This window comes from Pan paniscus, chromosome 1, assembly GCF_029289425.2.
Source record: "Pan paniscus chromosome 1, NHGRI_mPanPan1-v2.0_pri, whole genome shotgun sequence".
Taxonomy (NCBI): domain Eukaryota; kingdom Metazoa; phylum Chordata; class Mammalia; order Primates; family Hominidae; genus Pan; species Pan paniscus.
In genome coordinates this window covers 26,769,338-27,052,148 of record NC_073249.2, presented here as the reverse complement: position 1 = coordinate 27,052,148, position 282,811 = coordinate 26,769,338, and the positions used below count along the sequence as shown (strand labels likewise).

General features: G+C 49.5%; 5 protein-coding genes, 2 long non-coding RNA genes, 2 other non-coding genes and 32 pseudogenes across 9 annotated transcripts; 2 read left to right on the top strand and 39 right to left on the bottom strand.

Moving 5' to 3' along the window:
- The first annotated feature begins 125,622 nt into the window (after positions 1-125,622).
- Positions 125,623-125,695, top strand: TRNAT-UGU (transfer RNA threonine (anticodon UGU)). The gene has a single exon. It is a non-coding gene; the product is annotated as a tRNA-Thr (tRNA).
- A 3,025-nt stretch (positions 125,696-128,720) lies between these two features.
- LOC117975679 (protein capicua homolog) lies at positions 128,721-130,592 on the top strand (annotated as a pseudogene).
- A 3,012-nt stretch (positions 130,593-133,604) lies between these two features.
- Positions 133,605-134,451, bottom strand: LOC129395343 (putative uncharacterized protein FLJ44672; annotated as a pseudogene).
- A 2,258-nt stretch (positions 134,452-136,709) lies between these two features.
- Positions 136,710-138,043, bottom strand: LOC129394892 (putative uncharacterized protein FLJ44672; annotated as a pseudogene).
- A 96-nt stretch (positions 138,044-138,139) lies between these two features.
- On the bottom strand, positions 138,140-142,064 carry LOC134729641 (putative uncharacterized protein FLJ44672; annotated as a pseudogene).
- Positions 142,065-142,384: 320 nt separating this feature from the next.
- On the bottom strand, positions 142,385-143,202 carry LOC134728753 (putative uncharacterized protein FLJ44672; annotated as a pseudogene).
- Positions 143,203-145,047: 1,845 nt separating this feature from the next.
- Positions 145,048-146,582, bottom strand: LOC134728752 (uncharacterized; annotated as a pseudogene).
- A 108-nt stretch (positions 146,583-146,690) lies between these two features.
- LOC134729627 (putative uncharacterized protein FLJ44672) lies at positions 146,691-148,885 on the bottom strand (annotated as a pseudogene).
- A 462-nt stretch (positions 148,886-149,347) lies between these two features.
- LOC129394941 (putative uncharacterized protein FLJ46235) lies at positions 149,348-150,707 on the bottom strand (annotated as a pseudogene).
- A 99-nt stretch (positions 150,708-150,806) lies between these two features.
- Positions 150,807-151,710, bottom strand: LOC129394675 (putative uncharacterized protein FLJ44672; annotated as a pseudogene).
- A 2,396-nt stretch (positions 151,711-154,106) lies between these two features.
- Positions 154,107-155,432, bottom strand: LOC134728751 (putative uncharacterized protein FLJ44672; annotated as a pseudogene).
- A 2,297-nt stretch (positions 155,433-157,729) lies between these two features.
- Positions 157,730-159,589, bottom strand: LOC129394891 (putative uncharacterized protein FLJ44672; annotated as a pseudogene).
- A 2,336-nt stretch (positions 159,590-161,925) lies between these two features.
- On the bottom strand, positions 161,926-162,868 carry LOC129395000 (putative uncharacterized protein FLJ46235; annotated as a pseudogene).
- On the bottom strand, positions 162,644-163,499 carry LOC117977211 (putative uncharacterized protein FLJ44672). The gene has a single exon (XM_055104729.2). The coding sequence runs from the start codon at positions 163,470-163,472 to the stop codon at positions 162,873-162,875; it is 600 nt and encodes a 199-aa protein (XP_054960704.2). The 5' UTR covers positions 163,473-163,499; the 3' UTR covers positions 162,644-162,872.
- Positions 163,500-163,567: 68 nt separating this feature from the next.
- LOC134729120 (putative uncharacterized protein FLJ44672) lies at positions 163,568-164,282 on the bottom strand (annotated as a pseudogene).
- Positions 164,283-164,821: 539 nt separating this feature from the next.
- Positions 164,822-166,371, bottom strand: LOC134729118 (uncharacterized; annotated as a pseudogene).
- Positions 166,372-166,373: 2 nt separating this feature from the next.
- On the bottom strand, positions 166,374-168,218 carry LOC134729560 (putative uncharacterized protein FLJ44672; annotated as a pseudogene).
- A 1,150-nt stretch (positions 168,219-169,368) lies between these two features.
- On the bottom strand, positions 169,369-170,311 carry LOC134729529 (putative uncharacterized protein FLJ46235; annotated as a pseudogene).
- On the bottom strand, positions 170,087-170,942 carry LOC134729116 (putative uncharacterized protein FLJ44672). Its single transcript, XM_063596964.1, has one exon. The coding sequence runs from the start codon at positions 170,913-170,915 to the stop codon at positions 170,316-170,318; it is 600 nt and encodes a 199-aa protein (XP_063453034.1). The 5' UTR covers positions 170,916-170,942; the 3' UTR covers positions 170,087-170,315.
- A 68-nt stretch (positions 170,943-171,010) lies between these two features.
- On the bottom strand, positions 171,011-171,725 carry LOC134729114 (putative uncharacterized protein FLJ44672; annotated as a pseudogene).
- A 539-nt stretch (positions 171,726-172,264) lies between these two features.
- LOC129394867 (uncharacterized) lies at positions 172,265-173,814 on the bottom strand (annotated as a pseudogene).
- Positions 173,815-173,816: 2 nt separating this feature from the next.
- On the bottom strand, positions 173,817-175,661 carry LOC129394613 (putative uncharacterized protein FLJ44672; annotated as a pseudogene).
- Positions 175,662-176,463: 802 nt separating this feature from the next.
- Positions 176,464-177,202, bottom strand: LOC134728750 (putative uncharacterized protein FLJ46235; annotated as a pseudogene).
- Positions 177,203-177,331: 129 nt separating this feature from the next.
- On the bottom strand, positions 177,332-178,415 carry LOC134728749 (putative uncharacterized protein FLJ44672). Its single transcript, XM_063595515.1, has one exon. It carries the CDS (start codon positions 178,356-178,358, stop codon positions 177,759-177,761), a length of 600 nt encoding a protein of 199 aa, XP_063451585.1. The 5' UTR covers positions 178,359-178,415; the 3' UTR covers positions 177,332-177,758.
- A 133-nt stretch (positions 178,416-178,548) lies between these two features.
- LOC129394513 (putative uncharacterized protein FLJ44672) lies at positions 178,549-181,717 on the bottom strand (annotated as a pseudogene).
- Positions 181,517-182,853, bottom strand: LOC134728748 (putative uncharacterized protein FLJ44672; annotated as a pseudogene).
- Positions 182,854-183,049: 196 nt separating this feature from the next.
- Positions 183,050-187,456, bottom strand: LOC134729443 (uncharacterized; annotated as a pseudogene).
- A 524-nt stretch (positions 187,457-187,980) lies between these two features.
- LOC117975696 (putative uncharacterized protein FLJ44672) lies at positions 187,981-192,260 on the bottom strand (annotated as a pseudogene).
- Positions 192,063-193,423, bottom strand: LOC134728747 (putative uncharacterized protein FLJ44672; annotated as a pseudogene).
- Positions 193,424-193,586: 163 nt separating this feature from the next.
- LOC134729358 (putative uncharacterized protein FLJ44672) lies at positions 193,587-194,421 on the bottom strand (annotated as a pseudogene).
- Positions 194,422-196,393: 1,972 nt separating this feature from the next.
- Positions 196,394-198,012, bottom strand: LOC117975745 (putative uncharacterized protein FLJ46235; annotated as a pseudogene).
- LOC134729303 (putative uncharacterized protein FLJ44672) lies at positions 197,727-198,756 on the bottom strand (annotated as a pseudogene).
- Positions 198,757-200,600: 1,844 nt separating this feature from the next.
- Positions 200,601-202,847, bottom strand: LOC134729268 (putative uncharacterized protein FLJ44672; annotated as a pseudogene).
- A 3,546-nt stretch (positions 202,848-206,393) lies between these two features.
- Positions 206,394-207,034, bottom strand: LOC117980050 (putative uncharacterized protein FLJ46235; annotated as a pseudogene).
- A 61-nt stretch (positions 207,035-207,095) lies between these two features.
- On the bottom strand, positions 207,096-209,439 carry LOC100972860 (proline-rich protein 36-like; annotated as a pseudogene).
- Positions 209,440-209,591: 152 nt separating this feature from the next.
- Positions 209,592-210,104, bottom strand: LOC129397156 (putative uncharacterized protein FLJ46235; annotated as a pseudogene).
- Positions 210,105-210,130: 26 nt separating this feature from the next.
- On the bottom strand, positions 210,131-210,790 carry LOC129397155 (putative uncharacterized protein FLJ46235). The gene has a single exon (XM_055107878.2). The coding sequence runs from the start codon at positions 210,752-210,754 to the stop codon at positions 210,131-210,133; it is 624 nt and encodes a 207-aa protein (XP_054963853.2). The 5' UTR covers positions 210,755-210,790.
- Positions 210,791-210,923: 133 nt separating this feature from the next.
- On the bottom strand, positions 210,924-242,511 carry LOC129397158 (uncharacterized). Its single transcript, XR_008624343.2, has 9 exons — positions 241,271-242,511; positions 235,455-235,690; positions 232,551-232,615; positions 223,153-223,276; positions 221,192-221,289; positions 220,658-220,854; positions 219,731-219,795; positions 213,040-213,230; positions 210,924-210,981 (listed from the first exon to the last, which is right to left on the bottom strand). It is a non-coding gene; the product is annotated as an uncharacterized LOC129397158 (long non-coding RNA).
- Positions 234,721-234,824, bottom strand: LOC117981281 (U6 spliceosomal RNA). Its single transcript, XR_008622753.1, has one exon. It is a non-coding gene; the product is annotated as a U6 spliceosomal RNA (small nuclear RNA).
- Positions 242,512-245,365: 2,854 nt separating the features above from the next.
- LOC134729110 (uncharacterized) lies at positions 245,366-251,051 on the bottom strand. Its single transcript, XR_010109995.1, has 3 exons — positions 250,770-251,051; positions 249,576-249,707; positions 245,366-246,271 (listed from the first exon to the last, which is right to left on the bottom strand). It is a non-coding gene; the product is annotated as an uncharacterized LOC134729110 (long non-coding RNA).
- Positions 251,052-253,404: 2,353 nt separating this feature from the next.
- HHIPL2 (HHIP like 2) lies at positions 253,405-281,543 on the bottom strand. The gene is made up of 9 exons (XM_057301284.2): positions 278,821-281,543; positions 274,638-275,290; positions 273,111-273,254; positions 271,109-271,440; positions 269,750-269,876; positions 263,092-263,237; positions 258,087-258,168; positions 254,760-254,842; positions 253,405-254,038 (listed from the first exon to the last, which is right to left on the bottom strand). Exons 1-9 carry the CDS (start codon positions 279,139-279,141, stop codon positions 253,752-253,754), a joined length of 2,175 nt encoding a protein of 724 aa, XP_057157267.1. The 5' UTR covers positions 279,142-281,543; the 3' UTR covers positions 253,405-253,751.
- Positions 281,544-282,811: the final 1,268 nt, after the last annotated feature.

Sequence of the window (282,811 nt, the reverse complement as noted above, 5' to 3'; positions counted from 1 at the left end):
GACCAGGAAGGGCCTTGTCTGCTTTAAGAATCTGACTGGGGGAGTGGCTGAGAGGTTTTTAAGCAGAGAAAGGATAGGATCAGGTCTACATTTTAGAAAGATACCCACAGTGCAATGTGGGTATCTGTGCTACAGAGAGGTTAAGTAACTTACGAAAGATCTCAGAGGTTGTAAGTGGAAGAGATGGATCTAAATCCAAGGGTCTTCACTACGACCCTATGCTGCAATCTAATAGCAAAGGGAGGTTAGTCAAGGGTGCAGACTATCCAAACCCACAGGGAGCTCTCACCAGCCCAGGGCACTCAGCAGAACCAGCATGAGGACTCAGTGTGTGGGAACCATCACACAGACCACCTGAAGAATAGGGTTTAGGAGGTTTCATTTCATTTCCCTAATCTCATTTACTGAGTAGCCATGGTATGCAAGAATGGTGGTTCTTCCCTCTCCTTATTATTTCTCCATTTTACCCCTCCTCTCCATTCTTAACATCCCAGTCTTAGTTCCCATAATCTCATGAGAGCCGATTCTCATCATCTGTCAACTGGATTATTACAGTAGTCTTCAAACTTGGGTTCAAGTCTCTCAGCTGGCCCTCCATATTGCATTGTGGGTTTCTTTCTAAAATGCAGACCTGATCCTATCCTTTCCCTGTTTAAAACCTCTCAGCCACTCCCCCTGGTCAGATTCTTAAAGCAGACAAGGCCCTTCCTGGTCTAGTTCCTACCTTACTGTTCAACCCATCTCCTATCACTCTCATTTACTCCACCTCCCCATCACACATACATATACACATACACACAGTCACACACATACACACACCCACACACCTGACCCTCTGTGGCCATCCTGAACTATTAACGGTTCCCCAGGTGACCATTTATGGCTCCCACTTCATGGCTTTGCATCTGCTTCTCCTATACCCAGAATGTTCTTTTCCCACTCCTTCGTCTGGTCAAATCCTACTATACTTTTGAAGTTCAGCTCAAGCAGCATCTCCTTTAAGATTTAGATGTGAAAGACCCTTCTCTTGCTTTGTCTTTCACAGCACTCATCACATAATCCTACAATAAATGATTTACTGACTGTCTCCCCCAATAGGCTGAGATATTAAAGAGGGGTGTAACAATGTCTTTTTCAATTTTGTATTTCCAGCCTCTATAATCACATCCCGGCTCAGTAAACATTTGTACACTATATAATAATTTGTGTTGGGAGAACCTCGGGTTCTCTGACCTCAAGTTCCCACACAGAGGGAGCTCCACTAGAGTAATGCACCTGGCTTCTCTAGAAGAATAAACTGAGCATGCCCTGGGCTTTGTTCTCTGAGCAAGTCTGCCTTTAGCAAGCTTGCCTTACAGCCCATTCTGCGCAGCAGTAAGGAACCTGCCCTACTGGGGAGGCCTATGAAGGTCCTGTTGTGTCCACAACTGGGTAGGTAAGTCTTTCTTCTTTCTTTTTCTTTAAATAACTTTATTGGGGTATAACTGATATATTAAAAACTGTACATATTTAATGTATACAGTTTAATGAGTTTGGACATATGCATGCTCCCATGAAACCAACAATACAGTCAAGGTAATAAACAGATCCATCACCTCTAAAAGTTTCCTTGGTTTTTTGGTTTTTTGTGTTAAAGGCACTAACATGAGATCTACCCTCTTAACAGATTTTTAAGTGCAAAGTAGAGTACTGTTAAATAGAGGCACTATATTGCACAGCAAATCTCTAGAACTTACTCATCTTGCATAACTGACACTTTATACCCCTTGAACAATAGTTCTTTATTCCCTCGTCCTCCAACCCCCAGTAACCACCATTCTACTCCCTGCTTCTATGAGTTAGATTATTCTAGATACCTTACATAAGTAATATCATGCAGATTTGTCCTTGTGTGACCTGCTTATTTCACTTAATACAAGAGTAAAGACAGTTTGCCATAGACCCAAAGCTATGTTTTCCCATCAGGTTTTCCAGTAATAAGAGGGATACTTTTATCTCTGTCTCTCTGACTCCCAAGTATACCTTTCAATGGGCTTTAAAGACATAAGAGGAAGACAGATGAGATTTATTGGCTCTCTAAAACCTGAACGATATGTTTAATGAATGAATACATTAATTACTAAGGTTGGGTTCCAGGCTTCAGGAAATTTCCAATCAAATAAGGGCAATGAAAGAGAGAAGGGAGATGGTTTAACTAGAGGTAGGAAGGAGCACTGGGGCGGGGGAGACAAGAACAAATCAAAGAGGACAGGCTGTGTTTAGAAGACAGTGAATAAAGGAGCTGGAAGTCAGTGGAGAGTGAATGTGGAAATACAAGAAGAGGAGAGTGAATTACTTGGAGCTGAAGCTGTTTTCTTGCTTGAAATAGAGAAAAGTATGTTTCAAAAAACAGCAACATACAGATAAGTGAGGATTTTTGTTTGTTTGTTTTTGTTTTGTTTTTTTTATGGAGTCTCGCTCTGTCACCCAGGCTGAAGTGCAGTGGCGCGATCTCAGCTCACTGCAACCTCCGCCTCCTGGGTTCAAGTGATTCTCCTGTCTCAGCCTCCTGAGTAGCTGGGATTACAGATGCATGCCACCACGCCCGGCCAATTTTTGTATTTTTAGTTGCGGGAGGGGTGGTTTCACCATGTTGGCTGGGCTGGTCTTAAACTCCTAACCTCATGATCCACCTGCCTCAGCCTCCCAAAGTGCTGAGATTACAGGCATGAGCCACCGCGTCTGGCCAAATGAGAATTTTAATAAAAATGAAAATGAGGACAGACTCTCCAGGCACTGAGATTTTGCCAGGGCAGCTTCTTTGGCACCAGAAGGTTGCCCCATCCAGCTCCGAGGTATTGCCAAGGAGAGGCGGCAATGGGACCACAAGGTTGGGGAAGTCTCTGCTAGGCTGGCTCAGACCCAGCCACACAGAGTTGGAAAGCAGGAGCAAGAAGCAGCACAAGAGATGGGGTGAGGGTGCTGGAAAGTGCCCTGGGCCTGGGACCCAAAACCCAAGTTTGCAGCCAACTGTCTACTTCCAGGTTCAAAGGCTTGGTTTCCTTCTGGAATGATCAAACATGCCTCTCAGGACTGTTGTGAAAATTACATGATTTTGTGCATACTAAGGCTGCATAAACTGTAAGGTGCATTACATGTTGAATATGCAGAACTGCTTCCCTCATGGCTGTGAGTGTATTTCTACAGAATTGCTCCTTTGTTTTCCTCTACTCATCTTTGGCTTTGCTTGCAAGAGTGGCACAAATTTGAATTTGAGAATAAATTTGTTCTAGGACTCTGACTTTCTGGTAAGGGTCAACACTTCTCCCATGAACTGCCACATAGAAACAAACTCCTTTCCTGGATTAAGGAAGGAACAGAGCTGGGTAGGACAGGAAATTAGAAGTAAGAGAGACAAATTAGAACCATCATAAACCTTCTGGCATAGGCCATTTGGAAGGAGCCAGAAGAAGTGAGATGAGTAAATGAGAGCACATGGGATGCTGGCAGGTGGATAAACAGATGGGCCATCTGCCACAGTGTTCTGGACAAGTACGGGTTGTTGTTCCATCAGACACTGAACAAGTACCAGAGATTATAGCCCAAGATGGACCTGTTTTACACATCATGGAGCTCAGGGTCCCTCGCTTGTGTGAACAATCTAAATGATAAAGAGCCAGGTTACTTCTTTCTCCTCATCGGTACATTTCAAGGGAAATCCACGCCATCTGTTTCTGCCTTGTTGACTCTACAGCCATAGCACTGCTTTAGAGAAATGTGGATGCCATACAAATAACTGCATAAGCATTTTAGTGCGTAAATTAAATATGTTTTAGGTCTTTAGGGAGGGGGGTGTTTGGATTTAAAAAAAACAAAACAAAACAAAAGAATATCTGGTTTCTCTTGGAGAAAGCAATCCAAGTGATAAAAGACAACAGGCCAAATAGGTTCCAAGCATGGTAGGAGGGCTTCTCTAATCTTCTGAACTTCTCACATGAAGGACATGAAGGAAACTGGGTGAAAGAGTGCTGGTATTATCATTTCAGGACAGTATCTGAGCCACATGACACCATCTGTCCCACTGAGCAGTGTAGACAGAGTATGAATGATCAGTTCCACATTTGTCTTACTGACCATTTAATCTCTCCAAAGGCAGCAGCAATGATGGGGGCTATGACTCTGGTTTCATTTTGATCAAAAGAAAAAACAGGTAAAGAATGCAGAAGTGGCAAGCAAATTAAGAAAAGTAAGCCTTACCACCTGAGAGTTTATAGTAGCAAAAGAAAACAAAAGCAGGCAAATATTTCCCCCATTAGATTACAAGACAGTAAGTAGTTGATCTTGTTCATTGCTTTTTCTCCAATTCCTCACACACCTGATATAGAAAAGGCACTCAATTTATTTACTGATGGGCCTACAAGTTTCTTAAGCTCTAGAAGAGAAATTTAAGAGAAATAATGGATAAGGTTTTATACTGAAAATGTATTTTTAAAAGTTAGTTTTCAAAAATGGGAAACAGAAATTCTGATTATACAATCTATAATAATAAAAAAAGAAAAGTGGAAGAGGGAAACATATCCATTTAGATGCATTTCGCTGTAAATCACATAAAGACTAGCTAACAATGACTTAAACCAAAGGAGATTTATAATTTGCATAAGACGTCTGCAGGTGACTGATGCCAGGGTTGGCTCACAAGCTCCACACAAGGACACTGGGTTGGTGTATGTGTGATTCTTTTGAGCCTGACTTAATATCATAAGATGGTTTTCATAGCTCCAAATATCACATCCTCACACAATCAAAGGCAGGAAGCAGGGAACTGGACAGATCAGCACAAGGGAGAAACCTTCTGTGATCCTCCTTCACTGTGCTGAAGATAAAATACCTTTCCCAGAAGTCAACCAGCAGAAGTCCCCTTAAGCTTTGTTGACTAGAGAAAGGTCACATAGCTATCCCTAGCTTCAAGAGAGTCTGAATTTTCCTGCCTGTATAATGAGAGCAAACAAGATTGGTGGAGGTTGGGAATGGATCGTGCATAACTAACCAGTACTCCTTGTCTCACATATACACAAACCAATACAGCTTCACCAGGCTCTCTGAAGAGATCAAACTTTAAAAGAACCATGCAGATAATAAACACCACTATGAGAAGTGGAGAAGTTTCCATATGAACAGCAGTTGAGCATGGGTCAGTTGGTCCCGATGGACAGGCAGGTCCCATTCTGAAGGGATAAGGGATGGGCTCTGTTGCCCTCAGTCAGGACAATAACAAGCAATAAGAAATCACTGGAGGTACAAAACTCATTAGTTATAGTAAGCACACAGACAAATAAGATACTCTTAACACTGTAATTGTGGTATGTAAACCACTCATATCTTGAGGAGGAAGACTAAAACACAAACCTGTCAAAAATAATAACTACAACAACTTTTTAAAAGTTAGAAGTATAAAAAATATAAACAGAAGCAACAAAAAATTTAAAAGTGGAGTGGTGGAGTTAAAGCATACAGTTTTTATTAGTTTTCTCTTAGCTTATTTGTTTGCTTGTTGTTTGCAATCAGAATTAAGTTGTCATCAGTTTAAAATAACAGATTATAAGATGTTATTTGCAAGTCTCATGAGAATCTCAAATCCAAAAATCAAAACAGATACACAAAAAATAAAAAGTAAGAAATTAAAACATACCACCAGACAAAATCATTTTACTCAAAGGAAGACAGAAAGGAAAGAAGGAAGAAAAGACCACAAAACAATAAGAAAACAAATAACAAAATGGTAGCAGAAAGTCCTTAGTTATCAATAATAAAATTGAATGTAAATAGACTAGACTCTCCAATAAAAAGACACAGAGTGGCTGAATGGATTTTAAAAAAAACAAGACTCAGCCTCGTGCTGCCTACAAGAAGACATTTCACCTACAAAGACACACACAGGGGGAAAATAAAAGGATGGAAAAAGATATTCCACGCAAATGGAAACCAAAAAAGAGCAGGAGTAGCTATACTTATATCAGACAAAATAGATTTTAAGACAAAAACTATAAAAAGAGACAAAGAAGGTCATTATATAATGATAAAGGGATGAATTCAGCAAGAGGATAAAGTAATAATTATTAATGTATATGCACTCAACCCTGGAGCACCCAGATATATAAAGCAAATATTATTAGAGCTAAAGAGAGAAAGTAACCCTGAAGAGATAAATCCTAAATAGCTAAAGAGAGCGCTAATATAATAATAGCTGGGGAAGCTGGGGACCTCAACTCCCTACTTTTAGCATTGGAAAGATCATCCAAATGGAAAATCATCAAAGAAGCATGAGACTTAATTTGCACTATAGACCAAATGAACCTAATAGATATTTACAAAACATTTCATCCAATACCGGCAGAATATATGTTTTTCTCCTCAGCACATGGATCATTCTCAAGGACAGACCATATATTAGGCTGCAAAACAAGTCTTAAAAATTTCAAAAAAATTGAAATCACATCAAATATCTTCTCTGATAACAGTGGAATAAAACTACAAATCAATAACAAGAGGAACTTTGGAAATGATACAAACACATAGAAATTAAACAACATGCTCCTTAATGACCAGTGGGTCAATGAAGAAATTAAGAAGAAAATTCAAAAATGTCTTTAAACAAATGCAAATGAAAACACACACAAAAAAACACCTGTGGGATACAGCAAAGGCAATACTAAGAGGAAAGATTATAGCAATAAGTGCCTACATCAAAAAAGTAGAAAAACTTCAAATAAACAACCTAATGATGCATCTGAAAGACCTAGAAAAGCAAGAATTAATCAAACCCACAATCAGTAGAAAACAGAAATAATAAAGATTCGAGCAGAAATAAATGAAATTAAAGCAAAGAAAAAGACAATATGAAAGATCAACAAAACAAAAAGTTGGTTTTATGAAAAGGCAAACAAAATTGACAAACCTTTAGCTGGACTAAGAAAAAAGAGGGAATGCCAAAGTAAAATCAGAGAAGAAAAATGAGACATTACAACAACACCACAGAAATTCAAGGGATCATTAGAGACTATGAGCAACAATATGCCAAGAAATTGGAAAACCTAGAAGAAATGGATAAATGCCTAGACACACACAACCTACCAAAATTGAACCATGAAGAAATACAAAACCCAAATAGACCAATAACAAGAAAGGAGATCAAAGATGTAATAAAAGTTTCCCATCAAAGAAAAGCCTAGGACCTCATGGCTTCACTGCTGAATTTTACCAAACATTTCAAGAAAAGCAAACACCAATTCTGTGAAGAAAGTCATTGGTAGCTTGATGGGGATGGCATTGAATCTATAAATTACCTTGGGCAGTAGGGCCATTTTCACGACACTGATTCTTCCTACCCATGAGCATGGAATGTTCTTCCATTTGTTTGTATCCTCTTTTATTTCATTGAGCAGTGGTTTGTAGTTCTCCTTGAAGAGGTCCTTCATGTCCCTTGTAAGTTGGATTCCTAGGTATTTTATTCTCTTTGAAGCAATTGTGAATGGGAGTTGGCTCTCTGTTTGTCTGTTATTGGTGTATAAGAATGCTTGTGATTTTTGTACATTGATTTTGTATCCTGAGACTTTGCTGAAGTGGCTTATCAGCTTAAGGATATTTTGGGCTGAGACAATGGGGTTTTCTAGATATACAATCATGTCGTCTGCAAACAGGGACAATTTGACTTCCTCTTTTCCTAATCGAATACCCTTTATTTCCTTCTCCTGCCTAATTGTCCTGGCCAGAACTTCCAACACTATGTTGAATAGGAGTGGTGAGAGAGGGCATCCCTGTCTTGTGCCAGTTTTCAAAGGGAATGCTTCCAGTTTTTGCCTATTCAGTATGATATTGGCTGTGGGCCTGTCATAGATAGCTCTTATTATTTTGAGATACCTCCCATCAATACCTAATTTATTGAGAGTTTTTAGCATGAAGGGTTGTTGAATTTTCTCAAAGGCCTTTTCTGCATCTATTGAGACAATCATGTGGTTTTTGTCTTTGGTTCTGTTTATATGCTGGATTACATTTATTGATTTGCGTATATTGAACCAGCCTTGCATCCCAGGGATGAAGCCCACTTGATCATGGTGGATAAGCTTTTTGATGTGCTGCTGGATTTGGTTTGCTAATATTTTATTGAGGATTTTTGCATCAATGTTCATCAAGGATACTGGTCTAAAATTGTCTTTTTTGGTTGTGTCTCTGCCCGGCTTTGGTATCAGGATGATGCTGGCCTCATAAAATGAGTTAGGGAGGATTCCCTCTTTTTCTATTGATTGGAATAGTTTCAGAAGGAATGGTACCAGTTCCTCCTTGTACCTCTGGTAGAATTCGGCTGTGAATCCATCTGGTCCTGGACTCTTTTTGGTTAGTAAGCTATTGATTATTGCCACAATTTCAGAACCTGTTATTGGTCTATTCAGAGATTCAACTTCTTCCTGGTTTAGTCTTGGTAGGGTGTATGTGTCGAGGAATTTATCCATTTCTTCTAGATTTTCTAGTTTATTTGCATAGAGGTGTTTGTAGTATTCTCTGATGATAGTGTGTATTTCTGTGGGATCGGTGGTGATATCCCCTTTATCATTTTTTATTGCATCTATTTGATTCTTCTCTCTTTTCTTCTTTATTAGTCTTACTAGCAGTCTATCAATTTTGTTGATCCTTTCAAAAAATCAGCTCCTGGATTCATTAATTTTTTGAAGGGTTTTTTGTGTCTCTATTTCCTTCAGTTCTGCTCTGATTTTAGTTATTTCTTGCCTTCTGCTAGCTTTTGAATGTGTTTGCTCTTGCTTTTCTAGTTCTTTTAATTGTGATGCTAGGGTGTCAATTCTGGATCTTTCCTGCTTTCTCTTGTGGGCATTTAGTGCTATAAATTTCCCTCTACACACTGCTTTGAATGTGTCCCAGAGATTCTAGTATGTTGTGTCTTTTTTCTCGTTGGTTTCAAAGAACATCTTTATTTCTGCCTTCATTTCGTTATGTACCCAGTAGTCATTTAGGAGCAGGTTGTTCAGTTTCCAAGTAGTTGAGCGGTTTTGAGTGAGTTTCTTAATCCTGACTTCTAGTTTGATTGCACTGTGGTCTGAGAGATAGTTTGTTATCATTTCTGTTTTTTTACATTTGCTGAGGAGAGCTTTACTTCCAACTATGTGGTCAATTTTGGAATAGGTGTGGTGTGGTGCTGAAAAAAATGTATATTCTGTTGATTTGGGGTGGAGAGCTCTGTAGATGTCTATTAGGTCTCCTTGGTGCAGAGCTGAGTTCAATTCCTGGGTATCCTTGTTAATTTTCTGTCTTGTTGATCTGTCTAATGTTGACAGTGGGGTGTTAAAGTCTCCCATTATTATTGTGTGGGAGTATAAGTCTCTTTGTAGGTCACTCAGGACTTGCTTTATGAATCTGGGTGCTCCTGTATTGGGTGCATATATATTTAGGATAGTTAGCTCTTCTTGTTGAATTGATCCCTTTGCCATTATGTAATGGCCTTCTTTGTCTCTTTTGATCTTTGTTGGTTTAAAGTCTGTTTTATCAAAGACTAGGATTGCAACCCCTGCCTTTTTTTGTTTTCTATTTGCTTGGTAGATCTTCCTCCATCCTTTTATTTTGAGCCTATGTGTGTCTCTGCACGTGAGATGGGTTTCCTGAATACAGCACACTGATGGGTCTTGACTTTTTATCCAATTTGCCAGTCTGTGTCTTTTAATTGGAGCATTTAGTCCATTTACATTTAAAGTTAATATTGTTATGTGTGAATTTGATCCTGTCATTATGATGTTAGCTGGTTATTTGGCTCGTTAGTTGATGCAGTTTCTTCCTAGCCTCGATGGTCTTTACAATTTGGCATGATTTTGCAGTGGCTGGTACCAGTTGTTCCTTTCCACGTTTAGTGCTTCCTTCAGGAGCTCTTTTAGGGCAGGCCTGGTGGTGACAAAATCTCTCAGCATTTGCTTATCTGTAAAGTATTTTATTTCTCCTTCACTTATGAAGCTTAGTTTGGCTGGATATGAAATTCTGAGTTGAAAATTCTTTTCTTTAAGAATGTTGAATATTGGCCCCCACTCTCTTCTGGCTTGTAGAGTTTCTGCCAAGAGATTCATATGGAACTAAAAAAGAGCCCACATCGCCAAGTCAATCCTAAGCCAAAAGAACAAAGCTGGAGGCATCATGCTACCTGACTTCAAACTATACTACAAGGCTACAGTAACCAAAACAGCACAGTACTGGTACCAAAACAGAGATATAGATCAATGGAACAGAACAGAGCCCTCAGAAATAACACCGCATATCTACAACTATCTGATCTTTGACAAACCTGAGAAAAACAAGCAATGGGGAAAGGATTCCCTATTTAATAAATGGTGCTGGGAAAACTGGCTAGCCACATGTAGAAAGCTGAAACTGGATCCCTTCCTTACACCTTATACAAAAATTGATTCAAGATGGATTAAAGACTTAAACGTTAAACCTAAAACCATAAAAACCCTAGAAGAAAACCTAGGCATTACCATTCAGGACATACGCATGGGCAAGGACTTCATGTCTAAAACACCAAAAGCAATGGCAACAAAAGCCAAAATTGACAAATGGGATCTAATTAAACTAAAGAGCTTCTGCACAGCAAAATAAACTACCATTAGAGTGAACAGGCAACCCACGAAATGGGAGAAAATTTCCACAACCTACTCATCTGACAAAGGGCTAATATCCAGAATCTACAATGAACTCAAACAAATTTACAAGAAAAAAACAAACAACCCCATCAAAAAGTGGGTGAAGGACATGAACACACACTTCTCAAAAGAAGACATTTATGCAGCCAAAAAACACAGGAAAAAATACTCATCATCACTGGCCATCAGAGAAATGCAAATCAAAACCACAATGAGATACCATCTCACACCAGTTAGAATGGCAATCATTAAAAAGTCAGGAAACAATAGGTGCTGGAGAGGATGTAGAGAAATAGGAACACTTTTACACTATTGCTGGGACTGTAAACTAGTTCAACCATTGTGGAAGTCAGTGTGGAGATTCCTCAGGGATCTAGAACTAGAAATACCATTTGACCCAGCCATCCCATTACTGGGTACATACCCAAAGGATTATAAATCATGCTGCTATAAAGACACATACATACGTATGTTTATTGTGGCACTATTCACAATAGCAAAGACTTGGAACCAACCCAAATGTCCAACAATGATAGACTGGATTAAGAAAATGTGGCACATATACACCATGGAATACTATGCAGCCATAAAAAATGATGAGTTCATGTCCTTTGTGGGGACATGGATGAAACTGGAAATCATCATTCTCAGTAAACTATCGCAAGGACAAAAAACCAAACACCACATGTTCTCATTCATAGATGGGAATTGAACAATGAGAACACATGGACACAGGAAGGGAAACATCACACTCTGGGGACTGTTGGTGGGGGGGGGAGGGGGGAGGGATAGCATTAGGAGATATACTTAATGCTAAATGATGAGTTAATGGGTGCAGCACACCAGCATGGCACATGTATACATATGTAACTAACCTGCACATTGTGCACATGTACCCTAAAACTTAAAGTATAATAATAATAAAATTTTTAAAAAAAGAAAAGCAAACACCAATCCTATTCAAAGTATTCCAAAAACAAAAGAGGAAGGAATATTTCCAAACACATTCTACAAGGCCAATATTATCCTGATACTAAAACAAGACAAAAACACAAACACACACACACACACACAAAACTACAGGCCAATATCTCTAATGAACATCTGTGCAAAAATCCTCAACAAAGCACTACTAAACTGAATTTAACAACACATGAAAAAATCATTCATCATAACCATGTGGAGTTTATCCCAGGGATGCAAGAATGGTTCAACATACACAAATCAATCAACACTGATATCAACAGATCATATCAATCAATCATATCAACAGAATGAAGGAAAAAAACCATATGATTTTTTCTATTGCTGCTGAAAAGGCATCCAATAAAATTTAACCTCCCTTTATGATAAAAACCCTAAAAAAGCTGGGAATAGAAGGAAAATATTTCAACACAATAAAAGCCATATTCAACAGATCCACAGCTAGTATCATACTGACTGGGCAAAAACTAAAAGCTTTTCCTCTATGCTCCGGAACAAGAAAAGGATGCTCACTTTTACCACTGGTGAAAGTACTGGAAGTCCTAGCTAGAGCAATCAGATAACAGAAAAATATAAAGAGCATCCAAATTGGAATAGAGGAAGTCAAATTATCCTTTTTTGCATATGATATAATTTTTTATTTAGAAAAACCTAAAGACTCCACTAAAAAAACTATTAGAACTGATAAATTCAGTAAAGTTGCTATGACACAAAATCAACATACAAAATTCATTAGCATTTCTATATGCTAAGAGCAAACAATCTGAAAAGGAAATCCCATTTTCAATAGCTGCAAATAAAATACGATATGTAAGAACAAACTTAACCAAAGTAGTGAAAGATCACTACAATGAAAACTATTTTAAAATGATGAAAGAAATTGAAGAGGACACAAAAAAATGGAAAGATATTCCATGCTCATAAGTTGGAAGAATCATTATTGTTAAAATGTCCATACTTCCCAAAGCAGTCTACAGATTCAATGCAATTCCTATCAAAATGTCAATGACATTCCTCACAGAAATAGAAAAAAAAAATCCCAAAATTTATATAGAACAGCAAAAGACCCAGACTACTCAAAGCCATCCTGAGCCAAAAAAACAAAACTGAAAAGAATCACATTACCTGAATTCAAATTATAGTACAGAACTATAACAACCAAAACCGCATAGTACTGACATAAAAACAGACACATAGACCAGTGGAACAGAATAGAGAACCCAGAAATAAATCTATGCATCTACAGTGAACTCACTTTCAACAAAGGTTCCAAGAACATACATAGGAGAAAGGACAGTCTGTTCAACACACCATGCTGGGAAAACTGGATATCCACATACCAAACAATCAAAGTAGACCCCTATCTCTCACTGAGATAGCCAGGTGGGAAGGGCTCCCTGACAGAACCTCCCATGACCTGCACGCTGGGAGGAAAGTTCACTGGGATGGCGCCTCCAGAAGTTCCTGCAGTTTGCAGTGGGGAGGAGCCTGGCCCCACCTCTTCCCGTGTGGAAAGTGAGATTCAAACTGCGAGGCGGGAAGTGTACCAGCAGGGACTCTGGCTTTGCAGAGCGTCTCTGTATCCCTTCTTTTCCCTTTTCACCCAATAAAACCTTGCCTTACTCACCCTTCAAATGTCTGTGAGCATAAATTTTTGTGGCAGTGTGACAAGGGCCCCATCTTTAACTAAACTAAGGAAATGTCCTGCAACATCACCATATACAAAAATCAAATCAAAATGAATTAAAGACTTAAATCTAAGACTTCAAACTATGAAACTACTAAAACACTGAGGAAACTCTCCAGGACATTGGTCTGGGCAAAGATTTCTTAAGTAATACCTCAAAAGCACAGGCAACCAAAGTGAAAATGGACAAATGGGATCACATCAAATTAAAAAGCTTCTGCAAAATAAAAGATACAATCAACAAGGTGAAGAGACAACCCACAGAATGGGAGATATTTGCAAACTATCTATCTTACAAGGGATTAATAACCAGACTATACAAGGAACTCAAACAACTCAACAGGAAAAAAAATCTGATAATCAGATTTTAAAATATGCAAAAGATCTAAATAGACATTTCTCAAAAGAAGACATACAAATGGCAAACAGGTAGGCGAAAACATACTCAATATCATTAATCATCAGAAAGAAGTGAATCAAAACTACAATGGGATATCATCTCAACCCAGTTAAAATGGCTTTTATCCAAAAGACAGGCAATAATGAATGTTGATGAAGATGTGGAGAAAGGGGAACCCTCATACACTGTTGGTGGAAATGTAAATTAGTACAACCACTACAGAGAACAGTATGGAGGTTCTTCAGAAATCTAAAAATAGAACTACTATACAATCCAGCAATCTCACTGCTGGGTATATACCCAGAAGAAAGGAAATCAGTATATTGAAGATTTATCTGTACTACCATGTTTCTTGCAGCACTATTCACAATAACCAAGATTTGGAATCAACCAAAGTGTCCTTCAACAGATGAATGAGTATAGAAAATATGGTACATATATACAAAAAAAAAATTATTCACTCATGAAAGAGAATGAAATCCTGTGATGTTAAACAACATGGATGGAACTGGAGGACATTAGGTTAAGTGAAATAAGCCAAGCACAGAAAGACAAATTTTGCGTGTTCTCACTCATATGTGGAAGCTAAAAATAAAACAATTGAACTCATGAAGATAGAAGGTAGAATGCTGGTTACCAGAGGCTGGGAGGGTACTGGGGAACAGGGCAAAAAGTGGGGATGATGAATGAATGCAAAAATATAGTTCAATAGAATAATATCTAATATTTGATAGCACAACAGAGTGACTACAGTCAACAATAATTTATTGTATATTTTAAAGTAACTAAAAGGGTGGAATTGGAATGTTCCTGACACAAATAAATAATAAGTGCTTGAGTGGCAGAAAACCCAATTAAACTAATGTAATTATTACACATTGTATGCCTGTATCAAAACATCACATGTACCCCATAAACATATATGCCTACAGTATAACCATAAAAATTTAAAATTAAATTAAAAAATAAATAAATACAACTGTGTATAGAATAAAGAGGATTAGATGTAGACTGAAAAATGGGGATTTACCTCCTAGTTCTCTATTTCACAGTTGAATGACTTCCTCATCTAGTCAACCTTAGTTCCCCATTTGTAAGATGAAGATAATTCCAAGAATACTGCAAAATTAGGTAATATTTGCTAAAGTTGATTTAAAAATATATAAAAGGGTACTACTAACCTATGAAAACTGGAACCCCAAATTAATCAACATCTGAAAAAACAGATATAGAGAGATTATATTATGGAATGTTAATAAATTTTACAAAGAAATTCATAATACTCTACCTATTTTGCTTTTAATCTGTCTGCTTAAATCTGAGATAAGAAAGGATAGAAGAATCAACTCAAGACTAAAGAAAACTTTTGTTTCTGACAATGTAACCAAATAAATACTATTAAAAACCTCTTGGTCTGGGCGCAGCGGCTCACACCTGTAATCCCAGCTTCCCAGAAGGCTGAGGCAGGAGAATTCCTTGAACCCAGGAGGTGGAGGTTGCAGTGAGCCGAGATCACGCCACTGCATTCCAGCCTGGGCGATAGATAGAGACTCCATCTCTAATGCCATAATGAGGGCCCTACCCTCATAACTTCACATAAACATAATTACCTCCCAAAGGTCTTATCTCCAAATACCATCACTTGGGGGTTAGGGCTTCAACATATATAAATTTGGGGCAAAGGGGACACAGTTCAGTCCATAGCATAGAGATAGCAGGATTTCCTGACAGATTGGCAGTATTGGAGGATCCAGCTACAACAGCACAGAGAAGAGGTAACCAGTGAGGTTGGAAATCACAGAAGTCAGGTGAGGAAATGTATCAAAGAGGAAATGATGAATGGTGTCAAATGTTGTTGCCTGGTCAAGTAATATGAAGACTGAGAATTGACCATTGGAATTAGCAACATGGAGGGGAGGGATATTGGCAAAAGCCTAATTGGGGTGGGTTTAAGGAAACATGAGAAGAGGAATTGGAGAAGGCAAATTTAAACTCTCCCAATTTGAATTTGAATTTTTTAAAGAAATTTGTTGCAGAGAGGAACAAAAATTGGGGATATAGCTGGTGGGAGAGTGGGAACAAGAGGAGGTTTTTTTCTAAATGGAAGAAATGACAGCATGTTTATGTCCAGCGGAGAACAAGTTGCTGAAGTTGAAGAGGAAGAGAAGAATTGCTGAAGCACATCCTTGGGTAGTGAGGGGGATAGGATTTAGTGAGCTTCAGATAGGACTACCCAAAGCAACCAGGTGGTTGGGAAGACAGAGACATGGGAGCAGATGCTGGAAGGTGGGTAGAATATGGAGGTAAAATAGTCTACCAACATTCTTTTCTAACTGCTTCAATTTATTAGTAAAGCAGGAATCAAGGTCAGCAGGTGAAAGTAAGGATGGGGAAGAAGTTGTAAGAGGTTTGAAATGGTGGAATGGTCATCTAGGAAAGTGTGAGAGTAAATGGACCAGGGAAATATACTGTGATAATGACCCTAGGCAACATTAACTTCTCATTTGAAGTTCATCATCATGAATATAAAGCCAAATCAGGCATCAAGAGTATAATTTTCTTCAGCCCCAGTCAATTGTACAGGCATAGGCACAGAGTAGATGGAGAGAGATTTAACCAGGGTTGTACTTTTACTAAAACCATAAAGAGGGAGAAGGCAAGGGAACAACAGGTACCTACAAAGGAGTGATTATAAGGAATGATGATAGAATTTAACTGGGCAAGGAGTGGATAGAGGATATCAAAAGGATGAAGAGCAATGAAAAGGAAGTAGGATTAATTTGTTGGAGGTTCTCATGGGATTGAGGAATTGCTGGAGGTCAGGGATCTAAGAGAGAAAAGGTGAAAAGATAAGACGGTGTTAATAAAAAATGAGATATGTAAAACTGAGGTTGTAGAGCATAGCAAACAGGTGATTAAGGAGACGCATCCTTAAGTATTTGAAGAGCCGAGCTGTAGTATAGAAATAGACCTTTTTTTGTATTACTCTAGGACCACAGTTTGGAAATTACAGAGAAAAAAAATGTGAGGACTGGAGAAGTATCCTATTAAAGGTGAGATGGAACAAGATGCCTACTAAAGTGGTGAGATCTCTAGAATTGTTCAAGGCTGGATAACCACTCAGTCTTTCATAAGAGACATAAGAGAGAAGGTTTCTGCAATAAATAGATCATATTAGAAAACCATGCAGGGTTTTCTTCCTGAAGTTTCTTCCTTTTTCCTAAAAATATTTTGCCTTATTGTAAGGGAAGTATACAATAGTGGGGCCATATGTGCTAGTGGGGGCTGCCCTCCCTATTCCAGTTACCCTCTATTGTTGTGGTGATAGAGCCCCAGATGTTCTGCAAACATCCACATACGCAGCAATTTTTACAAGTGACCTTTTCCCAGGAGCTCCATCAAACAATGGAGGATAAAGATCAAGTATCAAACCCAAAGGCATTAGACTGATCTCCAGTACTTTTTTTGCTCTGAGTTCCCCCTATGATGCTCTCCTTTTGTTTCCACACACCATTTTCTTTACGTTATTTGGCCTCATCCACCACCTGGAAAGCCTGCTCCCTTCTTCTGCCCCCCATCTTCAAGTCAACTCAAAACCAACTGGGCATGAGACCACCCCAGACTGCCCCCACCCCTGTTCCAGTCTAGAGTTGCCGCTTTTCTCCTCCAAGCTATTATTATGACATGTTTCACCCCTTGTCGGAGAAGTATTTTTCCCCAGCTTCTCACATTTCTAAGGGACTTCCACTCAAGAGCCCTTTCCTCATGGGAAGAATTACTAGAATAAATAATTCTAAACTCCATCTCTAATGGTTCATCTCCAAGAGAAAAAGAATTATAATCCTACTGATTGAAGGCTGACATTCAGTGGCTATTGTCTTACTAGGGAGAATGTTAAGTGTGCCTCAAAAGCAGGAACCAGGCCAACTGTTGTTGAGTCGTTATTGTTGTTTTTCATTTTCTTTGGTCACTGACAGTTTCTCCTCCCGTCCTCATGCAGTATGCACACATGGAAATAGTCCACTCTTCTCTGAAGTCCTTATCCATTTGGCTTCTTGGTAAGTGCATTTAGAATAACCTAGATGAGTACAGTCATATTGGGGTAGAAGTAATGAGTCCCCACTATGACCTCAGACCTAATTCATATTTTCCAATACAACTTACCAGAAGCAATATTTGTTGGGATTACAGGCTGCTGGCCCAGAGTAATAAATCAGCTCTTTTCCCATTTAATGTTGGTTTAAATCTTTCTCTAATTGCTATAATTCTAGTATAGGCGAGGTGAGTGGCAATTCAATTCTCTCCTCACACTTAGCATTTGTTCTATGTACTGATCTCTTTCAATGCACAGATACTTTTCTTCCAAACAAGATTTTACAATTTTTGAAGGCACAAACGTCTTACACCTCTTTATCATCCCTCTAGCACACGCCACAGTGTCATCTGGGTAACTGATGTTCTACAGTTAACAATATTATCCACAAGCAGTAATAATCCCATGAATCACTAGCCTTGCCCTTGCGCCACCAGCACCCCAAACCAAGCCTTACTATCAAATGAGAGCATCTCATTAATTGGGTAAAAAATTAGACTTGAGAAGACATTTGTATTCCCGATGTGTTTCATTTGTTCTTCCCACTGGCACTGGCAAAGAAATTTCTCATCCCCTGTCTGTGGGTCTGAATACCTCAGAAACAATATAGATCTTATCTCTGGTCCATTTAGTTGAACATGAAAAGCAAGGTCACTATAGACATTTGGTTCCTGTGCCTTTAGAACCACTACGTCAACTCAGAGAGAATATTTAGCTCTTCTGTCACCTACTGCTTAGAAGCAAAACAAATGAAATTAACAGGTCTTTAATTTTCTCATTAAGGCAGGCATATGGGCTGGAGCTTGTGACAGTACTGCAATGAGTATGAGAAAAATACATATTCGTGGTTCTTTCAAACAAGACTTAAGAAAGCAAGAATGCTGCAAATGCTATTCTTTCCTTCTCATTACGTATACAACTATTTCCATTGAGAAAAGAAAGGAAAATGGGACATCTTGGTCATATTTTACTCGACTTCTTTTGCTTCGTGATAATCCCATCTTTGTTCTCAACCACTATCATTACACAGAGGAAGGGTATTTACATGGAAGGAAAAACCAGGATACTTTGAATTATGAAATAAATGGACTGAGGTCAAATCTATTGTCCCGGCCTTCCTAATGGCCTCTTCACTCAGTTACAGTTGTGGTGGTTCTTAACAGAGAAACCCAGACATCTAAAAAACATTGACAGCTCCCATGTAAATGTGAACAGCCCCAGAGACTAAAATGTAAAGCATCCGATAAAATGTTCTTCTCCTTAATGGAGAGTACACCCTAGCAGTATTGAACAATGTTATTTACAAGTAATTTATTGAATATCAGTGCTCTGAGTTGTTTTTTCCCCCTAATGTAGTATTCAGGAAGCACTAATAAAATGGAACTAGTTTCTTCCCTTGTATATTCTTAGATTCATTAAGACTCACCAAAGTCATTAAACCACTCTGCTTAAATTGTCACTTACTAGAACAGACAGAGGTGCAAAAAGCCAACACAATTAAATGTGTGAATCCTTTTCCCAGTGGTCCTGGATTTCCCTGGGCATGATCTCTGAGGCTTGGACCCCAAAACCACACTGATGACTATCATTCATTTGCAATTATTGAACATTCACTTTGTGCCAGGTTCTATAATAGAGTTTGAAGACTTGGAATGGATGTCTTGAGCCTCACTGATGATACGATCTAGTGGGAAAGACAGAAGTAAGCATAAAATAAATGCTATGATCAGTATAAGGAGAGATAGGAAAGAGTTAATAAACAGTTTGATGATACATAGGTAAGAAAGCTTTGAGAGAAGTCCTGACAAAAATCCAAAGTTCACAACACTCCCAGAGGTCTCCAGAATATCTTAAAAATCTAATAATGAGATTATTCATCTCCCTTTTGTTTCCTTCCCGGGGAAGATGGGAAAACAAAAGCAAGAAAATAAAGTGATTTTCCAAGGAACACAAAGGAATGCCAGTTAGCACGCCTGACCCATAACATCACATAGCCCTTCGGAAACTTAAAATTCCACCCGCCCTGCTCCTGCTCTCTGACCACCGAGGCCAGCTTCATCTTTCCAGAACCCATTTTTTATGCCATTAACTCAGATAAAATTCAAGCCCTTCTGATTTCACCAGGGCACATAAATCTTTAACCCCCTTCCCAGAATCCAGTGTATTGGGGTTCAAACTCACTGTACTCAAAATCAATATTTTGAACATCTATCATATGCAGCCCAATAAAAATATAACTATATATCAAGCATTGCTAGGCACTTACATCGCAGCCTCCTATTTAATCCTTACATCCACTTACCAGGCAGGTCCACTATTATCTCAATTTTACTGATGAGGAAATAGAAACTTGTAGAGCGTTCTGGTTATCTGTTGTTTCATCACAAACCACCCCTAAAACATAATGGCTTAAAACAACAACTTATTATTTCTCATGATTATGTGAGTTGACTGGGGCTCAGCTGGGCAGTTCTTGCTTGAGGTCTCTCACACAGTTGCAGCCAGATGTCAGCTGGGGCTACCATTCATCTGATGGCTGAACTGGGCCAGACATCCAAGATGGCTTTTTCACTCCCATGTCCAGGGGTCCAGGGTACCTCCACACGGCCTCTATTTCCGGCAGAAGACTTGGACTTCTTCCATGGCAACTCAGGGCCACAAAAGACCAAGAAAGAAGCTGCTAATCCTCTTGAAAGCTAGGTGAAGAACTGACTTAGCATCACTTCAAATGTACTGTATTGGTCAAAACAGTCTCAGGCCAGCCCAGTTGCAAGAGGAGGGGAAGTAGTTCCCAACCCTTGATAGAAGTATGTAAAAAGATTATGTGACCATCTTTAATCTACCACAGGGAAGACTGGCAACTTACCCAAGGTCACATAACAAATAAGTGCCTGAGCTGGGACTCAAGCCACTTCAGTCTGACTCCAAAGCCCATTAACTAACCTCTCTATTGTTTTCCCAGTGAAGGCACTTCCATTACGCTGCCAGTGTGGGAACAAAAGTAAGTCTACTCAAGACTTCTCCCTGCAAAAGTGTGAGCATAACTGAGGACACAGGCTCCCTTAGGACCTTGGCCCTTCACTGAATCCCACTGCAGCTGTTGGTCCCTGTCTGTGGGTTCAAGAACCTAAGGCCCCATGCCCTGGGACTCAGAGTTCCTCTGATCCTGACACAGAGAGTTCTGGCCTTATAAAATACATCCACAAGTAACCCAGATTTCTTGTCTGAACTCTTAACTATGCCAGGGTTAAGATAGGCAGAAACTCAAAGGGTAACCACAGCATTTTATTATAATGCCAGGTTACACGTCAGGCCAAGCACAGAAATCACCTGAAGGCCTTACCTGAACAACATTGAACATAGAAGTGTGCATAGTTGGGATCTGGGGTCCCTCATAGGGCTCTCCAAGGAACACTATTACACAGAGACTGGTAAGTAGTGATGATCAAACTGGCAGTAGTCATAAAGATTTGGTTAGTAGAGAATTGGGGAAATGAAGGGTGAGGTTGCAGGTGTAAGGTTTTTGTATCTATTTGAACCCCGAGAGCACGCCAACAGACAACACGAGGTGGTGTGGAACAACATGCTGTTTTAATGAGCGCCTGGGTGCAGGCGGGCTGAGGCCTAAAATGACGTCAGCCCCAAGTGAGGACGGGGCAAAGGTTTTATAGTCTTCTGTAAACAGGAAGTGTCCTACTCCGACATAACTGCTATGTTGTACCCAGATGGCCTCTTTCTCCATCTTCAGGGGTCTTCCGGCCAGGATAGCTGTCTTCCGACTGGCTCTCTTCCTGCTTCTGCTATTTTGCTGGTGCACGCTGCTGACATAAGTGGCCTTGGGCCTTGGGACTGGGCCTGAGAAGGGAGGAGTTATTCATCTCCTTAAGCTTTCAGGCCCCGGGGAGAATCTAACAGCACGGAAACAGAACCAAGAGAGATTACCTCTGAAAGAAAGGGTGGGGAGTGGGGATGCACAGGGCAATGGAGTAAGTAAGGGTATTGGGGGAATATCATGCCCCATCCCAGAGGGAAGTTCAGGGTCTCCAGGAAGAGTCAGGCAAAGGAAGATTCTGAGTCAGGCTATCCACGAGTGGGGCACACCTTTTCAAGCACGTTGTCTTCCCTCCAGCCTATACCATCACTCCCCATTATCTCTCTGGGACCAGCATCTTGGAAGTACTCCTTTTTCTTAATCATTCATCAGCCAGTCCTGGTCTGTAGGGACGCCATTTCCATCTGTAAGAACGCTCTGGACCATGTTCATTACTAGAAGCGCACAAATTGCTGCATACATTTTCCTTTGCTCGAGGCGGTTGTTTTTATGAGCAGTAGTGAAAACAAAATTCCATTACGTCAAAGTTAATTCCTCTGCAGTACACAGTAGCCCAGCCGCATTCAGTAGCTTACAGGGCTGACGGAAGTGAAACGTCAGTGATGCGTTCACTGTTAGAATCATAGAATGGCCAGTCCTTCCATTTACCTGGGGCTGCCTCATCTGGATGAATCGTAAAATGCTAACTGCCTACGCACTGCTCATCCATCAACTGAAGCAGAGGACCAATTAGGCTATCTCAGCCAGCATACACAGGCCTCCACTTAAGACCAAAGAAATGTGGCCTGAGGACGGCTTGCATAGAGCTAATCAGCTCTGACTCACCTTCCTCTTGCCTGTCCGCCTGTTCTCCCAGGAATTCTATTTGGTCCAGGATCTCACAGCTGCTCCCCACAGGCAAAGGCAGCTGGCATGGTCCCACAGGGCACCGTTATGGCCACAAAGCCCCGCAGCGCAATGGGGGAAGGCAGGTGTGGATTTATTTTGCTGACATGGCTTCCTCTGAGGTAGCATTAGAGAGGAACACTGCCTTTTATTTTCCCCCTCACTCCATGGGAAAGGAGAGAAGGAGGTGTCCCTGGGAAGCTGATGAGAGAGGAAGAGAGTGACAACACAGAGGAGAGAAAGGGCTGCACGAGAGGGAGCCACAGACACCTTGACTACTTCACAACAAGGGGAAGCTGCTCTTATTATACAGAATAGGGAGTGACTCAGACAGAGGCTTTCTTTGGGGAGCTGAGAGACTTCAGAAATTAAAGATTGAGGAGGGAGTTCAAAGAGTCTTCCCCTCCCCCATCCCATCATTTTACTCTGTGAATTTATTTTGACAAAATAATTTCAACCCAGCCATAGCCATGTCTGATTCTCTTACCACACTCAAGGAGATGCCAGTGTCCCCCATTTTATTATACCGCTGGAGTAAAGAATGCTAATGAGATTTGTTAAAGAAGAATGGCTTAGCTCCATTAAAGAAAAAACAACCATAAGGAAAGGCATATTGCATACTTGTTCCAGACCATCCTGACTGGCTGCTGATGCTGGATGAGGTCACTAGATCATTTCTTGCCTCCGCTTTCTCTTTTCTTCATCAGCTTGGGCAAGGTTACCATTCAATAACTATCTGGGGCCTCTAAGCCTAGTGAGACGAAGAACTGCGGAAGGTAAGGATGATGACTGAGAGGTTCCTGCATAGCCTTGAGAAACTTAGGTAGGGAAAATTCAGTTGTCAAAAGTCAGATAAATAGTTTTGGGGGTACTAAGATCATTTGAAACCTACCACCCAGGCTGTCTACGGTCACTCATTGCAATATTAAAAAGCAATTGAAAGTGAATCACTGAAAGTGATCCGAGCTCTGAAATCTAATAAAGAAAAAGGAATGTTTCCCAGAAGTTGTGGCATTTGGGGAGTTGTTTGGGTTCTTTGCAATGTTAGGGTTTGAGGTGGATTTTTCATGCCTGAATCACACTCCTCACCCTGACGCTCTGAAGTTCTCAGCAGGAGGAGAATACTCATAAGGAGCAACAGCTCAGTGGGGAACAAAATCAAGTTTTAGTCAGGACTGTGAAAGAGCCTAAAAGCCCCACAGGCAAAACTTCTTGGGCAAAAAACAACTGGAGCACATGGCTCAGGAAGACCTAAGTGGGGCCACCCACCTCTTCCCAATGTAGAGCTTGACTCCCTGTGTTTCAGCATGCACTCCAGGAGCCAGAAATGTGGCATAATTTCATAAAAGACTGGGATCTACTCAAAAAGGGCTAGCCAGTATGTCTCAAGAGACCCAACCAATACACTGCACATTAAGCCTTCCTTGGCGGGGGGTTGGGGCAGGTGCAGAGCTAAGAGAGGGATGAAGAGAGTGTTCAAGAGCTTGTCAGCACTTCCCCCAAGTAAGGAGAGGGCTGGGTGTGTTGTCCTCTATTAAGACATGTTGAAACATGCGAAGAAAACAAAAAAGTCATATAAATAAGAAATTTCCAGAAAATCTTTATAGCCAATGATTGCTTTAGTCAGAAGTTTCTTTCTGAAAAGAGCTAGGCATAAGGGGGAGATTTAAGCTAAGCATGAGATTCCTTCCCAATTCCACAGAAAACCACTTAGGCTCAAGGTAGGGCAATAATCCACAAGTACAGGGAACAAAGCACAGCTAACTGGGATCTCCTGCCATCTCAGGGCCTATGAAGACTTCCAGGAAATGCTATAATATAATTGTTCAGGAAAAGGCTGTGTCTAGATCATTTAGCAGTTGGACACTAATCGTCAGGGCTTAAATAGATTATCACAGCATCAGTGGTGACAAGCAGATGTTTAATGCACCCATAGTCCACATGTAGTTGGAGGAGAACCTTCAACCATGGTTCGGTGCTTCATGCCACTGACTCAGGAGAATTTGATGCCAAGAAAAGATACTGACTGCCCTGAAAAGACTCAAGGGCTTGGCTCATTGACCAGCTGCCTGAGAAGGGGATGTCCTTGGACAGCATGCTATGCCCCTCTGTGTTATGGCTATAACAGAAATAAGGAACAGTTGAATGACACAAAGTCTGACGTCTGCCACTTTTCTCCTTGTGCATTTGTGAACCCGGAAAAGCCATGGAATGTATAACAAAAGCAGATTCCTCACAAGTGCTGGAGGGCAACATGGAGGAATGCTACAACGTCCTGGGAAATTTTTTTTGAGGAGGACAACTAAATGATAGACAGTTGACAAAACTCAGGAAGAGGCAAGGAGATAGACAGAGAATGAAACCCCTTTGACCTGAAGGCTCCTTCCTCACTTCAAGCTTTCAAAGCATCTCAAGTCCATTTTGAGGGGCAAGAGGAGGCAAGGGGGAAGAGAAGGTGGAGCAGGCAAGATCTCACACCCTGCTTCAATCACAGCCATTCAATTTAAGTTTTGTATATGGGAATTTATGTCAGATTTAATTTGGCAAAAGGAAGAAGTGTTTTGAACACCATTGTTCTAGAAAAAAAATAAATAATAGAAATTCCTAATATAACATGAAACAAAACTCTTGGCCTCCAATGTACCCAATTATATAAATTGACTCAAGCATAACTGGAATTAGAACTGCTAGCTTCTGTCTAATTTGCCCTCTCCTCTCCTTCCCACAGTTCAACAATCCCAAGATCCTGTGGTGAAAGGGAAAGAGCCCTAGCCTCAGACATGAGATGTGATGTAGAGATTGCTTCTTTTGTTTACTAGTGATGTAACCTGTGCTAATCACTCACCTTCCCTGAGCCTCCATTTTCTTGACTGTAAAAAGACATCCTTCTTCTTACCTCACGGGATTGTGGTAAAAGAACTCTTTCCTCTGAAGGAGCATTATGCAAATCTGTTTGCAACTTTTGAGTATCTTGTAATACCTATGCATTTCCACTTGTCAACAGATTCTAGTACATATCTCAGTCAATGAAACACTTATTCAAATTGACTGAAACTTCTGCCACCTGCAGATAGGCATGAGTGAGTGAATGATCTACACTTCCAAGTTTCAGTAAGTATCAGGGAAGTCATAGGATAAAGAATATGGGAATTCCAGTGAGAACATAATGGGCCCTGTCAACTCCTCAGTGCCTTCCATTGGCCCTATGGGTGGTCCAAAGACTACATTAGTCAGAATTAAAAAGGGAGCCCCTACAGCAGCCCTCTGAGGGGGGCAGGCCAGGAGACCCACTCTTCCATGAATTCCAGGAGCAGCAGCCACACTGCTATGCTCCTGCCTCCTCCTGTCACTCTGCTCCAGTTACATGCCCCAGAGTCACTGTAGGGCCACAGGAGGTTGCTGCACCCTGTCCTTTCAGGCTCACTATCCCATGCCTTGACAGACAAGATGACGTGGATGGAAGGCAGGCCAGCCCAGTGACCATAAGGCTCAAGAAGGAAAACAGATGAATGATTTCAGTAGGATTCAAAAGGAGAAAAAAACCCTCTGTGTTGCTTCTGTTTTTTCACAGAAGAAAGAAGTCCATTCATAGTTCTTATATATGCAAACAAAGACTGCAAGTGATCTTCTGGATTCGCAGACTGCAGCAATGCCCCATTCAAGCCTCTCAGCCATTCCTCAAGCACCAGAAACCCCAGCATGAGGTTATCAAACCTTCTTATTCGTGAGCACTCCTGATTGTTCTACAGCAGCTACAGATGTAATCCCGAAAATGCCTCCAAATGCTGCAAACAAACAGTCTGTTTTTAACTGTAATGCAAGGTGTTACCTTAAAAGGGAGAAGTGCATGTGGCACTTTTAAATGCTATGCCTCAAGCAACTGTGTGTCTTATAAATCACTGTCCTTATCTTAATTAATGACAATGAGAAGTAAACATGCTCACAGAAAGAACCAGTCTCTAGATGGTAAAACTGGAACCAGATCACTGAACAGCAAGTGGGATAACAGTAAAGTCAAAAAACAACAGGCTGCTCAGGAGAGTGCTCTGTTGTCCCTTGCATAAAAAGCAGGCTTGACTACAGAAATGATTACATGGAAATTTTAAAAGGAATCAGAATGTATTCATAATTATACTTGACCTTTAAATATTGCCTCGCCATTTTCAAAGCCCTTTCACATGCATCATGAAACCTGATGTTCACAAAACCCCTGGGAACAGGGAACACAGACATGGTTCCCATTTGACAGATGGGCAAACTAAAGCCTGAAGAGGTTATGTAACTTGCCTGGGGTCACACACCTGGTAAGTGACAGAGCTGGGCCTTAAACCTAGGTATCCAGGCTTCAATTTCAGTGCTTCTGTTACATAAAACCTGCTGCTCTGAAAGCTCAGTAAAACTAAATAAATATCTTAGAAGAATGATTAGGTTGTCAGACTTCTCAAAATTACATACCAAAAACAAACTGGCTCGAGTTGAAGGTCAAGAAGTGTAGAGCCATGATGACAGAAGGCATCCTTTTAACATCTCTATGCTGCAAATCTACAGACTCCCATTCTCACTCACCTGTTTTTCCAGTAAACACACTGAGGCATAGAGATGCTAAAGGATGGGCTTAATATCATTTATAAGGCCCAAGATAAGAAAATTTCAAGGTCTTGCCACTGCCAGTTTTGGTGCAAATTAACAGCATCACTGAGTAGCCAATAGATGCTGGGCCCTAGGGAATAAGGGGGGCGATGGCACACAAATTAAACAGAAAATGCACCCGTCCTGGGCAAGCCAGCTGAAACAGCTCTCCCAAAGCAAACAAGATACGCTAATAGAGTCAAGGTCATCTTCACTTTCCTCTAAGGAAAATGGGAACTTCTCTGGGGGCTCTATTCCTGGAAGGTCTACTTGTCATTGGCTGTTGCTCTATTTCTTATGAGTCATCAGTCATTTTAGCCTGATTTTATTTAATTCACTTTGCAGTTTCTTCAATGGATGAAAGGATTCATTTTAAAAGTCTCTGCACCAATTTTAAGAGCTGCTAGCTTCCAAGTCTGTGCAAGCTACCCACCATGTTGGGCAGTTTTGTGTGTAGGTGTGTGTGTTTTGTGTCTTTGCGTGGAGGCACAGTACCATTAAAATATTCACCCTCATAGAAGGAGGCAGACCCCCTGAAACCCAAGTGAGAAACACGGCCTTTACAATTTGTTATTCAACTTATTATTTCAGCATAGAAGAAAACCAGGGCACAAGTTCTGCAAATGCCAGGCTCATTAATGAAATGGGTTTTACACCCAAGAGCTGAATGGGCTATCTAGGCCCTGAGATAGTACATTTTGTGGCAATAATACTTTAACAGATAATGAATCAGCAAATTGCACTGGTGGCTTATTTCATTTACTTTGGATAGGATTGGTCTTCCTGCCACATCATTTTTCTGGTTAAAACCTAGTGGAATGTTTTCCTTTCCAGTTCTCAAGAAATACTACTTTTTGGTGGGGGTGAAACAAAGCCCTAAGCCTTGTGAAGGAAACAGAGACTAACAAAATAGAATGTAACACTGTAGAGGAAACTTCAGACCACCCAGCCAACTACTGAAAGCCAGAGACTTTCAGCCCAGGCTGGGAAGAGACCCAGGGTCTTGCGCTATGAAAACAATATTGCAATTCATCAGCATAACTCCAGCAGGTACCTCTCATTCCCGAGGTGCACCAAGGCTAATTAAGTTGCCAGATGCACTAACCATGTTAAGCATTTTAAAAGACAGGTTTTCACTCTGAAACAGCCTGCTCTCCCCCTTGTTCTGGATACAGGCATAACTGCTTCCAACCTTCCCCAGAATGTTTGGCAGCCCCTGGAAAGAGGAAGAAAGGGGTAGAATGCTTGTTAAGAGTAGGAGAGCGTCATGTTCTCTTAATGCGGGGTTTTTCAACAGTGGCACTATTGACATCTGGGACCAGATAATTTCCTGTTGTGGGGGTGTATTGGTTTGCGAGGGCTGCCATAACTATGCATCACAAACTGGGGGCTTTAAAAGAACAGAAGCTTATTCTGTCATGGTTCTGGAGGTTAGAACGTTGAAATCCAGACATCAGCAAGGTTTGTTCCTTCTGAGGGAGAATGTGTTCCAGGCCCTAGTTTCTGGTGATGGCCAGCAATCCCTGGTGTTCCTTTGCTCATTGACGCATCATTCCAGTCTAAGCTTCCATCTTCTCACAGCTCTCCCTGTGCCTCTGGGTCTTCACATTGCAGTCTTCTAATAAGGACACCAGTTATATTGAATTAGGGGCCCACTAACTCCAGTGTGACATTGTCTTAACTAATAACTACATCTTAAGCCACCCCATTTTCAAATAAGGTCACATTCTGAGGTACTGAGGGTTAGAACTTCAACATATCTTTTGGGGGGCACACAATTCAACCCATACAGAGGGGTCTTCGGGACAATGTAGAATGTTTAGCAGCATCACACAGAGACTTTACCTCCCTTGCCATGACAAGACCATCTGAGATCCTATACTAGGTGTTTATTACAGAACATACCACAGTGAATTGTGATTGGTGAGTCACTGGTCTAGTTCACTCACCAGAGTCAGGGGAGAATAGGGACAGCATCTTATTCATGGATCCACCCCATGTGCTCAAAAGTTTACCCGCTACATATGAGCACTCTCCCTGTCATGACAATAAAAAATGCCTGTAGACATTGTCAAAGGTTCCCTGCAGGCAAAATCACCCCTGGTAGAGAACCACTGTCTTTGGATCAGAAAAGTAAAGTTTAATTCTGATTCTGTTTTAATTAATTGTGCTGTTGCCTTAAAAAATTTGGTCAAACTCTCTGGTCTTCACTTTTTCTCACACATCTCATAAGAGCAGTGGTGTTGCTGAGGCCTGATTGAGATAGTATATGGAAAGAGTTTGCTGCATAATGAGACGCAATAAATGACAACTATTATCTTTTGTAAACCAGGGAAGTTTCTTTTGCAGGATTCTCTGTGGGTCTCAGTATTTACTGCCCTGATACTGAACTCTAGTCCTCGTCCCCGAGAGCTCCAGAAGGCAAAGGAGCTTTCCAGGTGTGCTCTGCATCCACTGCTGGGGGCAGAAAGTCCCCTTAGAGCCCAGCCCAAGCCCTCCCAGCATCTGTGACTGCGGCACCAAAGCTGCAGACAGCCATATATCACAGCCAAGGAAAGGGAAGCTCTGAGTATGATCAGAATGTTAATGTGGCTGCATTGCACCACGGACAGTATCAGCCCAAGTGAACACTGTAGAAAATCCACTGGAGACAGGGATGTGGAAGATGAAGAGAACTGGTTCTTAGGTATTGACTACGGCATACACGCAGAGACTTTACCTCCCTTGCCATGACAAGACCATCTGAGATCCCATACTAGGTGTTTATTACAGAACATACCACAGTGAATTGTGATTGGTGAGTCACTGGTCTAGTTCACTCACCAGAGTCAGGGGAGAATAGGAACAGCATCTTATTCATGGATCCACCCCATGTGCTCAAAATGGGTGCCTGTCACATAGCAGACACTCAATAAAAGTGTGCGTGTTTAATAAATGGGCCACCTTTCATCTCCAAGGTCTCTAGCCTACAAAATGGCATGTTTCTTTAAAGCCCTAATACAATCTAAGGCCCTAATACATCCCATGAATCTTGGGAAATCCCATATTTTTCACATCTCTTCTCATCAAGTAATTTCTAGGTATTCCCAAGGAATGCTAACATGTTCCACAAATCTATTCTGGTTGACATGTAACCCTTTCATCAGTCATTCTCCTGGATGCTTCCTGTCATCTTTTAATTGGCTTTTGTTGCTTACTCCATATAATTTCCACTCATGTGGACTCCACCCCAATTGCCCAATGCACTTTAAGAACAGGCTTATAGCATTTAACAGATCCCTTACCAAAGACTGAGAGACCACGTGGCAACACAAGTCACTTTCAACTGCTATTCACATGGCTACTCTCAAAGTCCCCTAGACTATATTGGACTGCATATCCCTGCCTATTTCCCCTTTCATCAGGTAGGATGGAAAGGGAGAGAGCTCCACCTCCTCAAAGGAATTTCCAGGCCTTCCTCTATCCAAGGACCTAGACCCACCCCAGTTTCAGGACAGAGAAAGACCGGAAGTCTTCCCCACCCCATCTCATTTTCCATCCCAGGATGATCATAGAAACTCATCTCCTTCAGGAACAAAGGGAAGACTGGCCCCTATTGCCCCCCAAAACTATCACTATATTCATCAATAATAATAATACAATTCACCTAAAATGTGGGTTTATTCTGTCTTAAGTAAGACCAATGAGGGCCATCACTGCTGCAGCCCAGGTAACAGTATTCTCATCCCAGTCCTGCCACTTTCCAGTCATTCCTCTAGTGTAAGATAAAGGAAAGATGAAGTTTATTCATCCCTCCTGACATGGTCCAGTCCTCTCTGAACAAATGCAGATCACAAAAACACCCATATCTCCCAAGAAGAAAGAAAAGCTTTCCAACATAACAATGGTCAACTTGCATTACCAAACAGAAGATTTAACATCTCCGTCTAAAGCATTTCTATTTCAATGACTTTACTAGTTCAAGTCTCCTTCAATACATTGATTAGATTTGTGCCTTAGGTTTAGCTAGTAAAAGAGATTTATCTAAGAGAGGACCCTTAAACTATGGGAGTGTATTGGGCATTTTTGTTTGATTGTTGACCAGAATCAAAAAGTTCCCAATTTGGGGGAACTCCCTTTGTGCAGATCCACAGAAGCTAAGTATGGGTGATTCTCATTACTTCCATACCTTGTCAACCCAGTATACACACACACAGGCCAGAGCTCCTGCTATGTTTGTTTTCACACTGCTCAACTCCAAAGTGTGCTATGAACACTATAGGCATCCTTGATTTGTATATTTATTATAACAATATTCTGACAGATGAGAGTAAAATGTCAGGAAGAAGGGATGTCTTTGTCTAATTTATATAAAGGCTCTGTTTGGGCTAGTGGTGGTCGTGGTCCAGGCTCCCCCCACCTCCCCACAATCCTTTAAATCATGAGCTATGATAGTGATACAAAGAGGACTGGTCAGGGAGATTAGCTCTGCAGTGGCTATGACAGTGGTATAGCCCAGAACCTGTGTGTAATGGTTGTAGTATCTGGTGGTGACAGTGTTGAGTGGTGGCAGCATTGTACATCAGCAGCTATAGCCATACCGTGGCCCAAATGTTCATTGAGCTAAGCCTCCATTGGTGGATGACTATTCTCCACACCTGGTTTTCCAGCGTCCCCACTGATGCTGTGGGTTAGTCATGATCCTTCCAACTCCATGCCTCCACTGAGCAGCTAGACATACTAGGAGAAAGACATGACCATGAGAAACTGCCCAGCAATCACACAATGCTCCCATGGTAAATTTGCTTCCCCACTTTTCATGATACCACTTCACACCTTTTTAGCTTTCCTTGAAAACTCTAATAACTCCTCCAATATCTCTTTCTCCAACCCCATCTTTAGCTGATAGCACCATGCTTCATTTCACTGAAAAAATAAGCACAAATGAGAAACATCTGTACCCACTTCCTCTCCTTCCCCTCCTGTTGAAATGAATGAACCATCCCTGTTCCTGTTTTAGTCAACCCTTCACTGGTACAGTGGAGTTCATCCCTGTATTAGTCCATTTTCATGCTGCTGATAAAGACATACCCAAGACTGGGCAATTTACAAAAGAAAGAGGTTTAACGGACTTACAGTTCCATATGGCTGGGGAAGCCTCACAATCATGGTGGAAGGCAAGGAGGAGCAAGTCATGTCTTACATGGATGGCAGCAGGCAAAGAGAGAGAGTTTGTGCAGAAAAACTCCCCTTTATAAAACCATCAGATCTAGCGAGACTTAGTCACTATCATGAGAACAGCATGGGAAAGACATGCCCCCATGATTCAATTAAATCCCACTGGGTCCCTCCTACAACACATGGGAATTCAGGATGAGATTTGGGTGGGGACACAGCCAAACTATATCAATCCCTATTCACCTACTCAAAGGACTCCAGCCCAGCAGGCATAATCTCTCTCTCCCATATTACCAATTCTCCCTGTTTGTGGAGTATTCCTGTTTCAACTACCATCATTATAACCTGCTATTGGATACAAACGTTCCCATTAGATGAAAAAAACAAAAAACAGAACCTCCTTCAATTCATAAGCACGACTCTCCTCAGAATCCCTGACATGACCCTGTACTACAGGAGAGCAACCAGCCACCAGCTGATGTTGCTTATATTGGAGCCCTGCCATCATGGAGGGGCATCAATTTGTTCTCACCAGAATAGACACTTATTTTTCAATGTGGATTTGCTTTCTCTGCCTTATCCATCATGATTCTGACAATATATCCATCATGGTTCTGAAAATATATCCATTATTGGACTTTCTATATGCCTCATACATGCTTTATATGATTATATCACATAGAACATTGTCTCTGACCAAGGGATTCACTTCATAGGAAAATAAATGAGGAAATCTGGCTGATGCCCATGGAACTTAATAGTACTACAATGTACCCTATAGCTCAAAGTCAGCTTATGGAATGGTGCAATGATCCACTGAATATTTAGTATGACGCTAGCTTGGAAACAACACTGTGATATAGGAGTGCAGTCCTATAGGATGCTGTATATGCTCTGAACCAGCGATTAATATGTGATACTATATCTACCACAGTCAAATACACAAGGCAATGAATCAAAGGGTAAAAGAGTGGCTTATGTCCCAAATGTGGCTGTGTCCAACAGTAGCTGAGTCTGGCAATGACAGCAATATACTGTAGCAATGATGCCCATATCCTGAGCTGCTTTTCTTGACTGCAGCCAACTTCTGTTTCTGCCCATTTTCCAAGTGGAATTCTTCAGGCTTCCCTATAGCTTTGTAAGATTATATCCTTCCATTATCCTTCCAAAAAATTCATTTTTCAGCCTAAGGTACTCAGCCTTGGTTTCTGTTTGTTGACCCAGACTGTCATAGAAGGCTCTACACAAAGATAATTCAGAAACTAATTGCAATCCCCAAAATCATTTTTCAGCTTTCAAAAATGTAACATTCAGTCTTTGCTAGGCATCCCATTACAAATGTATGAACGTGAGAATAAATGAACTCCAGCTTTCAGCTCTCCAGAGTAGGTAACTACATGTTAAGAACCCCAAACAGTGAATCTGAGCTGCTTACTTCCTTATACTGCTTGACGTGTTAGTTTTGCCAGCCGTAAAAATGATTCATGGGACCAATCAGCAGCAGAACAAAGTAGGGGATTTGGATTTACTGGGTGTTTTTCTTTGGGGGTGGGGAGTAGGTGAAAGATGACACTATTCTGATTCCTAAACCATTTACTGATCACAAGAAATTCTTAGATTAAAACCAATATTTTTTAAATTATGATACAAATTGATGTAATGTCCTTCTATCATGCTTTTACCCTCAGCGGGGGGCTACTAGAATAAAAAATGGAACCATATAAAACTTGTGCATCACTATTGGCATATATTTTGACCTTTTTTCATCTCCTCACCACCACCACCAAAGCACTAAAAATAAAATACAACAAATCTATGCAAGAACACAGGATTCCAATCATCACGACCTTTTGTTGTGCAGTCCTCACAGGATAAATGGCTTTGATGCTCATTAAAATATTTAGAACAAAAGCAAAAGGGAATTTAGCAAAAGGCATTCTCTGTCCCCCCACCTCCTACAGGAATATTCATGAGAACAGCCCTCTGACACCTACAACACACTGCTTCTTGTGATATCTTCAATTCATGGCAATGTTTTAAAATGTAGGTTTTCTCATTATTCAGCCAACAGATTAGGGGACAACTGCCATTGAAAATATAACGTATCACTCACAATTCCTGAGAAGAAGGCATGCCATCCCACAAAGGGCCATGTGGGGAAGCACCAGGTGAGTCAGGAGGCAGAAAGGGCAGAAAGGGCAAGGGGAAGATGTAGGCAGGAGATTTTATTGTGGGAAGTAGCTTAGAATTGATTAGTTTGAATAATTTCCATGGGCCGTGGAATATGGGAACGGTCTCTAGTTGTCTGGTACCTGGCCCTAGGATAATTAGAGTGGAGGAATATTGCCTCTTCAAGTGTAGGAGCCAGATAGAGAAGGTGGCTCAAAGTATGAGCTCCAGATTGGTTAGTTTAGCTTGCATATGAAAGGCACACTTCTGGGCGAGTCCTTTGCTATCTCTAGAATTAACTAGCCCTGGAAAGGGCAGTCTCTTCCCAGGCAATGAGGCCCCAGATGCCAGAGCATCAAGAGTACAGAAGGTAAGAAAATATTGTGGGTTTTTTTTATTATACTTGTGCACAACGTGCAGGTTTGTTACATATGTATACATGTGCCATGTTGGTGTGCTGCACCCATTAACTCGTCATTTACATTAGGTATATCTCCTAATGCTATCCCTCCCCCCTCACCCCAGCCCAGAACAGGCCCCAGTGTGTGATGTTCCCCACCTTGTGTCCAAGTGTTCTCATTGTTCAATTCCCACCTATGAGTGAGAACATGCGGTGTTTGGTTTTTTGTCCTTGTGATAGTTTGCTGAGAATGATGGTTTCCAGCTTCATCCATGTCCCTACAAAGGATATGAACTCATCATTTTTTATGGCTGCATAGTATTCCATGGTGTATATGTGACACATTTTCTTAATCCAGTCTATCATTGTTGGACATTTGGGTTGGTTCCAAGTCTTTGCTATTATGAATAGTGCCACAATAAACACACGTGGGCATGTGTCTTTATAGCAGCATGATTTATAATCCTTTGGGTATATACCCAGTAATGGGATGGATGGGTCAAATGGTATTTCTAGTTCTAGATCCCTGAGGAATTGCCACACTGACTTCCACAATGGTTGAACTAGTTTACAGTCCCAGCAACAGTGTAAAAGTGTTCCTATTTCTCCAAATCCTCTCCAGCACCTGTTGTTTCCTGACTTTTTAATGATCGCCATTCTAACTGATGTGAGATGGTATCTCATTGTGGTTTTGATTTGCATTTCTCTGATGGCCAGTGATGGTGAGCATTTTTTCATGTGTTTTTTGGCTGCATAAATGTCTTCTTTTGAGAAGTGTCTGTTCATATCCTTTGCCCACTTGTTGATGTGGTTGTTTGTTTTTTTCTTGTAAATTTGTTTGAGTTCTTCATAGATTCTGGATATTAGCCCTTCGTCAGATGGGTAGGTTGCAAAAATTTTCTCCCATTCTATAGGTTGCCTGTTCACTCTGATGGTAGTTTCTTTTGCTGTGCAGAAGCTCTTTAGTTTAATTAGATCCCATTTGTCAATTTTGGCTTTTGTTGCCATTGCTTGTGGTGTTTTAGACATGAAATCCTTGCCCATGCCTATGGCCTGAATGGTAATGCCTAGGTTTTCTTCTAGGGTTTTTATGGTTTTAGGTCTAACATTTAAGTCTTTAATCCATTTTGAATTAATTTTTGTATAAGGTGTAAGGAAGGGATCCAGTTTCAGCTTTCTACATATGGTTAGCCAGTTTTCCCAGCAATATTCATTAAATAGGGAATCCTTTCCCCATTTCTTGTTTTTGTCAGGTGTGTCAAAGATCAGACAGTTGTAGATGTGTGGCATTATTTCTGAGGGCTCTGTTCTGTTCCATTGGTCTATATCTCTGTTTTGGTACCACTACCATGCTGTTTTGGTTACTGTAGCCTTGTAGTATAGTTTGAAGTCAGGTAGTGTGATGCCTCCAGCTTTGTTCTTTTGGTTTAGGATTGACTTGGCAATGCGGGCTCTTTTTTGGTTCCATATGAACTTTAAAGTAGTTTTTTCCAATTCTGTGAAGAAAGTCATTGGTAGCTTGATGGGGATGGCACTGAATCTATAAATTACCTTGGGCAGTATGGCCATTTTCACAATATTGATTCTTCCTATCCATGAGCATGGAATGTTCTTCCATTTGTTTGTATCCTCTTTTATTTTGCTGAGCAGTGGTTTGTAGTTCTCCTTGAAGAGGTCCTTCACATCCCTTGTAAGTTGGACTCCTAGGTATTTTATTCTCTTTGAAGCAATTGTGAATGGGAGTTCACTCATGATTTGGCTCTCTGTTACTGGTGTATAAGAATGCTTGTGATTTTTGCACATTGATTTTGTATCCTGAGACTTTGCTGAAGTTGCTTATTAAGAAAATATTGTTAATACAAGCAATGACACTTCCAAGTTCCTGAAGGGCCTTCTGAATCATCTAAGTATAGGCTAAATCTTATTCATCATGATTTTGGCAATAAGATCTCTGACTTTGAGGATTCCTTGAGTTGCCAATGACCAAAAACAAAACAAACCAACACACAAAAAACTGGCTAAAACAGGAAAAAGGGATGTGTTGGCTCATGGATCTCAAAATCCAAGAATATGGCTGGCTTCTGCCATGTTTGATCTAAGCATTGTGGGCCCAGTTTTTCTACATTTCTGGCTCTGTTTTTCCAGACTCTTCCTCACTGGGCTTGCCTCACTATGGCAGGACCACAGGTGCACCAAGCTTACATCTTCTACGACTGAATTCAGAGGAAGAGAGACAAGGTCATTTCCCCAGAATTTCCAGCAAATTTCACCCTGATTCCCATTGGCTCTAAATGGATTACATCACCATCCCTGAACCAGTCACTATGGCTGGGAGATGGCAAGCTGCCTGTTTACTTAAGCCAATCAGGTATAGCCCTGGAGCCAAGGATGGAGCCACCCAAATGAAACTGCATGGTTTGGAATGGATGAGGGGCATTTTCCTATAGGAAATGTGGAGAACTGCTACCAGAAGAGAAGAAATTAATGATGGATTTCAAACATATGATGTCTACCAAATATATGCAGCTTTGTATTACAGATGTTTCAATATTAATTATATACATGTGTAGTACTTTGTTTTTTTAATTTAAAAAGGTTCAGAATCCAGTGCCCCTGGCAAAACCCTGATAATTCTGTCCTCACCCCTCATGATTAATATGATGCAATCATTAACTGTTCAATTGTCAGAGGCTATCTGCTTAATTTCAACAACAAATTTTCTGCATTTCAAAAATAATATATACTATTAGTGAAGATTCAAATTATACTAATTCATTTCTTGATACAAATCTATTTTTTTATTTTAAATTTAAAAAGAATGGAATTATCAGTAAGAAACTTTATGCCTTAAACATACCTACCTGCTCTTGGCACTCACTTTCTTAGAATTGACAACGCTGATAGGTTCTCTTGCTGTATTTTAAGGGAAGAGTTGAGGTATTCATGGAGAGAAAATGATGAAGAGGAAGTTAGACAAATCTCCTGCCCCACCACCCTCAGCCAAAAGAGATCCCTCAAAGCCAGGAGAAAGGGTAGGGAACACGTCTGTAGAGATACTATTTAACTGCAGAGTATAGTGCTTCCCCCATCTCCTCTGTCCAGGTTTTTTTTTTGGGGGGGGGGTTTGTTTTGTTTTTTACCATGTCAAGGAAGAAATCTGGCCTACCATCAAAGCTAGGGATTGGAGTAGTACACTAACATATGGAAAAAAATGTGATTTTTTTCTATATATTCAATTAATATGTTAAAAATAAAGTTTAACATATTATTTAACATTGAATGTTACTGGTATATAGCAGTGGTTCTCAAACTTTTGCATACATCAGTATCACCCAGAGAACTTGTTGAAACCAGATTGCTGAGTGCAACCCCCAGAGTCACTGATTCAGTAGGTTTGGGTGGGGCCTGAGAATTTGTTCAGCTAACAAGTTCTCAGATGCCTCTGATGCTGGTGCTCAGGGGACCACACGTTGAGAACCACTGGTGTATAGCATGTGTTTTATTTTACTAGTGGCTGATCTCTGTTAAAAACAAGATTCTAAAATGCCATTCTAGCTTATAGAATTCTAAGCCTGACCTTTTGGACCGTTAAGAAAAAGCTTTAATATAAAGTGAAGCTCATGTTGCTTGTTTATGAAACAGCCAGTGAGAAGTAGGAAGTCTACACTTCCCCCTCAGTCCTAGATGCTGAAGCAGGTAAGATCTTTCACATAATGCTTTTAAGGATCGTAACAGCAAGAATAAGAGTATGGACATAGATATTGCCTCCCAAAAGCCCAGGGAAGAAGTTAGGGGAAAAGGGAATCTCTCTGTTATTTAGGTTTCAATCAACAAAAGTTAAGACGGCTGGTTTTGAACCTGAGGCCTCGCGAGCTCAGATTTACAATGTTACCAATGGGAAAGAAAATGAACTTGGTAAAAACGTTAAGACATTCCTCTTTGTTTGGGCCATGAAACCTCTAGGGCTGTTTTATATTCTGAAACTGCCTGGCTCATTACAGTGACCAATAGGTCTCTAAATACCATCAGTTTAAAAGGGACTGTTGTAAAAATTCATGATTCATTCGTGCAATGAATCCCCCTTTTTGCTGGACTTAAACTGCATGAAAAGTAATCTTCTCCCTGCACTGAGCATCACCCTGTTTCCAATTCGGAAAAGCTCCAAAAAAAGGGGGGTGGGAGGGCAACAAATTTTACCAGCCATGAGGTGGGGAAAAGCAACATGTCTTTGCACACACATATGGTTTCTATAATCATTTTTTTTAAAGAAACTGAGTTTGACCTAGCTCTCTGATAGAGACAGCCTGATTGAGGATGACAGGCCTGGAGAACCCACCTGGGCCCCCAGGCAGGGGAGAGCCTGGGCTTGATTTGTGGCCCTGGATAGGGACCTGTGCTGTGTGAGGTGATTTTTTACACCCTTTGGCTGCACTGAGTGACCTCTCCCAAGCTGCTTTTCCCACACGCCAACCAACTGCATATGCTTTCAAACTGGGTGGTGATCTGGAATCCATATAAATAATATGCATCAGAGGAAAACTTACCTCTTTAAAACGGAAGCCAGAAACTTGCACCCACAAAATGGAGCCAGAGTTCCAGAAGCCTGTGCTGTGTCCCTCTGAGACAACATGGCGGCCATTGGAACCTCCACAGCGCCAGGCCTCACATCGGAACCTGACATACACAGCTTACAAAATCCAATTCAGAAGGGTTGAGTACACTGTGAGGTGCCCTTCCGCCTCCCATTTCCCTAAGCCTACTGAGCCCTGGGTGGAGACTGGCTGCATAAAGAAAGGCTTCACACGCTTGAGAGAAGTTGGGTCAGACCTGGGAAGGCTTGTGTCAGCTCCCCCTTCTGCTGCGCTGCTGCATTGCAATGGGAAAATACTATGTACACCTTTAGCCTCCAGGAGACACTTGAAGAAGACCAGAAATACCTTAAAATCATGATAGGAATGGTGGACAGAAGGTGACTTTTTTCCAAATTTTAACTTTTAATTCAGCACTAATAATTATGGGGAACCATATGATGTTATATGTTTGTAATGTGGAATGAGTAAAGCAGGCTAATTAACAAATCCACCTCCTCGCATACCATTTTTTTGTGGCCAAGACATTTAAATTTTGAAATATAGAATGCATTATTATTTATGATAGTCACCACCTGTGTAATGAATCACCAAAGCTTATTCCTCCTAACTGAAAATGTGTATCCTTTGACCAACTCTCCCATCCCTTCCCCCAAGCCTCTAGTAACCACCTTTCTACTCTTTACTTCTGTGAGTTCAACTTTTTTAGATTCCACATATAAGTGAGATCAGGTGGTATTTGTCTTCCTGTGCTTGGCTTATTTCACTTACCGTAGTGTCCTCCAGGTTCGTCCATGTTGTCGCATATGACAGATGTCTTTTTGAACTCCAACACCCACTTGAATTTCCCACCCTGCTTTCTTGTCCACCACCCACCCCACCAACGTTTCTTTTCCCCCTGCCTAAAATGTTGTTTCCTCCAGATCTGCATACAATAGGCTTCTTCTCATCAAGCATGTCACACACCCCTCCAGAGAGGCCACCCTACACATGCCTGCTTGCCTCACCCTGTTTCATTTCCTTCACAGCACTATCCCCATCTGGAAATACTGAGTTCCAGGAAGACAGGGACCTAATGTGTCTTGTTGACCACTGTACCCCAAGGACTGGCATATGGTAAGTGTTTGGTAACTACTTGCTAAATGAGTGAATGAACCCTGAGGTGATTTTCAACTGGACACTATTCCAGTTTCTCTTGAATAATTGGTCCTGCCTTCTCATGGGGCCATAATTGCACGGAGCTAAGTAGTAACTTTCCTGTTTATGATGTCGTTAATCAAGTTTTGTTTAATTTAGGATTAACCCAGCCAACTTCGGCCATTTTGGGGCCTGCCTGGCATTGTTTGCTGTCTTTATATGTTTGTCTCATGCATCTCTACTCTGTCCACACTAGCCTAATGCAGTGCCTGGCACTTACACGGTGTTTCAATAAGTGAGCATACTGGGTGTTGACTATATTTATGTTCACTAGCACTTTTTCTATGTGAAAAGAAAAGAAGTAATGCGAGATGAGGCTCATACCACCAAATCTAGCAATGTCATGCCAGCTTTGAAAATGCTTTAGTTGAAATAAAAGATGAGGCTTACCTTGGACACCATTTTACCATCACCCAAAGATCAAAAGGGGATAGAGGTGCTAAGGAAGTTTGAGTGTTGATGCGCTTTCATAGATAATGTGCTTGAAGTGAGATCTCTCATAGCTTTCTCTATGTGCATTCTCAGCATGACATGCTCAGAATCTAGGGCAAAAATTCTGTTCAAGTGAGATGAAGTCATAATACCTATGATATCACATGACTTAACCAACATAGTACAGGTTTAAAGCATTAAACAAACTCTTTCAGGAGTTTCCTGTGTCACCTCTTTTCCAGCCCACGAGTTCTCCTCCAAGTTGTAGTTTTGGGGAGTCACAGTCCACCTCATTCACCACTTCTCCCTGTGCCCGCTTCTTCTGTCCCTGGAGAAGTGAGGACTTTTGCTTCAGACCCTGAATTCTACTCACCTTTGCCTCCAAGTTAAAATCCTTGGCACAGGCAGTGGCCTACCTGGCTGACCTAGATGGGATTCTCTGTCACTGGACGCACCCAGTTAGGGCCTGTCTGCCTCTTCCCAGCTCCGGCAGCATGCCCTGCTTCCCTTTTGTGCTTTCATTCTATCTCTGAACCATATTTTCTCCATCGTAATCAACCCCACAATGAATCCTTATTCTTCCCTCCTGTGAGCCCTCTGTCCTTCTTTCCACCCACCTCCCCCTAACCCTCAATCTAGCAGTAATATTCCACTCATCATTAAAAGAAGACAGACTCTTTTTCAGACTATGTACATTAATACTGCCTTGATATCTCCCCAGACCTGACTAAACACCCAGACCCATGATTTCTATGGAGATTATTTCACCATATTTCTTTTTTATTTTTCCTTAAGTAATTTAGAGGGAAAATGGCTACAATAAAGATGAAGGACTTCGTGGATTTTAGCTATACACTCTGTTCCTCTATCCCTAATCATGAAAGATCAAGGGTGGTCCTCACGTATTAGCAATGCTGTGGTCCTATGAGAGACCCTCTGTCATAATTAGCTTCATCCTCCAACCAACCTCTGCCACTCCCCATCTCGCAATCCCATTCACACCTCCCAGAACTAGAGCCAATAAGCTAGATTTCAGCCCAGAGATTTTACCATCTCCACGAATCTGGTTTCTGTTTGGGGTTGGTTAGTGAATTCACTGTTTGTTGGTTGAAAGGGTTTTATTTTCATTCACAACTTTTCAGGAAACTCTTTGGAGAGTTAAATTCGATTGAGATTCTTCTCCAGGGCTCTCTTCTGGCCATTTCTTCTGGACAGGATAGAGGAAATATAATGTTGTGTTTAAGAAAACAAAACCCAGTTGCTGAATGGTGAGAGGAGGCCAGGAGTCTCTTCCACCACCCCAAAAAGCATCAGAGAGACCTTACCAAGGAAGCGGGGGGGCCTCCTTCTGATGGTCTGTGGCTACTGTGGAATTGTACTCTTATGCATCATCTCCTTCTCTCTGCTAGTCCTGGGCAGCAAACCAAACTGTGGGAACACTTTCTGCCCAGCATGCCTCTTCCTTCAGCTCTAGCCCATTTCTCCCAGCAGTTTGGTGCCCCACTTGCTTCCCTGAGCATGTTCTTCCCTCTTGTGATCTTGACTCTTTTGAAATTAAAAGGCCCTCTCCTGTAATGCTATCAGCATGGCTCTCTTCTCTCAGACACACAGATATACACACAGGGCACAGATTTCAGCTATATGCACACAGCCATGCTGCCACACACAGCCAAGATTTACTGCTCTGGAAATGTTGCCTCTTTGACAGATTTATTCTTTGAAAAGTGAGAGATTCCCCTCCTGGGATGGACCTGAATGGGGTTGATGGGGGAGACAGAAAGGCCTGCATTGCCAGGCAGCCCACCCAGGCTCCAGGCATCTGGCAAAAGGTGGCGTTTTTTGCCAGGAAGGGGGCTAATAAAAGGGGAGAAGCAAATATAAATCACAGAGATTGGAGGACTGGCAATGCCACTTGTCCTTGGAAAGAGCCGAGGCTTTAGAGCCATTGCAAAGATTCAGATGCTTCAGGGGATTTATAACAACATCTGGTCCATCTGCAGGTGGATTTTTAGTACCTAGGTAGGAAAGCTCCTATTTCAACAAACAGAAGCTGCAGAGCAGTGAATCTCAAGGTGGGGACAATAGCTTAGTAAGTTACCTGGGGAGCTTGTACAAACTATATATGCCCAGATTCTAAGAGGCCTATCAGAATCATCCAGGTCAGCTTGCATAGCTTTAAAAGCTCCCAGTGATTTCATTATCATCACTGTAGACTATTCCTGGTATATATTTTAGTTCTACAACCCAGGCTGACATACACAAGTCCATGAAGGAAGAGAGCTGGCTCTGACACGTGCAATATTCGGTTGATATGCAGCTCTAAGCTGCCTGAGCGAGGAAACCTTGAGGAAAGGGAGCCCAAAAATCTCCGTAGACATCTGGGAAAGAGTCAGGGCAATGTTTTAGCAGACCCTGAAGAGCTCTAAATCTTCTTGCTACTTATAACTGCAGCCTTTAAAGTTGTCAAAACGCAAATGCGATCTTGGATAGCATCGCTGAAGAGTTTAGTATATGACCCAGACAGCAGTGCAGTTTTGCTGCCCAGGTCCTGTCAGACCACCCAGGGATGGAAGCCTGTTGAGTTTTGAGTGCATCTTTGTAAGAGAGATAGTGATGAACTGGAACTCACCCAGAGAACACCGAGCACACTGTGACTTGAGCAAAAGGAAAGGGGATCATCATCAAGGAAAGTAGAAGGCTGAGAGGAGCAGCACAACAGCCTTTAGAACGCTGAAGAGGCCAGGCATGGTGGCTCATGCCTGTAATCCTAGCACTTTGGGAGGCCAAAGCAAGCAGTTCACTTGAGGTCAGGAGTTTGAGACCAGCCTGGCCAACATGGCAAAATCCTGTCTCTACTAAAAATACAAAAATTAGGCAGGCATGGTGGTGCACACCTGTAGTCCCAGCTACTCAGGAGGCTGAGGCATGAGAATTGCTTGAACCTGGGAGGCAGAGATTGCAGTAAACTGAGATCCTGCCACTGCACTCCAGCCTGGGCAGCATAGCAAGTCTTTGTCAAAAAAAAAAAAAAAAAAAAAAAGCTCTGAAGGGCAGGGCTGTGCAGGAAAATTAGAGGTTGTTCTGTTTAGCTGCAAAAAGGAAAAAAGGGGAAATAAAGGGAAAGCACTATGATAAGCATTTAACAAATGTCACCTGTCAGTCCTCACCACAACCCTATGAGGTAAATGTTATCAAATCCATTTCTCAGACAGGAAAACTGAGGCTTAAAAAGTTAAGCCAGGCTTGGTGGTACACACCTATAATCCCAGCTACTCCGGAGGCTGAGGTGGGAAGAATACTTGAGCCTAGGAGTTCAAGTTTAGCCTGGGCAACATAGTGAGATGCTATATTTAAAAGAATAACAATAATAATAATAAATTTTTTAAGTTAAAGAATGTATCCAAGGCAGCCAATTTTCAAAGAATAAGAATTTGATTCCAATCTGTAGGTGACTCCCAGGACTATTCTTCCCATTACTCCATTAAAAAATAATTAGGCCTGGGAATAAAAGTTAGTGAAAAGACTCCACATAGGAAAGAAATGTGGTAGATGCATTTTGGTGCCTCACCCCAGCCACTTTGCCTAAGTTTTTCCTGGTGATGCATCCATCTCCCCAGCAACTGAGCTAAGAGTATTGGCTGATAAACCCTCTCAGCCCCATTCTTGGGAGAATACCCATCAAAAGACTAGCCCCCTGCTCACCCCAAACATCCCCACACTGCAAACCTTAGCCAATGACTAACTAGCACAGAGGTACAAAAGGCTGGACTCCCTGCTTTGCAGAGAGATCGACTCTGTGAGCTCCCTGTGAGATAGACTGCAGCTAGTGGCCAGTGGCGATCTCATTATTACATAGTATTTTCCCCTGCCCTATTCATTTTCCTGAACACACGCCCCTACTTGCAGAAGAATCCCCATCTTGGGCTCTGCTTCTGTGGAAACTCTAAGGTGACTTACCCTCTTTGAACTGTAAAATCAAAAAGGGTAAGTCACCTTAGAGTTTCCATAGACTCTTTGATTTTACAATTCAAGGTCTCCAAAGGGTATAAGTTTACAATGAGAAATGAAAAGAAGGGATGGGAGATTGTATTAGTCCATTCTTGTGTCACCATGAAGAAATACCTGAGGCTGAGTAATTTATTAAAGAAAAGAGGTTTAATTGGCACACGGTTCTGCAGGGTGTACAGGAAGCGTGGTGCTGGCATCTATGTTTGTTGTGAGTGCCTCAGGAAACTAACAATCATGGCAGAAGACAAAGGGGGAGCAGGTGGGTCACACGGCCAGAGAGGGAGTAATGCAGGAGGAGGTACCACACTATTTTAAACAACCACATCTCTTGAGAACTCACTGTGGTGAGGATAGCACCAAGCCATTCATGAAGGATCTACCCTCATGACCCCAAACACTTCCCATCAGGCCCCACCTCCCACACTGGGGATTACATTTCAACATGTGATTTGGAGGAGACAAATAGCCAAACTATATCAGAGATGAATGATAAGGAAAGCAGGATGAGAAAGGGGGAACTCAGGCTCCTGCACTGTCCTTGACCTACAGAGATGCAACCCCAAAGACTCCTAAGAGAAGTGTGACTGAATGAGGCCCCACCCTAGGCCTCACACCCATGGCCTGAGGTGATTTATGGTTACAGCACAACTTTATTTCCAGATAGGATTTCTATTTAACATTCAGAGAAAATTTCAACCTGGGGTCGAAAAAGAGGAAAATTTTTAAAAAGGAATACAATCAAGGACAACTATTCCTTGTGAATATAAATACCAAAAAGAAACTGTCCCTCATTCCCTTTCTTTCTCTCACTCATGGAGCAACAGAATTGGCCACTAAGCCAAACTTTACATACATGGTTGTCTGCAGTCTGAATATGGAATGGGGCTTGTGGTACACATAAGATGTGCCTCTCCAATCCCCCTTCAGTGAAGAACTTACTGCTGCAGCTGCTGGAAGTGCTATCAGCAGAAAGCCTTCGACTGTCAGTCTTCAGGGACTGCCTCAGTTGCAGACAGCTGCTTCACCCAAGGCCAAGCACCTATCCACGTAGCCCACATCCAGTGACTGATCCACACAAGGATATAAAGGCTATCTCAGCCCAACTTGGGATTCAGACCTGTTTGGAATCCCCTGTGGGCTGGAACTAGTGACTTGTTCCTAATAAATAGAATGTTGCTTACATGATAGAATGTCATTTCCATGACTAACTTACAAAAAAGGTGACTGCCATCTTGTTTGCTCTCACTCTCTCTCTTACTGATATACTCACTTGCCCTTCTAACAGTTCGTGAGATGCTGTATGATGAGGCCCAGATGGCAAGGAACAGAGGGGGGCCTCCAGCCAACAGCTTGTAAGGAACTAAGTCTTCCAGCCAATAGCCTGTGAGGAAATGAAACCTGCCAATGACCACATGGGTGAGCTTGGAACAAATCCTCCCCACTCTATGTGAGACCACAGCCCACAGCTGACACCTTGATTGCAGCCTTGTGAGAGTGCCTGAGACAGAGGGCCCAGCTAGGCTATGCTCAGATTCCTGACCCACAGAAATGGTGAAGTAAGTTTTGAGGTAAATGTTATGTAGCAATAGATGAGTGATACAACAGTGAAGAGCCATTTTATGTCTAGAGCTCCCCAAAGGGTCAGCTGTGGCTGCTGTTGGACCTATATGGGAGTATGACATCTTCTGACATCTTCTTCTAACCAAATATGCTCCCTCTCCCCTCCTTTGCATGGGTGTTGATGCCAAGAGCATTCCGTAACAAACATCCTGAAAGCCGAACTCCATCTCTGTCTCTATTTCCTGGAGACCCCGACCTGTGAGAGGGTTCATCCAACAAACATCTCATGGAATAACTGCAGCCTCCACACACAATTCCCATTTAATAATAGTATCCCTAAAAGAATGAAACTCAATTCAATTCAACAAACATTTATCAAGTACAGCAGTGAACAAGCAGACAGATGTTGTGGGAAGACTGTCATTAAACACATAATAAGATATGAGTAAAAACCTTTAGATTCATGAGGGAAGAAGACCAAGAGTTAGCATCTCCTCTTTCCATTCCCCTTACCTTTCCCCTCATACAGCACAGGACTTGCAAAGGGCACCTATCTTTCTCTTTCACCTCAGACACTCTTTCTACCATTGTGCAAACCTGGGAAGCTTACATTCTCCCAGGTTCACCTTCCCAGGATGAGGCTGTAACTTCTACCCTTGACGTGGAGTATACCAGTGAGACCCCTGGTTTGCAGTAAATCTGTGCGAACCTTCCAGAAAATTAAAGAATACCCTAGGGATAAAGAATCTGTCAATCCATATCTCAAAATAATAAGAGCTATCTACGACAAACCCACAGCCAATATCATACTGAATGGGCAAAAACTGGAAGCATTCCCTTTAAAAACTGGCACAAGACAGGGATGCCCTCTCTCACCACTCCTATTCAACATAGTGTTGGAAGTTCTGGCCAGGGCAATTAGGCAGGAGAAGGAAATAAAGGGTATTCAATTAGGAAAAGAGGAAGTCAAATTGTCCCTGTTTGCAGACGACATGATTGCATATCTAGAAAACCCCATTGTCTCAGCCCAAAATATCCTTAAGCTGATAAGCAACTTCAGCAAAGTCTCAGGATACAAAATCAATGTACAAAAATCACAAGCATTCTTATACACCAATAACAGACAAACAGAGAGCCAAATCATGAGTGAACTCCCATTCACAATTGCTTCAAAGAGAATAAAATACGTAGGAATCCACCTTACAAGGGACGTGAAGGACCTCTTCAAGGAGAACTACAAACCACTGCTCAATGAAATAAAAGAGGATACAAACAAATGGAAGAACATTCCATGCTCATGGGTAGGAAGAATCAATATTGTGAAAATGGCCATACTGCCCAAGGTAATTTATAGATTCAATGCCATCCCCATCAAGCTACCAATCACTTTCTTCACAGAATTGGAAAAAACTACTTTAAAGTTCATATGGAACCAAAAAAGAGCCTGCGTTGCCAAGTCGAGCCTAAGCCAAAAGAACAAAGCTGGAGGCATCACACTACCTGACTTCAAACTATACTACAAGGCTACAGTAACCAAAACAGCATGGTACTGGTACCAAAACAGAGATATAGATCAATGGAACAGAACAGAGACCTCAGAAATAATGCCGCATATCTACAACTATCTGATCTTTGACAACCCTGAGAAAAACAAGCAACGGGGAAAGGATTCTCTATTTAATAAATGGTGCTGGGAAAACTGGCTAGCCACATGTAAAAAGCTGAAACTGGATCCATTCCTTCCACCTTATACAAAAATCAATTCAAGATGGATTAAAGACTTAAATGTTAGACCTAAAACCATAAAAACCCTAGAAGAAATCCTAGGCATTACCATTCAGGACATAGGCATGGGCAAGGACTTCATGTCTAAAACACCACAAGCAATGGCAACAAAAGCCAAAATTGACAAATGGGATCTAATTAAACTAAAGAGCTTCTGCACAGCAAAAGAAACTACCATCAGAGTAAACAGGCAACCCACACAATGGGAGAAAATTTTCACAACCTACTCATCTGAAAAAGGGCTAATATCCAGAATCTACAATGAACTCAAACAAATTTACAAGAAAAAAACAAACAACCCCATCAAAAAGTGGGTGAAGGACATGAACACACACTTCTCAAAAGAAGACATTTATGCAGCCAAAAAACACATGAAAAAATGCTCACCATCACTGGCCATCAGAGAAATGCAAATCAAAACCACAATGAGATATCATCTCACACCAGTTAGAATGGCAATCATTAAAAAGTCAGGAAACAACAGGTGCTGGAGAGGATGTGGAGAAATAGGAACACTTTTATACTGTTGCTGGGACTGTAAACTAGTTCAACCATTGTGGAAGTCAGTGTGGCGATTCCTCAGGGATCTAGAACTAGAAATACCATTTGACCCATCCATCCCATTACTGGGTACATACCCAAAGGATTATAAATCATGCTGCTATAAAGACACATGCACACATATGTTTGTTGCAGCACTATTCACAATAGCAAAGACTTGGAACCAACCCAAATGTCCAACAATGATAGACTGGATTAAGAAAATGTGTCACATATACACCATGGAATACTATGCAGCCATAAAAAATGATGAGTTTATGTCCTTTGTAGGGACATGGATGAAATTGGAAATCATCATTCTCAGTAAACTATCGCAAGAACAAAAAACCAAACACTGAACATTCTCACTCATAGGTGGGAATTGAACAATGAGAACACATGGACACAGGAAGGGGTACATCACACTCTGGGGACTGTTGTGGGGTGGGGGGAGGGGGGAGGGATAGCATTGGGAGATATACCTAATGCTAGATGATGAGTTAGTGGGTGAAGCGCACCAGCATGGCACATGTATACATATGTAACTAACCTGCACATTGTGCACATGTACCCTAAAACTTAAAGTATAATAATAAAAATAAATAAAAAATAAAGAATCTGTCAATCAACAAGCACCCAAATGGATACACTGGGCCCTGGTGGCAGGGCAAAGTTGAGCATGTCCATCCCCAGAAGGGACACAAAAGAGAGAAGAATGTTGAAGAATGTCCCAACCAAAATACCAGGACATGATCCCCTTCCATGAGCCAAATAAAAGTTATTACCATCTGAGAAACTGTGTTTTCTCACCATTTTCTTCATTGCACTTAACATTGCATGAATTATAGTATTCATTTTTTTTCGTTACTTGTATCCCCTTAGAATATAAGTTACTTGAGGGCAAGGATTTTGTTTGTCCACTGCAATGTATCCAGTGCCTGGGACAATCCTAGCCTAGTAGGAGTTCACTGAGTATTGGTTGAATGAAGGAATTAATGAATGAATTAGTTAATTTATTTAGTGTTAATCTTCAGATTTGCAGATTCTGCTACACTTTACTAACACAGAAGCTCTAGAGGAGCAGGGAGAATAGTGCCCCAAGTAACAGGTGTGCAGTCTAGAGGAGGGCAGGGGATGTTTTCATACTCAGCATTTTCTTCATTTATTACTGAAAACAAACGTATGAGGTGGTATTATTGTGCTGTCCATTTTGCAGATGAGAAAATTGATGAATAGAAAAATCAAGAAGCTTCCCTAAAGTCATACAGCCAGAAAGTTGCTAAGTAGGGATTTGAACTCAGATCTCTCTGACACCAAAGTGTCAGCTCTTTTCACTTACCCTACAGATATTGCATTTACAGAGACACACCGGTAGTATAATCCCTTTGTTTCAACAAATATTTAGTGAGCAGCAAGGGTGCATCAGGACTACAGGCTCTTCAAGAGCAGGGGCCAAGTCTGCCTTTACTCACTGTTGATCCCCACACCTGGAACCATGCCTGGCATAAAATCAGTGATCAATAAATATTTCTTAAATGAAAAAAACAACTGTGCTAGGTGCTCAGACTATATAAAACAGCCATAGTCCCTGTCCACACTGTTTAGAGTATGGTGGGGTCAAAGCCACATGGAGCATAACAGAAAGGATGATCATCATTATAAGAAAAATTTATTGAGCATTTGCTACATATAAAACGCTCTTCTAAGCATTTTCCATGGATTAATTTATTTAACACTCCCAACAACTCTTTGAAATAGGTACTATTTCCTCATTTGATAATAGTACTATTATCCTTATTTGAAAGATGAATAAACAGAGGCCCAGAGAGGCTAACTTGCCAAAGATCACAAAGCTAATGAGTGGTAGAACCCAAGCAGTTCAGAGACTGTGTGCCAATAAGTGGTCACTGTATTGCCTCTATCTGATAATTATAATCATAACAATAAACATGAGTACCTGAATGCTGAAAATCCCTAATGGCATTTGACCTCATAAACTGGGAAAGGAGTTGAATGACACTGTTTGAAATATAGCACCATCAAAGACACCCTAATGCCAGCCTTCACATTTCCCCAGTGAAAGTTTCCACAAGCCCTTGTCAGCCCAGGCAAAGCCATGGATCAGGAGCCAAGGTCAGTTCTCTGTACTGATCTGATCCATCTGCCCCACTGCCCTTCTTCTGAGACCTTCCCACCCAAGGGGCTGGCAACTGGACCACATAGCTCCTTGATCCCACCCACAGCTTTTCAAACAGAGGCCATGTCTGCCTAGAGCCACTTTACTTATGAAGACCTTGAAGTATTGATATTCTGATGGTATCAGGCAGGGGATGTCTTAACCCCAAGAAGCAGAGGTAATCACTCAGGGCAGAAAGTTTCTGGAGACTTCCCTCCCTTCAGCAGCATCTGCCTAGAGTACCTTACATGAAGGACATATGCTCAGTTTGTAAGCACAGAGATTTGGTTTCAGATTGATGAACTCATTCTTAAAAGGCTGGAGAGATATCTCTTCAGCTGGTTTTCTGTAGAAGTCAGGATATGGTTATGAACTTCTTTGCACATCTCCAAGGTTTAGGTATGGAGGTAGCTGTTCAAGGAAATGAGCTTTGAGAAGTTGTCTCTCCTGTGCTCCTTCCCTCCAATGGTGTGGCTCCTACATAGCTCCACATTCATACAAAACTGCTGGTGTTTGTAAAAACTTCTAGAAAATGTGAGGGAAGAAGAACACACAACTAGACTTGGGTTGCACAATTCTACCCCACAACCACCAGCCACATCCATCCAGAAGAGTAGCACATCCACCCATGAACTCACCTGAGGTGCCACCCAGAAGACAGGCATTTGACCATGAACTGATGGAAGGGGTAGAATATAAGGACCTTTTGTCCTTTTCCAGGTGGAAATGAGAATTATCTAGCTGTACTTTGTGAAATTTAGCTCGCTTATTCTCCCCATCCCCGTGTGAAATAACTTTAATTCTGACCAGGAGAATTGTGGATCAAAACTAACACCTCCAAAAAGCCAGCAAGGAGCCAGCCCTGCATACAGAGCACAGATGCAATGTGGCCAGCATATGATATAACTGCATTGGTGATTCACCCAGTATATAAGATAACAGCCATGCTTTGCACAGCTTCTTTTCTTCTATAATCTCCAAAATCAGACCCAATCCAAATGTGATGTGTTAAAAAGAGAGAGATCTTTAATGAGCATGGAGAACTAATAGAAAAATTCAGTTTCTTTTAACTGCATTAAACAGAAATGCATAATTAGAACAATGTATTACTGAAAGTTAATTCTAGGGAGGGTAGGCACCTTCAATAAGGTATGTAAGTTTGAGAGTCTATGTGACAGTGAAGATTCAATGAGAAAGGGGCTTCTGGCTAGAAAAATTCTTTCAAATAACCACAACAATGGTAAAAAGCACTAAAGCCTCTTTCCCTTCCAAGGCATGGCTTACAGATGGCTTTTCCCAGACGGTGTAAAAGCCAGAGCTCCACATTTGTCCGGTGAAATGAGTAACATCATCTTCCTTACCTTTTTTTTCTAAGGGGACTAGAATTCATACAGGTTCACCGTTTGCCAATACCCACGTCTTCTGATTCCCAATCTTGTTCTTTGTTCTCAGCTCCACATGGTCACTCAGAAAAGTGGAGCGCAGACTTTATGAGTCCTTCCCCACCCTGCAGAGAATATACCCACTTGGCCAGCCAGAGAGAGGCAACCATGGAGAGGTGCCCCTTGCACATCCTCCTGCACTACTCACACAATACACACATGCACGAGCACACGCGGACGCACGTGCACACACACACACACAGTTGTAGTCAGAGACATGGAGATAAGGAGATAGTTCACTTAAGGGGGGCTCCCAGTCCTGAACCTAAGGTTTTCTGATCTTTCACCTTAAAAATCACAGACCTCTCAGATGGAACCACAGTTAACACACACACCAATAAACACTCCCTCCCCATGCTGTCACTCATCAATCTGTCTAGCAAAGTCCCCTGCTGAGGTCAGAAGTGGCTCTCTCAATGGCCCAGCTTGACCAGGCTTCACACCTAGATCACACATGGATTGAGATGCAGGAAGTGCCACCCACTCCCACCCCATCAACACTTAGAACAATCCTTCATGGTGAAGGGACAGCATGGGCCACAGTGGCTCAGAACAGAACTTAGGGTCAGATGGAGTTGAATTCATACCTCACTTCTTCCATTCTTCAGGCTTTTGCACAGCTCCAGCAAGCACCATTCACACTTTCCAGTGAGCACCATTCACACTTTTACCTAAAGGCATAAGATTCACGGAGAATACAATGTGAATGATCATCCCCCACCCCCCACCCACCCAATGGAGTTGTGACATGCTATGGCCCTATCCACTAGCTATTAGCAATGAACTAATAGTATTATTTGAGAAAGAGCTTGGCCATCACTATATTTGTAAAGTGACCATTTTAATGTCTACATCTCCAACTTATTCTAAGGATCAAATTAGATAATATATGAAAAGTGCTCAGCACAGAGCCTGACACATTGAAACCATCAGTAACTAGTAGCAATGATTATTTTTCAAGTCACCTAATCTAGGATCATGCCCACACAAGAACCATTGAGGTACTTGCTCTAAGAGCTTCATGAAAGGATGTCTATGACTCAGAGAGTTCCTCAACCTTACCTATGAGCCTTACTTGATTTCCCAGCCAACCCCAAATCTGGGTAGCCTCTTACTCCGTAAGTGCTACATGGAAAGGAGTGAATTTGGGGAGAATGAAGCCACTATGAGACACTATTAGAAATTTCTATTAGAATGATAAGGAGCAAAGAGTTCCCCGCACTGTACCACCCATAACCTGCCCCCATGGATGCAGTGTTATACCACCTCATTTTTAGAATAAGGAACCATCAGGCCCTCACCCATACTCTCCAGGCAGGGATTTGTGTATGTAATTAACAGAGATTAACAGCTGAATACAAAGGAAAATAATCCCTTACATTTTTATCATTGTACATGTTGTCTAGTGTGCTGCACAGTTGTTCAGTGGCCCTGCTCAACTGAGATTCCAGGAGAAAGTTAGCCCTAATGCCCTAAGGCAAACACCTTCATACATACATACATGCATATACATAATACATAATGAATTAACTCTCTTCTGTGCATGGTACTATCTATGTACCACCTTTAAAAGAATTGAGAAAATAATCACTTATATCATTTTCTGTGCTTCATGATTCAGAGGAGGAACCCATGAGGTAAAAGGCAGACATCATTACTCCCAATTTACAGAAGAGAAAACTGAGTTAAGAAAGGTGACTCACCCATGGTGACAAGACAAATAAGTGGCACAGGTAGGACTCAGTCTACAGACTCCAACTTAAGTACTCCCTTCTCGCCAAGAGGTGGGCCTAAGAAGCATCTAAATTTAGCACCTGTATCTTTAATCACACAAGCAGGATCTCATCAACTCAGAGACTTTCAAAGAGGAAAGAATTTAAAGTTCATCTACTGCAATACTCTCATTTTACAGATGAGAAAACTCATTTTAATAGATACCATTATAATGTCCACTTCTCCCTAATGAGGTTATTTCCACATTCCATTTAATAGTCCATATTAATATAACATTGCTAATGTAGACACAATGGATTCTGCTAAATAAAAAAGGCGAAGTGGTAACAGATGGATTCACAAATCCTGTCTCTTCAGTGTCATATTTATGTTCAGTACCCTGGCTGGCCACAAACTAGCAGTGTGACCTGAAGAAAGTCACTTCAACCTTTCTGGGCTGAAGTTTTCTCATTTGTATAATGAGAAGATTGGATTAGAGAATTTGTCTTCCATTTAGGTCCCTTCCAACTCTGAAACTCTTATCTGTGAAAGTACTTTGCAAGGTCATCTACTCCAGCCACCACCTCCCCACTCAGAGATAGCATCTCTCTAAACTATTATTTGCTAAAACCAGTTTTAGTCCCAAATCATCCTGTGTGTCCATCATATTGCAGATGTCTTTGGTGAAAGCATTTATTTAAATTCTGATTAAAGCTCAAGCAAAGTTAGCTCCAGACAGACAAGCCCTTCAGACATGAAAGAGATGAGAGTTTCCCATTCTCCAGACCAAGCCCTGAAAAACCCCAGAAGCTTTGACCCAGAAGTAGTGATGTCTACACTCACATATCTACACTTACATGAGCAGAACACTCTTTCTTAGACACCTAATATACGCTATTTGTTTTGTCCCACTGAACCCATGGCTAGAGTCCCAAAAGCAGCGGCAGTGGAATCTCCACAAAAGAAAGCCCCAAACTGTCCTGAGATGGAGTTCGTTTGGATTCCAAAGAAAGAAGCATTGAACACTAAGGTGATCAATCCAAAGCATTTATTAGGGGAACTTACAGAAGACTACAGCAATCCTGGCAATGAACAGTAAGAGAAAAGTGGTGTTCTACTTAGACATGTCTGCAGCAGGAGTTCAGGGTATGGAGTTTACATGAGTGTTTAAGGAATGTGGGTCAGGGTCCGGGTCAGGGTCAGGTTTTTTTCTAGTAAATCTAGACACCTTTATCAGTGCCTGGGAATATTCAAAACCCTGATTTGGGTTCAAGCCTGCTGGGAAAATCCTGCAGCTGGTTGAGTCACAGAGCAATCAAGACACTCCATGATTTTTGGTAAAGACACAAAAAGCAAGGGCAACTGGGGACTCTACACTGTTCTAACCTGAGGCAGCCACCTGCTTCTGAGCCTCTCCATCTTCCAGAAAGGAAGCTGGGTGCAACGCATTCCCAGCAACTCAGTCTTACAGGGCCAAGTCTTTCCAATGACTGAAATTCCTCTAAAAGAGAAAGAATGTCCCAAGTGGTCATCAAAAACAAGCTCACAAAGGCAAGGTATGGAGTCAAATAGATACAGGAAGCTCTAAGAAGATGACTACAGCAAGTAGCAAGTTGAACAAAACACAATGGATATTTAGGAATGCAACTTTGTCACAACTGAGGTTTTGTGCTATAATTTTTATTTAAGGAAATATAAAAAATACAAAAATTTTTAGAATTTTTTAACTATATAAACCATTTTGTTATATGTGACTCTAAATGGTAAAAAGAAATAAAACAGAATAAAAGATGAATTGCCTTTATAGGCCATCTTCTGCCTCTCTCATTCCCTCGAGACACCCCTGTGTATTCCCACACATACACCCAAGCACACATGCACACACAGGCATCCATAGTCACAAGACCATTCTCATGAATTTAGGGTCTAATCTTTCCATTCATCTCACATTTCAGTTTTTCTAAACATGTTTATATATCTAGATCAAGTCTATTTAGGGTAGTTTGAAATGCAAGGATAATGTGTAATAACTAATCACAATCTCATAATTTTTAATGATTTGTGATGCCTCGTGAGAATTTTTGTACTTAGATTGCCTTTTGCTTATTCCAAGTATAGTAGTTTCCATTATACAAATATATTTGAATATATATCTCTATATATCTGCATATATATGATATGATATGCCTGCTTGTTCTATTAATGATAAGGCACTTGCCATCAAATGTCCACCCACAAATGCCTAGGTGCCATGGAAATTTGTTCCTGAACTACTCCTTTTGGCACCTCTTAGGATCCCTGTATCTGCTACTTGAGTCCAAATGGGCAAAACTCCCCAGCGTCTACTTATACTCATGGCTTGTCCAGCAGGAAAAGGTTATATTAATATTATGTGGGGTTTGAATCTGGTTTTAATTGAATATTAAATGTATATACCCTTGTTTGCCTTTCAATGTTTCCTTAAGATAAAAGAAGTAGTCCCATTTTATAGATAGGGCCACTGAGACAGTGAAAGTTTAATGTCATTATTGTCACAAGTAGATAAGGGTTGACAGTCACCAGGTCCAAAATGTTAAAAAATACAGTCTGTTCTTGGTCTTAGTCACCAGATAGCCTCCTTTCAAAAGCAAGCAATCACACAGACAGGTGAAACACAGTCCCCAGAAGACTCTTCATGAACTACTTCCGAGTCTCTGAGAACTGCTTCCGGCTTTCTGAGAACTACTTTCACTTCGGGTTTTCAGTTGGGGCGAGGGGGAGTCCTACAGGGGACCAAGAATGTGCGTAATATTGGAAAGGGGAGTGGGAAATAAAGTTCCAGAAATGGGATACTTGACTTTGCAGTCATATGAGGTGAGTACCATACAGCTGGTAGTCAGCAGCAGATTGCAGCCATAAATCTGAGAGGTGGGGCTTGATTTTCACAACGCTCCATGTAGACAAATCTTTCCAGCTCTCCCATCAGCAACCTGTGGGAATAAGAAGGAGCCGGGAGTGCTCCAGAGGACCACCTCATACTTAAATGGAAGCAGTTCCACTTTACCAGAGGTTTCAGAGAAGTTTCGTTTGAGAAAACTTTAAATTAAAGTATGTGCCAACTTGATCCACTGGTAGTGATTGACTGAAGCAGTGTGTTGAAATACTGAGGTCATTTCCAGGCTCTAGAAGAAAATTCTGTGATCAATTACCAATATCTGCCATTGGTACTGAAGGGGAAATAGCATGATGCCATTTATGTGCAAATCCTGTATTAGAAGTAAATATCAAAATAAAAATTTTATGTTCCTATTTGATGCCAGGTGGTTTCCTTATGACCAGGTGGTTTCTCTTCAAACTTTCATTCACATGCTCCCTAAAAGATTTTTGAAAATCTTTGTATCCTTCACTTTTTCAGTTGACATCTAAAATTCTCTATGATAAGTTCAGGGTCACAAAGGGTGTCAATTATGGAGTATTGTAAATATTAATATTCTACAATAGCCGTATTCCTCTTTAAGTATAGATAATAAATTTAATATCATTTGATACCCACCATTATCCATTTTTAATATGAGCAATTTTTATTTTTTTCCAGCTATTTGCATATTTATTTAATCAACATTTACTGAGTAGCTTTATTTTCTTGGTGCTAGCAGCATAAGATATACAGGATGAGTCCTGTATATATATCAATTTTTAAAATATATGTCAATTTCAAAAACAGGCAAAACTATACTATTTTGCTTAGGGATAAATATGTAGGTGGTAAAATTATACATGAAAGCAAGAAAATGTCTATCATAAAAGTCAGGGTGATGATTACATCAAAGGAAGGTGAGGGAAATGTCACCTTCATCATCATGAAGAGAGGACACACACCTGGGGGAGTTGCAGGGTAGTCCAGGCTTGGGCTAGGTATCCCATTCTTCTGCACATTCTTAGACTGCCTGAGCCTCTTTTTAACAGAAAAAAAGTGATTGCATAGATACGAACTGAAAACACACAGGGTGTGCCGGAATAGGGGAATTTTTGCACTTGAAGGATGCAAATGATGTGCATTCTTTTTTTTTAAATGATTTTACCTTTGTTTATTGACTAAAGATTTGGTTCCTTTATGTCTTCTTAGATTTTCCCTATGTCATCCAAAATGTTATTTTTTAATTTTAAGTTCCAGGATACATGTGCAGAACGTGCAGCTTTGTTACATAGATATACGTGTGCCATGGTGGTTTGCTGCATCAACTAACAGGCAAAATAACCAGCTAACAGCATAATGACAGGATCAAATTCACATATAACAATATTAACCTTAAATGTAAATGGGCTAAACGCCCCAACTAAAAGACACAGACTGGCAAATTGGATAAAGAGTCAAGACCCATCAGTGTGCTGTATTCAGGACACCCATCTCACGTGCAGAGACACACATAGTCTCAAAATAAAGGGATGGAGGAAGAGCCACCAAGCAAATGGAAAACAAACAAAAAAAAAAAGCAGGGGTTGCAATCCTAGCCTCTGATAAAACAGACTTTAAACCAACAAAGATCAAAAGAGACAAAGAAGGCCATTACATAATGGTAAAGAGATCAATTCAACAAGAAGAGCTAACTGTCCTAAATATATATGCACCCAATACAGGAGCACCCAGATTCATAAAGCAAGTCCTTAGAGACCTACAAAGAGACTTTGACTCCCACACAATAATAATGGGAGAATTTAACACCCCACTGTCAATATTAGACAGATCAACGAGACAAAAGGTTATCAAGGATATCCAGGACGAACTCAGCTCTGCACCAAGTGGACCTAATAGACTTCTACAGAACTCTCCACCTCAAATCAACAGAATATACATTCTTCTCAGCACCACATCGCACTTATTCTAAAATTGATCCCATAATTGGAAGTAAAACACTCCTCAGCAAACGTAAAAGAACAGAAAGCACAACACACTGTCTCTCAGACCACAATGCAATCAAATTAGAACTCAGGATTAAGAAATTCACTCGAAACCACACAACTACATGGAAACTGAACAACCTGCTCCTGAATGACTACTGGGTACATAACGAAATGAAGGCAGAAATAAAGATGTTCTTTGAAACTAATGAGAACAAATACACAACGTACCAGAATCTCTGGAACACATTTAAAGCAGTGTGTAGAGGGAAATTTATAGCACTAAGTGCCCACAAGAGAAAGCAGGAAAGATCTAAAATCGACACCCTAACATAACAATTGAAAGAACTAGAGAAGCAAGAGCAAACAAATTCAAAAGCTAGCAGAAGGCAAGAAATAACTAACATCAGAGCAGAACTGAAGAAGATAGAGACAAAAAAAAACCCTTCAAAAAATCAACAAATCCAGGAGCTGGTTTTTGGAAAAGATCAACAAAATTGATAGACCTAGCAGGGCTAATAAAGAAGAAAAGAGAGAAGAATCAAATAGACGCAATAAAAAATGATAAGGGGGATATCACCACCGATTCCCTGAAAATACAAACTACCATCAGATAATACTATAAACACCTCTAACAAATAAACTAGAAAATCTAGAAGAAATGAATAAATTCCTGGACACATACACCATCCCAAGTCTAAACCAGGAAGAAGTTGAATTGCTGAATAGACCGATAACAGGTTCTGAAATTGAGGCAATAAAAAAAAGTCCAGGAACAGATGGATACACAGCCAAATTCTACCAGAGGTACAAAGAGGAGCTGGTACCATTCATTCTGAAACTATTCCAGTCAATAGAAAATGAGGGAATCCTCCCTAACTCATTTTATGAGGCCAGCATCATCCTGATACCAAAGCCTGGCAGAAACACAACAAAAAAAGAGAATTTTAGACCAATATCCCAGATGAACATCGATGTGAAAATCCTCAATAATATACTGGCAAACCGAATCCAGCAGCACATCAAAAAGTTTATCCATCACGATCAAGTTGGCTTCATCCCTGGGATGCAAGGCTGGTTCAACATATGCAAATCAATAAACGCAATCCATCACATAAACAGAATCAACGACAAAAACCACATGATTATCTCAATAGATTCAGAAAAGTCCTTTCATAAAATTCAGCAGCACTTCATGATAAAAACTCTCAATAAACTAGGTATTGATGGAACATATCTCAAAATAATAGGAGCTATTTATGAAAAACCCACAACCGATACCATACTGAGTGGGCAAAAGCTGGAACCATTCCCTTTGAAAACCGATACAAGACCAGGATGCCCTCTCTCACCACTCCTATTCAACATAGTGTTGGAAGTTCTGGCCAGGGCAATCAGGCAAGAGAAAGAAATAAAGGGTATTCAGTTAGGAAGAGAGGAAGTCAAATTGTTTCTGTTTGCAAATGACATGATTGTATATTTAGAAAAACCCATAGTCTCAGCCCAAAATCTCCTTAAGCTGATAGGAAACTTCAGCAGAGTCTCTGGATACAAAATCAGTGTGCAAAAATCACAAGCATTCCTAAACACCAGTAACAGACAGAGAGCCATATCATGAGTGAACTCCCATTCACAATTGCTCCAAAGAGAATAAAATACCTAGGAATCCAACTTACCAGGGTTGTGAAGGACCTCTTCAAGGAGAACTACAAACCACTGCTCAACAAAATAAAAGAGGACACAAACAAATGGAAGAACATTCCATGCTCATGGATAGGAAGAATCAATATCATGAAAATGGCCATACTTCCCAAGGTAATTTATAGATTCAGTGCCATCCCCATCAAGCTACCAATGACTTTCTTAACAGGATTGGAAAAAACAACTTTAAAGTTCATATGGAACCAAAAAAGAGCCTGCATAGCCAAGACAATACTAAGCAAAAAGAACAAAGCTGAGGCATCACGCTACCTGACTTCAAACTATACTACAAGGCTACAGTAACCAAAACAGCATGGTACTGATAACCAAAACAGAGAGATAGACCAATGGAACAGAATAGAGCCCTCAGAAATAATGCCACACATCTACAACCATCTGATCTTTGACAAACCTGACAAAAACAAGCAATGGGGAAAGGATTCCCTATTTAATAAATGGTGCTAGGAAAACTAGCTAGCCATATGTAGAAAGCTGAAACTGGATCCCTTCCTTACACCTTACACAAAAATTATTCAAGATGGATTAAAGACTTAAATGTAAGGCCTAAAACCATAAAAACCCTGGAAGAAAACCTAGGCAATACCATTCAGGATATACGCATGGGCAAAGACTTCATGACTAAAACACCAAAAGCAATGGCAACAAAAGCCAAAATAGACAAATGGGGTCTAATTAAACTAAAGAGCTTCTGCACAGCAAAAGAAACTATCATCAGAGTGAACAGGCAACCTACAGAATGAAAGAAAAATTTTGCAATCTACCCATCTGACAAAGGGCTAATATCCGGAATCTACAAGGAACTTAAACAAATTTACAAGAAAAAAATCAAAAAGTGGGCAAAAGATATGAGCAGACACTTCTCAAAAGAAGACATTTATGCAGCCAACAGACACATGAAAAATGCTCATCATCACTGGTCATCAGAGAAATGCAAATCAAAACCACAATGAGATACCATCTCACACCAGCTAGAATGGCAATCATTAAAAAGTCAGGAAACAATGGATGCTGGAGAGGATGTGGAGAAACAGGAACACTTTTATACTGTTGGTGGGAGTGTAAATTAGTTCAACTGTTGTGGAAGATGGTGTGGTGATTCCTCAAGGATCTAGAACTAGAAATACCATTTGACCCAGCCATCCCATTACTGGGTATATATCCAAAGGATTAGAAATCATGCTACTATAAAGACACATGCACACGTATGTTTATTGTGGCACTATTCACAATAGCAAAGACTTGGAACTGACCCAAATGTCCATCAATGATAGAGTGGATTAAGAAAATGTGGCACATATACACCATGGAATACTATGCAGCCATAAAAAAGGATGAGTTCATGTCCTTTGCAGGGACATGGATGAAGCTGGAAACCATCATTCTCAGCAAACTATCACAAGGACAGAAAACCAAACACTGCATGTTCTCACTCATAGGTGGGAGTTGAACAATGAGAACACATGGACACAGGGCAGGGAACATCACATACCAGGGCCTGTTGGGGTGGGGGAGCTGGGGGAGGGATAGCATTAGGAGAAATATCTAATGTAAATGACGAGTTGATGGGTGCAGCAAACTAACATGGCACATGTATACCTATGTAACAAACCTGCACATTGTTCACATGTACCCTAGAACTTAAAGTATAATTTAAAAAAAAGAAGAAAATCCCATTTTCTGAGGGGAAATTCAAGCCAGCTGCAGATATTAGCATAAGTAATAAGGACCCAAATGTTAATCCCCAAGACAATGGGGAAAATATCTCCAGGGCATGTCAGAGAGCTTTGCAGCAGCCTCTCCCATCACAGACCCAGAGGTCTAGGAGGAACAAATGGTTTTGTGGGCAGGGCCCAGGGTACCTGTGCTGTGTGCAGCCTGGGGACTTGGTGCCCTGTGTCCCAACCACTCCAGCCATGGCTAAAAGGGGTCAATGTAGAGCTCGAGCCATGGCTTCAGAGGGTGCAAGCCCTAAGCCTTGGCAGCTTCCATGTGGTGTTGAGCCTGCAAGTGCACAGAAATCAAGAACTGGGGTTTGGGAACCTCCACCTAATTTCAGAAGATGTATAGAAATGCCTGGATGTCCAGGCAGATGTTTGCTGCAGGAGTGGGGCTCTCATGGAGAACCTCTGCTAGGGCAGTGCAGGAAATGTGGGGTTGGAACCCCCACACAGAGTCCCTACTGGGGCACCATCTAGTGGAAAGAAAAGGGCCACCATCCTCCAGACTCAGAATGGTAGATCCACCTGCAGCTTGCATTGTACACCTGGAAAAGCTGCAGACACTCAGTGCCAGTCTGTGAAAGCTGCCAGAGGGAGGCTGTACCCTGCAAAGCCACAGGAGTGGAGCTGCCCAAGACCATGGGAGCTCACCTCTTGCATCAGCATGACCTGGATGTGAGACACAGAGTCAAAGGAGATCATTTTGGAGCTTTACAATTTGAATGCCCTGTTGGGTTTTGGAATTGCATGGGCCCTGTAACTGTTTTGTTTTGGCCAATTTCTCCCATTTGGAATGGCTGTATTTACCCAATACCTGTACCCCCTTGTATCTAGGAAGTAACTAGCTTGCTTTTGCTTTTACAGGCTCACAGGCAGAAGGGACTTGCCTTGTCTCAGATGAGACTTTGCACTGTGGACTTTTGGGTTAATGCTGAAATGAGCTAAGACTTTGGGGGACTGTTGGAAGACAAGATTGGTTTTAAAATGTGAGGAAATGAGATTTGGAGGGGTCAGGGGTGGAATGATAGGGCTTGGCTCTTTTCCTCACCCAAATCTCATCTTGAATTGTATTCCCATAATTTCTATGTGTGGTGGGAGGGACCTAGTGGGAGACAGTTTGAATCATGAGGGTGGTTTCCCTCATACTGTTCTCGTGGTAGTGAATAAGTCTCATGAGATCTGATGGTTTTATCAGGGGTTTTCACTTTTGCATCTTCCTCATTTTCTCTTGCTGCTGCCATAATAGAAGTGCCTTTAGCCTCCCGCCATGATTCTGAGGCCTCCCCAGCCATGTGGAAGTGTAAGTCCAATTAAACCTCTTTTTCTTCCCAGTCTCAGGTGTGTCTTTATCAGCAGCATAAATATGGACTAATACACCACATAAATGTCTTCTTTTGAGAAGTGTCTGTTTATATCCTTTGCCCACTTTTTGATGGGTTGTTTTTTTCTTGTAAATTTGTTTTAAGTTCCCTGTAGATTCTGGATATTAGACTTTTGTCAGATGGGTAGACTGCAAAAATTTTCTCCCATTCTATAGGTTTTCTGTTCACTCTGATGATAGTTTCTTTTGCTGTGCAGAAGCTGTTTTGTTTAATAAGATCCCATTTGCCAATTTTGGCTTTTGTTGCCGTTGCTTTTGATGTCTTAGTCATGAAGAATTTGCCCATGCCTATGTCCTAAATGGTACTGCCTAGGTTTTCTTCTAGGGTTTTTATGATTTTGGGTTTTTACATTTAAGTCTTCAATCCATCTTGAGTTAATTTTTGTGTAAGGTGTAAGGAAGGGGTCTAGTTTCAGTTTTCTGCATATGGCTAGCCAGTTCTCCCAGCACCATTTATTAAATAGGGAATCCTTTCCCCATTGCTTGTTTTTGTCAGGTTTGTCAAAGATCAGATGGCTGTAAATGTGTGGTGTTATTTCTGAGGTTTCTGTTCTGTTCCACTGAGCTATACGTCTGTTTTTGTATGAGTACCATGCTGTCTTGGTTACTGTAGCCTTGCAGTAGAGTTTGAACTCAGGTAGAGTGATGCCTCCAGCTTTGTTCTTTTTGCTTAGGATTGTCTTGGCTATACGGGGTCTTCTCTAATTCCATACGAAATTTCAAGTAGTTTTTCTAATTCTGTGAAGAATGTCAATGGTAGTTTGATGGGAATAGCACTGAATCTATAAATCACTTTGAGTAGTATGGCCATTTTCATGATATTGATTCTTCCTATCCACGAGGATAGAATGTTCTTCCATTTGTTTGTGTCCTCTTATTTCCTTGAGCAGTGGTTTGTAGTTCTCCTTGAAGTGGTCCTTCATATCCCTTGTAAGTTGGATTCCTAGATATTTTATTCTCTTCAGAGCAATTGTAAATGGGAGTTCACTCATGATTTGGCTCTCTGCTTGTCTATTGTTGGTGTGAAGGAACACTTGTGATTTTTGCACATTGATTTTGTATCATGAGACTTTGCTGAAGTTGTTTATCAGCTTAAGGAGATTATGGGCTGAGACTATGGGGTTTTCTAAATATACAGTCATGTCATCTGCAAACAGAGACAATTTGACTTCCTCTTTTCCTAACTGAATACCCTTTATTTCTTTCTCTTGCCTGATTGCCCTGGCCAGAACTTCCAACACTATGTTGAATAGGAGTGGTGAGAGAGGGCATCCTGGTCTTGTATCGGTTTTCAAAAGGAATGGTTCCAGCTTTTGCCCATTCAGTATGATATTGGCTGTGGGTATGTCATGAATAGCTCTTATTATTTTGAGATATGTTTCATCAATACCTAGTTTATTGAGAGTTTTTAGCATGAAGTGGGTGTTGAATTTTATCAAAGGCCTTTTCTGAATCTATTGAGATAATCATGTGTTTTTTGTCTTTGGTTCTATTTATGTGATGGGTTACGTTTATTGATTTGCATATGTTGAACAGCCTTGCATCCCGGGGATGAAGCCGACTTGATTGTGATGGGTAAGTTTTTTGATATGCTGCTGAATTTGGTTTGCTAGTATATTATTGAGGATTTTCACATTGATGTTCATCAGGGATATTGGCCTGAAGTTTTCTTTTTTTGTTGTGTCTCTGCCAGGTTTTTGGTATCAGGATGATGCTGGCTTCATAAAATGAGTTAGGGAGGAGTCCCTCCTTTTCAATTGTTTGGAATCATTTCAGAAGGAATGGTACCAGCTGATCTTTGCACCTCTGGTAGAATTCGACTGTGAATCCATCTGGTCCTGGGCTGTTTGTTGTTGCTGTTGTTGTTGTTAGGCTATTAATTACTGCCTCAATTTCAGAACTTGTTATTGGTCTACTCAGGGATTCGACTTCTTCCTGGTTTAGTCTTAGGAGGGTGTGTGTGTCCAGGAATGTATTCATTTCTTCTAGATTTTCTAGTTTATTTGCTTAGACGTGTTTATAGTATTCTCTGATGGTAGTTTGTATGCATTTGGGGTCAGTGGTGATATCCCCTTTATCCTTTTTTATTGTATCTATTTGCTGGCTCTCTCTTTTTTTCTTTATTAGTCTACCTAGCAGTCTATCTATTTTGTAAATTTTTTCAAAAAACCAGCTCCTAGATTCACTGATTTTTTGGAGGGTTTTTTGTGTCTCTATCTCCTTCAACTCTGCTCTATCTTAGTTATTTCTTGTCTTCTGCTAGCTTTTGGATTAGTTTCCTCTTGCTTCTCTAGCTCTTTTAATTGTGATGTTAGGGTGTTGATTTGAGATCTTTCTAGCTTTCTGATGTGAGCATTTAGTGCTATAAATTCCCCTCTTAACACTGCTTTAGCTGTGTCCCAGAGATTCTGGTACATTATCTCTTTGTTCTCATTGGTTTCAAATAACTTCTTTATTTCTGCCTTAATTTCGTTATTTACTCAGGTGTCATTTAGAAGCAGGTTGTTCAATTTCCTTGTAATTGTATGGTTTTGAGTGAGTTTCTTAATCCCGAGTTCTAATTTTATTTCACTGTGGTCTGAGAGACTGTTTGTTATGATTTCAAGTTTTTTTGCATTGAGTGATTTTTATAACAGTCAGAAAACTTACATCACTCCTTTTTCTTCTTGACTAATTTCTTTCTACTTCTCCACAAAATTTTATCCTAATGTAATATTTTATTTGCTTAAACATCTTCTATTGGTCATCCTAACTCTCTGTAATAAAATATGTGTATTATTTAAATTATTTTTGAATATTTGGTAACTATAAGACTTTAAGTATTTAAATTTTTTCTCCAGAGTTGATTTATCATTATAATTATTAACATAACATTTGTCAAAATAACATAAATACATTAAATTTTTTTGCTTAATAATTATTAAACAAATGTTTTTTAAAAAATATAGAGATGGGGTCTTCCTACATTGCTCAGGCTAGCCTCAAACTTTTCGGCTCAAACTATCCTCCCGACCTCAGCCTCCCAGGTGGCTGGGACTACTGCACCCAGCTCATAAATGCAATTTTAAAAAAAGAAACTACATCTCTTAATGAGATTAGTGAAGCTGGATTGCTGAGGTTTTTAATTTCAATTAGTTCATCTATCTTTGGATAAAAATTACTTACTGCTAGACTAAGACATAGCTTAGGAGCTGTTAAGAATATTGTAAAAGACTTTGACATGGGCAAAAGATTATTTGGTGTCCTTTCAATGAAAAGCTGGGTGTTGTCTGGCAGGACTCTCCTACCTCCAGTGGGTTATCTGATTCTATAAGAGTATGTGCCTTTGATAGTCTTTGACAGTTTATTTTATAACTCTGTAAACTGTAGCAAGTTGAAAGTAAAGAAAATGATGCTTGCCCATGAAAATGTAAACTAATTTTGTCTGATAGAGATACAATTGATCCCTGCTTTTTAGAAAACATAATTCTAAACATTAGATTTTTTCCCTTTAAGATAACAACCAGTTCTGATCTATTAGCAAATTCGTTTTAGCATTCATGATTGCCTATACATGTATAATATTTTTCCTTTATGAAAATTATCCTGTAACAATAAATTACGTTTCTACCTTTCATTGTTATGGACAAAAGCACTAAGTAACTTTGTTAAAACACCTGTGGTGATGGGAATGGAAGGAGTTTGGCTACAGTGATGACACCTTTCTTTAACTTCTAAATTATATGTCAAAATTCATATAAAACAATCTATAATCAAAATTTATTTGTAATGATCTTACAGCTGAAAATTCAATTTAGTCCTCCTTCAATTTTGAAAGCAAAGAATTGGAAACCTTCAAGTCAACAATGGTGTGTTGAAAAAAAAAAAAATTGGAAACCATCTGACTCACACATCTACCAGCCATTAGTCATTTGCTTTCCCAAAACCATTATTTTGAAATCTCTCTTTGTTTGGATACTGGAGGTTTTGATACCCTGGGACAATGTACCACGGTAAGACCCAAAATGGTGATAAATATTCATTTATTTTGTCGAGTGGGAGAAGGCTTATTATAAACAGGGAAGTAGAGAGAAGACCATAGGCTTATTTTAAGAGGGAGAAATTTTAGGAAACAAAATGTTTATGAGTTGAGGATGTGGATATTGATTCCCTTGAAAGTACCCTGGAAAGTCTTTGTGAACTACCTTGAACATATTTGTCCAGTGTGAAGATCACTCCTTTAAGTCATAAGGGAGAAATGCCACCCCCTTTAGAAGCAGTTGAATTCAACAGAACCAGTGACAGAGTTCTCACAACTTTGACTATGCTTCCCAATTCCAAATCCTTGCCTCTTTTCTGACACTCTTCTAGCATCTACCCTACTAGACTGTAGGTTTCTCCCAGCAATGCCCATACAAGCCTTAGCTGCTTTGCCTCTAGGATATGAAGTGACTTGGTCTTTGATTCACTGATTCCCTGAACTTACCCTGACCCTTTTGGTTTGCATTTCTGTGCAACCTCCCATTATGCCAGAGAGTGTTTACAAAATGTTTTTTAAGCTTTGCCCTTCAAAGCTTTTGTGAGTGAAAACATGGGAAAGTAGAGGTCACAAAATACCCCCACAAAAAGCACAAATTTATTAAATCCTATGCTTTAACATACATTTTTATTTGAACTTTGCATATTATTTCATAATTTATCAACATTCATCTTGATATTCTAGGATATTTTAAATTACTTGCCACTGAATAAAATTGATGCTGGAAAAAGACACATCAGGATTATCTTATAACTTAGAGCATTTTCTTGTATTCCACCAGGAATATCTGTTTAAGAAGTGTATCATGAAGCCATTTAAAACAATGAATGGCACCCACTGTATCAGCCTTAGCAGAGAGCAGGCCCCGAGAGAACGAAGCACAAGTTAGATAAGTTTTGAAGTTGGGAAGAAGAAAAATAAGAAAAGTTGGAAACATACAACCGTGCCCATTCCAAATGGACATTGTAGTGCAGTCCTGCACAGCTGTTGGGGAAAACATCCTGCAGCAACAGGTGCTGTAAAAAATAAGGCACTAGAAAGCCATGGAGAAAGAAAAAAAAAGCAAAGACTGCAAAGAGGTATACAAAGGATACAGTTAGAGTATTCACAATTTTGAATAGCTATCCTCCAGAACAACAAAACTACTGGTTGTTGTAAATAGCATATAAAACACAGAGGAAGCAGAGTTAATGCTTTTATTCAGACTTCTAAGCAGCATAACGGTCCTTTGAAATGATAGCTTCACTCAGACAGCCCCTGAATCAGTAGAGCTTAGGAGGTGGCAAAAGAAAAATTGAGTCTTCCTCACCACAAAGGACAATATCAGGGCCAGACATGGTTGCTCATGCCTATAATCCCAACATTTTGTGAGGCCAATGCTAGAGGATCACTTGAAGCCAGGAGTTCAAGACCAGCTTGGGCAACATAGCAAGGCTGCATCTCTCAAAAAAAAAAGGACAATGTCAATGTCTCCTTTCTATCCCAGGCAGAGATGGAACTATATGTTCACTGTTTTCATGGTTTCAGAGGGAGAAATAAACACCAACCTATTATTTTATTACTTCCTTTGCATAATGAACAAGCAGAAACACCTAGCCCAAAGGAGAATGGGCATTCTTCTCAAGGTTTGGATGACATAATCTCCTACATCCTCTTAGCCCCAGCAGAGGGGGCAGGCATGCTCCCACAGGTTCACTTGCAGGGGGTGCCAAGTCCTTGTCCTGCTTTTTCAGCCTCTTTTCTTTTCTCTCTTTTTTTTTTATTATACTTTAAGTTCTGGATTACATGTGCAGAATGTGCAGGTTTGTTACATAGGTATACACGAGCCATGGTGGTTTTTCAGCCTCTTTTCTTAAAGCCACTAAATCATGGGGCTTCTAAATAATACACTATGAAGAGATGGACTCATCACCCACCAAAAATTGCCAATTGGCCAGGTGCGGTGGCTTACACCTATAATCCCAGCACTTTGGCAGGCCGAGGCGGGCAGATCATGAGATCAAGTGTTCAAGACCATCCTGGGCAACATGGTGAAACCCTGTCTCTACTAAAAATACAAAAATTAGCCAGGTGTGGTGGCGGTGCCTGCCTGTAGTCCCAGCTACTCGGGAGGCTGATGCAGGAGGATCGCTTGAACCCAGGAGGCAGAGGTTGCAGTGAGCCGAGATCGCGCCACTGAACTCCAGCATAGTGACAGAGTGAGACTCTATCTCAAAAAAAAAAAAAAAGAAAATAAGTTGCCAATTACTGATGCAGGGGCTATCTCAGGTCAACTGGGTGGACGCCACATATAGGTAGAAGGCTCTCTTGCTGCCAAGGGTCTATTTCTAATGCACACAAGATGGTCAATAGCCAAGTTTATCAGATATTGACATTGTGCATATAGGATCAGTCCATCGGTACTTATTTATTATTTATCTACTGTGCATCAAGCACCATGCTGGACACTATGAGAGAGACCCAAAGCAGCAAAAGATTTGGGCCCTGCCTTGAAACCATTCACAAACTGATTGGGCAAATGGGATTAAACCACAAGAGACAATTATTGAGCAATAGAGTTAAGATGTTCCAGTCACAGAAGGTTTTATAGGGGAAAGAAGATATTTAGCCAAACCAGAAGGGTAAACAGTATATGGATGGACCTGAGAGATAAAAAGGCATCCCTCACAAAGTCAGCCGTCTGGGCAGAGGCACTGAGGAAGAAGACACCATAATAGGGATCAAGGGCAGGGAGGGAGAGGAAGGGAATGGAACAGCAAAGACAGGGTGTGACTGGTAAGGACAGTTTATGTCAGGAGCATTGGAAAATAAAGTCACATTAAGGAAAGTCAGGCAGAGAAATGTGAAGCTTGACAAGGTAATGGAAAAGAGGTTATATCTTGTTTCTTATTACATATATTTAAGGTGTACAACATAATGTTTTGATATACATATACATAGTGAAGTGATTACTAAAGTCAAGTAAATTAGCATATCCATAATCTCACCTAGTTACCTTTCATGTGTGTGTGTAGTAAGAGAACCTAAAATCTACACTCTGAGCAAATTTCCAGTATATGATACAATATTATTAACTATAGTTCTCATGCTGTACATTTGATCTCTAGACTTCTTCATCTGATATAACTGTATCTTTGTGCCCTTCAACCTATGTCACACTATTTTCTCCTTCCCCCAACCCCTGGTAACCACCTTTCTACTTCTCTGTTTCTGTATATTTGATTTTTTCTTTTTAGATTCCACATATAAATAGAATATACTGTATTTTTCTTTCTCTGTCTGGTTCATTTCACTTAGCATAATGTCCTCTTGTGCATCTAGTTGCCAAAAATGGCAGAATTTTCTTCTTATTTAAGGTTGAATAATATTCCATCATATATATATGGAAAAAAATTCTTAAATGTGTATGGAACCACAAAAGACCCTGAGTAGGCAAAACAATCTTGGGAAAGAAAAACAAAGTTGGAGGCATCCCACTTCCTGATTTCAAATTAATCATAAAGCAAGAGTAATAAAAACAGTATGGTACTGGGCATAAAAACAGAAAACAAACCAATGGAACAGAATGCAAATCCCAGAATGAACTCAAGCATATACGTTCAACTAATCTTTGACAAGGCCACTGAAAAGATATAATTGTTTCTTGAGTAAGAAAAGGACACGGAAAAGCAAAGTTCTGGAAAAATTATCTTGAAATAAGTGTTTTAATCTAGTTGAATATGAGTTTTATATATCTTAAAGCCTAATCTGGAGACAATTCTCAAAGAGGTAGGCCACAAACTCAATTTACAATGCTTACAACAGTGCTGAATGCAGGGTGGTTGGTATTAATTCATTCATGCGTTAAGCAAACATTGAGCACCTACTATGTTTTAGGCACTATGCTTGGGACTAGAAGAACAAACATAATGAATGAAATATTGTTCTTGTCCTTGAGTCTATAAGTGTCTCATCCTGACTCTACTATATTGAATTACTGGTCACAATTCTTTACTTCCCTGAAGGAAAGTAAAGAATCCTTGCCATGATCTCATAGGACAGGATATATTCATGACTCCACCAACTTTAGCCTTAGCCATGTGACTTTCTCAGGACAATGCTATGTTACTAAACATAACACAAGTAGCAGCTTGAAGTGTGCTTATGTGGTTGGACAAACCCTCTTGAGTTTCTGCCATTGCCATGAGAAGAGCTTCCCCCAGAGACCTCCTGCCCCTTCAGCCTGGACCCCAGAATGAATGTGTATAGAGCTGAGCTGCCCAGCCAACCCACAGACCTGCAGCCTGAAGGAGAACCACTTCAACTGACCAGCAGATATGCAAGAAATATGGGCTTATTGTTATATGCCATTAAGATTTAATATTTTGTGTTTCTTATGCAGCAATAACTGACTGATATACTTGCTGTCAAGGCCTTTCCTGCTCAAACGTGTCTACATTTCCCATATTCTCTTCCATTCTCCTCTAAACGTATCTTACAGTTGAAGCGAAGTGGACTGACTGCTCAGTGTGCCCTCAACCAAAACGTGCCTTTGCTTGATTCAAATATAAGTACCAACATCCTTTCTATCTCTGCCTATCAAAATCTTACCTGTCATTTTAAGTGCGATCTTATAAGTTATCTTCACTCTAAAGCTTTTCCTAATCCTAACTGTATAGATACGGAGCACCCTGGATTCTCTCAGCCCTATCTCCTCACTCCCAGCCTTACCCACCCACCTTACTCTCAGGCCAGAATGACCTTAGTGGCAGCTCATGTTGTTTTAATAATCATAAATTGCAAGCCACCACTGCTGCCACCACAAACCAAGAAGCACCAACAGACACCAACTGACCATCCCTGTGCACTGGACTGACTGGACCTATTGAGGCTCTGGCCTCCCCAGAAACCTCCTAGAGGGCTAAGTAACACAACCCAAAACTGTGAAGAAGTCAGTGTTCATGAAGCAGACTCAGACTAATGAGAGACAGGAGAGAGGCAAAAGCCAGCAAACAAATTGTTCCCTCTTCCTTGTCTATGACAGAGAGATAACTGTCCCATGCATTCTCTCTGGAGATGGCCCATGTGACTGAGCAACCATCTGGATTTGTAGGAAGCTGTAATCAGCTTGATGATGCACTGCCTCGCATTTTCTCTCCCTTCCTGCCTTTTTTTTTTTTTTTTTTTTTGCCTCACTGTTGCTTCCTTGATGTTGCATTCCTAGTAAACTATTAGCATACAGAATTCTGCCTCAGGCTCTTTTCTCATGAGAATCCAGCTGAAACACTAGATAAATATGATCTCTTCTTCCTTTGACCCCAAATGGTACTTTTAACTCCTCTTATGGATGTTACTTATTTATACTGCTCTGTGTTAAAGCTATTCTGATGGGTTCACCCACACCAACTGCCATGTGCTTTATGCACAGTAGACACTCCATAAATGCTTTAATTAAATGAAATTGAGTCTGTCTCATTAGATTCAAGTCAGTAAGTAAAAACAGTCATTCAAATGATCAAAATATATTTGGCCCGTTGGTCCCATGAAATATATTAGCACCAAAACTCTACTCCAATTTCTACTTTTCCCATAAACATCAACACAAACCAGCTTTTTGTTTCATCCTACCTCATTAAAATTAGAAATACAAATACTTGCAACAATTCTCTGGAGACGCAAAAAGGCAGAGAAAGCAGATGGCTAATTAAGGATCTGGGGTACAGTCTATATTTCTAAAGTCTTATTAGAATAGCAGAGTTACCATCCCCTCACCACCATCATGACAACCTCCTTCTCTCACCCCTGTGTGAAGAGTTTACTTCCAGGACCTTCTAAACACATTATGTTCTCATAAATCCCAGTAGCATTACTGAATCTGCTTAGACTTACAATCTATCACTACAATGATAGCACTAGGGAAAATATTGCAAAATCCAATGCATTATTGATGTCCTCTGTAATGAATGGCCATTCAGTAATTACACTCTCTCCTGTTAAAAATGCAGGAACATATGTGTGGTAAGAATTAAAATGTTTCCTAAAAGCTATAGAAATTAATTGTAGTATTTTCTGATTTCAATGCATTGTGGCTGTAACATTGGGCATCCTTACCCAAGGATTCTTGTAAGCACCATTGCCTTAGCGTAAGTAGTGATTCCCTAAATGTTTTTACCCTCTCTGTGTAACCTCCTTCCCATCCCTTCACCACCAAATCCCTGCTTGTGGCCCATCCTCAGCAGAGGATACAGCCGGAGGCTTAGGCCATGACAAAACGAGTAATGGCCAGGTCAGGATCCCAAATGGGATAAAAATAGGGAAGGCTTCCAAAGTGTTGCATGTACCTCTGCAGGAAGGATTGTGAACAGAGCAATAGAACAACTAATGGACAACAGCCCATGTAACTATTAAAGCTGTCTATCTAGCTAAGAGTGGGCCACTCCAGAGCCCATGATACCCTTGGCTATATTTTGACTATTCTAGCAGAAGCTGGATGACTGTTTATTGGAGGTAATAGGGTTATAAACAGGATTCACGGGTAAGAAGATCTTTTCACCTAAAAGATGTTCAAATTCTGTGTGGTCTTCGTAGGTATGGTTTGCCATTGTCTCTACCTCATTTCCTGAGGAGAGTCATACAGACCAATATAATTGGAATCCATGCATATTCTGAAAGCCTGTACCTATCTGGCCTTGAGGTGCTTGTGCATTAGATATATTTGCTAACATATTTGTATTTCTTATATTGTCTTGTTATGCTTATTATTGGAATGGGTCTGCATTTCCTAAATCCACACCAATTTAATTTGACAGGAGGAAATGCTGGAATATGCTGCTGGTAATGGGAAATGGTCTCTGGTTTGCAGATGGATAATCAAGTTGAAAGAAGGAAAGAAAACCTCTGCATCAGGACACAGAGCAAGATCTCTGATTCCCCCGGGGTGCTGTTTAATCCGTGGTCAGAATGCTTATATGTCTTCCTTTAACAATTACTTAAAACCAGTCAAGATCATTCTTGGCACTTTTTTGGTTGCTTTTTCCAGCTTTGAAATAAAGTGCAATTTGCATTCCTTAAAAATCTAAGCAGTGAGGAAGAGTTAAGTGTCTTAAAATTAATGAGTTGCATTTAAACTTTTGTGTGAGCTCCAAGTCTGACAGATTGGGCAGTCTTGGAAGTGAAATTGTTATTCAGAAACGATGTGTCCTTGGTGGTCCCTAGTCGAGGAAAGTCAGTGGGAAGAAAGAAAATGAGGAAAACCAATTACCACAATTTGTACACCAAGAAAGACTGCATGTGATGCGTGAGCAGAATTCCTGAGTACAAATGAAAAAATGATGGCATTTAAGTGGTTTTGCCATCATTTTTGCTCATAATTTTTCACAAGCATCAAAGGGCATAGGATGAGAACAAGTGAGGGGAATAGGGTACATGGTAACAGCCAGATATTTCCAGCCTCTGGTTTGGGTTACTCTGTCCTAGATAACAATGGTAGTGAAATGAGGCTTTTCAGATGATGGAAGAGAGAATATGAGATTTTGCTAATGATTGGTTAAACCAGGTGACTGCGTACTCTCTTTCCACCCTAACTGGGTATACTACAGTATAATTCAATTCTGAGACTAATCACTCAGAGTTAGCATCAGACTCCACAGGTGTAAAGCCTCAGTCCTCCACAAGATTGCCCTTACTTCATACGGCAGCCACAAATTCTGGGAATCCCCAGGCCACCCACACTTCTGATGAGCTGGCCACAAATTCAAGGCTTCCCATGATCTTTTCACATTTGATAATTTTCTAGAATGACTCACAGAACTCAGGAAAGTGCTATGCTTATCATTACAGTTTTATTACAAAGGATTCAGATAGGGTAAGGTCTAGGGAAGAGTGCAGGAATTCCATGTCCTCTTCCTGTGGAATCAGAGCACATCACCCTTGGCCCATCAATGCATTCATCAACCAGGAAGCTTCATAGCATTAGTGGCCATAGTTTTCACTGGGGTTTGATTACAAAGGTATGATTGACTAAATCATTGGCCACATGATTGAACTCAATCTTCAGCCCCTTCTCTTCTTCAGAGTCAAGCTGTTCCAAAGCTCCAACCCCCTAACCACATGCTGGGTCTTTCTGGTGACTAGTCTCCACCTTGAAGCTATCTAGCACAGAAAGGATACGCCTATCACTCAGGAAATTCTGAAGGTTTCTGAATCTCTATGCCAAGAACTAGGGACAAGAGACAAGGCCAGATAAAATTTTTATTATGTCATACTTAGTTTGTCCTCAATCTGAAATAAACAGTTTGGAAATGCCATTTACCTGACCTTCACAACATCTTCTACCTTACTAAAAGACAAAGTGGTTGCCATCTGTAGTCATGAAGGGGAAAGAGACAGGCAGAATCATTGAGCCTGAGTCCTGTCATCACCTATCACTTTAGGCTCAAGTGAAGGCAGACCTGGAAATAAAGCCCTGAGTTTATTCTGTGTATAGACATGTGGTTCTGGCAGAGTTCAAATATAGTCATTCCTCTTTATTCATAACTCTAAAAATAATAGCTAACATGGATTGAGCATTTAACATGTGCTAGGCATTATCCTAAGACCTTATATGTATTTAATCTTCAAGCCCTTCAACAATTCTATGAGATATTAACCCATCCCTCTTGATGGACATGTAGATTATTTCCAATTTTATTCTTAATAAAACAATATTACAATGAAAGATAAGGGTAAACCCAAAGGTTTGGGTGCCATGAACCAACACTCTGTTTACTCCTCATCTCTCACCTAAGGCATGGTAGAATCGCAGTTACCTTTATGATATTGGTCATGAGATAGCATTAAAGACTGTACTCTGGCGTTGATAATGATGCTATGTGAGAAGCTTCTTGAGTCTTGTGTTACTGCCCAGTGCAGGGGCTCAGACCCCAACTGGGGAGCTGTTCCTCCCGCCCAAAAACAAAAGTGAAAGATAAACTTTCCCATACTGTAGTGAAACAGAGAACACAGAAATGAAACACCCACACAGTTGGCCAAAACACAGAATACTTAAATTGGGATAAAGTCCAAGACTTAACCTGGGCCTTACATAAGAGGAGGAGCATCATGCAGGGATAAGGATAAGTGTTCCAGAGTCAGAAGCTGTATGCAACTCTGTGTTTTACCAGTTATAGGACCTGAGCAAGAGCCTCCATTTCCTGATGTGTAAAAGGCAGGCACATATAATAGTTTGGGACACACAAAGGAAGAATCCATTTGAAAATACTTCATAAAATATTATAAAATATCAACTAATGATATCTCCCAAATATTCCCTCTCACATGCCCAAGCAGCCAGAGATGTTTGTTATCATCTTGTCTATCCAATAGTTCCTTCAAGTGCTTCACATCTGCAATATGGTTCATCCATCCTGTTATAGAGGATGAAGTCTAGGCAAAATTATCCTAATTTTACAGGTGGGGAAAGCAAGGTGAAGTAGAGAAATGTGCAAAGGATAGGTAAAGATAGTTATAGCTGAAGACACTTGGCAAGGAGAACCAGAATACTGCTGACTGCCAACTCAGGGCTCTTTCCAGCCATTTACATTATTGTTTTTAAGGTGGTGTGGGCAGCAGCAAGCAATATAATGCCATGTTCTATCATCTTTGGTCTGGAGTAAAAGATGTAGCAATATGTATCATCATCATTATTATCATGTAACTGTTATTTGTAAATCCATTTTCTCTTTTGCCCATAGTGGCTTAATTTCCCTGAAAATACTGTTTTCATTCTATAATTATTAGCTGCACACACAAAGTTCATGGAATATAGAGCCACGATAAAGATTCATAGTAAATGATGGTCCTGTTTTCTTGCCTCTCCTGGCTTGGGTAGCTAGTGGCCTGTCAGGGAACATACCCCAAAGCAGCAGGCTTCACATCACAACAATGAACCCCTCTCACTGTAATGCGGGACACAACTGAGGGATGCTCAGTGTTAATAGGCTAGATTCCCCATCCAAAGACTGTGATCAACAAATGAAGAGACAATAATGTTGATGGGTTCTAAGGTATTTTGTAGGATGATTTATCAGCATTACAAAGCCCCTCCAGGACCCTTGCATTGTTAAAACACACACTTTCAATGCAGAATGGCACCACAGTGAAAGGATAGACTGAGATTTCAAAGAGCTTGTTTCTTTGAAAGCCATGACACTTTCTAGCTGTGAGAACTCAAGCAAGTCTCAACCTCTTTGGGCCACAGTTTATTTATCTGCAAAGTGAGGATAAATGATGCCTAACCTGTCTACCTCTGAGATTGTCAGAAGAATCAAACAAGATCACTCATGAAATATTGTTTTGTGAACTTTGAGATGAGACAAAGTGGTTTCAATGACATGATGATGATGATAATGATGATGGATTGATTGATGGATGATGTCCTTCACAGACCTGGCACAGTTCTCATTATCATATTCATTTTTAGTGAGCAGAATAATTATGATTAGAACTTTGTGGAACAAAATTACCTCTCCCAGGAATTTCTTTTCTGTAAATGAGATTGCAGTACATGCCCATAGTCAACTCTCACGATGGGAAGAGACTGGATCTCAGAATCTCTCACTTCTTCAAGGCATAGTCAAGAGGCAAAAAGAAGTTAGATGCAATGTTCTGTTTGCTAAAGGATTATGTCTGTGATCAACTAGTGAAGTTCAGTTAAATTTTCAATTAAAAGGACTTATCATTAGAACTGTTAGCTTTGAAAGTAGGCTTGCTGAACTCAATTCCCTGCATTGATATGCAATATCTTGCAAATTTAAATGTAACTGGCAGAATGAGAAGTATAATTTTATTTTCCTAAATCTATAAAGAAGATGAATACCCTTGTTTTAGAAAACAGTAATAGGCATTATAAATTTTCTAATTGTTCTTCTCTTAACAGAGATATTAGCTCCAAGAGGTTAACGCAACTCTGTCTCCTCTAACAGAGTAGAGTTATATGGGACAAGATGCCAGGTGGTCCCATTATTCAGTTCCTTGGGGCCCAGGATGGGGCTATAGAGGACAGGAGAAAGTGATAGTGGTGAGGTCAGCAAGGAGATTCATATTTCATGTCTTTGTGGGGTGAGGGGGTGGTGCCAAGACCTAGCTAGAAATGGATGTCAAACCAGGCTGTCAGTCCTGAGCCTTCAGCCAGCAATGGAATAAAGGTTTCAGGCCAAAAAAGATGTTACTCAACCAGGATAAATCTTCCAGTGTCTATACCTGTGGTAGCATCTTGTCAATTACTAGTATGCATTTGCCAATATGAGCCAGGTTTACTTAAGTGGATTAGGACAATATAAATACTTTGCTAGTTGTATGGCTCCAGAAATCTGCTCATCTAAATATTTTTAAATACTTTGTTTAAAATGTGCCACTTTACTCTTTAATATGGACTCAGTTGGGTACAGCGTGAGACTAGCAGTTACTTAATCAATCTCCCTGCCCATAGGTAGGCTTCCTTCTTTCATTCCAAGCAGATGAAATTCTATCCTCAGGAAGTCCAAAGAAGATGTGTTCACAGCTTTCTCAGGGATTTTCCTAGAAATTGAACTGTGTTTACTGAAGAGAAAAAAAAGAAAGCCTGTCCTTCCAGAGATTGTGCTTCCCAGTTCCAAAATCACCAAACCAATATTCACCTTATCTCCTCCATTGTACCTTGATCCCTGCTATATTATCCTAGTGACACCTTTCCTTGAAGCTTTTATAATACAGCAAATTTGCTTTTCTTATTTCCAGGGGCATCAGAACAGGAATTATACACTTAAAAATATATGCACTAGATTCTATGCAAACAAGTCAAGTCTAAACATCACTTAATTTGTTTATCAAGCAAGAAGATGGAAGCTCCTTTGCATCTATTCAGGACAGGTGCACAATTAGAAGTGAAAGCCATACTGCATGCAGTACAGCTGGACATGTGCCATTGCTTAAACCAGGAAGGTGAACAGTAAAGCCCCCCCACAACTTGTAACACAGGGGCTCTTACAAGAAGGCCTGGCACTTAATCTCCCTTCCAGCAGATCACAGCCCTTATGCCAACCACTCTGATGCCTTCTTCTCCAAGCCCTTCTTCAAAGAAAGAGCTAGGGATACTGCCAAGAGAGCCACTATCTTCCCTCTGAAAAATGGATCCCAGTGGCATTTGTGCAATGCTACTAGGGTTGGATTATTTCTCTAAGTCAGTTTGAGAGAAGTCCTGCAGTGCTAGACTTCAAAAGTGTGTTCTTAGAGGAAGGAAGCCACTCCCAGCCTCTCAACCACCTTCCTGTCTCCCCAAGACCCCACCCATACAAACACACATATATACATAAGTTTACCAAAAAGTGTCTTTTAGACATAACCCTAGAGGAAGTCTGGCTCTGCGCACAGCACTGCAGAGGTACTATTTGCATTTTGAATTGTTTTTAAGGCAAGAATTTATTAAGAGTGCAGCATACACATATTAAACATCCCCTGCAGGCACTGCCTCTATTGTGCAGATTCATTTATTGAAGACAGTGCTAGTAGTAGTACCAGTAGTAGCTAATTGCTGCCATTTATTGGATGCCTCCTCTGTATCAGATATTGTTCTTAGTACTTTACATACATGATTTCCAATCTTCACATCCCCCTTTTAACTTAAGTTTTTGCTTTTTCTTCTACCGATGCTGAAATGGAGACTCAGAGAAGTTTGAACTTGCTCAAGGTCACACTGCTCACCAACAGCACGACAGAGTCAGAATGTAGGCTCAATTCCATCTTAATTCAAAGCCTGAACTCTTCACACTGCACCACCTCCAGCCCCTTTTCACAGTGAGAAGAAGGTGGGAAAAGGTGCATAGGTTCCAAGTCCAATGTGTCAGTTAGAAAAATCTCCTTGGAAATAATTTATGACCTGGGATACTTAGTTGAAATAGAGTTGGCTTCTTTTGACTTTACTTTTCTTTGCAGACATTTTGGCTCTCTTCTGTGAGTGCTGCTCTCTTTTCTTAATTCGCATTTAGCATGTGACTATTTGCACATGCAAATATGAATACTTTCAAAAAATTATCAAATATGAATACTGAGAATGTCTTCCCCCCCACCATTTACATCTCATCAAAGCACAAGTCAAAATGCTCTTGGGTATATTATTCATCTTTCACCGTTTGTTCTCCTCTGCTTTACCAGTCCATGTCTTGTCTTTTGCAACTCAGCCATGTAGAATAAAAGTGCATTTGTTCTATAATTGAAAATGAATCTGGAGAGAAAGGGCTAAGTCATGCAGTGTGTGAGGAAGACAGGTCGTGGGGAACATTTCCTCTCCTTCCATAAACCAAATGGTTTCATAATCTGTTGTGAATGTAAGGATGTGGAGTGTAGTCCCCAAAAGCCTGCATTAATTTTTCAAGTTTTAAAAATTAAAAATAACATCATAGGAGTGACTGTAAGTGAAGAGGATTACTAAGCTATAGACTATTTTATTTAATAATAGGTTCCATATCTCCAGATTAGCTTTTATTTTATGAACCTAGGCACTTTATAAAACATTCATCTATTGAACACTTTACTTCCTTCTATGTGGAATAATACTCCTCTCTCATCACTCTCTTCCCTGCTCTGCCTCTCCCTTCCCTGACTAACCTCATTCATCTTTGAGGGTTCATGTTAGCTATCAGTTCCCCCAGAAGTCTGACCTAACTCCCAAATCTGGGTTACGAGGTCTACTTATGGACCATCAAAGCACTGTGTGCTCCCCACATCATAGTTCTTTGAGACCTCACTCACAGTTCTTTCCACCCTTACTCCTAACCAAATCCTAGCTGATAAGCATGTCCATGAAGATAAATCACTCATGTGATGACCCTTCCAACAATGAGTTCTTGAAATTCACGAGACTTCCTAACTATTCACAGTTACTCTACTGCACGGGTCCTCAATCCCCAGGCCATGGACTGGTATCCATCCGTGGCCTGTTAGGAAATGGGCCACACAGCAGGAGGTAAGCAGCAGGCGTGAGCAAGCAAAGCTTCATCTTTGTTTACAGCCACTCGACATCACTCGCATTACCACCTGAGCTCTGTCTGCTGTCAGATCAGTGGCAGCATTGGATTCTCATAGGAATGCGAACCTCATTGTGAACTGTGCACGTGAGTGATCTAGGTTGCATGCTCCTTATGAGAATCTAATGCCCAGTGATCTATCACTATCTCCCATCACCCCCAGATGGGACCGTCTAGTTTCAGGAAAACAAACTCAGGGCTCCCACCAATTCTACATTATGGTGAGTTGTATAATTATTTCATTATATATTACAGTATAATAATAATAGAAGTAAAGTGCACAGTAAATGTAATGCGCTTGAATCACCCTGAAACCATCCCCAACCCGAGTCCATGGAAAAAATGTCTTCCATGAAACCAGTCCCTGGTGCCAAAAAGATTGGAAGTGCTGCCGTACTGCATTTGGACCATCCCTCCTCATGGCCACACTCTGGCTGGGTTTTGTCATCACCCAACAATGCTGAACCCTGATATTCTACTTCTTGGCCATATTTTCCAGTCTTCTGAGTTCTCTCATTTCCTTATTCCTACTATACTTGCTTCCTGGCCCCACAGGGTATTCTCGTTCCTTGACTCCTCCAATTTCTCTTTTTCTTTTTTTTTTTTCCAACCAGCAGCACTTTTTCTTTCCTGCCAATGCTACATCTCTGGATGGATTGTTTGAACTCTTCTCTGTCTTCGAACTTTGATTACCTTGGGTCCCTATTTTTCTACCATATTCCTCAGGAAAATACCAATCCTGAATCAATGCTCCAATTCCTATCCCTATGTCTACCAGATACACTGCTGAGAAAGACCCAGTATTTCACAGGATTGGCTCCACTGCATATTCATGGATTCCAAGTTCGTCTGAGCCTCTGGCATTAACCAACAAGCCTTTGATTTGTCATTGGTCAACACCCTCTTCTATTCCCCACAAAAATTATTTCAAATGTTTACCATCTATTTCCTACTCAGCCCTTAGATTCTTCTCTTTCCATAGATGATCTTGCCTCACGCTTTATCAACAAAACTGCTATTATAAAATGTGCTCTCCCTCACCTTCTCTTGCCTATCTATTAACTTATATATACAGAGTATTAGTCTGCTCAAGCTACCATAACAAAATACCACAGACTGTGTGGCTTAAACGACAGAATTGTTTCCTCATAGTTCTGGAGGTTGGAAAGTTCAAGATCAAGGTTCTAGCATGGTTGAACTCCTGATGAGAGTTTGTTTTTTGGCTTTCAGATAACCACCTTCTCACTATGCCCTCACATGGCCTTTCCTCAACACATGTGCACACAGAGAGTGCAATGCTTTGGTGTCACTTCTTATAAATAGGACATTAATCCTATCAGATAAGAGCCCCACCTTTATGACCCAAGTTAGCTTTAATTACTTCCTTACTCCAAATACAACCGCACTAGGGGTTTAGGCTTCAACATATGAATTTGGTCGGTGGTGGGGGACACATACATTCAGTCCATAATATACAGCCACAGCAATTTTGATTCCTTCCCTCCAAACTCAGAAAATCTGGTATCCTTCTCCCCAGTAATAGTCAACCTTCCACCTGGGACCTTGCTCCCATCTCCCTGGACACCATCTCCTCTATAAGCCTGCTCCAAAAGTTTTCTCCACCCTATGTCTACTCTATGGAGAAGATGAAAGAAGCACAAGGTGGCATCCCAGACCTCAAATAATTTTAGATTTGCTTAGAGAGACAAAATTAAGAGATAATGGGCCCAAAATTAAAGCAGACAGGCAGGACAGGTAAAATCCTCAGCCTAACTAATATAGCCTCATGGATCTACCACCTAATCACAAAAAGTCAGTACTGGAAGGGACTGCAAGGTCATCTGACACTCCTGTTCCAGGCAGGCATCCAACTAAATGGACCAAGAAAGACAGTTGTCTAGCCTTGCATTAAAAACCTCCAGAGAGAAATTCCAACAAGTTTCCATCCCAAATTGGCAGTTGCACTGTCCTTAGGAGCATTCAGCAGGGATATATTTTGATGGTGAGCCAATCCTTTCAATTTTCTCCTATTTCTTAAAATGCCTCATTCAAAAAGACCACAAGGCAATCAACTAAAATTACTTTCTGGAAATGAATAATGTGAAACTCTGGGAAAGTGCAGTCAGCCACAGGACCATCAGAGTTCTGATAGCTCAGTTTCTTCTTGGAGGACTTGATGGCCTCTGGGATATAACCATCTGGCATACATAGTCTTTTAGAGTAGTGTGGCCTTTGCTGGTAGCCAAAAGTAACCTGAGCATTTCTAGTGAGGGACACATACACACACACACGCACACACATATACATTTATTGGCCCAACAAGAATCTCTGATGTACCTCCCTCTACTTTTTCTTTCTCCCTAAGAGGCACAGTTCTGGAGCTTTGAAATTTGCCTGGCCTGCTTGATGGAAGTCATCCAGTCCTGTCCAAGTGACTGACACAGTCTTTGCAACAAGGTCATTAACCCTGGACAGTCAGCCAAAGCCAATTCAGGAGTCACTAAGCTGATGCTCTCTGTGGACTATGAAGCAACCCTCCTTCTCTTCTAGCCTACAGCATCACAGAGAGACACTGAAGCCTAAAAGTGAGGACCCCTGCACAGGGCAGCCAGAATCCCCAAAGAAGACTGCTACTAATGGATGTGAGACCTTCTGTAATAGTCATTAGGGTAAATTTCCTGCTTATAAATATTTCCCTATGTTATAGCCAAACTTTATGTACAAGATTTATATTCTCCACATTTTCAACTTTAAAACAGTTTTCCTTCTTGGAAGGATTTAGTCACTAAAATGCATAAAGAAGGCTTGAAGCTACTGGAAAACAAGTGTAATGGTGTATTGTAAAGAACAGGAAACAAAATTAAAGACAAGACTAAGAACCTGGACCTATCTCCACTACTAATTATACAACAATGAGCAAGGCTGAGTCGGTTGTATCCATGACCCCAAAATAGAGGAACTAGGAACACAATACAATTCAGTTGAAATAAAATGATACATATATTTATGACATTACTATGCATATTTTATTAAAATTGACTACACTTTTAATAATAGAATCTAAAATAATTTATTGTCTTAGTTGATTAATTTCAAATCATCAGTTTCTCTCATCAACTTTAAGAGGCATAATGGCATGGAAGAAAAGAATGTTATATGGGAAGTCATTTTATCTCATTTCACTAAATGAGAAATTCAAGGTCCAGAAAGATTAAATTACTTACCCAAGATCTCTCAGCTTTTAAATGGCTGAGGCCAAACTTCAGCCCAGGTCCTCTGATTCTAAAGTATGATTTGCTCAGCATAAACCTTACAAGACACAAGTGATCTGGGTCCTATCTTTAGCCTCCTTAAACAGAATAACTGTCAGCCCAGAATTTTCTATTCAGCAAAACTAAGTTTCATAAATGAAGGAGAAAAAAGTCTTTTTCAGACGAGCAAATGCTGAGGGAATTTGTCACTATCAGACCAGCCCTACAAGAAATGCTAAAAATGGGTTATAAATCTTAAAATAAAAGATTGATGTGTGCCACAGTAAAACCTCCTGAAGGCATAAAACTCACAGAGCCTAGAAAATAATAACACAATGAAGGAAAAAAGTAACTAGGTAACAACATGATGACTGGAACAGCACCTCACATCTCAATGTTAACATTGAATGTAAATGGCCTAAATGCTCCACTTAAAAGATACAACTAAGCAGAATAGATTTTTAAAAGTCACAAACCAAATATCTGCTGTCTTCAGGAGACTCACCTAACATGTGAGGATTCTTATAGACTCAAGGTAAAGGAGTGGAAAAAGATATTCCATGCAAATAAAAATCAAAAGCAAGCAGGAGTGGCTATTCTTAGAAAAAACAGACTTTAAATCAACAACAGTTTAAAAAAAAAAAAAGTCAAAGCAGGTCATTATATAATGATAAGAGAATCAATGGATCAATGCAACAAGAAAATGTTACAATCCTAAATACATATGCATCTAACTCTGGAGCTCCCACATTAAACAATTACTACTAGACTTAAGAAAAGAGAAAGCAACACAATAATAGTGGCGGACTTCAAAACTAGACGGATCATTGAGTCTAGTGATCCAATGACAACACCAGACTGATCATTGAGGCACAAAGTCAACAAAAAAACACTGGACTTAAACTGCACTTAGAACAAATGGACTTAACAGATATATACAGAACATTCTACCCAAGAACTGCAGAATATACATTCTTCTTATCAGCTCATGGAACACTCTCTAAAATAGACCATATGATAGGCCACAAAACAGGTCTCAATAAATTTTAAAAACAGAACTCATATCTAGTATCTTCTCAGACCACAGTGGAATAAAAATCAGAAATTAACTCCTAAAGAAACCCCAAAACTATACAAATATATAGAAATTAAACAATCTGCTCCTGAATGATTTTTGGGTCAACAATGAAATCCAGACAGAAATGTATAAGTTTTTTGAAATGAATGACAATAGTGACACAAGTTATCACAACCTCTCTGATACAGCAAAAGCATGCTAAGAGGAAAGGAACTGCCTACATCAAAAAGTCTGAAAGATCACAAATTGACAACCTAATGTCACACCTCAAGGAACTAGAGAAATAAGAACAAATCAAACCCAAAACTAGCAGAAGAAAAGAAATAACAAGGATCAGAGCAGAACTAAGTGAGATCGAAAGCAAAACAAACAGAAAAAAAACAAAAACAAAAACAGCCTGGGTGCAGTGGCTCATGCCTGTAATCCCATCACTTTGGGAGGCCAAGGTGGGTGGATCACCTGAGGTCAGGAGTTCAAGACCAGCCTGGCCAACATGGTGAAACCCCGTCTCTACTAAAAAGACAGAAATTAGCCAGCCATGGTGGCTCATGCCTGTAATCCCAGCTACTTGGGAAGCTGAAGCAGGAGAATTGCTTGAACCCAGAAGGTAGAGATTACAGTGAGCCAAGATTATGCGACTGCACTTCAGCCTGGGTAACAGAGCCAGACTCCATCTCAAACAAACAAAACAAAAGATCAATGAAACAAAAAGTTGGTTTTTTGAAAAGATAAACAAAATTGATAGACCATTAGCTAAATGAAACAAGAGGAGACAAAATTTAAATAAGTTCAATTAGAAATGAAAATAGAGACATTACAATCAACACCACAGAAATACAAAAGATTATTCAAGACTATTATGAACATCTCCATGCCCACAAACTAGAAAATCTAGAGATCAGGCACAGTGGCTCACATCTGTAATCCCAGCACTTTGGGAGGCTGAGACAGGCATATCAGTGAGGCCAGGAGTTAAAAGCCAGCCTGGCCAACATAACGAAACCCCATCTCTACTAAAAATACAAAAAAATCAGCTGGGCATAGTGGCACATGCCTGTAATCCCAGCTACTCAGGAGGCTGAGGCATGAGAATCACTCAAACTCAGGAGGTGGAGGTTGCAATGAGCCAAGATCATGCCACTGCACTCCAGCCTGGGTGACAGAGCAAGACTCTGTCTAAAAAAATAAAAAAGAAAGGAAGAAAAGAAAAGAAAATCTAGAGGAAATAAATAAATTCCTGAAACATACAACCCTCCTAGCTTGAATCATGAAGAAATAGAAATATTGAACAGACCAATAACAAGTAGTGAGAATGAATCAGTAATTTAAAAACTTGCCAACAACAACAACAAAAAACCCAGAGCCAGATGGATTCACAGCCAAATTCTAGAAATCATAGATGACACAAATGAATGGAAATACATCCCATGCTCATGGATTGAAAGAATCAACATTGTGAAAACGACAATACTGCCCAAAGCAATCCACAAATTCAATGCAATTTCTATCAAAATACCAATATCATTTGTCTCATAATTACAAAAAACAATCCTAAAACTCATATGGAACCAAAAAGGAGCTCAAATAGCTAAAATAATAGTAAGCAAAAAGAACAAATCTGGAGGCATCATATTATCTGACTTTAAATTATACTACAAGGTTATATATAAACAGCATGGTGCTGGTATAAAATTAGATACATAGACCAATGGAACAGAATAGAGAATGCAGAAATAAAACTGAAAAATTACAACCAACTGATCTTCAACACATCACACAAAAACATCAATTGGGGAAAGGATACCCTATTCAATTAATGGTGCTGGGGAAACTGGATAGCCACATGTAGAAGAATAAAACTGGATCTCTATCTCTACCATATTAAAAAAATCACCTCAAGATGGATCAAAGTCTTAAATCTAAGACCTGAAACAGTAAAAATTTCTAGAAGAAAACCTAAGAAAAATTCTTCTGGACATTGGTCTAGGCAAAGAATTTATGACTAAGGCCCTAAAAGCAAATGCAACAAAAATAAATAAATGGGACCCAATTAAACTAAAAAAAAGCTCCCGCACAGCAAAAGAAACAGAGTAAGTGGACAACCCACAGAATGTGAGAAAATATTTGCAGGCTATGCATCCGACAAAGGACGAATATCCATAATCTACAAGGAACTCAAACAAATCAGCAAGAAAACACAAATAATCCCATCCAAAAAAAATGGACAAATGACATGAATAGACATTTCGCAAAAGGAGATATACAAATGGCCAATAAACATATGAAAAAAAATGCTCAACATCACGAATCATCAGGGAAATGTAAATTACAACCACAATGAGATACCACCTTACCCCAGCCAGAATGGCCATTTTTAAAAGTCAAAATACAATAGATGTTGGCATAGATATGGTGAAAAGGGAACACTTACACACTGCTGGTGGGAACGTGAATTAGTACATCCTCTATGGTAAACAGTATGGAGATTCCTTAAACAACTAAAAGTAGGTCTACCATCTGATTCAGCAATCCCACTACTGGGTATCTACCCAAATGAAAGGAAGTCATTACATCAAAAAGACACCTACATGCATATGTTTATCACAGCACAATTCACAATTGCAAATATAGGGAACCAACCTAAGTGCCCATCAAGCAATAAGTGAATAAAGAAAATGTGGTATATATATATATACACCATGGAACACTACTCAGTCATAAAAGAGAACAAAATAATGTCTTTTGCAGCAACTTGTAGGGAGCTGGAGGCCATTATTCTAAGTAACTCAGGAATGGAAAACCAAATACCATATATGCTATCATATATGGTATATGATATCACTTGAGCTCAGGAGTTCAAGACCAGCATGGGCAACATGGCAAGACTCCAACTCTACAAAATACACAAAAATTAGCTGGGCATAGTGGCGTGCACCTGTAATCCCAGCTAGTTGGGAGGCTGAGGCATGAGAATCTTTGAACCAGGGAGGCAGAGTGAATTAGTCCATTCTTGTGCTGCTAATAAAGACATACCCAAGACTGGGTAATGTATAAAGGAAAGAGATTTAATTGACTCACGGTTCCACATTGCTGGGAAGGCCTCAGGAAACTTAACCATCATGGCAGAAGGCAAAGGAGAAGCAGGCACCTTCTTCACAGGGTGGCAGGACAGAGTGAGTGAAGCAGGGGAAATGCCAGACTCTTATAAAACCATCAGATTTCATGAGACTCACTCATTATCACAAGAATAGCTTAGGGGAAACCACCCCCATGATTCAATTACCTCCACCTGATCCCACCCTTGACACATGGGGATTATAGAGAATACAATTCAAGGTGAGATTTGAATGGGAACACAGAGCCAAACCACATCACAGAGGTTACAGTGAGCCAAGATCACCACTGCACTCCATCCTGGGCAACAGAGCAAGACCTGTCTTAAAAAAAAAAAAAATGCAATTAGGAATGTGTCTTTTGCATTAGCTATGACAGCTTTGGTGTGGTCTTCAAAAACAAATTGCCACTTTTCTAGACCTTGATACTCAGATTAAGAATTCTCCATGGAAAGAGTTTCAAACAAAATACTTTTGCTATAGAAATACATCACCAATTTACTAATATTTACAAGAAGTTATGAGGAATATAATGCACCATTATAAAGAATGGGTTAGAGCAGTGTTGTCCAACACAAACATGATGCAAGTAACTTTAAATCTTCTAGTAGCCACATGTTTTAAAAATAAAAGGAAATATGTAAAATCTAGTTTAACAATAATATTGCATTTAATTCAATATATTCAAAATATTCTTTCAACCTATAATCAACATAAAAATTATAAATGAGCTATTGTACATTCTTTTTTATTTTCACACTAAACCTAGAAATCAGGATTGGCTACATTTCAAATGCTCAGTAGCCATCTGCAGCTAGTGGCCACTGCATTGGACACAACAGGGTTAGAGACATCTACTCATCCAGAGGGAGAGGGATGCCCATGGTACATTTTTAGGGGGAAAAATGGAAGGTGGAGGATATTATACAGTTAGGAGCTCATGTTTGAGGGGGAAACCTAGGCATGTATGTCATGTATGCTTGTATGGGCCTATACGAGCATGAAGAAGGATGGTGAAGTATATACACATCAGGCTTTAACACTGGTTATTCATGATAATAGGATTTGAGGGGACTGGGTACTAGATAGAATATTAATAGCTTTTTAAAACTTATATCCTTGTATTGTTTCACATATTACAATGGCCTGTATTAGTTTTGTAATTTTCAGCTGGGCACAGTGGCTCTTGCCTGTAATGCCAGCACTCTGGGAGGCTGAGATAAGAGGATAACCTGAGTCCAGGAGTTCGAGACCAGCCTGGGCAACGTAGCAAGACCCCCCATATCTAAAAATAATTTTTAAAAATTAGTAGGGCATAATGGCATGCACCTGTGGGACCAGCTACTCTGCAGACTGAGGTGAGAGGCTTGCCTGAGCCCAGGAGGTCAAGGCTGCAGTGATCCATGATCACATCACCGCACTCCAGCCTGGGTAAAAGAGTGAGACCCTGTCTCAAAACACAAGATTGTAGCTGGAAGCAGTGGCTCACGTCTGTAATCCCAGCACTTTGGGAGGCCAAGGTGGGCAGATCACGAGGTCAGGAGATCGAGACCATCCTGACTAACAAGGTGAAACCCCATCTCTACTAAAAATACAAAAAAAAATTAGCTGGGCATGGGGGCAGGTGCCTGTAGTCCCAGCTACTGGGGAGGCTGAGGCAGGAGAATGGCGTGAACCCGGGAGGCGGAGCTTGCAGTGAGCCGAGATCGCACCACTGCACTCCAGCCTGGGCAACAGAGCGAGACTTTGTCTCAAAAAAAAAAAAAAAAAACAAGATAGTAATTTTCCTTTAGCCTACCGAATAAGTTGCCAAAAGTTTCTAAAATTTATTTAAGAAGAGAGATTCAGTTGCTCTAACAGTCAGGTAAGCACAAGCTTTCCGGAAGAAGGGAAATTAAGGACATTTTATCTTTTACTCAACTCACATAATGACAACAAATTTAGAAGTTATGTAGAAAAATAATAAGTTGTCATTTGAATCTTAGAATCAAATAGTAAGGAATTAGAAGTCACTTCCCACCCTGCCCCATCTGAAGACTCCTGCTTCACCTTGTCTGGTATCTCACCTGCATGCCTTCCTTACTCAAGTTCTTCGCTCCATTTTAAATAAAAGCACCAGAACTTAAAGAGCCCATTAATAACAGGACAGAAGTAATAAGGCGGACTCCTAGGCAGACCAAGGCTACAGACTACTCTGAGGGATGGGTAGTAGACAGTAGGGTTTTGATGCAATTCTCCTGAAGGCAGATGAAGATGCTAGGCCAAACCCACCTAAGGCAGAGAGCAGCCAGGAGCAGGTGGGAGAAAAGAGTTCAAGAAGGTCTCAGGGGAGAGCCTCAAGATCACCTTCACCACCTCTCCCTGATAATTCTGCCTGTTCCTGCAATTCACCAAATTATGACATAATATTTGCACAGGACAAAGGGACATAAAAACTGTGCCAACAATCTTGAAACTTTTGACCAGAATATACCTTAAAACACACCAGTGATCACCTACATGAGTCAGGGAAACTAACTGGAAAGAAGAGTTGGCTGAATAACTGGTTCTCTAGTCCCTGTAGGTTAGGAAAGCAGTTCCCCAAAAAACAAGATGACATAACACAGCCAATTCCCCACTCAGCCAGAGCCCTTTTCCATAGTTTTTTCCTGGAGAATTGTGGTCCATGTCCTGACACAATCAACATACAAGACTTCCATGGACAGATAGATTCATCTAAAGGCCATATCAAATGATGAGCTATTGTTTCACTGGCTGACTCCCATTCTAACATATGTGAAAGAAACTCCCACGATGATGAACTCAAGATTCGAGTTCAGAGCTCTGAAAGGAATAAACCAGCAGGCACTGATGATGTTTTTAAGGTAGTTGTATGGAATCAAGGTCTGAAAAAAAGAAGCAAAGAAAAAAAGACGGAGAATTTATGGGTAAATAAGGCAGGAGAAATAGGCAGTGAGACAGGTAACAAACCTGCTTGCTGTGTGCAGTTAGTCACAGCTCTCTGCTGCTATATGCCTTTCTTCAGGAAGGAAAAAAGAAGAGTTCAAGAGAGTGTTTGTACAAACAAAAACACATGTCATTTAGGATACCCTCTAAGGGATATAAGGGAAAGAGCATTGTAATTTTGGGTCTCCTAATCCATCTCTGCCAGTGTCTCCCTCTGATAGTTTCATTGAGGCATTTTAAACCTCCATGATGTCAAAACTTAATAATAATGTGATTTATTCTAAATAGCCCTAGATTTCCTTAATAGCCTATTATGAATCCATCAGACATTTATTTGTCCAAGGTCTTGAACTTTTCTATAATTTCAGTGTGTGATACATTTTAGAGAATAAAAGTTCCAAAAAATAAACTCTGTGAAGGCTTTCATTGTATTTGTTCTTAAAATGTCTCTCAGGCTTTAAGGGTTGCCTCTAAATTCTGTTATTGTTTGGTTTGACATCAGGTCAATGCTGGTGCCATTCAAGTCCTCCATAATTTTTGTAATTCATAATGTACCACCCTTAACCTGTATGTACAGAATGGCTAGAAAGCTAGATTTCTCTTACTGTTTCTACTTGGGATTTTGTCTTAGTCCATGTGGGTGGCCATTTAATAATAGCATAAATTAGGTGGCTTATAAAACAACAGAAATTTATTTCTCACAGCTCTAGGGACTGGGAAGTCCAAGATCAAGGTGCTAGCAAATGTGGTGTCTACAGAGCGCCTCCTGCTTCCTGGTTCAAATACCTGTGTTCTTGCTGTGTCCTCAGATGGTGGTAGAGGCAAACCAGCTTCCTCAGGACTCTTTTATAAGAGCACTAATCCTATTCATGAGGGCTTTGCCCTCATGACATAATCACTTCCCAAAGGTCCCACCTCCTAATACCATTCCTAATATCATTACCCTGGGGGTCAGGAATCAACATATTAATTGGAGTGTTTGGGGGTGCATAGCAAAGGTCTTCACAGTGAATGATTTTTCCACTAGAAATGACATTAAAGGCCTTAGCCTCACATAAAGCCCCAACTTCATTTCAAGGTACAAGGTCCATATGAAACTTCCAACAAGAGAAATATCTAAATAAAAGAGTGATAACAAGCCCCTGGGAACAAGCCCCTGACCCCTCAGGTTCAGGTTGTATGCTCTCATGGCCCCCACAGTTTCCTCTAACTTGCCTTTTCATCACACCACATTATATTATAATTGTCTGTTATTTATCTGTATCCTGTTTCTCAAGCCAAACCATAACTCTCATGGCAGTTTTATTCTCGGACGCATACCCAGTAACTAGCAGAGCCAAGGACAGTGCAATAAATATATGAGGAATCCATGAATGAGCTACTTTATCATAAATAAGCATTTTTAACTAATGTACCAAAACTATGTAATGTGCATCCTCAATAGCTTTCTAGGCCATAGGTGACTGGGTCCCATAGGAAGCCTCTATCATACCATACACTCACCTTGCAGTGGGGCTCTACACTTTAATACACCCAGAAATTGATCAAACTTCACAATTTACTAATAAAAAAACTTCAGTGAAGATTATATAGGAAGATGGGAAAGAAGGTTTACATTCTCATACTGTAGCAAACTTTCTTTAAAATCCCTTGCATACTTTTCTATTCTTTCCCATGAAATTCTCCTTGTACAGCCACCCCCTTTTCCCCCATGGGCTCCTTCTCCCCAGCCCTTCCTCTGCTTCTCTTCACCTGTATGTATTAGAAAAGATTCACTCTAACTTGCATCTGCCCCCTCATCACCCAGCCCTATAAATACAGTAAATGCTTCAACATGGGATCCATCCTCATTAGAAAGCAGAACCATAAGTAGAAAGCAGAACAACATAAGTAAGTTGTCCCTGAAACCTATTTTTAGATGGGAGTTTACAGAGGGTATGGGGTCCTGTCCACTTAACCAGTCAGACCAATTCCACATGCAGTCTACCTTCTGGCCTCAAATCCTGAAGGACTGACTAAAAGAGATTGCATTTTAGTCTGAGAGTCCTGTGAGAATCATCTCTTTCCTCGAAGTGGGAGGGAACAGAGGTTTGAGCAGAAACTGTTTTTAAACATGTTTCAAGGACCTTGAAATACCTCCTACCAAGAAGACATAAAATACTACGGATTCTAATTGTCTCGGTCAAGATTCAACTAGAGAAGCAGAACCAGTAGGAGATACATATATTAGGAGATTTATTACAAGAAATTGCTTACATAATTGTGGAGGCCGGCTAAGCAAGTCTGATGTTCCCAGTGCAGGTAGTCAGAAAGGAACATCTCAGGCCAAGGTCATGTGCACAGGCCAAAGTTGTCCTCCATAAGCAGAATTCCTTCTTTTACTTGGGGAAGACTCAGCCCTGTTTTTAAGACCTTCCACGCAATTCAGTCAGGCCCACCCAGGTTATCCTGAGTAATCTCCCCTACTTAAAATCACCTGGTTAAGAGCACTAGTTACATCTGCAAAATACCTTCAGAGTAAGACCTAGATTACTGTTTGATTGAATAAATGAGAACTGTAGCCTAGCCGAATTGACACATCAAAGAAGCCATCACTCTAAGTAAAGACAATAAAAACCAGCAGCACTTACGGAGGTCCCATTCTAAACACCTCACATATGTTATGTCCTTTACTTTGTGCAATCACCCTATATGATATTATTATCTCTATTATACACAAACTCTTCAGGCTGATTATTGGCTAAAATGCCATTGGAAGGCAGCAGCTTCTATCTCAATCCAGTTTATTTTATTTTGTTTTTTTGGAAACGGTATCACTTGGTTGCCCAGGCTGGAGTGCAGTGGTACAATCATGGCTCACTGATGCCTCTCTCTCCCAGGCTCAAGTGATCCTCCCACCTCAGCCTCCCAAGTAGCTGGGACTACAGCTGTGCACCACCACACATGGCTAATTTTTTTTCTTTTCTTTTCTTTTTTTTTTAGTAAAACCAAGGTCTCCTTATGTTGCCCAGGCTGATTTCACACTCCTGGCCTCAAGTGATCCTCCTGCCTCAGCCTCCCAAAGTGCTGGGATTACAGGTGTGAGCCACCCCACCCAGCCTCGATCCATTTTAATTGTCAACCAACTGCTCTGTATTAGCAGCAAGAGGAACGTGAACTGAGGGGAGAAAATCCCTTCTTCAACACCCAGCAGATGGACCTGAGAAAAGGCTCTTGATCCATCCACTATCCAGCCCAGGGGGTGCACCTCTTACTTCCTACTAAGAGTGCTCCCTCATTAAAGGATGTGCAGGCCAAAATTAGTGTAGAGATTGAGTGCACACCAGAGTTTCTTAGCAGCAATACTATTGACATTTCAGACTGAGTAATTCCTTGCAGTCCAGCTGGGGGGTACGCACAGTGTCCTGTGCACTGTTAGGTTTAGCAGCAGCCCTGACCAATACCCACTAGACTCCAAGAGCCCCCCAACCCCTCCACTAGCAACAACCAAAAATGTCTCTGGATATTGCCCAATTTCTCCAGAGGTAAAGGATGGAAAAGGGGGAAAAAGCAGCAAAATCTCCCCAGTTGAAAACCACCGGGGTAGACAGAGTTCCTCTAAAGGAAAGGCTCGGGCTATAACAGGGTCATTTAGAAACAGAGGTCAGTGGTCTTTCTCCAGGGGAGCCACCACCCTTCAGGAATATAATTCTCACTTTCTCACCTTCAGGCAGATGACACTCCCTCAGCCACCCCTCCCATTTGCCTGGATGATACCTACTTATCCTTCAGACTCCCTGAGCCCCTCAAGTCCAGGAAAGGTGCTCCTCCTCTGTGGCCTCTACTGAGGCACTCATCGCATAGTTTTCTTGCCTGTCGCTCACACTAGACCTAAGTTCTACCCTAGCACTAGCTGAGTCCTACTCAGCACTCCTGCACCTGTCATAGTGCCGAGACTCTTGCTTAATTCATGCTCTTGTTAAAATAATAAAATCTAGGTAGGGACTGGTGGCTCACACCTGTAATCCCAGCACTTTGGGAGGCTGAAGCGGGTGGATCACCTGAGGTCAGGAGTTCGAGACCAGCCTGGCCAACATGGTGAAACCCCATCTCTACTAAAAGTAGAAAAAATCAGCCTGGTGTAGTGGCTCATGTCTGTAATCCCAGCTACTCGGGAGGCTGAGGCAAGAGAATCACTTGAGCCCGAGAGGCAGAGGTTGCAGTGAGCCGAGATCCTGCCACTGCACTCAAGCCTGGGCAACAGAGTGAGTGAGACTCCATCTCAAAACAAAAAATAATAATAATAATAATAAAATCTAAATGTTATTGATTGTATACTATATGCCAGGCACTGTGTAAAGAAAGAATGAGTTAACTATAAATAATAAATGAATTAATGTTGAAAGAATACATAAAATAAGCTATATATTATTCATTGTGGCCAAAATTGTACTATTATCTCAACATTTAGAGTATTCCTAAATATACAACACAAAGAGTAACAATTTTCAAAGAATTGGTACTGTATGAAATGTGTTTTACATTAAAACTTTAATGAACATGATTTGTCTATCTGTGATGATACATAGGCCCATTTAAGACATTTCTGTCCTGAGGAGTCATTATTAGGAATAGCAATTATCACATTTCTGCTGGGCACAGTGGCTCATGCCCATAATCTCAGCACATTGGGAGGCCAAGGTGGGAGGACTGCTTGAGCCCAGGGGTTCAAGACCAGCCTTGAAAACACAGCAAGAGCCTATCTCTACTATATATATATCTATATCTATATATATATATAGATATAGATATATATATAGTAGATATATATATAGTAGATATATATATAGTAGATATATATAGTAGATATATATATAGTAGATATATATAGTAGATATATATATACAGTAGATATATATACAGTAGATATATATAGTAGATATATAGTAGATATATATAGTAGATATATATAGTAGATATATATATATATACATAACTGTCAGATTTTATAGATAGGAGAAACAGTCACACAATGTTCAGTTATTGTTGATAGAATACCAGGTACACAGCCTTTTCTATGGCACAGACATGAGTTTAACATAAACTTATTCACTTTGAACCCCTGAACCATAGTGAAAGGGTCACCAGATTTTCCCTCCCTCAAGAGGCAACGACGATGGGTCCAATAAGACATTTCTATTTGGTACTTAGCCTGGATTTTACACAAGGGACTAAAATGTTATATTATTTGAGCCAGATCCATAAAACTAATGAGCCCTCTGCACTTTATGGTTCTTTCTCTCCATCATAGACTATTATCAGTGACCCTATGAGCCCTTCCCTCCTGAAAGCTGCCCAATGGCTCAGCTGCAAAACTCGGGCATCACCGCCTCCCAGTCCTTCTGCAAGCAGCCCTGCATTTCTGTGCAGATGGCCACCTAGGAATCAATTCATCACATGGTTCCAAAGAGCTCAATACAATTAAAAATACGCAATTTGGAAAAGCCCCAAGCCCAGACCATTGGCCCAGCCCTCTCTATTCATGCTCAGCCCTGATCCTCTAGTGGTCAAGGAGTGACCTAGAAGGAGAGGGACAAGCTTGCTCATGTTCAGTACTCATTGGCCATTTTGAAATTGCAAGAGAGCAGATGGAGAAGTAACCTCAAATGAATATTCATAAAAAAATCAATTATCCACCTTCTGTGCCACCTGCCCTCTCAACCCAACTTAGCCCACAGCTGTGAGCGGCAGGGGGGCATATACCCAAATCACGGCCTCACCTCGAAGGCATCCGCAGAGGCCAAGAGTCCAATGCCAAGCCTGGAACTTTGGCACACCTGACCTGAAAAGATGGAATGGTTTGTGTTTGTGACCTTTAAAACAAGAACCAAAGCCATAGGAAGATGGCATGGGGTGGTGGAAAGAACAAAACCTTCCAAGTAAGGCTGGTCTGGGCTCAGATCCCAGCACTGAACCTTCTTAACTCCTGTCCCTTAACCCTGATTAAACTGGACAGGTCGCCCAAATGCTGAGCCTCATTTTCCTCACCTGCACAGTACAGATAAAACCAACCTGCATGGGGGTAGGGCACAGATTGGGCAGACTAAGTAAGATAAGAAATATGAAGATACGAAGCACCCAGCCATGGTAGAAATAAACAAATATTAGTTCCTCCTGCCCCAACAATACCATGTCACAGGGGAGAGATCAGATTTGCATGCATCAAAACCATTTTAACAGACTGCTGTTATAATGGATGGATATATGTGATTCCTAGAAGTTTTATGACTCTAACACAGGAGTTTTCAGGGAGCTAAGATATATTTAAGGGATTTACTATTAATATAAAATGTTTCTGAAATATTTTTCCGTTGTTATGTTAAATAATATAGCTCCCTTGCATAAATCCTGTATTCCTGCATCCAAAGCTGTAACAAGGACAAGGCCACCAGGACTTGCCCAGCACTAAAAAATTTAGAACATCCCAATTATCAATTGCACTTTTAAAGGGCAGAATGGTAGAAATGAATGGAACGGAAAGGCCAAGTTCAAGGGCAAGGACGCCCATTTGCCCAAGGGCCTCATTTTGAGCTGAGGGACTGCAGCCTCTCCTCTCTCCAGCCACACACTTAGTTGTTAACTGTGTTTTCCTCCCCTCCCTCGTCCCCCCATTCCCAGTGGGAAGCAAAGGAACCAGTTCTGTCTCTGCTGCCCCCAAGTTAATATTCCCCTAGCCTAGGCCAGATCACCTTTTCCCAACCTTCTCACAAAACCATCTCAAAAGTGGGACTCCAGCTTCCTACAGTGAAAATTCCAGCTTTCAACATAATTACCTTAATGTGGAAAGAGAGTGGGGGTGGAGGGGCATTGTCAGTCAATACAGAGGGGTCCTGTGGAAGAAAACCATTTTTATTCTGAGTGCTTATGATTTGCATCCAGGCTGTTTCCTTTTTTGTCTTTTGTTGGTTTTCCAAGTTTGTTAATCTGAGTGTGTGTTTGAAAAAGCAGAAAGTGAAAGGAAGTGGAGAATTTGGGTGATCGATCACCCCTCTGGATGAGCCACCTGGGCTCTTGATTTAATCATGCAGAGAGAGCAGTGAATTATTCTAATCAGGGGCTGCAGAACAGCTTTCCTTGGCCAAACCATAATCGGAAGCAAGTTGCTGGAGGCACCTGGGCCCCTGCCTGCCTTTCACACAGCCAGGTGGCCACCGCCATGATGATCCCAAGCAAGGACAGATTACAGACAACCCAGAGCCTTGAGTAACCCGGGATTCTACTTTCACATTACAATTTCTCACCCATCTCACCAGGAAATGGGACGAAGAAACCCTGACTCAATGTTGCATGTGACACACCTGCCCTCTCTCCCAACAGTCGATGACATTCACACCACCCCCTTCCAACAATGGCTGTGGCTGCTCCGCAGCTCCTGAACTCCCCCAGCCCTTCATAACTAGACATTGACAGCTTGGAAGAGACTGGACAGAAAAGAGAGCTTCTAACCCATTCTCACCACCTCTCCTACCCAGAGCGGAGAATTACGCACTCCCCAGCCCATCACCAGAAACCTTAAGTTGCTCACATCAGAAGCTCAGCTTTGAAATAATGAAACCTCATGTTTAGGGGTGGGAACAAGTGCAGATTTTTCTCTCAAACCTGGAGTTATGCAGGAGTGCAAGAAAGAGTGGGGGCAGAGTGGAAGAGGAGGGAGAGGGAAGGAGGAGAAAAAGGAAAACTTCGTTCATAGAACACTGCTGATTTGAGACAAGCCCCCAGGCAGATCTTTCTAAAGGTTCATGGCCATCCTCCTACACCGTAGCCTGACTTCTTCTAGAGGCTTTGAAAAAGAGCCCTAAAGGAAAACATACCTCCTTCCCTACACCTGCTCTCTGGAGGAAGCACCTGGGGTGAGATGAAGATTCTGGACTTCACCTGTAATGTATATTTCCCCCTTTTCCAGCCTCCTTTCTGCACGGCCTTGTTGTACCCAGGACCTTACCTCTCTCTCCCACCCTTTACTCACAGGCCCATATGCTCATTTTCTCTACTCACCTAGTCATTCTCAATCTATCTCAGCCCCCAGTTCCACCCATCGGAAACACCTGCTCACCCCAACTGGTTCAAAAGTCCCTCCCTTCTCGGAGGACTTGACGAATGTCCTCTATTCAAAGCACAAGGAGGAATCCATTAGGCCACAGAGCTGATATTTGTCATCACCATCCCCTGGTTCTCTTCTATAACATTTTTCTACGTTATTATTCCACAGAAACCCTGATGAAAATCACTGGGAGTGATTAAGACAAATAGAAAAAAGCAAACAGAATTCTCAAGCATTCTGCTCCAGAGATGCAGAGGCCTTGTACGGCAGGCAGAGCTTCTCATATGACCCACAGGCTCAGGCCCAGTATTTATCAGCAAAGCTTCACCAGCTGGAATGTCAATGAGAGACTGGAGGATTATATAAGGGGAAGACAGATGTGCCCCCAGTGAGTAGTATGGAGGTCAGCAAGTCACTTTGTCCAGCTTTAAATCTATGAGGTGTGACATCTTGGCAGACCTGGAGATCTCCCTTGTTTTCTTTTTGATAGCAACTCGACATATTGCAGTGTGGATCACTGTATATATTCAGGCCCTGACAGCTCCACAGAATTCCTTTCCCGCACACAGTGGGGACATTCTCCACCTCAGTCTGCAACCTGAAGCTGGGATAGAGCTGGTATTCAGACCCAGCAGGAAGGCCACTCAACCACAGCTGAGAAAAGGCCTGACTTGTCTGCCCCAAAGGTTCAGGAAGAAGTAAAGATCCTGCCACCCCATCCAAGCTGCCTGGTTGGGATGGTGAGCAGTCAAGTTAATGTTCAACTGTATGCGCCAGTGCCTGGCTTTGTGGAAGGCTGAGCAGGGACCCCATCACCCCCTCCCAACTGTCATTCCAGGAAAGGAGATTGAGGATGAAATTTTAAATCTCCTACCCTATGCACAAGAACTAGCCCAGGATACTCTCCCGAAGATAACCTGGTTCTCTGTAGAGTGACTCCGGGTGACATCTACTACAGTAAAGGTATTTGGATGTGCTGAGATACTCTCCCCTACCCCTTGGATCCATGGCCTGTGGTCTTCCTTTCTCCTTTCCAGTCCCCACTGCCAGCCTGCATCCAGTAGCTAGTGTTTTCCACCTGGGGAAGCTCCTCTCCAATTCTCACGAGCCATGGAAATCTCGTAATTGCGTTTGCACGCACCATCACCTCTGCCTGGGATGCCCTTCTCTCCCTCCCTGCCCTTTTGTCCAACAAGACGTTCCCACTTCCAAGATCAGCTGTGACACCTTCTCAGACCCTCACTCTCTGGTCTCACTGACCACCCTCTGCCTCCCCACTTTGAAAGTCCCTCTCACAAAGCATTTGCTACACTGTTTGGCAATTACATGCTCACATGTGTCCTCCCAGAAGGCTAATCTCCTTGAGAACAGGAGTATTTTATTTTGTTCATCTTTATTTTATTGGTCTCTGAGTCCCAGCCAGCACAACAAGTATCTTAGGTGAATTGCATGCATTGACCAAGGCCACGGTCTTGCTACTGAATTCTTCAAATCTCTCCCAAGACCAGCATTATTCAGCCAGAGGTGTGTGGTCCTGCCCTCCTTTTCAGAGCACAGAGGGAAGCCATGAAGGATGCTTATCACGCCCTGACTCTTCTCTGTGAAACCTCTCGTTTAAGATAGGCTTCTATGGCAGGCCCCATGAAGTAAACCTTTTAAACTGTGAGGTGAAGTCAGGTTTGATGGCAAAGTCCCTTCATAACACCAGGAAGGTCAACAACAGGCTGGGAGAGAGTCAGAAGGATGGAGAGCTCCCTGCACTATAGCAGGGCCTCTGATCCTGACTTCTTGTGAGTGGCGGTGTCCTCATCTCTCAGGCCACAAGCCTGAGGACCCCAGCCCTGTAGCCAGCTCCATGAGCCCTAGACCAGCCACCAACCCCTGAGGGCTCTTAGGCAGAGGCAGCTGTCATGTGGGGTGCCTGAGGGTGGGTGACCACAAACTAGGGGCAGCCACAGGACATCAGATGCTTCACCAGACATTTTTATCCTGCTGGTTTCTGTGGAAAACTCTTCTTTCATATGGGTAGTATGATGCCTTCAGCTTTGTTGTTTTGGCTTAGGGTTGCTTTAGCTATTCAGGGTCTTCTGTGGGATACATTTCATAACCCACCAGAGCTTCAACAGATGAGAAGGGGGACAACTTGATGAAAGAATTACTCAAAGTGGAAGGATCATAATAAAAGCCATGGGCCTCTGTTATTCCATCTAAACATCACCGTGCTCCAGGCCCAAGGACAGCTGGCTCTTCATCACAATCATTCTCGAATTTATGGGGCCTGACTACCTTTCAAGCATGTCTCTTGGCAGAGAGAGATTCCTACAAGCTGGATGATCTTGACTGCATCCACAGAGAAGAAAAAAATGTGTCAAATTTGCACCTGACTGGCCCTCAAATTAAGTCTCTTAGTGTTTCCCACCCACCTCTTCCTGCCTCCTTGGTTAAAAATGGGAGAGGCATTAGGAAGGGTGGCATGGTGAAAAGGGAATATGATTTGAAGTCACACCTTTACCAAGGTTCAAATCTCAGCTCCACCACTTGCTAGCTGGATAACCTTGAACAAGCTCCATGACCTTGCTAAACCTTGGTCTCTTTATCTTTAAAATGGGAATGAAAATCCATAGCTCAGAAAGCCAATATAAGAAAGAAGATAACGTCTATGAAGCATCTGGCAGAGTTCCTGAAATGGAAGAAGCTCAGTCAATGCTACTCCCCTTCACTTTAACTCAGGTTCTAAAGTGTAGATGTAACATGCGTTAAAAGAATTTCATAGTCAAATAAGTTTGGGAAGTACTTGGTTAAACAAATGTAAACCCATTTCTTCTCTGCAGGACTTCTCAGAGTTTATAATCTGCTAATGTGAGCTGTAAATCTCTAAGACGTACTACACTTTTCAGGCTTCCCAGGCCACCATGACCACAAAACTCTTATCATGGAACATCACTCAGTAATGTTCTATGGTTTGCCATTTAGAAAATGATGCTTTAAAATAAAGAGAAAATAGCAGTTAGATGCCACAGCTACTCAAATGATCTCTTCTTCTGGAGTCTGTAATTGGCCATTATTTCCCTTTAGGAAAACCATCACGAAAAAAAGAGAATCCAGAATCAATTTTCTTCCCCAAAACTACTCTATAAAAGGACTGCTTATCCCAACCCTTGCATTTTCCTAGATATGGACCCTCAAGCACTACATACTGCCTGAGCCTTTGCCACTCATATCCCTGCTGATATTCCTCGGCACTTGCTTCTCTGGAAGGCATTGAAGCCAAAAATAAAATTAGAGGGGTAAATGGCCAAACACTTTTTAGGTTTCTGTCTGATTTTATGCTCCACATATGAATTTACACCAAATAGAGATTCCTGGGCCAATTTGTAGCTGCAGAGAAATTTTCAGCCGTCTTATTAACTTTGCATGCTCTTGTTAAAAAAAAAAAAAAAAAAAAAAAAAAAAAGCAGGCTACAGATTTCCATCACCAATTGGCAAAGAAAGGAACAAAGGACCAGAGCCCAGAGCAGTTGAGCCAGAGAGCAAACTACCACCAGAGGAGGGTGCAGCCTCCCCAAGCATGTAGTTTAGCCCAAAATTGAATTCTATGATCATCACTTCTATTCATCAGTGTAGATCCTGGCCTGTTGTGAAACAAGCCAATACTGCTGGCAAGTAGGTTTCATTTTGTAGAGGAAGAGAATTAATATGCACACTCAGTCTTTCCAAAACTATCTATCAGGTATGAAGAGCCACCACAGACACTTTTGTCCAATAAAGTCCTGCCTAGAGTCCCACCTAATAGCTTTACACTTTCATTTGTGGATTAGATTCAAGCACAGTTTATCCCTTCATGCAGATGAGAATGTCAGACGGCTCACCTACACCTCTGTGCCCTGAATCCAGGGGCACACTTAATCCTGCTGCTAGGTCAGATGCACAGCACACATGTGTCGACCTGGAGAGGTGGATGAGTGGGAAAGAAAAGGGGCTTTGAAAATAAGGGTTAATGTTACCAAGGCTCAGCATCAAAATCCCCCTCTGCACATCTTTGTTTCCCCTTCCCAGCTCTCTCCAGCTGCATTCCTCTACTCTTAGTAATATCCCAGGGCCTAGAGCAGTGCCAATCCTACTAGAGTTGAGAGACCAGGATGGAGGTAGCTAGGTACTCTCTAGGGGACTCCCTCACCAATTTCCTCATAGCCATTCCAGGGAGGTAGAAACCAAGCTCCAGACAAGACTCTGGAGACAAGGGCCCCGCCTTCCTTGGGTCACTCACGCCTGAGTCCAGCCCTCTGCACCACAGAAGTGGGAATCAAACCACTAGGATCACCTGACTCTTGGTCCTTGGAGGTTGGGGTGAGGGAGAGTGGCAAGAGTCATGAGGAAACTGTGGCACTCAGACTACAAAAATTGTGATAAATCTGTGTATGAATATCTGTCTTTCACCCAATCACTTCATGTAGAACATCATACTATCCCAAGCAGACCCTTCAAACTAAATAGTAAATCCACTAACACAAGATCAATCACATTTACCCGTCTGTGTTAGTCCATTTTGCATTTCAAAGGAATATCTGAGGCTGAGCAGTTTATAAAGAAAAGATGTTTATTTGGACTCATGTTTCTGCAGACAGTACAAGAAGCACAATGCCAACAACTGCTTCTGGTGAGGGCCTCAGGATGCTTACAGTCATGGCAGAAGGTGAAGGGGAAGCAGGTGTGTCACAAGGCAAGAGAGAGAATAAGACAGAGAGGAGGAGGTGCCAGACTCCTTTTAACAAATAGCTCTTGCATGAACTAATAGAGCAAAACCTCACTTATCACCATGGAGATGGCACTAAGCCATTCTTGAGAAAGCCACCTCCATGATCCAACACCTCCCACTATGCCCCATCTCCAACACACTGGAGATCATATTTCAACATGAGATTTGGAGGGGACAAATATCCAAACCATATCACCATCCTTCAATGGTCAGCTCCTCTCTGTAGCCATCTCAGCCCTCCCTCCCTCCTCATGCCCCCTCATCTGTGTTCCTGAGCACCCTATACTCACCTCTGGGACAGTCCATGCACATGGCAGCATGAGTCATGCATTTATGTATCTATCTTTTCTGCGAAGCTGGGTTCCCCCGAGGCAGGATCCAAGCCTCAGGCATTGGTAGCTCTCCAATATCATGCCCTGTTCCTGGCATATGGTGGGTCCTCATGTTGGTGGTCACTGTTAAAGCCCAATCATAAAGCCAAATGGAGTGATGTTACCAGGTCTTGGATGTCAGAAGGTCCTTGTGCCTTGACATAGGTCCAGCATAAGCTGTTATAATATACACCAAATACATGGGACCCTCTTAGGTTCCCTTTCCTTTTCCAGACACAAGTCCTTTGACACACGTCAGTGTTGTTCCTGTCGATTCAGTACCCCATCCCCAAGTTCTGACCTGCAGAGGCATGATGAAGCATTTTCATCGCTGTGGTGAATCTTATTAATACCGGCACACAGATTGGCCTATTCATCAGTGCATATAAAAAACTAGCCACAGAAAAGGAAAAACTTGACCATAGGCCAAGGAGTTTGTGGGGCTTATATTTATCCAAATTATTTTGGCATTAATACCATGCTGCAAAGTCTACAAAATCAAAAACGCGGAACTCTGGAAATGAGCAAGGTTAAACTAAGACCCGTTGCTGCAGTTATTTGTAATTACCACTCACTGCCTGAGTCTGCAGTGAGCTGCCCAGCAATAGCCTGTGCTCCCCTGGGATTCTGCCCATGAGGTCCCTGGTGCCACCTGCAGCCTCCCAATGCCATCTCCAGCCTGGGAAAGAGAGTGAGCATAGGCATGGGAGGCATTAACCAGAGAGAGGATGCATACAGTAATGAGATCAAAGTGGAGGCGAGGGCTTGTGCATTCAGGTCTGTGGATCAGGCTGATGATAGCAGACAAAAGTACAGGAAGGATGCTTACTTCTTGACATCAGTCTTCCAATAACGTGGCCAAGAGTCGAAGCTCTGCTCACCACTCACAAACTGTGAACGTTTGGGCAAGTTACTTATCCTCTCTGGGCCGGTCTCCTCATCCGTAAACTTGGAAATCATGGCCCCTGTGTCACAGGGCTGTCATGAGGATCAAGTTAACAATATATAAAAGTGTGTTTGAACAGTGTCTGGGGCATGATATGTGTTACAAGCTTGTTGTTATCTTTATCTGGACTCGGTCCTCCTTTCTGATCACCTTACTAGGTGACATCACATTCAGCTTTTATTCATTCATTCAATAAACACCTACTGAGTGCAGCTAGAGCACACTTTCCTCTGCAGGGCCAAACCCAAACTCTTTCAAGGCCCAACTCTCCATGAAGCTTTTCCAGTTATCCCCCATGGACGTGACCATCCCCTCCTCCTCACTTCATTTTTTCCTCTCTTTTAGCACTTAATCCTTTTAAGTTCAAATCATAGCTTAAAGCTTCCTGAGGACAGAACCAGTGTCTGATTCATTTTTATGTTTCCCACAGCATCATCTCTCACACTGAGTGTGAAGTCATTAAATAGTGTGGAATGAATAAAGGAAAACTTAGGATGAAAAGCAGGAAAAAGCAGCTCTCTGGGCTTCTCATCACCAGAGCCTGTTTTTAAAAGGTAGCTAGGAGACCATAAATTGAACCCTCTACAAAAATTATTTTGTACTTAGTTTATGCACTGCACAAACCAACACATAATTTTTTTAAATGAGAAAACCCAATGTCTTCACCATAGGATCTAATAATCAAGAAAAAGGGAAGAACCCAGTGCCCGTTTGCAGTCCTGAATGCTGCTCCCCCATCCCTGCTCCAGGGTCACCGAGCTTCTAGTGAATCCAAGCACCTAACTGCCACCAGACTCCCTGTGGTTCTGCTGAGGCCTTCCCACTGCCCACAGTGCTGGGGTCAAACCTGCCTTGCCCTCCCTAAAACTCTCACTCTCTCATAAAGCTTACCATCTCATCTCACATTTCACCATGATTTGGGGGCCACAGAATGAATGTCCCATTTCCTCCACTTTATCCCCATCCTTTTTCCTTCCACCACATCTGAGAAGACCAACCACTCTCCCTTCCAAAGGCCCTCTTTCCTGGGCTCAGGTTATCCTCCCCTGGTTCTGACTTCCCCAATCTTGCTTTCCTCCCTCCAGCCTTTTCCCCTCTTCCACTTATTAGGACAATCTCTACTCCTGCACAAACTTAAGCAGTTTACTTAACCTCAACTATAAAAGCTAAGGTAATTTTTGGTTTAGGTTTTTCTTGATTTTTCAGAAAGACAGGCAGGATCTTGCTCTGTTGCCCAGGCTGGAGTACAGTGGTGCAATCATGGCTCACTGAAGCTTTGAACTCCTGGGCTCAAGCAATCCTCCTGCCTCAGCCTCCCAAAACAATGGGATTACAGGCATAAGCTGCTGTGCCCAGACAAAAACTAAGATAATAATAAAACTCATCTCTCAGATCACACATGAGAAAGGATTTGCAAAGCAAAGGGCTTACAAAAATGTTAGGCATTTTCATGTCTTCCTGTGGACAGAGATCACCATTTTTAATTCCTCTTTGGATCATCCACAATGTCTTTTAAAAGGTATGGCATATAGTAGGAATTCAATAGATGAGGCACATATTGGCTTAATGAGTAAGCCCTGGTATGAATGAATCAAAACCCGCACATCCATTTCACTGATCAATTTATCTCTAAGTGAGAGTGTTTGGCCTTAACACCTTACTCTCAATCAAGTGAGAAAATTCCTGCTGGGTGGACCCCCTCTCTCAGAAAAGAGTCTTTTGGGTCAAATTGGTAATGAAGTTGTAATCTGAAACAGTTTCACACCTGAGCTCCTAACAACTCTAGGAGAAAATTCAGCTGTTGGGTGTGGCTAAGATTCATAAATATCATCAATTTGTTAAGAACTTAGATTATGATCAATCATAGAGCTAATCTGTTAGTTGCAGAACACTGTTTTGGGGGGTATTTTGGTTGTTTTGTTTTGTTTTGTTGAGACAGCATCTTGCTTTGTCACCCAGGCTGGAGTGCAGTGGCATGATCATGGTTCACTGCAGCCTTCCTGTGCTCAAGAGATCCTCCTGTCTCAGCCTCCTGAGTAGCTGGGACCACAGGCGTGTGCCACCATGCCCAGCTAACATTTTTTTTTTTTTTTTTTTTTGCAGAGATGGGGGTCTCACTATGTTGCCCAAGCTGGTCTCAAACTCCTGAGCTCAAGTGATATTCCTTCCTCTCCTCCCAAAGGATTGCAATCACAGGTGTGACCCACTGCACCCAGCAGAACATTGTTTTAATGCTGTGGTATATAAATTTGTTGACTTCTTTAGGCCAGTGCATATATATTACTTGTTGATGTAAATAATCTGTTATATGAATTTGTTGGTTTTGCTCATCTGTGTACCCTAGGTCTTCAGAAGCTCTGATGAGCAGGGTGTCACATATACCCAGTCCTCCCCAACGTTAAGGGACAAAACACCTTTCCTATCACACACACTGCTGCCCCCTTAGACTGCCATCCTATACCTTGCTTTCCTTCTCTTATCAAACCCCTGTCACAATAGCCTGCAATACTCCAATATTTGAAGCTCCTGAAATATCATCAGTTCTGCTCCACTCAGCTGCATTCTCCAATGACCTAATTACCAAATTCAGCGCATTTTATTTGATTTTCTACAATGTTTCAAACTGCTAGCCAGCCCATCTGTTTTGAACCTCTTGCCTTCTTTCCCAGACAAGATAACATCTCTGTGCTCCCATTGTTCCTCAGCCCCAACCTGCACCTCATTTCCCAAACTTCAGGCCCCAGCTGCTGATCCCCTGGGTCCTAGGGGCTCACACACCCTTTGGCTTCAGCAGCAACTTTTTTTTTTTTTTTTTTTCTTGAGATGGAGCCTCACTCTGTAGCCCAGGCTGGAGTGCAGTGGCACAATCTCAGCTCACTGCAACTTCCGCCTCCCAGGTTGAAGCGATTCTCCTGCCTCAGCCTCCTGAGTAGCTGGGATTACAGGCATGTGCCACCATACCCGGGTAATTTTTATATTTTCAGTAGAGATGGGGTTTCACCATGTTGGCCAGGCTGGTCTCCAACTCCTGATCTCAAATGATCCACCCACCTTGGCCTCCCAAAGTGCTGGGATTATAGGCGTGAGCCACCATGCCCAGCCCAGCAGCACCTTAACGAGGACACACATCTCCAACTCAGGCCTCCCCCAGGCTGCAGCCTAGGATGTCCAGTGGCATGTGGAACTCCACCTGGGTGGCCTGCAGCTCAGCAGGCCCAACACAGGATCAGTCTCCAGTTTCCCAAACCAGCTTGTCCCTTGACTCACATTCCTCATCAGGAGCCAGGCTCTGTTCTGTCACATATCCCACAAGAACAGACTGAGTGCCCACCCTGTGTGGGCATTGCCCAGGGGCGGGGGCTGCAGCATTGAACAGGACAGGGCCGCTGTCCTCATGGATGGGGGAACCCACACAGTAAGCCAAAAATAAACATAAAATATTACATCAGGTGGTGATGAACGCTATGAACAAAAATACAACAGGCTTAGGAGATCATGGCGGGGAGGCCTCCATTTTCTTTTCTTTTTCTTACCATTTTAGGAGTTTATAGTGTTTCACACAGATATGGAACACTCTGGGTCAAGATGAGCTCATTCAGTAAGGGAACCTGGAGAAAGAAAAGAAGCAGGGGACCTGTCCCGGGATGTGTCGACGTTCAGAGATTTGGAGGAGAATGAAAAGGCACCACACCTGGGCCAGGTGCGGTGGCTCACGCCTGTAATCCCAACACTTTGGGAGGTTGAGGGAGGTGGATCACCTGAGGTCAGGAGTTTGAGACCAGCCTGGCCAACATGGTGAAACCCCGTCTCTACTAAAAATACAAAAATTAGCCAGGAGTAGTGGCACACACCTATAATCCCAGCTACTTGGGAGGCTGAGACAGGAGAATCACTTGAACCCGGAGGCGGAGGTTGCAGTGAGCCAAGATCACACCATTGCACTCCAGCCTGGGCAACACAGTGAGACACCATCTCAAAAACAAACAAACAAACAAACAAAAAACAGAAAAAAAAAACAAAAAGGCAGCCTGGAGACAGAAGGAGCTGTTGCTGCCTGCAAGTTAGAAGAAAATCAGGAGTGCACTTTCCCAGAAGCAAAGCAAAGAAACATCCCAAGAAGAGTCGGCGGAGCCCAGGGCCCCAGTAGGGTGAAGACAGCATTGGCCATTGGCTTTGGCAACCTGGAGCTCGAAAGAGGAGACAAGGGTAGTTTCAGTGGTGCATGGGAGGGAACCCGTGAGAGAATGGGAAGTGAGGGATGAAGCAGACACAGCAAGAGCACACAGCCCTTCTCAGGAGCTTTAAGAGAAACAGGAGCAGAGAAATGGAGCAGGAGTTAAAACTAAGTCTAACATGAGGCGTTTTATGTTAGGAGATTCCAGCATATTTATATGCTGATGAGTATGAGCCAGGGGAGAAGGAAAATGTGAAGATGTCAGGGAAAAAGAAGTAATTGTAGAAGCAAACACTTGATTGGAGGGAGGGTTTAGGAACCATAGCACACATAGGGAGTTTGGCTTGGGACGAGCAGAGAGTTTTCTTGAACTCCTCCCTTAGATCCCTAATCACTTATCTCTAAGCTATACTCGTGACATCTTAAATCTTGAATCAATCACCAAATGTAGTAATTTATTCACCCCATAGTATTGATCATCTTTTGTCCCTTGATTTTCATTCTCACTGCCGTCATTTGGTAACTAAATTATCACATCTTGGAGAATCACTTGAACCTGGGAGGCAGTGAGCCGAGATCGTGCCACTGCACTCTAGTCAGGGTGACAGAGCAAGACTTCATCTCAAAAAAAAAAAAAAGTTAAAAGATGTTTGTTTTAATTTTCAAACCATAACCACACTGAGCCCCTACCTGTCCAGAGCAGCAGGATGACCAGTCTCTTTCCATAATTCCCTTCTCCAAATACCCTGAGTACGGATAAGGTGGCACCTGCAGTCCATGGATCAGCCTGTGAGAGACTCCAATGCTCCCCTTGAAGCTACAATCACTGATGTCCAGACACTGGTCTCTGCTGCCTCCTGTCCCTTCCCCGCTAAGGCAAGGGCCTGGGGTCCCTGTTGGAATCCAGAGGATGAAGCAGGGCAAAGACAAGCCCCCAGTAGCTAGCCACAATGGTCACCTTGCTCATCAACATCCAGCAGACAGGGGAAGAGGAGGAGAGATTGCCCAGGGAGATTGTATAAGCCAGGCCTGGAAGGGATACCCATGGCCACACCTAAAGAGCCTGGAATATTTGGTCTAGCTGTATTCCCAGGAAGAAGAGAAAACAGGTTTGTTGGGTGGTAGTGACACATGAACATCTTACGAACCTGGGATAATAATAGATGTTGCATAAGGACTGGCTGAGGATACGAGATTATAGGTGACACAAAGTTTCTTAGCATATTACTTGGCACTTACATGATGGGCAAATGATCAGCTTCCTAAGTCTTCTCCCTTTTTCCCTCCTCCCTAGTCTCTCTTTTCACCAATCCTTTCTACCATTTGTTTCCTCATTAGTATTTCTAAAAGTTCTACTTTTCTCAAGTCATTACCTACTCCCCACCCCAATCAGAAAATGCTGGTAGTTCCCCCATTGCCTTCAGGACCAAGTCCAAATTCCAGAACCTGGCATTAAGCCTCCCACCCCAAAGGGATCGCTCTTCCACCCCATTCCCATCATGAAGCTGCTCTATTCTCAGAACACACCAGGTGGGTTCGCTGCAAGTGTAATGTGTCCCATCTCTGCCCCCACCCAAATCTTATTCATGTTTCAAAAACGAATTCATATCCTACCTTTTCCATGAGCCTCCTCTGACCACGCAGGCATCCCTTCCTCAGTTGAAGTCCTGTAGCACACATCATCTCTTCTCACTGGACATGTGTGACATTTCTTCACATTATTCATTAACTTCCGTCTGTGTGAATCTTCCTCCCACAATGGTACTGGAGTTCCCTAAGGACAAGAACCATGCCTCACTCTAGATTGCCTAGCACAGTCCTTTTTGCAAAAAAGATGATTAAATAAATGTATTAAGGCACACATTTCAAGAGTAAGATGTACTAGGAAGAGCTCAGATCTGAGCTTTAAATCCCAGGTACAACATTTGCAAGTTGCATGGTTAGAAACTTCTAAGTCAGAGCTAATTACAGCTACCTGACAGGGGGGTTTTGAGTATTAAGTGAGATAATGTATATAAGGCACCTAATATGTACCTGAAGCACGGTGGGCTCTCAACAAATTCCTTTCTCCTGCCACCCTACCTGAAACTGACATAGAATGACAAGGGACAAACCTGTTAGGAGACAGGCAAAGATGATAAAGGTACTTTCCATTCCACAGCTCAGAGATCCTGTTCCAGGAAGCATCTGTTTTGACAAGGTGTGAGGACTCTAAGGGAGGCTGAAACTCTAAGGGAGACAATGAGATGCTAACAAGCTGGAAATCAGATGCATTTCAAGAACCATTTACACCCCAACAGGCTGACCTCAGAAGGGCACTCAAGACTGCCCACTGCTTTGTACTGCAGGAAGGTGAGTGTTCAACCCTAAAGAGGCGCTGGTCCAGGAAGCCCTGGTTCAGTATCCCAGTGGCTGAGGTCTGACCTGTAGCCTGTTCTCAACCAAATGGAGGAAGATGGGGGGTCACTCAGGCCCAGACCAGAAAGCAGGCTCACCTCCCTCTTACTTGCTGTCAAATTTCCTAACCAGTCATTAGAAGAGTCACTCTGTGGGATACCCAGTTGAGTCCATGCTATTAATAACATAATAAATGTGTGCAACTCAGGATAAAAATAATGCTCTGTACCTACATAGAAGGATGTGTGCATGGGCCTGTATGTCCTTTGAAGCACCATTAATGATTGAACAAGAATTCATTGCACCTTTTTTTTCCAGAGCAGCCTCTGACACTTTATAATCTGTGAAGAAAATGGCAGAACTTCTGCATCTCATGTGGAGCAGTTGAGTTTCCTGCCCACCTGTTTTCTCAGATAAACCCGAGTCAGGCTCCCAACTCTCCGGCCCACCCACCCAGGACTTTGCGCAGAGATTTGCCTTCATTTCCTCATCTGTACCCGTGTGACAACACTTACCTTGCAGGTAGTCATGAGCATTAAATAGAGGAAACTAATCTTCCTAAAGTGCTGGTATCGTGCTTGCTATTCCAACCCTGATAGCCATCATTACATTATTATAAGTCAAGCTGAAGGGCAGGAGAATAAATTGTAAGAATTTATTAAGCGTGGGTAGGGACCGAGTCTGGGCAGCCACAAGCAAAAATGAGAAAGGAATTCACATGGTTGGAATGGCATTTGCCCATCTCCATTTTCGAGGCCTCTCTCTGGGTTCAACAGTTCTTCTTAGATCACATATGGCTGTCTGGCCACTTTATTTGTAAGCTTTCTCTGCTTCCGAGATGTGAACTCATTGCAAGCAGCTCATTGGCAGCCCTCCTGCCCATTCTATGCATATTTTACAGAGGAGAGCTTTGAAGCTTAAGCAAAATGGCATTTGCAAGGTCACAGAGCTCACTGGTGGCAGAGCTGGGATACAGGACTATTGGATTCAAAGCCCCCCACCCACTCTTTACCTCCCTCCCCTTTCTAAAGCATGACCCACTGGAGCTTTCACGGTGGGGGCTATAGATTGTGGAAAAAAGTGGCAACATGACTGTGAACTTGCATCTGATCCAGTGATTCCAAATTCCCTTACAATTGAGGCAGAGACTCCGCCAAAGGGACTAGTGAGCCCTGTGACTGGCCCCATCACCATGACAACACTCCTGTTCCAGCGCCTCGAGGGATCTCCACTCTCCTACCTTCTCACGTAGGTGGGAAAGGTGGCGTCCTCACCTACATGTACGGCCAGGTCTCCCATAATTTAAGAAGAGCCAGCTAGATCACTAAAATGGTCTCCATGCTACACGTTACAACTGCACATCTCAGCACCCAAAGCCTTCACTGGAGAGAGAAAACCGTGCCTGGGTGACTCGTGACTCGACATTGGCTCCGGACGTGTCAGTACAGAGGAACGTCGGTACCGGATCCCAGACATAGGGCTGAGCCCAGCTGGTTCTCATTCTCTTCTGGGGCCAGGCCTGCTGCTGGTTTCATTTAATTGAATATTTTGATTGTTTGATTTCTGTAGCCAGAAGCCTGTAGGCAGTAAATGCCCTTTTCCATCAGTTCAAGAAAGAAAATGTACCTGCCGAGGTAGTATTTGCTTCGCTGAGCTGCTGACTTATTTTAAGAACTAAATCTTTCCTGTTACTATATTTTTCACTCTGGGGTGTGCGCGCTCCAAGACTGACAGTAACTCAGGTTTAGGACAGGAGCGTCCTCTCGGCGATGACTTAGCGCCACCTACTGACCACTTGCTCAACAGCGGCCACGTTCAGCAACCACGGTGATCTCGACAGACACGAAAATGTTCTGTGCTCTCAACGAGAAGTTCTGCATGTATTCTTCCCTTCTCACATAGCAGAGCTTGCCTAGCAGAATTGTGCTCCTTTTATTTTTTAATATAAATAAGTTAAGACACAGGGCTCCAGCAAGAAAGCTGAGCAACTTCTCCATTTGGCAACTGTTTCATACTTCCCGACTTTGGCGGCTGTCATTTATAAATGATGAGCTCATGAGTGAGGAGGCTGATGCAACCCCCAGGGGCCCAAAACACAAGCATGGAGAAAGACAGCCCTCCTGTGGGATCTGATGCAATCGTCTTGTCTTCTTTAGGCTTTTATACCAGTGTTTCTAAACTTTAGGTGCAAGATTATCCTCACAGCACCTCTAAGGAGTATAAACCCCACGGTTATTACTTACAGGTTACCACAGCAACTCATATGTAAAGAGTTGGAAAGTCCTTCCTCTGTGGCGATTGAGAGTAGACATGGGGCTGTTTGCAACCCCCTAAACACATTGCCCCCTTGCCACACAATAGCAAAAATTGAGAATTATCATCCTGTCACCACCCAGTGGCTCTGGGCCCTCAAGCTCCCAATTCCTTACAGATATCTACAGCAGAGTCTCTTGACCTTCGCACCATCGGATCAGATAGGTCTTTGTTGTTGGGAGGCTGCCTGCGCATTATGAGCATTTAGTAGTATCCTTGGCCTCTACCCACTGGTGTCACTGGCACCCCACCACTGTCCCCAAACCTCCACCCTTGTTATAACAATCAAAATACCTATAGACATTGCCAAATGTTTCCTGGGGGTACAAAATCACCTCTGCTTAAGAACCACCTATCTGGAAGGCAAATACATGGAATATAAGAAGAACAACAACAGTAATAATTACTAGTACTGCTATCATTTAAAAGGTAAAATTGCACCACCAGCTAATGGATAAGTCATTGGCTTCCTAAAAGGCACTAATTACGTGCTGAGACTTTTATGGCCTTATCTTATTTAGTCTTCACAACCAAGAAACCAGTCTGTGTTGACAAAGCATTCACATTACAAAGAAACTGAAGTTCAGAGATGCCAAGTAACTTGGCCAAGGGTGCAGAGCTGTCAGTAGCTGAACTACCATTTGAAACCAGACTTTCCTGACTGTAAAATCTGAGCCTGTCACCACCTCCAGATCCTGAGGTCACATAGCACAGATAGTCCTGGAACAGTCCTCACTCTCAAAAGTTCTGCCAGAGTATGCTAGCACTATTCAAATAATATATCTAGATTTAGATTTAAAGACATAAAGACTGTAGCTATCCTCTGTAAGAAATTGACCCAAAGTGTGACTGCTGCGGAGGTTTTCCAATAGGGGAATAGAGCGGGCCAGAGTCTTGGCCAGTAATTGACTGTATGGCCTTTATTTGGGGTCAGTTACTTAAGCTCTTGAAGTCTCTTCTTGTTCATATATAAGATAAAAAATTTTGTCAGAGCAATGGTACTCAACTCTGGCTGCACATTAAAATCACTTGGGTAGCTTTTTGCTATGGTTTGGATCTGTGTCCCCACCCAAATCTCATGTAATCCCTGATATTGGAGTTGGGGCCTGGTGTGAGGTGGGATTGGATCATGGGGGCAGATTTCCCCCTTGGTACTGTCCTCAAGATACTGAGTTCTCATGAGATCTGGTTGTTTAAAAGTATGTGGCACCTCCCTTCTCTTTCTCTTTTGCTCCTGCTCCTACCGTGAAGACATATCTGCTCCCCATTTGCCTTCTGCCATAATTGTAAGTTTCCTGAGGTCTTCCCAGAAGCCAAGCAGATGCCAGCATTGTGCTTCCTGTACAGTCTGTGGAACCATGAGCCAATTAAACCTCTTTTCTTCATAAGTTACCCAATCTTGGGTGTTTGTTTGTGGCAATATGAGAATAGCCTAATATAGAAAATTGGTACCAGGAGTAGGATATTGCTATAAAGATACCCAAAAATGTGAAAGCAACTTTGAAACTGGGAAATAGGCAGAGGTTGGAAGAATGTGGAGGGCTAGAAGACAGGAAGTTGAGGGAAGGTTTGGAACATCCTAGAGAGTTGTTTAATGGTTGTGATTAAAATGCTGACAGTGACGTGGACAGTGAAGTCCAGCCTGAAGATGTCTCAGATGGAAATGAGGAACTTATTGGGAATGAGTAAAGGTAACCTTTGCTATGCCTTATCAGACAGTTTAGCTGCATTATGCCCCTGCTCTAGAGATCTGTGGGACTTTGAACTTGAGAGTGGTAATTTAGGATATCTGGCAGAAGAAATTTCTAAGCAGTAAAGTGTTCAAGATGTGACCTGGCTGCTTCTAACAGCCTATGCTCATATGTATGAGCAAAGAAATGACCTGAAGTTGGAACTGATATTTAAATGGGAAACAGAGCATAAAAGTTTGGAAAATTTGCAGCTTGGCTGTGTGGTAGAAAAGAAAAGCCCGTTTTCAGGGGAGGAATTTAAGCAGGCTGCAGAAATTTGCATAAATATAAAGGATCCAAGTGCTAATAGCCAAGACAATGGAGAAAAGGCCTCAAAGGCATTTCAGAGACCTTTGCAGCAGCCCCTCCCATCATAGGCCCAGGGACCTAGGAGGAAAGAATGCTTTTGTGGGCTAGGCCCGGGGACTCTGCTGCCCTATGCAGCCTCAGGACACTGCTCTCCACATCCCAGCCACTCCAACTTCAGGCATGGCTCAAAGGGATATAGTACAGGCCACTGCTTCAGAGGGTGCAAGTCATAAGCTGTAGGGGTGGGTTGCCCCTACACACCTGTGGGTGTTTCTCGTAAGGTGGAACGAGAGACTTAGGAAAGAAAAAGACGCAGAGACAAAGTATAGAGAAAGAAATAAGGGGACCCGGGGAACCAGCGTTCAGCATATGGAGGATCCCATATGGAGGATCCCCTATGGAGGATCCCGCCAGCCTCTGAGTTCCCTTAGTATTTATTGATCATTTGTGGGTGTTTCTCTAAGAGGGGGATGTGTCAGGGTCACAAGACAATTGTGGGGAGAGGGTCAGCAGACAAACACGTGAACAAAGGTCTTTGCATCATAGACAATGTAAAGGATTAAGTGCTGTGCTTTTAGATGTGCATCCACATAAACATCTCAATGCTTTACAAAGCAGTGTTGCTGCCCGCATGTCCCACCTCCAGCCCTAAGGCGGTTTTTCCCTATCTCAGTAGATGGAGCATACAATCGGGTTTTATACCGAGACATTCCATTGCCCAGGGACAGGCAGGAGACAGATGCCTTCCTCTTGTCTCAACTGCAAGAGGCATTCCTTCCTCTTTTACTAATCCTCCTCAGCACAGACCCTTTACGGGTGTCGGGCTGGGGGACGGTCAGGTCTTTCCCTTCCCACGAGGCCATATTTCAGACTATCACATGGGGAGAAACCTTGGACAATACCTGGCTTTCCTAGGCAGAGGTCCCTGCGGCCTTCCGCAGTTTTTGTGTCCCTGGGTACTTGAGATTAGGGAGTGGTGATGACTCTTAAGGAGCATGCTGCATTCAAGCATTTGTTTAACAAAGCACATCTTGCACCGCCCTTAATCCATTTAACTCTGAGTTGACACAGCACACGTTTCAGAGAGCACGGGGTTGGGGGTAAGGTTATAGATTAACAGAATCTCAAGGCAGAAGAATTTTTCTTAGTACAGAACAAAATGGAGTCTCCTATGTCTACTTCTTTCTACATAGACACAGTAACAATCTGATCTCTCTTGCTTTTCCCCACAATAAGCCTTGGCAATTTCCATGTGATATTAAGCCTGCAGGTGCATAGAGTGCAAGGATTGAGGCTTGGGAGCCTCCACCTAGATTTCAGAGGATATATAGAAAAGCCTGGATGTCCAGGCAGAAGCCTGCAGCAGGGGCAGAAGCCTCATGGAGAACCTCTACTAGGGCAGTATGAAGGAGAAATGTTGAGTTGGAGCCTCCACAAAGAGTCCCCACTGGGGCACTGCTTAGTGGAGCTGCACAAAGAGAGCCACCGTCCTCCAGACCCCAGAATGTTAGAGCCGCCAACAGCTTGCACCATGTGCCTGGAAAAGCCACAGTCAATGCCACCCTGTGAGAGCAACCATGGAGGCTGAACCCTGCAAAGTCATAGAGGCAGAGTTGCCTAAGGCCTGGGGAGAGCATTCCTCACACCAATGTGACCTGCATGTGAGACATGGAGTCAAAAGAGTTTATTTTGGAGCTTTAAGATTTAATGACTGTCCTGCTGGGTTTTGGACTCGCGTGGGGCCTGTAGTTCCTTTCTTTTGGCAGATTTGTCCCTTTTGAAATGGGAATGTTTACCCAATGCTAGTATCCTCATTGTATCTTGAAGTAAATAACTTCTTTTTTATTTTTTAGGCTCATAGGTGGAAGGAACTTGCCTTGTCTCAGATGAGACTTTGAACTTTGGAATTTTGAGTTAATATTAGAATGAGTTAAGGCTTTAGGGGACTGTTGGGGAGGCATTATTGTATTTTGAAATGTGAGAAGGAAGTAAGATTGGGAGAAGTGCCAGGGGTGGAATTATATGGTTTAGATCTGTGTCCCCACCCAAATCTCATGTTGAATTGTAATCCCCAGTGTTGGAGGTGGGGCCTGGTGGGAGGTGATTGGATCATGAGGTCAGATTTCCCCCTTGGTGCTGTCCTCAAGACAGTGAGTGAGATCTCATAAGATCTGGTTGTTTAAAAGTGTGTAGCACCGCCCCTTTCTCTGTTGCTCCTGCTCCTGCCATGTAAGACATATCTGCACCCACTTTGCCTTCCACCATAATTGTAAATTTCCTGAGGCCTCCCCAGAAGCTAAGCAGTTGCCAGCATCGTGTTTCCTTTACAGCCTGCAGATCTGTGAGCCAACAAAACCTCTTTTCTTTATGGGTAACCTAGTCTCAGGTGTTGTTTTATAGCAATGTGAGAACAGCCGGATAGTTTTCAAATGGAATGCTTAAGCCCAACCCCAAATCATTTAAACTAGAATCTCTGGGTCCCAGGCAATGATATTTTTAAAACCCGCAGGTGACTCTAATAGGACAGCCAGAATGGATACCCATGAGGCTGACGAACAGTAAGACCCTTCAGTTCTGTTTTTCTAACTTAGGTCCCAACTCTCCCAGGATCAGAAGCCATTCTTTTCTCCCTTACTGGGATCCATTCTGGGGGGTGGCTAGTTTCTCTGTCTCATAAGGCTGTCCCAAAAGCCTTGATTAATTTCCTGGAACTTTCTGACTGTCTCAACTGTCCTGCAGTCCCTGAACTGACCATTCCCAGCATCTCATTCTACCACCAAGAAGTATTGAAACCCCATCCCACTCTCCTGTGGTACATATGGGTTGGAAACTTCTACCAAAAGCTGCAAAGAGCAGGGAACATGACAGAAGACAGCTGTGTCTACTGAAAGACTATCTTCTCCTTAGCCTCGTTGAATGCTTGCCCTGTCTGACTTTAATAAGGTTAATTCTAATCTGTAGCTTTTCCGGAGGTGAGAGAATCTCCCCTTTCTGAACATGACTCACTGGCTTCCATTTCAGCTCCCAAAGAAGAGTGATAATGTCTCACTCAGCAGATGACTGAGAGAAGCTTTGGCCTTATGAGTCCCATGTTCTTCACCCTTTTCTATGCCTCCTGTCACCCCTATTTCTACAACAGGAGAGCTTCGTGCAGCACTCTAAGATACAACTAACAATAAAAGTAATTTATATCACTTACTACTCTCCAGATGCGAGGCTCTGCATAAAGTGTTTACATGCTTCATTTCATTTATTCTTCACAAGTCCCCACATGAGATGGTGTTATAGTTATTACCATCATCATTCCCATTTTATAAATGAGGAATCTGAGTTGACTGTACTGCCTGTTCCTCTTCCTTAGCACTGGTCCCCACAGTCCACCCATTATCTGAATAATGTCTGTTTTCCTACTAGTCTGTATGCTTGGCAAGAGCAGAGGCCACATCAGGATTGGCTGATCACTTAATCCCCAAACTGGCGGAGCAGAGCCAGAACTGAGACATGAGCAGGCTGGCCCCCAGGACCTTGTGTGCTCACCCTCTGCTCTCATGGAAGGTGAGTCTGCAAAGCTGAGAAGTGGGTTCCTGGGAGGTGGGCAGGCCCTTGGGGTATGTATGGGTCAGGAAGGCAGTGGAAGAGAGAGTTTTAGGAGGAAAAGCAGTCATCGGCTCCACGTGCTGCCAAGACACCAAGGCTTCACCACATAGAGCTTACCTAGTGCCAATGAGGGTCATTTTGGTGGAGCTGTAGGGCCAAAAGACAGATGGGGCAAGTGGAATGTGTGAAAGGTAAGGGTCAGAGTGAATGTGTGGGGACAATTCACTGGAGTTGAAGGGCGGTTTTTATTTTATTTTCCACGAGAGAGACACAGAAGCAGACGGGAAGTATCCAGTTGAGCATGAGAGGTTGAGTGTCCCAGGGATAAAGGGCATAGTGGGTCCTGCAGGGGTCCTCAGAGGGAAGAGAGGACTGGGCCGGGCTTGGTGGCTCGTGCCTGTAATCCCAGCACTTTGGGAGGCCAAGGCGAGCAGATGACCTGAAGTCAAAAGTTTGAGGCCAGCCTGGCCAACATGGCGAAACCTCGTCTTTACTAAAAGTACAAAAATTAGCCGGGCATGGTGGCAGGCATCTGTAATCCCAGCTACTCAGGAGGCTTAGGCAGGAGAATTGCTTGAACCCAGGAGGCAGAGGTTGCAGCGAGCTGAGATCATGCCACTGCACTCAAGCCTGGGTGACAAGAGCAAGACTCTGTCTCATTAAAAAAAAAAAAAAAAAAAAAAGAGGGCTCTCATTGGGGAGAGATAAAGCTCCTCTACCATAATCGAAGGGCAGGCAGGAAAGTGAACCTGGCCGCACAGGTCCAGGTGGGCAGTCCCTGAAGGGAGGTGAGGCTGGACTTGTGCTGACCTCTTTGCACCCAGCAGCACATTATATCCTGAAAGTGTGTACCCTCCTAGCTCCACTTCCCAGGTGAACAGGAGCTTCAAAAGTTAGGTAATTTTCAGAGGCTGGGAAGGGGGGCTGAAGAGAGGTTGGTGATATACTCTGGTTCTGTGTCCCCACCCAAATCTCATCTTGAGTTGTAATCCAAATTATAATCCCCATGTGTTGGGGGAGGGACCTCGTGGGAGGTCATTGAATCATGGAGATGGTTACCCTCATGCTATTCTCGTGATAGTGAGTTCTCATGAGATCCAATAGTTTTATAAGGGGCTTTTCCCCCCTTTTGCTCAGCACTCCTCCTTCCTGCTGCCATGTGAAGGACATGTTTGCTTGTTTGCTTCCCCTTCTGCCATGATTGTAAATTCCTGAGGCCTCCCTAGCCCTGTGGAACAGTGAGTCAATCAAATCTCTTCCCTTTGTAAACTACCCAGTCTCGGGCAGTTCTTTATAGCAGCATGAGAACAGACTAATACAGTTGGTCAATGGGTACAAACATACAGTTAGATAGAAGGAAGAAGTTCTAGTGTTCGATGGCACAGTAGGGTGACTATAATTATCAATAATGTATTGTATATTTCAAAATAGCTAGTAGAAAAGATTAGAAATGTTCCCAGCACATCATTTCACCCATGATGAAGTTCAAGTTCCTTCTTCTCATGAAGTCGCAGCTTTTTTCTGGCACTAGATAAGCTCAAAGGTTCCTTCTGGCCCTTACATCCTCATACCCTCTGACCTTGAGTCTGACTTTGGACAGGACAGTAGAAGGTCTGCTCCCAGGAGGAGAGGATGCACGTGGGACAATGATTCAGAGGAGAGCCAGACAGCCCCTACACCAAGTGGGTGGGAGAGCCATCCTGGGCTGTCTCCTGTTTCCCACCACCTCAGGGATACCAGGGATTCTATGGGGAAGGGGAGAGGATGTAGGCAGGGGACAAAGGACAGAATGAGGGTGAAGGAGGTGAGAAAGCAAAGCAACTATCTTCTTAAGGCAAAAAGAAGTCCCTTTAACACACAAAACAGCTGAGGGATGTGGCTGGGACTTACTAGTTTTCATCTCCTTTCCCTCCCAACAAAACTGGACCGTGGGATGCCTTCCCTCCTGGCAGTGCCAGAAGCTGGAATCTCTCCACATGGTTTTCTGCTGAGGGTCGACCATAGACCAGAAGTAAATGCTCAACCTTTGAAGAACATTCCCTTCTATGTTCGTTTCTGGCATTTCACAGTTTCCTAGCACTTTCAGGTTCACTATTGTGTTGAATCCCTCAAAATGCTCTGAAACAGACAGGCCAAAATTATCACCTCCATTTTACAGTCTTTATAGGATGTCTACTTTATCTTTATTTCATCTTACCATTTAACTTTGTGTCCTTTTTCTTACAGTACAGAAATTGGAATTGAAAAGAGGAGAGGTTCCATTTGTCTATCACATGCTACCTCCTGCTGCTGGGAGATCACGTGCATCAGTATTGGGAGGAGGGGTCGGGGATGGTGCTGTGCCAACTCAAGGGAATGGAAGAAGGGAAATTCAAAATTCATTTGTTGAAGTCCTAAGACCCAGTCCCTAAGAATGTGACCTTATTTGGAAGGAGTCTTTTCATAGGTAATCAAGTTAAAGTGAGGTCAGTAGGGTGGGCCCTAACCCAGTCTGACTGGTGTCCTTATAAAAAGGAGAAATTTGGATACAGAGCTATACATAGAGGGAAGATGATGTGAGGAGACACAAGGAGAAAATGGCCATCTACAAGCCAAGGAGATGCTTCCTTCACTGCCCTCAGAAGGAACCAGCCCTATCAACACCTTGATTTCATACTTCTAGCCTCCAGAGCTAGAAGATAATACAGTTCTGTTGTTTAAGTCACCTACTGTGAGGTATTTTGTTACAGCAGCCCTAGCAAACTAATACACTCCTCAAAATCACCTCTGAGATGGAAAATAAGCCAGCTCTCTAAGGCTCTTGCCAAGACAACATAAGACATTAAAATCAGGCTTATATGTTTCAGGTGGAAGGAACCATGTGCGATGAGAGATGAAGGTAGCTGCAGGTAGCTTGAGAGGGAGGGAAAGTTTGTATATGAAAGATGAAATTACTGAGGAGTTTGACCTTTACCCAGAGTACAGTGAGAAGGCACTGAAGGTTCCCGGAGCTGAGGAGGGACGACAGGCAGTACATCTCAGAGCAATGGGCCGGGGAAGCAGGAGAAGGAGAGAACCAGATAAGCTGCAGAATCGAAGGGTGATGCAAAATTCCAATGTAGACGGAGAGGCAACGCAAGTGAATATAAGGCAAAATGAGAAGACAGCTCCCAAAGCACTTCCCTGATTTCTCTTTTCTCTTAATTTACTAAATGAGCATCATCAGAGATGTCATTCATTTCAACATTTATTGAGCATCTACTATGAGCCAGAGAGTATTCTGGTGTTGAGAAGACAACAGTGAATAAAACAGATCAAAGCCTCAGCCCTCAAAGAGCTGATATTCTATTAGGGAGAGATACATGAAGAATAAAAAACAATAAGCGCATTATCTACTACAAAAGAAGGTTAAGTAGTATGGAGTAAAAATAGCAGAATAAGGAGGATGGTGCAGCTGTAAACAGGGGATCAGGACAGCTCTCACTGAGAGAGTGGATGTAAGCCGACACTTGGAGATGAGGGAGAGATGCCTGCAGCCCACTTGGTGAGCATGATCTTCATTCTCTCTTTAATGCACTAATGGATCATGTTGTGGCCATGACTTCATTCCTTCAGTAAATGGTTCATTAATTAAAAGGGAATGAAGCATAGTGATCCCGACCATTAAAAAAAAAAACAGGGCCCAGGTGCGGTGGCTCACACCTGTAATCCCAGCACTTTGGGAGGCCAAGGTGGGCGGATCACGAGGTCAAGAGATCAAGACCATCCTAGCCAACACGGTGAAACCCCGTCTCTACTAAAACCACAAAAATTAGCTGGGCGTAGTGGTGCACACCTGTAGTCCCAGCTACTTGGGAGGCTGAGGCAGGAGAATGGCTTGAACCCGGGAGGCAGAGGTTGCAGTGAGCCAAGATCACACCATTGCACTCCAGCCCAGGCAACAGTGCAAGACTCTGTCTTAAAAAACAAAAAAAAGGAAGAAAGAAAGAAAAAAAGAAAAAAGAAAAACAAAGCAGAGGCACTCTGCCTCATCTAGCATTATTTGAGTACTCAGTAAATATGTGTTGAAGCAATTAATTCATCCAAAATCAGTAACTTAGTTTATGAGAACAAAGACACCCCCATAACTTCCCACTTTCCTGAAAGTACCAAACTTGATAAAATTTATCAAGGAAGCAAGATTGAAAGATTTATTGAGAGTAAACATACCACTGAAAATATGACCAGAACACCATTTCATTTTTGCACTTTCCCTCCCAGCCCTTGTCTGTATGCATAAGTTAGGTATGATTTAGTGTATTGTAATCACAAACATATGATTTGAGGCTTCAGTGTTTTCCACTTATCATCATGTTGTAAGCATTTTTCTTTGGCATTTCATAGCCTTTTATAAGTACCATTGATAATACACACATGGGGTCAAATTCTCACGGACCGTCATATAAACCAATGTTGTTTGTAAGATCTGTGAATTCGTGGAAACAAGGGCTCACGTGGGCTCCATAGCTCAGTGGTTAGAGCACTGGTCTTGTAAACCAGGGGTCGCGAGTTCGATCCTCGCTGGGGCCTCCTGTTGGCTTCCTTTTATTTTAATCCATAGCATTTAAATACAGAATAGAGCCCAAAATGGAAAACGTGATTTCCGAAAATGTTACTCCTAGCAGAGCTAAACATTAGTTCTCCTGAAATACAAATGATGACCATCCTTAACGTGCTTTAGAAGTGACCCAGAAGAGAAAATCCTAGTCCCCCAACAAAAAGCAGGCAAGGGCAGGAGGAGGGGGAAACTGGCCCGGCAGCCCCAGTATTACCTGGACCTGCAGGCCGGAGTACCGGAATTGGAGGCTCCATGGGCTCGTATTCAACGCCCTGCACACAGGCACCATCCCCTCAATTAAAACCAGTGGGAGGCGGCGGCCTCGGCCGTCAACTCGGCTGCTCGCTAACAGGACCGGCCGAGGCGGCGCCGCGCCTGCAGTTACGGCGCGTGGCCGGCGGGCGGCGCTGTGGCACCACTCCCCATCGCCTCCCCGGAGGCCGGCGGCTGCGCTTCTCCACGCCCGGCCGGGGCCGAGAGCGCGGCCAGCGTGGCCCGAATGCTAGCCGTTTCTGTGGCTGACACGTGGCAGCCCAGGCCCCATAGCCGGCCTGGCTCCAAGGTCCTGCCCCTTCCGAGGCTACTCCCAAAAATAGTCCCGGGTTGCTTGGGAAGCCAGTGTTTGCAGCCTTTCTGACTCTCCGTGTTTTCTCTGAATTCCTCAATGGCGCGTAACTAGAGAGTCACCAGAAGAAAGTGCCAAGAGCCTTTTTTCTGAACACATGAATTTTTCCAACCCAGGATTTCTTTTCCCAGATCTGAGGGCCAGAGCTTGATAAAGGACTGTGTGTAAGGTCGCCACAAGCCGCGTGTGGCCGCTGGGTGCTTGAAATGTGGCTAGACCAAATGGCCATGTCCTGAAAGAGTAAAATACACATGAGATTTAAAAGACTTGAAACCGAAACAGGATGTAAGCCATCTCACTAGTAATTTTTGAATTGATTCCATGTTGAAATAATATTTTGGATATATTGGATTATATAAAATATAGTATAATTAAAATAATTATAAAAATAATTGTATAATTACAATTAACTATTTTTTTAATGTGTCTATTAGAAAATTTTAGGTTACATTTGTGGCCCCCATCTGCAGCTCTCATTTATCTTTCTGTTAGATGGTGCAGGTTAGGGACCCAGAGTCCTCTGACCTTGTGTTTAAGTTAATTCTTAATCTGGCTCCCACTAAGTAAACTGTAATAGCCAGAGAAAGTCTCTCTCATCTCTGGGTCTCCCCAGACTCAGTACTGTGCCTGACAAGCAGTAAGCACAACCTTCGTTGAGATGAAATTAAATATCTCCCCAACAAGCTCTACAAAGCAAGGGAATGTGTTTCCTTTTTTTTTCTTTTTCTTTGTTGTTGTTTTTATTGTTTTTTGTTTGTTTGTTTTTTTGTTTTTTTTGAAAGGGAGTCTCCCTCTGTCGCCCAGGGTTGAGTGCAGTGGCGTGATTTCAGCTCACTGCAACCTCCACCTCCCAGGTTCAAGCAATTCTCTTGCCTCAGCCTCCCAAATAGCTGGGATTACAGGTGCCTGCCACCATGCCCAGCTAATTTTTTGCATTTTTAGTAGACAGGATTTTGCCATGTTGGCCCGGCTGGTCTCGAATGCCTGGCTTTAAGTGATCCACCTGCCACGGCCTCCCAAAGTGCAGAGATTACAGGTGTGAACCACTACAGGGAATGTGTTTCTTAAACTGAGTTCACTTTTGGCAACTGTAAGACTTTCTGTTTTGGCTTGCAGTATTTTAGATCTAGGAAAACACACTCAACACCCTCATATTTTGTTAATTATTTTGTCCCTCTGTGGTCAGGATATCTACTGGAGCAATGCTGTGAAGGTGAAGTGTTCACAGTGCCTTGAGGACATAGGACCCACTGATGCAAGACAAATACCCATATTATCGCAAAAGTATTAGCCCTTTACTAACACACCGAATGCCTTTTAGCAAAGCCATTTGGGATCCTTGAATACCTTAGTACCAGGACTACTTACTCTGAGTTACTTGGTCATCAAGTAACAAAGTAGTAAGAAAGAGAGGTTTTTGAAGCGCTCTAATCCCATCTCCCTCCAGTCATTGCCAGTCGTCATCATTCCTCTCCCTTCCCCTGACATCGGCTGATCTCTAGAAAGAGCAAGTACCTGCATGTGTGTATTTTTCAACTTTCCAAACTTTTCAACACCTTAGGCTGTAAGGAAAAGGAATACATTTTGGCTTTTCTATGTCCTAGAGATTGTTTTCTAACAGTCCTAGACCCTTCCAGGAAGACTCACCAGCATCATCAGGCATCCTTCCAGAAAATAAAGCCACTTGCTAGAGAAAAACACTCTGCCTCTCCCCGACCTTTCCAACATTTGAGAGGTCCCATTCAGTTTCCCGTTCTAGACCCACACACTACCCACCAATGCAAAACCAGTGCTTCAAATGCCTTGAATTTGGTGCGTGCGGTCCTTTAAGTTGATACATGAATTTTGAGCACTTTCCCCCAGCTCAAACACTTCCAGTCCAGACTGTATTTTTGCCACATGTATTTGAAGAAAGACCATATGAGTAAAGAAAGCAGAGTGGCTCAAACATTTAGTCCAGAGGTTAGATCCAATCTCCTCAAACTGGCCTGGGGTTTTCAGCTCTTTCAACAAAATAACCCTGGGTTAATCCCCTCCACCTTTAAGTTGCTGTCTTCATCGGAGAAGAAGCTAAAAGTGTGAAATATCAAGTTGGTTAGACTCTGAAGTTCATTTCGATTCTGGAGAGTATTCATAAGCACTACAAATGTAGGCAAGGAAAAATAAAACTATGAAAAAGGCGAAGGAAGAAGACTTAAAGATGATCAAAAAAAATGATCTGCAGAACACGATGACTGGTGTTTAGCATCTTCCATAAAGACAGAACAAGAGAAAAAGAATCAGAGGTTTGATGGATTCTTGTTAGGTAAGGTTACCTAAAGTAAAAACATGGAACCTGCTTCTAAGTCTTTTAAAAAAAATCTATCCAGAGTATGCCCAATTATAACTCGGCCCCCAGGCCTGCGTTCAGTGAGGCCTCCCGTGGCGTCAGCATGTTCGTGTGGAGGAATGTGGAAGGTCACTCTGTGGCCGTGTTCCCCTGGTACTCCATCCCCTTCCTGACCCCTCCCTGCAGCCACACGAGGCCCAGCAACCTGCCAGTCACTCAGTGGCCTCCAACCAGAGAAAACAACCTGCCAAGTTGGCAGCTGTTGCTCATGAGCGTCCACCAGGTGGGACAGGGAGTGTTGACCCTGGGCAGCCCCCTGGAGCCACCTGCCCTGAAAGCCCAGGGCCCGCAACCCCACACACTTTGGGGGTGGTGGAACCTGGTAAAAGCTCACCTCCCACCACAGAGGAGGAGCCCTGGGCCCCTCAGGGGAGTCCCTGCTGGACAGTGACACAGAGAATGACCATGATGATGCTTTCCTCTCCATCATGTCTCCTGACACCCAGTTGCCTCTACCACTCAGATGATGTCAGGCCCAGTCCCTCAGTGCCCTGCGCAAGGAACAGGACTCATCTTCTGAGAAGGATGGACGCAGCCCCAACAAATGGGACAAGGACCACATCCGGTGGCCCATGAGTGCCGGTCATGATCTTCAGCAAGCGGCACCAGGCCCTGGCAGGGCGCACCAGGGTCACCCCAACCAGTATAACCGGACCATCAGCCAGATGCTGAGCGAGCGGTGGTACACCCTGGGGCCCAATGAGATGCAGAAATACCATGACCTGGCCTTCCAGGTGAAGGTGGCCCACTTGCAACAAGGACCGAAAGAAGTCCAGCTCAGAGGCCAAGCCCACAAGCCAGGGGCTAGCAGGAGTGTAACAAGGGCTCGTGGGAGCGGAGCATATCAGAGACAGGCACTGCCACTGCCCCTGGGGTGTCCTCTGAACTCCTGTCAGTTGCAGCCCAAACACTCCAGAGCTCGGATACCAAGGAGCAGCTTCTGTGGGGCAGAACGGCTGCACACAGTCAGAGAACCTGGCTCAGCCTGGCCCAAGCCTTCTCCCACAGCGGGGTACACAGCCTGGACAGCAGGGAAATAGACCGTCAGGCACTACAGGAACTGACACAGGTGGTGTCTGGCACTGCATCATACTCTGGCCCAAAGCCTTCTACTCAGTATGGAGCTCCAGGCCACTTTGCAGCCCCTGGTGAGGGAGGTGACCAGTGGGCAGCCCTGCTGCTACCCACCTGAGCTGCTCATTCCCAGCACATGGCCAGTGAGGACATAGTGAGTGACGAGGAGCACACGGTCATCCATGAGGAGGAGGGGGTGATGATGTCATTGCTGATGATGGCTTTAGCACCACTGACACTGATCTCAAGTTCAAGGAGTGGGTGACCGACTGAAAGTGGGGACAACTCTGGGGAGGAGCCAGAGGGCAACAAGGGCTTTGGTGGGAAGGTATTTGCACCTGTCATTCCTTCCTCCTTTACTCCTGCCGCCCCTTGCTGGATCCTGAGCCCCCAGGGTCCCCCGATCCACCTGTAGCTTTTGGCAAAGTCTATGGTCCCACCCTGTCCTCCTCCTACACGTACTCGGATGCTTCCTTCTCAACCTTGGCACCCGCCTCCTTCTTACTGGGCCCAGGAGCCTTCAAAGCCCAAGAGTCTGGTCAAGGCAGCAGAGCGGGCCCCCTACGGCCCCTACCCCTGGGGAGGGGGCCCAGGGACGCCTTCCAAGGCAATCTGTTTCCTCCCAATGGATCCTGCCACCTTCTGGTGCAAGAGACCTGAAAGTGTGGCCGACCTGGAGCTACCAGGCTCCTCAGTCATCAGGGTCCCTCCCAACACTAAGGCTTTCCTAGGCAGGAGCTGGGCTGAGCCACCCAGGGGGCAGAGCCTAAAGAGAAACTGACTGGGCTTTCGGGGTCGGGGCAGAGGGAACCCCACGGACATGGATCCCACACTGGAGGACCCCACCACGCCCAGATGCAAGATGAGAAAATGCTCCAGCTGCAGCCCAAAGCCCAACACCCCCAAGTGTGCCATGTGTGATGGGGACAGCTTCCCCTTTGCCTGTACAGGTGGAGAAGCCGAGGACAGGCTCAGGGAACCGGAGATGGAGAAGGCGCTGTCCTCTTCACTGCACGAGCCCTGGACCAGTGCCGGCCCTGATCATGCAGCTCTTCCAGGCCCACTGCTTCTTCCTGTCCACTAGGCCACAGCCGCCCTCCAGGCCCACTATGCACACATCTTCCCCTCCAAGGTTTGTTCTGCCCCTGCCCTGACTCCCAGCCCTGTGGGGGTCCTGACTGGACCTCACCTGGCTCAGACTCTTGACACTGCCCTGGCTGCCCCACCACTTCCTCTGCCCAAGAGTCACGTGAGGCTGAGAGTAGGGGCAGGGGCAGCAGTGGTGCCAGTTGGGGGGCGGTCCAGTGGGAGGAGCCTCAGCCTCGCGGGCTGCTCCGTGGGACTGATGACTGCATGATCTTCTGGGCACGTCACGGATCTTCAACTGCAGGTGAAACAAATGCTGGTGGTGGGTGCAGAGCCGCTGGGAGCCGCTGCATGGTTCCCAGAGGCTGGACTGGGGCAGGTGCCAACTGAAGCTGCTGGGGCAGCATGGGCAGGATGTTCTGCACACAAACCTTGGAGAAGAAGATGTGTGCATAGCGAGTCCACTGCTGCTGCCCCTGCCCTGACTCCCAGCCCTGCCTGACCCCACCTCACCCTGCTCAGGCTCTGGCGCAACCCTGGCTGCCCTGCCACTGCCTCTGCCCCAGAGTTGGGGCCTTGACAGCCTGGTTGGAAGGGGACACCCCAGCCCTGCCTCAACACCTGGGGGTCTCCATAACTACCACAGGCAGGTGGGCGACCCCAAAGAAGATCCCAGGACTCACAGTACCCCCTGAGAACATGGACAGTATGTGGGGGTAGCAATCGAGGGCAGGATGGTTATCTTCTCCCAGGTAAAGCCATTTAATCCTTTCAGTTTGGGATGGAATAAGGCCTGCCTCTTTTTTTTTTTTTTTTTTTTTTTTTTTTTTTTTGAGACCGAGTCTTCCTCTGTCGCCCAGGCTGGAGTGCAGTGGTGCGATCTTGGCTCACTGTAACCTCTTCCCGCCGGGTTCACGCCATTCTCCTGCCTCAGCCTTCTGGGTAGCTAGGATTACAGGTGCACGCTACCACGTACGGCTAATTTTTGTATTTTCAGTACAGACGGGGCTTCATCATCTTGGCCAGGCTGATTTCGATCTCTTGACATCGTGATCCGCCTGCTTCCACCTCCCAAAGTGCTGGGATTACAGGCGTGAGCCACCACACCTGACCAAGGCCTGCTCCTCTTATCTATACCCCCTACCCCTGCAGCTGTGCCGGGGGAAAGCTGGGCAGTTTCCCTCCTCCGAGCCCCTGTACATACCATGAATTGTGGGACCTTCAGAGCTTTTCACTTTTCGGAAAATAGCTCCTGCTGGGGCTACCAGATGGAGTGTGAAGAGGGCCTTGGGCCACAGGGAGGCGCCTGTGGACTAGGGGGAGTTCATGCACCCCTTCTTTCCCCAGAGGGGCTGAACTCAGGTAAGTATGGGGGTGGGTGCTCCTGCACTTAGATACAGGCAGCGGGAGGGTTTTCTCCCCATTCCCTCTGAACTCCCAACTTGGGCTATACTTTTTAAGAAAGTGATTCACCCTGCCTTTGCCCCCTTCCCCAGAACAGAACACGTTGATGATGGGCAATATTTTTCATTGTGCCAAAAAGTTGCCATGACCGTCATTAAACCTGTTTAACACCAAATAACAAGGAAAATAAAATAAAAAATTCGGGCATGGTGAAGAAACTCACTCCAAATAAATTACCGAACAACATATTTATATAATGGTGGAAATATTCCAAAATTTAATATTTTGGGATTTACACACAAAAGATGAACAAATTAGAGGCCAAGAGGCTGCCGGAAGAGAAAAACGGGGCCTGGGAAGGCCGTTGTGAGGAATGAGCTGGGCCTAAAGAGGCCACTGGCAGGCGGGAGCTGGACCTGCCAAAGTGGCCGAAAGGCAGGAGCTTTGGACTCGGGAGGCCGCAGTGAGGCGAGAGCAAGCTGGGCGTGGAGAGTCCGCTGTGAGGCCGAGGCTGAGGCCGGGCCCGTGCAGGCCTTCGAGAGGCAGGAGGTCGGGCCTGCGAAGGCCCACTGGAGGTCAAGTTCTGGGCCTGAAGAGGCCGCCAAAAGTCAAAAGCGGGGCCTGGGAAGGCCGCCGAGAGCCATGAGCTGGGCTGGGCTGAAAGAGGCCACTGGGAGGCAGGAGGAGCTGGGCCTGGAGAAGCTGAAACGAGGAAGTTTTGCACCTGGAGAGGCCGCCGAGAGGACGGAGCTGGGCCCGGGGAGGCCGACTTGCTGCTCTTCCAGGCCCAATTGCAGGCCAACTTGAGGACGACTTGGGCCTGCAGAGGCCGCCGGGAGGCCCAAGCTGGGCCTAGAGGAGCCCACCGACCGGAGACCATTTGGGGCCTGCAGATGCCATCGGAGGGCAGGAGCTGAGCCTGGAGAGGCCACCGTGAGGCCTGAGCTGGGCCTGGCGAGCTTGGCTTCTGGAAGATGTGTGCCTACCAGGGCTGCTGGGAGCTGGGCAGGAGCTGAGTCCAAAGACGTTGTTGGGAGGCCAGAGTCGGGCCTGGAGACGCAGCCGGGAGGAAGAGCTGGGCCGGGAGAGGACGCCGGGAGGCTGCAAGTGGGTCTGGAGAGGCCAACTTGAGGAGGTTCGGGGACCGGAGAGGGCGCCGGAAGGGAAAAACTGGGCCTGGAAAGGTTGTTGTGAGGAATGAGCCCCATGGGCCTGAAGAGGCCACTGGAAGGCGGGAGCTGGGCCTGCCGAAGCGGCTGAGAGGCAGGAGCTTTGCACTCTGGAGGCCACAGTGAGGTGAGAGCTAGCTGGGTATGGAGAGTCTGCTGTGAGGCCGAGGCCGAGGCCGGGCCCGTGCAGGCCTTCGAGAGGCAGGAGGCCGGGCCTGCAAAGGCCCACTGCAGGTCAAGTTCTGGGCCTGAAGAGGCCGCCAAAAGTCAAAAGCGTGGCCTGGGAAGGCCGCCGAGACCCATGAGCTGGGCTGGGCTGAAAGAGGCCACTGGGAGGCAGGAGGAGCTGGGCCTGGAGAGGCTGACTCGAGGAAGTTTTGCACCTGGAGAGGCCGCCGAGAGGACGGAGCTGGGCCCGGGGAGGCCGACTTGCTGCTCTTCCAGGCCCAATTCCAGGCCAACTTGAGGAAGACTTGGGCCTGCAGAAGCCGCCGGGAAGCTGGAGCTGGGCCTCGAGAGGCCAACTTCAGGAGGATTTGGGCCTGCAGAGGCCGCCGGGAGGCCCAAGCTGGGCCTGGAGAGGCCAACTTCGGAACGATTTGGGCCAGCAGAGGCCGCTGTGAGGCACAGGCTGGGCCTACAGGAGCCCACTGTCCGGAGGCCATTTGGGGCCTGCAGATGCCATCAAAGGGCAGGAGCTGAGCCTGGAGAGGCCACCGTGAGGCCTGAGCTGGGCCTGGGGAGCTTGGCTTCGGGAAGTTGTGTGCCAACCAGGGCCGTTGGGAGCTGGGCAGGAGCTGGGTCCAAAGACGTTGTTGGGAGGCCAGAGTCGGGCTTGGAGACGCAGCCGGGAGGAAGAGCTGGGCCCGGAGAGCACGCTGGGAGGCTGCAAGTGGGTCTGGAGAGGCCGACTTGAGGACGCCCGGCCTCTGCCTCCTGCATGGCGGCCTCTGCATGCCCAGCTGTTCCTCCTGGCTGCATCTCCCGGCCCAGCTCCTGCCTCCCAGCAAACAAGCTCTTTTGGCTCAGCTCCCGCCGGCGTTGAAGACACCGAAGTTTCTGCAACCAAGCACTCAGGCCCACATCCCGCCTCCAGTAGCCTGAACAGTCCCAGCTGCGGCTGGAGAAGAGCCTGAAGCCCCCGCTGTTGCCTCCCAGGGGTGCTCCAGGCCCAGCTGTCACCCCACCACGACATCCCAGGCCCAAGTCTCTGCCTGCCTCCCAGCAGCCTGCGTGCAACCCTGCTCCTCCCTCACGGTGGCCTGTTGAGGCAGGGGCTCACGCTGACCTCTCTCAGCGTGGGAGGGGCCGGTGTGAGTCAAGCACTCACGCTGACCCCTCTCAGTGTGGGAGGCGCCGGTGTGAGTCAGGGGCTCACGCTGACCTCTGTCAGCCTGGGAGGGGCCGGTGTGAGGCTAAGGGCTCCCGCTGACCTCTGTCAGCCTGGGACGGACCGGTGTGAGGCTAGGGGCTCCCGCTGACCTCTGTCATCCTGGGAGGGGCCGGTGTGAGGCTAGGGGCTCCCGCAGACCTTTGTCAGCCTGGGAGGGAACGGTGAGAGTCTAGGGGCTCAGGCTGACCTCTGTCAGCAAGGGAGGGGCCAGTGTGAGGCTAGGGGTTCCCGCTGACCTCTGTCAGCCTGGGAGGGGCCGCTGTGCATCAAGGGGCTCAGGCTGACCTCTGTCAGCGTGGGAGGGGCCAGTGTGAGGCAAGGGGCTCAGGCTGACCTCTGTCAGCGAGGGAGGGGCCGGTGTGAGACAAGAGACTCAGGCTGACCTCTGTCAGCAAGGGAGGGGCCGGTGTGAGGCAAGGGGCTCAGGCTGACCTCTGTCAGCATGGGAGGGGCCGGTGTGAGTCTATGGGCTCAGGCTGACCTCTGTCAGCCTAGGAGGGGCCGGTGTGAGGCTAGGGGCTCAGGCTGGCCTCTGTCAGCCTGCGAGGGGCCGGTGTGAGGCTAGGGGCTCCCGCTGACCTCTGTCAGCCTGGGAGGGGCCGGTGTGAGGCAAGGGGCTCCCGCTGACCTCTGTCATCCTGGGAGGGGCCGGTGTGAGGCTAGGGGCTCCCAGTGAACTCTGTCAGCCTGGGAGGGGCCGGTGTGAGGCTAGGGGATCCCACTGACCTCTGTCAGCTTGGGAGGGGTCGGTGTGAACCTAGGGGCTCCCGCTGACCTCTGTCAGCCTGGGAGGGGCCGGTGTGAGGCAAGGTCTCATGCAGACCTCTCTCAGCGTGGGATGGGCCGGTGGGAGGCTAGGGGCTCCCGCTGACCTCTGTCAGCGTGGGAGGGGCCGGTGTGAGGCAAGAGGTCACACTGAACTCTCTCTGCGTGGGAGGGGCCGGTGTGCGGCAAGGGGCTCACGCTGACTTCTGTCAGCGTGGTAGGGGCCGGTGTGAGGCAAGGGCCTCAGTCTGACCTCAGCGTGGTAGGGGCCTGTGTGAGGCAAGAGCTCACACTGAACTCTCTCAGCGTGGGAGGGGCCGGTGTGAGGCAAGGGCTCACACTGAGCTCTCTCAGCGTGGGAGGGGCCGGTGTGAGGCAAGAGGCTCACGCTGACCTCTCTCGGCGTGGGAGGGGCCGATGTGAAGCAAGGGCTCACACCGACCTCCCTCAGCGTGGGAGGGGCCGGTGTGAGGCAAGGGGCTCACGCTGACCTCTCTCAGCGTGGGAGGGGCCGGTGTGAGGCAAGGGCTCACACTGAGCTCTCTCAGCGTGGGAGGGGCCGGTGTGAGGCAAGAGGCTCACGCTGACCTCTCTCGGCGTGGGAGGGGCCGGTGTGAAGCAAGGGCTCACACCGACCTCTCTCAGCGTGGGAGGGGCCGGTGTGAGGCAAGGGGCTCACACTGACCTCTCTCAGCGTGGGAGGGGCCGGTGTGAGGCAAGGGCTCAGGCTGACCTCTCTCAGCGTGGGAGGGGCTAGTGTGAGGCAAGGGGCTCACGCTGACCTCTCTCCGCCTGGGAGGGGCCGGTGTGAGGCAAGGGCTCACACTGACCTCTCTCAGCATGGGAGGAGCCAGTGTGAGGCAGGGGCTCATGCCTCTGGGCAGGGTGCCAGAGGCATGAGTTGGGCATCAACAGGCCACCGTGAGGGAGGAGCTGGGCCGCACGCGGGCTGCTGGGAGGCAGGCAGGGACTTCGCCCCGGGAGGCAGCCGTGGGGGCAGGAGCAGGGCCTGCAGAGGCTGTTCTCCAACCAGTGCTGGTCCTGTACAGGGGCGGCAGGAATTAGGCCCGAAGAACTTGGCTGGAGAAAGTTCGGGGCCTACAAAGGCGGTTGGGAGCTGGGCAGGAGTTGAGCCAAAAGAGCTTGCTTACTTGCTGGGAGGCAGGGCCGGGAGAGGCCGACTTCAGGACAACTTGGGCCTGCAGAGGTCACCGGGAGGCCCAAGCTTGGCGTGGAGGAGCCCACCGACCAGAGACCATTTGGGGTCTGCAGATGCCATCGGAGGGCAGGAGCTCATCCTGGAGAGGCCACCGTGAGGCCTGAGCTGGGCCTGGGGAGCTTGGCTTGAGGAAGCTGTGGGCCGACCAAGGCTGCCAGGAGATTGGTAGGCACTGAGTCCAAAGAGGTTGTTGAGAGGCAGGAGTCGGGCCTGGAGACGCAGCCGGGAGGAAGAGCTGGGCCCGGAGAGGACGCCCGGAGGGTGCAAGTGGGTCTGGAGAGGCCGACTTGAGGAGGTTCTGGGCCCGGAGAGGCCGCCGGAAGGGAAAAACTGGGCCTGGGAAGGCCGTTGTGAGGAATGAGCCCCATGGGCCTCAAGAGGCCACTGGCAGGCGGGAGCTGGACCTGCCAAAGTGGCCGAAAGGCAGGAGCTTTGGACTCGGGAGGCCGCAGTGAGGCGAGAGCTAGCTGGGCATGGAGAGTCCGCTGTGAGGCCGAGGCCGAGGCCGGGCCCGTGCAGGCCTTCGAGAGGCAGGAGGCCGGGCCTGCAAAGGCCCACTGCAGGTCAAGTTCTGGGCCTGAAGAGGCCGCCAAAAGTCAAAAGCGGGGCCTTGGAAGGCTGCCGAGAGCCATGAGCTGGGCTGGGCTGAAAGAGGCCACTGGGAGGCAGGAGGAGCTGGGCCTGGAGAGGCTGACTCGAGGAAGTTTTGCACCTGGAGAGGCCGCCGAGAGGACGGAGCTGGGCCCGGGGAGGCCGACTTGCTGCTCTTCCAGGCCCAATTGCAGGCCAACTTGAGGACGACTTGGGCCTGCAGAGGCCGCCGGGAGGCCCAAGCTGGGCCTAGAGGAGCCCACCGACCGGAGACCATTTGGGGCCTGCAGATGCCATCGGAGGGCAGGAGCTGAGCCTGGAGAGGCCACCGTGAGGCCTGAGCTGGGCCTGGGGAGCTTGGCTTCGGGAAGTTGTGCGCCTACCAGGGCCGCTAGGAGCTGGGCAGGAGCTGAGTCCAAAGACGTTGTTGGGAGGCCAGAGTCGGGCCTGGAGATGCAGCCGGGAGGAAGAGCTGGGCCGGGAGAGGACGCCGGGAGGCTGCAAGTGGGTCTGGAGAGGCCGAGTTGAGGAGGCTCTGGGCCCGGAGAGGCCGCCGGAAGGGAAAAACTGGGCCTGGAAAGGTTGTTGTGAGGAACGAGCCCCATGGGCCTGAAGAGGCCACTGGCAGGCGGGAGCTGGGCCTGCCGACGTGGCCGTGAGGCAGGAGCTTTGGACTCGGGAGGCCGCAGTGAGGCGAGAGCTAGCTGGGCATGGAGAGTCTGCTGTGAGGCCGAGGCCGGGCCCGTGCAGGCCTTCGAGAGGCAGGAGGCCGGGCCTGCAAAGGCCCACTGGAGGTCAAGTTCTGGGCCTGAAGAGGCCGCCAAAAGTCAAAAGCGGGGCCTGGGAAGGCCGCCGAGAGCCATGAGCTGGGCTGGGCTGAAAGAGGCCACTGGGAGGCAGGAGGAGCTGGACCTGGAGAGGCTGACTCGAGGAAGTTTTGCACCTGGAGAGGCCGCCGAGAGGACGGAGATGGGCCCGGGGAGGCCGACTTGCTGCTCTTCCAGTCCCAATTCCAAGCTGACTTGAGGATGACTTGGGCCTGCAGAGGCCGCCGGGAGGCACAGGCTGGGCCTAGAGGAGCCCACTGACCGGAGGCCGTTTGGGGCCTGCAGATGCCATCAGAGGGCAGGAGCTGAGCCTGGAGAGGCCACCGTGAGGCCGGAGCTGAGCCTGGGGAGCTTGGCTTCGGGAAGTTGTGTGCCTACCAGGGCCGCTGGGAGCTGGGCAGGAGCTAGGTCCAAAGACATTGTTGGGAGGCCAGAGTCGGGCCTGGAGACGCAGCCGGGAGGAAGAGCTGGGCCCGGAGAGCACGCTGGGAGGCTGCAAGTGGGTCTGGAGAGGCCGACTTGAGGACGCCCGGCCTCTGCCTCCTGCATGGCGGCCTCTGCATGCCCAGCTGTTCCTCCTGGCTGCATCTCCCGGCCCAGCTCCTGCCTCCCAGCAAACAAGCTCTTTTGGCTCAGCTCCCGCCGGCGTTTGTAGACCCCGAAGTTTCTGCAACCAAGCGCTCAGGCCCACATCCCACCTCCAGTAGCCTGAACAGTCCCAGCTGCGGCTGGAGAAGAGCCTGAAGCCCCCGCTGTTGCCTCCCAGGGGTGCTCCAGGCCCAGCTGTCGCCCCACCACGACATCCCAGGCCCAATTCCCTGCCTGCCTCCCAGCAGCCCGCGTGCGACCCTGCTCCTCCTTCACGGTGGCCTGTTGAGGCAGGGGCTCACGCTGACCTCTCTCAGCGTGGGAGGGGCTGGTGTGAGGCAAGGGGCTCAGGCAGACCTCTCTCAGTGTGGGAGGGGCCGGAGTGAGTCAGGGGCTCAGGCTGACCTCTCTCAGTGTGGGAGGGGCCGGTGTGAGGCAAGGGCTCACGCTGACCCCTCTCAGCGTGGGAGGGGCCGGTGTGAGGAAAGGGGCTCAGGCTGACCTCTGTCAGCCTGGGAGGGGCTGGTGTGAGGCAAGAGGCTCAGGCTGACCTCTGTCAGGGTGGGAGGGGCCGGTGTGAGGCTAGGGGCTCCCGCTGACCTCTGTCAGGCTGGGAGGGGCCGGTGTGAGGCTAGGGGCTCCCGCTGACCTCTGTCAGCCTGGGAGGGGCCGGTGTGAGGCAAGGGGCTCCCGCTGACTTCTGTCATCCTGGGAGGGGCCGGTGTGAGGCTAGGGACTCCCGCTGACCTCTGTCAGCCTGGGAGGGGCCGGTGTGAGGCTAGGGGCTCGCAGTGAACTCTGTCAGCCTGGGAGGGGCCGGTGTGAGGCTAGGGGCTCAGGCTGACCTCTGTCAGCCTTGGAGGGGCCGGTGTGAGTCTATGGGCTCAGGCTGACCTCTGTCAGCCTGGGAGGGGCCGGTGTGAGGCTAGGGGCTCCCGCTGAACTCTGTCAGTGTGGGAGGGGCCGGTGTGAGCCTAGGGGATCCCACTGACCTCTGTCAGCCTGGGAGGGGTCGGTGTGAACCTAGGGGCTCCCGCTGACCTCTGTCAGCCTGGGAGGGGCCGGGATGAGGCAAGGTCTCATGCTGACCCCTCTCAGCGTGGGAAGGGCCGGTGTGAGGCTAGGGGCTCCCGCTGACCTCTGTCAGCGTGGGAGGGTCCGGTGTGAGGCAAGGGGCTCACGCTGACCTAAGCGTGGGAGGGGCCGGTGTGAGGCAAGAGCTCACACTGAACTCTCTCTGTGTGGGAGGGGCCGGTGTGAGGCAACGGCTCACACTGAGCTCTCTCAGCGTGGGAGGGGCCGGTGTGAGGCAAGAGGCTCACGCTGACCTCTCTCGGCGTGGGAGGGGCCGGTGTGAAGCAAGGGCTCACACTGACCTCTCTCTGCGTGGGAGGGGCCGGTGTGAGGCAAGGGGCTCACGCTGACCTCTGTCAGCGTGGTAGGGGCTGGTGTGAGGCAAGGGCGTCAGTCTGACCTCAGCGTGGTAGGGGCCTGTGTGAGGCAAGAGCTCACACTGAACTCTCTCAGCGTGGGAGGGGCCGGTGTGAGGCAAGGGCTCACACTGAGCTCTCTCAGCGTGGGAGGGGCCGGTGTGAGGCAAGGGGCTCACGCTGACCTCTCTCAGCGTGGGAGGGGCCGGTGTGAGGCAAGGGCTCACACTGAGCTCTCTCAGCGTGGGAGGGGCCGGTGTGAGGCAAGAGGCTCACGCTGACCTCTCTCGGCGTGGGAGGGGCCGGTGTGAAGCAAGGGCTCACACCGACCTCTCTCAGCGTGGGAGGGGCCGGTGTGAGGCAAGGGGCTCACGCTGACCTCTCTCAGCGTGGGAGGGGCCGGTGTGAGGCAAGGGCTCACGCTGACCTCTCTCAGCGTGGGAGGGGCTAGTGTGAGGCAAGGGGCTCACGCTGACCTCTCTCCGCCTGGGAGGGGCCGGTGTGAGGCAAGGGCTCACACTGACCTCTCTCAGCATGGGAGGAGCCAGTGTGAGGCAGGGGCTCATGCCTCTGGGCAGGGTGCCAGAGGCATGAGTTGGGCATCAACAGGCCACCGTGAGGGAGGAGCTGGGCCGCACGCGGGCTGCTGGGAGGCAGGCAGGGACTTCGCCCCGGGAGGCAGCCGTGGGGGCAGGAGCAGGGCCTGCAGAGGCTGTTCTCCAACCAGTGCTGGTCCTGTACAGGGGCGGCAGGAATTAGGCCCGAAGAACTTGGCTGGAGAAAGTTCGGGGCCTACAAAGGCGGTTGGGAGCTGGGCAGGAGTTGAGCCAAAAGAGCTTGCTTACTTGCTGGGAGGCAGGGCCGGGAGAGGCCGACTTCAGGACAACTTGGGCCTGCAGAGGTCGCCGGGAGGCCCAAGCTTGGCGTGGAGGAGCCCACCGACCAGAGACCATTTGGGGTCTGCAGATGCCATCGGAGGGCAGGAGCTCATCCTGGAGAGGCCACCGTGAGGCCTGAGCTGGGCCTGGGGAGCTTGGCTTGAGGAAGCTGTGGGCCGACCAAGGCCGCCAGGAGATTGGTAGGCACTGAGTCCAAAGAGGTTGTTGAGAGGCAGGAGTCGGGCCTGGAGACGCAGCCGGGAGGAAGAGCTGGGCCCGGAGAGGACGCCCGGAGGGTGCAAGTGGGTCTGGAGAGGCCGACTTGAGGAGGTTCTGGGCCCGGAGAGGCCGCCGGAAGGGAAAAACTGGGCCTGGGAAGGCCGTTGTGAGGAATGAGCCCCATGGGCCTCAAGAGGCCACTGGCAGGCGGGAGCTGGACCTGCCAAAGTGGCCGAAAGGCAGGAGCTTTGGACTCGGGAGGCCGCAGTGAGGCGAGAGCTAGCTGGGCATGGAGAGTCCGCTGTGAGGCCGAGGCCGAGGCCGGGCCCGTGCAGGCCTTCGAGAGGCAGGAGGCCGGGCCTGCAAAGGCCCACTGCAGGTCAAGTTCTGGGCCTGAAGAGGCCGCCAAAAGTCAAAAGCGGGGCCTTGGAAGGCTGCCGAGAGCCATGAGCTGGGCTGGGCTGAAAGAGGCCACTGGGAGGCAGGAGGAGCTGGGCCTGGAGAGGCTGACTCGAGGAAGTTTTGCACCTGGAGAGGCCGCCGAGAGGACGGAGCTGGGCCCGGGGAGGCCGACTTGCTGCTCTTCCAGGCCCAATTGCAGGCCAACTTGAGGACGACTTGGGCCTGCAGAGGCCGCCGGGAGGCCCAAGCTGGGCCTAGAGGAGCCCACCGACCGGAGACCATTTGGGGCCTGCAGATGCCATCGGAGGGCAGGAGCTGAGCCTGGAGAGGCCACCGTGAGGCCTGAGCTGGGCCTGGGGAGCTTGGCTTCGGGAAGTTGTGCGCCTACCAGGGCCGCTAGGAGCTGGGCAGGAGCTGAGTCCAAAGACGTTGTTGGGAGGCCAGAGTCGGGCCTGGAGATGCAGCCGGGAGGAAGAGCTGGGCCGGGAGAGGACGCCGGGAGGCTGCAAGTGGGTCTGGAGAGGCCGAGTTGAGGAGGCTCTGGGCCCAGAGAGGCCGCCGGAAGGGAAAAACTGGGCCTGGAAAGGTTGTTGTGAGGAATGAGCCCCATGGGCCTGAAGAGGCCACTGGCAGGCGGGAGCTGGGCCTGCCGACGCGGCCGTGAGGCAGGAGCTTTGGACTCGGGAGGCCGCAGTGAGGCGAGAGCTAGCTGGGCATGGAGAGTCTGCTGTGAGGCCGAGGCCGGGCCCGTGCAGGCCTTCGAGAGGCAGGAGGCCGGGCCTGCAAAGGCCCACTGGAGGTCAAGTTCTGGGCCTGAAGAGGCCGCCAAAAGTCAAAAGCGGGGCCTGGGAAGGCCGCCGAGAGCCATGAGCTGGGCTGGGCTGAAAGAGGCCACTGGGAGGCAGGAGGAGCTGGACCTGGAGAGGCTGACTCGAGGAAGTTTTGCACCTGGAGAGGCCGCCGAGAGGACGGAGATGGGCCCGGGGAGGCCGACTTGCTGCTCTTCCAGTCCCAATTCCAAGCTGACTTGAGGATGACTTGGGCCTGCAGAGGCCGCCGGGAGGCACAGGCTGGGCCTAGAGGAGCCCACTGACCGGAGGCCGTTTGGGGCCTGCAGATGCCATCAGAGGGCAGGAGCTGATCCTGGAGAGGCCACCGTGAGGCCGGAGCTGAGCCTGGGGAGCTTGGCTTCGGGAAGTTGTGTGCCTACCAGGGCCGCTGGGAGCTGGGCAGGAGCTAGGTCCAAAGACATTGTTGGGAGGCCAGAGTCGGGCCTGGAGACGCAGCCGGGAGGAAGAGCTGGGCCCGGAGAGCACGCTGGGAGGCTGCAAGTGGGTCTGGAGAGGCCGACTTGAGGACGCCCGGCCTCTGCCTCCTGCATGGCGGCCTCTGCATGCCCAGCTGTTCCTCCTGCCTGCATCTCCCGGCCCAGCTCCTGCCTCCCAGCAAACAAGCTCTTTTGGCTCAGCTCCCGCCGGCGTTTGTAGACCCAGAAGTTTCTGCAACCAAGCGCTCAGGCCCACATCCCGCCTCCAGTAGCCTGAACAGTCCCAGCTGCGGCTGGAGAAGAGCCTGAAGCCCCCGCTGTTGCCTCCCAGGGGTGCTCCAGGCCCAGCTGTCGCCTCACCACGACATCCCAGGCCCAATTCCCTGCCTGCCTCCCAGCAGCCCGCGTGCGACCCTGCTCCTCCTTCACGGTGACCTGTTGAGGCAGGGGCTCACGCTGACCTCTCTCAGCGTGGGAGGGGCTGGTGTGAGGCAAGGGGCTCAGGCAGACCTCTCTCAGTGTGGGAGGGGCCGGAGTGAGTCAGGGGCTCAGGCTGACCTCTCTCAGTGTGGGAGGGGCCGGTGTGAGGCAAGGGCTCACGATGACCCCTCTCAGCGTGGGAGGGGCCGGTGTGAGGAAAGGGGCTCAGGCTGACCTCAGTCAGCCTGGGAGGGGCTGGTGTGAGGCAAGAGGCTCAGGCTGACCTCTGTCAGGGTGGGAGGGGCCGGTGTGAGGCTAGGGGCTCCCGCTGACCTCTGTCATCCTGGGAGGGGCCGGTGTGAGGCTAGGGACTCCCGCTGACCTCTGTCAGCCTGGGAGGGGCCGGTGTGAGGCTAGGGGCTCCCAGTGAACTCTGTCAGCCTGGGAGGGGCCGGTGTGAGTCTATGTGCTCAGGCTGACCTCTGTCAGCCTGGGAGGGGCCGGTGTGAGGCTAGGGGCTCCCGCTGACCTCTGTCAGCCTGGGAGGGGCCGGTGTGAGGCTAGGGGCTCCCGCTGACCTCTGTCAGTGTGGGAGGGGCCGGTGTGAGGCTAGGGGATCCCACTGACCTCTGTCAGCCTGGGAGGGGTCGGTGTGAGGCAAGGTTTCATGCTGACCCCTCTCAGCGTGGGAAGGGCCGGTGTGAGGCTAGGGGCTCCCGCTGACCTCTGTCAGCGTGGGAGGGTCCGGTGTGAGGCAAGGGGCTCACGCTGACCTAAGCGTGGGAGGGGCCGGTGTGAGGCAAGAGCTCACACTGAACTCTCTCTGTGTGGGAGGGGCCGGTGTGAGGCAACGGCTCACACTGAGCTCTCTCAGCGTGGGAGGGGCCGGTGTGAGGCAAGAGGCTCACGCTGACCTCTCTCGGCGTGGGAGGGGCCGGTGTGAAGCAAGGGCTCACACTGACCTCTCTCAGCGTGGGAGGGGCCGGTGTGAGGCAAGGGGCTCACGCTGACCTCTCTCAGCGTGGTAGGGGCTGGTGTGAGGCAAGGGCGTCAGTCTGACCTCAGCGTGGTAGGGGCCTGTGTGAGGCAAGAGCTCACACTGAACTCTCTCAGCGTGGGAGGGGCCGGTGTGAGGCAAGGGCTCACACTGAGCTCTCTCAGCGTGGGAGGGGCCGGTGTGAGGCAAGGGGCTCACGCTGAGCTCTCTCAGCGTGGGAGGGGCCGGTGTGAGGCAAGGGCTCACACTGAGCTCTCTCAGCGTGGGAGGGGCCGGTGTGAGGCAAGAGGCTCACGCTGACCTCTCTCGGCGTGGGAGGGGCCGGTGTGAAGCAAGGGCTCACACCGACCTCTCTCAGCGTGGGAGGGGCCGGTGTGAGGCAAGGGGCTCACGCTGACCTCTCTCAGCGTGGGAGGGGCCGGTGTGAGGCAAGGGCTCACGCTGACCTCTCTCAGCGTGGGAGGGGCTAGTGTGAGGCAAGGGGCTCACGCTGACCTCTCTCCGCCTGGGAGGGGCCGGTGTGAGGCAAGGGCTCACACTGACCTCTCTCAGCATGGGAGGAGCCAGTGTGAGGCAGGGGCTCATGCCTCTGGGCAGGGTGCCAGAGGCATGAGTTGGGCATCAACAGGCCACCGTGAGGGAGGAGCTGGGCCGCACGCGGGCTGCTGGGAGGCAGGCCGGGACTTCGCCCCGGGAGGCAGCCGTGGGGGCAGGAGCAGGTCCTGCAGAGGCTGTTCTCCAACCAGTGCTGGTCCTGTACAGGGGCGGCAGGAATTAGGCCCGAAGAACTTGGCTGGAGAAAGTTCAGGGCCTACAAAGGCGGTTGGGAGCTGGGCAGGAGTTGAGCCAAAAGAGCTTGCTTACTTGCTGGGAGGCAGGGCCGGGAGAGGCCGACTTCAGGACAACTTGGGCCTGCAGAGGTCGCCGGGAGGCCCAAGCTTGGCGTGGAGGAGCCCACCGACCAGAGACCATTTGGGGTCTGCAGATGCCATCGGAGGGCAGGAGCTCATCCTGGAGAGGCCACCGTGAGGCCTGAGCTGGGCCTGGGGAGCTTGGCTTGAGGAAGCTGTGGGCCGACCAAGGCCGCCAGGAGATTGGTAGGCACTGAGTCCAAAGAGGTTGTTGAGAGGCAGGAGTCGGGCCTGGAGACGCAGCCGGGAGGAAGAGCTGGGCCCGGAGAGGACGCCCGGAGGGTGCAAGTGGGTCTGGAGAGGCCGACTTGAGGAGGTTCTGGGCCCGGAGAGGCCGCCGGAAGGGAAAAACTGGGCCTGGGAAGGCCGTTGTGAGGAATGAGCCCCATGGGCCTCAAGAGGCCACTGGCAGGCGGGAGCTGGACCTGCCAAAGTGGCCGAAAGGCAGGAGCTTTGGACTCGGGAGGCCGCAGTGAGGCGAGAGCTAGCTGGGCATGGAGAGTCCGCTGTGAGGCCGAGGCCGAGGCCGGGCCCGTGCAGGCCTTCGAGAGGCAGGAGGCCGGGCCTGCAAAGGCCCACTGCAGGTCAAGTTCTGGGCCTGAAGAGGCCGCCAAAAGTCAAAAGCGGGGCCTTGGAAGGCTGCCGAGAGCCATGAGCTGGGCTGGGCTGAAAGAGGCCACTGGGAGGCAGGAGGAGCTGGGCCTGGAGAGGCTGACTCGAGGAAGTTTTGCACCTGGAGAGGCCGCCGAGAGGACGGAGCTGGGCCCGGGGAGGCCGACTTGCTGCTCTTCCAGGCCCAATTGCAGGCCAACTTGAGGACGACTTGGGCCTGCAGAGGCCGCCGGGAGGCCCAAGCTGGGCCTAGAGGAGCCCACCGACCGGAGACCATTTGGGGCCTGCAGATGCCATCGGAGGGCAGGAGCTGAGCCTGGAGAGGCCACCGTGAGGCCTGAGCTGGGCCTGGGGAGCTTGGCTTCGGGAAGTTGTGCGCCTACCAGGGCCGCTAGGAGCTGGGCAGGAGCTGAGTCCAAAGACGTTGTTGGGAGGCCAGAGTCGGGCCTGGAGATGCAGCCGGGAGGAAGAGCTGGGCCGGGAGAGGACGCCGGGAGGCTGCAAGTGGGTCTGGAGAGGCCGAGTTGAGGAGGCTCTGGGCCCGGAGAGGCCGCCGGAAGGGAAAAACTGGGCCTGGAAAGGTTGTTGTGAGGAATGAGCCCCATGGGCCTGAAGAGGCCACTGGCAGGCGGGAGCTGGGCCTGCCGACGAGGCCGTGAGGCAGGAGCTTTGGACTCGGGAGGCCGCAGTGAGGCGAGAGCTAGCTGGGCATGGAGAGTCTGCTGTGAGGCCGAGGCCGGGCCCGTGCAGGCCTTCGAGAGGCAGGAGGCCGGGCCTGCAAAGGCCCACTGGAGGTCAAGTTCTGGGCCTGAAGAGGCCGCCAAAAGTCAAAAGCGGGGCCTGGGAAGGCCGCCGAGAGCCATGAGCTGGGCTGGGCTGAAAGAGGCCACTGGGAGGCAGGAGGAGCTGGACCTGGAGAGGCTGACTCGAGGAAGTTTTGCACCTGGAGAGGCCGCCGAGAGGACGGAGATGGGCCCGGGGAGGCCGACTTGCTGCTCTTCCAGTCCCAATTCCAAGCTGACTTGAGGATGACTTGGGCCTGCAGAGGCCGCCGGGAGGCACAGGCTGGGCCTAGAGGAGCCCACTGACCGGAGGCCGTTTGGGGCCTGCAGATGCCATCAGAGGGCAGGAGCTGAGCCTGGAGAGGCCACCGTGAGGCCGGAGCTGAGCCTGGGGAGCTTGGCTTCGGGAAGTTGTGTGCCTACCAGGGCCGCTGGGAGCTGGGCAGGAGCTAGGTCCAAAGACATTGTTGGGAGGCCAGAGTCGGGCCTGGAGACGCAGCCGGGAGGAAGAGCTGGGCCCGGAGAGCACGCTGGGAGGCTGCAAGTGGGTCTGGAGAGGCCGACTTGAGGACGCCCGGCCTCTGCTTCCTGCATGGCGGCCTCTGCATGCCCAGCTGTTCCTCCTGGCTGCATCTCCCGGCCCAGCTCCTGCCTCCCAGCAAACAAGCTCTTTTGGCTCAGCTCCCGCCGGCGTTTGTAGACCCCGAAGTTTCTGCAACCAAGCGCTCAGGCCCACATCCCGCCTCCAGTAGCCTGAACAGTCCCAGCTGCGGCTGGAGAAGAGCCTGAAGCCCCCGCTGTTGCCTCCCAGGGGTGCTCCAGGCCCAGCTGTCGCCCCACCACGACATCCCAGGCCCAATTCCCTGCCTGCCTCCCAGCAGCCCCCGTGCGACCCTGCTCCTCCTTCACGGTGGCCTGTTGAGGCAGGGGCTCACGCTGACCTCTCTCAGCGTGGGAGGGGCTGGTGTGAGGCAAGGGGCTCAGGCAGACCTCTCTCAGTGTGGGAGGGGCCGGAGTGAGTCAGGGGCTCAGGCTGACCTCTCTCAGTGTGGGAGGGGCCGGTGTGAGGCAAGGGCTCACGCTGACCCCTCTCAGCGTGGGAGGGGCCGGTGTGAGGAAAGGGGCTCAGGCTGACCTCTGTCAGCCTGGGAGGGGCTGGTGTGAGGCAAGAGGCTCAGGCTGACCTCTGTCAGGGTGGGAGGGGCCGGTGTGAGGCTAGGGGCTCCCGCTGACCTCTGTCAGGCTGGGAGGGGCCGGTGTGAGGCTAGGGGCTCCCGCTGACCTCTGTCAGCCTGGGAGGGGCCGGTGTGAGGCTAGGGACTCCCGCTGACCTCTGTCAGCCTGGGAGGGGCCGGTGTGAGGCTAGGGGCTCCCAGTGAACTCTGTCAGCCTGGGAGGGGCCGGTGTGAGGCTAGGGGCTCAGGCTGACCTCTGTCAGCCTTGGAGGGGCCGGTGTGAGTCTATGGGCTCAGGCTGACCTCTGTCAGCCTGGGAGGGGCCGGTGTGAGGCTAGGGGCTCCCTCTGACCTCTGTCAGCGTGGGAGGGGCCGGTGTGAGGCTAGGGGATCCCACTGACCTCTGTCAGCCTGGGAGGGTTCGGTGTGAACCTAGGGGCTCCCGCTGACCTCTGTCAGCCTGGGAGGGGCCGGGATGAGGCAAGGTCTCATGCTGACCCCTCTCAGCGTGGGAAGGGCCGGTGTGAGGCTAGGGGCTCCCGCTGACCTCTGTCAGCGTGGGAGTGTCCGGTGTGAGGCAAGGGGCTCACGCTGACCTAAGCGTGGGAGGGGCCGGTGTGAGGCAAGAGCTCACACTGAACTCTCTCTGTGTGGGAGGGGCCGGTGTGAGGCAACGGCTCACACTGAGCTCTCTCAGCGTGGGAGGGGCCGGTGTGTGGCAAGAGGCTCACGCTGACCTCTCTCGGCGTGGGAGGGGCCGGTGTAAAGCAAGGGCTCACACTGACCTCTCTCTGCGTGGGAGGGGCCGGTGTGAGGCAAGGGGCTCACGCTGACCTCTGTCAGCGTGGTAGGGGCTGGTGTGAGGCAAGGGCGTCAGTCTGACCTCAGCGTGGTAGGGGCCTGTGTGAGGCAAGAGCTCACACTGAACTCTCTCAGCATGGGAGGGGCCGGTGTGAGGCAAGGGCTCACACTGAGCTCTCTCAGCGTGGGAGGGGCCGGTGTGAGGCAAGGGGCTCACGCTGACCTCTCTCAGCGTGGGAGAGGCCGGTGTGAGGCAAGGGCTCACACTGAGCTCTCTCAGCATGGGAGGGGCCGGTGTGAGGCAAGAGGCTCACGCTGACCTCTCTCAGCGTGGGAGGGGCCGGTGTGAAGCAAGGGCTCACACCGACCTCTCTCAGCGTGGGAGGGGCCGGTGTGAGGCAAGGGGCTCACGCTGACCTCTCTCAGCGTGGGAGGGGCCGGTGTGAGGCAAGGGCTCACGCTGACCTCTCTCAGCGTGGGAGGGGCTAGTGTGAGGCAAGGGGCTCACGCTGACCTCTCTCCGCCTGGGAGGGGCCGGTGTGAGGCAAGGGCTCACACTGACCTCTCTCAGCATGGGAGGAGCCAGTGTGAGGCAGGGGCTCATGCCTCTGGGCAGGGTGCCAGAGGCATGAGTTGGGCATCAACAGGCCACCGTGAGGGAGGAGCTGGGCCGCACGCGGGCTGCTGGGAGGCAGGCAGGGACTTCGCCCCGGGAGGCAGCCGTGGGGGCAGGAGCAGGGCCTGCAGAGGCTGTTCTCCAACCAGTGCTGGTCCTGTACAGGGGCGGCAGGAATTAGGCCCGAAGAACTTGGCTGGAGAAAGTTCGGGGCCTACAAAGGCGGTTGGGAGCTGGGCAGGAGTTGAGCCAAAAGAGCTTGCTTACTTGCTGGGAGGCAGGGCCGGGAGAGGCCGACTTCAGGACAACTTGGGCCTGCAGAGGTCGCCGGGAGGCCCAAGCTTGGCGTGGAGGAGCCCACCGACCAGAGACCATTTGGGGTCTGCAGATGCCATCGGAGGGCAGGAGCTCATCCTGGAGAGGCCACCGTGAGGCCTGAGCTGGGCCTGGGGAGCTTGGCTTGAGGAAGCTGTGGGCCGACCAAGGCCGCCAGGAGATTGGTAGGCACTGAGTCCAAAGAGGTTGTTGAGAGGCAGGAGTCGGGCCTGGAGACGCAGCCGGGAGGAAGAGCTGGGCCCGGAGAGGACGCCCGGAGGGTGCAAGTGGGTCTGGAGAGGCTGACTTGAGGAGGTTCTGGGCCCGGAGAGGCCGCCGGAAGGGAAAAACTGGGCCTGGGAAGGCCGTTGTGAGGAATGAGCCCCATGGGCCTCAAGAGGCCACTGGCAGGCGGGAGCTGGACCTGCCAAAGTGGCCGAAAGGCAGGAGCTTTGGACTCGGGAGGCCGCAGTGAGGCGAGAGCTAGCTGGGCATGGAGAGTCCGCTGTGAGGCCGAGGCCGAGGCCGGGCCCGTGCAGGCCTTCGAGAGGCAGGAGGCCGGGCCTGCAAAGGCCCACTGCAGGTCAAGTTCTGGGCCTGAAGAGGCCGCCAAAAGTCAAAAGCGGGGCCTTGGAAGGCTGCCGAGAGCCATGAGCTGGGCTGGGCTGAAAGAGGCCACTGGGAGGCAGGAGGAGCTGGGCCTGGAGAGGCTGACTCGAGGAAGTTTTGCACCTGGAGAGGCCGCCGAGAGGACGGAGCTGGGCCCGGGGAGGCCGACTTGCTGCTCTTCCAGGCCCAATTGCAGGCCAACTTGAGGACGACTTGGGCCTGCAGAGGCCGCCGGGAGGCCCAAGCTGGGCCTAGAGGAGCCCACCGACCGGAGACCATTTGGGGCCTGCAGATGCCATCGGAGGGCAGGAGCTGAGCCTGGAGAGGCCACCGTGAGGCCTGAGCTGGGCCTGGGGAGCTTGGCTTCGGGAAGTTGTGCGCCTACCAGGGCCGCTAGGAGCTGGGCAGGAGCTGAGTCCAAAGACGTTGTTGGGAGGCCAGAGTCGGGCCTGGTGATGCAGCCGGGAGGAAGAGCTGGGCCGGGAGAGGACGCCGGGAGGCTGCAAGTGGGTCTGGAGAGGCCGAGTTGAGGAGGCTCTGGGCCCGGAGAGGCCGCCGGAAGGGAAAAACTGGGCCTGGAAAGGTTGTTGTGAGGAATGAGCCCCATGGGCCTGAAGAGGCCACTGGCAGGCGGGAGCTGGGCCTGCCGACGCGGCCGAGAGGCAGGAGCTTTGGACTCGGGAGGCCGCAGTGAGGCGAGAGCTAGCTGGGCATGGAGAGTCTGCTGTGAGGCCGAGGCCGAGGCCGGGCCCGTGCAGGCCTTCGAGAGGCAGGAGGCCGCGCCTGCAAAGGCCCACTGGAGGTCAAGTTCTGGGCCTGAAGAGGCCGCCAAAAGTCAAAAGCGGGGCCTGGGAAGGCCGCCGAGAGCCATGAGCTGGGCTGGGCTGAAAGAGGCCACTGGGAGGCAGGAGGAGCTGGACCTGGAGAGGCTGACTCGAGGAAGTTTTGCACCTGGAGAGGCCGCCGAGAGGACGGAGATGGGCCCGGGGAGGCCGACTTGCTGCTCTTCCAGTCCCAATTCCAAGCTGACTTGAGGATGACTTGGGCCTGCAGAGGCCGCCGGGAGGCACAGGCTGGGCCTAGAGGAGCCCACTGACCGGAGGCCGTTTGGGGCCTGCAGATGCCATCAGAGGGCAGGAGCTGAGCCTGGAGAGGCCACCGTGAGGCCGGAGCTGAGCCTGGGGAGCTTGGCTTCGGGAAGTTGTGTGCCTACCAGGGCCGCTGGGAGCTGGGCAGGAGCTAGGTCCAAAGACATTGTTGGGAGGCCAGAGTCGGGCCTGGAGACGCAGCCGGGAGGAAGAGCTGGGCCCGGAGAGCACGCTGGGAGGCTGCAAGTGGGTCTGGAGAGGCCGACTTGAGGACGCCCGGCCTCTGCTTCCTGCATGGCGGCCTCTGCATGCCCAGCTGTTCCTCCTGGCTGCATCTCCCGGCCCAGCTCCTGCCTCCCAGCAAACAAGCTCTTTTGGCTCAGCTCCCGCCGGCGTTTGTAGACCCCGAAGTTTCTGCAACCAAGCGCTCAGGCCCACATCCCGCCTCCAGTAGCCTGAACAGTCCCAGCTGCGGCTGGAGAAGAGCCTGAAGCCCCCGCTGTTGCCTCCCAGGGGTGCTCCAGGCCCAGCTGTCGCCCCACCACGACATCCCAGGCCCAATTCCCTGCCTGCCTCCCAGCAGCCCCCGTGCGACCCTGCTCCTCCTTCACGGTGGCCTGTTGAGGCAGGGGCTCACGCTGACCTCTCTCAGCGTGGGAGGGGCTGGTGTGAGGCAAGGGGCTCAGGCAGACCTCTCTCAGTGTGGGAGGGGCCGGAGTGAGTCAGGGGCTCAGGCTGACCTCTCTCAGTGTGGGAGGGGCCGGTGTGAGGCAAGGGCTCACGCTGACCCCTCTCAGCGTGGGAGGGGCCGGTGTGAGGAAAGGGGCTCAGGCTGACCTCTGTCAGCCTGGGAGGGGCTGGTGTGAGGCAAGAGGCTCAGGCTGACCTCTGTCAGGGTGGGAGGGGCCGGTGTGAGGCTAGGGGCTCCCGCTGACCTCTGTCAGGCTGGGAGGGACCGGTGTGAGGCTAGGGGCTCTCGCTGACCTCTGTCAGCCTGTGAGGGGCCGGTGTGAGGCAAGGGGCTCCCGCTGACCTCTGTCATCCTGGGAGGGGCCGGTGTGAGGCTAGGGACTCCCGCTGACCTCTGTCAGCCTGGGAGGGGCCGGTGTGAGGCTAGGGGCTCCGAGTGAACTCTGTCAGCCTGGGAGGGGCCGGTGTGATGCTAGGGGCTCAGGCTGACCTCTGTCAGCCTTGGAGGGGCCGGTGTGAGTCTATGGGCTCAGGCTGACCTCTGTCAGCCTGGGAGGGGCCGGTGTGAGGCTAGGGGCTCCCGCTGACCTCTGTCAGCGTGGGAGGGGCCGGTGTGAGGCTAGGGGATCCCACTGACCTCTGTCAGCCTGGGAGGGGTCGGTGTGAACCTAGGGGCTCCCGCTGACCTCTGTCAGCCTGGGAGGGGCCGGGATGAGGCAAGGTCTCATGCTGACCACTCTCAGCGTGGGAAGGGCCGGTGTGAGGCTAGGGGCTCCCGCTGACCTCTGTCAGCGTGGGAGGGGCCGGTGTGAGGCTAGGGGATCCCACTGACCTCTGTCAGCCTGGGAGGGGTCGGTGTGAACCTAGGGGCTCCCGCTGACCTCTGTCAGCCTGGGAGGGGCCGGGGTGAGGCAAGGTCTCATGCTGACCCCTCTCAGCGTGGGAAGGGCCGGTGTGAGGCTAGGGGCTCCCGCTGACCTCTGTCAGCGTGGGAGGGTCCGGTGTGAGGCAAGGGGCTCACGCTGACCTAAGCGTGGGAGGGGCCGGTGTGAGGCAAGAGCTCACACTGAACTCTCTCTGTGTGGGAGGGGCCGGTGTGAGGCAACGGCTCACACTGAGCTCTCTCAGCGTGGGAGGGGCCGGTGTGAGGCAAGAGGCTCACGCTGACCTCTCTCGGCGTGGGAGGGGCCGGTGTGAAGCAAGGGCTCACACTGACCTCTCTCAGCGTGGGAGGGGCCGGTGTGAGGCAAGGGGCTCACGCTGACCTCTGTCAGCGTGGTAGGGGCTGGTGTGAGGCAAGGGCGTCAGTCTGACCTCAGCGTGGTAGGGGCCTGTGTGAGGCAAGAGCTCACACTGAACTCTCTCAGCGTGGGAGGGGCCGGTGTGAGGCAAGGGCTCACACTGAGCTCTCTCAGCGTGGGAGGGGCCGGTGTGAGGCAAGGGGCTCACGCTGACCTCTCTCAGCGTGGGAGGGGCCGGTGTGAGGCAAGGGCTCACACTGAGCTCTCTCAGCGTGGGAGGGGCCGGTGTGAGGCAAGAGGCTCACGCTGACCTCTCTCGGCGTGGGAGGGGCCGGTGTGAAGCAAGGGCTCACACCGACCTCTCTCAGCGTGGGAGGGGCCGGTGTGAGGCAAGGGGCTCACGCTGACCTCTCTCAGCGTGGGAGGGGCTGGTGTGAGGCAAGGGCTCACGCTGACCTCTCTCAGCGTGGGAGGGGCTAGTGTGATGCAAGGGGCTCACGCTGACCTCTCTCCGCCTGGGAGGGGCCGGTGTGAGGCAAGGGCTCACACTGACCTCTCTCAGCATGGGAGGAGCCAGTGTGAGGCAGGGGCTCATGCCTCTGGGCAGGGTGCCAGAGGCATGAGTTGGGCATCAACAGGCCACCGTGAGGGAGGAGCTGGGCCGCACGCGGGCTGCTGGGAGGCAGGCAGGGACTTCGCCCCGGGAGGCAGCCGTGGGGGCAGGAGCAGGGCCTGCAGAGGCTGTTCTCCAACCAGTGCTGGTCCTGTACAGGGACGGCAGGAATTAGGCCCGAAGAACTTGGCTGGAGAAAGTTCGGGGCCTACAAAGGCGGTTGGGAGCTGGGCAGGAGTTGAGCCAAAAGAGCTTGCTTACTTGCTGGGAGGCAGGGCCGGGAGAGGCCGACTTCAGGACAACTTGGGCCTGCAGAGGTCGCCGGGAGGCCCAAGCTTGGCGTGGAGGAGCCCACCGACCAGAGACCATTTGGGGTCTGCAGATGCCATCGGAGGGCAGGAGCTCATCCTGGAGAGGCCACCGTGAGGCCTGAGCTGGGCCTGGGGAGCTTGGCTTGAGGAAGCTGTGGGCCGACCAAGGCCGCCAGGAGATTGGTAGGCACTGAGTCCAAAGAGGTTGTTGAGAGGCAGGAGTCGGGCCTGGAGACGCAGCCGGGAGGAAGAGCTGGGCCCGGAGAGGACGCCCGGAGGGTGCAAGTGGGTCTGGAGAGGCCGACTTGAGGAGGTTCTGGGCCCGGAGAGGCCGCCGGAAGGGAAAAACTGGGCCTGGGAAGGCCGTTGTGAGGAATGAGCCCCATGGGCCTCAAGAGGCCACTGGCAGGCGGGAGCTGGACCTGCCAAAGTGGCCGAAAGGCAGGAGCTTTGGACTCGGGAGGCCGCAGTGAGGCGAGAGCTAGCTGGGCATGGAGAGTCCGCTGTGAGGCCGAGGCCGAGGCCGGGCCCGTGCAGGCCTTCGAGAGGCAGGAGGCCGGGCCTGCAAAGGCCCACTGGAGGTCAAGTTCTGGGCCTGAAGAGGCCGCCAAAAGTCAAAAGCGGGGCCTTGGAAGGCTGCCGAGAGCCATGAGCTGGGCTGGGCTGAAAGAGGCCACTGGGAGGCAGGAGGAGCTGGGCCTGGAGAGGCTGACTCGAGGAAGTTTTGCACCTGGAGAGGCCGCCGAGAGGACGGAGATGGGCCCGGGGAGGCCGACTTGCTGCTCTTCCAGTCCCAATTCCAAGCTGACTTGAGGATGACTTGGGCCTGCAGAGGCCGCCAGGAGGCACAGGCTGGGCCTAGAGGAGCCCACTGACCGGAGGCCGTTTGGGGCCTGCAGATGCCATCAGAGGGCAGGAGCTGAGCCTGGAGAGGCCACCGTGAGGCCGGAGCTGAGCCTGGGGAGCTTGGCTTCGGGAAGTTGTGTGCCTACCAGGGCCGCTGGGAGCTGGGCAGGAGCTAGGTCCAAAGACATTGTTGGGAGGCCAGAGTCGGGCCTGGAGACGCAGCCGGGAGGAAGAGCTGGGCCCGGAGAGCACGCTGGGAGGCTGCAAGTGGGTCTGGAGAGGCCGACTTGAGGACGCCCGGCCTCTGCTTCCTGCATGGCGGCCTCTGCATGCCCAGCTGTTCCTCCTGGCTGCATCTCCCGGCCCAGCTCCTGCCTCCCAGCAAACAAGCTCTTTTGGCTCAGCTCCCGCCGGCGTTTGTAGACCCCGAAGTTTCTGCAACCAAGCGCTCAGGCCCACATCCCGCCTCCAGTAGCCTGAACAGTCCCAGCTGCGGCTGGAGAAGAGCCTGAAGCCCCCGCTGTTGCCTCCCAGGGGTGCTCCAGGCCCAGCTGTCGCCCCACCACGACATCCCAGGCCCAATTCCCTGCCTGCCTCCCAGCAGCCCCCGTGCGACCCTGCTCCTCCTTCACGGTGGCCTGTTGAGGCAGGGGCTCACGCTGACCTCTCTCAGCGTGGGAGGGGCTGGTGTGAGGCAAGGGGCTCAGGCAGACCTCTCTCAGTGTGGGAGGGGCCGGAGTGAGTCAGGGGCTCAGGCTGACCTCTCTCAGTGTGGGAGGGGCCGGTGTGAGGCAAGGGCTCACGCTGACCCCTCTCAGCGTGGGAGGGGCCGGTGTGAGGAAAGGGGCTCAGGCTGACCTCTGTCAGCCTGGGAGGGGCTGGTGTGAGGCAAGAGGCTCAGGCTGACCTCTGTCAGGGTGGGAGGGGCCGGTGTGAGGCTAGGGGCTCCCGCTGACCTCTGTCAGGCTGGGAGGGACCGGTGTGAGGCTAGGGGCTCTCGCTGACCTCTGTCAGCCTGTGAGGGGCCGGTGTGAGGCAAGGGGCTCCCGCTGACCTCTGTCATCCTGGGAGGGGCCGGTGTGAGGCTAGGGACTCCCGCTGACCTCTGTCAGCCTGGGAGGGGCCGGTGTGAGGCTAGGGGCTCCGAGTGAACTCTGTCAGCCTGGGAGGGGCCGGTGTGATGCTAGGGGCTCAGGCTGACCTCTGTCAGCCTTGGAGGGGCCGGTGTGAGTCTATGGGCTCAGGCTGACCTCTGTCAGCCTGGGAGGGGCCGGTGTGAGGCTAGGGGCTCCCGCTGACCTCTGTCAGCGTGGGAGGGGCCGGTGTGAGGCTAGGGGATCCCACTGACCTCTGTCAGCCTGGGAGGGGTCGGTGTGAACCTAGGGGCTCCCGCTGACCTCTGTCAGCCTGGGAGGGGCCGGGATGAGGCAAGGTCTCATGCTGACCCCTCTCAGCGTGGGAAGGGCCGGTGTGAGGCTAGGGGCTCCCGCTGACCTCTGTCAGCGTGGGAGGGGCCGGTGTGAGGCTAGGGGATCCCACTGACCTCTGTCAGCCTGGGAGGGGTCGGTGTGAACCTAGGGGCTCCCGCTGACCTCTGTCAGCCTGGGAGGGGCCGGGGTGAGGCAAGGTCTCATGCTGACCCCTCTCAGCGTGGGAAGGGCCGGTGTGAGGCTAGGGGCTCCCGCTGACCTCTGTCAGCGTGGGAGGGTCCGGTGTGAGGCAAGGGGCTCACGCTGACCTAAGCGTGGGAGGGGCCGGTGTGAGGCAAGAGCTCACACTGAACTCTCTCTGTGTGGGAGGGGCCGGTGTGAGGCAACGGCTCACACTGAGCTCTCTCAGCGTGGGAGGGGCCGGTGTGAGGCAAGAGGCTCACGCTGACCTCTCTCGGCGTGGGAGGGGCCGGTGTGAAGCAAGGGCTCACACTGACCTCTCTCAGCGTGGGAGGGGCCGGTGTGAGGCAAGGGGCTCACGCTGACCTCTGTCAGCGTGGTAGGGGCTGGTGTGAGGCAAGGGCGTCAGTCTGACCTCAGCGTGGTAGGGGCCTGTGTGAGGCAAGAGCTCACACTGAACTCTCTCAGCGTGGGAGGGGCCGGTGTGAGGCAAGGGCTCACACTGAGCTCTCTCAGCGTGGGAGGGGCCGGTGTGAGGCAAGGGGCTCACGCTGACCTCTCTCAGCGTGGGAGGGGCCGGTGTGAGGCAAGGGCTCACACTGAGCTCTCTCAGCGTGGGAGGGGCCGGTGTGAGGCAAGAGGCTCACGCTGACCTCTCTCGGCGTGGGAGGGGCCGGTTTGAAGCAAGGGCTCACACCGACCTCTCTCAGCGTGGGAGGGGCCGGTGTGAGGCAAGGGGCTCACGCTGACCTCTCTCAGCGTGGGAGGGGCCGGTGTGAGGCAAGGGCTCACGCTGACCTCTCTCAGCGTGGGAGGGGCTGGTGTGAGGCAAGGGGCTCACGCTGACCTCTCTCCGCCTGGGAGGGGCCGGTGTGAGGCAAGGGCTCACACTGACCTCTCTCAGCATGGGAGGAGCCAGTGTGAGGCAGGGGCTCATGCCTCTGGGCAGGGTGCCAGAGGCATGAGTTGGGCATCAACAGGCCACCGTGAGGGAGGAGCTGGGCCGCACGCGGGCTGCTGGGAGGCAGGCAGGGACTTCGCCCCGGGAGGCAGCCGTGGGGGCAGGAGCAGGGCCTGCAGAGGCTGTTCTCCAACCAGTGCTGGTCCTGTACAGGGGCGGCAGGAATTAGGCCCGAAGAACTTGGCTGGAGAAAGTTCGGGGCCTACAAAGGCGGTTGGGAGCTGGGCAGGAGTTGAGCCAAAAGAGCTTGCTTACTTGCTGGGAGGCAGGGCCGGGAGAGGCCGACTTCAGGACAACTTGGGCCTGCAGAGGTCGCCGGGAGGCCCAAGCTTGGCGTGGAGGAGCCCACCGACCAGAGACCATTTGGGGTCTGCAGATGCCATCGGAGGGCAGGAGCTCATCCTGGAGAGGCCACCGTGAGGCCTGAGCTGGGCCTGGGGAGCTTGGCTTGAGGAAGCTGTGGGCCGACCAAGGCCGCCAGGAGATTGGTAGGCACTGAGTCCAAAGAGGTTGTTGAGAGGCAGGAGTCGGGCCTGGAGACGCAGCCGGGAGGAAGAGCTGGGCCCGGAGAGGACGCCCGGAGGGTGCAAGTGGGTCTGGAGAGGCCGACTTGAGGAGGTTCTGGGCCCGGAGAGGCCGCCGGAAGGGAAAAACTGGGCCTGGGAAGGCCGTTGTGAGGAATGAGCCCCATGGGCCTCAAGAGGCCACTGGCAGGCGGGAGCTGGACCTGCCAAAGTGGCCGAAAGGCAGGAGCTTTGGACTCGGGAGGCCGCAGTGAGGCGAGAGCTAGCTGGGCATGGAGAGTCCGCTGTGAGGCCGAGGCCGAGGCCAGGCCCGTGCAGGCCTTCGAGAGGCAGGAGGCCGGGCCTGCAAAGGCCCACTGCAGGTCAAGTTCTGGGCCTGAAGAGGCCGCCAAAAGTCAAAAGCGGGGCCTTGGAAGGCTGCCGAGAGCCATGAGCTGGGCTGGGCTGAAAGAGGCCACTGGGAGGCAGGAGGAGCTGGGCCTGGAGAGGCTGACTCGAGGAAGTTTTGCACCTGGAGAGGCCGCCGAGAGGACGGAGCTGGGCCCGGGGAGGCCGACTTGCTGCTCTTCCAGGCCCAATTGCAGGCCAACTTGAGGACGACTTGGGCCTGCAGAGGCCGCCGGGAGGCCCAAGCTGGGCCTAGAGGAGCCCACCGACGGGAGACCATTTGGGGCCTGCAGATGCCATCGGAGGGCAGGAGCTGAGCCTGGAGAGGCCACCGTGAGGCCTGAGCTGGGCCTGGGGAGCTTGGCTTCGGGAAGTTGTGCGCCTACCAGGGCCGCTAGGAGCTGGGCAGGAGCTGAGTCCAAAGACGTTTTTGGGAGGCCAGAGTCGGGCCTGGTGATGCAGCCGGGAGGAAGAGCTGGGCCGGGAGAGGACGCCGGGAGGCTGCAAGTGGGTCTGGAGAGGCCGAGTTGAGGAGGCTCTGGGCCCGGAGAGGCCGCCGGAAGGGAAAAACTGGGCCTGGAAAGGTTGTTGTGAGGAATGAGCCCCATGGGCCTGAAGAGGCCACTGGCAGGCGGGAGCTGGGCCTGCCGACGCGGCCGAGAGGCAGGAGCTTTGGACTCGGGAGGCCGCAGTGAGGCGAGAGCTAGCTGGGCATGGAGAGTCTGCTGTGAGGCCGAGGCCGAGGCCGGGCCCGTGCAGGCCTTCGAGAGGCAGGAGGCCGGGCCTGCAAAGGCCCACTGGAGGTCAAGTTCTGGGCCTGAAGAGGCCGCCAAAAGTCAAAAGCGGGGCCTGGGAAGGCCGCCGAGAGCCATGAGCTGGGCTGGGCTGAAAGAGGCCACTGGGAGGCAGGAGGAGCTGGACCTGGAGAGGCTGACTCGAGGAAGTTTTGCACCTGGAGAGGCCGCCGAGAGGACGGAGATGGGCCCGGGGAGGCCGACTTGCTGCTCTTCCAGTCCCAATTCCAAGCTGACTTGAGGATGACTTGGGCCTGCAGAGGCCGCCAGGAGGCACAGGCTGGGCCTAGAGGAGCCCACTGACCGGAGGCCGTTTGGGGCCTGCAGATGCCATCAGAGGGCAGGAGCTGAGCCTGGAGAGGCCACCGTGAGGCCGGAGCTGAGCCTGGGGAGCTTGGCTTCGGGAAGTTGTGTGCCTACCAGGGCCGCTGGGAGCTGGGCAGGAGCTAGGTCCAAAGACATTGTTGGGAGGCCAGAGTCGGGCCTGGAGACGCAGCCGGGAGGAAGAGCTGGGCCCGGAGAGCACGCTGGGAGGCTGCAAGTGGGTCTGGAGAGGCCGACTTGAGGACGCCCGGCCTCTGCTTCCTGCATGGCGGCCTCTGCATGCCCAGCTGTTCCTCCTGGCTGCATCTCCCGGCCCAGCTCCTGCCTCCCAGCAAACAAGCTCTTTTGGCTCAGCTCCCGCCGGCGTTTGTAGACCCCGAAGTTTCTGCAACCAAGCGCTCAGGCCCACATCCCGCCTCCAGTAGCCTGAACAGTCCCAGCTGCGGCTGGAGAAGAGCCTGAAGCCCCCGCTGTTGCCTCCCAGGGGTGCTCCAGGCCCAGCTGTCGCCCCACCACGACATCCCAGGCCCAATTCCCTGCCTGCCTCCCAGCAGCCCCCGTGCGACCCTGCTCCTCCTTCACGGTGGCCTGTTGAGGCAGGGGCTCACGCTGACCTCTCTCAGCGTGGGAGGGGCTGGTGTGAGGCAAGGGGCTCAGGCAGACCTCTCTCAGTGTGGGAGGGGCCGGAGTGAGTCAGGGGCTCAGGCTGACCTCTCTCAGTGTGGGAGGGGCCGGTGTGAGGCAAGGGCTCACGCTGACCCCTCTCAGCGTGGGAGGGGCCGGTGTGAGGAAAGGGGCTCAGGCTGACCTCTGTCAGCCTGGGAGGGGCTGGTGTGAGGCAAGAGGCTCAGGCTGACCTCTGTCAGGGTGGGAGGGGCCGGTGTGAGGCTAGGGGCTCCCGCTGACCTCTGTCAGCCTGGGAGGGGCCGGTGTGAGGCAAGGGGCTCCCGCTGACCTCTGTCATCCTGGAAGGGGCCGGTGTGACGCTAGGGACTCCCGCTGACCTCTGTCAGCCTGAGAGGGGCCGGTGTGAGGCTAGGGGCTCCCAGTGAACTCTGTCAGCCTGGGAGGGGCCGGTGTGAGGCTAGGGGCTCAGGCTGACCTCTGTCAGCCTTGGAGGGGCCGGTGTGAGTCTATGGGCTCAGGCTGACCTCTGTCAGCCTGGGAGGGGCCGGTGTGAGGCTAGGGGCTCCCGCTGACCTCTGTCAGCCTGGGAGGGGCCGGTGTGAGGCTAGGGGCTCCCGCTGACCTCTGTCAGCGTGGGAGGGACCGGTGTGAGACTAGGGGATCCCACTGACCTCTGTCAGCCTGGGAGGGGTCGGTGTGAGGCAAGGTCTCATGCTGACCCCTCTCAGCGTGGGAAGGTCCGGTGTGAGGCTAGGGGCTCCCGCTGACCTCTGTCAGCGTGGGAGGGTCCGGTGTGAGGCAAGGGGCTCACGCTGACCTAAGCGTGGGAGGGGCCGGTGTGAGGCAAGAGCTCACACTGAACTCTCTCTGTGTGGGAGGGGCCGATGTGAGGCAACGGCTCACACTGAGCTCTCTCAGCGTGGGAGGGGCCGGTGTGAGGCAAGAGGCTCACGCTGACCTCTCTCGGCGTGGGAGGGGCCGGTGTGAAGCAAGGGCTCACACTGACCTCTCTCAGCGTGGGAGGGGCCGGTGTGAGGCAAGGGGCTCACGCTGACCTCTGTCAGCGTGGTAGGGGCTGGTGTGAGGCAAGGGCGTCAGTCTGACCTCAGCGTGGTAGGGGCCTGTGTGAGGCAAGAGCTCACACTGAACTCTCTCAGCGTGGGAGGGGCCGGTGTGAGGCAAGGGCTCACACTGAGCTCTCTCAGCGTGGGAGGGGCCGGTGTGAGGCAAGGGGCTCACGCTGACCTCTCTCAGCGTGGGAGGGGCCGGTGTGAGGCAAGGGCTCACACTGAGCTCTCTCAGCGTGGGAGGGGCCGGTGTGAGGCAAGAGGCTCACGCTGACCTCTCTCGGCGTGGGAGGGGCCGGTGTGAAGCAAGGGCTCACACCGACCTCTCTCAGCGTGGGAGGGGCCGGTGTGAGGCAAGGGGCTCACGCTGACCTCTCTCAGCGTGGGAGGGGCCGGTGTGAGGCAAGGGCTCACGCTGACCTCTCTCAGCGTGGGAGGGGCTAGTGTGAGGCAAGGGGCTCACGCTGACCTCTCTCCGCCTGGGAGGGGCCGGTGTGAGGCAAGGGCTCACACTGACCTCTCTCAGCATGGGAGGAGCCAGTGTGAGGCAGAGGCTCATGCCTCTGGGCAGGGTGCCAGAGGCATGAGTTGGGCATCAACAGGCCACCGTGAGGGAGGAGCTGGGCCGCACGCGGGCTGCTGGGAGGCAGGCAGGGACTTCGCCCCGGGAGGCAGCCGTGGGGGCAGGAGCAGGGCCTGCAGAGGCTGTTCTCCAACCAGTGCTGGTCCTGTACAGGGGCGGCAGGAATTAGGCCCGAAGAACTTGGCTGGAGAAAGTTCGGGGCCTACAAAGGCGGTTGGGAGCTGGGCAGGAGTTGAGCCAAAAGAGCTTGCTTACTTGCTGGGAGGCAGGGCCGGGAGAGGCCGACTTCAGGACAACTTGGGCCTGCAGAGGTCGCCGGGAGGCCCAAGCTTGGCGTGGAGGAGCCCACCGACCAGAGACCATTTGGGGTCTGCAGATGCCATCGGAGGGCAGGAGCTCATCCTGGAGAGGCCACCGTGAGGCCTGAGCTGGGCCTGGGGAGCTTGGCTTGAGGAAGCTGTGGGCCGACCAAGGCCGCCAGGAGATTGGTAGGCACTGAGTCCAAAGAGGTTGTTGAGAGGCAGGAGTCGGGCCTGGAGACGCAGCCGGGAGGAAGAGCTGGGCCCGGAGAGGACGCCCGGAGGGTGCAAGTGGGTCTGGAGAGGCCGACTTGAGGAGGTTCTGGGCCCGGAGAGGCCGCCGGAAGGGAAAAACTGGGCCTGGGAAGGCCGTTGTGAGGAATGAGCCCCATGGGCCTCAAGAGGCCACTGGCAGGCGGGAGCTGGACCTGCCAAAGTGGCCGAAAGGCAGGAGCTTTGGACTCGGGAGGCCGCAGTGAGGCGAGAGCTAGCTGGGCATGGAGAGTCCGCTGTGAGGCCGAGGCCGAGGCCGGGCCCGTGCAGGCCTTCGAGAGGCAGGAGGCCGGGCCTGCAAAGGCCCACTGCAGGTCAAGTTCTGGGCCTGAAGAGGCCGCCAAAAGTCAAAAGCGGGGCCTTGGAAGGCTGCCGAGAGCCATGAGCTGGGCTGGGCTGAAAGAGGCCACTGGGAGGCAGGAGGAGCTGGGCCTGGAGAGGCTGACTCGAGGAAGTTTTGCACCTGGAGAGGCCGCCGAGAGGACGGAGCTGGGCCCGGGGAGGCCGACTTGCTGCTCTTCCAGGCCCAATTGCAGGCCAACTTGAGGACGACTTGGGCCTGCAGAGGCCGCCGGGAGGCCCAAGCTGGGCCTAGAGGAGCCCACCGACCGGAGACCATTTGGGGCCTGCAGATGCCATCGGAGGGCAGGAGCTGAGCCTGGAGAGGCCACCGTGAGGCCTGAGCTGGGCCTGGGGAGCTTGGCTTCGGGAAGTTGTGCGCCTACCAGGGCCGCTAGGAGCTGGGCAGGAGCTGAGTCCAAAGACGTTGTTGGGAGGCCAGAGTCGGGCCTGGAGATGCAGCCGGGAGGAAGAGCTGGGCCAGGAGAGGACGCCGGGAGGCTGCAAGTGGGTCTGGAGAGGCCGAGTTGAGGAGGCTCTGGGCCCGGAGAGGCCGCCGGAAGGGAAAAACTGGGCCTGGAAAGGTTGTTGTGAGGAATGAGCCCCATGGGCCTGAAGAGGCCACTGGCAGGCGGGAGCTGGGCCTGCCGACGCGGCCGTGAGGCAGGAGCTTTGGACTCGGGAGGCCGCAGTGAGGCGAGAGCTAGCTGGGCATGGAGAGTCTGCTGTGAGGCCGAGGCCGGGCCCGTGCAGGCCTTCGAGAGGCAGGAGGCCGGGCCTGCAAAGGCCCACTGGAGGTCAAGTTCTGGGCCTGAAGAGGCCGCCAAAAGTCAAAAGCGGGGCCTGGGAAGGCCGCCGAGAGCCATGAGCTGGGCTGGGCTGAAAGAGGCCACTGGGAGGCAGGAGGAGCTGGACCTGGAGAGGCTGACTCGAGGAAGTTTTGCACCTGGAGAGGCCGCCGAGAGGACGGAGATGGGCCCGGGGAGGCCGACTTGCTGCTCTTCCAGTCCCAATTCCAAGCTGACTTGAGGATGACTTGGGCCTGCAGAGGCCGCCGGGAGGCACAGGCTGGGCCTAGAGGAGCCCACTGACCGGAGGCCGTTTGGGGCCTGCAGATGCCATCAGAGGGCAGGAGCTGAGCCTGGAGAGGCCACCGTGAGGCCGGAGCTGAGCCTGGGGAGCTTGGCTTCGGGAAGTTGTGTGCCTACCAGGGCCGCTGGGAGCTGGGCAGGAGCTAGGTCCAAAGACATTGTTGGGAGGCCAGAGTCGGGCCTGGAGACGCAGCCGGGAGGAAGAGCTGGGCCCGGAGAGCACGCTGGGAGGCTGCAAGTGGGTCTGGAGAGGCCGACTTGAGGACGCCCGGCCTCTGCTTCCTGCATGGCGGCCTCTGCATGCCCAGCTGTTCCTCCTGGCTGCATCTCCCGGCCCAGCTCCTGCCTCCCAGCAAACAAGCTCTTTTGGCTCAGCTCCCGCCGGCGTTTGTAGACCCCGAAGTTTCTGCAACCAAGCGCTCAGGCCCACATCCCGCCTCCAGTAGCCTGAACAGTCCCAGCTGCGGCTGGAGAAGAGCCTGAAGCCCCCGCTGTTGCCTCCCAGGGGTGCTCCAGGCCCAGCTGTCGCCCCACCACGACATCCCAGGCCCAATTCCCTGCCTGCCTCCCAGCAGCCCGAGTACGACCCTGCTCCTCCTTCACGGTGGCCTCTTGAGGCAGGGGCTCACGCTGACCTCTCTCAGCGTGGGAGGGGCCGGTGTGAGGCAAGGGCTCACACTGAGCTCTCTCAGCGTGGGAGGGGCCGGTGTGAGGCAAGGGCTCACGCTGACCTCTCTCAGCGTGGGAGGGGCTAGTGTGAGGCAAGGGGCTCACGCTGACCTCTCTCCGCCTGGGAGGGGCCGGTGTGAGGCAAGGGCTCACACTGACCTCTCTCAGCATGGGAGGAGCCAGTGTGAGGCAGGGGCTCATGCCTCTGGGCAGGGTGCCAGAGGCATGAGTTGGGCATCAACAGGCCACCGTGAGGGAGGAGTTGGGCCGCACGCGGGCTGCTGGGAGGCATGCAGGGACTTCGCCCCGGGAGGCAGCCGTGGGGGCAGGAGCAGGGCCTGCAGAGGCTGTTCTCCAACCAGTGCTGGTCCTGTACAGGGGCGGCAGGAATTAGGCCTGAAGAACTTGGCTGGAGAAAGTTCGGGGCCTACAAAGGCGGTTGGGAGCTGGGCAGGAGTTGAGCCAAAAGAGCTTGCTTACTTGCTGGGAGGCAGGGCCGGGAGAGGCCGACTTCAGGACAACTTGGGCCTGCAGAGGTCGCCGGGAGGCCCAAGCTTGGCGTGGAGGAGCCCACCGACCAGAGACCATTTGGGGTCTGCAGATGCCATCGGAGGGCAGGAGCTCATCCTGGAGAGGCCACCGTGAGGCCTGAGCTGGGCCTGGGGAGCTTGGCTTGAGGAAGCTGTGGGCCGACCAAGGCCGCCAGGAGATTGGTAGGCACTGAGTCCAAAGAGGTTGTTGAGAGGCAGGAGTCGGGCCTGGAGACGCAGCCGGGAGGAAGAGCTGGGCCCGGAGAGGACGCCCGGAGGGTGCAAGTGGGTCTGGAGAGGCCGACTTGAGGAGGTTCTGGGCCCGGAGAGGCCGCCGGAAGGGAAAAACTGGGCCTGGGAAGGCCGTTGTGAGGAATGAGCCCCATGGGCCTCAAGAGGCCACTGGCAGGCGGGAGCTGGACCTGCCAAAGTGGCCGAAAGGCAGGAGCTTTGGACTCGGGAGGCCGCAGTGAGGCGAGAGCTAGCTGGGCATGGAGAGTCCGCTGTGAGGCCGAGGCCGAGGCCGGGCCCGTGCAGGCCTTCGAGAGGCAGGAGGCCGGGCCTGCAAAGGCCCACTGCAGGTCAAGTTCTGGGCCTGAAGAGGCCGCCAAAAGTCAAAAGCGGGGCCTTGGAAGGCTGCCGAGAGCCATGAGCTGGGCTGGGCTGAAAGAGGCCACTGGGAGGCAGGAGGAGCTGGGCCTGGAGAGGCTGACTCGAGGAAGTTTTGCACCTGGAGAGGCCGCCGAGAGGACGGAGCTGGGCCCGGGGAGGCCGACTTGCTGCTCTTCCAGGCCCAATTGCAGGCCAACTTGAGGACGACTTGGGCCTGCAGAGGCCGCCGGGAGGCCCAAGCTGGGCCTAGAGGAGCCCACCGACCGGAGACCATTTGGGGCCTGCAGATGCCATCGGAGGGCAGGAGCTGAGCCTGGAGAGGCCACCGTGAGGCCTGAGCTGGGCCTGGGGAGCTTGGCTTCGGGAAGTTGTGCGCCTACCAGGGCCGCTAGGAGCTGGGCAGGAGCTGAGTCCAAAGACGTTGTTGGGAGGCCAGAGTCGGGCCTGGAGATGCAGCCGGGAGGAAGAGCTGGGCCGGGAGAGGACGCCGGGAGGCTGCAAGTGGGTCTGGAGAGGCCGAGTTGAGGAGGCTCTGGGCCCGGAGAGGCCGCCGGAAGGGAAAAACTGGGCCTGGAAAGGTTGTTGTGAGGAATGAGCCCCATGGGCCTGAAGAGGCCACTGGCAGGCGGGAGCTGGGCCTGCCGACGCGGCCGAGAGGCAGGAGCTTTGGACTCGGGAGGCCGCAGTGAGGCGAGAGCTAGCTGGGCATGGAGAGTCTGCTGTGAGGCCGAGGCCGAGGCCGGGCCCGTGCAGGCCTTCGAGAGGCAGGAGGCCGGGCCTGCAAAGGCCCACTGGAGGTCAAGTTCTGGGCCTGAAGAGGCCGCCAAAAGTCAAAAGCGGGGCCTGGGAAGGCCGCCGAGAGCCATGAGCTGGGCTGGGCTGAAAGAGGCCACTGGGAGGCAGGAGGAGCTGGGCCTGGAGAGGCTGACTCGAGGAAGTTTTGCACCTGGAGAGGCCGCCGAGAGGACGGAGATGGGCCCGGGGAGGCCGACTTGCTGCTCTTCCAGTCCCAATTCCAAGCTGACTTGAGGATGACTTGGGCCTGCAGAGGCCGCCGGGAGGCACAGGCTGGGCCTAGAGGAGCCCACTGACCGGAGGCCGTTTGGGGCCTGCAGATGCCATCAGAGGGCAGGAGCTGAGCCTGGAGAGGCCACCGTGAGGCCGGAGCTGAGCCTGGGGAGCTTGGCTTCGGGAAGTTGTGTGCCTACCAGGGCCGCTGGGAGCTGGGCAGGAGCTAGGTCCAAAGACATTGTTGGGAGGCCAGAGTCGGGCCTGGAGACGCAGCCGGGAGGAAGAGCTGGGCCCGGAGAGCACGCTGGGAGGCTGCAAGTGGGTCTGGAGAGGCCGACTTGAGGACGCCCGGCCTCTGCCTCCTGCATGGCGGCCTCTGCATGCCCAGCTGTTCCTCCTGGCTGCATCTCCCGGCCCAGCTCCTGCCTCCCAGCAAACAAGCTCTTTTGGCTCAGCTCCCGCCGGCGTTTGTAGACCCCGAAGTTTCTGCAACCAAGCGCTCAGGCCCACATCCCGCCTCCAGTAGCCTGAACAGTCCCAGCTGCGGCTGGAGAAGAGCCTGAAGCCCCCGCTGTTGCCTCCCAGGGGTGCTCCAGGCCCAGCTGTCGCCCCACCACGACATCCCAGGCCCAATTCCCTGCCTGCCTCCCAGCAGCCCCCGTGCGACCCTGCTCCTCCTTCACGGTGGCCTGTTGAGGCAGGGGCTCACGCTGACCTCTCTCAGCGTGGGAGGGGCTGGTGTGAGGCAAGGGGCTCAGGCAGACCTCTCTCAGTGTGGGAGGGACCGGAGTGAGTCAGGGGCTCAGGCTGACCTCTCTCAGTGTGGGAGGGGCCGGTGTGAGGCAAGGGCTCACACTGACCCCTCTCAGCGTGGGAGGGGCCGGTGTGAGGAAAGGGGCTCAGGCTGACCTCTGTCAGCCTGGGAGGGGCTGGTGTGAGGCAAGAGGCTCAGGCTGACCTCTGTCAGGGTGGGAGGGGCCGGTGTGAGGCTAGGGGCTCCCGCTCACCTCTGTCAGGCTGGGAGGGGCCGGTGTGAGGCTAGGGGCTCCCGCTGACCTCTGTCAGCCTGGGAGGGGCCGGTGTGAGGCACGGGGCTCCCGCTGACCTCTGTCATCCTGGGAGGGGCCGGTGTGAGGCTAGGGACTCCCGCTGACCTCTGTCAGCCTGGGAGGGGCCGGTGTGAGGCTAGGGGCTCCCAGTGAACTCTGTCAGCCTGGGAGGGGCCGGTGTGAGGCTAGGGGCTCAGGCTGACCTCTGTCAGCCTTGGAGGGGCCGGTGTGAGTCTATGGGCTCAGGCTGACCTCTGTCAGCCTGGGAGGGGCCGGTGTGAGGCTAGGGGCTCCCGCTGACCTCTGTCAGCGTGGGAGGGGCCAGTGTGAGACTAGGGGATCCCACTGACCTCTGTCAGCCTGGGAGCGGTCGGTGTGAGGCAAGGTCTCATGCTGACCCCTCTCAGCGTGGGAAGGGCCGGTGTGAGGCTAGGGGCTCCCGCTGACCTCTGTCAGCGTGGGAGGGTCCGGTGTGAGGCAAGGGGCTCACGCTGACCTAAGCGTGGGAGGGGCCGGTGTGAGGCAAGAGCTCACACTGAACTCTCTCTGTGTGGGAGGGGCCGGTGTGAGGCAACGGGTCACACTGAGCTCTCTCAGCGTGGGAGGGGCCGGTGTGAGGCAAGAGGCTCACGCTGACCTCTCTCGGCGTGGGAGGGGACGGTGTGAAGCAAGGGCTCACACTGACCTCTCTCAGCGTGGGAGGGGCCGGTGTGAGGCAAGGGGCTCACGCTGACCTCTGTCAGCGTGGTAGGGGCTGGTGTGAGGCAAGGGCGTCAGTCTGACCTCAGCGTGGTAGGGGCCTGTGTGAGGCAAGAGCTCACACTGAACTCTCTCAGCGTGGGAGGGGCCGCTGTGAGGCTAGGGGCTCCCGCTGACCTCTGTCAGCGTGGGAGGGGCCGGTGTGAGGCTAGGGGATCCCACTGACCTCTGTCAGCCTGGGAGGGGTCGGTGTGAGGCAAGGTCTCATGCTGACCCCTCTCAGCGTGGGAAGGGCCGGTGTGAGGCTAGGGGCTCCCGCTGACCTCTGTCAGCGTGGGAGGGTCCGGTGTGAGGCAAGGGGCTCTCGCTGACCTAAGCGTGGGAGGGGCCGGTGTGAGGCAAGGGCTCACACTGAGCTCTCTCAGCGTGGGAGGGGCCGGTGTGAGGCAAGGGGCTCACGCTGACCTCTCTCAGCGTGGGAGGGGCCGGTGTGAGGCAAGGGCTCACACTGAGCTCTCTCAGCGTGGGAGGGGCCGGTGTGAGGCAAGAGGCTCACGCTGACCTCTCTCGGCGTGGGAGGGGCCGGTGTGAAGCAAGGGCTCACACCGACCTCTCTCAGCGTGGGAGGGGCCGGTGTGAGGCAAGGGGCTCACGCTGACCTCTCTCAGTGTGGGAGGGGCCGGTGTGAGGCAAGGGGCTCACGCTGACCTCTCTCAGCGTGGGAGGGGCTAGTGTGAGGCAAGGGGCTCACGCTGACCTCTCTCCGCCTGGGAGGGGCCGGTGTGAGGCAAGGGCTCACACTGACCTCTCTCAGCATGGGAGGAGCCAGTGTGAGGCAGGGGCTCATGCCTCTGGGCAGGGTGCCAGAGGCATGAGTTGGGCATCAACAGGCCACCGTGAGGGAGGAGCTGGGCCGCACGCGGGCTGCTGGGAGGCAGGCAGGGACTTCGCCCCGGGAGGCAGCCGTGGGGGCAGGAGCAGGGCCTGCAGAGGCTGTTCTCCAACCAGTGCTGGTCCTGTACAGGGGCGGCAGGAATTAGGCCCGAAGAACTTGGCTGGAGAAAGTTCGGGGCCTACAAAGGCGGTTGGGAGCTGGGCAGGAGTTGAGCCAAAAGAGCTTGCTTACTTGCTGGGAGGCAGGGCCGGGAGAGGCCGACTTCAGGACAACTTGGGCCTGCAGAGGTCGCCGGGAGGCCCAAGCTTGGCGTGGAGGAGCCCACCGACCAGAGACCATTTGGGGTCTGCAGATGCCATCGGAGGGCAGGAGCTCATCCTGGAGAGGCCACCGTGAGGCCTGAGCTGGGCCTGGGGAGCTTGGCTTGAGGAAGCTGTGGGCCGACCAAGGCCGCCAGGAGATTGGTAGGCACTGAGTCCAAAGAGGTTGTTGAGAGGCAGGAGTCGGGCCTGGAGACGCAGCCGGGAGGAAGAGCTGGGCCCGGAGAGGACGCCCGGAGGGTGCAAGTGGGTCTGGAGAGGCCGACTTGAGGAGGTTCTGGGCCCGGAGAGGCCGCCGGAAGGGAAAAACTGGGCCTGGGAAGGCCGTTGTGAGGAATGAGCCCCATGGGCCTCAAGAGGCCACTGGCAGGCGGGAGCTGGACCTGCCAAAGTGGCCGAAAGGCAGGAGCTTTGGACTCGGGAGGCCGCAGTGAGGCGAGAGCTAGCTGGGCATGGAGAGTCCGCTGTGAGGCCGAGGCCGAGGCCGGGCCCGTGCAGGCCTTCGAGAGGCAGGAGGCCGGGCCTGCAAAGGCCCACTGCAGGTCAAGTTCTGGGCCTGAAGAGGCCGCCAAAAGTCAAAAGCGGGGCCTTGGAAGGCTGCCGAGAGCCATGAGCTGGGCTGGGCTGAAAGAGGCCACTGGGAGGCAGGAGGAGCTGGGCCTGGAGAGGCTGACTCGAGGAAGTTTTGCACCTGGAGAGGCCGCCGAGAGGACGGAGCTGGGCCCGGGGAGGCCGACTTGCTGCTCTTCCAGGCCCAATTGCAGGCCAACTTGAGGACGACTTGGGCCTGCAGAGGCCGCCGGGAGGCCCAAGCTGGGCCTAGAGGAGCCCACCGACCGGAGACCATTTGGGGCCTGCAGATGCCATCGGAGGGCAGGAGCTGAGCCTGGAGAGGCCACCGTGAGGCCTGAGCTGGGCCTGGGGAGCTTGGCTTCGGGAAGTTGTGCGCCTACCAGGGCCGCTAGGAGCTGGGCAGGAGCTGAGTCCAAAGACGTTGTTGGGAGGCCAGAGTCGGGCCTGGAGATGCAGCCGGGAGGAAGAGCTGGGCCAGGAGAGGACGCCGGGAGGCTGCAAGTGGGTCTGGAGAGGCCGAGTTGAGGAGGCTCTGGGCCCGGAGAGGCCGCCGGAAGGGAAAAACTGGGCCTGGAAAGGTTGTTGTGAGGAATGAGCCCCATGGGCCTGAAGAGGCCACTGGCAGGCGGGAGCTGGGCCTGCCGACGCGGCCGTGAGGCAGGAGCTTTGGACTCGGGAGGCCGCAGTGAGGCGAGAGCTAGCTGGGCATGGAGAGTCTGCTGTGAGGCCGAGGCCGGGCCCGTGCAGGCCTTCGAGAGGCAGGAGGCCGGGCCTGCAAAGGCCCACTGGAGGTCAAGTTCTGGGCCTGAAGAGGCCGCCAAAAGTCAAAAGCGGGGCCTGGGAAGGCCGCCGAGAGCCATGAGCTGGGCTGGGCTGAAAGAGGCCACTGGGAGGCAGGAGGAGCTGGACCTGGAGAGGCTGACTCGAGGAAGTTTTGCACCTGGAGAGGCCGCCGAGAGGACGGAGATGGGCCCGGGGAGGCCGACTTGCTGCTCTTCCAGTCCCAATTCCAAGCTGACTTGAGGATGACTTGGGCCTGCAGAGGCCGCCGGGAGGCACAGGCTGGGCCTAGAGGAGCCCACTGACCGGAGGCCGTTTGGGGCCTGCAGATGCCATCAGAGGGCAGGAGCTGAGCCTGGAGAGGCCACCGTGAGGCCGGAGCTGAGCCTGGGGAGCTTGGCTTCGGGAAGTTGTGTGCCTACCAGGGCCGCTGGGAGCTGGGCAGGAGCTAGGTCCAAAGACATTGTTGGGAGGCCAGAGTCGGGCCTGGAGACGCAGCCGGGAGGAAGAGCTGGGCCCGGAGAGCACGCTGGGAGGCTGCAAGTGGGTCTGGAGAGGCCGACTTGAGGACGCCCGGCCTCTGCTTCCTGCATGGCGGCCTCTGCATGCCCAGCTGTTCCTCCTGGCTGCATCTCCCGGCCCAGCTCCTGCCTCCCAGCAAACAAGCTCTTTTGGCTCAGCTCCCGCCGGCGTTTGTAGACCCCGAAGTTTCTGCAACCAAGCGCTCAGGCCCACATCCCGCCTCCAGTAGCCTGAACAGTCCCAGCTGCGGCTGGAGAAGAGCCTGAAGCCCCCGCTGTTGCCTCCCAGGGGTGCTCCAGGCCCAGCTGTCGCCCCACCACGACATCCCAGGCCCAATTCCCTGCCTGCCTCCCAGCAGCCCGAGTACGACCCTGCTCCTCCTTCACGGTGGCCTCTTGAGGCAGGGGCTCACGCTGACCTCTCTCAGCGTGGGAGGGGCCGGTGTGAGGCAAGGGCTCACACTGAGCTCTCTCAGCGTGGGAGGGGCCGGTGTGAGGCAAGGGCTCACGCTGACCTCTCTCAGCGTGGGAGGGGCTAGTGTGAGGCAAGGGGCTCACGCTGACCTCTCTCCGCCTGGGAGGGGCCGGTGTGAGGCAAGGGCTCACACTGACCTCTCTCAGCATGGGAGGAGCCAGTGTGAGGCAGGGGCTCATGCCTCTGGGCAGGGTGCCAGAGGCATGAGTTGGGCATCAACAGGCCACCGTGAGGGAGGAGTTGGGCCGCACGCGGGCTGCTGGGAGGCATGCAGGGACTTCGCCCCGGGAGGCAGCCGTGGGGGCAGGAGCAGGGCCTGCAGAGGCTGTTCTCCAACCAGTGCTGGTCCTGTACAGGGGCGGCAGGAATTAGGCCTGAAGAACTTGGCTGGAGAAAGTTCGGGGCCTACAAAGGCGGTTGGGAGCTGGGCAGGAGTTGAGCCAAAAGAGCTTGCTTACTTGCTGGGAGGCAGGGCCGGGAGAGGCCGACTTCAGGACAACTTGGGCCTGCAGAGGTCGCCGGGAGGCCCAAGCTTGGCGTGGAGGAGCCCACCGACCAGAGACCATTTGGGGTCTGCAGATGCCATCGGAGGGCAGGAGCTCATCCTGGAGAGGCCACCGTGAGGCCTGAGCTGGGCCTGGGGAGCTTGGCTTGAGGAAGCTGTGGGCCGACCAAGGCCGCCAGGAGATTGGTAGGCACTGAGTCCAAAGAGGTTGTTGAGAGGCAGGAGTCGGGCCTGGAGACGCAGCCGGGAGGAAGAGCTGGGCCCGGAGAGGACGCCCGGAGGGTGCAAGTGGGTCTGGAGAGGCCGACTTGAGGAGGTTCTGGGCCCGGAGAGGCCGCCGGAAGGGAAAAACTGGGCCTGGGAAGGCCGTTGTGAGGAATGAGCCCCATGGGCCTCAAGAGGCCACTGGCAGGCGGGAGCTGGACCTGCCAAAGTGGCCGAAAGGCAGGAGCTTTGGACTCGGGAGGCCGCAGTGAGGCGAGAGCTAGCTGGGCATGGAGAGTCCGCTGTGAGGCCGAGGCCGAGGCCGGGCCCGTGCAGGCCTTCGAGAGGCAGGAGGCCGGGCCTGCAAAGGCCCACTGCAGGTCAAGTTCTGGGCCTGAAGAGGCCGCCAAAAGTCAAAAGCGGGGCCTTGGAAGGCTGCCGAGAGCCATGAGCTGGGCTGGGCTGAAAGAGGCCACTGGGAGGCAGGAGGAGCTGGGCCTGGAGAGGCTGACTCGAGGAAGTTTTGCACCTGGAGAGGCCGCCGAGAGGACGGAGCTGGGCCCGGGGAGGCCGACTTGCTGCTCTTCCAGGCCCAATTGCAGGCCAACTTGAGGACGACTTGGGCCTGCAGAGGCCGCCGGGAGGCCCAAGCTGGGCCTAGAGGAGCCCACCGACCGGAGACCATTTGGGGCCTGCAGATGCCATCGGAGGGCAGGAGCTGAGCCTGGAGAGGCCACCGTGAGGCCTGAGCTGGGCCTGGGGAGCTTGGCTTCGGGAAGTTGTGCGCCTACCAGGGCCGCTAGGAGCTGGGCAGGAGCTGAGTCCAAAGACGTTGTTGGGAGGCCAGAGTCGGGCCTGGAGATGCAGCCGGGAGGAAGAGCTGGGCCGGGAGAGGACGCCGGGAGGCTGCAAGTGGGTCTGGAGAGGCCGAGTTGAGGAGGCTCTGGGCCCGGAGAGGCCGCCGGAAGGGAAAAACTGGGCCTGGAAAGGTTGTTGTGAGGAATGAGCCCCATGGGCCTGAAGAGGCCACTGGCAGGCGGGAGCTGGGCCTGCCGACGCGGCCGAGAGGCAGGAGCTTTGGACTCGGGAGGCCGCAGTGAGGCGAGAGCTAGCTGGGCATGGAGAGTCTGCTGTGAGGCCGAGGCCGAGGCCGGGCCCGTGCAGGCCTTCGAGAGGCAGGAGGCCGGGCCTGCAAAGGCCCACTGGAGGTCAAGTTCTGGGCCTGAAGAGGCCGCCAAAAGTCAAAAGCGGGGCCTGGGAAGGCCGCCGAGAGCCATGAGCTGGGCTGGGCTGAAAGAGGCCACTGGGAGGCAGGAGGAGCTGGGCCTGGAGAGGCTGACTCGAGGAAGTTTTGCACCTGGAGAGGCCGCCGAGAGGACGGAGATGGGCCCGGGGAGGCCGACTTGCTGCTCTTCCAGTCCCAATTCCAAGCTGACTTGAGGATGACTTGGGCCTGCAGAGGCCGCCGGGAGGCACAGGCTGGGCCTAGAGGAGCCCACTGACCGGAGGCCGTTTGGGGCCTGCAGATGCCATCAGAGGGCAGGAGCTGAGCCTGGAGAGGCCACCGTGAGGCCGGAGCTGAGCCTGGGGAGCTTGGCTTCGGGAAGTTGTGTGCCTACCAGGGCCGCTGGGAGCTGGGCAGGAGCTAGGTCCAAAGACATTGTTGGGAGGCCAGAGTCGGGCCTGGAGACGCAGCCGGGAGGAAGAGCTGGGCCCGGAGAGCACGCTGGGAGGCTGCAAGTGGGTCTGGAGAGGCCGACTTGAGGACGCCCGGCCTCTGCCTCCTGCATGGCGGCCTCTGCATGCCCAGCTGTTCCTCCTGGCTGCATCTCCCGGCCCAGCTCCTGCCTCCCAGCAAACAAGCTCTTTTGGCTCAGCTCCCGCCGGCGTTTGTAGACCCCGAAGTTTCTGCAACCAAGCGCTCAGGCCCACATCCCGCCTCCAGTAGCCTGAACAGTCCCAGCTGCGGCTGGAGAAGAGCCTGAAGCCCCCGCTGTTGCCTCCCAGGGGTGCTCCAGGCCCAGCTGTCGCCCCACCACGACATCCCAGGCCCAATTCCCTGCCTGCCTCCCAGCAGCCCCCGTGCGACCCTGCTCCTCCTTCACGGTGGCCTGTTGAGGCAGGGGCTCACGCTGACCTCTCTCAGCGTGGGAGGGGCTGGTGTGAGGCAAGGGGCTCAGGCAGACCTCTCTCAGTGTGGGAGGGACCGGAGTGAGTCAGGGGCTCAGGCTGACCTCTCTCAGTGTGGGAGGGGCCGGTGTGAGGCAAGGGCTCACGCTGACCCCTCTCAGCGTGGGAGGGGCCGGTGTGAGGAAAGGGGCTCAGGCTGACCTCTGTCAGCCTGGGAGGGGCTGGTGTGAGGCAAGAGGCTCAGGCTGACCTCTGTCAGGGTGGGAGGGGCCGGTGTGAGGCTAGGGGCTCCCGCTGACCTCTGTCAGGCTGGGAGGGGCCGGTGTGAGGCTAGGGGCTCCCGCTGACCTCTGTCAGCCTGGGAGGGGCCGGTGTGAGGCACGGGGCTCCCGCTGACCTCTGTCATCCTGGGAGGGGCCGGTGTGAGGCTAGGGACTCCCGCTGACCTCTGTCAGCCTGGGAGGGGCCGGTGTGAGGCTAGGGGCTCCCAGTGAACTCTGTCAGCCTGGGAGGGGCCGGTGTGAGGCTAGGGGCTCAGGCTGACCTCTGTCAGCCTTGGAGGGGCCGGTGTGAGTCTATGGGCTCAGGCTGACCTCTGTCAGCCTGGGAGGGGCCGGTGTGAGGCTAGGGGCTCCCGCTGACCTCTGTCAGCGTGGGAGGGGCCAGTGTGAGACTAGGGGATCCCACTGACCTCTGTCAGCCTGGGAGCGGTCGGTGTGAGGCAAGGTCTCATGCTGACCCCTCTCAGCGTGGGAAGGGCCGGTGTGAGGCTAGGGGCTCCCGCTGACCTCTGTCAGCGTGGGAGGGTCCGGTGTGAGGCAAGGGGCTCACGCTGACCTAAGCGTGGGAGGGGCCGGTGTGAGGCAAGAGCTCACACTGAACTCTCTCTGTGTGGGAGGGGCCGGTGTGAGGCAACGGGTCACACTGAGCTCTCTCAGCGTGGGAGGGGCCGGTGTGAGGCAAGAGGCTCACGCTGACCTCTCTCGGCGTGGGAGGGGACGGTGTGAAGCAAGGGCTCACACTGACCTCTCTCAGCGTGGGAGGGGCCGGTGTGAGGCAAGGGGCTCACGCTGACCTCTGTCAGCGTGGTAGGGGCTGGTGTGAGGCAAGGGCGTCAGTCTGACCTCAGCGTGGTAGGGGCCTGTGTGAGGCAAGAGCTCACACTGAACTCTCTCAGCGTGGGAGGGGCCGCTGTGAGGCTAGGGGCTCCCGCTGACCTCTGTCAGCGTGGGAGGGGCCGGTGTGAGGCTAGGGGATCCCACTGACCTCTGTCAGCCTGGGAGGGGTCGGTGTGAGGCAAGGTCTCATGCTGACCCCTCTCAGCGTGGGAAGGGCCGGTGTGAGGCTAGGGGCTCCCGCTGACCTCTGTCAGCGTGGGAGGGTCCGGTGTGAGGCAAGGGGCTCTCGCTGACCTAAGCGTGGGAGGGGCCGGTGTGAGGCAAGGGCTCACACTGAGCTCTCTCAGCGTGGGAGGGGCCGGTGTGAGGCAAGGGGCTCACGCTGACCTCTCTCAGCGTGGGAGGGGCCGGTGTGAGGCAAGGGCTCACACTGAGCTCTCTCAGCGTGGGAGGGGCCGGTGTGAGGCAAGAGGCTCACGCTGACCTCTCTCGGCGTGGGAGGGGCCGGTGTGAAGCAAGGGCTCACACCGACCTCTCTCAGCGTGGGAGGGGCCGGTGTGAGGCAAGGGGCTCACGCTGACCTCTCTCAGTGTGGGAGGGGCCGGTGTGAGGCAAGGGGCTCACGCTGACCTCTCTCAGCGTGGGAGGGGCTAGTGTGAGGCAAGGGGCTCACGCTGACCTCTCTCCGCCTGGGAGGGGCCGGTGTGAGGCAAGGGCTCACACTGACCTCTCTCAGCATGGGAGGAGCCAGTGTGAGGCAGGGGCTCATGCCTCTGGGCAGGGTGCCAGAGGCATGAGTTGGGCATCAACAGGCCACCGTGAGGGAGGAGCTGGGCCGCACGCGGGCTGCTGGGAGGCAGGCAGGGACTTCGCCCCGGGAGGCAGCCGTGGGGGCAGGAGCAGGGCCTGCAGAGGCTGTTCTCCAACCAGTGCTGGTCCTGTACAGGGGCGGCAGGAATTAGGCCTGAAGAACTTGGCTGGAGAAAGTTCGGGGCCTACAAAGGCGGTTGGGAGCTGGGCAGGAGTTGAGCCAAAAGAGCTTGCTTACTTGCTGGGAGGCAGGGCCGGGAGAGGCCGACTTCAGGACAACTTGGGCCTGCAGAGGTCGCGGGGAGGCCCAAGCTTGGCGTGGAGGAGCCCACCGACCAGAGACCATTTGGGGTCTGCAGATGCCATCGGAGGGCAGGAGCTCATCCTGGAGAGGCCACCGTGAGGCCTGAGCTGGGCCTGGGGAGCTTGGCTTGAGGAAGCTGTGGGCCGACCAAGGCTGCCAGGAGATTGGTAGGCACTGAGTCCAAAGAGGTTGTTGAGAGGCAGGAGTCGGGCCTGGAGACGCAGCCGGGAGGAAGAGCTGGGCCCGGAGAGGACGCCCGGAGGGTGCAAGTGGGTCTGGAGAGGCCGACTTGAGGAGGTTCTGGGCCCGGAGAGGCCGCCGGAAGGGAAAAACTGGGCCTGGGAAGGCCGTTGTGAGGAATGAGCCCCATGGGCCTCAAGAGGCCACTGGCAGGCGGGAGCTGGACCTGCCAAAGTGGCCGAAAGGCAGGAGCTTTGGACTCGGGAGGCCGCAGTGAGGCGAGAGCTAGCTGGGCATGGAGAGTCCGCTGTGAGGCCGAGGCCGAGGCCGGGCCCGTGCAGGCCTTCGAGAGGCAGGAGGCCGGGCCTGCAAAGGCCCACTGCAGGTCAAGTTCTGGGCCTGAAGAGGCCGCCAAAAGTCAAAAGCGGGGCCTTGGAAGGCTGCCGAGAGCCATGAGCTGGGCTGGGCTGAAAGAGGCCACTGGGAGGCAGGAGGAGCTGGGCCTGGAGAGGCTGACTCGAGGAAGTTTTGCACCTGGAGAGGCCGCCGAGAGGACGGAGCTGGGCCCGGGGAGGCCGACTTGCTGCTCTTCCAGGCCCAATTGCAGGCCAACTTGAGGACGACTTGGGCCTGCAGAGGCCGCCGGGAGGCCCAAGCTGGGCCTAGAGGAGCCCACCGACCGGAGACCATTTGGGGCCTGCAGATGCCATCGGAGGGCAGGAGCTGAGCCTGGAGAGGCCACCGTGAGGCCTGAGCTGGGCCTGGGGAGCTTGGCTTCGGGAAGTTGTGCGCCTACCAGGGCCGCTAGGAGCTGGGCAGGAGCTGAGTCCAAAGACGTTGTTGGGAGGCCAGAGTCGGGCCTGGAGATGCAGCCGGGAGGAAGAGCTGGGCCGGGAGAGGACGCCGGGAGGCTGCAAGTGTGTCTGGAGAGGCCGAGTTGAGGAGGCTCTGGGCCCGGAGAGGCCGCCGGAAGGGAAAAACTGGGCCTGGAAAGGTTGTTGTGAGGAATGAGCCCCATGGGCCTGAAGAGGCCACTGGCAGGCGGGAGCTGGGCCTGCCGACGCGGCCGTGAGGCAGGAGCTTTGGACTCGGGAGGCCGCAGTGAGGCGAGAGCTAGCTGGGCATGGAGAGTCTGCTGTGAGGCCGAGGCCGGGCCCGTGCAGGCCTTCGAGAGGCAGGAGGCCGGGCCTGCAAAGGCCCACTGGAGGTCAAGTTCTGGGCCTGAAGAGGCCGCCAAAAGTCAAAAGCGGGGCCTGGGAAGGCCGCCGAGAGCCATGAGCTGGGCTGGGCTGAAAGAGGCCACTGGGAGGCAGGAGGAGCTGGACCTGGAGAGGCTGACTCGAGGAAGTTTTGCACCTGGAGAGGCCGCCGAGAGGACGGAGATGGGCCCGGGGAGGCCGACTTGCTGCTCTTCCAGTCCCAATTCCAAGCTGACTTGAGGATGACTTGGGCCTGCAGAGGCCGCCGGGAGGCACAGGCTGGGCCTAGAGGAGCCCACTGACCGGAGGCCGTTTGGGGCCTGCAGATGCCATCAGAGGGCAGGAGCTGAGCCTGGAGAGGCCACCGTGAGGCCGGAGCTGAGCCTGGGGAGCTTGGCTTCGGGAAGTTGTGTGCCTACCAGGGCCGCTGGGAGCTGGGCAGGAGCTAGGTCCAAAGACATTGTTGGGAGGCCAGAGTCGGGCCTGGAGACGCAGCCGGGAGGAAGAGCTGGGCCCGGAGAGCACGCTGGGAGGCTGCAAGTGGGTCTGGAGAGGCCGACTTGAGGACGCCCGGCCTCTGCCTCCTGCATGGCGGCCTCTGCATGCCCAGCTGTTCCTCCTGGCTGCATCTCCCGGCCCAGCTCCTGCCTCCCAGCAAACAAGCTCTTTTGGCTCAGCTCCCGCCGGCGTTTGTAGACCCCGAAGTTTCTGCAACCAAGCGCTCAGGCCCACATCCCGCCTCCAGTAGCCTGAACAGTCCCAGCTGCGGCTGGAGAAGAGCCTGAAGCCCCCGCTGTTGCCTCCCAGGGGTGCTCCAGGCCCAGCTGTCGCCCCACCACGACATCCCAGGCCCAATTCCCTGCCTGCCTCCCAGCAGCCCACGTGCGACCCTGCTCCTCCTTCACGGTGGCCTGTTGAGGCAGGGGCTCACGCTGACCTCTCTCAGCGTGGGAGGGGCTGGTGTGAGGCAAGGGGCTCAGGCAGACCTCTCTCAGTGTGGGAGGGGCCGGAGTGAGTCAGGGGCTCAGGCTGACCTCTCTCAGTGTGGGAGGGGCCGGTGTGAGGCAAGGGCTCACGCTGACCCCTCTCAGCGTGGGAGGGGCCGGTGTGAGGAAAGGGGCTCAGGCTGACCTCTGTCAGCCTGGGAGGGGCTGGTGTGAGGCAAGAGGCTCAGGCTGACCAATGTCAGGGTGGGAGGGGCCGGTGTGAGGCTAGGGGCTCCCGCTGACCTCTGTCAGGCTGGGAGGGACCGGTGTGAGGCTAGGGGCTCTCGCTGACCTCTGTCAGCCTGGGAGGGGCCGGTGTGAGGCAAGGGGCTCCCGCTGACCTCTGTCATCCTGGGAGGGGCCGGTGTGAGGCTAGGGACTCCCGCTGACCTCTGTCAGCCTGGGAGGGGCCGGTGTGATGCTAGGGGCTCAGGCTGACCTCTGTCAGCCTTGGAGGGGCCGGTGTGAGTCTATGGGCTCAGGCTGACCTCTGTCAGCCTGGGAGGGGCCGGTGTGAGGCTAGGGGCTCCCGCTGACCTCTGTCAGCGTGGGAGGGGCCGGTGTGAGGCTAGGGGATCCCACTGACCTCTGTCAGCCTGGGAGGGGTCGGTGTGAACCTAGGGGCTCCCGCTGACCTCTGTCAGCCTGGGAGGGGCCGGGATGAGGCAAGGTCTCATGCTGACCCCTCTCAGCGTGGGAAGGGCCGGTGTGAGGCTAGGGGCTCCCGCTGACCTCTGTCAGCGTGGGAGGGGCCGGTGTGAGGCTAGGGGATCCCACTGACCTCTGTCAGCCTGGGAGGGGTCGGTGTGAACCTAGGGGCTCCCGCTGACCTCTGTCAGCCTGGGAGGGGCCGGGGTGAGGCAAGGTCTCATGCTGACCCCTCTCAGCGTGGGAAGGGCCGGTGTGAGGCTAGGGGCTCCCGCTGACCTCTGTCAGCGTGGGAGGGTCCGGTGTGAGGCAAGGGGCTCACGCTGACCTAAGCGTGGGAGGGGCCGGTGTGAGGCAAGAGCTCACACTGAACTCTCTCTGTGTGGGAGGGGCCGGTGTGAGGCAACGGCTCACACTGAGCTCTCTCAGCGTGGGAGGGGCCGGTGTGAGGCAAGAGGCTCACGCTGACCTCTCTCGGCGTGGGAGGGGCCGGTGTGAAGCAAGGGCTCACACTGACCTCTCTCAGCGTGGGAGGGGCCGGTGTGAGGCAAGGGGCTCACGCTGACCTCTGTCAGCGTGGTAGGGGCTGGTGTGAGGCAAGGGCGTCAGTCTGACCTCAGCGTGGTAGGGGCCTGTGTGAGGCAAGAGCTCACACTGAACTCTCTCAGCGTGGGAGGGGCCGGTGTGAGGCAAGGGCTCACACTGAGCTCTCTCAGCGTGGGAGGGGCCGGTGTGAGGCAAGGGGCTCACGCTGACCTCTCTCAGCGTGGGAGGGGCCGGTGTGAGGCAAGGGCTCACACTGAGCTCTCTCAGCGTGGGAGGCGCCGGTGTGAGGCAAGAGGCTCACGCTGACCTCTCTCGGCGTGGGAGGGGCCGGTGTGAAGCAAGGGCTCACACCGACCTCTCTCAGCGTGGGAGGGGCCGGTGTGAGGCAAGGGGCTCACGCTGACCTCTCTCAGCGTGGGAGGGGCCGGTGTGAGGCAAGGGCTCACGCTGACCTCTCTCAGCGTGGGAGGGGCTAGTGTGAGGCAAGGGGCTCACGCTGACCTCTCTCCGCCTGGGAGGGGCCGGTGTGAGGCAAGGGCTCACACTGACCTCTCTCAGCATGGGAGGAGCCAGTGTGAGGCAGGGGCTCATGCCTCTGGGCAGGGTGCCAGAGGCATGAGTTGGGCATCAACAGGCCACCGTGAGGGAGGAGTTGGGCCGCACGCGGGCTGCTGGGAGGCATGCAGGGACTTCGCCCCGGGAGGCAGCCGTGGGGGCAGGAGCAGGGCCTGCAGAGGCTGTTCTCCAACCAGTGCTGGTCCTGTACAGGGGCGGCAGGAATTAGGCCCGAAGAACTTGGCTGGAGAAAGTTCGGGGCCTACAAAGGCGGTTGGGAGCTGGGCAGGAGTTGAGCCAAAAGAGCTTGCTTACTTGCTGGGAGGCAGGGCCGGGAGAGGCCGACTTCAGGACAACTTGGGCCTGCAGAGGTCGCCGGGAGGCCCAAGCTTGGCGTGGAGGAGCCCACCGACCAGAGACCATTTGGGGTCTGCAGATGCCATCGGAGGGCAGGAGCTCATCCTGGAGAGGCCACCGTGAGGCCTGAGCTGGGCCTGGGGAGCTTGGCTTGAGGAAGCTGTGGGCCGACCAAGGCCGCCAGGAGATTGGTAGGCACTGAGTCCAAAGAGGTTGTTGAGAGGCAGGAGTCGGGCCTGGAGACGCAGCCGGGAGGAAGAGCTGGGCCCGGAGAGGACGCCCGGAGGGTGCAAGTGGGTCTGGAGAGGCCGACTTGAGGAGGTTCTGGGCCCGGAGAGGCCGCCGGAAGGGAAAAACTGGGCCTGGGAAGGCCGTTGTGAGGAATGAGCCCCATGGGCCTCAAGAGGCCACTGGCAGGCGGGAGCTGGACCTGCCAAAGTGGCCGAAAGGCAGGAGCTTTGGACTCGGGAGGCCGCAGTGAGGCGAGAGCTAGCTGGGCATGGAGAGTCCGCTGTGAGGCCGAGGCCGAGGCCGGGCCCGTGCAGGCCTTCGAGAGGCAGGAGGCCGGGCCTGCAAAGGCCCACTGCAGGTCAAGTTCTGGGCCTGAAGAGGCCGCCAAAAGTCAAAAGCGGGGCCTTGGAAGGCTGCCGAGAGCCATGAGCTGGGCTGGGCTGAAAGAGGCCACTGGGAGGCAGGAGGAGCTGGGCCTGGAGAGGCTGACTCGAGGAAGTTTTGCACCTGGAGAGGCCGCCGAGAGGACGGAGCTGGGCCCGGGGAGGCCGACTTGCTGCTCTTCCAGGCCCAATTGCAGGCCAACTTGAGGACGACTTGGGCCTGCAGAGGCCGCCGGGAGGCCCAAGCTGGGCCTAGAGGAGCCCACCGACCGGAGACCATTTGGGGCCTGCAGATGCCATCGGAGGGCAGGAGCTGAGCCTGGAGAGGCCACCGTGAGGCCTGAGCTGGGCCTGGGGAGCTTGGCTTCGGGAAGTTGTGCGCCTACCAGGGCCGCTAGGAGCTGGGCAGGAGCTGAGTCCAAAGACGTTGTTGGGAGGCCAGAGTCGGGCCTGGAGATGCAGCCGGGAGGAAGAGCTGGGCCGGGAGAGGACGCCGGGAGGCTGCAAGTGGGTCTGGAGAGGCCGAGTTGAGGAGGCTCTGGGCCCGGAGAGGCCGCCGGAAGGGAGAAACTGGGCCTGGAAAGGTTGTTGTGAGGAATGAGCCCCATGGGCCTGAAGAGGCCACTGGCAGGCGGGAGCTGGGCCTGCCGACGCGGCCGAGAGGCAGGAGCTTTGGACTCGGGAGGCCGCAGTGAGGCGAGAGCTAGCTGGGCATGGAGAGTCTGCTGTGAGGCCGAGGCCGAGGCCGGGCCCGTGCAGGCCTTGGAGAGGTAGGAGGCCGCGCCTGCAAAGGCCCACTGGAGGTCAAGTTCTGGGCCTGAAGAGGCCGCCAAAAGTCAAAAGCGGGGCCTGGGAAGGCCGCCGAGAGCCATGAGCTAGGCTGGGCTGAAAGAGGCCACTGGGAGGCAGGAGGAGCTGGACCTGGAGAGGCTGACTCGAGGAAGTTTTGCACCTGGAGAGGCCGCCGAGAGGACGGAGATGGGCCCGGGGAGGCCGACTTGCTGCTCTTCCAGTCCCAATTCCAAGCTGACTTGAGGATGACTTGGGCCTGCAGAGGCCGCCGGGAGGCACAGGCTGGGCCTAGAGGAGCCCACTGACCGGAGGCCGTTTGGGGCCTGCAGATGCCATCAGAGGGCAGGAGCTGAGCCTGGAGAGGCCACCGTGAGGCCGGAGCTGAGCCTGGGGAGCTTGGCTTCGGGAAGTTGTGTGCCTACCAGGGCCGCTGGGAGCTGGGCAGGAGCTAGGTCCAAAGACATTGTTGGGAGGCCAGAGTCGGGCCTGGAGACGCAGCCGGGAGGAAGAGCTGGGCCCGGAGAGCACGCTGGGAGGCTGCAAGTGGGTCTGGAGAGGCCGACTTGAGGACGCCCGGCCTCTGCTTCCTGCATGGCGGCCTCTGCATGCCCAGCTGTTCCTCCTGGCTGCATCTCCCGGCCCAGCTCCTGCCTCCCAGCAAACAAGCTCTTTTGGCTCAGCTCCCGCCGGCGTTTGTAGACCCCGAAGTTTCTGCAACCAAGCGCTCAGGCCCACATCCCGCCTCCAGTAGCCTGAACAGTCCCAGCTGCGGCTGGAGAAGAGCCTGAAGCCCCCGCTGTTGCCTCCCAGGGGTGCTCCAGGCCCAGCTGTCGCCCCACCACGACATCCCAGGCCCAATTCCCTGCCTGCCTCCCAGCAGCCCGCGTGCGACCCTGCTCCTCCTTCACGGTGGCCTGTTGAGGCAGGGGCTCACGCTGACCTCTCTCAGCGTGGGAGGGGCTGGTGTGAGGCAAGGGGCTCAGGCAGACCTCTCTCAGTGTGGGAGGGGCCGGAGTGAGTCAGGGGCTCAGGCTGACCTCTCTCAGTGTGGGAGGGGCCGGTGTGAGGCAAGGGCTCACGCTGACCCCTCTCAGCGTGGGAGGGGCCGGTGTGAGGAAAGGGGCTCAGGCTGACCTCTGTCAGCCTGGGAGGGGCTGGTGTGAGGCAAGAGGCTCAGGCTGACCAATGTCAGGGTGGGAGGGGCCGGTGTGAGGCTAGGGGCTCCCGCTGACCTCTGTCAGGCTGGGAGGGACCGGTGTGAGGCTAGGGGCTCTCGCTGACCTCTGTCAGCCTGGGAGGGGCCGGTGTGAGGCAAGGGGCTCCCGCTGACCTCTGTCATCCTGGGAGGGGCCGGTGTGAGGCTAGGGACTCCCGCTGACCTCTGTCAGCCTGGGAGGGGCCGGTGTGAGGCTAGGGGCTCGCAGTGAACTCTGTCAGCCTGGGAGGGGCCGGTGTGATGCTAGGGGCTCAGGCTGACCTCTGTCAGCCTTGGAGGGGCCGGTGTGAGTCTATGGGCTCAGGCTGACCTCTGTCAGCCTGGGAGGGGCCGGTGTGAGGCTAGGGGCTCCCGCTGACCTCTGTCAGCGTGGGAGGGGCCGGTGTGAGGCTAGGGGATCCCACTGACCTCTGTCAGCCTGGGAGGGGTCGGTGTGAACCTAGGGGCTCCCGCTGACCTCTGTCAGCCTGGGAGGGGCCGGGATGAGGCAAGGTCTCATGCTGACCCCTCTCAGCGTGGGAAGGGCCGGTGTGAGGCTAGGGGCTCCCGCTGACCTCTGTCAGCGTGGGAGGGGCCGGTGTGAGGCTAGGGGATCCCACTGACCTCTGTCAGCCTGGGAGGGGTCGGTGTGAACCTAGGGGCTCCCGCTGACCTCTGTCAGCCTGGGAGGGGCCGGGGTGAGGCAAGGTCTCATGCTGACCCCTCTCAGCGTGGGAAGGGCCGGTGTGAGTCTAGGGGCTCCCGCTGACCTCTGTCAGCGTGGGAGGGGCCGGTGTGAGGCAAGGGGCTCACGCTGACCTAAGCGTGGGAGGGGCCGGTGTGAGGCAAGAGCTCACACTGAACTCTCTCTGTGTGGGAGGGGCCGGTGTGAGGCAACGGCTCACACTGAGCTCTCTCAGCGTGGGAGGGGCCGGTGTGAGGCAAGAGGCTCACGCTGACCTCTCTCGGCGTGGGAGGGGCCGGTGTGAAGCAAGGGCTCACACTGACCTCTCTCAGCGTGGGAGGGGCCGGTGTGAGGCAAGGGGCTCACGCTGACCTCTGTCAGCGTGGTAGGGGCTGGTGTGAGGCAAGGGCGTCAGTCTGACCTCAGCGTGGTAGGGGCCTGTGTGAGGCAAGAGCTCACACTGAACTCTCTCAGCGTGGGAGGGGCCGGTGTGAGGCAAGGGCTCACACTGAGCTCTCTCAGCGTGGGAGGGGCCGGTGTGAGGCAAGGGGCTCACGCTGACCTCTGTCAGCGTGGTAGGGGCTGGTGTGAGGCAAGGGCGTCAGTCTGACCTCAGCGTGGTAGGGGCCTGTGTGAGGCAAGAGCTCACACTGAACTCTCTCAGCGTGGGAGGGGCCGGTGTGAGGCAAGAGGCTCACGCTGACCTCTCTCGGCGTGGGAGGGGCCGGTGTGAAGCAAGGGCTCACACTGACCTCTCTCAGCGTGGGAGGGGCCGGTGTGAGGCAAGGGGCTCACGCTGACCTCTGTCAGCGTGGTAGGGGCTGGTGTGAGGCAAGGGCGTCAGTCTGACCTCAGCGTGGTAGGGGCCTGTGTGAGGCAAGGGCTCACACTGAGCTCTCTCAGCGTGGGAGGGGCCGGTGTGAGGCAAGGGGCTCACGCTGACCTCTCTCAGCGTGGGAGGGGCCGGTGTGAGGCAAGGGCTCACACTGAGCTCTCTCAGCGTGGGAGGCGCCGGTGTGAGGCAAGAGGCTCACGCTGACCTCTCTCGGCGTGGGAGGGGCCGGTGTGAAGCAAGGGCTCACACCGACCTCTCTCAGCGTGGGAGGGGCCGGTGTGAGGCAAGGGGCTCACGCTGACCTCTCTCAGTGTGGGAGGGGCCGGTGTGAGGCAAGGGCTCACGCTGACCTCTCTCAGCGTGGGAGAGGCTAGTGTGAGGCAAGGGGCTCACGCTGACCTCTCTCTGCCTGGGAGGGGCCGGTGTGAGGCAAGGGCTCACACTGACCTCTCTCAGCATGGGAGGAGCCAGTGTGAGGCAGAGGCTCATGCCTCTGGGCAGGGTGCCAGAGGTATGAGTTGGGCATCAACAGGCCACCGTGAGGGAGGAGCTGGGCCGCACGCGGGCTGCTGGGAGGCAGGCAGGGACTTCGCCCCGGGAGGCAGCCGTGGGGGCAGGAGCAGGGCCTGCAGAGGCTGTTCTCCAACCAGTGCTGGTCTTGTACAGGGGCGGCAGGAATTAGGCCCGAAGAACTTGGCTGGAGAAAGTTCGGGGCCTACAAAGGCGGTTGGGAGCTGGGCAGTAGTTGAGCCAAAAGAGCTTGCTTACTTGCTGGGAGGCAGGGCCGGGAGAGGCCGACTTCAGGACAACTTGGGCCTGCAGAGGTCGCCGGGAGGCCCAAGCTTGGCGTGGAGGAGCCCACCGACCAGAGACCATTTGGGGTCTGCAGATGCCATCGGAGGGCAGGAGCTCATCCTGGAGAGGCCACCGTGAGGCCTGAGCTGGGCCTGGGGAGCTTGGCTTGAGGAAGCTGTGGGCCGACCAAGGCTGCCAGGAGATTGGTAGGCACTGAGTCCAAAGAGGTTGTTGAGAGGCAGGAGTCGGGCCTGGAGACGCAGCCGGGAGGAAGAGCTGGGCCCGGAGAGGACGCCCAGAGTGTGCAAGTGGCACTGGAGAGGCCGACTTGAGGAGGTTCTGGGCCCGGAGAGGCCGCCGGAAGGGAAAAACTGGGCCTGGGAAGGCCGTTGTGAGGAATGAGCCCCATGGGCCTCAAGAGGCCACTGGCAGGCGGGAGCTGGACCTGCCAAAGTGGCCGAAAGGCAGGAGCTTTGGACTCGGGAGGCCGCAGTGAGGCGAGAGCTAGCTGGGCATGGAGAGTCCGCTGTGAGGCCGAGGCCGAGGCCGGGCCCGTGCAGGCCTTCGAGAGGCAGGAGGCCGGGCCTGCAAAGGCCCACTGCAGGTCAAGTTCTGGGCCTGAAGAGGCCGCCAAAAGTCAAAAGCGGGGCCTTGGAAGGCTGCCGAGAGCCATGAGCTGGGCTGGGCTGAAAGAGGCCACTGGGAGGCAGGAGGAGCTGGGGCTGGAGAGGCTGACTCGAGGAAGTTTTGCACCTGGAGAGGCCGCCGAGAGGACGAAGCTGGGCCCGGGGAGGCCGACTTGCTGCTCTTCCAGGCCCAATTGCAGGCCAACTTGAGGACGACTTGGGCCTGCAGAGGCCGCCGGGAGGCCCAAGCTGGGCCTAGAGGAGCCCACCGACCGGAGACCATTTGGGGCCTGCAGATGCCATCGGAGGGCAGGAGCTGAGCCTGGAGAGGCCACCGTGAGGCCTGAGCTGGGCCTGGGGAGCTTGGCTTCGGGAAGTTGTGCGCCTACCAGGGCCGCTAGGAGCTGGGCAGGAGCTGAGTCCAAAGACGTTGTTGGGAGGCCAGAGTCGGGCCTGGAGATGCAGCCGGGAGGAAGAGCTGGGCCGGGAGAGGACGCCGGGAGGCTGCAAGTGTGTCTGGAGAGGCCGAGTTGAGGAGGCTCTGGGCCCGGAGAGGCCGCCGGAAGGGAAAAACTGGGCCTGGAAAGGTTGTTGTGAGGAATGAGCCCCATGGGCCTGAAGAGGCCACTGGCAGGCGGGAGCTGGGCCTGCCGACGCGGCCGTGAGGCAGGAGCTTTGGACTCGGGAGGCCGCAGTGAGGCGAGAGCTAGCTGGGCATGGAGAGTCTGCTGTGAGGCCGAGGCCGAGGCCGGGCCCGTGCAGGCCTTGGAGAGGTAGGAGGCCGCGCCTGCAAAGGCCCACTGGAGGTCAAGTTCTGGGCCTGAAGAGGCCGCCAAAAGTCAAAAGCGGGGCCTGGGAAGGCCGCCGAGAGCGATGAGCTAGGCTGGGCTGAAAGAGGCCGCTGGGAGGCAGGAGGAGCTGGACCTGGAGAGGCTGACTCGAGGAAGTTTTGCACCTGGAGAGGCCGCCGAGAGGACGGAGATGGGCCCGGGGAGGCCGACTTGCTGCTCTTCCAGTCCCAATTCCAAGCTGACTTGAGGATGACTTGGGCCTGCAGAGGCCGCCGGGAGGCACAGGCTGGGCCTAGAGGAGCCCACTGACCGGAGGCCGTTTGGGGCCTGCAGATGCCATCAGAGGGCAGGAGCTGAGCCTGGAGAGGCCACCGTGAGGCCGGAGCTGAGCCTGGGGAGCTTGGCTTCGGGAAGTTGTGTGCCTACCAGGGCCGCTGGGAGCTGGGCAGGAGCTAGGTCCAAAGACATTGTTGGGAGGCCAGAGTCGGGCCTGGAGACGCAGCCGGGAGGAAGAGCTGGGCCCGGAGAGCACGCTGGGAGGCTGCAAGTGGGTCTGGAGAGGCCGACTTGAGGACGCCCGGCCTCTGCCTCCTGCATGGCGGCCTCTGCATGCCCAGCTGTTCCTCCTGGCTGCATCTCCCGGCCCAGTTCCTGCCTCCCAGCAAACAAGCTCTTTTGGCTCAGCTCCCGCCGGCGTTTGTAGACCCCGAAGTTTCTGCAACCAAGCGCTCAGGCCCACATCCCGCCTCCAGTAGCCTGAACAGTCCCAGCTGCGGCTGGAGAAGAGCCTGAAGCCCCCGCTGTTGCCTCCCAGGGGTGCTCCAGGCCCAGCTGTCGCCCCACCACGACATCCCAGGCCCAATTCCCTGCCTGCCTCCCAGCAGCCCGCGTGCGACCCTGCTCCTCCTTCACGGTGGCCTGTTGAGGCAGGGGCTCACGCTGACCTCTCTCAGCGTGGGAGGGGCTGGTGTGAGGCAAGGGGCTCAGGCAGACCTCTCTCAGTGTGGGAGGGGCCGGAGTGAGTCAGGGGCTCAGGCTGACCTCTCTCAGTGTGGGAGGGGCCGGTGTGAGGCAAGGGCTCACGCTGACCCCTCTCAGCGTGGGAGGTGCCGGTGTGAGGAAAGGGGCTCAGGCTGACCTCTGTCAGCCTGGGAGGGGCTGGTGTGAGGCAAGAGGCTCAGGCTGACTACTGTCAGGGTGGGAGGGGCCGGTGTGAGGCTAGGGGCTCCCGCTGACCTCTGTCAGCCTGGGAGGGGCCGGTGTGAGGCTAGGGGCTCCCGCTGACCTCTGTCAGCCTGGGAGGGGCCGGTGTGAGGCAAGGGGCTCCCGCTGGCCTCTGTCAGCCTGGGAGGGGCCGGTGTGAGGCTAGGGGCTCCCGCTGACCTCTGTCATCCTGGGAGGGGCCGGTGTGAGGCTAGGGACTCCCGCTGACCTCTGTCAGCCTGGGAGGGGCCGGTGTGAGGCTAGGGGCTCCCAGTGAACTCTGTCAGCCTGGGAGGGGCCGTCGTGAGGCTAGGGGCTCCCACTGACCTCTGTCAGCCTTGGAGGGGCCTGTGTGAGTCTATGGGCTCAGGCTGAACTCTGTCAGCCTGGGAGGGGCCGGTGTGAGGCTAGGGGCTCAGGCTGACCTCTGTCAGCCTGGGAGGGGCCGGTGTGATGCTAGGGGATCCCGCTGACCTCTGTCAGCCTGGGAGGGTCTGGTGTGAGTCTAGGGGATCCCACTGACCTCTGTCAGCCTGGGAGGGGTCGGTGTGAACCTAGGGGCTCCCGCTGACCTCTGTCAGCCTGAGAGGAGCCGGTGTGAGGCTAGGGGCTCCCGCTGACCTCTGTCAGCGTGGGAGGGTCCGGTGTGAGGCAAGGGGCTCACGCTGACCTAAGCGTGGGAGGGGCCGGTGTGAGGCAAGGGCTCACACTGACCTCTCTCAGCGTGAGAGGGTCCGGTGTGAGGCTAGGGGCTCCCGCTGACCTCTGTCAGCCTGGGAGGGGCCGGTGTGAGGCTAGGGGCTCCCGCTGACCTCTGTCAGCCTGGGAGGGGCCGGTGTGAGGCAAGGGGCTCCCGCTGACCTCTGTCATCCTGGGAGGGGCCGGTATGAGGCTAGGGGCTCCCGCTGACCTCTGTCAGCCTGGGAGGGGCCGGTGTGAGGCTAGGGGCTCCCAGTGAACTCTGTCAGCCTGGGAGGGGCCGGTGTGAGGCTAGGGACTCCCGCTGACCTCTGTCAGCCTGGGAGGGGCCGGTGTGAGTCTATGGGCTCAGGCTGACCTCTGTCAGCCTGGGAGGGGCCGGTGTGAGGCTAGGGGCTCCCGCTGACCTCTGTCAGCCTGGGAGGGGCCGGTGTGAGGCTAGGGGCTCCCGCTGACCTCTGTCAGCGTGGGAGGGGCCGGTGTGAGGCTAGGGGATCCCACTGACCTCTGTCAGCCTGGGAGGGGTCGGTGTGATCCTAGGGGCTCCCGCTGACCTCTGTCAGCCTGGGAGGGGCCGGGGTGAGGCAAGGTCTCATGCTGACCCCTCTCAGCGTGGGAAGGGCCGGTGTGAGGCTAGGGGCTCCGGCTGACCTCTGTCAGCGTGGGAGGGTCCGGTGTGAGGCAAGGGGCTCACGCTGACCTAAGTGTGGGAGGGGCCGGTGTGAGGCAAGAGCTCACACTGAACTCTCTCTGTGTGGGTGGGGCCGGTGTGAGGCAACGGCTCACACTGAGCTCTCTCAGCGTGGGAGGGGCCGGTGTGAGGCAAGAGGCTCACGCTGACCTCTCTCGGCGTGGGAGGGGCCGGTGTGAAGCAAAGGGCTCACACTGATCTCTCTCAGCGTGGGAGGGGCCGGTGTGAGGCAAGGGGCTCACGCTGACCTCTGTCAGCGTGGTAGGGGCTGGTGTGAGGCAAGGGCGTCAGTCTGACCTCAGCGTGGTAGGGGCCTGTGTGAGGCAAGAGCTCACACTGAACTCTCTCAGCGTGGGAGGGGCCGGTGTGAGGCAAGGGCTCACACCGACCTCTCTCAGCGTGGGAGGGGCCGGTGTGAGGCAAGGGGCTCACGCTGACCTCTCTCAGCGTGGGAGGGTCCGGTGTGAGGCAAGGGGCTCACGCTGACCTAAGCGTGGGAGGGGCCGGTGTGAGGCAAGAGCTCACACTGAACTCTCTCTGTGTGGGAGGGGCCGATGTGAGGCAACGGCTCACACTGAGCTCTCTCAGCGTGGGAGGGGCCGGTGTGAGGCAAGAGGCTCACGCTGACCTCTCTCGGCGTGGGAGGGGCCGGTGTGAAGCAAGGGCTCACACTGACCTCTCTCAGCGTGGGAGGGGCCGGTGTGAGGCAAGGGGCTCACGCTGACCTCTGTCAGCGTGGTAGGGGCTGGTGTGAGGCAAGGGCGTCAGTCTGACCTCAGCGTGGTAGGGGCCTGTGTGAGGCAAGAGCTCACACTGAACTCTCTCAGCGTGGGAGGGGCCGGTGTGAGGCAAGGGCTCACACTGAGCTCTCTCAGCGTGGGAGGGGCCGGTGTGAGGCAAGGGGCTCACGCTGACCTCTCTCAGCGTGGGAGGGGCCGGTGTGAGGCAAGGGCTCACACTGAGCTCTCTCAGCGTGGGAGGGGCCGGTGTGAGGCAAGAGGCTCACGCTGACCTCTCTCGGCGTGGGAGGGGCCGGTGTGAAGCAAGGGCTCACACCGACCTCTCTCAGCGTGGGAGGGGCCGGTGTGAGGCAAGGGGCTCACGCTGACCTCTCTCAGCGTGGGAGGGGCCGGTGTGAGGCAAGGGCTCACGCTGACCTCTCTCAGCGTGGGAGGGGCTAGTGTGAGGCAAGGGGCTCACGCTGACCTCTCTCCGCCTGGGAGGGGCCGGTGTGAGGCAAGGGCTCACACTGACCTCTCTCAGCATGGGAGGAGCCAGTGTGAGGCAGAGGCTCATGCCTCTGGGCAGGGTGCCAGAGGCATGAGTTGGGCATCAACAGGCCACCGTGAGGGAGGAGCTGGGCCGCACGCGGGCTGCTGGGAGGCAGGCAGGGACTTCGCCCCGGGAGGCAGCCGTGGGGGCAGGAGCAGGGCCTGCAGAGGCTGTTCTCCAACCAGTGCTGGTCCTGTACAGGGGCGGCAGGAATTAGGCCCGAAGAACTTGGCTGGAGAAAGTTCGGGGCCTACAAAGGCGGTTGGGAGCTGGGCAGGAGTTGAGCCAAAAGAGCTTGCTTACTTGCTGGGAGGCAGGGCCGGGAGAGGCCGACTTCAGGACAACTTGGGCCTGCAGAGGTCGCCGGGAGGCCCAAGCTTGGCGTGGAGGAGCCCACCGACCAGAGACCATTTGGGGTCTGCAGATGCCATCGGAGGGCAGGAGCTCATCCTGGAGAGGCCACCGTGAGGCCTGAGCTGGGCCTGGGGAGCTTGGCTTGAGGAAGCTGTGGGCCGACCAAGGCCGCCAGGAGATTGGTAGGCACTGAGTCCAAAGAGGTTGTTGAGAGGCAGGAGTCGGGCCTGGAGACGCAGCCGGGAGGAAGAGCTGGGCCCGGAGAGGACGCCCGGAGGGTGCAAGTGGGTCTGGAGAGGCCGACTTGAGGAGGTTCTGGGCCCGGAGAGGCCGCCGGAAGGGAAAAACTGGGCCTGGGAAGGCCGTTGTGAGGAATGAGCCCCATGGGCCTCAAGAGGCCACTGGCAGGCGGGAGCTGGACCTGCCAAAGTGGCCGAAAGGCAGGAGCTTTGGACTCGGGAGGCCGCAGTGAGGCGAGAGCTAGCTGGGCATGGAGAGTCCGCTGTGAGGCCGAGGCCGAGGCCGGGCCCGTGCAGGCCTTCGAGAGGCAGGAGGCCGGGCCTGCAAAGGCCCACTGCAGGTCAAGTTCTGGGCCTGAAGAGGCCGCCAAAAGTCAAAAGCGGGGCCTTGGAAGGCTGCCGAGAGCCATGAGCTGGGCTGGGCTGAAAGAGGCCACTGGGAGGCAGGAGGAGCTGGGCCTGGAGAGGCTGACTCGAGGAAGTTTTGCACCTGGAGAGGCCGCCGAGAGGACGGAGCTGGGCCCGGGGAGGCCGACTTGCTGCTCTTCCAGGCCCAATTGCAGGCCAACTTGAGGACGACTTGGGCCTGCAGAGGCCGCCGGGAGGCCCAAGCTGGGCCTAGAGGAGCCCACCGACCGGAGACCATTTGGGGCCTGCAGATGCCATCGGAGGGCAGGAGCTGAGCCTGGAGAGGCCACCGTGAGGCCTGAGCTGGGCCTGGGGAGCTTGGCTTCGGGAAGTTGTGCGCCTACCAGGGCCGCTAGGAGCTGGGCAGGAGCTGAGTCCAAAGACGTTGTTGGGAGGCCAGAGTCGGGCCTGGAGATGCAGCCGGGAGGAAGAGCTGGGCCAGGAGAGGACGCCGGGAGGCTGCAAGTGGGTCTGGAGAGGCCGAGTTGAGGAGGCTCTGGGCCCGGAGAGGCCGCCGGAAGGGAAAAACTGGGCCTGGAAAGGTTGTTGTGAGGAATGAGCCCCATGGGCCTGAAGAGGCCACTGGCAGGCGGGAGCTGGGCCTGCCGACGCGGCCGTGAGGCAGGAGCTTTGGACTCGGGAGGCCGCAGTGAGGCGAGAGCTAGCTGGGCATGGAGAGTCTGCTGTGAGGCCGAGGCCGGGCCCGTGCAGGCCTTCGAGAGGCAGGAGGCCGGGCCTGCAAAGGCCCACTGGAGGTCAAGTTCTGGGCCTGAAGAGGCCGCCAAAAGTCAAAAGCGGGGCCTGGGAAGGCCGCCGAGAGCCATGAGCTGGGCTGGGCTGAAAGAGGCCACTGGGAGGCAGGAGGAGCTGGACCTGGAGAGGCTGACTCGAGGAAGTTTTGCACCTGGAGAGGCCGCCGAGAGGACGGAGATGGGCCCGGGGAGGCCGACTTGCTGCTCTTCCAGTCCCAATTCCAAGCTGACTTGAGGATGACTTGGGCCTGCAGAGGCCGCCGGGAGGCACAGGCTGGGCCTAGAGGAGCCCACTGACCGGAGGCCGTTTGGGGCCTGCAGATGCCATCAGAGGGCAGGAGCTGAGCCTGGAGAGGCCACCGTGAGGCCGGAGCTGAGCCTGGGGAGCTTGGCTTCGGGAAGTTGTGTGCCTACCAGGGCCGCTGGGAGCTGGGCAGGAGCTAGGTCCAAAGACATTGTTGGGAGGCCAGAGTCGGGCCTGGAGACGCAGCCGGGAGGAAGAGCTGGGCCCGGAGAGCACGCTGGGAGGCTGCAAGTGGGTCTGGAGAGGCCGACTTGAGGACGCCCGGCCTCTGCTTCCTGCATGGCGGCCTCTGCATGCCCAGCTGTTCCTCCTGGCTGCATCTCCCGGCCCAGCTCCTGCCTCCCAGCAAACAAGCTCTTTTGGCTCAGCTCCCGCCGGCGTTTGTAGACCCCGAAGTTTCTGCAACCAAGCGCTCAGGCCCACATCCCGCCTCCAGTAGCCTGAACAGTCCCAGCTGCGGCTGGAGAAGAGCCTGAAGCCCCCGCTGTTGCCTCCCAGGGGTGCTCCAGGCCCAGCTGTCGCCCCACCACGACATCCCAGGCCCAATTCCCTGCCTGCCTCCCAGCAGCCCGCGTGCGACCCTGCTCCTCCTTCACGGTGGCCTGTTGAGGCAGGGGCTCACGCTGACCTCTCTCAGCGTGGGAGGGGCTGGTGTGAGGCAAGGGGCTCAGGCAGACCTCTCTCAGTGTGGGAGGGGCCGGAGTGAGTCAGGGGCTCAGGCTGACCTCTCTCAGTGTGGGAGGGGCCGGTGTGAGGCAAGGGCTCACGCTGACCCCTCTCAGCGTGGGAGGGGCCGGTGTGAGGAAAGGGGCTCAGGCTGACCTCTGTCAGCCTGGGAGGGGCTGGTGTGAGGCAAGAGGCTCAGGCTGACCTCTGTCAGGGTGGGAGGGGCCGGTGTGAGGCTAGGGGCTCCCGCTGACCTCTGTCAGGCTGGGAGGGGCCGGTGTGAGGCTAGGGGCTCCCGCTGACCTCGGTCAGCCTGGGAGGGGCCGGTGTGAGGCAAGGGGCTCCCGCTGACCTCTGTCATCCTGGGAGGGGCCGGTGTGAGGCTAGGGACTCCCGCTGACCTCTGTCAGCCTGGGAGGGGCCGGTGTGAGGCTAGGGGCTCGCAGTGAACTCTGTCAGCCTGGGAGGGGCCGGTGTGATGGTAGGGGCTCAGGCTGACCTCTGTCAGCCTGGAAGGGGCCGGTGTGAGGCTATGGGCTCAGGCTGACCTCTGTCAGCCTGGGAGGGGCCGGTGTGAGGCTAGGGGCTCCCGCTGACCTCTGTCAGCGTGGGAGGGGCCGGTGTGAGGCTAGGGGATCCCACTGACCTCTGTCAGCCTGGGAGGGGTCGGTGTGAACCTAGGGGCTCCCGCTGACCTCTGTCAGCCTGGGAGGGGCCGGGATGAGGCAAGGTCTCATGCTGACCCCTCTCAGTGTGGGAAGGGCCGGTGTGAGGCTAGGGGCTCCCGCTGACCTCTGTCAGCGTGGGAGGGGCCGGTGTGAGGCTAGGGGATCCCACTGACCTCTGTCAGCCTGGGAGGGGTCGGTGTGAACCTAGGGGCTCCCGCTGACCTCTGTCAGCCTGGGAGGTGCCGGGGTGAAGAAAGGTCTCATGCTGACCCCTCTCAGCGTGGGAAGGGCCGGTGTGAGGCTAGGGGCTCCCGCTGACCTCTGTCAGCGTGGGAGGGTCCGGTGTGAGGCAAGGGGCTCACGCTGACCTAAGCGTGGGAGGGGCCGGTGTGAGGCAAGAGCTCACACTGAACTCTCTCGGTGTGGGAGGGGCCGGTGTGAGGCAACGGCTCACACTGAGCTCTCTCAGCGTGGGAGGGGCCGGTGTGAGGCAAGAGGCTCACGCTGACCTCTCTCGGCGTGGGAGGGGCCGGTGTGAAGCAAGGGCTCACACTGACCTCTCTCAGCGTGGGAGGGGCCGGTGTGAGGCAAGGGGCTCACGCTGACCTCTGTCAGCGTGGTAGGGGCTGGTGTGAGGCAAGGGCGTCAGTCTGACCTCAGCGTGGTAGGGGCCTGTGTGAGGCAAGAGCTCACACTGAACTCTCTCAGCGTGGGAGGGGCCGGTGTGAGGCAAGGGCTCACACTGAGCTCTCTCAGCGTGGGAGGGGCCGGTGTGAGGCAAGGGGCTCACGCTGACCTCTCTCAGCGTGGGAGGGGCCGGTGTGAGGCAAGGGCTCACACTGAGCTCTCTCAGCGTGGGAGGCGCCGGTGTGAGGCAAGAGGCTCACGCTGAACTCTCTCGGCGTGGGAGGGGCCGGTGTGAAGCAAGGGCTCACACCGACCTCTCTCAGCGTGGGAGGGGCCGGTGTGAGGCAAGGGGCTCACGCTGACCTCTCTCAGTGTGGGAGGGGCCGGTGTGAGGCAAGGGCTCACGCTGACCTCTCTCAGCGTGGGAGGGGCTAGTGTGAGGCAAGGGGCTCACGCTGACCTCTCTCTGCCTGGGAGGGGCCGGTGTGAGGCAAGGGCTCACACTGACCTCTCTCAGCATGGGAGGAGCCAGTGTGAGGCAGAGGCTCATGCCTCTGGGCAGGGTGCCAGAGGTATGAGTTGGGCATCAACAGGCCACCGTGAGGGAGGAGCTGGGCCGCACGCGGGCTGCTGGGAGGCAGGCAGGGACTTCGCCCCGGGAGGCAGCCGTGGGGGCAGGAGCAGGGCCTGCAGAGGCTGTTCTCCAACCAGTGCTGGTCCTGTACAGGGGCGGCAGGAATTAGGCCCGAAGAACTTGGCTGGAGAAAGTTCGGGGCCTACAAAGGCGGTTGGGAGCTGGGCAGTAGTTGAGCCAAAAGAGCTTGCTTACTTGCTGGGAGGCAGGGCCGGGAGAGGCCGACTTCAGGACAACTTGGGCCTGCAGAGGTCGCCGGGAGGCCCAAGCTTGGCGTGGAGGAGCCCACCGACCAGAGACCATTTGGGGTCTGCAGATGCCATCGGAGGGCAGGAGCTCATCCTGGAGAGGCCACCGTGAGGCCTGAGCTGGGCCTGGGGAGCTTGGCTTGAGGAAGCTGTGGGCCGACCAAGGCCGCCAGGAGATTGGTAGGCACTGAGTCCAAAGAGGTTGTTGAGAGGCAGGAGTCGGGCCTGGAGACGCAGCCGGGAGGAAGAGCTGGGCCCGGAGAGGACGCCCAGAGGGTGCAAGTGGCACTGGAGAGGCCGACTTGAGGAGGTTCTGGGCCCGGAGAGGCCGCCGGAAGGGAAAAACTGGGCCTGGGAAGGCCGTTGTGAGGAATGAGCCCCATGGGCCTCAAGAGGCCACTGGCAGGCGGGAGCTGGACCTGCCAAAGTGGCCGAAAGGCAGGAGCTTTGGACTCGGGAGGCCGCAGTGAGGCGAGAGCTAGCTGGGCATGGAGAGTCCGCTGTGAGGCCGAGGCCGAGGCCGGGCCCGTGCAGGCCTTCGAGAGGCAGGAGGCCGGGCCTGCAAAGGCCCACTGCAGGTCAAGTTCTGGGCCTGAAGAGGCCGCCAAAAGTCAAAAGCGGGGCCTTGGAAGGCTGCCGAGAGCCATGAGCTGGGCTGGGCTGAAAGAGGCCACTGGGAGGCAGGAGGAGCTGGGCCTGGAGAGGCTGACTCGAGGAAGTTTTGCACCTGGAGAGGCCGCCGAGAGGACGGAGCTGGGCCCGGGGAGGCCGACTTGCTGCTCTTCCAGGCCCAATTGCAGGCCAACTTGAGGACGACTTGGGCCTGCAGAGGCCGCCGGGAGGCCCAAGCTGGGCCTAGAGGAGCCCACCGACCGGAGACCATTTGGGGCCTGCAGATGCCATCGGAGGGCAGGAGCTGAGCCTGGAGAGGCCACCGTGAGGCCTGAGCTGGGCCTGGGGAGCTTGGCTTCGGGAAGTTGTGCGCCTACCAGGGCCGCTAGGAGCTGGGCAGGAGCTGAGTCCAAAGACGTTGTTGGGAGGCCAGAGTCGGGCCTGGAGATGCAGCCGGGAGGAAGAGCTGGGCCGGGAGAGGACGCCGGGAGGCTGCAAGTGTGTCTGGAGAGGCCGAGTTGAGGAGGCTCTGGGCCCGGAGAGGCCGCCGGAAGGGAAAAACTGGGCCTGGAAAGGTTGTTGTGAGGAATGAGCCCCATGGGCCTGAAGAGGCCACTGGCAGGCGGGAGCTGGGCCTGCCGACGCGGCCGTGAGGCAGGAGCTTTGGACTCGGGAGGCCGCAGTGAGGCGAGAGCTAGCTGGGCATGGAGAGTCTGCTGTGAGGCCGAGGCCGAGGCCGGGCCCGTGCAGGCCTTGGAGAGGCAGGAGGCCGCGCCTGCAAAGGCCCACTGGAGGTCAAGTTCTGGGCCTGAAGAGGCCGCCAAAAGTCAAAAGCGGGGCCTGGGAAGGCCGCCGAGAGCCATGAGCTAGGCTGGGCTGAAAGAGGCCACTGGGAGGCAGGAGGAGCTGGACCTGGAGAGGCTGACTCGAGGAAGTTTTGCACCTGGAGAGGCCGCCGAGAGGACGGAGATGGGCCCGGGGAGGCCGACTTGCTGCTCTTCCAGTCCCAATTCCAAGCTGACTTGAGGATGACTTGGGCCTGCAGAGGCCGCCGGGAGGCACAGGCTGGGCCTAGAGGAGCCCACTGACCGGAGGCCGTTTGGGGCCTGCAGATGCCATCAGAGGGCAGGAGCTGAGCCTGGAGAGGCCACCGTGAGGCCGGAGCTGAGCCTGGGGAGCTTGGCTTCGGGAAGTTGTGTGCCTACCAGGGCCGCTGGGAGCTGGGCAGGAGCTAGGTCCAAAGACATTGTTGGGAGGCCAGAGTCGGGCCTGGAGACGCAGCCGGGAGGAAGAGCTGGGCCCGGAGAGCACGCTGGGAGGCTGCAAGTGGGTCTGGAGAGGCCGACTTGAGGACGCCCGGCCTCTGCCTCCTGCATGGCGGCCTCTGCATGCCCAGCTGTTCCTCCTGGCTGCATCTCCCGGCCCAGTTCCTGCCTCCCAGCAAACAAGCTCTTTTGGCTCAGCTCCCGCCGGCGTTTGTAGACCCCGAAGTTTCTGCAACCAAGCGCTCAGGCCCACATCCCGCCTCCAGTAGCCTGAACAGTCCCAGCTGCGGCTGGAGAAGAGCCTGAAGCCCCCGCTATTGCCTCCCAGGGGTGCTCCAGGCCCAGCTGTCGCCCCACCACGACATCCCAGGCCCAATTCCCTGCCTGCCTCCCAGCAGCCCGCGTGCGACCCTGCTCCTCCTTCACGGTGGCCTGTTGAGGCAGGGGCTCACGCTGACCTCTCTCAGCGTGGGAGGGGCCGGTGTGAGGCAAGGGGCTCAGACAGACCTCTCTCAGTGTGGGAGGGGCCGGAGTGAGTCAGGGGCTCAGACTGACCTCTCTCAGTGTGGGAGGGGCCGGTGTGAGGCAAGGGCTCACGCTGACCCCTCTCAGCGTGGGAGGGGCCGGTGTGAGGAAAGGGGCTCAGGCTGACCTCTATCAGCCTGGGAGGGGCTGGTGTGAGGCAAGAGGCTCAGGCTGACTACTGTCAGGGTGGGAGGGGCCGGTGTGAGGCTAGGGGCTCCCGCTGACCTCTGTCAGCCTGGGAGGGGCCGGTGTGAGGCTAGGGGCTCCCGCTGACCTCTGTCAGCCTGGGAGGGGCCGGTGTGAGGCAAGGGGCTCCCGCTGGCCTCTGTCAGCCTGGGAGGGGCCGGTGTGAAGCTAGGGGCTCCCGCTGACCTCTGTCATCCTGGGAGGGGCCGGTGTGAGGCTAGGGACTCCCGCTGACCTCTGTCAGCCTGGGAGGGGCCGGTGTGAGGCTAGGGGCTCCCAGTGAACTCTGTCAGCCTGGGAGGGGCCGTCGTGAGGCTAGGGGCTCCCACTGACCTCTGTCAGCCTTGTAGGGGCCTGTGTGAGTCTATGGGCTCAGGCTGAACTCTGTCAGCCTGGGAGGGGCCGGTGTGAGGCAAGGGCTCACACTGACCTCTCTCAGCATGGGAGGAGCCAGTGTGAGGCAGGGGCTCATGCCTCTGGGCAGGGTGCCAGAGGCATGAGTTGGGCATCAACAGGCCACCGTGAGGGAGGAGCTGGGCCGCACGCGGGCTGCTGGGAGGCAGGCAGGGACTTCGCCCCGGGAGGCAGCCGTGGGGGCAGGAGCAGGGCCTGCAGAGGCTGTTCTCCAACCAGTGCTGGTCCTGTACAGGGGCGGCAGGAATTAGGCCCGAAGAACTTGGCTGGAGAAAGTTCGGGGCCTACAAAGGCGGTTGGGAGCTGGGCAGGAGTTGAGCCAAAAGAGCTTGCTTACTTGCTGGGAGGCAGGGCCGGGAGAGGCCGACTTCAGGACAACTTGGGCCTGCAGAGGTCGCCGGGAGGCCCAAGCTTGGCGTGGAGGAGCCCACCGACCAGAGACCATTTGGGGTCTGCAGATGCCATCGGAGGGCAGGAGCTCATCCTGGAGAGGCCACCGTGAGGCCTGAGCTGGGCCTGGGGAGCTTGGCTTGAGGAAGCTGTGGGCCGACCAAGGCCGCCAGGAGATTGGTAGGCACTGAGTCCAAAGAGGTTGTTGAGAGGCAGGAGTCGGGCCTGGAGACGCAGCCGGGAGGAAGAGCTGGGCCCGGAGAGGACGCCCGGAGGGTGCAAGTGGGTCTGCAGAGGCCGACTTGAGGAGGTTCTGGGCCTGGAGAGGCCGCCGGAAGGGAAAAACTGGGCCTGGGAAGGCCGTTGTGAGGAATGAGCCCCATGGGCCTCAAGAGGCCACTGGCAGGCGGGAGCTGGGCCTGCCGACGCGGCCGTGAGGCAGGAGCTTTGGACTCGGGAGGCCGCAGTGAGGCGAGAGCTAGCTGGGCATGGAGAGTCTGCTGTGAGGCCGAGGCCGGGCCCGTGCAGGCCTTCGAGAGGCAGGAGGCCGGGCCTGCAAAGGCCCACTGGAGGTCAAGTTCTGGGCCTGAAGAGGCCGCCAAAAGTCAAAAGCGGGGCCTGGGAAGGCCGCCGAGAGCCATGAGCTGGGCTGGGCTGAAAGAGGCCACTGGGAGGCAGGAGGAGCTGGACCTGGAGAGGCTGACTCGAGGAAGTTTTGCACCTGGAGAGGCCGCCGAGAGGACGGAGATGGGCCCGGGGAGGCCGACTTGCTGCTCTTCCAGTCCCAATTCCAAGCTGACTTGAGGATGACTTGGGCCTGCAGAGGCCGCCGGGAGGCACAGGCTGGGCCTAGAGGAGCCCACTGACCGGAGGCCGTTTGGGGCCTGCAGATGCCATCAGAGGGCAGGAGCTGAGCCTGGAGAGGCCACCGTGAGGCCGGAGCTGAGCCTGGGGAGCTTGGCTTCGGGAAGTTGTGTGCCTACCAGGGCCGCTGGGAGCTGGGCAGGAGCTAGGTCCAAAGACATTGTTGGGAGGCCAGAGTCGGGCCTGGAGACGCAGCCGGGAGGAAGAGCTGGGCCCGGAGAGCACGCTGGGAGGCTGCAAGTGGGTCTGGAGAGGCCGACTTGAGGACGCCCGGCCTCTGCCTCCTGCATGGCGGCCTCTGCATGCCCAGCTGTTCCTCCTGGCTGCATCTCCCGGCCCAGCTCCTGCCTCCCAGCAAACAAGCTCTTTTGGCTCAGCTCCCGCCGGCGTTTGAAGACCCCAAAGTTTCTGCAACCAAGCGCTCAGGCCCACATCCCGCCTCCAGTAGACTGAACAGTCCCAGCTGCGGCTGGAGAAGAGCCTGAAGCCCCCGCTGTTGCCTCCCAGGGGTGCTCCAGGCCCAGCTGTCGCCCCACCACGACATCCCAGGCCCAATTCCCTGCCTGCCTCCCAGCAGCCCGCGTGCGACCCTGCTCCTCCTTCACGGTGGCCTGTTGAGGCAGGGGCTCACGCTGACCTCTCTCAGCGTGGGAGGGGCTGGTGTGAGGCAAGGGGCTCAGGCAGACCTCTCTCAGTGTGGGAGGGGCCGGAGTGAGTCAGGGGCTCAGACTGACCTCTCTCAGTGTGGGAGGGGCTGGTGTGAGGCAAGGGCTCACGCTGACCCCTCTCAGCGTGGGAGGGGCCGGTGTGAGGAAAGGGGCTCAGGCTGACCTCTGTCAGCCTGGGAGGGGCTGGTGTGAGGCAAGAGGCTCAGGCTGACCTCTGTCAGGGTGGGAGGGGCCGGTGTGAGGCTAGGGGCTCCCGCTGACCTCTGTCAGGCTGGGAGGGGCCGGTGTGAGGCTAGGGGCTCCCGCTGACCTCTGTCAGCCTGGGAGGGGCCGGTGTGAGGCAAGGGGCTCCCGCTGACCTCTGTCATCCTGGGAGGGGCCGGTGTGAGGCTAGGGACTCCCGCTGACCTCTGTCAGCCTGGGAGGGGCCGGTGTGAGGCTAGGGGCTCCCAGTGAACTCTGTCAGCCTGGGAGGGGCCGGTGTGATGCTAGGGGCTCAGGCTGACCTCTGTCAGCCTTGGAGGGGCCGGTGTGAGTCTATGGGCTCAGGCTGACCTCTGTCAGCCTGGGAGGGGCCGGTGTGAGGCTAGGAGCTCCCGCTGACCTCTGTCAGCCTGGGAGGGGCTGGTGTGAGGCTAGGGGCTCCCGCTGACCTCTGTCAGCGTGGGAGGGTCCGGTGTGAGGCAAGGGGCTCACGCTGACCTAAGCGTGGGAGGGGCCGGTGTGAGGCAAGAGCTCACACTGAACTCTCTCTGTGTGGGAGGGGCCGGTGTGAGGCAACGGCTCACACTGAGCTCTCTCAGCGTGGGAGGGGCCGGTGTGAGGCAAGAGGCTCACGCTGACATCTCTCGGCGTGGGAGGGGCCGGTGTGAAGCAAGGGCTCACTCTGACCTCTCTCAGCGTGGGAGGGGCCGGTGTGAGGCAAGGGGCTCACGCTGACCTCTGTCAGCGTGGTAGGGGCCGGTGTGAGGCTAGTGGCTCAGGCTGACCTCTGTCAGCCTGGGAGGGGCCGGTGTGAGGCTTGGGGATCCCGCTGACCTCTGTCAGCCTAGGAGGGTCTGGTGTGAGGCTAGGGGATCCCACTGACCTCTGTCAGCCTGGGAGGGGTCGGTGTGAACCTAGGGGCTCCCGCTGACCTTTGTCAGCCTGAGAGGAGCCGGTGTGAAGCAAGGGGCTCCCGCTGACCTCTGTCATCCTGGGAGGGTCTGGTGTGAGGCAAGGGGCTCACGCTGACCTAAGCGTGGGAGGGGCCGGTGTGAGGCAAGGGCTCACACTGAGCTCTCTCAGCGTGGGAGGGGCCGGTGTGAGGCAAGAGGCTCACGCTGACATCTCTCGGCGTGGGAGGGGCCGGTGTGAAGCAAGGGCTCACTCTGACCTCTCTCGGTGTGGGAGGTGCCGGTGTGAAGTAAGGGCTCACACTGACCTCTCTCAGCGTGGGAGGGGCCGGTGTGAGGCAAGGGGCTCACGCTGACCTCTGTCAGCGTGGTAGGCGCTGGTGTGAGGCAAGGGACTCAGTCTGACCTCAGCGTGGTAGGGGCCTGTGTGAGGCAAGAGCTCACACTGAACTCTCTCAGCGTGGGAGGGGCCGGTGTGAGGCAAGGGCTCACACTGAGCTCTCTCAGCATGGGAGGGGCCGATGTGAGGCAAGGGACTCACGCTGACCTCTCTCAGCGTGGGAGGGGCCGGTGTGAGGCAAGGGCTCACACTGAGCTCTCTCAGCGTAGGAGGGGCCGGTGTGAGGCAAGAGGCTCACGCTGACCTCTCTCGGCCTGGGAGGGGCGGTGTGAAGCAAGGGCTCACACCGACCTCTCTCAGCGTGGGAGGGGCCGGTGTGAGGCAAGGGGCTCACGCTGACCTCTCTCAGCGTGGGAAGGGCCGGTGTGAGGCAAGGGCTCACGCTGACCTCTCTCAGCGTGGGAGGGGCTAGTGTGAGGCAAGGGGCTCACGCTGACGTCTCTCCGCCTGGGAGGGGCCGGTGTGAGGCAAGGGCTCACACTGACTTCTCTCAGCATGGGAGGAGCCAGTGTGAGGCAGGGGCTCATGCCTCTGGGCAGGGTGCCAGAGGCATGAGTTGGGCATCAACAAGCCACCGTGAGGGAGGAGCTGGGCCGCACGCGGGCTGCTGGGAGGCAGGCAGGGACTTTGCCCCGTGAGGCAGCCGTGGGGGCAGGAGCAGGGCCTGCAGAGGCTGTTCTCCAACCAGTGCTGGTCCTGTACAGGGGCGGCAGGATTTAGGCCCGAAGAACTTGGCTGGAGAAAGTTCGGGGCCTACAAAGGCGGTTGGGAGCTGGGCAGGAGTTGCGCCAAAAGAGCTTGCTTACTTGCTGGGAGGCAGGGCCGGGAGAGGCCGACTTCAGGACAACTTGGGCCTGCAGAGGTCGCCGGGAGGCCCAAGCTTGGCGTGGAGGAGCCCACCGACCAGAGACCATTTGGGGTCTGCAGATGCCATCGGAGGTCAGGAGCTCATCCTGGAGAGGCCACCGTGAGGCCTGAGCTGGGCCTGGGGAGCTTGGCTTGAGGAAGCTGTGGGCCGACCAAGGCCGCCAGGAGATTGATAGGCACTGAGTCCAAAGAGGTTGTTGAGAGGCAGGAGTCGGGCCTGGAGACGCAGCCGGGAGGAAGAGCTGGGCCCGGAGAGGACACCCGGAGGGTGCAAGTGCGTCTGGAGAGGCCGAGTTGAGGAGGTTCTGGGCCCGGAGAGGCCGCCGGAAGGGAAAAACTGGGCCTGGAAAGGTTGTTGTGAGGAATGAGCCCCATGGGCCTGAGGAGGCCACTGGCAGGCGGGAGCTGGGCCTGCCGACGCGGCCGTGAGGCAGGAGCTTTGGACTCGGGAGGCCGCAGTGAGGCGAGAGCTAGCTGGGCATGGAGAGTCCGCTGTGAGGCCGAGGCCGAGGCCGGGCCCGTGCAGGCCTTCGAGAGGCAGGAGGCCGCGCCTGCAAAGGCCCACTGGAGGTCAAGTTCTGGGCCTGAAGAGGCCGCCAAAAGTCAAAAGCAGGGCCTGGGAAGGCCGCCGAGAGCCATGAGCTGGGCTGGGCTGAAAGAGGCCACTGGGAGGCAGGAGGAGCTGGACCTGGAGAGGCTGACTCGAGGAAGTTTTGCACCTGGAGAGGCCGCCAAGAGGACGGAGATGAGCCCGGGGAGGCCGACTTGCTGCTCCTCCAGTCCCAATTCCAAGCTGACTTGAGGATGACTTGGGCCTGCAGAGGCCGCCGGGAGGCACAGGCTGGGCCTAGAGGAGCCCACTGACCGGAGGCCGTTTGGGGCCTGCAGATGCCATCAGAGGGCAGGAGCTGAGCCTGGAGAGGCCACCGTGAGGCCGGAGCTGAGCCTGGGGAGCTTGGCTTCGGGAAGTTGTGTGCCTACCAGGGCCGCTGGGAGCTGGGCAGGAGCTAGGTCCAAAGACATTGTTGGGAGGCCAGAGTCGGGCCTGGAGACGCAGCCGGGAGGAAGAGCTGGGCCCGGAGAGCACGCTGGGAGGCTGCAAGTGGGTCTGGAGAGGCCGACTTGAGGACGCCCGGCCTCTGCCTCCTGCATGGCGGCCTCTGCATGCCCAGCTGTTCCTCCTGGCTGCATCTCCCGGCCCAGCTCCTGCCTCCCAGCAAACAAGCTCTTTTGGCTCAGCTCCCGCCGGCGTTTGTAGACCCCGAAGTTTCTGCAACCAAGCGCTCAGGCCCACATCCCGCCTTCAGTAGCCTGAACAGTCCCAGCTGCGGCTGGAGAAGAGCCTGAAGCCCCCGCTGTTGCCTCCCAGGGGTGCTCCAGGCCCAGCTGTCGCCCCACCACGACATCCCAGGCCCAATTCCCTGCCTGCCTCCCAGCAGCCCGCGTGCGACCCTGCTCCTCCTTCACGGTGGCCTGTTGAGGCAGGGGCTCACGCTGACCTCTCTCAGTGTGGGAGGGGCCGGAGTGAGTCAGGGGCTCAGGCTGACCTCTGTCAGTGTGGGAGGGGCCGGTGTGAAGCTAGGGGCTCCCGCTGACCTCTGTTAGCCTGGGAGGGGCTGGTGTGAGGCTATGGGCTCCCAGTGAACTCTGTCAGCCTGGGAGGGGCCGGCGTGAGGCTAGGGACTCCCGCTGACCTCTCTCAGCGTGGGAGGGGCCGGTGTGAGGCAAGGGGCTCAGGGTGACCTCTGTCAGCGAGCGAGGGGCCTGTGTGAGGCAAGGGGATCCCGCTGACCTCTGTGAGCCTGGGAGGGGCCGGTGTGAGGCAAGGGGCTCAGGCTGACCTCTGTCAGCCTGGGAGGGGCCCGTGTGAGGCCAGGGGCTCCCGCTGACCTCTGTGAGCCTGGGAGGGGCCGGTGTGAGGCCAGGGGCTCCCGCTGACCTCTGTCAGCCTGGGAGGGGCCGGTGTGAGGCAAGGGCCTCAGGCTGACCTAAGCGTGGGAGGGGCCGGTGTGAGGCAAGGGCTCACACTGAGCTCTCTCAGCGTGGGAGGGGCCGGTGTGAGGCAAGAGGCTCACGCTGACCTCTCTCGGCGTGGGAGAGGCTGGTGTGAAACAAGGGCTCACACTGACCTCTCTTACCGTGGGAGGGGCCGGTGGCAGGCAAGGGGCTCACGCTGACCTCTGTCAGCGTAGTAAGGGCCGGTGTGAGGCAAGGGCCTCAGTCTGACCTCAGCGTGGTAGGGGCCTGTGTGAGGCAAGAGCTCACACTGAACTCTCTCAGCGTCGGATGGGCCTGTGTGAGGCAAGGGGCTCACGCTGACCTCTCTCAGCATGGGAGGGGCCGGTGTGAGGCAAGGGCTCACACTGACCTCTCAGCGTGGGAGAGGCCGGTGTGAGGCAAGGGGCTCACACTGACCTCTCTCAGCGTGGGAGGGGCCAGTGTGAGGCAAGGGCTCACACCGACCTCTCTCAGCGTGGGAGGGGCCGGTGTGAGGCAAGGGGCTCACGCTGACCTCTCTCCGCCTGGGAGGGTCCAGTGTGGGGCAAGGGCTCACACTGACCTCTCTCAGCATGGGAGGAGCCAGTGTGAGGCAGGGGCTCATGCCTCTGGGCAGGGTGCCAGAGGCATGAGTTGGGCATCAACAGGCCACCGTGGGGGTGGAGCTGGGCCGCACGCGGGCTCCTGGGAGGCAGGCAGGGACTTCGCCCTGGGAAGCAGCCATGGGGGCAGGAGCAGGGCCTGCAGAAGCTGTTCTCCAACCAGTGCTGGTCCTGTACAGGCCACCGGGCAGCAGGAATTAGGCCCGAAGAACTTGGCTGGAGAAATTTCGGGGCCTACAAAGGTGGTTGGGAGCTGGGCAGGATTTGAGCCAAAAGAACTTGCTTACTTGCTGGGAGGCAGGGCCGGGAGAGGCCGACTTCAGGACAACTTGGGCCTGCAGAGGTCGCCGGGAGGCCCAAGCTTGGCGTGGAGGAGCCCACTGACCGGAGACCATTTGGGGCCTGCAGTTGCCATCGGAGGGCAGGAGCTCATCCTGGAGAGACCACTGTGAGGCCTGAGCTGGGCCTGGGGAGCTTGGCTTGAGGAAGCTGTGGGCCGACCAAGGCCGCCAGGAGATTGGTAGGCACTGAGTCCAAAGAGGTTGTTGAGAGGCAGGAGTCGGGCCTGGAGACGCAGCCGGGAGGAAGAGCTGGGCCCGGAGAGGACGCCCAGAGCGTGCAAGTCGGTCTGGAGAGGCCGACTTGAGGAGGTTCTGGGCCCGGAGAGGCCGCCGGAAGGGAAAAACTGGGCCTGGAAAGGCCGTTGTTAGGAATGAGCCCCATGGGCCTCAAGAGGCCACTGGCAGGCGGGAGCTGGGCCTGCCGAAGCGGCCAAGAGGCAGGAGCTTTGGACTCGGGAGGCCGCAGTGAGGCTAGAGCTAGCTGGGCGTGGATAGTCTGCTGTGAGGCAGAGGCTGGGCCTGTGCAGGCCTTCGGGAGGCAGGAGGCCGGGCCTTGACTTTTGACCAAAAGTCAAAAGCGGGTCCTGGGAAGGCCGCCGGGATGCATGAGCTGGGCTGGGCCGAAAGAGGCCACTGGGAGGCAGGAGGAGCTGGGCCTGGAGAGGCTGACTTGAGGAACTTTTGCACGCAGAGAGGCCACCAAGAGTCCGGAGCTGGGCCTGGGGAGGCCGACTTGAGCACGACTTGGGCCTGCAGAGGCCGCCGGGAGGCAGGAGCTGGCCCTGGACAGGCCAACTTGACGACAGTCTGGGCCTGCAGAGGCCGCCGAGAGGAAGAGCTGTGCCCGGAGAGGCCGCCTGGGGGAAGTCCAGGGCCTGGCGAGGATGCAAAGCAGCAAACACTAGGCCTGGAATGGCTGCCCTGAGGCACGGGCTTGGCCTACAGAGGCCACTGGGAGGCAGGAGCTTGGCCCGCAGAGGCTCCCTAGAGGGAGGAGCATTGCCCCAGGAGGCCAAGGTGAAGAAGATGTGGGCCTGAAGAGCCCACTCTGAGGTAGATGCCGGGCCTGTAGAGGCTGCCGACAGGCAGGGGATGGGCCCATTGAGGCCACGAGAGGCATGAGCTGGGCCTCAACAGGCCAGTGTGAGGCAGGAGCTGACACTTGGGCACGTTGCAATAGGCATGAGTTAGGCCGAAAGAGGCCACCGTGAGGGAGGAGCTGGGCCTGTACAAGCTGCCAAAAGGCAGGAGCAGCTTTGGACTGGAGAGGCTGCAGACAGGGAAGAGCTGAGTGTGAAGAGTCTGCTGTGAGGCAGAGGCTGGGCCTGTACATGCCCTCGGGAAGCAGGAGGCTGGGCCTGGAGAGGCCGACTTGAGAAAGTTTTGCTCCTGGAGAGGCCACTCAGAGGCGAAGAGGCTGACTTGAGGTCGATTTTGGCCTGCAGAAGCCACCGGTAGCTAGGAGTTGGCCCTGGAGAGGCTGACCTGAGGACAATTTTGGCCTGTAGAGGCCACTGGGAGGGAGAGCTTGGTCTGGAGAGGCCAACTGGAGTAAGTTCAGGGCTTGGAGAGGATGCGCAAAAGGAAACGCTCAGCCTGGAAAGTGTGCTGTGAGGCATTAGCTTGGCCTACACAGCACTTGGAGGCAGGAGCTGGGCCTGCAGAGGGTGACTTCAGGACGATTTTGGCCTGCAGAAGCCTTTGGGAGGAAGAGCTTGGCCTGGACCGGCTGACTGGAGGAAGTTTTGGGACTGGAGTATGCATCAAAAAGCAAAAGTTAGGCTAGGAAAGGCCACTTCGCGGCAAGATCTTGGCCTACAAAGGCAATTGCAAGGCAGGAGCTTGGCCTGTAGAGGCTGCCGAAAGGCAGGAGCTTGGCCTTAGGAGGCTATGATCAGGCAAGTGGTGGGTCTGGAGGGTCTACTGTGTGGTAAGAGTCTGGGCCTGTGTAGGCCGACATGAGGCAGGAGCTGAGTTAGGAGAGGCCAACTTTTGGAGAATTTGGGCCTGCAGAGGCTGCCAGGAGGCAAGAGCTGTGCCTGGAGAGTCCATCTTTTAGCATGAGCTGGGCCTAAAGAGACCATTGTGAGGCAGCAGCTGCCTGGGAGGCAGGCAGATTCGTGGCCTGGGGAGGCCACCGTGAAGCAAATGCTCAGTTTTCGGACGATGCCGTGAGGCAGGGAGAAACTTGGCTTTCGGTGGCCGCAGTGAGGGAATAGTTTGATTGCTGAGGCTGCCGGGAGGCTGAAGGTGGGCCTGGAAGGCTTTACCTTAAGAAGTCTGTGGCCTACAGAGGCTGCCAGCAGCTCAGCAGGAGTTGGGCCAAAGGAGGTTGTTGTGAGGCAGGAGACGGGCCTGTAGACGCACTGGGAGGATGAGCTCATCCTGGAGATGCCGAGTTAAGGACATTCTGGGCCTGGAGAGGCTGCAAAAGGCAAAAGCTGTGCCTAGAAAAGTCGCCATGGGCCATGAGGAGCTGGGCCTGTAGAGGCTGCCAAAAGGCAGGAGCTTCGCCTGAGGATGCCACAGTGAGACACCATCTGGGTCTGGAGGGTCCACTGTGAGGCAGAGGCTGGCCTGTAGAGTCCGACAGTAGACAGAAGTTGAGCAAAAGGCTGATTTGAGGAAGTTTTGGGCTTCAAGAGTCAGCCACGAGGCAGGCACTAGGCCTGGAAATGGCCCGACAGTCATGAGTTGGGCCTAAATGGGCCACTGTGAGGGAGGAGCTGTGCCTGTTGAGGCTGCTGGCAGGCAGGCAGAAATTTGGCCTCGGGCAGCTGCCATGAGGCAAGAGCTGGGTCTGGAAAAAGCCCCTGGGAGGCAAGAGCAGGGCCTGCAGAGGCTGTTCTCAAGTCAAAGCTGGGCCTGTTCATGCCACCGGGAAGCAGAAGGTGGGCCTGGAGAGTTTGACTTGAGGAAGTTTTGGGCCTACCTTGGCCGCCATGAGCTGGACAGGAACTGGGCCAAAAAAGGCTGTTGTGAGGCAGCAGTTGTGCCTGTAGACCCAGCCAAGAGGAAGAGGTGGGCCTGGAGAAGCCCCCATGAGGCAGAGGTTGGGCCTTCAGATGCTGACAGGAGGCAGGAGCTGGGCCTGGAGAGGTCCACTTGAGGAGATTTTGGGCCTTCATAGGCCACCAGAAGGCAACAGTTGGAACTAGAGAGTCTGACTTGAGTAAGTTTTGGGCCCGGAGATGACGTCCTGGGACAGGAGTTGGGCCTGTAGAGGCCAACGTGAGGCATGAGCTGGATGTAGAGAGGCCAGTGTGAGGCAAGACCTGGGCCTGTCTAGGCTGCTGGGAGACAGGCAGGAATCTGGCCAGGGAAGGTTGCCATGAGACAAAAGTTGGGCCTGGAAAGGCCCTTGTGAAGCATGAGCTTGGCCTAAAGAGGCCACTGGGTGGCAGGAGCTGGGTGTGTAGAAGCTGCTGAAAGGTTGGGAGCTTGGCTTGGGGGGTCCACAGTGAGGCAGATGATGGGCCTGAAGAATCTGCTGTGAGGCAGATGTTGGGACTGTAGAGGCCGACGGGAGGCAGAGGCTGGGCCTGGAGGGGCCCCCAAGATGCAGGAGCTGGGCCTGGAGAGGCTGCCAAGAAGCATGAGCTGGGCCTGGTGAGGTCGACTTGAGAAAGTTCAGGGCCTGGAGAGAAGGCTGGGAGGCAGGAGCTGGGTCTAAAGAGGCCATTGTAACAATGGAGCTGTGCCTTTGGAGGCTGTTGTGAGGCAGTAGGCTCATCTGCGGAGACTGCCGTGAGGTAGGGTATGGGCCTAAATAGGCCATTGTGAGTCATGAGCTTGGTCTGTAGAGGCTGACTGGAGAAAGTTCTGGGCCTGGAGAGGCTGCCGGGAGGTAGAAGCTGGGCCAAAAGATTTAAGCACATTTACATTTATTAGGCACTTTATTTCCATTATTACACTGTAATATATAATAAAATAATTATAGAACTCACCATAATGTAGAATCAGTGGGCGTGTTAAGCTTGGTTTCCTGCAACTGGATGGTCCCACCTGAGCGTGATGGGAGAAAGTGACAGATCAATAGGTATTAGATTCTCATAAAGACAGCGCAACCTAGATCCCTCACATGCACGGTTCACAACAGGGTGCGTTCTCCTATGAGAATCTAATGCTGCTGCTGATCTGAGAAGGTGGAGCTCAGGCGGGAATGTGAGCAAAGGGGAGTGGCTGTAAATACAGACGAAGCTTCCCTCACTCCCTCACTTGACACCACTCACCTCCTGCTGTGTGGCTCCTTACGGCTCCATGGCTCAGGGGTTGGGGACCCCTGCTCAAGTGCATCCAAAGCGACCCTTCCCACACCAGTCTTCATAGTGGTCAAGGGCAGCAACCACTTAGCTCCCAAGGCATGTGCCTCAGCTGGCATTTCGTCACAATCAACAGTAAGTGGTAGCTTGAGTCATTGTGAGGTCACTTCCTGGAAATCACCAGCATCCCATTTCCCACTGGCAAAGAGCTCAGCACTGCCCCCTGGGAAACCAAACCTATGCCCAAATCCCATCTGTGTGGGTTTATCTCCTGGGACCCTTCCTAACATATTAGAGTCCAATCAGGAAGCATAAACCACTCAAAAGTTTAAAGTGGTAAAATTTAATATGGAGAATTATTCATTATAACAGGTGAACAGCATAATGAGAGATTGGCTAGCACAAAGTAAAGAGAACTCTAGAGAATACAGGACTAGCCCAGGACAGGCATGGTGGCTCATGCCTGAAATACCAGCCATTTGAGAAGCTAATGCAGGAGGATTGCTTAAGGCCAGGAGCTAGAGACCGGTCTGGACAACACAGTGAGACCCTGTCTCTATCCAAAAAAAGAAAAAAGTTAACTGGGAGTGGTGGTGCACACCTGTAGTCCCAGCTACTCGGAATGCTGAAGTTTGAGCCTGGGAGGTCAAGGCTGCAGCGAGGCGTGATTATGCCACTACAGTCCAGCCTGGTGACAGAGCAAGACCCTGTCTCAAAGAACAAAACAACAACAACCATTTACAGACAGAAAAGAAATAGAGCTAATAAGCTAAGGAAAGATGTTGAAATGTGACAAGTAAAGTAATATGAGGTCTTTTATCTATTTAAAATAATCAAACAAAAAATGACTTACTAAATTATAATACCCTGTGCTGGCAAAGGTGCAGTGAAATGGGCACTTTCTTATACTATGAGGGGTGTTTAAATTGTGTATAAGCCTTCCCGCGTAAAGCTTGTCAATTTTTTAAAATAATGGAGACAGGGTCTCACCATACTGCCATACTGCCTCCTCCAACTCTTGGCCTCAAGCAGTCCTCCTCTCTTAGCCTCCCAAAGTGCTAAGATTATAGCTGGGAGGCACCCAAAACCCTGTCAATTTACATCAAGGGTAATGAGAATGTCCATTCACCATGTCTCACAGTAATCTTACTTCTGGGGAGACAATTCAATCTAAACAAAAGGTCATCTGTACAAACACAGTAAAAATCTGGGAGTAACTGAAGACAGAGTTGGTAAGTGAAATAAGAAACAGTTATAAGAAATTAAACTATGATATCAATAGGCACCTGGTATAAAAGGTCAGTTGATGTTAGCTGCTACTTTTTTGTTGTTTTGAGACAGGGTCTCACTCTGTCACCCAGGCTGGAGTGCAGAGGCCTGATCATGACTCACTGCAGTCTCAGCCTCCCTGGGCTCAAGTGATCCTCCCACCTCAGCCTCCCAAGTAGCTGGGACTACAGGAACATGCCACCACACTAGGCTAATTCATGTATTTTTCTGTAGGGATGGTGACTCCCCCTTTGTTTCCAAGGCCTATCACAAACTCTTGGCCTCAAGCCATCCTCCTGCCTCAGCCTCCCAAAGTGTTGCGATTACCAGTGTGAGCCACCACAGCTGGCCAGCTGCTACTTTTATCAATATTATTATTATTCCACTCAATTAAAAATTATTATTTTCAAGGCTATGCAACACTATGTATCCTACAGCCTAATGTAAAAACATATACAGTCGCCATCCCTCAGTATAAAGAATTAGTTCCAGCCCCCCATCTCTGCATATACCAAAATCCATGCTTACTCACGTTTCGCTGTCACCCCTCTGGAATCCACGTATACGAAAATTCCAAATATTAGTTGGGCATAGTGGCAAGCACCTGTAGTCTCAGCCACGTGGGAGGTTGAGGTGGGAGGATCGCTTCAGCCTGGAAGGTTGAGGCTGCAGTCAGCTGCGATAGCACTACTACACTCCAGCCTTGGACAACAGAGGGAGACCCTGTCTCAGAAAAAAAAAAAACAAAATAAAACAGGTTAGAAATTGTAATGAGGTCTGTTGGGCAAAATTCCATATAAGCAAAGTATAAATTAATAAAGCAAATCGTGATAAATTAGTACGATTGACTTTCTGGAGTTTCTGACAATAAAAGTAAGGAAAATGCAAAACACAAAGACAGAGAGTAAAAAGAGAAATTAGGAAAGCATTCTACATGTTTAATAGGAAGACACTGGCCATGTTCGTGCAGCGGCAGTATGTCGTGACATGACATACCTTGGAGAGAAGTTAACAGATGAGGAAGTTGATAAAAATCATCAGAGAAGCAAAATACTGGTAGCGACACTCAAATAAACCATGAAATTTCCATAACTTATGTCAGCAAAGTGGGAATATTGTACAGTGTGTGTTGAAGTTCCTATACAACATTGTTTATCTGCCTTTTGTTTGTAAGGAATGTATATACTAAAAGTTCTTCTTGCTGTCAAAAGAATATGTGTGAATAAGTCATTTTAACTTATTCTTCTGTTTTTCTTTTATCTTCCTGCCATCATCCCACAGCCTTACTTTAGAAATTTTTTCTTTAGAAAATTGAACAAGTGCTCCTTGTGGTGGCACATACCTCTAGGATGGGAGGCAGGGGTGGAAGGGTCACTTGAGGCCATTAGTTTGACGCCAGCCTGGCCAACAAAGTGAGACCCCATGTCTACAAAACAATTTAAAAATTAGCCAAGTATCGTCATGTATACCTACAGTCCTAGCTACTCAGGAGGCTCAGGTAGGAGGATCCTTAGCCCGGGATTTCAAGGCTGCAGTGAGCTGTGATAGCACTACTGTACTCAAGCCTGGGTGACAGGGTGAGACCCCATCTCCTAAAATAAAAAACAAAGAAAAAAATAGTTCAAGTAGCAAGTTGTATGTGGCTTACTCTGAATATTTCTAAACTAGAAATTCTCAATCTTTTGGGGTCTAACATCCCTTTACCTTTTTTAACTTTATTGAAGATCTCTAAGACTATTTCTTTCTGTAGATAATTATATTAAAACTAGAAAATAAGACACAATTTTTTAAATATTATTCATCACATATTAAAGCCATTACATGTTGATATAAGATTTTTAAAATATTTAATATTCATTACATATTAATAATAAAACCATTTACATGTTGATATAATACTTTTTTTTTTCTTTGAGACAAAGTCTTGTTCTTTTGCCCAGGCTGGAGTGAAGTGGCTCAATCTCAGCTCATTGCAACCTCTGCCCCGCAGGTTCAAGCGATTCTCCTACCTCAGCCTCCCAAGTAGCTGGGATTACAGGCGCCCACTACCATGTCCAGCTAATTATTGTATTTTCTTAGTAGAGAAGGAGTTTCGCCATGTTGGCAAGGCTGGTCTTGAACTCTTGACCTCAGGTGATCCACCCGCCTGGGTCTCCCTAAGTGCTAGGATTACAGGTGTGAGCCACCGCACCCACCCCAATTAATATATGTTTTAAAACACTGATTAGTCAGGCAACAACACCAGCAGGGGTCTCCTCATTCCCAGCGACGCAAACCCCACTGCACGGCTGAGGGGTTGCAAGGGCTGCAGAGCCAAAAGGCTCTGACTTGAGATATTATTTTACTTGTATTTTTATTTGTATTGTGAGACAGGTCCTGCTCTGTCACCCAGACTGGAGTGCAGCTGTGCACTTACAGCTCGCTGCAGCCTCGACCTCCTGGGCTCAAGCCATCTTCCTGCCTCAGCTCCCCAGTAGCTGGTAGTACAGTTGAGTGTCACCATGCCTGGTTATTTTTTTAATTTTTTTGTAGAGTGAGGGATCTTGCTATGTTGCCCAAGCTGGCCTCAAACTCCTGACCTCAAGAGATCTGCCCACTTCAGCCTCCTGAGTAGCTGAAACTACAAGTACACATCACCATGCCTAGCTACATTTATTTAATTTTGAAAAATATTTTTGTAAAGAGCAGATCTTGCTGTGTTGTCCAGGCTGGTCTTGAACACCTGCCCTTAAAAGATACTCGCACCTCTGCTTACCAAACAGCTGGGACTACAGGCATGAGCCATTGCAATGAGCCTGAAGAGATTTCTCTAATCTAGCATTCCATACTTGGTAGGATTGGGAAAGGCAGTAGTGTTTTTTAAAATTACTTAATAATTTCAGTAACAATCAAACTCAACCTTGACCCCTGCCTTCTCTCACACCCCATATCCAGTCTGTCAGGAAATCCTGTTGATTGTCTTCGACATCTACTAAAGATCCCCACCCAGCAGCTCCCTGGCCTCCTCCCCTACTTCTCCCCTCTGACCATCTCTCAACACCACCATGACCCTGGTCAGGACCACCATCATCTCCCGCCTGGATGTTGCCAAAGCTTGGCCCCCATGCTTCTATCACATCTTCCCACAGTCTTTCTCAACTCAGCAGCCAGAGAATGCTTTTAAATCGGGAGACAGATTATGTCGCCTCTCTGCTCAGAACCCTCCCGCAGTTCCCATCTGAGTCAGAGTAAAAGCCAAAGCCCCACCAATAACCTCCCAGGGCTTATGTGATCTGTACTGATCCCCACCCAGCAACTCCCTGGCTCCCTCCCCTAATTCTCTCCCTCTCTCCATCTGCTCCTTGGGCCTCCTTCCAGAGCCGGAGACACACCTCAGACAGTTTATTCTATTGTTTCTGCTTACAATCCTCTTCCCTCAGCACCTTGGCCACCTCCTTCCCCTCCTTCAAGTCTTTACTCAATTTTCACTTAGGAGGCCACCCCTGATCATTCTATTTAACATTGCCATCTGTCCCCATGCCCACCATGCTCATTTCTTCTTTCTTTACTTTCTTCTTTCTTTTTTTTCAAGATCTCACTGTCACCAAGGCTGGAGTGCAGTGGCGAAATCACACCTCACTGCAACCTCAAATTTCCAGGCTCAAGCGATCCTCCCACCTCAGCCTCCTGAGTACCTGGGACTCCAGGTTCATGCCACCATGCCTGGCTAAATTTTTTAGTATTTTATTTTATTTTATTTTGAGACAGAGTTTCACTCTTCTTGCCCAGGCTGTAGTGTAACAGTGCGATCCCGGCTCACTGCAACCTCCACCTCCCAGATTCAAGTGATTCTCCTGCCTCAGCCTTCCAAGTAGCTGGGATTACAGGTGCGTGCCACCACGCCCAGCTAATTTTTGTATTTTTAGTAGAGCCGGGGTTTCACAATGTTGGCCAGGCTGGTCTCGAACTCCTGACCTCAGGTAATCTGCCCGCTTCGGCCTCCCAAAGTGCTGGAATTACAGGCGTGAGCCACCACGCCTGGCCAATTTTTTCATTTCTTGTAGAGACAAGGTCTTACTATGTTGCCCAGACTGGTCTTGAACTCCTGGCTTCAAGTGATCCTCCTGCCTAAATTCCTAAAGTGCTGGGATTACCGGCATGAGCCATCATGCCTGGCTTCATGTTCATTTCTTCTTGCTGCTGCAACATAGTTTGCAGTTTCCTACATTTAGTGGCTTAAAACACCACAAATCTACCATCTTACAGTTCTAGGGGCCAGAAACCCAAACTAGGTCTATTAAGGCTAAAGTCAAGGTGTCAGCAGGGCTGCATTCCTTCTGGAGACTGTAATATGTTCCCTTGGCTTTTCCAGCTTCTAGAAGCCACCCCCATTCCTTGGATCATGGCCCCTGACTCCATCTTCAAAGCCAGAGGTGAAGCATCTTCAAATCTCCCTCTCTTACCTCTGCTTTCATCACCACATCTCCTGCTCCAATTCTGAATCTCCTACTCTCTTTCTTTTATAAAGACCCTTGTGATTGCTGGGCATGGTGGCTCCCACCCAGAATCCCAACACTTTGGGAGGTCAAGGCAGGAGGAACACTTGAGGCCCGAAGTTTGAAACTAGCATGAAAAACACAGTGAGACCCCCACCTCTAGAAAAAAATAAAAATAAATATTAGCCCGACATGGTGGTATGCACCTGTAGTCCCAGCTACTTGAGAGGCTGAGGTGAGACAATCGATTTAGCCCAGGAGTTTGAGATCAGCCTGGACAACATAACTAAATCTCATCTCTACAAGGACGAGGTGGGAGGATCACTTGAGCCCAGGAATTTGTGGCCAGCCTGGGCAACAAAAGAAGACCCCATCTGGCCAACATGGCCAACCTGGCCACCATGGTGAAACTCTGACTCTATAAAAATGAGCTGGGCATGGGTGACATGCATGTGTAGTCCTAGCTACTTGGGAGGTTGAGATGGGAGGATTGCTTGATCTCAGGAGGCCAAAGCTATAGTGAGCTATGATCACATCACTGCACTCCAGCCTGGATGACACAGGAGATTCTGTCTCAAAAAAAAGAAAAGAAATATATATTTAATCTCTGTCCCTGGTTCGTGGCACAGAGCTTCTAAAGCTCTTACAAAGACCTCAGTGATAGATGTGACAGGAACATCTTTTGTTTTAATATTTGGTCTTGGTCCCAGGTTTCTAACACAAGAGCCTCTAAGAACTTTGGGATCTCCAGCATGGTAAGAATGCATTTGGGGATGTTGTTGAGATGACTGGGTGACTGCAAGCTCCTAAATTTCTTCAAGAGGAGGGCTGATTACCATGCAACCACATGGTAAGAGGCTTGGAACTTTCAGCCTCATGCACTGAACTCCAGGAGGAGGAGGGGCTGGAGACTGACTTAATCACCAACAGCCAAAGATTTTATCAATCATGCTTGCATAATAAAGCCTCCATGAACACCCTGAATGGGGTTTGCAGAGCTTTCAGGGTTGCTGGACACAGGAGATGCTGGGAGGGTCGCATGTTCAACAGAGGGCATGGGAGTTCTGTGCCCCTCCGAACTTAACTTGCCCTGGGTATCTTTCTTTTTTTTGAGACAGGATCAGGCTCTTTTGTCCAAGCTAGAGTGCAGTGGCACAATCTCAGCTTACTGTAACCTAAGCCTCCCCAGTCCCCAGCTCAAGGTATCCTCTCATCTCAGCTTCCCTAGTAGTTGAAACTCTAGGTGCACACCACCACACCAGTTATTATTATTATTTTTTAATTTTTTATAGAGACAGGTTTTCACCATGTTGCCCAGGCTGATCTCAAACTCTTGAGTTTAAGTGATCCTCCCACCTTGGCCTCCCAAAGTGCTGAGATTACAGGCATGAGCCACTGCATCCAGCATGCACGTCTCTTTCATTGACTGTTTCTGAGATGTATCCTTCACAATGAACCAGTAATAGGAAATGAACTGGCCAGATGTGGCTCACATCTGTAATCCCAGCACTTTCAGAGGCTGAGTGGGAGGATCACTTGAGACCAGGAATTTGTGGCCAGCCTGGCCAACACAACAAGACCCCATCTATACAAAAAATAAAAGAAACTAACCAGATGTGGTGGTGCAGGCATGTAGTCTCAGCTACTAGGGAGGCTGAGGTGGGAGAACCACTGGAGCCCAGACAATCAAGGCTGCAATGACCTATGACTGCACCATTGCACACCAGCCTGGGCAACAAAATAAGACCCTCTCTCTCAGAAAAAAAGAAAATAAACTGTTTTTCTGAGTTCCATAAACTGTTCTAGCAAATTATTAAACCCAAGAAGACAGTTATGGGAACCCCCGATTGGTAACAGGTTGGTCAAAAGTACGGTGACAACTTAGGACTTGCCATTGGCATCTGAGGTGAGGATGGCCTCATGGGACTGAGCCCCTAACCTGTGGGGTCTGTGCTAACTCCAGGTAGTGTCAGAATAAAGTCATGGGATACCCAGTTAATATCCAGAGCACTGAAGAATTTGGTGTAGAAACTCCATACATACATTCAGTCGGAAGTGTGTGAGTAGAGACAAACATGGGCTTTTCTGTCACCTACCTGCTTAACTGCATAGGAGAGGCAATATGTGGTGCTCATGAACAAAGCAAACATTAAAGTCAGACCAAACCCAACATTTGACTCAGTCTTAATATCCAGGTGAGCTTGGGCAAATCATTCATTATTCCTAAGGCTTCATCACTCCATTCATAAAATGGGGATAACTGTGGCACCTACCTGTGATTCTGTGAGAATTAACGAAATATTATGCTTGGGGTTATTGTGATCATTATACCTATTCCAAACTATTTGACAAGGACAGTGATGGATGATGACATCAAAAAATCAGAAACTGCAATGAGGTCTCTCAGGCAAAATTCCATACAAGCAAATTACTGTGTCTACAAAGCATTCCTGCCACACTTAATTCACCATTCCCTGAACAAAATATGCCATCTTCGTTGTTCCGGTCTGTACAGTGCTGGTTTCCCTTCCCGGGCAGTTTGCGCTATCCCATCCCAGCCCATTCCCCATCCCTCCACCTCCCCCTTCCCTCCCCACTCTCATACAACTCTTCCTCATCTTTCAGGACTTGGCTTCAATGTCACCTTAACTGGAAGCTTCTCTCACTCTCCAGAAGAGCTTCACATTGCACTTGATGCATGCACTATTATTTGATCATTTTTAAGTTACAGTCCAAATCTTTTTGAACCTGAATAACATGTTGCCCAGTCAGTCTCTCTTCCTGGATTCAGAAGTCTTTCATGGTAGATCCAGCTGGAAGTGACAAAAAGACATCTTTTGACATAAAGGGATGACACAGACAGACATAGGTTCTTAAATGTCTTAAATGTTATGTGAAAATTAAACAGAATTCAAAGACTTGTGGGGAACACTTAGGAGGGAAAGTTACTGGGAATGTCATAAAGGGTTAATTTGTGTTTTATTTTATTTTATTTTACTTTATTTTTTGAGACAGTCTCATTCTGTCACCTAGGCTGGAGTCGTGGTGCAATCAGGCTCACTGCAGCCTTGACCACCTGGGCTCAAGTAATCTCACTTAATTTTTATTTGGTTTAAGAAAGTCTTGGTTGAGGGTGGTGGCTTATGCCTGTAATCTCAGCACTTTGGGAGGCTGAGAGAGGTATATTACTTGAGGCCAGGAGTTTGAGATCAGCCTGGGCAATATATTAAGACCCTGCCTCTACCAAAAAACAGAGTGAATGTGTGGAAGACAATTTTTCCACAGACTGGGAGTGAGGGAATAATTTCAGGATGATTCAAGTGCATTACATATATTGTGCACTTTATTTCTATTATTACTACATAGTAATATATAATGAAATGATTCTACAACTCACTATAACGTAGACTCAGTGGGATCTCTGAGCTTGTTTTCCTGCAACTAGACTGTCCATCTGGGGTGATGGGAGACAGTAACAGAATATTAGGCATTAGATTCTCATAAGGAGTGCACAACCTAGATCCCTCGCATCCACACTTCACAACAGAGTTTGTGCTCCTATGAGAATCTAATGCTACTGCTGATCTGACAGGACATGGAGCTCAGGTGGTCATGCAAGCGATGGGAGGGGCTAGAAATACAGATGAAGTTTCCCTTCACTCGCCTGCTGCTCACCTCCAGCTCTGTGGCCCTGTGGTTGGAGACCGCTGCTCAAGTGCATTCGAAAGGATCCATCCCATGCCATTCTTCAGAGTCATCTTTACTGCTGCAGTGGTCAACTTGTAGCACCCCTAAGCTTGCAGGACATATGATTCAACTGGCATTTCACAATCAACAGTATGTGGTAGCTTGAGTCATTGTGAGGTCACTTCCTGGAAATCACCAGCATCCCATATCCCATTAGCAAGGAGCTCAGCACTGCTCCTTGGATAACCAAACCTATTCCCAAATCCCATCTGTGTGCGTCTATCTCCTGGTACCCTTCCTAGCATCAATTCTGTATTTGTAGGAGTCCAATCAGGAGACACAAACCACTCAAAAGTTTAAACTAGAATGAGCAAGGTGGCTCATACCTGTAATCCCAGCACTTTGGGAGCCCAAGGTGGGTGGACTGCTTTGAGCTCAGGAGTTTGAGAACAGTCTGGGAAACATGGCGAAACCTCGTCTCTACAAAAAACACAAAAATCAGCTGGGTGTGGTGGCACTTACCTGTAATCCCAGCTACTCGGGAGGCTGAGGCAGGAGAATTGCTTGAGCCTGGCAGGTGGAGGCTGCAGTGAGCAGAGGTTGTGCCACTGTACTCCAGCCTGGGTGACAGTGTGAGACCCGGTATCAAAAAGAAAAAACGTATATATATGTAAATTTAATATAAAAAGTATTAATTTTGGCCAGGCACAATGGCTCATGCCTGTAATCCCAGCACTTTGGGAGGCCAAGGCAGACAGATCACCTGAGGTCAGGAGTTCGAGACCAGCCTGACCAGCATGGAGAAACCCCATCTCTACTAAAAATACAAAATTAGCTGGGCATGGTGGCACATGCCTGTAATCCCAACTACTCAGGAGGCTGAGGCAGGAGAATCGCTTGAACCCGGCAGGTGGAGGTTGTGCTGAGCCGAGATAGTGCCATTGCACTCCAGCCTGGGCAACAAGAGTGAAACTCCATCTCAAAAAAAAAAAAAAAAAAGGTATTAATTTTTACAGAGGATCAGCACAATGAGGGACACACTAGCACAAAGTAAAGACAACTCTAGAGAATACGGAACTAGCAGAGGCCAGGCATTGTGGCTCATGCCTGTAATCCCAGCAATCTGGGAATCCTAGGCAGGAGGATCACTTGAGGCCAGGAGTTGGAGACCAATCAGTGCTAAATAGTGAGACTCTGTGTCTACCAAAAAAAGGAACATTAGCCAGGTGTGGTGGTGGTGCACACCCATAGTTCCAGCTACTTGGGAGCCTGGGGTGGGAGAAATCCCTTGAGCCTGGGAAGTCTACACTACAGTGAGCCAAGATTGTGCCACTGCACTCCAGCCTGGGCGACAGAGTGAGACCCTGTCTTAGAAAGAAAAAAGAAAAGAAAGTGTTAATCCCCCTATGGGAATCTCCTCTTCTCCTGCCCTCTCTGGAACCTCACTTGTCAGTTCTTCCTCCCACTTTCCTGTATCTTTAACCTATCCCCCACTTTTAGCTCCTTCCCATCAACATTTAAATTACTCAAACTTCCTCTGTTTTAAAAACCTCTCCCTAAACTCAGTGAGAGGTCTCCTGCACACCCATTGAGCCATCTGCTCTCCCTGGTGCCTTCTCTACAGCAGCCTGAGCCATGTCTCTAATCCATGAATCTCATCATGTTACTCCCCCATTTACATCACTTCTCCTTGCCTCAGGGATTAAGTCCAAACTCCTTAACAGCCCCTGCTCTGCCCTGCTTTGCAAGGCAGCCTCACTGCTTGCCCCTCTCCATTTCATCTGCTATGGAGTCCAACTGAGTCTCATCTGCCCCTTCAACGCACACTCTTTCTCCTCTGGGAGTCTCTGAAGTGGGTAATATCCTCTGCTTATAATATGCTTCCCCTTAAACCTCTACTCTCTTCCTGGCTAGCTTTGACTCCTCTGTCACTTGTCTGCTTTGGCATCACCTCCTCATAGAAGACTTCTTTGACTCCCGAGATTCTCAGGAGCATGGCAGGTGAGGTGCTCCTCCCATGAATGGATGGAGATTAGGGAGTGTGTGTTATTCATGCTTAATTCACCAGTGCTTAGCTGAGTACCTGGCATAAAATAGTGACTGTGGTGGCCAAAGTAATAACCCCCACCACCACCAATTGCTCATGTCCTATGTTACACAGCACTATTACATAGGAAGGGGGAATTAAGAGTGCAGATAAAATTAATGTTGCTCATCAGCTAACCTTAAAACAAGATTATCCTGGAGTACCTAGGAGAGCCCATGTAATTACAAGCATTCTTTAAAACTGGAAGAGGGAGGCAGAAGGTTAAGAACCAGAGATGGTGGGCACAATGGCTCACGCCTGTAATACCAATACTTTGGGAGGCCCGGGCAGGAAAATCCCTCGAGTGCAGAAGTTCAAGGTCAGCCGTGGCAACATACTGAAGTCCCATCTCTACAACAAAATGAAAACAAAATTCACTGAGTATCACGATGCTTACCTGTAGTCCCAGCTACTGGGAAGGCTGACATGGTAGGATTGCTTGAGCCTGGGAGTTTGAGGCTATAATGAGCCATGATAGGACCACTGAACTCCATCCTGAGTGACAGGGCAAGGTCCTGTTTCTAAAGAAAAAAAGGACATCAGGGTCCTCTCCATCCTGAGGTGCCTACAAGGCATCTCTCTCTGCAAACGCGTAAACATCACCCTCCAACTCCTTACAGAGTGGAGCAGCAGGAAAACTCCTTCACCTCATTTCTGTGCTGCTTAGGAGGCCTGGACAGCCCAATAACCAGCTCCTTGCTGATGAAGCAATCAGGAAATGGCTCGAGTTGAGCTAAGGAGAATTTGGATCCTTCTTCTGGTTCTCAATAGGCAGGGTAGGGGCCAGGCATGGTGGCTCATACCTGTAATCCTTGCACTGTGGGGGGCCAAGGTGAGAGGATTGCTTGAGGCCAGGAGCTCACGACCAGCCTGGGCAACATAGCAAGACCTGGGTGGCATACACCTGTGGTCCCTACTACTTGGTAGGATGAGGTGGGAGGATTGATCACTTGATCCCAGGAGTTTCAGGCTGCAGTGACCCATGATCACACCACTGCACTTCAGCCTGGGTGACAGAGCCAGACCATGTCACAAAAAGTTAGAAAGAAAAAAAAAAGAGAGAGGGAGAGAGACTTTACACAGGCACCACCACATTTGGCTAATTTTTAAATATTCTGTAGAGACAAGGTCTTGCTAGGTTGCCCAGGCTAGTCTAAAACTCCTGGCATCAGGCTGGGCATGGTGGCTCATGCTTGTAATCCCAGCACTTTGGGAAGCTAAGGCAGGCAAATCACCCGAAGTCTGGAGTTCGAGACCAGCCTGGCCAACATGGTGAAACTCTGACTCTATCAAAAATACAAAAATTAGCTGGGCAGTAGTGGCGTGTACCTGTAGTCTCACCTACTCAGGAGGCTGAGGCAGGAGAATCACTTGAACCTGGGAGGTGGAGGTTGCAGTGGACCCCATCACTGCACTCCACCCTGGGTGACAGAGTGAGACTCTGTCAAAAACAACAACAACAACAATAACAAAAACAAAAACAACAACAACAAAAAAAACTCCTGGCATCAAGACATCTTCCTGTCTTAGCCTCCCAATGCCCTGGTATTATACTGTTTCCTATAATTGAAGACACTTGTTCTTATACTGCTTTAAGGTATAAAGGAAGAAAAAAAACAGATAATGGCAAATGTTGGTGAAGGCCGGGCATGGTGGCAGCCTGTAATTCCAGAACTTAGGGAGGCTGAGGTGGGCAGATCACTTGAGGCCAGGAGTACGAGACCAGCCTGGGCAACATGGTAAAATCCCATCACTACAAAAAAAAATATAAAAATTAGCCAGGCATGGTGGCGTACACCTGTAATTTTCAGCTACTCAGGAGGCTGAGATGAGAGAATCACTTGTGCCTGGGAGGTCAAGGCTGCAGTGAACTGTGATGGCATCATTGCACTGCGGCCTGAGAGACAGAGCAAGCCCCTATCTAGAAAAAAAAAAATGTCAGTGAAGATGTGGAGGAATTGGAACCCACATACATTACTGGTGGGAACATAAAATCGTGTAACCATTTTGTTTGGGTATTTCTTTTCTTGTCATTTTAATTGGATTTTTAGAAAATCAACACAGGGTTTCACTATCTTGCCCAGGCTGGTCTTGAATTCATGGGCTCAAGCCATCCTCCTAGCTGAGCCTCCTGAGTAGCTGGGATTACAGGTGTGAGCCATTGCACCCAACTGGTGTAGCCACGTTAGAAAACAGTCTGGCAGTTTCTCAAAAGGCTAAATGTACAGTCATCCTATAATGCAACAATTTCACTCCTAGGCATATATCCCAGAAAAATAAAAATATATGTCCACACAAAAACTTGTACAACAATCTTCATAGCAGCATTATTCATAATGACCAATACATGGAATACATGGAAACAACCCAAATATCCACCAACTGATGTACAGATAAACAAAATGCAGTGTGTCTCTACCATGGAATTCTGCCATAGAAGGAATGAAATATTGATACACACTATGACATAAAGGAACTTTGAAAACACCGTGCTAAGAGGGAAAAGAAGCCACAAAAGATCACACATTGTACAATTCTATTTGTCCAGATTAGGCAAATCTATAGTGACAAAAAAATTAATCAATGGTTGCCTAAGGCTGGTGGCGAAGGTAGGTGGGGAGAGTAGGAGGTAGTGGCTAAGGGGTATGGATTTCTCTATAGGGTAATGAAAGGTTCTAAAAGTGACTGTGGTGATCGATGCACAGCTCTGTGAATATTCTAAAACCTACTGAATTGCAGATTTCAATAAATAAAGTGAATGATATGTGAATATTTTAATAAAGCTATTATTTAAAATAATAATAATAGGGGGCTGGGCACAGGTGGTCATGACTGCCTGTAATCCCAGCACTTTGGGAGGCTGAGGCAGGACGATCACTTGAGGTCAGGAGTTTTGAGCCCAGTCTGAGCAACGTGGCAAGACCCCATCTCTATGATAAAAAATTAGCTGGACATGGTGGCACATGTCTGTAGTCCCAGCTACTTGGGAGACTGAAGTGAGAGAACCGCTTGAGCCCAGGAGTTTGAGGCTACAGTGAACCATGATCATGTCACTGTACTGTAGCCTGAGCAACAGAGCAAGATGCTGTCTCTGAAAAGGAAAGAAAACAAATGCAAGTTTTTATCACTTTGTGAGTGTAGCCAAGTTGGAGGAGAAATAGACAATAATAAAAGAGCACTGAATAATGACGGTGAGTGGCTGGTTAGGCTCAGTTGCTAGCTAAATGGCTTCTAAAAAATTCAATAAAGTTACAGCTCTGGGGACAGTCATGTAGTCAAAGAATGAATGCTAAATTCATTACAAATGTCCATGGTCTTTATTTACATGCCTTCTAGTGAAAAATTCCTAAGTGCCTAAATAGCAAGTCTGCAATGATAGCAGCTGTTTATTAAAGACTACAAAAAAGAAATGGAGGCTGGGCGTGGTTGCTCACATCTGTACTCCTTGAATTTTGGGAGGCTGAGGCAGGCAGATTGCCTGAGGTCAGGAGCTCCAGAGGAGCCTGGCCAACATGGTGAAACCCCATCTCTACTAAAAATACAAAAATTAGCTGGGTATGATGGCGGGCACCTGTAATCTCAGCTACTCAGGAGGCTGAGGCAGGAGAATTGCTTGAACCCAGAAGGTGAAGGTTGCAGTGAGCCAAAATCACACCACTGCACTCCAGCCTGGGTGACAGGAGAAAGACTCTTATCTTAAAAAAAAAAAGAAAAAAAAGAAATGGCATCTTCTTCAAGAATTCCATCGTGTTTCATGATAAAGAAGCTCTAATTTTGCATTTGTTCAAGTATTGAGATGTAGCCAATATGACACCCATCTTGGATAAAATGCAAACAACCCAATTTCATTTTCTCATTAACAAAACCGATTAAGTAGTCTAATATCAATTCTGATCTTATTAAAAACTGATCAGATTTAAAAAAATATGGAATTATGGAGCCAATAAGATGTTACAACCTGTTCCAAGGGGAATTCCAAAATCCACACATATCTGAGACCATCAAGTATGATGAAATATATTTGATTACTATATTGAAAAATAAACTGATTACATAGCCAACAATTGGACAGGGGTCTCCTCATCCACAGCCACACAAACCCGATCATGCAGCTATGTGTTTACAAGGCCTACATAGCCTAGAAGGGACTGGTCTGACTTGAGATTTCATTTGTATTTGTATTTTGAGACAGGGTCCCACTCTGTCACCCAGGATGGAGTGCAGTGGTATAATCACAGCTCACTGCAACCTTGACCAACTGGGCTCAAGAGATGCTCCTGCCTCAGCTGCCCCCATACCTGGGAATACAGGCAAGTACCACCATGTCAGGCATTTTTTTCATTTTTGTAGAGAGAGAAGTCTTGCTATGTTGCCCAAGCTGGCCTCAAACTCCTAGAATCAAGAGATCTGCCCATCTCAGCCACATGAGTAACTGGGGCCATAGGTACATACCATCATGCCTGGCTATATTTATTTTATTTTATTAAATTTTTTTTTTATTTTTGTAGAGAGGAGGTCTTGCTGTGTTGCCCAGGCTGCTCTCAAACTCATGGCCTTAAAACATACTCCCATCTCTGCCTCTCAAACTGTTGGAACTATAGGTGTGAGCCACTGCACCTGGCCTAATTTGAGATTTCTTTTATCTAGCATCCTTTACTTGGTAGGATTGGGAAAGGCAGTAGTGTTTTTTAAAATTACTTAATAATTCAATCAGAATCAAACTCAATCTTGACCACTGCCTTCTCTCACAGCTCACATCCAGTCTGTCAGGAAATCCTACTGACTGACTTCAACGTGTATCCAGGCTCTGACCATCTCTCACCACCACCGTGAACCCGGTCAGGATCACTATCATCTCCCAGCGGGATGTTGCCACAGCTTGGCCCCCATGCTTCTACCCAAATCTTCCCATAGTCTTTCTCAACTTGGCAGCCAGGTCGTGCTTTTAAATCAGGAGACAGATCACGTCGCCTCTCTGCTCAGAAGCCCTCGGTGGTTCCCATTTTAGTCAGAGTAAAAGCCAAAGCCCCAGCAATAGCGTCCCAGGGCTTACACGATCTGTACCGATCCCAGCCCAGCAACTCCCTGGCCTCCTTGCTGACTTCGCTCCCTCTATCTCTTTGCTCCACTGGCCTCCTTCCAGAGCCTCAGACACACCAGAGAGTTTCCTCCTAATGCCTTTATCCTGTTGACTCAGCCTACAATGCTCTTCCCTCAGCACCTTGGCCAGCTCCATCACCTGCTTCAAACTTTTGCTCAATATTCACTTATGAGGCCAACCCTGACCACTCTACTTAACACTGCCATCTGTCCCCATTCCCACCATGCTCATTTCTTTCTTTCTTTTTGAAACAAGGTCTTGCTTTATTGCCCAGGCTGGAGTACACTGGTGCAATCACAGCTCACAGCAACTTCAACCTCCCAGGCTTAAACAATCCTCCCGCCTCAGCCACCCTAGGAACTGAGACTACAGCTGCATGCCACAACACATGGCTTTTTTTTTTTTTTTTTTTTTTGAGACGGAGTCTCGGTCGCCCAGGCTGAAGTGTAAGGGTGTGATCTTGGCTCACTGCAATGTCTGCCTTTTGGGTTCAAGTGATTCTCTGCCTCCCGAGTAGCTGGGATTACAGGCACCCACCACCACACCTGGCTAATGTTTGTATTTTTAGTAGAGATGGGGTTTCACCATCTTGGCTAGGCTGGTCTTGAACTTCTGACCTCGTGATCCACCCTCCTCGGCCTCCCAAAGTGCTGGGATTACAGGCGTGAGCCACTGCACCTGGCCTTTTAAAAAAATTTTGTTTAGACATGAGGTCTCATTATGTTGCCCAGGCTGGTCTTAAGCTCCTGGGCTTAAGCGATCCTCCCACCTCAGCCTCCTAAAGTTCTGGGATTACAGGCATGAGCAACTGTAACATGAGGTCCCAGCTTCATGTTCATTTTTTGTTGTTGCTACAACAAAGTACCCTACATTTAGTGGCATCAAACACCACAAATCTACCATCTTACAGTTCTGGGGGCCAGAAGCCCAACTAGGTCTATTAAGGCTAAAGTCAAGGTGTCAGAGGGGCTTCATTCCTTCTGGGGGAGGCTCTAGACAGAATGTGCTCCTTTGCCTTTTCCAGCTTCTAGAAGCCACCCCCATTCCTTGACTTACCTCGTGACTCCATATTCAAGGCCAGAAGTGCAGCATCTTCAAATCTCCCTCTCTGACCTCTTCTTCCATTACCACATCACTTTCTCTAATTCTGACTCTCCTACCTCCTTCTCTTATAAAGATCCTTGTGATTGGTGGGTATGGGGGCTCCCATCTGTAATCCCAACATTTTGGGAGGCCAAAGAGGAAGGACTGCTTGAGGCCAAGTGTTAGAGATCAGCCTGGGGAAAATAGGAAGACCCTGCCTTTACAAAATTAAAATTAAAATCAGCTGGACATGGTGATGCATGCCTGTAGTTCCAGCTACTGGAGAGGCTACGGTGGGAGGATTGCTTTAGCCTAGGAGGTCAAGGCTGCAGTGAGCTATGATCACATCACTGCACTCCAGACTCAGTGGCAGAGTGAGACTCTGTCTCCAATATAAGAAAAGAAATATACATTTGGTCTCTATGCCCCTGGTTCCTGGCATAGAACTTCCAAAGCTCTTATAAAGCCCTTCGTGACAGAGGTAATAGGAGCATTTTCTGTTTTGATATTTAGTCTTAGTCCCAGGTTCCTGACACAAGGGCCTCTAAGGTCTTTCAGATCTGCAGCATGGTAAGAATGCATGTGGGATGCTGCTGAGCTAACAGGGTGGCTGCAAGCTCCTAGACTGCTTCAGGAGGAGGGCTAGCTGCCAGAGAAAGCAACCACATTTTTTTTTTAAACGGAGTTTGGCTCTTGTAGCCCAGGCTGGAGTGCAATGGCACAATCTCAGCTCACTACAACCTCCACCTCCCGGGTTCAAGCAATTCTCCTGCCTCGGCCTCCCGAGTAGCTGGAATTATAGGGATGTGCCACAATGCCTAGCTAATTGTTGTTATTTTTAGTAGAAATGGGGTTTCACCATGTTGGTCAGGCTGGTCTCAAACTCCTGACCTCAAGTGGTCCATGTGCCTCAGCCTTCCAAACTGCTAGGATTACAGGAGTGAGCCACTGCACCTGGCCCCAACCACATTTTTTGAGGCTTGGAAATTTCAGCCTCACCTGCTGAACTCCAGGAGGCAAAAGGAACTGGAGATTGACTTAACTACCAATGGCCAATGATTTTATCAATCATGCCTCCATAAACACCCAAACAGCAGGGTTTGGAGAGCTTCTGTGTTGCTAAACACAAGGAGGTCCTGGGAGGGTAGTGTGCCCAACAGAGGGCATGGAAGCTCTGTGCCCCTCCCCACTTACCCTGTCCTGTGCATCTCTTTCATTGGCTGTTCCTGAGATGGAGCCATTACATTGAGCCAGTAATAGAAAATAAGGTGGCCAGATGCGCTGGCTCATGCCCATAATCCCAGCACTTTGGGAGGCAGAGGTGGGCGGAATCACTTGAGCCTAGGAATTTGAGACCAGCCTGGGCAACATAAGAAGACCCCATCTATACAAAAAATAAAAGAAATTAGCCAAATGTGGTGGTGGGAACCCTGTAATTCCAGCTACTTGAGAGGCTGAAGCAGGAGAATCACTTGAGCCCTGGAGGTTGAGGCTTCAATGAGCTATGATTGCACCACTGCACACCAGCCTGGACAACAGAGCGAGGCCCTGTCTCTTAAAAAGAAAAGAAAAAAACCTGTTTTTCTAAGTTCTGTGAGTTGTTCTAGTAAATAATTAAACTCAAGAAGAGGGTCATGGGAAACCCTGATTTCTAACTGGTTGGTCAAAATACAGGTGACAACCTAGGACTTGCAACTGGCATCTGAAGTGAGGGTGGTCTTGTGGGACTGAGCCCCTAACCTGTGGGTTCTGCGCTAACTCTAGGTAGTGTCAGAATGGAATTGTGGGATACGCGGTTGGTATCCAGAGAGTTGGAGAACTGGTGTAGAAACTCTGCACACACATTTGGTCAGAAGTCTGTGAGTAGAGAGAAACGTGTTGCGGGAAGTCAGGGACCCCAAACGGAGGGACCGGCTGAAGCCACGGCAGAAGAACATAAATTGTGAAGATTCCATGGGCATTTATTAGTTCCCCAAATTAATACTTCTATAATTTCTTAGGCCTGTCTTTACTGCAATCTCTGAACATAAATTGTGAAGATTTCATGGACACTTATCACTTCCCCAATCAATACCCTTGTGATTTCCTATGCCTGTCTTTACTTTAATCTCTTAATCCGGTCATCTTCGTAAGCTGAGGATAAATGTCCCCGCAGGACCCTGTGATAATTGCGTTAACTGCACAAGTTGTTTAAACAGTATGAAACCTGGGCACCTTGAAAAAAGAACAGGATAACAGCAATTTCAGGGAACAAGGGAGATAACCTTAAACTCTGGCTGCCTGTGGGCCGGGTGGAACTGAGCCATATTTCTCTTCTTTCAAAAGCAAATAGGAGAAATATTGCTGAATTCTTTTTCTCAGCAAAGAACATCCCTGAGAAAGAGAATGCATCCCTAAGGGGAGGCCTCTGAAATGGCCGCTTTGGGGACGGCTTTCTTTTACAGTCGTAGATAAGGGATGAAATAAGCCCTGGGCTCGCGTGGCGCTCCCAGGCTTATCAGGACAAGGAAATTCCCGCCTAATAAATTTTGGTCAGATGGGTTGTCTGCTCTCAAACCCTTTCTCCTGATAAGATGTTATCAATGACAATGCGTGCCCGAAACTTCATTAGCAATTTTAATTTTGCCCAGGTCCTGTGGTCCTGTGATCTTGCCCTGCCTCCATTTGCCTTGTGATATTTTATTACCTTGTGAAGCATGTGATCTCTGTGACCCACACCCTATTCGTACACTCCCTTCCCTTTTGAAAATCACTAATAAAAACTTGTTGGTTTTGCAGCTTGGGGGGCATCACGGAACCTGCCGACATGTGATGTCTCCCCTGGACACCCAGCTTTAAATTTTCTCTCTTTTGTACTCTTTCCCTTTATTTCTCAGACAGGCTGGCACTCAGGGAAAATAGAAAAGAACCTACATGAAATATCAGGGGTGAATTTCCCCCGATATCACACGGGCTCTTCTCTCACCTGTCTACCTGCTTAACTGCATAGGAGAGGCAATGCATGGTGCTCATGAACAAGGCAAGCATTAAAGTCAGACCAGACTAACATTTGACTCAGTCTTAATATTCAGGTGAGCTTGGGCAAATAGCTCATTAACCCCAAGTCTTCATCATTTTGTGCATATAATGGGGATAACTGTGGCACCCACCCGTTTTTGTGAGAATCAATGAAATATTATGCTTGATGTTATTGTGATCATGATACTATCTGACAAGGGCAGTGATGCATGATAACATCAAAAAATTAGAAACTGTAATGAGGTCTCTTGGGCAAAATTCCATACAAGCAAATTACTGTCTCTACAAAGCATTTCTGCCACACTTAATTCACCATTCCCTGAACAAAATGTGCCGTCTTCATTGTTCAGGTCTGTATAGTGCTGGTTTCCCTGCCTGGGCAGCTCACTCCATGCCATCCCAGCCCAATCCCCATCCCTCCACCTCCCCCTTCCCTCCCCACTCTCATACAACTCTTCCTTATCTTACAGGACTTGGCTTCAATGTCACCTTAACTGGAAGCTTCTCTCCCTCTCCAGAAGAGCTTCCCATTGCACTTGATGCATGCACTATTATTTGATCATTTTTGACTTACAGTCCAAGTCTTTTTGTACCTGAATAACATGTTGCCCAGTCAGTTTCTCTTCCTGGATTCAGAAGTCTTTCATGGTAGGTCCAGCTAGAAGTGACAAAAAGACATTTAAAAAAAAAAAAAAAAAGAGGGATGACACAGACAGACATCAGCACTTAAAAGTTTTAAACGATATGTGAAAAACAAAATTTAAGGGCTTCTAGGAGAAATGTAGGAGGGAAGGTGTTACTGGGAAATATGATAGAAGGTTAATTTTTATTTTATTTTATTTTTAGAGAAAGGGTCTTGCTCTATCGCCTAGGCTGGACTGCAGTGGTGCAATCACAGTTAACTGCAGCCTCAACCTCCAGGGCTTGAGCAATATTCCCATCTAATTTTTATTTTGTTTAAGAAATGCAGTCTTGCTCTTAGCAAAGCTAAAGTGCAATGGTGTGATCATAGCTTACTGCAGCCTCAACCTTCTAGACTCAAGTGATCCTCCAGTCTTAGCCTCCCCAGTAGCTGGGACTACAGGTGTGCACTGCAACATGTAGCTCATTTTTTTTTTAATTTTTAGTAGAGACAAAGTGTCACTATGTTGACCAGGTTGGTGGTGATCTCCTACACTCAGGCAGTTCTCTCACCTCAGCCTTCCAAAATGCTTGGATTACAGGTGTGAGCTGCCACACCTGGCTGAGGGGTTAATTTTTAATTATATAAAGAGCTCAAAGCAAATATTAGAAGGAGCCTAAATGCCTCCAGCAGTTGACTGGTACTGGTAAATTGTGATACATCCATATAATAAAATATTATGCAACCATGAAAAGGATTAAGATAGATCAATAGGTATTGGCACAAATGTCCACGAAATATGAAAATATGAAGTGATGTTCAATCACCATGTATGTATCTTGAAGGATATGGCCCATTTTCTCAATTGCAATTATTTCCTGAGATAAGATTATGGGTCTAAAGAGTGAAGGACATTTTTCACTTATTTAAAAGTATTTATTATTTTTATAATTTAATAAAAGATTAAACAGATCATTGAATTAGTAAAAGACAAAGTAACTCTATAAATAAATGGAAAAGACACAGATACCCCAGGCATGGTGGCTCATGCTTATAATACCAGTACTTTGGGAGGGGGTGGTGGGGGGATTGCTTGAGGCCGGGAGTTCCAGACCAGCCTAAGAAACAAAGCAAGACCTCGTCTCTAGTAAAAATAAAAAAATAAAAATAATTGGCCAGGCATAGTGGCATGTGCCTATAGTCCCAACTACTGAGGTGGAAGGATCACCTGAGCCTAGGAGATCAAGGCTGCAGTGAGTTGAGACTGTGCCACTACACTGAAGCCTAGGAGACAGAGCGAGACTTCATCTCAAAAAAAAAAAAAAAAAAAAAAAAAGGACAATAAAGAAATAAAGCTAATAAGCTAACATAAGGAAAGATAAAATATGTGACAAATAGGCTGGGTGCATGGCTCACAGCTGTAATCAAGCACTTTGGGAGGCCGAGGCGGGTAGATCACGAGGTCAGGAGTTCGAGACCAGCCTGATCAACATGGTGAAACCACGTTTCTACTAAAAATACAAAAATTAGCCGGGCATGGTGGCATGTGCCTGTAATCCCAGCTACTCAGAAGGCTGAGGCGGGAGAATCGCTTGAACCTGGGAGGCACAGGTTGCAGTGAGCCGAGATCACACCACTGCACTCCAGCCTGGTCGACAGAGCGAGACTGTGTCTCAAAAAAGAAAAAAGAATGGGTGACAAAGTAATAATATCAGGTCTTTCATTTATCACACAGAAAATAACTTGTTAAATTTTAATACCTGTGTGGGCGAAGGTGCAGTGAAATGGCCATTTTCTTGTAGTATTAGTGGTGTTTAAAATGTATATAAGCCTTCCAGCATAAAGCTTGGAAATTTTTTTTAAATCATACAGACTGTGACTCATTATACCGCCTCCTCCAACTCCTGGCCTCAAGCAATCTTCCCACCTCAGCCTCCCAAAGTGCTGGAATTACAGGCTGACAGCCACCATGCCTGAAAGCTTTGCAATTCACATCAAGGGTAATAAGAATGCTCATGCCCTGTGACTCACAGTAATCTCACTTCTGGAAATTTCATCTTTGGATATAATTCAACCTAAACAAAAGGTCATATGCACAAACACAGTGAAAATCTGGGAGTAATTTTTTTCTCTTTTTTTAAAAAAATATGGAATGCTTCACAAATTTGCATGTCATTCTTTCACAGAGGCCGTGCCAATCTCTCTATTGTTCCAACTTAAGTATGTGTGCTACTGAGGCAAGCATGAGTAATGTAAGATAGAGTGGTTAAGTGAAATAATGAAGAATTATGGAGAATTTAAAAATCTATGCTATTTATAGGCACCTAGTAACAGCTCAGTAAATATTAGCTGCTACTATTATTATTTTTATGGTAATTTCACTCAATTAAAAACTGTCATTAAAAATTACCATTGTCATGGAACATAATGTCTCCTACTGTATAATTGTAAAAACAGATACAATTTGTCCCTTGGTATATGGGGGGATTAGTTCCAGCTCTCCCATTTCTGTATATACCAAAATCCATGCATACTCAAGTTTTCGAAGTCAGTCCTGTGGAACCCACATATAACACAAATGGGAAAATTAGTGAGGTGTGGTGACAAGCACCTGTAGTCCCAGCTACTTGTGAGGCTGAGGCAGGAGGATTGCTTGAGCCCAGGAGGTTGAGGCTGCAGTGAGCCATAATTGCACCACTGCACTCCAGTCTGGGCAACAGAGTGAGACAGAAGGTTGACTTTTTAATAGAATTTTTCTGTTCACTTCAAGATATGGTCAGGATTGTGGCATACGAAAATTCTTCATAAAATTACTATCTAATCCAATTAATGCTGGAATTGGGAACAGCAGAAGTGTCATCTCAGAGCTACTCACAATGAAAGGTGATGTCTGGGGCTCAGGTGTGTTGAGGTCCCCATGCCTGGACTATGGGTGCTGAGTGGGATTTACTTGTCCATCCATTTTCTATATTCCAGCACTGGGAAACTGGGGTTTATCCATCTTGATAAGATGTCATTTAAATTCCACTTCGCAAGAACCACAAATGGAAGAAAGGCCATGAAACCGCAGGACAGTACTTGTTCTCAAGGGAATCTTCAGCTTAGGTGGCTCTGTAAAAGAGAAATTACATTGTTGAAAAGTCATCGCAGGTCAGGTGAGGTGGCTCATACCTATAATCCCAGCCCACTGGGAGACTAAGGCAGGAGGATTCCGTGAGGCCAGGAGTTCAAGACCAGCCTGAGCAACACAGTGAAACCTCATCTCTACAAAAAATTAGAAAATGAACTGGGTGCGGTAAAACATTCGTATAGTCCCAGCTACTCTGGAGGCTGAAATAGGAGGATCGCTTGAGCCCAGGAAGTGGAAGCGGCAGTGAGCTCTGATCTCACCACTGCACTCCAGCCTGGGTGACAGAGTGAGACCCTGTCTCAAGACACACACAAACACACACACACACACACACACACACACACCCAATCTGTCTGTCCAGCCTTGACTAATCAAAAGGGCCTTCTGGTTACAGAAGAGGTATGCTCTTTTGTAGGACAAGGAGAGACCAGCAAGCTTGTTCACAGACTTTTCCTCATCCTCTGCTTAGTTTTCCAAGAACCCTCACAGTGGAAATGGAGTCTCTGGGAAAATGACCTAAATCTTTGGGTTACCAGGGGAGAAATATGCCTCCTTTGTCAATTAATAAATGGAACATCTGCTTTAAAATCCAGGGAGTTCTGCTAGAATGAATCACTCCCTAAGACCCTGACCTATGCATGGAACATGAAAAACTGAAGTTTAACTGGGCGCGGTGGATCACGCCTGTAATCCCAGCACTTTGGGAGGCTGAGGCGGGCGGATCACCTGAGGTCAAAAGTTCTAGATCAGCCTGGCCAACGTGGTGAAACCCCGTCTCTACTAAAAATACAAAAATTAGTTGGGCATGGTGGTGGACAACTGTAATCCCACCTACTCGGGAGGCTGAGGCAGGAAAATCGCTTGAACCCGGAAGGCGGAGGTTGCAGTTACTTCTAGAAGAATTTCCATTAGCCCTTTGAAATCCTTCAACATTCATGAAGGCCAAAGAGTTTTCACCTAATTTAATCTGATGGGTATGTGACCAGAGTCTTTCTAGGGAATAGAGACTCCCAAACAGTTCAGCTGGGCAGTGAGGAGAGAATTTATTACTCAAAATCAAAGGGAAATGAAAAGAGGCCAACATAGAATGTCATTATTCTTTCTTGGCGGGGAATGGATTCCAGAGTCATTCTGTGACCTTTACATGACCTCCTTATTAGCATCTAAAAGCTTCCAGTGTAGGATGCAGCCAGCTAGGTTCTCTTCTAATGTAATAAAATTTGCTTCAGCAAATCTTATGCAGAGCCATCTCCAGGCTCCAGAAATAATAGGCTATAAATTACTGGATCTCCCATTTGATACAATGAAGTATAAGCACGGTCCTGAATGACTCCTCTACATACTACTCTGGGTGGCTTGAAGTGAATTTGATACAAGAACTGGAGCGAGCTCAAAGCAGAGCTAGATCTAGGATTAATGTGGTTGGGCCCAGCTCCTCACTACTCACCTATGAGTCTAGTTCCAGAACCCAAGTAGAGGGTGGGGAAGAAAGGCTCCTGACTTTTTTTCCCTAATGTCTGCATCTCTTTCACATTTCTTATCTCCTTGCAAAGAAACTAAACAGGCTCAGCTGAAATAACTAAATGATTAAACCCTATACAGAGAATCTCCAAAGACTGACAAAATATCATTCAAGACTGTTACAGAGACAACCTTGAGGATGACTTGATGTACCAGTGATCTACAATATTTGGGATCATTCCAAATTCCCATCAAGGATCTGCCTATATCAACAAAGGAGCCAAGGACCAACCATTCAAATGGGCCCTGCTGCCAAGCCTTTTTTTTTTTACAATGCCATCTCTTCATATTGTTCCATTTAACAAAACTGCAGCCCTTCATCTATCCTTAAGTCCCTTGGCCAATGGTACAGAGCCAGAGTATGCTACTCCCTAGTAGGAAATCAACAGGATGACCTACTAAACACCATTCAGAAGATGCTAAGACCCATGAATTGCAACAGGGAAGAAAAGACAGAGAATTAGTCAGACAGGTACATGCTGTGCCAAAAATGCACTATAGCCCCCACCCAATTCTGCCTAATCCTAGCTGGGCTGACACCAACCTGATGAGACAGGCCTATAAGATCTCAAACTAAAACAGAAACTCCTGAACTGGGTTCTTTCAAACCCAGGAAGCAGCAGTAAATCATTAAAGAACAGATAAGTTCTTAAGGTGAGGGAGAGTTTCAGATAAATGGAATGCTGGTAGAACACAGGGCCCAAAGGAGCAAAAGTTAACCTAAGCCCAGGTAGAACCTTGTTTACTAGAGTATTAGGCATGGGTTGGGGCAACTATTCTAACCAGAGAAACTGGCTTCAGTGAGGGCAAGTTGGCAATCCAAGGTATAGCATGCATAGGGCTGGCAAAATTCAGGGTGACTGAAGCAAAAGCTTCAGAACCAGAAAGACCACATCTGGGGGTAGAGCACAAAACTCTCAAGAGATGAATCTTTGTAAGAGTGAGGCAGAACTACATAGCAGTTTTAGGAGATCTGTTGGTGCCTGGCAAGAGCTCCAAACGGGCTATATGCAGGGATGCAGGCTGTAGTCTCAGGAGAGGAGGTTCACAAAAGTCATTCAGTCCAAGACCTCAAACTGTGTTCTCTACTAAAAGGAATCAAGGTTCCCTAGAGAAATGGCTGACTCCATGTATGGTGCAGTATATTGATCCTGGAACATCTTTTTTGCCAGAAAGCAAGGAAGCCATCAAAGTCCAACAGGATCACGTCAAAAAGACATGAAAGTCAACTTGAAGACATAATTATTAACCTAGATGAGACAATGTAAGCATCCAAAACAATAAAGACTGCAATGACCTGAAATACATCAAATGCAAACAATAATCTATGAGTTCATAATGGTATTCAGAAAAAAAACTACTGGTCATTAGAGGGAAGGTTACTAGGTCACTAACTTACTACTCTGAAAAGTGACTTAAGATGAGAGGTAGGGTGGAGAATTAGCTATTTATTCAGTCTTTCCTGTACAAACATAAATTTTTAGGGAGATTGAAGCAGATGAAACAAATCTGGGAAAATGGAGGTAACTGCTTAATCTGTGGGTTGGGTGCATGGAGGTTCAACATATTTCTTTTGTGTATATTTGAACCCCCTACAAAAAAAGCACAAGACAGAATGTGAGCCAAGCAGCTTAGGGTTTAGGCAAGGCTTCTGCCTACAAGAGACACTAGGATATGAGGGGTAGTTTTAGCCCTGATGGACTGAGCCAACTGGAGGTATATAGGGAGGTGCTAAATTGCAGAGGTATCATGTTGCCCAGCACTTGATCAAATCCTAGATCCTAGGTCTGCTTGGTAGCATGCTTCCTAGGTAGTGGATCTGAGGCTACCTATAGAACTTCCTTTGCAGTCATAATTCGCTCAGAAACTACAAAAGTGCTTGCTCTTGAAAATGGAGTCTTTGTCCATTTCACGCTTCTATAAAAGAATACCACAGACTGCATTATTTATAAAAAGGAAAAAAGGAAGGAAAGAAAAAAGGAAGGAAGGAGGGAAGGAGGGAAAAAGGGAAGGAGGGAAGGAAAGGAAGGAAGGAAAAGAAGGAAAGGAAGGAAGGGAAAGAGAGAAAGAGGGAAGGAGGAAGGGAGGGAAGGAGGGAGGGAGGGAGAGAGAGAGGGAGGGAGGGGAAGGGAAGAAAAGGGAGGAGAAGGGAAAGGAGGAAGAAAAGGAAAGGAAAGGAATAAATTTTATTTCTTAACAGTTCTGGATGTTAGGAAGTCCAAGGTTGAGGGGCCTGCATCTGGTAAGGGTCTTCTTGCTGCATCATCCCACTACAGAAGGCAGAAGGAAAAGAGAGTGCAAGAAAGCAAGAGGGCAAAAGGGCTGAACTCTGTTTTATAATAAGCCCACTCTGTGATTACTAATCTATTACCACAATAACAACATTAACTCATTCATGAAGGCTATTTTATTAGGCCCCACATCCCAACTGTTGCATTGAGGATTGAGTTTCCAGCACATAAACTTTGGGGGACACATTTAAACCATAGCAGAGCACTTAGGTTAATTCAACTAAGAGGAGCTGGGAAAATCAAAGGCATGAGAAAGACAGCAAAAGCTAGCAGAGAGAAATGCATAGGTTAAGGAAAAAAGTCACAGTGAATCCTGTAGTGCAGGCTACTTTATCAAAAGCACCTAAAAAAGATCTCATTAACTCCCCCAGCTCACCTCCACTCACATCTAAAGAGCCACACACAGCACCACCAAAGGCAGCACAATGAGAACAGCATTCTCCTCAACAGACAAGCTGGGAGTATCTAGACACCTGACCTCAGTAGCTCCAGAACAGCCCTAAAACAGTTCCTCCCTAACCACCACTCAAGTCACCAGCTTGGAAAGTATTAAGAAAACCCAAATCCTGACACACCACTATGAAACAACTTAAAACAGCAAAGAACAACCCATTTAAACAGCAATGCCAGCTGCTGGGAAAAAAAGGAACAATAAGTAGAGGAGAAACAGACCTCTTGGGGTCCACCAAGACCCAGTCTCTCAGCTTCAGCACTTTCAAATGCAGAATCCATACCCCTCTGGGGCCTGTGGAGCTCCACAAGGCATGTCGTCCTCAAAGATAAATGAGCAGGCAAGCTGGCTAGAAAACCACTAAGGGTATTATTCTTTAAAGAATCTTTATAGGGTCAAAGAGGAATGGGTCTTAACTGGCTATGTGAACTCCCCACAGATTCTGAGGATGATGTCAGTATCCCTTTCCAGATGTGTTTAACACTTTGCAGTCACTTGTATTCCTGCCACTGAGTGCCAGTGCTTTGCTAATTTGAACTGATTCCAGCTCACGCTGACCCCAGCTCCCTGGATGTTACCATTAGCCAAGACTGTCACCCATACTGTACCCTTTCAAAGAATCCTAAAAACAGCTCTTCACCTACTCTTCCAAGACAAGTAAAAATGTCTGCCAAAGAAATGGGGAAAAAAGATTCAGAGAGTGAAAACAATTAATATACTAACAAGAGAGCAAAAAGCAAAGGGGGAGGAGAAACTAGGAAAATCATATATGGGCTCACACCTATTTCCAAAGCTGGGCTAATGTCCTTTTGCTTGTGTCTGAATAAGGCATCAATTTTAAGCTGCTAATGAAAAAAAAGAAAAAGAGAAAGAAGCAGGCCCAGGCTGGGCGCAGTGGCTCATGCCTGTAATCCCAGCACTTTGGGAGGCCGAGGCGGGTGGATCACCCAAGGTCAGGAGTTCTAGACCAGCCTGGTCAACATGGTGAAACACCATCTCTACTAAAAATACAAAAAATTAGGCAGGCACGGTGGCGCATGCCTGTAAATCCAGCTACTCAGGAGGCTGAGGCAGGAGAATTGCTTGAACCTGGAAGGCAGAGAATGTGGTGACCCGAGATCACGCCATTGCCCTCAAGCCACGGCAATGAGAACAAAATTCGGTAAAAACAAAACAAAACAAAACAAAACCACCATAAAATAACTCAGACTTAATTAAATACAATCCTAGTGGTGAATGACTAAAGATGGATTACTCATAACAGAGATAACAGTCCAATAAGAATCCAGGAATCTTACCTTTTAATAACAAAAAAATCCTTTCCTTCGAAAGTAACATCCTCTCAAGGCCAGGAATTCCATTAGTAGAAAGCCTTCCTAAAAAACAAAATTCCTGGCCAGGCATGGGTTCACGTCTGTAATCTCAGCACTCTGGGAGGCCGAGGCGGGAAGATCACTTGATGTCAGGAGTCGAGGCGGGAAGATCACTTGACGTCAGGAGTTCGAGACTGGCCCGGCCAACATGGTGAAACCCCATCTCCACTAAAAATACAAAAATTAGCCTGGTGTGGTGGTGGGCACCTGTAATCCCAGCGACTTGGGAGGCTAAGGCAGGAGAATTTCTTGAACCCAGGAGGCAGAGGTTGCAGTGACCAGCAAGGTTGCGCCATTGCACCCCAGCCTGGGCGATAAGAGTGAAAACTCTATCTCAAAAAAAAAAAAAAAAATTCTGTTGGGAAGGCCTTCTACATAAAAATCTTCAACATGAGACTGGAAAAAAGGGTATGGGATCATCACCGGACCTTTGGCTTTTACAGCTTGAGCTATAAGAACAAAAAGAAAAAGGGATATCATTTAAACACAGTATGTAGAAAAGAATAATTATTGAATCTGTACTGGTCTTTAACTTTTACACTTTGATCTTTAATTCTGTTATTGTGATTGAGTCCAAAGAAAAATAGTATGAGTAAAATAAAAAGAACACCAAAAATGCTAATATTCTGTTTACCAAAGTCTGTAGTGAAATATCCCATTAAATCCAAGTGCAGTGACACACCCATAATCCCAGCACTTTGGGAGGCTGAGGCGGGTGAATCTCCTGAAGTCAGGAGTTCAAGGCCAGCCTGGCCAACATGGTGAAACCCCAACTCTACTACACATACAAAAATTAGGCAGGCATGGTGGCAGAGGCCTGTAATCCCAGCTACTTAGGAGGCTGAGGCAGGGAGAATTGCTTGAACCCAGGAGGTGAGCTTGCCATGAGCTGAGATCATACCACTGCATTCCAGCGTGGGCGACAGAACAAAACTTCAACCTCCAAAAAAAAAAAAAAAAAAAAACAGCTAGCAGGTGACATTTGCTATGGGGAGACTAGGGATATGATCTTGCTGCAATCCTTCCATTTTAGTAAATCTAAACAGTGTGAATCCATTCTGTTTCGTCCCCACTCCACTCCAGAGCCAAAACAAGAAAATCAATTATATTTCTAGTTCTTTAAAAACATATCTAACTAAATCATCTAATTAAAAGATAATATGCATGGTTCCATACTCTAAAAGAAAACTTATGTTCTGCATATCATGGACATTTGATGAATGCTTATTCAGTTGACTGGTGTAGACTTCAATAATAACCTGTTCAATGCATTATGCCAGATGAATCTTGCATCTCAAAAGTAGAACAAATATTGTTCTTTCAGTTTTGTCTACCCATAAATGCAATATTTACTAATAAAAAGAAAATGAGTTTATTGTTCTAGAGAGTATGAGAATTTTGACAACATGAATTCTCCTGTCCTAGGACATAATTAATACTTAGGGGCATACTATTTCATGTGGAAGCTACCATTAAATCAATGTTAAGTGTTAATTACCTCACATAATTTTCTAATCTGACTTAAGACTGAAGACGTACCTCACAAAGCTGATTTATCAAGTTGTAAATCTTCACCTGTTGAATTCATAAGTTCATGTCTGAAAGGTGAGAATAAATACTTAATATTCACTAGGCAATATTCAGCAAAGTAATATCCACTAGTACATATTTAATATTTCATCATGAACTGCGAGTGTGAAGAGAAAAGACAGGCTGGGCACAGTGGCTCACACCTGTAATCCCAGCAGTTTGGGAGGGAGGCCGAGGCAGGCAGATCATGAGGTCAGGAGTTCGAGACCAGCCTGGCCAACATGGTAAAACCCCGTCTGTACTAAAAGTACAATAATTAGCTGGGCATGGTGGCAGGCACCTGTAATCCCAGCTCCTCGGGAGGCTGAGGCAGGAGAATCGCCTGAACCCAGGAGGTGGAGGTTGCAGAAACCATGATCACGCCACTGCATTCCAGCCTGGGCAAGAGAGCAAGATTCTGTCTCAATCAATCAATCAATAAAAATATAAGGAGGAAGCATTTACTGTGTATTTATATGTCTGGTATTATATGAAGCACTTTACTATCTTATCAAATCTTCGGGACAGATCTTCAGTTCTCATGACCACAAAAGAGGATACTAAAGCTCAGACAGGAGAAGAGACGTGGCCAGCCTGTGTCCCCAGGGCCTATGGTCTTACCACTAGGTTACAGTGTTTCCAGATATCACATGTTGTGAGATTTTTGCTTTAAAATGAACCAAAAAAAACCAAAGGCGAAAAAGGCATAAGCTATTAAAAAGTGGGAGAAACACTAAGAGAACCTTAAGCATGTAACTTAAAATATTATGGAAATGTTATTGAATTCATTAGCAAATTTAATGCTAGGTTTTCATTGAGGAGTAGGTTATATTACTCATGATGAAGAAAAATGTTCATTTTAAGTATATTAACATAAATACCATCAATATTGTTTATCATGTTTAAATGTTCACTTAAAGCAATTCAGTTAAAATTCTGCATATCATACAATTTTATAGTTTGCTAGTAGGTTACAAGTAAATAGTCACCCAAATAAAAACATCATGTGTTTTCCACTGGTTGTTGCTCTTTTTAGGTGAGCATTTGATGTATACCAACAGAGAGAGGATAATAACAAATCGCTAATTTCTTTCATCACTATATAAAGGTGGCTTCAGGATAGAATAGTACAAGGGCAATGATGAATTTGAAATCTAACATCAATTCAGTGATGCATCAAGATAAAAGTAGAGACAATAGGGGCACCTTGGTGAGTACTGAACATTTTATTTATTTATTTATTTATTTTGAGATGGAGTTTTGCTCTTTTTGCCCAGGCTAGAGTGCAATGGTGCAACCTTGGCTCACCGCAACCTCTGCCTCCTGGGTTCACGCGATTCTCCTGCCTTGGCCTCCCGAATAGCTGGGATTACAGACATGCGCCACCACACCCGTCTAATTTTGTATTTTTAGTAGAGACGGGGTTTCTCTATGTTGGTCAGGCTGGTCTCGAACTCCCGACCTAGATATCTGCCTGCCTTGGCCTCCCAAAGTGCTGGGATTACAGGTGTGAGCCACCGCGCCCAGATGAATTCCAAATTTAACAAAGCAGACTAAGAGAAACAATTCATTTAAAAAAATAATATTTGGCCAGGCGTGGCGGCTCACACCTGTAATCCCAGCACTTTGGGAGGCTGAGGTGAGTGGATCAGGAGGTCTGCAGTTCAAGACCAGCCTAGCCAAGATCATGAAACCCCGTCTCTACTAAAAATACAAAAATCAGCCAGGCGTGGTGGCTGGTGCCTGTAATCCTAGCTGCTCGGGAGGCTGAGGCAGAGAACTGCTTGAACCCGGGAGGCAGAGGTTGCAGTGAGCCGAGATCGTGCCACTGCACTCCAGCCTGGGCGACAGAGTGAGGCTCCGTCTCAAAAAAAATAAATAAATAATTCAATGAAATCCCTAAGATCCAGGGCTTTGCAAAAAATATGTAAATAAATTTCCAATCTCCATACTGAAAGTTTAAAAGAAATGCTAACTAATAACTAAAGAAATACAACTTTTCCTCAGCTTTGCAGCAATCTAGAAACAAAGTGTGTAGACACTACAAAGCACCTTACAGGGAGAAACATGTAAGGATGGCATGACTCGCTGGCAGCCCTGGGCTTGTCCACGGTACCCCCATGATGAACAGTAACTCCATTGTGTAAACACCCATGAACATAAGATTACAGGACTTTTCCAGTTTAGACATACCATATTTTCTTTCAGACAATTCTTCAATTTGTTTACGTAGATCAGCGATACGATGATTCCATTTCTCTGAAAATCAAGCAAAAGTTGCTTCTCAATAATACGTCCCTATGTCAGAGCAGCACTAACGTATAATGACTTATTTCATATATTTTACATTCTAACAGTCCATATCATTTTACTGCTTTCAAGAAAAAACTTCCCCTTTTTGGTGGTTCTTAGAATTGGTTTAATGGGAGACTATTAGAGAAGCTGAAAAGCAGGAGGGCAGAAAAGTTCAATCAAATTAAACACAATAACAGGGAGGTCACAATGAGGCGGTCTCCAGGGGTCTTTTAGCAAACTTCCTAAAACATGTCTCAGCTGTGTGAAATAAGACTTTACAGTAGCCGGGTGCAGTGGTGCAGGCCTGTAATCCCAGCACTTTGGCAGCAGAGGCAGGCAGATCGCTTTGAGCTCAGGGCAACATAGCCAAAACCCCCCTCCCTAGCCCCACCCCCACCCCGTCCCTACCAAAAATACAAAACAGCAGGGCATGGTGGCGGGAGCCTGTAGTCCCAGCTACTCAGGAGGCTGAGGCAGGAGAATCACCTGAACCCAGGAGGCAGACATTGCAGTGAGCCAAGATCACGCCACTGCCAGCCTGGATGACAGAGCAAGACTCCACCTCAAAAAAACAAAAACAAAAACACAAGGTTAAGAGGGACCCCCGACCTTACAGATACAAGTTTAAGAGGGACCCCTAAGCAAAAAATGCCAACCCTTTTTCTCCCAATCATTGAAACACCAGGAGGGTGTAACAGTTTTGCAGCCTAGCTGTAGCAGGCTGATGCCCCCAAGATGCCCATATCCTAATCCCGGGAACTGGTGAACATGACCTTATATGGCAAAAGGGGCTTTGCAGATATAATGAAGTTAAGGGTCTTTGGCTTTTGGGGTTGATGTACTCACTCGGATCCTTAAAAGAGCAGAGCAGGTGATGGAGAGGGTGGGAGGTGTAGTGACAGAAGCAGGAAACTCCAGTCATTCGAGACGGGCAGCACAAGCTGAGGAGTGCAGGCCACCTCTACGGCCGGGAAACGGATTCTCCCGCAGAGCCTCGGAAGCCACCGACCCTGCTCCCACCTTGACTCAGTAGGACTTACTGTAGAATTCTGGCCTTCAGACCTGTAAGGGAATACATTTTGGTTGTTTTAAGTCACTAAGTGTGTGGTAATTTGTTGCAGCAGCCACAGGAAACTAGTATTGTAGTGAAGCCTCAAAACCCCCCTGAAGGGGCTGGGCTCAGTGGCTCATGCCTGTAATCCCAGCACTTTGGGAGGCCGAGGTGGGTGGATCACTTGAGGTCAGGAGTTCGAGACCAGCCCAGCCAACATGGTGAAATGCCATCTATACAAAAAGTACAAAAACTAGCCGAGCATGGTGGCACATGCCTGTAATCTCAGCTACTCAGGAGGCTGAGACAGGAGAATTGTTTGAACCCAGGGGGGCGGAGGTTGCAGTGAACTGAGATTCCACCACTGCACTCCAGCCTGGGTGACAGAGCGACGCTCCATCTCGAAAACAAAACAAAACAAAAAAACCCCACCTGAAGGTTTCCAGTTCTGCCAGCAGTCTCCCACCCAACCCCCAGAAGCAGACATTCCATTGCTGTGGGCCATGGTTAGGCAGAAGGAAGCACCTCCTCATGGCAGAGGCCTACCCAGGAGAAACCCAAGGGAAGGCACTGCTGGGCTGGCCCCTCTCTGCCAAGGCCATGTTCTTTTTTTTTTTTTTTTTGAGGCCAGTTTCACTCTGTCTCCCAGACTGGAGTGCAGGGGCACAATCTCGGCTCACTTCGACCTCTGCCTCCCCAGTTCAAGTGATTCTCCTGCCTCAGTCTCCTGAGTAGCTGGGATTACAGGAGTGTAGCATGCCTAGCTAATTTTTGTATTTCTAGTAGAGATGGGGTTTTGCCATGTTGCCCAGGCTGGACTCGAACTCCTTGCCTCAAGTAGTCCACCTGTCTCAGCCCCGCAAAGTGCTGGGATTACAGGAGTGAGCCACTGCACCCAGCATTTGCCAAGACCTTTGATGGCAGGCTTTTTCCAGGTGATCAGTCCTTGTCTGGTCTGGCTCTGCCCCACTCTCCTTCTCACCTAGTTGGAATCCCTAGCTACTTTTCAGTAGAGGAGAGTGTGTACCCCAATCCCAACTTGGTTCAGATCTGCATTTAACTCATGGAACCTGGCTGCTCCCCAGGTCCTGAAGAAAAAAAGGGTCTCTCTGTGGGTATGAAAAAGGATGGGCCTGTCCCCAGGACCCTGTGAGAGGGAAGCCCAATGTCCCACCAGGTTGGCAGGGCTGGGGAAGGGAAAGTGTTATGGCAGCCCCAAGAAAAAAAAGAGGCAGCAGAGGGAGCAGGACAGCGCTCACATGGAACTCATGCCACTGCCTGAGTGAGGGGAGGGAGGAGTGCACGCCAGTGACGTCAGGGGGCAGAGAGGCGCAGTTCCAGGGCGGCTTTCCCCCTCACTTCCTGCCATGTTACTCTGATCGCCTCCAGGTGAGCCTGCCCACTTTGTGCCCAGGGGCCTGTAGAAAACCACAGCTCCCCATGGTTATGGCCCCAGGAGTGGGGCAGAGCAGGGAGGAGTCCTGGACAGAGGAGAGGCAGGGGCAGGAGGGAGTGGGCCTCAAACTCCAGGAGGGGGCCCTTCTCATGGGTCCTGCTTTCTGGCTTCTCCTTCCTTACCCCTGGGCTGATCACTCGGGGAAGAACTGAGACAAAGTTTCTCACCCTCAGGCCCAAAGGGTTTAATTACTGGGCCCTTAGGGAGGTGTGAGCCCCCTGAAAGGATGCAAGGTTTTGTTTTGTTTTGTTTTGTTTTTTGAGACAGAGTTTCGGTCCTGTCGCCCAGGCTGGAGTGCAGTGGCGTGATCTCACCACACTACAACATGCGCCTCCCAGGTTCAAGTGATTTTCCTGCCTCAGCCTCCGGAGTAGCTGGGATTACAGGTGGCTGCCACCACGCCTGGCTAATTTTTTGTATTTTTAGTAGAGACAGGGTTTCGCCATGTTGGGCAGGCTGGTCTTGAACTCCTGACCTCAGGTGATCCGACTGGCTCCGCCTCCCAAAGTTCTGGGATTACATAAGCCACTGTGCTAGGCCACGACGAAAGGTTTTGTGTGGAGAGCATGTACATGCCTTTCTGGGAAAACAGTCCACAGCTCTTATTCTCAGCAGGCTTCACGGTCAAAAAAGGTTAGAACTCTTGCTACAGAGCTGTGGAAGCAGCTAGGTGAGGGGCCTGCCAAGGGCACTCTGGGCACTACCTGGGCACTCTCGAGCCCATCATCCCCTAGGCAGGCTGCACTGCTTGGTATTTGCAGAGCTGAGGGGGTGGGGCATGTGGGGACTGTGAAATCGCCCTGAGATGACCCACAGTCCTCAGCTGGGAAGTGAGCAGTGCATCTCTTGCAGCGTCCTCCATCCCTAGAGCCATGGGGCCAGGAGAACTGGCCCTTGCAGCAAGTGAAAAGCCTATTATTGACTCCCTCCGTAGCCATGTAGACAGTGAACCAAGACACTCATATCAGGTAAATGCCTTGTTCTCTGTTACCGAGGTAACCAGTAGGCATTCCCAGATACAGTGAAGGTCCTCACACCAAGATATGCACCTGGCCACCTGAGGAAAGAGAAAGGACTATCTGAGGGGATGGGGCTGAGCTGGGTGTGGAGTGGTCCTTGTGGGTCTTGGAGAGTGGGAGGGGGAGCAGCATGAGCCAGGCCTCGAGGCAGAAGGACAACCGGGAGACAGCCTGGAAAAAGTGCTGGACCCACAAGGGCTCAAGGCTGGCCAGAGGGGAGGTGGGATAGCTGCAAAGTCCTGAGGTCTGAAGATTGGCCCTGGCAGGAAGAAACCAGATAAGGTAGGGTGTTACCTACACCCTCGGGGCCAGATGCAGGCCAGAGCCAGCCAATTACCAGGCCCTTAGGGAGGTGTGAACCCCTTGAAATGATGCAAGGTTTTTTGTTTTTGTTTTGGAGACAGAGTTTCGCTCTTGTCGCACAGGCTGGCACCTTTGCCCAGAGCAGGCACCAAGACTTCTGGCTCTGGGTGTGACCTCAGTCTGGGTAAAAGCCCCAGCCCCCACCAGGACCACCTACCCCCTAGACTACTTCAGGTGCTGAGCCCAAGCCAGGGGCAGGAAGCTAAACTGATGCCTAGGGTAATCCCAACAAAGTCCCTGGTTCCCCGCAGCTATGGGGCTGACGGGGAATTACAGCCCAAATCCCAGATGCTGGCTCTCAAACTAACACTGAGCCCTCAGTGCCCACAGGGAGATACAATCAGCGCACTTTCCAGATGGGGAAGTGGGATCAGAGAAGTGCAACAGCCTTGCCCATTGCCCCAGACCAGGGCTCCAGGCCCAGAGTGTTCTTTTGTCACTGTGTTCAGAGGGCAGCAGCTGCTGTGATGTACCCACCTGAGCCTGGCAGCTTTCTCCAACTTTGGAAGCCCGGGAGCATGGCCCCTGTCCACAGATGCACCTGGCATGAGGCGTGCCCAGAGGGACAGAAGCAGATGAGTTTCGTCTCCTCCACTGGATTGTGAGGGCCTAGGAGACAAGGGTCGGCTTGAGAAGGCAGTGAATAGCGAGCAACCTGAGGCAGTGCCCCTCTGGATGGATGCGCAGTGCCTGGATGGAACCTGGCTCAGACAGAGCTCAGTTCTGCAGGTCCCTGAGGCATGGAGAGTTCACAGCTACCAAGTGTAGGAGTCTGGATTCAAAGCCAACGGCGTGACTCCAAAGTCCCTGCCCTAGCCCCTGGACCACCCTTGCAGGCCCATCAGATGCCCAGGCCAGCAGCACAGCCGGCCAAGACCAGGGAAACTTGGGGAGCCTCAGAGCACCCCCAGGTATTCCAACCTAATCCTGGTACCCCGCCTCTCACCACCCTTCTTCCTGCTTTAACCTCAACCCCTACACAAAGCCTGGGCCACTTAATGTGGCATCAAACAGATGCCTCAATAAATCAGTCTAATCTTGAAAAAAAAAAGACTTAACAGATATACAATTACACGTTAGAATGCTAAAGACCATAAACATATAACAACTTAAAGTACATATAAATTCAATATATATCCAATCATTGTAACTATGACACAGTAGAATATTAAAATACTATTTTCAAAATGTATACAAGCTTAATGTTCTATGTATTCAAACTATTTATTCAAAATACAAATCATCAACATAAATTGCCACTAATATTCAGTCCCTTCACAGGACACGTGATTCACTGGGAGTTAATAAATTAGCAGCCGGCAGGCAGCGACACACAGCAAAAATGAAAACCAAGAGGTGAAATAGTTCTGAAATAAAGGTTTTAAAGCTAACAGAAATCACTGAATTACTAAGTCATTAGCACTAATTTTGAGCCAACTAACTAATTAATATGAGATGATACAACATCCTATACTTTGGTAAATACAGACTATGTTTAAACAATGTCTGTAACGTGACTTGTAAAATGCTCCTGGCTTTACAAAGATGTGATTAAGATGTAGTAACACATGCTAAACCATTTCCCCCTGCAGAGCATGTGGTAACTTTCATCAGTCACATTGAGAGTCCAGAAGATAAAGGAAAAGGTCATGGATTTCGCTGAGAACTTACCAGAGTTGAACTCCCTCATTTTCCGTTCCCCAGCATTGGCGGGTTCTGGGACTGGTGGCTGTGGTGGCTCGCTGGTCTTTGTCTCTTAGAAGGTGGGGAATAATCATCATCTTGAAAAAGAAAAAATGGTCATTACTGAAGGAACCATCTTAGGTTACAGCCACCTCTGGGTCAATTCCCAACATTCAAAAGCTGAGCAGGGCTTTAAAGCTATCTTATTAATAATTATTTCTGTATTGCGAACTTCAGCATACTTTTTTCTAGTTACATTTGAAATGTTATTCTTTTGGGATGTGCTCAAGTGAATACTGCTTTTTCCTCTGCCTTGCTTCATTACTTTTTAGTTTTCTTCATTTGAATCATCATTGTAAGTCTCCCCTTCTCCTCAAATAACTTTCAAATTACTGCCAAGAACTATGTTATATCTTAAGGCTTTTGAGAAAAAACTTTCAATGAAGATAGCCGCCTAAAGTTATACAAATATAGAAGAAACGGGATAAAATAAAGCTTAGATTGGAAAAAATATTTAAGATTATACAAAATTCACGCGTAAACAAGGGAAGCTGAGTAATTGTATGTTCAAATACTTTTAACAAGTGCAAAACATGTAGGCTTAAAGAAATAGAGCTGGCCAGGCATGGTGGTTCACGCCTGTAATTCCAACAGTTTGGGAGGCCGAGGCAGGCAGATAACTTGAGGTCAGGAATTCGAGACCAGCCTGGCCAACAGAGTGAAACCCTCTCTCTACTAAAAATACAAAAATTAGGCCAGGAGTGATGGCTCATGCCTGTGATCCCAGCACTTTGAGAGGCCGAGGCGGGTAGATCACCTGAGGTCAGGAGTTTGAGACCAGCCTAACCAACACAGAGAAACCCCGTCTCTACTAAAACTACAACATTAGCCGGGTGTGGTGGCACATGCCTGTAAGCCCAGCTACTCGGGAGGCTGAGGCAGGAGAATCCCTTGAACCCGAAAGGCAAAGATTGTGGTGAGCCGAGATTGTGCCATTGCACTCCAGCCTGGGCAACAACAGCGAAACTCCGTCTCAAAAAAAAAAAAAAAAGAAAAAATTAGCCAGGCATGGTGGCGCATGCCTGTAATCCCAGCTACTTGGGAGGCTGAGGCAGGAGAATCACTTGAACCCAGGAGGCTGAAGTTGCGGTGAGCCGAGACTGCACCATTTCTAAAACAGTGATCATATGACCTTAAAAGTTAACAACCCTGGTATTTTACATTTTTGTTCTCTTTAAACCAAATTGTCTACATTCTTCTGGATGTTTTGCATAATATGAAGAACTTGATGAAAATAGGGACCATTTCCTCCCTTAGTTCTTCATTCCTCAAATACATAGTTTAAAAGTCACAATCCTTCATTGAGGGCCTCCATGAAGGCAGGTGCACAGCAGATTGCAAGAGGGAGTTGATTCTAGTCCAGCTGAACTGTTCCCTGTTCCCTCACACCACTGTGATCCAGTTACTTAACCTCACAAAGTTTCACTTTTCTCATCTTCAGTGGAGGTTATATGGCAATAGAGAGGAGCAGGGTTTTGACGTTTCAAGATAGGGTATAAGCTTGGCACACAGTAGGTGTTCAAATAAAATGTAGTTAAGTTTATTATGCTATGTGCATAATAAGGCCAAATAGTGAAACTTCCTTTGCAAAGATTATAACAGCGCGAGAAGCCTGGCATAGCTGACTCCCTCTTGCCTCTAGCCTCACGGGCTGGCTGTCCTCACTCATTCATGACCGAGGCCAAGCTAACCATGGGAGGAATTCAGTTTATAGTTTAACTTTGAAGCAAGAATTATAATAGTCCCTCCCTAAAACAAACTCCCTCCTTGCTCAGGGACTGAAGCTGCCTTTGTAAAACTGACGAAAGGCCACTAGATAATGGGAAGGGCCTGAATTCTGCTAAAATGCAAGCATAGTTTCTATAATCCCTTACTGCTCAGGAGTCATGTGGTCAGAGTTCACAAGATTTATGACTTCTCCAGTTGCTCCTATAGATAACATCACTATTGTAGCACCTAAGATTGGTCTTTTGAGATGTTTTTCAGATGGTTGCATTCTGGAAACCAACTAACCCTAACCGGATTTGTGATTCATCACTCAACAGGTCCTGTGGCCCCGATCCAGAGGCAGACTCAGTGCACAAGGACAGTTCCTCACACCCCTATGATTTCATCCTCAACCAATCAGCAGCTCACATTCCCTAGTCCCTCCCCCACCAAACTATCCATAAAAACTCCAGCCTCTGAGTTCTCTGTGAGACTGATTTGAGTAATAACTGCAATCCTTCTACTTGGCAGGCTCTGTGTTAATTAAACTCTTTCTCTACTGCAATACTGTGGTCTCAGTGAATTGGTTTTGTCTGTGCACTACACAGGAAGAACCTGTCAGGTAATTACGATAGTAAGTGCTGGAGGTACAGAACTGAACCTGCTCTTGTTCACTTCATGAGCTTTGGGCTGGGGAAAGGAGATACCACATTTAAAGGGTCTTTCCTTGTAAGCTTGTCACAGGCTTCCTCTTAGACCTGGGGTGAGGCAGGAAGGTGAAGTATGGTTCTTATGCAAGAGTGGTACAGCATGCTAGATTTCCTAATGTCAAACAAACATCCAGGATATCAAAGGATATGTGCCAGTTTGAGCAAATGTTGATTTATTACCTCAGGTTGTAGGCATTTACAAGACAAAATGGAGACATCCAGTGTGATTCCAAGTAGGCTCATGGACTAGTGCTTACCATAACCCAGGTGCACCAGCAATCTGGGATATGGTCTCCCACAGAAGCACTGCATACAGAGAAGGTGCATTTATTTATTCAGTAGACAGCAAGATTTCCCAGGGAGAGGAAAACCGCCCTGCCCCACCTCTACCCTGGCTTCCCAGACTTCTAAGGTCTTTATTCAGCAGTGACTTTCATTTGATGAGGTGGCTCTCCTCTCTCACGTCACCCTGTCGGCCACCTTGACCAATAGGTCAAGGGAGACTTCTGCCAGCTCGCCTCTGCTCTGCTGATGGCCTCATCCTGCCACTGTGGCTTTTCAGGCTCTTCCTCCTCTTGCCCTGGCGGACATGGGGCCCCACTCTGGCTTTCTTCTTTGTACCAGGCCCTCGCAATGTATTCTTGCTGCTTGTAGGAGAAGCCAGCTTCTTGGAGGAGCCTTTCTCAGACAAACCCTGGGCTGGGCCAGAAGCTAAGGTTGCACTGGAAGATTTTCTAGCAGCTTTCTCTGATTGCTCCTTCAGCAAGTCCAAGACTGTCTCTGAGAAATCAGTATTTATTTAGTGAAAAATATAAGTCCCAGAAAGTAGCTATAAGAGAAAACTATAACTGCATTATAGTTCTTTAATATAAATTATTCTTATTAATACTTTTAATTCCCTAACTGGCCTTGGTCTAAATATATGACTTTTTTAGAAGGGTCACTCCAGTGATACATGGTTCTGTAATAGTTTCCTTAAGATAGTATCCTTCCTCTGTAAGTCTTTCCTGACTCCCCACCCTGCCCCAAGGAAACATTCCTCATTCTAGGGGCCCTCTAAGTGCCCTGAGCATCCTTCTATACCAGAACATTAGTGCTACATTTATTTCTTTATTTGCCTGCACTTCCCATCCCCACTATTTAACTCTGAACTCCTACATGTCATAGGCTTTAAGTGTTCATTGCTGTATCCCTAGGGATTAGCATAGTTCCTGCCACAAAGTAAGTATGAAATGAATGATGCCAAATGAATGAATACATGAACGATTAAATGAATGAATCAACAAACGAATGAATGAACGAATAACTAGAGGAAACCGGTCACAGTAGAAATGGGTATCCTTACACTCATAACTCCCCTGTTATGCAGAGGAGACGTATAGACTTAGTTTCCCTCAGGGGGTAACTAAGACTCCACCATGGGAATTATAGCCTGCTTGCTGAGGGCACTGCCTTAGCCTCCACACCAAGGCCTGAGCCTAAGACTCAAAGATGGACTCACTGGCGAGTGGTCTGAACGGGATCCGCTTACTCTTGGTTCTCACAGGCACTGGCTTGTATTTGCACTTGCCTGGGGGTGCTCGCCTAAAAACACAAACAGAAAGCATGAGGACGCAAGACTCTGAAGATGCAACCAGAAAATCAAGGTTACCAGAGGGCGTATATTTGCAAGAATTGGGGTCAGCCTTTACTTATCCATGGGGATGGGGTAGATGTAACAGGAAATATGCTATGAGCTCAGAAGGAGAGGTAAAAGGGCACAGACAGAACAGGGCACCTCAGGCCCTTGAGAGACAGTGCAGAGAGGGAGTTAGGAGTATGGGCATGGTGGCAGTCAAAACGGGTTCACATCCTGGTAACCAGGGGCAAAAAAACCTTGCTAAGTCTCAGTCTCCACACCTATAAAATGCAAAAACTAATATTACCCATCTTGCTTGGAACAGTGCCCAGAACATAACAAGAGCTCACAGATGAGGATGATGAAAATGATGATGAGGATGATTCTGCTGCTGCTTCTGATGGTGGTGCTGGTGACTCCCTTTAAAGAAAATGTCTTCAAGAACTCAAGGCACAGCCCTCAGGCAATGCCAGCTTCTCTGCCTAGTAACACACACATTCTTAAACTGCTTGTCCCCGGGTGTATCTTCTGAAATAAAAGGGACTTTGAGGACAGAGAGTACTTCCACTGTAGAGAGCAGAGCTGGAACTTCCCAGCCTGTCCCCATTGCTTTCTCTGCCTCTGCCTTGCTCCAACTCTATCTCTCACTGCAATCCTCCCAAGTCCAGGTGGGGGGGAAAAAAAGGTAATTGTATTTATTTTTAAAACACTTACGTAGTGCTTAGGCACCATTCTAAATACTTTGCAAATATTAACTCATTGAGTCTTCCTAACAACCTGTGAAGTAAGTACTATTATTATACTCATTTTACAGAGGGGAAACTGAGGCTCGCACAGGCTAAGAAACAGGCCCAAGGCCACACAGTTAGTCAGTGGCAAAGCCAAGATTCCAAGCCCAGGCTCAAGTCCACGTTCTCAACCACTGTATTTAGCTACCCCTAAAGGAAGGGTAGGAGGAAAAAATGGGAGGGAGAAAAGGATACATAAATTAACCAGGTGCCCTCAAAATGCTGGGATTGGTGCATTTCGTGCAAAGACAAGCTGAATAAGTAATCAGAGCAGAATCTGGTCCACTTATAGAAGCTTTAAAAAGTCTATATGATTCGATATAGTTATAACTGAATGGAGGGAGTAGTCCTAAAATGACCTCTCCACAAAGAGAACTGAGTTCCTATTCCAGGTTCCTCTTAGTAGCTGTACCTGGGGCAAGTAATTTAACGTACCTAGCCTTCAGTTTCTTTATCCATAGAGTGAGGATGTTAACCTGCCTGGTTGGAATTCTGTCAGCATTAAATGAGAGCCCACATGCACGGCACTTAGCACAGTGCCTGGCACACAGGAGTAACTCCATAAATGTCAACTTCAAAAAAAAAAGGTGAATAAGTAAGGATGTCTTCAGTGTGAAAACGCTTTATGGGCACTTTCTGTGTGGCTTCTCACAGCTGCTCTTATGAAAGTGGGGAGTTAAATTACCTGCCAACTGAATCAGAAAACTGCCAAAGAAAAGAAAAATGGATTCACATAGGAAGCCTGTTAATGGAAAGAGAACTCCCCACCAAGGCATCGTCAACCATCAGAAGCACTTTAAAGACCCTGAGTCTGCTCCATCCCCTAAGCCCAGGAGAAGTGCACAGAAGCAGACCCAGCAGTGGGAACAGCCCAGTATTAAATTCACCCCTTGGCTATCCACCCTCCACCATCCATACATCACCCCGGGCACAGCCTCAGGGACGGAGCCTCTTCCAGGAACTTCCGAGAACACACAAACTGAGAGCCCTGTGGCCAAATACAAGCTCAGATAGAGCTGGTCCCCCAGCCCTAACCAGTGGCTGGACCTATTTGCCTCATGTCTGCTGAATGCCAATCCAGATAAGGGTAACATAAGCCTCAGGGGAAATTTTTCTTCTGCAGGTCTATCTGTAAGCTAATTCAGGGGGAGATTTTCTTGCTTTGGCAATAATTTTTAGATAAATCTAGAGCACTGGGGCAGTGTGCATGGTGGCACACACCTGTAATCCCAGCACTTTGGGAGGTTGAGGCAGGTGGATCGCTTGAGCCCAGGAGTTCGAGACTAGCCTGGGCAACATGGCAAAACCCCGTCTCTACTGAAAATACAAAAATTAGTCGGGTGTGGTGGTGCATGCCTGTAATGCCAGCGACTTGGGAGGCTGAGGCACATGAATAGCTTGAACCCAGGAGGCAGAGGTTGCAGTGAGCCGAGATCGTGTCACTGCAGTCCAGCCTGGGAAACAGAGCGAGACTGTGTCTATTAAAAAAATAAATAAATAATAAAAATAAAAAAAAATCCAGTGCGCTGCCCAGACTCCTCAGGATGGATACAATGCATCACCCTCCCTGGGGCAGATAACCTGACCCAGACCTAACCACCTCTCAAGTGGGAAGTGGTATTGTGGCTTTTGCCTGTGCTGGTGGAGGTTGGTCAGCCTCTGAGAGAGATAGGCAAAGAAGCAGAAGGAAACAGCATAGAGCCCAGCAAGTGAATAAACACTAAACTCCAGAAAAGGTGGAGCTACTGAGGAACCTGCCAGTTAAACGTATTTGCCAAAGACCTGGAGATCTGCACCAAGCCCAGGGGACAGGGGAGCAGTACTTACTCAGGTGCTTAGAGGTCTACACCTGTTGTTAGATGACCTCAGACAGACATTTCCAGAAGCATATTAAAAAAAAAAAAAAAGGCTGGGCATGGTGGCTTATGCCTGTAATCCCAGCACTTTGGGAGACCAAGGCAGGTGAATCACCTGAGGTCGGGAGTTCAAGACCAGCCTGACCAACATGGAGAAACCCCATCTCTACTAAAAATACAAAATTAGCCAGCTATGGTGGTGCATGCCTGTAATCTCAGCTGCTTGAACCTGGGAGGCGGAGGTTGCGGTGAGACAAGATGGCACTATTGCACTCCAGCCTTGGCAACAAGAGTGAAACTCCATCTCAAAAAAAAAAAAAAAAAAAGCCACAGACCTAGACTAACCCTAGAAAGGCTCAAGGTCTTCATGTCCAACTGCAAAGAGACCGTTTCCCAAGTATTTCATAATTGCTATAGACGCATTGTCCTATGCCATTATTTGTCCAAACTGCTTTTCACCTAGAACATGAGTTTGCTTCGGGACAATGAGGACTGTTTTTATGGCCTGCCATGGAGATAAGAAATGAGAAAAATGCATTTGAGAAGAAAATGACATCAAATCTCACCTTGAAGGGTCAACAAACTTGTAAATAGATCCATGTGGTGCATATGCACTTGGGTAAGAGGTCGCCAGGAAATACAGCTCCCCTAAGGCAACAAAAATAGACAGGCAATAATGGGACATCAGGCAGCACTGAGACACAGAGTTGGATGCACAGAAAATGGTCAAAAAGAGGTTATGGCCCTAAAATGCAGTGAGCGCCAAGAACGGAATCCCAGAAACCTAACTGGCATCAGCTCTGCTGGGCTGTGAGCTCCTTGAGGAGAAAGTCCATCTTTGAACCCCCCAAAGATTAGCTCAGTGTATGGCCTAGCAGAGGCAATTTCACGTGTATGTTTGTTTATCAAACCAAACAGTTTTCTCCCTTGTCACCTCCTTGCTCTCAGAAACTTCACCTCAGTGAATCTCCATTTCCTTCCCCACCTCTTTCCTCTGTGAACACTTGGATATATACAGTCTGCAGGCTGAGGACCATCTGTCAATCGCTTTATTTTGCCCCTTCTTTAGTCCTTTTGTTTCCCTTCAGCCTCACTCCCATTTTCCTCTTTCATTCTGTCCTTGAGTTCCTTATTTCCTGGTGACCCTCCCCACTCTCCACTTCTTCTCTCGGTCTTTTCCATGCCCCACAAAAATCACCTCTACCCACTCTCTCCTGTATCTCTCTGATATGGTTTGGCTGTGTCCCCACCCAAATCTCATCTTGAATTGTAGCTCCCATAATTCCCACATGTTGTGGGAGTGACCCAATGGGAGATAATTGAATCATGGGGGCAGCTTCCCCCATACTGTTCTCCTGGTAGTGAATAAGTCTCATGAGCTCTGATGGTTTTATATAGTTTTATAAGAGGAAATCCCTTTTTCTTGGCTCTCATTTTCTCTCTTGTCTGCCACCATGTAAGAGGTGCCTTTCACCTTCCACCATGATTGTGAAGCCTTCCCAGCAATGTGGAACTGTGAGTCCACTAAGCCTCTTTTTCTTTATAAATTACCCAGTCTCAGTCTCAGGTATGTCTTTATCAGCAGTGTGAAAACGGACTAATACACTCTGAGAAAGAGCCCCCTGCTCCTTACCATTTCTCCCAGTTGGAACTCTGGGAAATGTTCTTTTGTCACAGTAACTACCTCATTCCACATTGCTTTCTAGTTATTTGTGAGGGACATTATGCTATGCGGTCATGAGCCCCAGTGGAGACTCCCAGAAGTCTGGTTTGATTTCTGATAACACCAGTTCCTCTCCATGCTATCTTGGGAGACCTCTTCACCTGCACAACCCTCGAGATATTTATTCATTTGTAAAATGGGGATCACAATGCCTCAAGTGATTGTTAGGTATTCAATTAGAAAGTGTTAGATAACCAGGCCGGGCGCGGTAGCTCATGCCTATAATCCCAGCACTTTGGGAGGCTGAGGCAGGTGGATCACCTGAGCTCAGGAGTTCAAGATGAGCCTGGCCAACATGGCAAAACCCCCTCTCTACTAAAAATACAAAAATTATCCAGGCGTGGTGGCACACGCCTGTAATCCCAGCTATGCGGGAGGCTGAGACATGAGAATCACTTGAATCTGGGAGGCAGAGGTTGCAGTGAGCCAAGACCGCATCACTACACTCCCAGTGCAGTAGGCAACAGAGCGAGACTCCGTCTCAAAAAAAAAAGAAAGTGTTCGATAATCGTAGTTATTATTACTTTCTTATCTGTCTGACCCAATGTTTGTGCCATTACACTGAATTAAATTCACTTGCTGTTATGTGCCTTACACAACTCTTTCTCAATTTTATGAAAGAAAATGTCTATTAAGTTGCAATTCTGAAAAACCTAAAGCTTTATACAGCTCTGAATTATTTAAACAACTAATTTTTTTTTTTTTTTTTTTTTTTTTTTTTTAGACAACGTCTTGCTCTGTTGCTGACTGGAGTGTAGCTGCACAATCACAGCTCACTGTAGCCTCAACCTCCTGGGCTCAAGCAAACCTTCCACCTCAGTCTTTTGAGTAGCTGGGACTACAGGTGCATGCCACCACATCAGGATCATTTTTTAAACTTTTTGTAGAGACGGGGTCTCCCTATGTTGCTCAGGCTGGTCTCAAACTCCTGCACTCAAGCAATCCTCCCAGCTCAGCCTCCCAAAGCAGTAGGATTACAGGCATGAGCCACCACACAACAGCTCTAAACAACTGCTTTTTGTGGAGAACAGAGACCAGCATTTGCCTTGTGCTAAGTGTGAGCCTCATGGTCTTTGCATAGCCCCTACACAGGGTAGCAGCTGCCTAACAAACTATGATTTGTGTACTGACAAACTAGATTTATAATCTTCCCCATGTAAGAGATCTGATGAACTAGGGCACATCCTCCTTTAGAGTCAGTTTGCTTTGTCTGAATGGGAAGCCCAGGCACCATCCAGAGTGATTCTACCATTAGATAAATGTGGTGTCTACGAAAGGTCCACGTGTACACAGGCAGGGGCCCCTCGAAACCATGCAAAGGCCTTCTCAGTCTAAAAAGAAAATTGAAAACCGTGCCTATACAGGACTGCAGTTTGTGTAAATTACATGTCTTCCACATTCCATAGACTTCCCATTGTATTTTTAGGAGAAAACAATGCTAGAAGTGAATTTCATCTGTAGCATCCAACTCATATTTTTAATATACGTCTTAGGGGAGAAAAACAAAAAAACTATAATATGCCATTTAAAACAAAAATGCATGCTATACAAATTTACTGCAAACAGAATTCATTTGACCAGCCATCTTGGGAATGCCCTTCAGTGACTAACTTTCAGAAATCCCATCAATTAAACCTCAGCAATGGGCAGCTCCACACCAGCCAGTCACTCAGCAGCAATTCATACCAGCTATCAACTCTCAGGACCCAGGATGTGAACTGCAGCCATAGGTGAGGCAGAGCTCAGGTTCCAAGTAAAAAGTAACTTACCTAAAGCCAGTGGACTGATAATAAAATAATGAAATAAGGCTCAGATCTAAAAATGCCTCTCAGAGGAAAAGAATATGGCAAGAGCAGAAAATATGAATCAGTTTATGCAAAAACACAAGAGCAAGCAACTCTGGAAAAAAAAATAATTTGCCTCAGGAACAGCCTCATTAGCCTCAGGGCCACCCTTGGGCAAAGGCTTGGGAACACTTTGGCAAGTCTACCCCATGAAATTCAGCCAAGGACTGTGTTTTGTTTGCCAGATGTACCATGACTGTTGTTTTTTTTTTTTTTTATGCTGTCTGTTTTCTACTGTGAGAAGTCTACAAGCACAACAAATCAAGCCACCAAAGCCAGGTTCTCTGTGGCCTCCTGAAGAGGAGCAAGCCACAGAAGATGGCAGCCCAGAATCCCTGGGCAGGCCTGCCTCTGGGGTTCCAATCTCTGGGGTGGTGCTGGACACAGGGGTGTCCGGCAGAGGAGAGGCTCCACCATCGCCTGCAGCTTTCACGTCACTCACTTTCCACTGGCCATCATCCTGCCAGCCTGTGGTTTCTCTCCTTTTTCGTATGTTTGGACTTCCAATTTGGAACTCACATAGACTTTTTCCTGTTAAAATACTTGAAGTTTCCAAAATTCTTGAAGTTTCCTCTGCTCCTATAAAACATTCATCTCAAACTATCTGTTCATCGGCTAGCTGAGAGGAAAGGGTCCGGGAGCTGACTGGGTCTCTTTATATCCTACTCAAGTGAAGGTCCCAAGGCAGCCACCTCATGGCCCAGAGGGGAAAGAAACCAAATACTTCAGAATCCTTTGAGACTCTGGTTTATACCTATAGAGAATCTTTTTTTTAAATTTTTTCTTTTCTTATGTATTTTTTGTGTTTTTTTATTTGTTTTGTTTTCTGTTGTTTAATTATTTTTTTTTCACCTATAGAGAATCTAGATGTGGAAGGGACCCTGAGAGATCACCTTATTATCTCTGCCTTTAAACATGATGATATCTCGTGCCAAATACTGAAAAGTTCACTGTCCTCACATAAAAAAAGAGAAATATTTAAAATTTGAAAACTTTATCCTTCAGAGTGAAACATAACTTATGTAAAGCTGAGTTAAAAATCGGCTTTCTGATGAGAAAATGCTTGGAAATGTATTAGAGCTGAGTCTCTCTGTGTCTCTCTCGCTCATGTGTACACGTGCACATCATGCTTCACTGATCCCCTTAACACGTGCCTAGTCTGTCTATTGAGCAACCTCCTACCTAGATGTCTACCTTTTTCTCAGATTTCTAAATAAATAAATAAAATTCTCCTTTTCTCACAGACTCTTGGCAAGGTCAGGAAAGAACCTGGCCCAACCAGTGAGATGATCACCAGAGGTCCCTTTCCCAGACAGCACCGGCAGCATAAACACCCACTGCCCATTTAGTCTGGCCCACTGTTGGCCCTTTCCACATTCCTAAAACTGTGGTTCAGAATAGATATTCCCCTCACAGTGAGTTGTGTGGTTCAATCAGGAAGGAGTAGGTTGGCATATTCAGTCTGTTTCTTCATTGGTGAAATGAGCATTATAATTACATCATGGGGCCGGGCGCGGTGGCTCACGCCTGTAATCTCAGCACTTTGGGAGGCTGAGGCGGGCAGATCACCTGAGGTCAGGAATTTGAGACCAGCACGGCCAACACGGCAAAACCCCGTCTCTACTAAAAATACAAACATTAACTGGGCATGGTGGCGGGCACCTGTAGTCCCAGCTACTTGGGAGGCTGAGGCAGGAGAATTGCTTGGACTCTGGAAGCGGAGGTTGCAGTAAGCCGAGATGGCGCCACAGACAGAGAGCAAGACTCTGTCTCAAAAAAAAGAAGAAAAAATAAAAAATAATTATATCATGGGGGTGTTATGATTATGAAATAAGGTAAAAAATGTGAAGTGCTTAGAATAGTATCAGTACATTATAAAAGATGACTAAACGATAGTGATCATAGTAGAAGTGATAATTACTATTTAAAATAAACGTTCAGTTGATGCCTGTGATTATCCGAGTTCCAGTAAGCAGAAATCAAACAACTCTGTACATTTGTTACCTGCTTCATCTTCAGCAAAGGAGATGATGAACTTGCTATGGGTGCTGATCAGCCCTGGGAAGGCACAGGACGTGGTGCTGCCCAGGCAAAGATCCTGCTTCTTCCATTTCTTGTTTTTTCTATCTTCCTGCAAAGCCATAAGTCGACTAGACAAAAAATAAACCCTTATGTTTAGGAATCCATATATCCACTCTGCAGAATACTTTTTCTCCTAGAATCAGGGATCCCTGAGTACTAGGATTGAGTCCCCCATTAAGAGATCAATAACTAGCCTGCCTCCAAGCAACCAAAAAGCTTCTTCAGAGATATTTCAATCACCCACTTGCCCTAGATGAGGAAGTTCATGTTCTATATAAAAGGAGTTTGGACGAGGCCCAGTGGCTCACACCTGTAATCCCAGCACTTTGGAGGACAAGGCAGGCAGATCACTTGAGGTCAGGAGTTCACGACCAGCCTGGCCAACATGGTGAAACCCCCATCTCTACTAAAAATACAAAAATTAGCCAGGCAGGGTGGTGCACACCTATAGTCCCAGCTACTCGGGAGGCTGAGGCACAAGAAATGCTTGAACCCAGGACGTGGAGGTTGCAGTGAGCCAAGATCATGCCACTGCACACTCCAGCCTGGGTGACAGAGCAAGACTTTGTCTCAAAAAAAAAAAAAAAAGAGTTTGACGTGCTGTGTAGGCTGCACCACTACAAAAGACTGATCTTATTTTCATTAGTTGTGTGACCTTTGGGTAGTTGCCCAATATCTCTAAGCTTCAGATTCCTCATCCATAAAATGGGGAGTGATAACATACTTTACCATAGGTGAGAATTTTGAAGGTTAAACAAAATAATATACATAAAGATCTCACCAATGTGTGTGGCACATAGTAAGGGTTAAAAAAACTACTAACTGTTATTATTATTGCTGTATGTTTATATAGTAGCAGAAAGATGCTTCCTATCCCTCTATCATCTATCTGAACTAAAAGCAGGTTTTTAGAAGAAAAGGGAAAGGAAGTTGGTTAGACCCTGGGTGCTCATCAGAATCACCTGGAAAGTTTTATGGAAACAGAGATCCTAAACCCAGGGGATTTTGATAAGTACACCTCAATTAAGAATCACTGCCTGTGAATGGGTGCAGTGGCTTATGCCTGTAATCCCAACAGTTTGGGAGGCTGAGGCGGGTGGATCACCTGAGGCCAGGCGTTCGAGACCAGCCTGACCAACACGGCAAAACCCCATCTCTACTGAAAATACAAAAATTAGCTGGGCGTGGTGTTGTGTGCCTGTAGTTCCAGCTGCTTGGGAGGCTGAGGCATGAGAATTGCTTAAACCCAGGAGGCAGAGGTTGCAGTGAGCCGAGCGAGATTGCACCACTGCACTCCAGCCTGGGTGACAGAGTGAGACTCTGTCTCAAAAAAAAAGAAAAAGAAAAAAAGAAAAGAAAAGGAAAAAGAATCACTGCATATTAACCAAATGATGTGTGTATGGGGGCAGGGTGGTGAGTGGAGGTTGTAGGGAGAAAAACATGAAGAACAATGAAATCCCAAAGCTCTAGTAAGTGATGATAAAGGACCTGACCAATTAGTAACTTTACCCCATCTCTGTAACTAAGAATTGCAGCATGAAAATAGAACATCTTTTCTAAAAGGGACCAGATTTACTTTCCCATCTTAAACATTCCAAAACCTGCACAAGATAGAATAATAATGGCTTGAAATATACTGAAGATCAGGCAATGGAGGAGTGTGTTCTCTGACAGACAGGAAACAAACAAGGTGAACCCTATGATTTTTCCAGCATACTACCTTGAGAGTTTCCAGCACAGGGAGGGAAAATACAGGCAAAGCCCAGCAGGCTCCTTGAGCTGAAAAGATATTGCTGAGAGTCCAGGAAGACCAATGCAGTAAGACATTGCAGGACAGATACTGGAGAGAAGAAAATTGCACAGAGAAAGAATGCCAGAGAGCTGCAAAAGGTTCCCCTGAAGTAATCATCAGTATACTCAACAGCAGATACATGTGAGAAAATATTTTAAAACAAAGGAAAGAATTAGAAGAAAAAGTACTTGGCATTTACTTGAGATCAGGAATAGCATAAGTATCACAGGGTATAGGTAGAATTCAGTAGTGAGGAATAGAAAGCACTAGAAAAAGCACTACCTTGGTTCTGTTTAGCAAATATTAATAGCAAGACCTGAAAGAATCACACTACTTCCAAGTAACTTAACTATGTCTCCAAGCAAAATTCAAAATCATTCATAGGAATACAAAAATATCCAGCACCTACTAAGTTAAATTAATATTTCTGGCATCCAATCAAAAATTATGAGGCAAGTAAAGAAGGAGGAGAATACAACCCATAATAAAGAGTAAAATCTGTCCATCGAAAGTGACACAGAACTGATGAAGATGTTAAAATTAGCAGACAAGAACATTTAAACAATGATTCTAAACCCCGTCTCTACTAAAAATACAAAAATTAGCTGGGCGTGGTGGCGGATGCCTGTAGTCCCAGCTACTCAGGAGGCTGAGGCAGGAGAAGGGCGTGAACCCGGGAGGCGGAGCTTGCAGTGAGCCGAGATCGTGCCACTGCACTCCAGCCTGGGCGACAGAGCGAGACTCCATCTCTAAAAAAAAAAAAAAAAAAAAAAAAAATTACAGAGAGATATGAGAGATACAGAACAGACCCAAATCAAGTTTCTAGAGGTGAAAAATACATTGAGATTACACACACACACACACACACACTCAATGGGATGAATGGCTGGCTAGACATTACAAAAGAAACAATTCATGAACTAAAGACATAGCAATGGAAACTACCCACAATAAAACACAGAGAAAATTTTTTAACATAAATAGATCATCAGCGAACTATGGAACAACTTTAAGCAGCCCAATATACATGTAATTAGAGCCTCTGAATAAAAGGAGAGAAGGAGTGGGGACAGAGGAAAACACATTTAAAGATATAACGGCCAAAAATGTTCCATATTTCTTGAAAGCTATAAATTCACAGATCCAATAACTGCAACAAACTCTAAGCACAGAAATATGAAGAAAACCAAACTAAGGCATATTTTAATGAAATTGCACAAAACTAATGATAAAGAGAAAATCTTAAAAAGCAGCCATAGGAAAAAAAATGATATATTACATATGAAGGAACAAACAGAAGTCTGGCAGCGGATTTCTCATTGGAATGGTGCAAGCCAGAAAATAGTGGCGCAGCCTCTAAAGAATCAAAGAAAAAAACATGTTAACATAGACTTCTATACCTAGTGAAAATATCTTTCAAAAATGAAGGCAAAATAAAGACTCCAAAAGTGAAAACAATTCATCACTATAGACCCCATTGACAAGAAATGTTAAAGGAAGTTCTTCAGACAGAAGAAAAATGATATCAGATAGAAACATGCATCTACCCAAAGGAATTGAGAGCATTAGGAATGATAACATTCTTATTGCCACTGTAACAAATCACCTCAACTACAAATTACGACAACTTTGTGGCTTAAAACAACATACACTTATTCTTTTATAGTTTTGGTTGCCAGAACTCTGAAGTGGTCTTCACTAAGCCAAGATCAAGGTGTTGGCAGGACTGTGCTCCCTCCAGACGCTCTGGAGGAGAATCGGTTCCCTCACTCTTTCCAGCTTCTGAAGGTCGTCCCTATGCCTTGACTCATGGCCCCACATCACGTCACCTTTTCTCCCTCTGCCATCGTTGTTGCATCACCTTCTATCTCTCCCATCTTCAAATTTCCCCCTACCTTCCTCTTCTAAACACACTTGTGATTTCATTTAGGACCCACCCAGAAAATCCAAGATAGTCCCCCAAGTCATATACAATATGTTCTGGGACCACAGTAAATCTAAAATAGAAATCAATAGCAGAAAGATCTCTGGAAAATCTTCAGGTAATTGGAAACTTAATAGCACACTTTGAAATAACTCATGTGACAAAGAAATCAAAAGGTAAATTAGAAAATATTTTTAACTGAATAACAATGAAAACACAATATATCAACATTTACAGGATACTGCTAAAGTAGTACTCGGGGGAAAATTTATAGCACTAAACACATATATTAGAAAAGATGAAAGGTCTCAGATCAATAATCTCAGCTTCCATCTTGAGAAACTAGAAATAGAAGAGCAAATTAAATCCAAATCAAGCAGAAGGAAGAAAAAAGGGAAGAAATCAATGAAATAGAAAAAAACATAAAAATAACAGGAAAAAAATCAATGAACACAAAAGCTGGCTCTTATAGAAGATCAATAAAATGGATAAACCTCTAACCAGACTGATTTAAAAAAAAGAGAAGACACAACTACCAACTGTATCTAGAATAAGACAAGTGACATCACCATAGTTTCTATAGATATTAAAAGAATAATAAAGGAATATTATGAACAACTGAATGCCAAAACATTTGACAACGTAGACAAACTGGAAAAATTCCTTGAAAGGCACAGACTACCAAAGCTCACTCAGAAAGAAATAGATAAGCTGAATAATTAAATCTAATAAAGAAATTAAATTTGTAATTAAAAGTCTTTTCACATAGAAAACTTCAGGCCCAGATGGTTTTTCTTGGAAGGAAGAACACATAAGGAAAAATAATACCTATTTTACACAAACTCTTCCAGATAATTGAACAGGAGTACTTATTCTGTAAAGCCTGTTTACCCTGATTCCAAATTTGACAAATATATTACAAGAAAGAAAAACTATAGTTCACTATTCCTTCATGCACATAGATTTTAAAATTTCAAACAACATGTCAGCAAATCAAATCCGTCTATATGTAAAAAGGGTGGGGCCGGGCAGTGAGTCATGCCTGTAATCCTAGCATTTTCGGAGGCCAAGGTGAGAGAACAGCTTGAAGCCAGGAGTTCAAGACCAGCCTAGGCAACATAGTAAGACTCCATCTCTACAAAAAAAAAAAATTTTTTTTTAATTAGCTGGGTGCCACCAGCTACTTGGGAGGCTGAGGTGGGAGGATCACTTGAGCCCAGGAGTTCGAGGCTGTAGTGAGCTATGATCGTGCCATTGCAGTCCAGCTTGCATAACAGAGCAAAACCTTGTTTCAAAAAATAAATAAATAAATAAGATAATGCATTATGACCAAGTGGTATTTTCCTCAGAATGCAAGACTGCTCTAGCAATTTTTAAATCAATCAATGAAATTCACCATATTAAGAAACTAAAAATTTTAAAAGCCCACATGATTCATCAAAAGATGAAAAGAAGCATTTGACAAAACCCAACATCTATATCTAATACGAATTTTCAAAGGACTAGAAATAAAAGAAAATGTCCCCAGCCTGATAAAGGGTGTATAGAAATCACCTACAGCTGACATCATATTGGTGTGATGTTACTGTGTAACATCACACCAATATGATGGTGAAAATGAATGCTTTCCCCTATTTCTATTCAACACTGCACTGAGATTAATGTAGAGCAATAAGCCAGTTAAAAAATAAGAGCAGGCTTCCAATTCAAAAAAAAAGAAAATAAATACAAAAAATTAGCTGGGTGTGGTGGCAGGCGCCTGTAGTCCCAGCTACTCAGGAGGCTGAGGCAGGAGAATGGCGTGAACCCAGGAGGTGGAGCTTGCAGTGAGCCGAGATCGCACCACTGCACTCCAGCCTGGCCGACAGAGCGAGACTCCATCTCAAAAAAAAAAAAAAAGAAAGTAAAAGTGTCTCTATTCACAGACCTTCTAATAAAATTATGTTCCACATAGAAAATCCAGTAGAATCTACAAAAAAGCAATCAGAATGAACAAAGAGTTCAGCAAGGTTGCCAGATATAAGCTCAATATAAAAAAATTCTATATACTAACAATTAACAGTCAGAAACTGGAATTTAACAAAATAACATTTACTATAACATCAAACACTAAGAGACAGATAAATATGCAAGATCTCTACACTGAAGACTATAAAATACAGTAGCCATATTATTCACAATATTTCATAACTGGGAATAGCCAAAATGTCCATCAGCAACACAGAGAACAGATGAATAAATTGTGGTGTATTCATACAATTGAATTTTACAAAGCAATAAAAAAGACAAATTACTGATACATGGAACAACATTGATGAATCCCACAGACATTACCAAATTAAAGAAGCCAAGCACAAAAAGAAGAGTACATATTATAATGATTCCATTTATATATGAAGTTCCAGAAGCAAAACTAAGCTGTGGTGAGAGTGCTTATCTCTGGCTGGGGTGTGTGTGTGTGTGTGTGTGTGTGTGTGTGTGTGTGTGTCAACTTCTTTTTGGCCTGGATGGCTACATGTACATATTCACTGGGGACGGGGGACAGGCTGGAGACCTGATCCCTTTGGCATGTTTGGAAATGCTCAGAACAAGTAAGCTGGATGGAAGCTGGGCCCCTGTCCCTTTAAAGTGAGCCCCTGGTATGAGAGAGAGACAGAGAGAGAGAGGTAATAGACAAGAAGGAGCCTTCTAGGGTGATGGAAGTGTTCTGCCTCTTGATATGGTTGGTGGTAATATGAGTGCATACATTTGTAAAACATCATACACCTGCGCTCTTACGTGATTATATTTCACCATATGTAAGTTATACCTCAGTAAAAATGTTAAAATAAAAAGAGGGAGAAGGGACATCAGTCTTTCCTTACCCACTCATGAAGTCTCCAAAGATATACAGGCCATTGAGATTTGGGGATTCACAACCACGGTAGACATAACCTCCAGTGACTGACTTCCCCACTGCATGGCCATAAGCATAGATTGGCAGAACATCATCTGTCCAGGAGAGAGGAAAGAGAGTGAGTGTCATGGCCTAAAATTGAAAGCTTCAAGGAGGAAGAAGGGGACTTTTTAATGCAGTTGCCTAATTCAGTAAAGAACACTTTACCTCTTGGTCTTCAGTAGGACAGGCAAGCAAGTGAATCATGTTTATTGTTCTCAATAGGCCATCCACAATATTTGCAAACTTCCTACTTAACTGCTATCTGCAGGCAGAGAGGAAGCCAAAAATTCCCTCCATCTATGAGGCAGTGACCTGGAAATCCACATGGCTAAGTTTTCCCCCTAGGTTGATATGGCAGAAACCCAGGTTTAAGGATATGAAAAATATTGTCACAGTCTGTAAGACTGCTTTATAAGTTAGAGGACAAGAAAAGACTAAGAAGAAGTAATAGAGTCAGAACACTAGAATTTTGAGCCAGGTGGAGTTTCTAAAGTACACCTTGATTATTGGTGTTTAGAAAGTGTCCTGGGCCGGGCATGGTGACTCACACCTGTAATCCCAGCACTTTGGGAGGCCGAGGCAGGCGGATCACGAGGTCAGGAGATCGAGACCATCCTGGCCAACATGGTGAAACCCCATCTCTACTAAAAACAAAAAAATTAGGTGGGAGTGGTGGTGCATGCCTGTAATCCCAGCTACTCAGGGGGCTGAGGCAGGAGAATCACTTGAACCAGGGAGTCGGAGGTTGCAGTGAGCCGAGATCGTGCCACTGCACTCCAGTCTGGGTGACAGAGCAAGACTCTGTCTAAAAAAAAAAAAAAAAAAAAAAGAAAGAAAAGAAAAAAAAAGAAAAGAAAGTGTCCTCTTACTTGCCTATGTGCAGAATATCATTTCAGTGGCCTGTCCCAGTTGGGAAATAAATAAAAACATACACCAATTTTGGTCTGCCAGTGGTTCTCAAAATAATATGCCTAAAATTAATGTGGGTAACTTATTTAAAATACAGATTCCTGGGTCAATCTCATGCCTCCAATCCACCCAAAATTCAAATTCATTAGGTCGAGGGCAGAGTCTAGGAATTCACTTTTTTAAAATAGCCACTGCCAAGATGTCTCTGGTGCCAGTGAGTGGCTGGAGGACCGGTTGGAGAAGCACTACACCACAGGACACAAACAAGGCGTGATTTAAATGACCTGCAGGGCAGGACATTCAGGTTTTATTCCCCACCTCCACCTCCAGCCCACTCAACTCATCCAAGAAATCACCCAGAGAGCTTCTTACTTACCCAAAGAGGCATTGTGACAAAGTTTTTTGTCATAACATGCAAACCCTTCCTTTGCTCTCCAGCCATAGTTTCCACCTTTCACAATGAGGTCAACCTCTTCAAACCTGTTCTGGCCCACGTCCCCACAGAATATCCGGCCTCGGCCCTGGCGCGTGACGGGGTCCCCTCGGTCCACAGCACAACGCCACATGTTCCTGATCCCATAGGCATAGATGGCGGGGTGGGCCCCTGGCTCAGAAACAAATGGATTGTCCGAGGGGACTCGGTACCGCTTGCCATCTGAGCCTGCCCTGTTCACATCGATCCTTAAAACTTTTCCCAGCAGGGAACTTCTGAAAGAAAGAAGGCCAAGAAGCAGAATGAGGTAAGCAAGGAAAGCCACAGGACTGGAAGAGATCACCCAGAAGGGCCGACTCATAGCTGATGCCAAGAGACTGCTAAGGATCACATGGGAAGATTTGACTTCTTATTTTCCTTCTTTTTTTGTACCAGCAAGTATGAGCTTGAAGATTTTCTTTTAAATCTATACAAGATATTTAAGACTGCCCCATGTTTGGCTCTAAGAGAACTACGAGGCAAAAGTTTGATGTGATCTTGGTCCATGTGACCCTGAGCAAGTTGCAGCTTCAATTCTTATTTTAATGATGAGCACAGCTTCTCTCTGATTTGGTCTAATATGACAAAGTTTTTAAAGAAGCTAGTTATATTGTTTATTGTTTATTTAACAACATGGTCAGTTAAAAGAACAGAATAGAAGCTTTGGAGAGGCTCTGCCAATGACTGTGGTCTCTGGGGCTGACTTTCCTCATTTGAAAGTCAGAGGAGAGTAACTGATGGCCTTGTGCCACTGCTTCCTGTGAGGATAAGAAATTTCACACTCAAGTAAAGGGTCTGGGATCCAATGGACACATGATAATCAGAGGCTGCTATTATTTTTTATATATTGGCCAGGCGCAGTGGCTCATGCCCGTAATCCCACATTTTGGGAGGCTGAGGTGGGCGGATAGCTTGAGGCCATGAGTTCAAGAACAGCCTAGGCAATACAGTGAGGCCCCATCTCTATTTAAAATATATGGCTAGATAAATATTATTTACCTTGCGGTGTGGTTGTGATGTAAGGGTTAAATGAGTTACTGTGTATATAGCATTTAATGCAATTCTTGAATCACAGTAGGTATTCGACAAATGTTAGCTTTGTATTATTATTAACCTCAATATTTTTATTACTAGGAATAATAGAAGCCAAGTGCTTACTGGGTGCAAAGGGCAGAAGGACCACATGACCTTTATCTAGGCAACACAGCATCACTGGGCTCTGGCGCCGTATTGTGTGGGTTGGGATTCTGTTTTTTCCACTTACTCATTGTACGACCTCTGTGTCTCCATTTTCTTGTCTGTAAAATGGATACTATTATATGTATACTTCATAGGATTCATTCATTCCATGTGTAATTATGGAAAGACTCCCTTGTGCCAGGCACTGTCCTGAGTGCTGGTGATATATCAATTAACAGAATAGATATTAGATATAAATTCTTGCCCTTGAAGGTTGCTAAAATTACCTTCTCAAATGTAAAGTACTTAGACCAGTGCCTGACAAGCTGCAAGCACCCAATACACATTGGCTCTCAGTAGTTAACTTCTCATGTGTCTCCAGGGCCTAGCACAGCGCCTGGAACATGGTGTTCAATAATATTATTGAGTTGAATTGAATTAGTTGATTAGTGTGGTGAATAATGATCTGCTAATATATATATTTTTAAAATCCTGAATTCTCCTTTACATAACACTCTGACAGTTATATTGAGCATCAGTAATATTAACTACCAAAATATACTATGTCTGAAATTTATGGAACAGAAAACCAAACGTTCCTCCCGTTGCCTCAGTGGAGTGGACTACATCTTGCAGTGTGTGATTTGAGTTTGATGCCATCCCTGCAAAAACACCACACCAGGGGCTCACTCTGAAGGGACAAGTGCCCAGCCCCCATCCAGCTTACTTGTTCTGAGCATTTCCAAACAGGCCAAAGGGATCTCCAGCCTGTCCCCCGTCCCCAGTGAATATGTACATATAGCCATCCAGGCCAAAAAGAAGTTGTCCGCCATTATGGTTTGAGGCTGGTTCTTCAATCTCCAAGATGACCCTGGAAGAGAAAAAAGAAACCAAACGTTAGGATTTGACACAAGCTGAAGCTGCATCCTCTTGAGATACCCAGAAATGACTGGGCCAAGCCACCGAGATTTGCCAAGCCAGCCAAGACCTGCTTCTGAGTTTTTAAGGATCACAAAGCAAGTAGCTTTGGGGCTCTGAGATGCCCCTTGTTTCCTGGTATAACTCTTTCATGGCTCATTTTCCTTTGTCTTTTTTTTTTAGACAGAGTCTCACTCTGCATCCAAGCTGGAGTGCTGTGGTGCAATCTCACCTCACTGCAACCTCCACCTCCAGGTTCAAGCAATTCTCCTGCCTCGGCTGAGAGCCTCCCAAGTATCTGGTGGGATTACCATCCCACCACATCTGGCTTTTTGTTTTTTTTTTTTTTTGAGATGGAGTCTTGCTCTGTCACCCAGGTTGGCATGCAGTGGCGTGATCTTGGCTCACTGCAACCTCTGCCTCCCAGGTTCATGCGATTCTCCTGCCTCGGCCTCCTGAGTAGCTGGGACTACAGGCATGTGCCACCATGCCTGGCTAATTTTTAATAGAGACAGGGTTTTTCCATATTGGCCAGGCTGGTCTTGAACTCCTGACCTCAAGTGATCCGCCCGCCTCAGCTTCCCAAACTGTTGGGATTACAGGCATGAGCCACCATGCCTGGCCTCATTTTTCTTTCATACCATGGTTTAATGAGCTGTGGACCCAGCCAGGGTAACAACCATCCTTTTCCAGGGCTTGCCCTTACTCTCTGCCGTACCAGAATGCTCCATCCCTTCTTTTGAGTAACTTAAGAGGGGTTAATCTATCAGTTCTTTATGCTCTTTGCAATCCTCCAACCTGTCTACCACGGGAAAAGAAACGAGAGAAAGGAGAAGAAGGAAAAACAAAGGCAGAGTGGTAGGGTGGAAAGAGCATGAACTTGGGGTCAGTTAAAACTGAGTCCTCACCTGGCCATGCATCCATAGCTTGATGGCCTTGTGCCACAGCTTCCAGTGAGAATAAGAAATCCCACATTCAAAGTAAAGGCCCTGGGATCTAATGGCACATAATAATCAGAGGCTACTATTATGTTTCATATGTTGATATTATCTATAATCCTTTCTCAGACCCCTATGGCTGCTGGTCCTTACTTACCCTTTGTAAAGACAGGAAAGTATGTCTTTATTTAGGGTAACTGTAAGGTGATGGCTACATGCCATTAAACAGCCTTAACTCAAGAGGCTAACTTGGGCCGTTCTCAATCCACAGTGACTCCTTTCTCAACAGTTCGAGTAGTGCTCTAAAACCAGTGAAGTTCCCCTCTATTATCTCACAGACCTGGCTGGCATTATTTCGGAACACAGTACAGCTGTAGGCTCTCATGAGTACCTCTCACCTCTCTGATTTCAGGTCAGCTTTGTTAGGATCAGCCCGAGAAACCTTCATCTCACTAATTCGGATCTTTTCTACCTTCTTCTTGTCCAGGCACGAATAATAAATATAGAACTTGCGATTGTGGCGGAATTTGGGGTGAAAAGCCAACCCCAAGAAGCCTCTCTCATCCCCGATCCATGGGGTGGTCAACACGATGTTCTTGAGGTCCAGGAAGGGTTGCTCCAGGCGACTCCCATCAGGGAGGTAGACCCACACCACTCCTACCTGCTCAGCAACAAAGAAGCGATGGGTGCCGTCCCCAGCATGGACCATGGAGACGGGGTTCCTCAGCCCGTTGGCCACCTCGCTCAGGCAGAGCTGCAGGCAGCCCTGAGGATCTTGGGCCACCATGCCCAGGTGGCGGTTGAGATAGTCGTTCCTCAGGACATTAGGGAAGCAATAGTCCTTGTCAGGAAGGTCCAGGAGGTGGCAGAAGCGGGTACCGTCCCTTCCATGAGACTCCTGGAGGCCGCGGTCATTGGTCAGCAGGGAAATGGCTGAGTGACAGTTAGAATGGAAGGCAGAGCAGTAATCAGAGCAGAGGCCCGGGAGATTCCGGAGAGGCGTCTGGGTGTTTTCGGCGTCGTACAGGTGGGCTGCGTAGGGCGAGCACTCCTAAAAAAGAACGCGGAGCTCAGGCTCAGCATCAGACCTGCCACACCGGCACTTGTCTCAAGTTTTGAGCAAGCAGAAAGAAAAAATGGTGCTAGGCGGAAAAAATCAGGATTTTGGAGTTTTTGTTACCAACTGCTGCTAAAACTCTTCCTGTGATTTTCTACCCAGTTAATGCTCCTAGAAGGCAGAAAACAGGGAAAATCTCTCATATTCACTGTACTATCTCTAACATTTCAGCTTAGTTTTTGACATTTAAAGTTTTATTAAATGATGCATGAATATTTTTTCAAAAAGATATTACTAAATTTCTAGATCTCTTTCTTATTTTTTAATTTTCATTTTATTTTATTTTTCATAGAAACGGCCTCACCATGTTGCCCAGGCTGATTCCTAACTCCTAGGCTCAAGTGATTCTCCTGCCTCTTCGATCTCCCAAAGTGCTGGGATTACAGGCATGAGCCACCATGTCGGCCCAGCCTCATTTTCTTATGGATGCTATATCTACCAAGATGTTATTTCTTTATACAAATCTGAAACAATTTGGCAAAAATTTTACATTTGTTCAAATCTGGTTGTTGGAGATACAGTGTTAATTATTTTTCTGTGCTTTTCCATATTTTTGGAATATTTTACAATGAAAAATAAAATTATCAGAATTGACATTGGATGTATCACTCTCAGAGATTAGGTGTTTAGCAATTTCTTCAATTATTTATTTTAAAAATTTCAGTGTTTAATATATGCAAAGTACCATGCTGGAACCTATACACATTTGAATTGTGGCTATAGGGCAATATGCCTGCTCCTTACACAAACATATAAGGACTATTTGCTCAAAGGAGTATCTGCTACTTGGACCTCCCTAGACTATAACATTTTTTAGGAGGAAAATAGAATATTGTGAGCAGACGAGCGACTCCCAGTAGTGATGAAAGACAGAGGCAACTGAGATTAGGAAGGTAAGAAAGCCCAATTCAAAGGGTGTCATTTGGAGCCGTGCATTAGAGCAGAGTTCACCCATTGGCCCAGAAGCCCCCTTCTGATCACTAAGGACTCTCCTGAGCCAGCCAGCCTGTGCAGAACCATCTCATTCACCTCTGTGCTGCCATCGCTTCACAAAAGGACCAGCAGCATTTTTCATGTATATGTGAGTTCCCTGTTCTCTCTTATTTCCTCTGATTGTACACTGCAGAGTTAGCTTTCGGTCATTGGGCAGAGTGGAAGAAGGAGCTCAGAGATTCACAGGCTCCCCTCGGGGTGTCTGTTTCCATTTAAGACACTTATCACAGCAGCTATCAAGAAGCAACATGACCCACTCTTAAGTGTCCCCTTGCTCATTCTGTCCACTCTCGGAGACTGGGAAAAAGGGAGAAGGGAGGCTGAATTAAGGATCCAATACTAGAGAATAGAAGGGGGCTGTGGAAAGAGAACCATCACTATGGCACACTCTCATGCAGCCATTTAGAGTTTGCAAATTTGCTTCTACTCAATTAGCTCAGTAACTACACAGATACTTCCCTACTTCAAAGGGAAGAAAATCAAAGCCCATAAGGTCTCTAGCCAGGCGCAGTAGCTCACGCCTGTAATCCCAGCACTTTGAGAGGATGAGGGGGGCAGATCACCTAAGGTCAGGAGTTCAAGACCAGCCTGGCCAACATGGTGAAACCCTGTCACTACTAAAAATAAAAAAATTTTAAAAATTTAAAAACCCAGGCATGGTGTCATGTGCCTGTAGTCCCAGGTACTCAGGAGGCTGAGACAGGAGAATCGCTTGAAGCCGGGAGGCAGAGGTTGTAGTCAGCCAAGACTGTGCCACTGCACTCCATCCTGAGTGACAGAGTAAGACTCTGTCTCAAAAAAATAAATAAATAAATAAATAAGAGTCCTATGTGACTCTCCTGTTGAGTCTGTCTTACGTGCCAGGCACCGTTCTCTACATTGATTGGGATGCAGCAGTGAGCGAAATGCACAAAGTCTCTCTTCCAATGGAGCATATAGTTTGGGGAGCTCAGAAAACCGTTAAGTAAACAAGCCAGTGCTGCTGTAACTATACTTTAGCACGGTGTGATCAAAAGGCACAAAACTTGGAGCCTGAGCATCTGGCTCTGTGCCCCAGGATTGTTTTACCTTGGGTAAGTCATCTAAACTCTTGAGCCTTCATCAGTAAAATGAGGATCATAACAACTGCCTGCAGAATCATTGCTGGGTACACACTACATACGTTGGGGAAGAAAGAGGACCTTATAAATGTGAATAAATAAACACGTGTAGGACTGTTTGGCTGAAATTGTTCTTATTCCTCAAATCCCTAAAACAACAGAGCTGCTGACTTTGACTTTCTGAAACCTCATGCAAGAGGGAAGGGTCAGGGGTATAAATTTTTACCAGGGATGATCTCAGAAATAAACATTCTCAGTGCTGCTTGTAAAAGCTCAGCTTCTACCCTAATGGGAATCCTAGAGTTAATTCTCCAGGAAACAGCTGTGGAGTGGTGTCCAAGAGTACAGCCCCAGGCGGTGCCACCCAGGTGGCTGACTTTCTGGGCCAGGCTCAGCTGTAATTCTCTCCTGGACTCTGGGAAGCTCGGTTAACCACTTCACAGCCTATGTGGGAGTTACAGTGGTCTGCAAGTTCAGGAACAGTGGCACCAGGAGTCATGAACAGATGCCTGTGGATAGCCAAGTCATTGTGCTGACAAGCCCAGGGGGTCTCAGTTCAAAAGGCTGCCTGGACTTCTTGCCTCTCCTCCCCAACATCATTAGAGGGGTCCTCCCCAGGCAGCCTCTTTTATCAGCTTTCCAAATGCTGACCTCTCCCCATTAACCCCCAAACACCCTCTTCCTACAAAGTCTGTGTGTGCAGCCTACACCCGTCTTGTTTTCAGGCTGAGCTCAATCAAAACGATGCCTCCCAGGCATGTGGATTTTGGCTGTTGGGCAACCAGGAGAAGCAGAAACTCTGTGAGTCACTGCTACTCAGCAGCTTGCATCTCTCTCTTCCAGCTCTGGAGTGCTGGGCAGACAGAACTCTGGAGAGAGTCTCCAACCCCTGCCACCGCCAGGGTGACGCCAGAGATGCCCTGGCACAAATCACCCAGATGAAAAGGACTGGACCCCAGCAGATGCCACCACTCCCTCCCTTAACGCGCTCGGTAAATTCCACGGGTTTAAGTGCCTAGCTCTCTGAGCACCGCAGAGGATGCAAATAATTATTTGCCGTGCACCACAGAGGGAGTGTGGCAAATAATGGCTGCTCTGAGAGCTCCAGGAAGAGTGTCCCTCTCATTCTCCTGGAGCCTGGAGAAGAATCAGGGCCAGCAGAATCCCAGAGGGAGAGCTTTGGGGAACCCATGGAGACCAAATTCAGCACACACTCATGTCAGTGTGCGTGTCCAAAGCCGGCAGCTCCAAGATGAGGCACCCGGCACATGAACTTCTAAAGGGCTGGGCTCCCAAAGCACCCTCCGCTCATGACCCACACCATGCAGCCCAGCACCCAAACCCCTGGGGCTGGAAGGCACTTTTCACTACCTGGCAAAGGATGTCTTTAATGTAATCTCCACACAGCTCATGTCTCTTCAGATCAAAATATTCCATGATGTCCCAGTACCGGGCAGCGATGCGGCGGTCCTTGTGCTGGTCACAGCAGCCGAAGGACTCATAGTCAGAGCAAAACTCAAGGTGCAGAGGGGGCTGGAAAGGGGGCCCGTAATCCAGGCACTGGGGGTGTCCCTGCAGCAAGCCCACCTGGCCCAACAAGAATATGAGGCAGAGGCAGAGAATGCCAGAAGAGAGCCAGGGGGCCCGGCAATGCAGACCACCACACAGATTAGGAGTGGACGTTCTCAGCATTTTGGCCTTGGGAACACTCGGGCTGCTGTGTTTGCTCAGGTTGGCTTCCCTGCTCTGCCCAAGGTCCTCCCTCTCTTCCTCCCCCTACTCCACCCTGTTTTCTCCTCCTTCCTCCTCTTCCCCGCCCCTCCCTGCTGAGGTAGTTTCTGAGCAGTGTCCCTTCTGTGGGCTCCCTTGGAAAGCAGTGGGAGGTGTCCCTTCCCCCCTCCCCCAACCCATCTAAACATGAAGCCCCACTCTAGTGCTGCTAGTGTTATGGGGGCACACCTTTGCTTAGCCAAAAGTGCAGTGGTGTCAATGGCAGAGGTGCTCGATTCCTTAAAACTGCAAAGAATTCCTGCTGTCTGTGGGGATGCCCGGAAATTCACACTTTTTTATGTTTCTTCACAGGCTGAGAGGCCCAGAGTCACCATGAGAGCACCATATATTATGTCATCCCAGACTTCACACTCTGTAGAAGGAAAGCTTCAAGCGTTTCTACAGTGCTGAAGGGCCCCAAGGCGGTAGGAGATATGGAGGGGCCATGGCAGGAGGCAGGGTGTGCTGTATAGCTCCTGGGATCAGGCAAGGTGTATATTTGGAAGGGTAGGAAGAGAGGGCATTTCATGAATCTTGCATCCACAGTAAGGACCAAGGAGAGGAAGGAGGACACAGTGAAGGAAAAGAAGGGGAATCTTAGTCCATGCTGCTGTAACAAAACACCACAGACTGTAATTATAAATAATAGAAATGTATTGGTCACAGTTCTGGAGGCTGGGAAGTCCAAGATCAAGATGGCAGTAGGGGCTGGGCATGGTGGTTCATGCATGTAATCCCAGCACTGCGGGAGCCTGAGGCAGGAGGATTACTTGATCCCAGGAGGTTGAGACCAGACTGGGCAACGCTGTGAGACCCCGTCTCTACAAATATAAAAAGAAAATTAACCAGCCATGGTGGTGCACACCTGTAGTTCCAGCTACTTGGGAAGCTGAGTCAGGAGGACTGCTTGAGCCCAGGAGTTTGAGGCTGCAGTCAGCTATGATCACGCCACTGCACTCCAGCCTGGGCAACAGAGCAAGACCATCTCTAAAAATAAAAAAAAAAATAAGAGATGCCAACAGGTTCAGTGTCCGACGAGGGCTCTGTTCCTCATTGATGGTGACTTGTTGCTCCCATGGTGGGACAGGATGGTTCAAATCCACTCCTTCAAGACCTTTTATAAAGACCGTAATCCTATCCATGAGGCCTCTGCCTTCATGACCTAATCACCTCCCAAAGGCTCCACTTCTTAATACTACCACATTGGCGATTACATTCCAATATATGAATCTGAGGTAGGGAGGGACACATTCAGACCATAGAAGAGGGAGGGTGGTCCAGTGAAAACAAGGAATCAACAAGGACTGTTTGGGACAATTTCCTCAGGAAGCACAGGACAACTGGGTGCCTTCCTTTGCCAAATCTATACCTGCTGTAGGGACACTCCTCCTCACTTAGTATATGTTCCCACATTAGTATTTTAAAAATGTGTTTTGTGGCCGGGCACAGTGGCTCATGCCTGAAATCCCAGCACTTTGGGAGGCCGAGGCGGGTGAATCACCTGAGGTCCGGAGTTCAAGACCAGCCTGGCCAACATGGTGAAATTCCATCTTTCCTAAAAATACAAGAATTAGCGGCCAGGTGTGGTAGCTCACACCTGTAATCCCAGCACTTTGGGAGGCCAAGGCAGGCGGATCACAAGGTCAGGAGTTCAAGACCAGCCTGGCCAGCGTGGTGAAACCCCGTTTCTACTAAAAATACAAAAAATTAGCTGGGCATGGTGGCGCATGCCTGTAGTCCCAGCTACTCAGGAGGCTGAGGCAGGATAATTGCTTGAACCCAGCAGGCGAAGGTTGCAGTGAGCCAAGATCATGCCACTGCATTCCAGCCTGGGCGACAGAGCAAGACTCCATCTCAAAAAAAAAAAGATTAGCTGGGTGTGGTGGCGGGCACCTGTAATCCCAGCTACTTGGGAGGCTGAGGCAGGAGAATCGCTTGAACCCAGAAGGCAGAGGTTGCAGTGAGCTGAGACTGTGCCATTGCACTCCAGCCTGGGCAACAAGAGTGAAACTCCATCTCAAAAAGTAATAATAATAAAATAAATATAAAATAAAATAAAAACGTGTTTTCCTTTGTCCACATCCGTTGCACATAATAGGCTTTGATAAATATTTCTTGAATGAATAAATGCAGAACAGGAGTCCCAAACTCACACAGCCCCAAACCCAAACAAGCATGAGCCAAGGTGTAGGCCAATGGGGACATTTGGCACTTGAGCTAACTCTCCTTTCAGCATTTTCCATGGTTCTGGTCCACCTTGAATTTCCTTACTGGCAAAAGCTTCTGTTTGAAACGCAGATGAAGTCCAAGTTTCTTCTTGTTCCAGATGTACTGCTTCAGAGGGTGCCCTACCTGGCTGCCCAACTCATCGCCAGAAACAGTATTTGCCAGGGTATCATCAAGAAGGGACAGTGAACCTCAGTCTAGCCAAGTCTATACTCACAATGTTCTGGATTATGAAAGCCCCAAATAGCATTTAAAATACAAACAAAATTGGCCAGGTGTGGTTAATGCCTATAATCCCAGGACTTTGGGAGGCCAAGGCAGGAGGATCATTTGAGCCCAAAAGTTTAAGACCAGACTGGGCAACATAGTGAGACCCTGTTGCTATAAAAATTTTTAAATTAGCTGGGTGTGGTGGCATGTATCTGTAGTCCTAGTTACTTGGGAGGCTAAGGTGGGAGAATTGCTTGAGCATAGGAGTTCGAGGCTGTGGTGAGCTGTGATCACACCACTGCACTCCAGCCTGGGTGGCACAGGAAGATCCTGTAGATAGGTAGGTAGGCAGATAGATAGATGCATAGATAGATAGATAGATAGATAGATAGATAGATAGATAGATAGATAGATAGATAAATAGATAGATAAATAGATAGATAGGAGGGAGTAGTCAGAATGATCATCAGAATAGCCCTGCTTTCCTATTTGTACTGTTCAGTACTACACCTAGTTGGCCGGGTGCAGTGGCTCATGCCTGTAATCCCAACACTTTGGGAGGCCGAGGCGGGTGGATCACTTGAGGCCGGGAGTTTGAGACCAGCCCGGCCAACATAGCGAAACCCTGTCTCTACTAAAAATACAAAAAAATTAGCTGGGTGTGGTGGCACACGCCTGTAATCCCAGCTACTCAGGAGGCCGAGGCAGGAGAATCACTTGAACTCAGGAGGTGGAGGCTGCAGTGAGCCGAGATCACACCACTGCACTCCAACCTGAGTGACAGAGTGGGACTCTGTTTAAAAAAAAAAAATATATATATATATATACCTAGTTGAGTGGTGCTTTTTAAAACATGGGTCACACCTATAATCCCAACACTTTGGGAAGCTGAGGTGGGTGGATGGCTTGAGCCCAGAAGTTTGAACAGACTGGGCGACATAGTGAGACTCTGTCTCTACAAAAAAAATAAAAATAAAAAATTAGCCAGATGTGATGGTGCATGGCTGTGGTCCCAGCTACTCAGGAGGCTGAGGTAGGAGGATTGCTTGAGCCCAGAAGTTCAAGGCTGCAATGAGACATGATTGCACCACTGCACTTCAGCCTGGGTGACAGAGTGAGACCCTGTCTCAAAATAAATTAAAATTAAAATAAATGT

Coding starts and splice junctions, on each gene's coding strand:
- LOC129397155 (XM_055107878.2), bottom strand. CDS start 210,754: ATGGCCTATTTAGGCCCATACCCTACCTCACGGCAGTCTCCGCAGATG.
- LOC117977211 (XM_055104729.2), bottom strand. CDS start 163,472: ATGGGGCTCATTCCTCACAACAACCTTTCCAGGCCCAGTTTTTCCCTT.
- LOC134728749 (XM_063595515.1), bottom strand. CDS start 178,358: ATGGGGCTCATTCCTCACAACAACCTTTCCAGGCCCAGTTTTTCCCTT.
- HHIPL2 (XM_057301284.2), bottom strand. CDS start 279,141: ATGCTGAGAACGTCCACTCCTAATCTGTGTGGTGGTCTGCATTGCCGG. Junction 269,877..271,108: donor TTGTCACAATGCCTCTTTGG/GTAAGTAAGAAG, acceptor TCTCCTGGACAG/ATGATGTTCTGCCAATCTAT. Junction 263,238..269,749: donor TTTGGAGACTTCATGAGTGG/GTAAGGAAAGAC, acceptor TTTTTTGTCTAG/TCGACTTATGGCTTTGCAGG.
- LOC134729116 (XM_063596964.1), bottom strand. CDS start 170,915: ATGGGGCTCATTCCTCACAACAACCTTTCCAGGCCCAGTTTTTCCCTT.